This window comes from Cinclus cinclus, chromosome 5 (genome assembly GCF_963662255.1).
Source record: "Cinclus cinclus chromosome 5, bCinCin1.1, whole genome shotgun sequence".
NCBI lineage: Eukaryota > Metazoa > Chordata > Aves > Passeriformes > Cinclidae > Cinclus > Cinclus cinclus.
The window spans coordinates 53461759-53750116 of record NC_085050.1 but is presented as its reverse complement, the minus strand read 5'-3'; positions in this window follow the sequence as shown (position 1 = coordinate 53750116).

Genomic DNA, 288358 nt, shown 5'->3' with positions numbered 1-288358 from the left:
CAGAGAAAGCCAAGGGACAGAAGTACCTGTTGTCTGCTGTGAAGTATCAGTAGGCATAACACAAAGAGGATTAACAATGTCAAAAGTTTGGGAACTTGAGGATTAACATTTTTGGTCTACAGCCACAAGGTTTTGTGCTTCTGGGTTCTTCAGGTCATGCTTAGTGTGGATGTGTCTTAGCCAGCCATTTAAATTGAACTCATTTATTCCTTGAAAATACAAAAGGTTGAAAGTTGATCTCACTGCCTAAAGCAGTGATAAGTTAGCCCGTGTCTCAAGCACATGTTAGGAATGGCAATTAAAATCTAATTCTAATTAGCAGCACTGGATGCTAATCCAAATAAACAACAAGCAAATTTGTTGTGCAGATTTTTAGCTGCAGAAGTAGGCACTTGGTAGATAATGTGCAAGTTAATCACTGTTGCAGTAGCAAATAGACTAGACTGTAAATACAGCAAAAACACACTTAAGATTTCCTCTGCCAAATAAATTATAGTCAGACCAGACATTAAGGCTGATACTGAGGCCAGGTCAGCCTCTTTAGGCTTTAGTGTTGGTCTGATTTATGGGTAGTTAGGGCTGAAAAGTTGAAAACTTTGCAGATCTGTTATACTTTACCTTCTCTGAGGAGTTAAATTAGGAGAAAACTCAGGCTGTCAGTTTTCTATCTCTAATAATCATCCAATAAAAAATACAGAGAGGCTGAAAGCCTCCAGCTGTCAGCTCAGGCTTGTTACTGTGGGTCAGGTCATCTGGAGAGCCAAAAGAAACGAGGATCCAGAAACTCTAAGCATTAGAGGTAAATAATCTTTTATCTAACCATTCTTACTACAAACCAAGTTCCAAATAAGGCAATTATAGGGCTCTTCATTCAGTTCTCTTAATTTACTAATGTAGTCCTAATAAGTGCTTTCATTAATTTGAGCAACACTAGCTCCTGATCCTGTATCTACCCCACCAGGCACTTCAGAAATGTGGCTAGTGTTATTACTATTCATGTGTGTGCATCCTGCAATGTGCCTAGGGCCAAGATGCTGAAAGTTCAGCATCTAAATATCTTTTGAGATTATGGCCTACATTAAACAGAATTGAATTTGCGATACGTTTTAGCGTAATGCTACCAGAAACTACAGTAATTATTGTAATAATCCCTAACCTAGCTGTTATAAGGGAGGGGAACCATGTTAGAATTCTAAGAAACAGAAACACATGGAAATATTTGGAGTATGTCACCTAACATTATCTATTGTGTGTTTTAATTGCGAGGAAGCTGGGACTGCAGTGCAAAACAGCAACGCTTGTGAATTTGGACTGCCATTACTGTCACATGTTGTTGAGTATTACATTTATACATATTTTAATGTGGTACTTGAATTAGAATGCCAGACCTTTGCAGCTTTACTTGCTCTGTAAAAAGAATCTGAAGTCAAAGTCTAGAACCAAAGGAAAGGAAAAAAAAAAAAAGATGAAGAAATAATGGGAAAAAAGGAGGAAAAACCTATGTGATACCTTTCCTGGAAACAATTCAGGGGAAATAGTAGCAATAAACCTATTCTTGAAATAAAGGCATATAATCCACTGCTCCATAAGGAAAGTAGGTTTTTTTAATTACTGTAAAACATGTGAAGTACTACCTTTCAATAGTTAAGCATAAAACAAAGCTTTTCATCTTCAAAACCAGAAATCTGAAAACTGGACTAAATACAAATCCAGGGAGTTTCATTGATCCAATTCTGTACACATTTTTAAACAGCCCTTTAAAACTATGCTTGATTACTATTTACATGCAAGTCTTATAACAGAGACCTGGGCATACACACAAATATGTATTTCAGGATTTTCTGACAGAAATTTACTGTATTGTGAAGGAAAAGTAAAAGGAGACAATTTATTCCAAAGATGTTTGGATACCTTCTTGCTTGTAATTTCACACACTGATAAAACAATGGCAAAAATGGAAAAAAAAATTCCTCTTTTTTGCATATGTCAAATTGTAGAGCCCTTGTTATTACTCCTGGCCTATCCTCTATCCCTCCCTGAACAGCTCCAATTACAACTGAAAGGCTGAGTCTAGAGCATCAGCAGAGACCTTTGTCTTGGGACTATCTTAAATTCTGCTTCTCCAAAATGGTAGGAGTAAATTTACATACACTGAACTTATAACATTACAACGATGTGCTGTGTCTTCCAAAACACTACAATCCCTATTTCTGATCTTATTACAACTTAATTCAACTCAGCCATGACTGGGCCAAAGCTGTAGAATGAGGTCTGCATACACTAAGGTGATGCATGCTAAATTGCAGACATGGTAGACTTGAAGTGGAATTTGAACTGCATTTCAATTTGTTGGCAATATTGGTTTTTAAAATAATTTCTGTAAATGCAGCTGTTCAACATGTGAGACCTAGAAATAATACAGCATTATTGGATAATTCTTATTAATTCAAACTTTTATGTCACTGCTGCACCTCTGCAAGTCATCTGAGTTAGCTTTTCAGTCTAATCAGGGTGCGGGCAAGCTGCGTATTTGGGAAGTACATGGAGAGGTTACCTCTGTTTTCAGAACATCTGAAAGGGTTTCCAAGGTACTGACTGCAGTGTCTTGCCTCTTGTCCCTGCCTCAAAGATTAACATTTTGCCAGTAATAATCATCTGAGCTCTTATTCCTTAATTTAATTTGATGGCAATGTGATATATAAAATTAAAATGTAAAATCAAATAGTTCAAAGGAAAGGACTTTATCTCTCACTCATACAGTTAATGAGAGATGTGTATTATGAAAGGTGTCCATTCAAATGTCTAACTCAAAAATGTAAATTAAAGTTTTGGTCTCAGACATTGGAGAAACTTCAGAACAGCACTGACTCTGTAGAAACATTCAGTGATGCTAAGACCACTCTAGGTTAGCACAAGGAGAGTAAAACTGTTTGAAATTCATTGGCATAAGAATTGGACTGGAATTTCTTTAAGCAAAAGCAGATTCCTTGTTTTATTGCCTTGCAACTCAGACCTTTTATGGCAATTGTGTCATGTGAAGAGCTACACAGATTTGCACTGTAATTATGCTGCTTGTGAAGACGGAGCTCGTAAGGACATATGGACAAGAAGAAATTTGTGATTAGGCCCTATATCCATGCAGAGCAACATTATGATTAGTGGGGATGAACTCAGCTTCAGGATCTGTCACATACATACTTCTTCACGGGCCTAGAATGCAGAAAACTGGGGAAAAGCTCTGTAGCAATTGCAAAAATATTGTGTAAGATTTTCCTTTTTCCTATGGCATGGGCGTAATTGTGTCCCCAGTGATCAAGAAATTGTTGTAATGATTGACTTACTCAGTTGGGAAATATACTGAATTTGCCTGAGGGAAGAGACAGGACAAAACACTATTCTAGTGCAATTATTTTATATGGAATGCAACAGGTCATGTAATCACAATGTGTATTAGACACTGCATAATTACATTTTTTCCTTTGTATCATCAAGGCTGTACAATAGCTGAAGTACAAGACCGCCATGAGCTGAATAAAAATACAACCAAATCCAAAATATTTGCAATTTTAGCTGAATGTATCCTGCCCAGGATACATACCCTGCTGCCAGATCTGGATATGACTTCCCCACAGACATTAACTATCCCTTCCCTTTGGTAGAAAGGATTCATGGTATGAGGGTGCAGCAACAAGCTCCCTGCTAAACTTGCTTCCCTGGAGGCCCTGCTGGTTTGCTCAGCACTTAAAATAAGTTAGATAAGTGCTTATATATCACAGTGACAGGCATTATAAATATCTAGCTTGGTTGTGTTCATACAGAGCTGCATTAAGTCCAGGACAATGTACCAGCGAATCTGGAGGTAAAATATTCAGTGCAGTTTCACTTGTTAACCACACCTAACTATCCAGGTAGAATGCCAGATGTCCAAAGCTGAGTTGACTCCTCTCTGCCAGCAGCTACCTGGGAAGCACCTATGTTGTCAGCAGATCTGCACTGCAGAAGCAGCTGAATGCCTGCTCTCTGCACTCCCAAGTGGCATCAACTAAGACCCCAAGCTGGTGGCCTTGGGGACAGCCAGGACTTCCTTGCTGCTTGCATTCCCAAAAGCATCAGTGGGAACTCAAAGCACTTTGAGTCTGCTGGTTCTGTGTCTAGCCCAGCTGTCAACAAAAGTCTCATGCCACACAACGTTTTGGAAGCAGCCCCTGACTTTTGCTTCTAACATGACCTGAAGTTGAGCCATAGGTGAAAGAATTTTCATCTCTGAGTAATCACATTGTCTGCATCAACATGATTAAGCAAGCAATATATTCAGAGCTTTGCATATGAGATAAATTAAAGCTTTTTGTTCAATGGCACTGAATGCATTTGAGTTAAAAACAGTGTATAGAATGTCCCTTCAGTAACCCTGCCTTGTCATCATGATACACCACCCTGTACTCCTAGGGCTCAGAAAGATTAAGAGAAGCATTTACATCTTGCATTAATGAAGCAACAGATTATGGGGTTGTGCACTTTGTTACTGTTTCCTTTTTTTTTTACTTATGTATTTATTTATTTATTTATTTATTCATTCATTTTACAACCTAAGTGAATCAAAGTTCCAGTGGGCTGATGAGGATGATCTCAGCTGATGTCTGGAAGTAATTTTATAATTGCCTAATAAGTCAGAAATGACAAAATCTATTTTTTTCCCCCATGGCGCTGAGACCACCAGTTGCTGTATTTCCTGCCATGCTCTATGCTGTCTGTACTCAAGAGGTTTCTTTTCAAGGGGAAAACTCTTTACATCCATGACTAAAATAAGACATATTGTACAGTGGAGGATATTTGGTTACAGAAGAAAAAGACTGGAAGAAGGGGAGAGAAAATAAAAACAATAAGTAGTGACTTAAGCCTTCAAACATTCTCCTCTTTTTTTTGCTTCAATACTGCTTTGAGGTTTGTTTTGGAGCAATTTCTCAGCAGAAGTCTTGGGCTTTCTCACAGATGAGAGTTCTTATTTCCCAAAATTGTTTTTATTATCTGGTTGCAGAAAGGAACACAGTTACTTTGTCAAATAAAAAACACCTGTAACCCTACCATCATTAGAGAGGTTCATAGTGACACAGCAATATTTGTATGTGGAAACATTGCTGAAATTGACATTTTAACAGCAAAGCATGGTGGCAAGAGGGGGAAACCTGATCTCTTCTATTTAATTCCAAACCTTCTGTGAACCCAACAGATAACACTGAAGTTCAGGATTACCTACAGTCTCTCTCCTGAGGGTGAACGCATAATTATGATAAATGACATTTCCTCATTGTACTGCTGTAGCTAAAGGTAAACACAATGAGTCAGATCTCAAAATAAACAATTACTGAATTCATTTCAGAGCCAATAACGTATCTCTCTCTCTTGATTAATACACTCTGTTGGCTGTCTTCTGCTCATGTGACAGATGATCTGCAGCCACCATTGGCATTTGCACAGTCACCCCCAAACTTTTACTTAGGAGTACATACATCACAAAGACAAGCTGCCATGCAAACAGAGAGGAGGCTGGATGCAATGGTTCAAGCAGCCAGCCCTGTGCTTGGTACAGTGCTTCACTCTCTGGCCTCTGTTACAGAAAGAGGTTACATATTACATACCCAAATCAGGTTGGTCTTCAGTGGCTGGGCACCACCAACCTAATTTCTGTGGATTCTCTGCCTTTTGGATTTCAGAGGCTGTTTTTATACCCTGTAATACAACAAAGACTGTGTCTCAGGTGGGATCTGTAGGTGATATGGCAATAAACTTAGCAGGGAAGTAATTTTTTGTGTTGTCCTTTGTCTTTTTAGAAGGGCATTAGGCACTCTGAGGTTGGCCAGTTAGGATTATTACTTTTTGACTGGCAGGGTCCAAATTACATCTCATCTGATTAACTCCTTTCGTAGTTTATTTTCAGGTGTCGGTGAATACAGCAGAGCTGCCAGTAAGCAGTTCTTCACTGTGACAAACTTGGAGAGATCAAGTGGCTTGCCAAACATTTTTTTTTTCCGGGATGCCTGCTGCATACAATCTGTCTTTTTGGCATCTGCAAGCCTTACGATCTGCATGCCCTCCCGTCATCTGCTATTTCACTATTGTCTTGTTTAAAAAAGGGGTTTTGGAACTTAAATGTCAACAGGTGTGACAGAGTGTATGAAGGCATGTTGTACAGAAACATGACTAATTATAACCTTAGTTTCACTTACATTTTTATACCGTTAACAACTGAAGTTGAAAATAACGTGCATGCAGTGCACTGTGACTTTAGAAAAAGTTGTCTAATTAATAGAGCTTCTAATTAATGAATCTTACAATCTGTGTTGGTTACAAGTCATCCCAACTTGTACACATCTTGCTGTTTACCACAAGTATGGTATCAAGCTGATCTGTTAGGTATTTCGTACACAGCGTTTCTGGGGTAGGGACAAGGGTCTAACCATCATCTAACCCACATAAGCAGCTTCTGAACAGATGGGATTGGAGACCTGGCAGCTGAAACACCCAGTCTGTTCATTGACTGTGGGCACAGAGTACAGCCTGTCCAGACAGATTTTGCACCTTGAGTTAGAATGCCTATGGCAAAGGTGTTGTACAAGGAGATCTGTGAGCATTTTAGAGCTCTAAATCCCAAATATCATGGATGTTGAAGTACCAAATGGTAGAGAGTATTACTGTCTCATTAAAATACTCCTCAGCAGTTATTTTTGCTGAGCAGTATTCCACAAAGAAAGAAACAATTTTTTGGGTCTTCTGGTGCTTTAGAGGTGAAGAACTAGCTGAGGATCTGGGAGCACATACCTCACAGTGACATACGGCAATAAAATACACACTATCTTTCCCTCTTGTTTCTCCTTAGAGACACAAAGGAAAAGAAAATTCATGGGTTGTACTTCATCACATACAGTTGCTCAGATTGAGGGGAAAGAAAACCACAAGGACTCCCATTCATACATCTCAAAAAAATTAGTCAAAGGATGAGGGAATGGGTTGCCCTTCATATAAAGGACAATGATCCTCAATACCTACCTTGTATCCCAAAGTGCTGATTTGTGCTTATCTTTAAGCATCTGTAACTCCTTGCCCTGTGCAGCTTTATTAGGATAAATAAGGGAAACATATCTGAGGGCAGAAGATGGAGAGAAGCAAGGCAAAGAAATACCTACATTCTTATGATTATTTGCAGGAGATGGATTCTTCTCAGTGCCTTATCATCAGTCTTACAGTCACTAGCTACTTTGCTACATTCAGGGTTAGAGCAATCATATTTGTCTGTACTTGTTTGTGCAAGCGTGGGTGAGGTAAAACGAAGTATGAAATGTCAGGAATACCAGTGTTGTAATTCCACCCTCGTTGCTTCACGTACAGATTTTCCTGAGTTCCAGATACTGACTGTTTCTTTCTTTGTCATTGCCTCCTGTACTCAACTTAATCCAGGCAGTGCCATTAGGTTAATGCAGAGGCTGAGCACAGAATCTTTCTGCATTATGCCAAAAAAATCACTGAAATAGGTCTGTGTAAAAAAAAAACTTTGTGATGAATTTGCAATGCCTCCTGTAAATGCCTAAGGACTTTGCACTCTATAAATATTTAAAACAAATATCTCTCAATACATAAACACACTTGTTTCCTCCTGATAAACCCAGATGCATCAGCAGGGTGGAGCGAAGGCAGTTAACTGCATTCAGATGTTGTTTAGCATATCCCTAAATGCAATGAAACTTTTTTGTGTTAATTCTTCCTTTTCACTTATCCATTTCATCATCATACAGCATTTCAAAAATGCAGGAGATAATCCAGTTCCTAATCTGAGCTAACGGGAACTGCGTCTAATTAAAAACTCATCAGTGTAAAAAGGTTTTGTTCACAGCAAAAGAAAAAAAAAACAAACTACAACACACAACTCTTAAAAATTCTATCCTACAATATTGCTACTCTTATTTCTTGTGCATGATCTGTGCAATTAGACTGCAATTTACCTCAATTAAACAACATCACATACGTGCAAGAAAAGATTTGTTTACACTAAACAGTTCAGGAAGATGAAAGGTGTTTTCTAACATGGGAGTCAGCTCATCCACTACCAAAAAGTAACAACTCAGGAGCAATAAAGTAGCTCCTGACAGCTCAGTCTAGAATTACACAGCAGCAGAGAACTAATAATAATAATAATAATAATAATAATAATAATAATAATAATAATAATAATAATAATATTGTATCAAGTACTAGCTATCAAGGAAAAGCTACACAAGCAGAATGTTTCTGTGTAATGAACAGTGGATCTGGGTCACAAAGGTCTTCAAGCAATTAGACCTAATTTTTCCCTCTCAGCTGTGCAGGGCCTGCTCTCATCCTGTTTGCCTGCTCTGATTCAGATGTAAGTTGGATTCAGGGAGTGCTCAGCAAGTGCTGCCATCGTGTCTGAGGCACTTGGGCTCCTCTCAATGCTCTGCTGAATAACTGAAACCCTGGCTCTGCTCTTCTGACCTAGTGCCATCTCTGAAAGGACAGCAAATATAGAGATCTAGCTCCAGCATTCTGAAGTCTGGCACTGTCCCAGAGCTCCAGGAGTTGCTTCGCTGCTCTCTCCCAAAATCTGCCAGGTGGTGGTTGAAAGCCCAGAGAGCGTGTGGACTGTTGTCTTTGCAATTTTATCATTTAGATGCACTGCAGAGCTCAAGTAGGTATGTTGTTTGCTTACCAGTGCTTGTTTGCATTTCTACCGTTCCTGCTTGGAGAACAGCCTTCGTCTCGCCACTTCCAGAACAATGCCTTGCAGGGAAACACTTACTGATGTACTAGGGAGAGCTCCTGCTGCCTTGGCGTGGGAATGAGCACCGATTGCATGCGGAGATAGAGTCAGGTTCGATTTCCGCTTTCTAAGTTCAAGTAAACTTCTCTAACTTATTTAGTAACATGGAATTAACTTTGCATTTTAAATAGGTCATGTCCCCACAAACTCCGAATAGCTGGAAAACGCTCCTTGAGTTTTAAAGGCTTTAACCCTTGCAGATCTGCAGAAGCTGCTTCTTCCCCCCCTCCCCCCCCCCCCCCGCCCCCCAGAGTAGCCAAGAATGGTACAATGGGAGGTGGGTCAGGAAAACTGGATGATTATAAACGTAGGTGTATAGATCTATGACATTTTCTGTCTGCTCTTACCAGTGAAAGAAGGTTTTATTTCTGACCTTTGCTTGCTTCCTTTGCTCCAGAGCATCATCTTCCTGTTCAAGCAGTGCTACAGATTGCCTTATTTTGGTGCAATATTGATCTCTACCTGCAGCTGACAGCATGTAAGAGTTGCCTGGATTTTAGAATGAAAGTTAAAAGATTTTTAATGGTGGTTTTTTTTTTGCCATGAGACACAGATGAAGCCTGTGCTCATAATGCTGAGCCTCATTTAAGCAACAGTGACGGGGTCATGCTATTTCTTTGACTCTTTAGGCCTATTTATTCCATTTAAATTAACACTACATCAGCAAGTCCTTGGCTTCTCTGCGGTCACCAAGGTTGCCAGTAGTGATGATGACATTTGCAAAAGAACCCTTGACTGCTGTGAGCTGCTGGGTTGGAAGGCAACTGCTAGACATTTGAATCCAATGTTAAACAGAACTGTGAGGATGTTTTGGGAGTGAATTTGTAACAAGTTTCCTATTTGTCTTCATTTCAAGGGTACTGTATTGCTTCAACAACCTGAATCACACCATGAAGCTTGTCTTGTTACACTTTACAGAGTACATATATGTGCTTGCATGGCCTATAGGGTCTGGCATCTATCTATTTATTTATTCCCACGTCTAGATTTTTAATTGTTCTTCATTGTTTACCCTTTATCCTCATTTGATTCTCACTTCTCTTGTCTGCTCCCACAGATGCAGAAATGAAGAGAATTTATTTGGTTCCCATTCCACCAGGATGAACCTGAGCAACACATCTTCCCACCTCTTTTAGCCACCAAACCAAGATATATGGCTCTTTCATAAGCAGGTGATGCACTGTGGTGACATATGCTCAGCTACAAGAAACTGTGAAGTATGCACGGTAAAATAATTTGTTCAGTCTTTTATAAGAATCAAAACAGATTCTGACAGATTCAAACAGAGCAATATCCTGCCAATTGTATGGAGAAGAAGGCAGAGGCAAGCCTAGAAAGGACTTGGTTTTTTATTTTTGTTTTTCTTTGGTTTTTTTTTTAGATCTTTGCATAAGCTTTCTACTGCCTTGATTCAAAATATAGTAGTTAGCAATTACTTACACAGGGCTCACCTCCACTCTGAGCTCAGCGTGGCCATTTATACTTATCCTAAGCAACTGCAGAAGATCACTTGAAAGAGGCAGAGCTGGTCCAGTTTTCTGGAAGAGTACAATGCACACTGCAAAGGAGATGGAGCCATACCACAGTCTGCCGTGTTCACCAAGGTGTCAGATCCATCAAAGGACTGGAGATGCATTGCCAGTGCAAGGGACTGGCAGACATGGAGGAAAAAATGACTGAAGCATGTTCAGTTGTTATAAAGAAGTGCTTCCATGTATTTTTGCTTCAATGTCAGATGATATCCTGATGAGAAAAGGAGTGCAGTGCAGACACTGGTGATAGCAGCAGAGGGGAAAAAAAATGGGAATTGTGCTGTGGGTAGACTTAAACCAGCAAATTGGAATGTATTTTTTCTACTCTAAAAAGAGGAGAACTTCCACACATACCTGCTAATTAATAGAGCACCCTTCACTGGCAATATCAACCAGAAGTGAAAATCCTAACTAGTCTGGTTTCCTTTGTACAAGGTTTTAGTCCCTGAGCAGGCAGTAGATAAATGTACTGTAGAATATTTCTAAATTTCATTAAGAATAATTCTAAATTTTCATGCCAACACAGTTTCTGCCTCCACTTCTTTGCTGACAAGTTCTTGCCATGCAAGAGGTATAATTAATGGAAGAGATTCAGAGTAGAAGATAGAACATGAAGGCAGAGATTCTGCTGCTGCTGTTCTAGAACTTCTCACAGGAATGCTTCTGCTCTTTTTTGGAACATCCTGCCAATTAATATTAATTTCCAGTAGTTTACATCTGTTTCCCTAGGGTAGGTGGCAGAAGTAATGGTCATTTTTACTCGCCTTTAAAAAGGGAGGGAAGTTCATGTGCTCCAGTGGTTATCTGGCCTTATGCAAACAGAGAAATTTAGGCTTTATCAAAGACTGTGGGAATTCTAAACTAGGCAACAGTGGGGCTGAGCTCTACTCAATCTAAAAAACTTCCTGATCCTACAGAACATGTCTTATTCATGTAAATGGAAATATTACTTGAAGCTCCGTTGGTGGAAAGGTTGATCTGAGATCAGCTGGATGTCAGAACCAAAACAACAGAAGGAGATGGAAATCCCTCTGTGCGACCACCTAGACAGTCTCTTGAATTGCAGAAGTTAATAACAATATTTAAAAAAAAAATCATAAAAAGATGAGAGGGAAATATCCATATTTTGAATAGCTAGGATTTTTCCTTTCTGATTACTGACAAAGTTGGTTGGAAAAATCCAATATTTCTATTTTAAAATAAGCTAAGATAAAAAAGAAACACATTTCCTGTGCATTTTCTTTTGTCTTTGTGTGACTTCATAACATAAATTATTACTCTGGGCTTTATCTGGGAAAAGGGAAGGTTTTGATTTGGAACAACTTTGCAAGGAACACACAGAAGCAGAAGAGGGCGTGGGTCTTTGGTACTTGGACAGAAAGATCACTTTTGGATCAGAGGTGCTGGCAAACCATTGAAACAATCTGTTGAGGCAAAGAATAAAAGGACTGCACAGTGAATATCAGGACTATGTACTGCCTGTAACATGTTGCCTGCTGTTCAAGGTTACAAGCCTAATGTACACAAAATAAGGTCAATCACAGCAGCATCTGATGCATTCAATGTATTTTTGGATGTGTGTGACTTCTCAATTTCACACCTGCGCAGCAGGGCTTGATTCCTATGTTGCAATTGCTTCTGACTCAGTAGGCATTACAAATAATCAGTGCTCCTTGATTTCTCCACCTCTCTTCCCAAGGAATCTGTTACCTACATTTGGTTTCATGCCAGATCAAAAGTAACTAATTCCATTTTTGATCCCAAAGCTGTTTAATTATTTCTCTCCACTTCTGCCCTTTTCCCTCACTGTGAGAGGGTAATGACCCATTTTTGAACTGGTCTGTGACAAAGCCCCTTCACCACACAATCTACTAGTTTACAACTATTCCAAAAGCTCTACTGGATTCACAAAGAGAAAATAGCCTTTAAAACAAGTCTTAGAAGAGCAAGAACAGTCAGTCAATTTTGCTGCCATGATAATCACTTTTCCTAAATTTCATGCATTTGGGGGCTGAAAAAGGTGGTCTCTGCTATATTTCTTTTAGCAACACAAAACACACTGAAGATATTTCAGTTCTGCCCATGCCATGCTCGCACGCAGACTGTCCAGCACGCCAGCACAGCTGGCTGAAGCTGCCTCCCTGCAGAGCTATCCCCTCTTCCCCATGAACAAGTGGGATGCACTTAATTATCCACCTTCACAATATATTCACCACAGGTACCAAAACACACCCAGGATACACTTACTGTGGCTTATCCTGCTCACCTAACTTAAAGCTCTGCTGGTTACTATAGATGTTAGTTTGGTCCATAATTGCCAGCCTGCATGTTGTAGAAGAGCTCTGGAAATGAAGCTCTGTGGGAAGCAACATACTCCAGGGAGGATAAAGCTTTGAATAAAAATATTCTTGTAGTCAGAGAAAGAACAGGCAGAGTAAGTAGAGGTGAGATCTGGGACAAAAATCTGATGATTCCTCTTGGCTTTTTTTTTTTTTATTGGTGCAGACAAACAAGGAAACACAGCATAACTTCTCACAGCCTTGTGGGCTGCACTTGCTTTGGTTCTCCTTCCAGCAGCACAGGCAGCTAAGCTGAAGGGTAGAAGTCCCTTACAGATTAGCAGTATCCACAGCCCCATGATACTACCAGGGTCAGCAGGGCCATACCTCTAACTGGAATGTGCATAGCTGTTTCTTAAAGCACCATTCAGGAGTGTTTGCCTTGGAAAAAACAATGCTCCAGCCAGTGTTCCTTATCAAAGTATTGGAAGAGCTGGTCACTGGGGAAACTGCCAGCTAGCAGGAGCCCTACCTTGTAGAGGAGTGAGTGCATTAGCACACTACTCTAGTGGGCATAATGGGGCGGGACTGATGTGGGCTTAGACAGGGCACTCATGTATAACATATGTTGTCAAAAAATCCTTATGCTCTTCACTGACCCAAGCTGTTTGCTCTCAGTGTTCCCAAAGCCAGAGACATGGATTAAACAGATCACTGATTGTGTGGAACTGTTCGTATAAACAGGGTTGATGGAGTTATGAGTTGTTGTCTTGTGGCTTTCAGAACGGGGATATTTATAGAGATGCTCCAAACATTTGTGACTGATATACAGAGAACAAGGTGAACATTGCTGGGGTTAAGTCACAAATTTACTTTATGAGTGACAAACAGGTGTTTACCAAGGATTGTATGTGCCATAATTAGTCACATTTTCCTATTTCATCAGATTTCTGCACTTCTCTTTCCCTAAGAAAGATCATAGGTATTTCAAGAACAGAAGACTAGATACCTGGGCAAATACCATAGTCCCATTTCTACTCTGACTCTCATTCACAATTTATTTTTTTCCATCACAGCTGTGCTTCAGGTGCTAGCTCTGCTTACAAAGTATCAGCTCTTTTCAGGCTATCAGTAAAAGGATCTCAATGAATTGAACAATGGCACTAATAATCAGCAGGAGCCTTGACCGTGTTTGTAGCAGGTGTTAGTTTATATATATCACACACTCTTTCAAGGTGCTTCATAAATTAATAAAATGAAAACACTTGAAATATTGTAAGTGGTATAGAAAATAATGGAGACAAAGCATACAAATATTTCTCATAAAACTCCTTAAAATGGATTCTAAGTGTCTACAGCTGACAAACATTCCAGGGAAAGTGAAATAAATTAATCAACCCTTATAAATTAATCATCCCTTTGATAAAGATCAAAACAAACTAAGTTGTTTCATCTTGTTTTTAGGCAGTAACAAGGGATAATTTTCTTAAGTGGTTCCTAAAGGATATCCACCTACCCCTGCCATAGGTTTTGCAACTGGAAGGAGCCCAGATGGCTCAAAAAATGTTTATCAATCCTTTTCCTGAGCTGCTGTTGGTGCATTTGAGCAGATCAATTGTGTTCAGTCAAGGTGATGGTGCTCAATCTGCAGTACCTCCTTGACCTGCAGGATATCTCATTTTTCTGCAATGCTCTGCAGTGGCTGCATGGGTAAGACATGTCCCTTTGGCTTGCAAGCTTATGTTTCCAGAGGCATGTCAACACCTCCTTGGCTATTAGCACGACTATAAATGTTAGTTTATGCTAATAAGCAAGACGTTGAAAAACAAAGGAAAGGTCAGAAACTGCAGTTTTATATTAAGTGTGATTTCCCAAGACAAAATAAACCCGATTCACAGCACATGCTTACACTTTTCCAAGAGATATATTTATAGCTGTGAATATGTACTTTGGCTAACCCTATTGTAAGCCCAGAGAAGGGAGGAGAGGAGGTTGGTTTTTTTTTTTTTTTCGCTTTTAAAGTAAAAGAGGGAGGTTAATTGGTTCTGCTAGCTGAAGGGCTATGTGCCAGGCAGCGGGAGCATGCATTGTAATAGAAGAGCTACAGAGACAAATGAGGCAGTCCAGAGAATGAAAAAAACCCACCTAATGCCTTGGGAGAAAGTGGGGGAAAAACCACCAAGGCAAAAATTAAATAAACAAAAGTAAAATGAAATAAAATAAAAGCAAAAAATCTCTGTCTACTTCAGGTACAGTGATTTTAAGCAGCATCTGATGCAAATAATAAATAAATCTTTGCTTAGAAGGATAAAGAACATATTGTTTCTATGCTGCAAGTGCGAGAAGAGACGGTCAAGTCAAGACTGAAGTGTTGCTTGCTTGTCACCATCATATTTACCCTTTCTGGCCCAGAGACTCTAAAGCCCAAAGTAGCTAAAGGCCTTCCATCATTAAAGGTTTTTTGTCATGGTCACAAAGAACAAATCTCGTTTTTTTGTCCCCTTAAATCAGGGATGAATAATTTGTGTGAGCCAAGCAGCAATGCAGTAAAAGCAAGCAGGAACAGATCTCATAGGCCTTGAAGGAAAATCACTAAAGAAAGGGACAGTTACTCCATGGCAATGTTTCACAGACAGTGGCCATGACAAGCATGTACATAATATTATCACAAAATATTTAGAGAATGAAGGGTAAATCTTGGTAGAAAAAAGAAGCTCTACTTAATTTTCTTGTTTATCCAACTTTTTTTCTGCTTTATTGCAATGAGGAAAATTATTTTTAATTTTCTTATTTCTTATATTCTGTATAGTTCGCTACTATCCCCTTTGTTCTTTCTTTCTTTCCTCCTTCGCAGAAACTATAATTCTCCATCAACAGAGAACTGGTTTGAAGGATCTCCTGTACTTACCCATTACTCTTCACTTAAGGTCTCACATCCATTTCCAACACTGATTGGTGGTAGTACCTGGTAGCATCCCTAGCTTCACAAAAGCCAATGAGAGCACCTGTAACCCATCCTCAGAAAAAGGGTCAAACACCACTTGCTGTACTGACAAAACTGCTGTTAAAATACTAATAGTTTCTCTCAGGTCTTCATTTCTATTCTTTATATTATAAAAGCATTATAAAAGCTCAGGAGTGGTACTATGTCTGTGGTACAGATGGAATTTCATGAAAACTTACAGAAGGGATGATATGAACCAGCACTGGTGTGAGACAGCAACTTCCTCCAAACCTGGCTGGAGCCAGAATGCACAGAGATTCAAAGGTGTTTCACTCAATAGAAATTGGGACCCTGAATAGCTTTCAGGATCTGCAAGAAGCAAAATGAAGATATGGATGTCTGGAAGATAATTTGGTCTGGCTCTACACAGATCTAAGTTACTTTGGATTTTAAGTCTCACTTTCAAACATGATCTTAATATAACTGTTTAGGATCACACTTTCATCATGATTTTTATAGGAATGTCCACTTGGATGGACAAGAGTTTGCAATTTGGACCAGACATAGTCCTTTTCTTCTAATAGATCTTTTACTTTATTTGATGTCACAGCTTATGAGCTTAATATTCTTCCCTGTAATTGTTAAAATTGTTAAAATTTTGCTTTCTGCACTACAAAGTATGAAACAATATAAGAATGTGTATCACTAATGCTAATGGAAGACTGGGAAACTCTGCTGTGCAAATTCCACAGTGAACTGCTGAGGTCACAGTCTTCTTTTCTTGTGCCCCTTTTTAAATGTACTTGGGGAAGTAAGTCTATATTTCCTTTGGTAGGTCAGCTGTAAAATTTTACTTAATAACTAAGATAAAGTTATGACATTGTTTCCACTGGGATTGAACAGATGTGTAACAGAGAAACTCAGAGAAAGAGATTAGCAAGGAGTACTTTTTCATTCATTTCTTATTAATAGAACACCAAACCATGAAGCACTGAAATTTTCAAAGTGAAATTTCTGCTATATTTCACAGGCTGTGAATGCATAAGTTTTTCATGTGCTTGGCATACTCTAGAATACCTTTTTAATTTTTTACAGGTTCATATATTAAAAGGCAGATCTTAGAAATTATCCATCTGATCAAGCCCAGTGCATTGCTATGTGAGTTTCAAGTTTTCATATAAAAGAGGGACACTGTGTAGATTAGATGCTTTTTTTTCTTCATAGACTATATTGGGCATTAATATACATAGTACTTACACACACATAATATAAATAAAATCATGACTTAATAACCATTTGAAAAAAATGTATTTGGGAAATTAAATAATAACATTGGAATTAATTTGCTTCCAACATATCATTTTTATTCTTCTGGAAGGGTAATTGCTGTGCAAAATTTTCTGTTACTGTCTCCAGTAAAAGGCCACGTTAACATTTGCTGAATGACCTAGTCTCCAAACTTTCTACTTTCCCCCTCTCACCTCAATAAAGATCATTCTGCTGTGCTTGTATTTATGTTAACATAACAATTTCTGTTTCTCACTGTTGTTATAAAGCACTGGCAGGATATTTACGGAAAAGCATTAAAAAGTTGGTTTACTTTTAAATTTTCAAATGGAAACTGGAATAGTTTTATTTCTTTATGTATTGTTGTTGATTTGAGGTCTTTTACAGAAGGATGGGAAGAATGGCATATCAAACAAAATAGTTCAATAAGAACTAAGCAGGACAGTGAAAGAACATAATTTTGATTCTGCCAGTTTAAAAAAAAAAAGTGGAATAAGAAGAGAAATTAAAAATATAGATATTTCTGAATGAAGACTTAAAGCATTTTCCTTTAAATTTTTGTTTTTGTAAAAGTTCCAAGTAAAAGATTCACTCTTTTTCTTTTGTCTTAGTTCTTTTTATGGAACAATTCAGTAAAGCTTAATGGAATACACATCCCCTCAATTTACATTTTTCACCAAAAGAATTGTTTCAGCTAAAAACTGACATGGCTCTGAACAAAAGAAATTGAATACATTCTATTTTGCCCTTACTGTGATTTATTTGCTTCCCTGAAAAGAGAAGTCTTTCACAGTCTTAGCACTTGCCCAGGTGAATTCAAGATAGTTAAAATGGAAATATTCTGATAATAAATAAAAAAAACCTGGGGGGAAAAGCACCCAGAATTGTTCTAATCTGAGAATACTATTGTGTGCATGGTTGAAAAAGTGTGTATTTTTATTAGTTTAATCACTGGGTTGACCAAAAAACTGTAACTTCTCATTCACTTTTGTGGGAACATAAAAGTTAATGATAAAACTTCATAGAAATGTAGCTTCATTGGTGTGTCTGTTTTCAAAGCAAATGAAATATAAGCCATAAAATGTGATTCTATAACCTCTTTTCAAGAAAGATTTAAAATTTTATTTTTATCTCTATGACTTAGATGAAAGAAGGAAAAGCAAAAAATAAAATAAAGTCCATTATATTTAGGTTTTTTTTTTCATTAGAGAGATATTTTAAATCTCCACTGAGCTTTTCTGTAAGTATAAATAATTAAATTTGAGCAGATAATTTTTAAAGAATTCTTACAGTTCTGTCTTGTAATTAGAAGTTTTTGAGCCTTTATTTTCAGTTTGAAATTGCTCATTGCCATTTTAACTTCAACAATATGAATTGTTTGAACTTTTAAAAGCTCTATTTAGGAAAAATATGTAACTAAGACCTGTTTAGTACATATATAATAAAAAAAATATTAAAATGTCATTAGAGTGTTAGAATCTGGTGCTAGATTTGTACTGTTCTTAGAATGGAAATGGAAATATTTGCTTGTCTACATATATGCTCGTGCATATTCCTTAGAAGAGAAAATGGAGTTTACTCCTGTTATGGAATGCATTCACCTTGCATTACAGAAATCCTTAAGTGCACAGTAGTGCTGAGGAAATGAGCAGTGCCTATAGACAACAAATGTCAACTAGAAATATCAGATTTTGCATTTTCTTATTGTTTGCAGGCAAGACAGAGAAGAAACTGCCCCGTCCTCTATGCTAAAATTGGGCTAATCAAAGACATCAGTCAACTTCACTCTGTGGAAGAGGTGCTGTGAAAAACCTGTTAAAGTACATTGAGTTGTGGATTTTAGTATTCAGCCGTGCACCACTGGCATCAGGGGCTAGAATATCATATAGTGTATGTTAAATGAAGTTCCACTCCATGCAACACTCACACATCAAAATGAAAGTAAGAGCTCCATTTAGGACAGGATGAGCAGTATAATTTCTGTTCAGTGAATTCCCACAGCTTGCACCATGTGGGAGAAATGAAGCAGACTGACAGAAGGCTAGGAAATTAGTTCTGATGTGTTTTTGCTTTCGCATCAGAAAATATTGAAATAAGCACTCCAGACAAATAGTTACCCTTTTCAAAGCTGCCCAACCTTTCTCCTTCATTGCTGACTCTCAGTCTGAGAATGGGAGAGACATCATTTTGCAAACAGAGGTCAGACTGGAAAGAACAATGCCATGAATGACTAATGAAGTGGTCTGATTCATGAGGAAATTTTGATTTACATATCAAATCAATAGTGATCTCTACCCAAAACAGGTTTTGAGCTCGGAATAAAGGGAACACTGCATTTCTATGGAGGTAGTTTGTGGAGCCTAACACACAATGGCTAATCGTTCTTATGTTTTTTCTTAACACCAAGGTACATGTTACTTTCTGCTAAAAGAACATAGCAATTCATGAAAGCAATCTGTATTTTCCTGTTGGTTCCCTAAATGTCTAAAAAGTTATTTATATCCCAATTACTGGAATTACTTTACATAGTATTGTCTCTTACATATAATTGGCATAGATTGTAGTCCTAAATACAAGCTGGTTTCCATAATAGTTTGTAGAGGAGAAAAGCAAGGTAATACTATCACTAATAAAACTTTCTTATCAACATTGTATTACTTAAAATATCCTTGCTTTTATCTGAAAGGTTTGGTGACTATACCTCCTCTATAGTTTGAATTTTGCTTCCTGTGCAGGGCATAAAGGGTACATGGCAGTCTCAGTTATGGTTGGTGGGAAAACCAATTTAATTATTTTTGCTTTCTGTTTTGCTCATAGGCTTTGCCAAGAATAAGTTCTTAATGTTCAGCAGTGCTGAAAGGGATGGGCTTTAGTAGCGGGGAGCCATAAATGGATGCAAAGCCATGTGGCCAACACCTCTTCCATGTACTTAAAGAACTTGTACACTGAAAGAGCAGCAGCAACACTTCCAGGAGTGGTTTGAAGCATTTTCCCTGCTCTGACAAAAAAAAAATACCAAACAAAAAACCAAAACAACCAAAACCAACAACAACACAAAAAAACAAAAAAAAAAACAAAAAAAAAACAACCAACCAACTGAAAAAAAAAACAAAAAAAAAGAAGAAATAAACACTTTTGATTGCCCAACAGCAGAGCAGGTACCAAAGTGTATTCCTCCATCAAGTTTTAAGAGTGGATGCATTTTGAGACAAGGTGATATGAACTAGTGACAAGGATGTCTTACCTTCAGTCTTATTTTGGCTAGCCATGCTGATCTGGGAGGTTTTACCTGAGCTGGGCTCTGTGCTCATTCACAACAAACCTGTTAACACAGCTGCAGCTGCCAGCCCTGATGTGACTCCAGAGTCTCTGTGCAGTTCCACTGTTTACTTCTCTTTGGGGATATCCAGGGGAAAAGAAAATTGATGGGAACTGAGACATCTAATGGCAATGAAGTTGCAGAAATGGTAAAGTAGGAAAGATTTTGCCATGTCTGAATGTTTGTGTTACACATGAAGTTATTTGTGCCAGACAGAATAAACATGGATTTTCAGGTGCTAATATTGGCAGTAGTTGAAAGCACTGGCCATTAGGAAATTCCTAGCACATTCCAGTGCTAGCACATTTTGTCTCTGACTTTTGTTAGCAGATACTCTAAACTCTCAAAACGTTGCCTTCACAGGTGCAAGTTTCAAAACCGTAATTGCTATTTAAAGCTGGAAGCATGCACACTGCTGATTGCAGGTGAGGTACCTTGTGCTGCCTGTCTGCACTTCAGAGCTTTTCCTCTGCCCAGTGGGGTGCACCCTCCAGGTATGAGTATCACATTCAATCCTAGTATAAGACTATATGGATGACAGAAAGTACTAAATTACTGAGGAATGTGCTATGAAGAAGGAGGAAAAATGTGAAGAAAAATGTCACCAAAAACATCACACAAAATTTCTCCAACTATAAGAACTGCCTCAAACCCTGTAGTTATTCTTTCCAAAGACTAAAAGGTGCTTTGACCTTGTCTTCAAAAGTAAACCCCAGAGCATCTCGTAGCAAACCACTGTGTTTCCACTCTCTTGATAATCTTTTTGTCTGAAGAGTAAAAAAAAAACATGAAAGCTGCTACTCTGGCCTAACACTTTGGAATAGTCATGGGTGTAGAATAAGGACATTAAAAATTATTAAGAAGATTTCTGTAATTAGTTACATAATCAAAGAGAATAAAGCAAGGAGATAAAGTTTGAAATCTGTGTTTAAAAATCAAGTGGAAATAACAAAGGAAGTGCCAAATCACTTTTGTTTGACAGCAACTCAACTGCTTTCTTTTTTGAAGGGAAGGAAAGAAAAGCAAGAATAGGAGTTTGTGTAATTTTTTCACACGTGAAACTGCAAGTAGAAATTTGAGTGGAAATTACATAATTACATAAGTGGATTTTAGCTCTGACAGAAAGGTTAATGATGCAACACTTGGAAATATGCCAGGACACATTAGTGACCATAATAAGTCATAAATTTGGTTTCATAGTAAAGTGAAAGAAGCCAGCATCTGAAGTACAGCATCTCTTGTCATTCTGGTGAAATACTGGCTATGTGATGAGTTGGGAAAAATAAAATCTTTTTATTCAACAACATTCTTTCTGATGAGACCTGAGCTGAATCTGGAGATCACCCATTTGAATTCCAACAGCAATCCTATTTCAGTTCAAATATTGTGTCATTAGTAGTTTTTGTTTTGGTTTTATTCAGCACTCTACAGGGATAGTAAAGGACCTCCTGCTCTGCCTTGAGCTGTGTTAAATTAAGTAGTGAACTTCTTTGTGCAGGGGATGGAGAAAAGGGACACTGCAGCATTAGTTGTAAACTCTGGAAAGGGGAAAACTCACCCAGATATTTTTTCTCCTAGCTCAGCTATTCAAAGAGGAGAGGAGAGGAGAGGAGAGGAGAGGAGAGGAGAGGAGAGGAGAGGAGAGGAGAGGAGAGGAGAGGAGAGGAGAGGAGAGGAGAGGAGAGGAGAGGAGAGGAGAGGAGAGGAGAGGAGAGGAGAGGAGAGGAGAGGAGAGGAGAGGAGAGGAGAGGAGAGGAGAGGAGAGGAGAGGAGAGGAGAGGAGAGGAGAGGAGAGGAGAGGAGAGGAGAGGAGAGGAGAGGAGAGGAGAGGAGAGGAATGCTGTCATCCCAGCATTAAATGATATGGCTGCTCACAAAAAAAAAAAAAAAAAAAAGAGCTGACAAATACCAAGCGAACAGACATCTAGAACAAGTAAGGGAAGAATAAACAATAAGCTGACAGACCAGACAGGATAAATGAATCGGTCAATCACTAAAATTAAAAGAAGAGCAAAACCTAAAGAACTCTGTCAGTTTAACATAGCTTTTAAAGTGTCTAGCTTGACAGAACTTTACAAGAAAAATATTATTTCAGTAAGAAATACTGCTGCACCTTCCTGCTAGACAAGGAGTCCTACAAGGAGGCCTTGGCAGGTTGGAGCTGGGAGGGAGCTCTGAACAGGCCTGGGAATGACAAAATGAAGGGAGCAGGCTTAGAAGAAAGACTAGCCTGAAAGTCCCAAACCAGACCACTACAATACAGATAGAAAGTCAGATAGATCAGGAGCTGAAGATAAACAGGAACTGATTTCATTAAATAAGCACTCAACCTATGATAAGCAGGACATTGCTTGGGCAAACAGTTCACAGGCAAAACCTTTTCAAGAACAACTATATTCAACAGTTATCTCTGTTTATATTCACTGTAAATATATTTTCCTGATGTATGTCACAATAATAATTTCTAATTTTTCACTTTCACTGGATTTATGCTTTTCTAAGTGCATTGGCTTCATCAGTGGGCCTCCCAAATTGCCTCAGGCTACATGAGAGAAGCTCATAGCAGCCCAGTGTAAAGGAATATATTTCTAATACAACCACTGCAAACACAATTATGTTTCACTCCTACTTGTAAATTGCTTGAGCTCCTTTGTGTCATTTCTGATTTCTGAACCCTTCCAAATTTACTTTCATTCCTTCCATAATTTCATTGGAACCCATCAGTGCTTGTTGCAGAGCACAGCACAAATTTCCTGAGCTGTGGGGAGCACAACTGCTTCATATCCATATAAAAGCCCTGAGGAGTCCACCCCGCATCCCTGCAAAGCCCTTAGCTGAATCTTGTCCAGCAGAGTGGAGTTTAGGTAATGGGGCTGAATTCCGGCTACCCGAAAAGCAGAGCTTTGGTTTCCTGAACACATTTTCCTCATCTTGGTTGCTACTTGTTTTCTGGTCCCATTTTAAACTCTCACAGAAGTACCCCTTGGGACCACAAATACTGGGAGCTGCCTGTGATGCCCTGTGAGGTGCAAGCAGGGGTCAGGCTGGCACAGGGGCCATAGTGAAGGATGGTCTGGGGTTCAGCAGTACCTGAGCACAGTGAGATGACTCCCCTCACAACTCTCATTACCTTCCCCAGCTTCCCAGAGCTGTGGCTGTTCCATTCACTGCCTGCTGGTTAAATACTACAGCTGCCTGTCAGTATCACAGGCACGAGGCTAATGGTTACATTCACAGCATGAGCCTTTTCCTCAGTTCACATCAAAACTGATGTGTCCTGCAGAACTGGTGGTGTATTTCTTCAAGCTTTAAAACCACCCTGACTTCACTGGGAAATTTGACTGAATGAGCATTACAACATAAGCGTTTCAGTGTTAGCTTCAAGAGACAGAGGAATTGAAGAAAATTCTCTGATTAATTTCTGTGGCCCTTAGACAGTAAACTTCTAATTATTTCTGTGATTATATCATGTAGACTTTCATAACTTACAAGCAAGAGCTATTTATGTGAGAAGGACCAAATTTCTGTGTTTCTCTCTATGTATCTAGCCTTACAATGATAGTTGCTATTCTCTGCCTCTGAAATAAACTGAATATTCAAACAATACAATTTTAGTCTTAGTTTTTGACTGAGTTCCAGTTAATTAATCTTCTTCCATTCCCCATTGCTCTTTGGCACTGGGAAAGCCTATGCACAGCAGTATTTGTATTTTAAAGATATAGGAAGCTGTGAAAGAACAGCATGAACAAGGAAGAACTACACAGCAAAGATTTCAGTGCTTCTTGAGGAAAGGAGGCTCAGGGGTGACCTTATCACTCTCTACAACTGCCTGAAAGGAGGGTGTAGCCAGGTAGGGTCCAACATAACCAGCAACAGGATGAGAGGACACAGCCTCCAGAGGAGTCACAGGGTGTTCAGGTTGGACATTAGTAGGAATTTCTTCACAGAAAGGGTGATTAGACACTGGAATGGACAGCCCAGCAAGGTGGTGGATTCGCCATTCTCAGAGGAGTTTAAGGAATGTCTGTACATGGCACTCAGTGATAGTAATTGACATGATGGTGTTTGGCCATAGGTTGGACTTGATAACTTCAGAGGTCTTTTCAACACAATTGATTGTGTGATTCTGTAAAAGGATGGTCACATGCTTGTGTACAAAGACAGGAGTAAATCTGGTAGATACCTGTAAATATAATGTAGAAAATAATCAAACTGTATATAAATAAAGTACCAGGAAAAAAATAATAAAAAAAAGTCACGTTAACACAATGAAGTGGTGCATAGTTTTAACTTAAGTGTTGTTTTGGGGAGAAGGAAGAAAGTTGAGTTCATGGTAAAAGGCATGAAAAATTTAAGCCTTTACTGAATGAGATGGCAAGTATTGGTCTTCTGAATCACCTGTGCCATCACACCTCTGGGGCTGTATTGGTTGGGCCATTGGATATCCACCAGCCCATGGTTGTGCCTTCTAAACAGCCCTACTGAAGTGGGTGCTAGCACAAAATAAGCACGAGCTGCACAAGCTGTCTTTCCTCTTATTTGTAAATGGCAGAAGCAACAGGAAATACCAAAGGCCTATTCCCCTTTTGAAGAAATACCTCAACGAGGAGATGCCAGGCGCTGTGAAGAGGTACAGTGAAAAAAACTGCAGAGACGCAGCAGCTTTCTCACTGCCAGAGCAAGGTGGAAGGTCTTTGTATAACTACTTTTTAAAATGGCTATGCACATAAACAATGAATAAATTAGGAGTAATTTAGCAACAAAGTAACCAGAAGATGCTCAGAAATACCTTATTTAAAAAGTCCAAACATACGGCACTTCAAAAATTAAAACCCATTGCTATCACTTTCTGAAAATCTGGTTTGAATATAGCCCTAAATATAAGTGCTTATTATTAACTTGAAAGAAGCCAAACCCAGCCACTATCTGAATGAGAATAGCAGCGTGTTTGAGAACCCAGTTCTCACCCGCACTGCCCCATCTGGCTAGAGCTGGATGGAGGCATCAGCTGTAAAGAATCAAGGTGGAAATAGGAAGGGACATTTTCCAGAAGCTGCTAGTGACAGTGGCACTTAATCTGTAGGCATTAGCTACACACAAAAGAGCTAATGTCTGGTTTTCATGAGGTCTAAAACTCTGAAAAGCTGGAACTTCTAAGGGGCAGGGGTAGCTCTTTAGCATCTGAGCCGTTATTTGTTTCAGGCTGAGCATGCAGAAACTGAGCCCTCCTAAATCTTTGTGCAATCCTGAAAATGCTGACTTTCACTTTTTAAACCTCTGCTAATTTGATAAAGTAATTTTTTATTTCCCAGCTCACTGCACCTGCAGAATGTACCCTGCTAGACGACAGCAGCATTTCCAGAGGAAATATCTTTTCCATCCAGAGAAACAAATGCTGTCAAGCTGGCAGACTGAACGGAAAGAGTTCACTTTGGACCCAGACACACCTGCCTCAGGCATCACGTCCCTGACATTCAGTTTTCACTGCCTGTGGCTTTGCCCCTCCCAGGCTCTTATCAGCCATCCTCTATTCTCATATTCCATATATCTGCCAACAGATGTAGCAGAATTAAAACACATCTGCTGGATAATGGTTAAAGTTTCCATGCTGTTTAGCACTCTTTGGCCCACAGTCTCTAAAGGCAGATTTAAACTTCTGGTGTGCCTATGGCTTCAAGCAGAGCTACATGTGTGTGTGTGTCTGTGTGAGCCTTCCCCCGAAGTAATTTTCCTTGTTCCCTGTTTACAACAACCAGGCACTTCAGCATAAACTGTTTTTGGCAGGGGAATAATGTGTGTATTGTGCAGGAATATTTAGCACAATTTACTGGAATTTGCAGAGGAAAACTCGGCCCAGAGTCCTGCCTGACTGGGGAGCTTCCTCTGATCTGCTGCAATTGCAAATGGACAAACAAATTATTTCCATTCCCCAAGACACTGTGCAGAATTTGTACAATTTCAAAGCTAGCTGAGAGGAGGAGTTTTACAAAGCCTTGAGGCAAAGTACTCAGAGGTGTTGTGAAATGCCAAAAGGATTTCTCAGTGGGTAAAATAAAGGTTATGTTTTAATAGAGGAAAAAGATCTCAGATAATCCAGAGAGATCTAAAGGTTTCTTTTCTTCGCTCACCAGTTGATGCTACCAAAACATATGTTTTGTTACCTCTCTGGAGATATGAATTACCTAACTGTATTTGACTATCAGTGGGCTTCTATTGTTTTTCTTCTCTTCAGCACTCACTGTCATAGAGATGTCTCAATTCTCACATAGGAAAGAATGTTTTTACTGATATAATTCCCCTAGGAACTACACCAAGTAGCATTCAATTTAGCCAAAAATTATGCAGGCATATTATCAAATTTTTAGCTATTTGGACAATGATGAATCTGCATATAATCAGGTTTATTTGCTTGTTGGGTTTTTGTTTTTCTTTTCCTTTTTTGGCTTTAAGGAAGCAAATCGCATTTCCCTTTGGGCTTCTCTGCAGGGCATAAGAAGATCTGTCCTCTGTCTCTACCCCACAGCACACTCATCCCTATCCTGGAAGCTGTCACTCTTCTGGCCTTGTGAGACAACAGCCATAGAACCAGCCTTGCTGGGCTGTGAACAGAGAATGTTTTCTGTTTGTATTAGTGGTGCTAGGGAAATGTTAGTATTTTTGTGATAAGGGAAGTTCTTAGTAATGAAAGAAATCATGTGGCAGGCATGAACATTGGTGTGCCATTAATCCATGAAATGGACAAACTTAAGAGACAGTACAGGGTCCGGTGCCTCACTATTCCTTGCTCTGCCAGAGCAGATTTCTGTCCTATTTGAAAGAAATTATATCTATTCCAAAAGATAATGCCATTGCTTGATTTTCTGTCTCTCTGTGCCCCAGCTTGAAATTCATAAAGAAAAGATTCCCTGAAGTTATTTAATATAAGTGGTTCTGAGAAAGCCGGAAATCAAATACAATAGATATTTTCTGGTACCGAGATGTTTCTGTGGATGTGGCAAATGATTAGATGATCTCATTAGCTCCCTTCCAGATCATCTCCTAGGATAATATGCAATCAAAAAAAACCCCTAATCATTCATCCAATACTTCTCCCAAATATTCTGTGTTTCCTTTTTTTTCCCTATGTACTACTTGATGGCAGGGAGGGGTGGCTTGGTTGTTTCTTAAGGTGTGAGCTGAAAGACAGGAGATGCTCTTTTACCAGAAGCTCTTTTACCAACTCTTTGTGGTTTCATTTTTGTAAATTGTGTGTCGCTGTGTTGTCAGTTCTCTTGCTGTTTTGGGCTGATTCCACCTTTACTCTTCAGAAATTTACACATGGGGTATTTGAGTCTTAGTTCCAGCTGCAGCATTGAATTCCTCTATAGCCATTAGCATATCTCTAAGGCTTCCCATCTCTGCTATAATTTTCCCTAAATAGATGCTTCCATTTCTTTATTCACTTCCTCTCCTGTTCACCACTGGTCAGCTGTGAAATGCTGTTCCTACACCACTAAACAGTGGTTTCTAGGGAGAAATATAATGCATAGACTTGTATTTATTTATGGATCCACATACTAATCCATCTTCCATGCCACAATTTAGATTTAATGTAGTATATCACAATTTGTCCTACCTCCCAAAGCAGAACACCAATGCCCCCAATGGTCTCTGCTCCCTTCCCTTTGTACTACACTGTATTTCCACCCTGGGGACCCAGTTGTTTGCCCAAATTTTTCTCTCCCCTTCCAGAAACCAGAATCCCAGACCACAGTTTGGGGACATGATAAGTAATATAATGTGTGTCTTGATTATGCTCTCCTTTACACTAGTTGCCAGTTTAATTATGAAATAGCTTCAATAAAATCTGTCATGCTATTTTGGAGCTGGTGTAATTAAGATGAGAAAGTGCCTGTTTCTCCAGCACTAAGTAAATTGTTATCCGAAGGCACCTGCATGCTGACATGTGTGAAGAGAGGCAGTGGTCCCAGCTCACCTTGCATTTGACACTTGCAGGCGATTCTTGCCTGCCTGCTGCTGCTCACATTCCCTCCCTTCAGATCACAACTCTGTTTTCGTAGGTTCAGACCCCCAGTTAAATTAGAAAGCTATCGTAATTCTGCAGACAAATCATAAGATCAAATGAAGGTTGGCAAGTGCTACTGTATCCACCTTTCTTTCTGTTTTCCAGTATTAACTGTGGCAACCTTGTTTTAGATGATGGGGTAGAAAGTCAGGTGAGGCACAACTGGACATTTTAGTTCCTGATTTCTTTATCTGTCCTAATTACCACAGGACTTTGGAAAACCCTAGAGGGGAAAATACATTTATTCAAAAGTCTTGCAAAATTTTCATCAAAACCTAAACAAAGGTAGATTCAAATCTTACTGAGCCTCATCCCTGTAGCTGGGTTGTTTTCGTTTGTTTGCTTGCTTTTATTTCTTCTGAAAGGGGAAAAGTGCTGATAGAAGAAAAAAAACAAAAACAACTAAAATCTTAAGAAATGGAAATTAATTTAAAAGCCATTCTGATGACTTCTTAGCTCTGGTCCTCTAAAAAATGTTTGCAGTTCAAATAAACAGAATTTTACTCTAATTTTTTAACTAAAAATGGCATGCTTTATAAGTTCTGTTCAACAAGGTTGGATCACACTTCTACAGCTGGTCATTCTTCTGACTTCCAAGAGAAAAGCACTTTCCCAAAAAACAGTGGCTGGTTTGTAGGTCACCTGCTTTGCTTCCCCTTTGACTTTTCTGTACCGCTCCTCTCAGCTTTCTCTGTGCTTCCTCCTCCTTGTGCCCTTTTCCCATCCTTAGTTTCTGGAGGGCATTACACTATTGTTCCTGCTCGCTCTTCAGCTATTGAGAGTGTGTATTTTTAGCAGCCATCTCTGCTCTCATCTACTCGGAGGCAGCTGATCATGGTGGTGGGAGGGCACCACAGACAGACTGAATCTTCGTGCTTCCTTATGGCAGCTCAGCCTTTATGTCCCGAGCCTTGGGATGGGTGGCAGAAAGGAGATCTTCCAGACCCCCCACCCAGTGAAGCCTTCTGCCAACACCAAAACCAGCTTTCAATCAAATTAGACTATGTGCTTCATTTAAAAGCAGCAAGATTTTAAAATCATGATACAACTTCTGTTCATTTTGTTCTTTTCAGGGTCTTAGCAGATGTTCAGATAACAGATTCAATTTTTTTTTCCTTCTTTCTGCAGGTATGAGGAATAGAGACCTTTTTGTTTCCTTTTGTGATAAAAAAAGGTTTTTGATCTCAGATCATTGTAGAACATGAAGCACATGAAGTAAAATACACAATAAAATTTAAAAAAATACTGTTGTTAAAAATTAAATTTTAAAAAGTGACTGGAATATGAAGATTTTGAGACAGTGAACTGGTACTTGTGCTCTACATAACTGAAATGAGAATAGGATGCTTAAAAAGTGAATTAAAAAGGGATGAAAAAATGGTTTTTTTCCACTTCATGGAATTGTAATGTCAGTATTAGAACTATTAGTTTAATATGTGTGGGCTGTTTACAAGGAAAAAAAATAATCTTTTTGTCCAACTAGGGAAATGACCATCATTCTGTAGGTGGGACAGACTGACTTTTCCACAGCACCTTGCTCAGATGTCACCTATTCAAGATGCCAGATTACATGGATGGGCAACTAAAGGGGCCATAATTGGAAAATTCATTTATTGCTTAAAAATGGGGTATTGCAATATGAAAGAATAATGGAGAGGACATGCAGAAGATAACATTCAAATTAAGTTGAAATAACTGTAATGAATCAGGCTGTCAAAAACCAAGCTTAATACTAACTTAATACTTACTTAAACCAGAGCATTAAGATTTGAAACATTTTGTACATTTTTTTTTGTATCCTTATGTAGAAAGTGGACCCAATCTTGTATTTTTTCCTGATAAATATCTGAAAGGTTGATTTATTTCACCATACACAGACCTTGTTTTATATAATTTGAGGGATTAGTTATGCAAGTATTAGATTATGTAATGGATAACTCCAACAGGAGCTATGGTTTAGTATGGTTCAGTGTCAAGAATCTGACACACTGACAACTAAAATAGAACGATTTAAGTCAATAATAACAATAACAATAAGCAGAATAGCATGATTTATAGAAAACAAAAGTTCATCTTTGGTTCTGCTCCTAGTTATGCTGCCACAAAACAAGACTGGGGGAGCAGAAATTTGCTTTGGACTGTGCAAGTCCTTAAAAGGAAACTTCAGCACTTATTTTACTTTAGTTTGAATTTTAATGGCATCCTTTGGATTTTCGTATTTTTCCAAGTTTCTATACAGATTTAACCAAGCTTTCTGGCAAAAACATATAATTATGAAGTTTTTTTAAACTTGTATTATTTAATTCACTGACCATCTGTTGGATAAATAGCTAATTAATAGTCTTTGTTATTCTTAGAATACTATATTTCTGTATATTTCATAAAGAGCTGTGTCAGCCTTTTGGGTAAGTATTAAATAAATCTGAAAAAAAAAATTGGTATTTTAAAAATAAAGTTAAATACACACTTCTATAGTGCAGCAAAGACAATTTTTTCTTTTATTTTTAAAAAGTCTTTTCCTGGTTAAATCCTTTGTTGCCGTTCTACATGTGTAAGACACAGCTCAGACCCCCAAATTCTCTGTGATGGTGCTGTGGAAAGCATTTGGTGTCCCAAGTCAGAAGCACAGAGTTGATCCCTCTCTGTCTAACTCCTACATGGCAAACACATTCTTTGCAGAAGAAGGGGAAGACCACAATAAAAGAGCAGAGCCTGACAAGTAATAACATTATTGCCACTGCCATGTTTACCTGTGGAGAGCCCCTCATTAACCCTTTCACATTCTATAAAGTGGGTTCAAATCTGAACTTCATACTGGGAGGTTCCTGACTGGGAAGAGAGTGAAAACACTCAGTTTTCACTCCATCCACAAGGACAATTGACATTTGTAGGCCAGAGTGCCTGACCATGCTGCCAAAGTGTCTACCTGCTTAATTCTTGGCTAAAGCATCCCAACTAGCAGAGAAATTCCTCTCACTTATGCCAGCTTAACTAGCCAGACTCACCATCCACAAGATATTCAAATTTCCAGTCTGTCACTCTCATAGCTGATTTCAACCTTCTATTGAAATGTACAGAGAGAATATGGAGGGTAATTTACACAAAACAGTTTACTGGGATGGACATGAACTGAATGAGAGAAGTTCTTTTCTCCTCATTGCTGTCTTAGGGAAGCTGCACCATAAATCTCTTATTCTAACCTTTTAGTAAGGTCAATAATACATGAGAGCTTGCAGATTTGTGTTTTCACTTAACCCGTACAGGCCTTCCATCAAACAGCAAAACCCTCTAAATGCTCCTGCTTGCTAACAGATATATTTCTGATGAACAGCATCTGCTTGTGTGCACAGGGGCGTTTTGTACATTACATTTTATACAATATTTGCACAGATCTGGAAGGCACTAAGCCATTTTGTCTTACTGGGTTACAGCTGTTCCTTCATGGTTTCTGAGCTGAATATTCATTAAGTCACTCTTATCAACTAATTAATATGTGTTTTTTTAAGAACCCACTCAGAATGCTAATTTTAGGAAGATATTTGAACGAGAAGCAAATTTTCTATATATGCAATTTATATATCCACTTGAAAATATGGTTTTGTAATGAAATGCTGAGAGATCCTTAATTATTGTAGGTTTAGTGGCACCGTTATAATACTGAAAAGAGACCATCTAAAGGATAATTCCTTTCAGCAGCGATTTGCTGACTACACACCTGCTTTAGCAAATGAACACAGAGTACAGGGTCAAAGCATCCTCTTGACTTAGTGCTGTTTTCCCATCCTCATGGACTCAGTATATCTTGCCCATGACTGACAAGTATATCTACAAAATAATAAATTGTGTGAGAAGAAAATGTCTCCTAGTTAGTGTTTCTGCTGATCTATTAATTAATTTCACTTCTTATGTGGTATCACCATTATGTCTAAGCATGTTTTATGACAAGGCTCGCTGAAGTGAAAATCAAGCCCATGAATTGTTTTACATGAACTAATGAAAACCAGATATAAGAGGCTTTCACAACTGGTTTGAAGCTTCAGTTGTCAAGCTGAAGTCAATTTAGAGTAAAGCAATGCAGAAAACTCGATCATTTTGTGATAATTGGTTTTTATTTAATTAAATAGTCAAATAAAGAGCTCTGTCCTGCAAGATATTGAGTGAAATAAAGAGTTTCCAAGGTAAAAGTTGGAATTGTTAGAGTGTGAAAATGGCAAGTGCATTATCACTTTTCCTTCTGCCTTTTACTTCAGCTATTAAGTGCTGATAAATGTTTCTTCCTATAACTTAAATGATAATTTTTTGTTACTGTGGCATTTATTTTGGCTTGATCAACAAATGGTTCTTCACTACACAACCTGTAAACCCAAACAAACTGTGCCTGACTGATTTAATGTTTGATCCTCTCCCACTGCTATGCTGCAGTAATGCTTGCAGTGCCAAGTCATGGGCTTGGGGTGTTTGTTCCTCCCTTGACTTGTCATACTCCTGCAGGGGTGGAATATGCCCACAGACAAGTATCAGTATGATTTCTGTGAGGTGTTTTGAGTTCCCACACAGATTGCACTTAACAAATAAAAACCAAGAAAAAGTGTGTAAGACTATTCCTCCTAGACACGTTCCAGAAATGCTGAAGATCTGAGAAAAGAATTTTGCATTTTTTTCCCCATCTGCATCTATGACTTTGCATTTTACATAACAATCCTGGGAAGGAGTGGCTATGGCACACTCCGTAGAGTTCTTTCTTCACTAGTTTTTTTCTTATACTGCTGTCATATGCCTCAGTGGGTATGTAGTATTCAGATTTGAAAAGGCTTCCCACCCTCCTTGCTCACATCTTGAATTGGTGGAACTACAACTTGTGGATGTTGTAAGGGAGGATCAAGCCCTGCACTCCTAAAAACACCGTGCTGAATGGCACCTGTTTTTAAGACTATTTAAATTCCTTACAACCTACAAGAATTGAGAGACATATTTAAGTAGAATTCAGTGTTATGTAATAAAAGTCATGCAGACAGGAAGGAAAAAGTATCTTATCATACTGAAGGGATTATCAAGGCTTCATACAGTGGAATTTAAGTTTTTATTATGTGAAGAGACTTAACTATCCTCCAGGATAATGGTCTAGAGCAGAATATGTTCTGTTCCAGTAATCACCTAATTTTGGCAATCTTTCATGTTTCAACATAGACTTTAAGCTAAAGTAATTTTTAGATTTCTAAGCTATAAGTTTTTAGCTTAGTTCTAGGTTAGTTGTTATTTTGAGTTAAAGAAACTTTAGAAGTTATATTCATATAAGCCCTCTCTCTAAACCAGTGCCACAACAGAATTCAAGAAGAGAAGGGATCCTTCAGTGTACAAAAAGGGGGAAATCACACACTGATAGAGCTGGGTAGCCTGTACACATTGATCCAGACTGAAGAGGCAGAAAGACTGCTCTGAACCAAGCTTCACTTTCCATAAGACCATGGGACCACTCTCATAAAACCTAAATGAAGTCTTCTCTTGCTGGATCCTGGTCCTCTTCTGCCTGCTGTCAAGACAATTGGTGCTCAGCCTAGCTAAACAGCAGGAGTCAGAGGAAGGTGCTCCACAAAGGTCGCTGCAGAAGGACCTTTGCTAGTACAAACAACTAGCTGCTTCCCACCCCATAGTATTTCCATCTCTCTTGCACTCAGTTCCTCATGCTCCTAATTCTCCCCATCCTAACTTAAGCTTAGAAGGGTCCAGTCTTTACTTTCAGAATGCTGACAGTTCTTTTGCTTCAGGAAGCCAACACAGTATGTGACCCAGAGCTTAAACAATATACTGCAAAAAAGCACAGTGTTGCTAATCTTCCTAAAACCAGAGGACAAAACCCTAAAATGAGCCATGTAAATCGTGGGAAGTTCAAAGGTTCTATCTGGTGCTAGTAGAACATGGTGCTCCTACAGCAGCATGGGGAGAGTTTGGTGTCACTCATCTCTGGCCAAATGATTGCTTAGGCTATTGCTGTCCAAGCTGCATCATGGTCTTGAGAAAAGGGTCTTCACAATCCCTGAAGGTGAAGGGAAAAATTGATCCATACTCAATTTTTGCAAAACATTTATGAAACAGGAGAACATTTACACCACTGTCCTTTTATTCAACCATCCAGCTTTGAAGGGCACTGTTGTTCCCCATGAAGGATGCCCTCTGGCAGTACAGAAGTCCTTACTGCTTTTGGTCTGACAAGAAGCTGTATTTCAGTCCCCTAGTAGCTCTTTGTGGAATGCCAGATTTCACCCTGCTTTTGAAATGTATGGTTTAAAATGAATGAAGAATAATGTTTGATAGGTTCTCTTTAGCATGCACATTCATTGATCTCAGGGGAACTTGTAATAGAAGGGTCCATGAGGAAGGTAACAATCCATAAAAATCAAATGGAACAGTGTGCCTAATACTTAGTGGCAGAATCAATATTTGAAGGACTTTCTGTTTTGACGTCTTTGAACGATGCCACAGAAACCTTCCTACTGCAAGGCTGATGAATGAACTCAGCAGAGGTGATCTGACAAACAGGTGTAAATGAACTCAGAATCTGGCCTCCCTGCACAAGAGTCACTTTAATTGTTACATCCATGGAAACAAAGGGCATCTAGTTTTACCTGGGGCACTCCTGTTTCAATTGATTCATCATATATTGGAAATATCCTTTAGTCCATAAATAGCAACATTTTCTTTGGAAAATTTTCACTTAACTAGATGACTTCGTTTGGAGATGCAAAAAAAAAAAAAAAAAAAAAATTGCCACAATTAGTAGCCACTTCTGAAATGGCAAAACATTCTGCAGAACATGGACCTTTCTGTTCCTGCCAGGTTCGTTGTCACTTTTCCTCTTTTGTGTGTGCTTGAGTAAAAAAAAAACAAAATCCACACCAGAATTCACCAGAATTTTATTTTTTTTTTGCAAGAGTAAGTTAATTTTGGGTTTTCCTCATATATCTTCATCACACTGGACATAATTACCAGGCCAACCAAAGCAAACTCTGTGTAACACATGCTGAAGCACAAGTGTATATGCTCTGTCCCATTATTTCTCAATTTTTTACTGAAAATATTAAAGAGAAGAACAAACTACAGGATACAGGTGAGTGGATGAAGGACCCAGTCTTTGGAATTAATTCCCCATACGTCTCTGTAATCTTATATTATTTTGTGAAGTAATCAGGATTTACACTTGAGCGTGACTGGCTTTCTCCTGTCTACCCACCCCATATTGTGTTTGCTCTCAGCTTAGCACAGTCAGTCTTCTCGGTACAGTGGAGCACCCAGAGGGTTCAATCCATGGTCTTTGCAGGCAGCAGCGCTTCTGGTGTCAATACCTGGTGGCTCCAGCCTCAGCTCTAACCAGGTAACCTTCCTGGGAGAGCACAGGCTGTGAAAGCCTGTCACCTTTCCCCACCAGATGGCAATGCGACAGCAAGAGGCCTTCTTCATCCGGTAGGAGGGGAGCAAACAGAACTTGCTGCAAGTCTTTTCCATGTGGAAATTCACTCTGAGCCATTTCCATCTCTTGGAAGATGGAAGCTTGGAAGGGTGTTTTTGCCTACTTCTTTCCTTGCCGTCTCTTTCATTTCCTTTCATTCAGTCTTTTGAATTTTTTTCATACATTACCTATTCATGTTTACAGCTAGAATGTTCTTTTCTATATTAAAGCAGGCTTTTCTGCTCCACTCTGCATTGCAATCATCCATTGAAAAGTATAATAACAAAACCTATCATGCACATAAGGTTTGACATCTTCAAAGCACTGTGAAAAGTATCCCCACTCCTGTGAGGTAGGTAAGCAGAATTAGGGATGCTTTACTGAGAAGGAAAGTGAAGTACCTGGGCAAGTAATGCCACTCAGGACTGACCAAATTTTAGCAGCAAACATGACTCAGAAGCTCTTTCCCAACTTAGGCATTGACCACTAGACAAGACAACTCTGCTGCTGTATTTACAGCTGTTTCTCTTTTTTCCTTTTCAAATGCCCAAACCCTGGTCTTGTCTTTGTTTTGAAAATGCATTTCTTATTTCAATTCATGTCATAATATGATAGGATTCTTCCCCCTCCCCCCCCCCCCCCCCCCACTCGTATTTCAAAGCAGAATTCTTTTGTTGCTCAACTAAAGCAAGGTTTTTCTTGCTGGTACCTCCTTTTGGAGTTCAAAGTAGGGGGTTTTTTTTATTACTTCTTGTAGTTCAAAGCAGTGGTCTTTCTCTTGTAGTCTAAAACTAGGGTTCTTTTTAGCTCAATAATTTGCTCATCTCAGTGAATTAGATATGCAGTACATAAGTGTTCCAGACATTAACTCTTTCCTTCAGTACCAAGAAAAATCACTGAAGTCAGATTCAAAATCTTACTGCCTTCCACCGTGTCCTGTGGTTGTCTGTTTCTCTCATGATCCCCGGTATTTTCAGTTTCATATCTGAGACAGATGATGTATTCAGTGCAGATGCAGACATGCACAGTGCTCAGACCACGTTCCCTAATGGAACTTCTGTATTTTATTTGGCAGGGGGGAATGCTTGTTTGAAAACACTGACATGACTAGAAATATTTCACACAGCCCTCTGTATTTCTGCAAATGTATTCCTGGCTTTTTTTCCTGCTTTCCAAAGTGCAGAGGAGTTACTTGATGTTGTTTCTTTCCCTCTATCCTGACACTCCAGAACACCAGGCTAATGGCTACAGCCCAAGTGTACAAGCAGTGCAGTGAATTCAGTTACCCAGCACACAGGACACTGCCCAATAAATAATGTACTTTGACAATCAGGCTTTTTCCTCTCACTCTTCTATGTTGTCAACATTTTTCTGTACATAACACATATGTTAAAAAAAGTTTAATCCAGACAAACATTATTTTCTAAATAACATTTAATGAAACATCTCTCACTCGGTATTTTGGGACAACATAAAATTATCAAGTGCAATTTGGAGGCATTATCTCATTCCACTGATCTGTTTTTAACCCTTACTTACCCTGCATTCAAAAATCCCTCTGTGGCATGATGCTGGAAAAGATCTGTGCTGACAGAGTTCCATAATACATTATAATGCAGTACTGAAAAGGAAACAGAAGTAACTGGGAAATGTATTTTTTAAACTGCACAGCTCTTCAGAGAGATGAATAAAACTAGAAAGACTGCACAATGGGGTCTCTTGACGAGATTTTCAGCTCTGGGCTACCTCCTTGTGTGCTTGTTTCATCTAACAATTGCAGAAACTTCTTATCTCAGTGAGTCAACCTATCAAATGCTGTAAATGTGTGGCTGCATCTAGGACGAATCTATGCTGTCCTCATACAGACCATGGTCTTTGATTAATAATATATGAAGCAGTATCATTTTAAGCATGGAAGATTAAAAATCTAGAATTCTTGAAAGTGATTTACAGCTCTGGCAATTGAAAACTTTTATTACCTCACTGCATGTGCTGTAGTCTGAAAGAGCAAATGCTCATCTGGTCCCAAATGCCACCACACCATTAGAAACAAGAGGCCTTAGGACTCCCTGTGGTGTGGCTGGGGCTTTAACTTTTCACATAATTGTCCATTGCATGTCTGCTTCTGTGCTGAAATTCTGGTCTCAACAAAGTTAATTTTTTCACCTAGTACTCCCTCTGCTCCTTTCTGAAGAAATGAAAGTGTATTTCCTGTGAATTGCTAGAAGCTGTGTATGCTTTCCTCTCTCTCTAGAGGAACGCATTACAGTCATGGGAATGCAGCTGATAATGGCTGTAGAAATAACACTTCAGCTCAAAGTTTCTTTAAGCAGTACTTTGTCTGTCACCTGAGTATTTTCAGGACTGAAAACTGTTATTCTACCTGCACTGAAAAATGTGTGTGTTTTTGAAAGCCTTTCTCTCTCACCCACAAATATGCACACACAACACCTGCCTCTGCTGAGCTAAAAGCACTTACACTTAGTGTACTCCAGCAAAAATCCTCTCCACAAGTTTCTTCTATGTCTTCTTTATTAGTAAAAGTTTTTTTTTTTTCTTATTTTCTAGACAGAAATTTTATATGTGGGAATACAGAATCCTTCTTCTTAGTCTTATCTAACAGAAAGAGGGATGATGAGGTTCCAGAAAGATAGAAAAATGAAACCAGAATTGTTCCATCAAGTAGCACCAATGACTCAATAGTTTAATTCCACCCAGTCTTAGTATGTTAGTAAGTTCATTCAGTGGGAAGTTAAGAAATGGTGTAAAAATAATTTTGCATTAAATTCTTTGAGTCAGTGTACTCCCAACTCCTAAAAGAGCAGCTCGGTTCATAGCACCTGCCCACAGGAAGCCCCCACTGCACACACAGTTGTGCATGGCACCATCAGCTGCCATGATCTTCACCCCTCTTGTAAAATATCAGGCCCTTTTACAGGCAGAAGAGACATGGATAGGTCTAAGATCACTACTAAGGGATCTAGTTGGTTCCTCTGCACCTTATTTCATAGTTTATTCTACAAAAAATGAGCCAATTTTCTTTCTTATATCCAGAATCTATGTTTTACCCAACATAGGTGCGTCTTGACAAATGCAACCTACAAAACAAGATAAATACAATGTAAAACGAGACTAGGACCACATTAGGAGTGGAATTAGATCTAGGGAGTTTACAGGGAGTTTTATTTGTTGTAACATACTTGCTAATGAGACTGAAATTTCCCACTGACATTTATGGTTCTGTTCTTTGACCTGTGTGTGTTAAAGGACATCCACACTGTCAGTGTCCAACATTCACAGACCTAACAGCTCATAGGGAAAGAAGTGGGGTCTTGTTTTCTGACAGCTCTCTGCATGGTGTCCTGAGCATCGGTTTTAACTGCAGTTCTCAGAGTCATATCCCCTGGTCACTGTGGAAACCTTTTTTCCAGCTACAGGGTATCAGTGCCTCAGCAGCTGAGAGACAGTGGGAGCTGTGAGGGAATTGCCATTAGCTGGATTCCAGGCAGGGTAGGGTGGACACTCTGCTTACTCTGCTGCCAGGAAACAATCCTGTTCTCCTCCCTGACTACTCCGGATAGCTCTCAATGAAACACTTGCAAAAGTACGTCTGAATGACTCATTTTCAAGGAGTAATTTATCAAATTGTTTTCATCTCATTTCCTGTTTGTGGGACTGTCCCCATGCAAGTCACGATTTCCTCAAATGTATTCATTGCCCAAAGTTAATTTTGTTTAAGCATGTGGACTGAATATGAACTGTTTTCTGTATCTGATCTCCCTGGCTCCAGAACAATTGGCAAATAATTGTAGGAGATCAAATATATCACATGGCCTCACTTCTATTTCTTGACTGTGTGAAAGCAGTGTTGGATGTGAAAGCTGCATAAAGGGAGTTCAGTAGGTGTCTTGCATCTTAGTGCAGATATGAGAAAAGAATGGCTTCAGCTCTCACATCCTATGTAAATGACCACAGGCTGGCATGCATAGGGTCAGGGTGAATTCCAGTCAATGGTATCACTAGGAAAGATTGTTGCCTTGTGCTCATTTCAGTGACTGACATGCCTAAGCAGATCTTTCATCAGCATAGATCAAGGCTGAGACACTTAGTCCAACTTGTTTATCTCCTGGCTGAGACTTATAAAAATTCTTTTTGTCACAGTAAATTACGGAGAATCTTTTAAAAATACCATTATATAACTTTTTCCTGTGACTGACTCATCTCTCCATTATGTCACTGTTACATTAGTAAATGCACAGAAGATGTTCCTGATTTAAACAAACAAGCAAGAGGGCAATCAGTCCCTACATACTCAGGCAAACAATCTAGAAACTGAATTATAGATAGGCCTAAAGTAAATGTATGAGTGTGTTCAAGCTGATTTGTTGACTCAGTTCTATAAACACCTCTTGGATTTTAATCCACACTTTACTGTTTTCTAGTTTTATGCATCATTCTATTTTTTTGCAATTCATCTTTTGTGTTAGATTTCTGCATGTATTTTGTCAATCAGAGGCTTATGAATACAGCATATTGCAGGATGTGGATGTGATATATATCTGTTTTTCTCAGGAAAAATAAATAAGCAAAAAAAATTGCATAAAGAGTGAAGAATATGTAAACCCCAGCATGTAACAGCAGCATCTGAAATAGCAAAAGCCACAACACCTGAAATTCATATCTGAACCAACCCCATATATCCCACTGTACTTTACTGAGGCATCTGATTTTATCTGGGCACAATCTGTCCCTTTTGTTCTCCTGCACTTTCTTTGGTGTACATTTCCACTGTGGGGCTGGTCTGATGAGACTTCTTGACTCTTCCATCCTCACTACAATCAAGTTAGGCTTGCCAGTGAGAGTCTATCAAAGGATTTAAATGGCTCATGTAATTGCTTCCTGTACTTTGCGATCTTCCGAACCTTCAAAACATCCAAAAAAACCTAGAGTTTTTGTTTTCAGGGGGAAAATGGGACACACAGGCTTTTTAAAATGGTGAATAGCATTTCAGCTATTCTGCTCCTAAGATTATCAACCCCAAATACAGACCAGAGGGAAAAATAAAGAACACAGATAGAAAAGAAAGCAGTTTCAGAGTGGTACCTTAAAAGGAAACAGACAGCTATTCTTAGCATAAAAAAATGTAAACTGTATTTTTACCAGGCACAACTGTGAGAGGTGTATGAATGAGAAAATCAGTTTGCATAAAGTGTTTACCTATTTTGCCTTTCGTTTGTATGGCTGCACATTCTTCCACAAATAAATACTCCCTCAGACCTTCCTTTCTCTTTCTCTCTATCTTTACGTCCATCCTAACAAACCAATAAATGTTTAAACTAGCAAACAAATATTAGTAAATTGTTGCTGCTCCCCAGGACACAAGGTATACACCACTGTACACAAAGTCAGAGCAAATCTGGCCAGAATAAAAAACATATAGCAAGCCTCTGGATCAGAATTTAGCCTCTTCCACATAGCTTAGCACCAGCCCAGCAGAACAATGTCTCTGTACAGCATGTCTAACTGTATTGGATTGGTGACTTAAGCAATTCCTTTTGTATGCACTGGATTTTTGTGCATATAGATATTTTCTTGCCTGATCATAATTACTTAATTTAGTTTTACAAATCAATTTAGGCTATGAATTGTTTTACCTAAAATCTTCTAGATACAGAGGCAGATACATTTTGTATCACTAACTGATTAACCGAATTCCTAGATACAGCAATTTATAATTGCAAATTAAAGACTAGCTCATTTCCTTCCTTCCTTCCTTCTTTCCTTCCTTCCTTCCTTCCTTCCTTCCTTCCTTCCTTCCTTCCTTCCTTCCTTCCTTCCTTCCTTCCTTCCTTCCTTCCTTCCTTCCTTCCTTCCTTCCTTCCTTCCTTCCTTCCTTCCTTCCTTCCTTCCTTCCTTCCTTCCTTCCTTCCTTCCTTCCTTCCTTCCTTCCTTCCTTCCTTCCTTCCTTCCTTCCTTCCTTCCTTCCTTCCATTTTCCTGAAGTCACTTTGGTAGCCAGGCTTCATTAAACCCCTGAAATAAGTACCTTTGACAAGATCTCAACTAATTCTTCTGGCTCCTGGACCTTTTCTTGGAAGAGTGGAGCACAGTCCCTCCGTGGTTCATACTTCAACTCTCCTTTTTTTTCTTTTTAATCCATGTCACTTTTATCTAGCACCCATCCTACATGTGTGACAAGCAGCTGAAACTAGGCTGTTGTTGGCTTCCAGATATAGATACCTGTGTTAACACTTTGAAATAAGCACTCATCTCCCAGTGAAGGGAGGAATTCAGCTGATAACATTTTACAAGACCCGTTCCATTAAATTCATTGCAGGATCCATTTTCAACACATATGAATTTCAGGTTACCTGGGTCTTCCTTCTACCAAGACAAGTTTGCCTCTTACACTTCACTTTCACTCCTTCTCAGGCATCTCAAGAAATAGGTCTTTTAGCACATTTCAAGGGAAACTCTTCCCTTCTTTTAGGAAGTGATATTTAGTCTGAATTCTCTGGATATTAAATTTAAATTCTTTTCCATCTGGTGTCACACTAACAAAGCTGCCTACTATCTCTAGTCAGTGTTCAGGATCAGAATTTCAAGGCTGTTTGGAAGTTCTTTAGGACACATCTCTCACTGAGCTGGGAAATGCCAGGTCCTCACTCAACTGTATAATGGCAATTGCCTCCTTCCTGGCATGTCATAATGAAAAGGCTAATATAGGAACAGACATGTAAATATCATTCACATTTGTTTTTATTGAAGACTGTGAGCAGTTCAGTCATATCCTTCCAGACTGCATGCAGTCATCTCACAGTCTTTGATATTACTGATACACTTTGCATTGAGGCAAAACAGCAACACCCTTCCTGAAACCAATGGCCCTATCAGACCTATCTAAAACCTACAAGAGAAGAGGACATCAGGAATAAAGGAAATACACAAGGTGCCAAAGAAAACAGAATTCAGATGAAGATTTGTTAACTTTTTTTGTAGTTTGAATTTCATTTTGTAATTTCCTGCTCACAGTTCTGTTTTTATTTATTTCTCTCCTCAGCAGTGTTTGAAGCTCCTTCCAAGCCAGGGCATTTTCAGCCAATTTCAGTCCTCTTGACTTCACTCATATCCAAATCAATTTGAATTATTGCTATTTTTTTTTTATATTCAAGAAAGGCTATGCATGACCAGACTGCAGTTTCTAGGACAAAAGTCAAGCCAGCTGCCCACAGGCTTCTCGTATTGCTTTCTGTTTGTATTTGAAATCTCACAGAAAATGAAAATGATTTTTTGCAAAGTGCATCTGGGAACAATTGATAGAGTTCATGAGACCAACAGAAACTTGAGGTGTATTTAAGTAGGTTTTGGTACTCTATAAGAAATGCCTGACAAAAGGCCTACTGAAGTAAATGAAAGAATGTTCTCACTGATTCCTGTGGTTTCTTTGGATCAGTCCCTTAGTTATTTAAGCCAAAGGACACAGTAAGGCACTTTTGTAATTAGCAATGCCTGACTTCTTCACCAGTGACACAGCCTCTGGGGGCAGCGCATGTACTCTCTGTTTTCTGACTTTGCCTCAGAGTAGGAGCATTGAAAACTCATTTGATGTAGGCAACTTGAAGTTATTTTAAAGCCTGCTGCAGTTCTGCTGGGCTTATGGCTTTGGAGGTTCTATATGTACCTAAAATGATCAAGGATGCAAGACAAGCACAGGCTATGGTTCCTTCTGCACATATGAAATTTTTAGTGTTTTGTACCAATAAGCCACAGAGAAGTGAAATGCCAAGGGCTAAAAGAGGATCATTCACTGAGGACAATAATCAAAATGCTGAATTTATGCCCCATGTTTGTGCAACAGAAACCCTCACTTGTTGTGTTTCTTATTGTAACTATTTTTTTTTCCTGCCATGTGAATTTACTGGCCCTGAAGCAGATTGGTGCTTAATCTAAAGCAGCCACCACACAGGTGAGCAGCTTCTGGTGCATTGCATGGCATCCAGGATTGCTAACAAGTCTTCTTGTAAATATACTGTGCCCTACACTCTTTCACTGTCCCCAGAGTGTATCTGTGTCATTCTGTGGAAAGATATGGAATTTTTGTCCAGCTAATGATAATAAGAAAAATCTGTCCAACACAATTAGGCCTTATTTTCTATAACTTCTAAAAAATATACGCAGTATAGAAAACCAAATTAATGGGTTTATAACAAAAAAGAAAACTACAATGATAAAATTAAGAGATACAGGCAAGTGATAAAAGGTAGATCTTCAGCTGAGACCTGGAAGAATTTGAAAATTGAGTTTATGAGTCAAAGAGCTATACAGAATCAGCTTCAGATGTCAGGAACTGCACAAAGAAAGCACATTGGTAACCACAAGTGGTGAGTTGTACAGACTAAAAAAAAATTCAGCTGTAAGATGAGTGTGTAAAATAAGGGTGATGATTGAGAAAGAATACACCAAATAAAATATCCCAGGGCAATTTTTGTGTAGCACTCAAGCAATACTAAGTCCAAGTGAGAAATAAAATAGGGAGCTCACAAGAGAGAGACAAGGCTATTGTTTAGAGAAGATAGGTAAATTCACAGGATGTTTGGGAATGCCATGGAAGAGAGAAGAGAGAACTGAACTAACCAAAGGTAGATCTGTAACATGGCAGAGGAATCCAGCAGACATAAAATCAAGTGCGGGCATGCTTGGCCAGTGCTCCATAATTGCTGTGTCAATAGGGTGCATGCTGTTTTCCCCAGGAAGAGATTGATTTGGAGCACCTGTCTCTTTACAAATATCTTCATAGCATCACTCTGTTATTACAGTACGTCACAAGTTTAAAGACCATTATTTGTCCCTAAATACTGTATTCCAAAGGTACAGATGTAGGAACAGAGTGAGAGAATCAGATTCTTGCATTGCTAATGCGCTTAGTTGTAGTGTGATGGAGGAGCAATGCTTGTGCATTGATTAAAATTGCTGCTTCTCTTCACACTTGCCATTCAAACAGGTGAGATGTCTCTCGCAGTCCACAGTGCTGTGAATGACCAAAATGTACAATAAATAAAAAGAGTATCTGCACAAAATTTTTCTTTAGTATTACCCCTGGACCTGATCAGAAGGGTTGAAAATGCTGGGCTTTTTCTATCAGCAGTAAGGGCACTTAGGGAGAGAGAGCTCCTCTTTCCCTCAAATAGGCAAGAAACCATGGTGGTACATTTGAAATTATCCCTGGCTGTCCCTTTTCAATTAAAGCTGGTCATAGCTGACCTACTCTTTATTAAATGTTAATCCATAGCTGCTTCTGAGGCACCAGCGATTCAGGGTCTGGAGTTGAATCCCAACCAGCTCCACACTAACTATCAGGCAATGATGTAGAAAAAATGCTGTTTACCTCTGTGCTAAGTCTGCTCCTCTAATTATCACCCTGTAATGTGAAGGTTCACAATTAAAAGAGAATGGAGTTTTAAAAAGGGCTGCTTGGTGTTTCCAGCCACTGTTTTTACCAATAATATTAAGTATAAGCTGTATCCAGTGATTTTCTGTGAAAACATTTCTTTTTTTTTTTTTCTTTTTTTCAGGAAGCGGTCCAGTCAGAAGAATTAGCATTTAAATATATGAATATTTTATGTCTAAAGTGTGATAGGCACATATTTATTCACACAGAGTTTCTCACAGCTCAGCATTTATGTTGTTTGCTCTGCATCTGACATCATCTGAATAATATTAAGTTTCCAGGCATATTATACTTGACAAAACTAATTCTTTTCTCCTGAATAGTGCCACAAAATATCCAGGCTTATATCCTTCAGTTATTTCAGCACAGAAGCTTAAAAAAAATCATATCAGTCCTTTCTACTTTTAATTCCAAGAACCTCATTTTGTCTTCTTAATGGCTTAATATTTATGTGATGGCTTCTAGTCCACTCACATAATGTGTTGACTAGGTATGCACAGTATTTTCTTCCCACAGTCCAAGTCCAAACTAATTTTTTTATACAAGTATTTCCTATCAAAGTAAACAACATCCTTCATAAAAGTGTAATGAGATGTGATTCAGGGATGCAGAGCAGGACTTTAACTTTTGCTGAGCTGTTAAAGGAACCAGAGTTCCTTCACTTCTTTCTTCTAGTGCCCGGGATAACAAATGCTTGTTAATAACAAATGTCCTACACATCCTGTTTGTATTCTTCCATTCTCATTCTCTTCTCAACATTACCCAAGACCAAACACCCTTCTGAAAAGAATTCTTGTCCTTGTGCCATTTGATGTTTTTTCTCCTCTATTCCCCCATACCCATGCCCTATTCCCTCATGACATTTTTCATGAGGAAATGCTATTTCAAATGTAAAAGTTCTTTCCCAAGTCAAGGACCATCAGGGTTCCCAGACATCACTGCTGCTGAGAAGAGGGACCAAGTGATGATCCCTTCAGAGTAGCTGCTGCTCCCTGTAACCAGCAGCAATCCATTTGCGGTGGTTTCTTTAGCTCTGAGGTTTCCCATAATGGACTGAGTGCAGAAGAGCTGGTGCCTCAACCTAATCTTTTCAGATTCTCTACTGATTCAGACATGAGTTGTCCAAAGACTTTCCTAGACCTTGATAATGACAGAATATAATACACTTCATGAATTGTTGTGGGAGGGCAGAACTGTACCTTGGTTAATTGGAGAGCCAGTTAGGAAATAGAACAATTTGATTACCATTTCCTTATCTAGTACACATATTTATCCAAGCAATTTCACATCAGATGATGGTCACATTATGACAATCCTTCTTGTATTAATGTGCAAAAATAAGGCTCTTAGCTGGGCCTTGTCAGAAGTGCTTTTGTGTGCATTAATTTGATCAGAGGCTGGAGCAGAGCAGTCAAAGACAAACGTCTGTGAAGAGACTCAGTGTGATTTCCTCTAGTAATTAAAGTTTTTGTGGATCTCTTAAAAGTCAGAGGAACATTTTAAAGCGCAGTGAAATCTGACTCTTTTGTTTTCACATGTGTTTCTGGCAGAAGTTACTTTCCCTGTTTCAGAACTATGACTCTCAGAGCTTTGACAGACTGACCAAGGAAGACAAGTTTTCTTAAAGCAAAGCTACAGCCTCACATTTGTGACTGTCAACCCAGATATTATATAAGAATCCAAATCCAGCTACACTGATCTCTATTCTTCTACCCCTCTGTCATCCAAAAATTCCTTATTTCATGCATCTGTTTGATTTGTCACATTAGTTGATTCAAGAAAACTTAATTATTTTTTTTAAAAGGTGGTGATTTTGTATGCATTCTTGTCAAATGCATACTTCCTGAGGTATAACTTTACAGTTTACCTACTTCTGCTAAACTTCTGCTGTATTGTAACAGTAGCACTGAATAGTTATTTAGTTAGTTACGCACCAGCTAAATGCTTGACATTATCATTTAGGCAGAAGTTACTACTTTCAAATTGAAAATACAAACAACACAGTAGATGGGTATGCAAGATTTCTGCTGTCATTTAATGTGCTAGATTTACATGGAAGAAGTGGCTAAGCATCACCTGCAAAATAGCTAAAATGGTCTGTAAACTGACAATTGCAACTACATGTACATAATGATAAAGTCAGATGGAATATTAATATAACTCACCATTTATTTGTATATGCATGCATATATCTTGAAGAAAAAAATCAGGTCTCAGTTGTCAGGTTTTTGTTTTTGTTTTTTTCCCCATTTTTTGGGGGCGATGGGGGAGAGAAGTATGTAATTTATGAAATCTAAAAATCTAAAATAGCTCCTTGCAAGATCCGTATTTGTTACACTATCTAAAAAACTTGGATGCAGGATATTTTGGGACATATAAATAATGCACATAACAGAAGAAATTTAAGTGTATGGCTCTCCTCTTCCCTTCTCATGATGAAGTGAAAAACACTGACATCCAGTCTGGTGTTTGCAGTACAGATCTATTCAATTTAGTTTACACAGATGCATGTGTTGAGAGTAAAGCTTCTCAAAACCTGCCTCAGCCTGAAGCTGTGTCAGGGGAGTTTTAGGTCGAGTATTAGAAAAATATTCTTGTTCCAGAGGGTGGCTCTGTGCTGCAATGGGCTTCCCAGGAAAGTGGGACAAGACTGACAGTGTTCAAGAAAAGTTTGGACAATGCTCTCAGGCACATGATGTGAGTCTTAGGGTGTCCTGATTTGGACTTGGTGATCCTAATGCATCTATTTCAACTCAGCATATTCTGTAATTCTGTGATTCTAAACAAGTTTTACTCCAAGCAGCTCATTAAACCAGTGACACTGTCCTCAAGAGATGTGGAACACGCTGTGACATCACTTTTACGCCCTGATTTCTAACTCACACGACAGGAATCAGTTTGTGTCCAAGAGATCCACCTACTCATACAGGCCTGGGTGCCTGTCTGCCTCGTAACACTGGTCCTTCAGGAGCTAATGGATGGATGGATGGATGGATGGATGGATGGATGGATGGATGGATGGATGGATGTCTTACTTTCTGTGCAGTGCGACTTTTGATATCAGGATGTCAAATGTAACTACTGTTCATATTGCTGCTAAAGAACAGATCTAATTGTTACTCTCATTGCTCTAAGAATTAGATTGGAAATCTTAATTTCCATAACCAGTTTTTGAATCAACTACCATAGCGCTTTATCTGATATAAACATTGTTTACTGGGATATCCATGAATTGTTTAGAAAGAATGTAAGTTGTATAGAAGTATATTACTTAGGTAATTCCCTGCTCACATTTTCCTCCTTCAGAAATACAATATATTAAAAGGATATGCCAATAAGCTTTCATGGGGAAAAAAATGAATGTAGAAGAAAAATCTTGGATATATAATCTTCAGGTAAATTCTTATTTTCTGTCTCAGCTCACACAGGCTATTTTTTTAAATTCTAAAAGTGAACTTCTGAGAATAAGATTGGTATCCTATCAGTCTTGCCTCTGTTACCTTGTATAACTTACTATAGTTCAAATATAGTACAAATTATGGTGTTTGTTTGAGGGGTGTTATCATTTTTAGAACTACACAGCACAATTCATCATGGTGGTGTTATGAGATTTGAAATAAGAGCAGAAACACTCTGCAGCATGCTCCAGAGCTAAACAGTAGTACTACAAACTGGAGGATTTCATTCAGAAGTTTTCACTAGCAGGAGAATATATTTACACAGTACCAGCAGCACATATCCTGACTATAAAACAATGTCTTTATAGTATCTGCTTCCTGGCATACAAAAGACTTTAATTAATGCAAACCATATTCTGATAGATGAACATCAGGCATTTATTTTGCCTTTTTTTTCAGATTTTTCAAAATCCAGTAGCAGTTACTCTATTTATAAGTGATTTTAAAAAAATATATTTTCACAGTGGGTTTTTTGGTTTCTTTTTCCTGTTGATCAAGACAGGCTGGAAGATTTGGAGACCTTCTTGCTCAGAGAATGAACAAGCCTTAGAACTGCTCCTGTTATTCTCTTGTTCAATGTGAAGGAAAGCCATAAGTCATTCTGGTTTCCATAAGTCATTCTGGTTTCTATAAACTGTTATTTTTATAATGAGGTATTATTGTACCACCTTTATCAACTACAGTATGCATATATCTCATTCTCAGTTCAGTTACAGCAGAATCGTGCCTTGTAGTCTTATATCTTCTCAGGGATGATCTCAACACAATCAGGACCCCATGAAACTACTCCATATTTTGCTTTGCTGTAAGCCTATGAATTATTGTGATATGCTTTTGAACCTGATCTTCATACTTCCCTTGCAACCTCTCTCCTTTTGTTACTTCATACAGATCGTTTGCTATTAAAAGCACTTTCTAGTTATAATGTTCCTCAACTTATAACATTTTGGATCCAAACAGCTCCCAGAGCATATTAACAACTGGTTTTATTGTACAAATTAACTACGCACAGCTACTTTCTCTTGGAGTGTAGCCATATTCAAAGGAAAATGTTCCTGCTGCTTAACACTGCACTGCTATCTTAAGCAAACCTTCAAAACTAGTTGCTTACAGCAGGCACAGCTCTGAGGAAGAGGTGAGGGTAAACACCCCAGAAATAGCCCCACTAGGCAATGAGCTCATTGGTGCATTTTCATGTCACAATTTCTGCATAGGGAAGTATTTTATAATGGTGTCTTCTGAGGACATATTCATTCTCCTTTTACTCACCCATGCACTGCCTTGTTAGCAACCAAATCTCCCAAGAGACAATGAGGAACATGGCACGGCTGCACAGCTCCTTTACAATGCAGAGCCTCAATTCCTATGAGGTTATCATATTAAGGCAGGCTGGATTCATGGATGCAAGTAAGCATGTCCCTCTGAATACCTTCACCCTATATAATGTCTGTGGAAGCTATTTCAGCAAGAAGATGGAGGCAATCACTGGGGAGAGAATTTTTAATTTTCTTTCATCCCAAGTTCATCCCCTTAGCACCACGTTTGAGGCTTCTGAATTTGACCTTGAATTATCTGTAGCAGTCAGCCCATGTTTGGGACTGAAGAAGGTCTAGGCAGAAACTCTCAGTGCAGGACTGCAGTCAGGTAGGTCTGGCTTTTTGGGAGTACCACAATGATGTGAGTTGCTGTCACGGCATTTCTTCCAATTCAGAGCATATATGAACCATATATAGTGACTAAACTGTGTTTTTATTCTTCACTGAACTAACCATAAAAACCCAAACCCTGCTCACAGGGAGATGCAGATTCAGAAGCAAGAATTGCAGTCTGCATCTCTAAGGATCACAGATTAGAATTTCTCTGGAAGAAAGATTCAATTAGGCTTCTACTTGAGAAAAACACTGTAATTTAAGCTTTATTTTGTGCAGGACTCCTTATTAAACAGGAGGCAAATCACCACACATTACTTCTAAGGAGACTGCCTGCAAAGTCAGATAGTTTTTAGTGTACTGAGGTTCACAAGGTTTTAATTATATGTTCCCATTCTACTGGAAAAGTTTTTTTGTTGTTGTTTTTTTGTTTTGTTTTGTTTTTTGTTTTTGTTTTCAGTAAATAGGAACAGGTTAGAAAAGACTTCAGGTTCACTCTAATACACGATCATATACCACTATTATTTGACAGTTTTTGTGATGTAAAAATGAAGAAACTGCTACAGCCATAGGTCCAAATTTAACTGATGTGGTCCCTCAAGACCGCAGTACAGATTCAATGCAAAGATCTCAAGGCACTTCCTCAGCAAAACTGTTTTCCTTGCAAAAACTACAAATAAGATCCTTCAAGGAGGAATGACTGGTCACACTTCTGTACCAAAGTAAGGATGACAGCTTGCACGCAGATAGAGAAGCCGGCAGCAAGTCTGTTCTTTAAGCAATTTCAGCAAGGGAGAAACCTCATTTTCCTATGAAGATCATTACTGGAGTGTCTGAAAGTGAACTGCAGTCTGACATGAAGTGTTGATGAACAAGGAACTAGAAGTGGAGCAGGTTACGCATAATTAAATATGGATCTTTTCTAATCAATAGCGAGTATATAATTACATTTCTCAAGTTTATTTAGGCAGAGTGTTGTGAGGAGACAGAGTGAACAGAGTTGAGTAAGTAAACTAGAGAATCAAAAATGTGCTCTGCAGCTCTACTGAGGTTGTCTGCAGTCAGTCTTGTCATACTTGAACAGCTCACATTGAAATTTTTGCCAGTAGTCTCATTACAGGGACATGAAGCAAGGTTAAGGAGGCCTCCAAGAACAGACAAATTCACTTAAGCAATGCTGCAAAACCATTCCAGCAGTGTTGTCTGTGTCTATCTTACTCTAGGGAATCTCTGTATTTCCACACTTTGAACAGTAGAAATAGATTGAGCTCTTTCAAACGGGGAACATTGCTTTGAACAGGTTTGATAAACCCATCTCTAAAATGGTAACATGAGAGACCTTTGACATTGAAGACTAAAATGCTAATTTCCCTAATGGAGGGTTCTGTTGTAAGCTCACATCTGAGCCACTAGATATGATAACAACCAGAAATAATATTTAGAAATACTTTAAAGAAAATGACTTAGCCGTGTGATAATTTGAAGATGTCAGGTATGTTTAGCTGTGCCATTCTGCCCATTAGACAGAAATACCAAGCAATGTAATTGAGCATTTTTCCTAACTTTGAAGTTAAAAAATCAACACCTGAAAATTTTCCTCCCACAAATTACATCTATTTAAAAGAGAATTCATGTGAAGCAGCTTTGAATCTTTCAGTTTCATCATCTTTTGTCTAGCCATTTGGATCCTACTGATTTGAAGAATCCTACATCCGTATACCACCTCTGAAGAGCAAGGGTTCAAAGGCTCTGTGCAGCACCCTGAGCATGCACAGACTTTCCATCCAGGACTGGATTGATTCTAAGTGGGTTTTTTTTTTTTCATGAAACCTAGATCATCTTTGTATTCATACAGATACTCTACTCATACTGATTAAACTTGACAGAAACCCCAAATGCACACAATGTATGTCATATATACGTACAATACATATACTGAACTTATATAAGAGAAAAGAAAAATACCATCAAAAGCAAAGAACTCCAGTTGAAGATTTCACTTCTATGCCTCTGCAACAGTATGGCCTGAGAAAACTCTCTCACTTTTTCCCTTAAAAAAAATCATTACTTGTGTGTTTTGTGCAACAGTTTGGGATTTCCTGATGAGAAAGCTTTAATCTCTGTAGACACTGAAGGTTACTGCAGATTTCCATTAGATTTTTATAAAAACATATTCATACCAGCAGGATGCCAAATAGTAAATATTTTCTCCCACAACAAATTTTTATTTACCTAACTCATAGCAGTGTTTTCAGCACAATTGCTAAAGTAAATGAAAGCCACTTAGAAACCAGATTGCTTCAGTTACAATCCTTCTGACTTTCCTCTTTTGAAAATTTCCTATAAATTTTTGTATCTGTTTTGTTTTAGTATGTCACCTTCATATTAGCACTAGAACTGTATTTTTCCAACATTATTTTTTTCCAAACTCTACTGTTCATGAATTCTGATAAGACCAGATGGGCAATAACTGACCTATAAGCAGAAGAAGTACAGACATAACTGCACAAATAAATACATTAAATTTGGCAAAGCAGAGACTTTACTATAAACTGTTAAGGCTTTCCTTTACACGCATGTTCTCTCCCAATTGGACATGGCTTTACTGGGTGAAGTACAAACACTCCAGTCCAACAATGCTGTTGCTGGGTATTCCTCAGCTGGCAGCTGCTTACGTACTGATGCAAAAAATAGAAGTAAGCTAAGAGAGCTGTGCGTATCTCAGTGCTTCTTGGCCCACATTCTTTTGAGAAGCTGTTTAGGAACAATAAACCAGAAACTATGCCTCTGAGGTAGAGGAGAATACCTCATAAATACGAACAGGACAGCTCTTTATTTAATTTCCCTTACAAAACAGATAGAGTTTGATTCAAAAGTGATTAATAAAATTTCCTAAATTAGATTCTGTCACTCTTAATCTAAGCATATATAAGGGATTGTAAATGGATATAAATTTGATATTACAGAGATGAAAATTGGTTTTGTTTAAACAGACTGCCAGGACTCTAAACACGGAGTTAGATCTGAGTGCCCAAGTCAAATGTGGGCTCATGGACTATGAGCAAGACGTCTTCCAAGCCCATGAAGGACAGGAAGGGCAAGAGCCAATGGATTTCACTCATTAGTTCTTCAAGAGACCTCAGTTCAGAATTTTGTTATTCAATTTTTCAGCCAAGCTGGGATCACTGTTCAAAGCTCAAAGCTTGTTATGCAGTGTGGTTTAAGTTCTATATTGCTGAACATTCCCCTTCCCTTGCCTACCAAAATCAGGTCTGCTTCTTGCTGTAAAATCTGGCCATGCTAATAACAATAAAGGCAAACCCTTTTCTCACGGTTCTTACCTTATCTCTAAGGTATGTCTTGTCATGAATTCTCACAGGAGAAACACCAGATCCTAGAGGCTGGAAAAGAGAAAAGAGGGAAAAATTCTTACCAAGATAGTTCTAAAAAGCACTTGAAAGTTTTAAATGCTGCTGCACAGTCTATTCTGTTCCTGAACTGAGCCTTAAAAAACCTTTTCTTTATTTTTCAGAGTTTCAAATTAGACAACCAAGTGTGTTGCAATTGCTTCTGAGCTGCTTGTAAGTGCATAGTAATAGCAAGGCCAGTCTTCCAATACTGCTTGGCTGATGAAAGTGAGCATCACTCTCATTTGCCCTCATTCAGGAGAAGTCTTAATGGGAAGCAGAGCTCGAAAGAAATTGGCACTTTGAGAAAAATGGCTATGTAGGGAAGAGCACTTTTGTTAATAGTAATTGGAGGACACACTGCAACATCTTTTCCAATTTTCTGAAAGTCTGTGGACAATCCAGAGGCCCATTTACCCCCATCTTCTACCAGAATAATTCCACTGACTGTATTGTAATGATCCCTGCCTTACACCAGTGTTAGCAAGAACAGGGTTACACTCCTGAGCTGAAGTCTCTAGTTAAGGTGCAAATATCTAAAATCCAGAGAGAACAGACGTCTAATTCAATGCCCACATTATGCCTAGAGGTCAAGGTTCTGACAATGCGGACAAAAACTAAAAAGACAAAAGAAATGTTAGCTTGACTCAGTGTCTCACCATAAAATACCAGAAGCATAATGATATACTGTTAACTTCAGCAAAGAATACAGAAGGTGACAAGGTTATTTCTTTTTATCAGCTGAGATATCTTCTGTGACAAAACTACTGTTCTGCAGTGCAGCCTACTTCATCCCCATACAAATGCAGAACAAAGAGAGCAAAACCAGAGCTTTTCTCTCCCATCTTCTTCCACAGCATTATACGGAGGTAGATTTCAGCTAAACTATGGGTTTTTGGGACACATTTTACACAGCAATTTCTTAAGTACATTATGAGATAAAATTATTTTCAGGCACATAGTTGAACAGTAAATTCTCTTCATTCCTAGGCTGTGTCATCCCTCAAGTAGGGAAAGGTGAAATTTTCGGCAGTTCAGCTGTGCCCCTACCATCCTTGCCATTTGCCCATATTGATCCTGCAGTTCTGATGTGTTTTAAACTTATGAGCTAATAACTAAATATTGAAGAGTATTCTTAACCTAGATACAAGTCTCAGGGATGAGCGATGGTTACTTAACTCCAGTCTTTAATTAGTTCTCAGAGATTTTTAACCTTAGAGGCCTGAATCCTTAAGCCATCATTCTGTTGTTCGTTCCTCCCTGTAACTGAGTTTGGGTGAGGAACAGTCTTATTATTGACATAAATTACACTTGTTTCTCCAAAGAGAAAATGAAAACTTAGGACCAGAGGTAGCCAGCTGGGAACCAGTTTAAGAGAATGCTGCCCCTGAAATTCTCTGTGTCTTTGTTCTTGCTCGTGTCATTGACATTCCCTCAGTCCTACTGATTCAACCCCTCTTGTGTCCACACTATTAACAAGACACATGAAAGAAATAATTAAAAGATAATAGAAAAGGGAAAGCTGTGATAGAGGAGCTATTATGCCAGTGTAAGTGAAAGAAGCCCTTCATGGAAGGGAAAAGGGTAGAACAAATGCAAGAAACCAAGCCATGCTGGGAGCACTTATGGAATAGCTGAGATGTACAGTTAAACAGGCCTGTGATGGCAACAATTTGGCTCTTATTTTTCAGGAATATGTTTTTAACTACTGATTTTTCTTATATCCATAAGTAAGACCTATCCATAGGTAATCTAGTCTACATAACAAAATAAAACATTCTAGTGATAAATCTTTGTGAAAAGTAATTGTGAACCACAACTACCTAGACTTGAGTAATTATATCTGTAGCAAGGGCTTCTGACTAAATGTGATTTTGTATTAGTACAAAGAGTAATGCTGGAGAGAGACAAAAGGATGAATTCACACATTATTTCTGTCCCAAGCACGGTATTTTAAAAATACATTGTAGCACATTTATCAACAAGTAAAGAATGCGAGTTTGTAAAAGTACAAAGCCTGCTTCAGCAGCTGTGAAGGTGTTATCCTTGCCAGAGAAGTAAGCATTTGACATTCTAGGGCTCCTTTTACCTCACAACTTCATAATAAAGCTAGGCTTGGAGATATTTTCCTATTATTTAGGAAAAGTAGCTTATGGTAAATCATCTTTTTAAAAGGTGTTTATTTTAACTATTTAAACCTCTTCATCTGATGCTGTGATTTCCTTCATTAGTTTCTTTAAATAACTGAACTTATAAAGTCCATAAATAACAACAAAGCTTGCATTTGCAAAATCATTTCATTTTGGACATGTGTTTTCAGGATAGGATGTTTTTCCTGTAAAGCTGATCAGCTAGAAGATATGATTCTTGTACTGTCCAAAGCCAAATTCACTATAGAATTAAATACACAGGCAAAACATTTCTTACCAATTTTAGGACATGGCATTAATTTAGTTTATTTGTTTGGGTACCTTCTCCATAGTTAGTCTGCTGAATAGTATTAAGTCAACTTATATGCAGTATTTTGCACTCAGAAATGTTAATTCAGCCACTGAAAAAATAATGTGGTTTTAGTGGAAACGGTTACTTTTCTCTTATCACAAAGAAAAAGACATTGGAAATTACAAATTTCAATATTTGTTCATAAAGTCGTTAGGCAATGTGTCAGGGATTGTGACATGCAGAAGATGAGAATTATCCTTCATGTTCCTTCCTGTGGTTTTTTTCTATGTAACTCCTTTTGATTTGTAACATCCCCCATGCTACTTGTTTCACATGGGTGTAGACAATCCAACCTTGACAGCATGGCAAGAGAATCAGCCTATTTTTTATGTGAACTGCTGGGAATATTAGGTATGGAATGTTCTTAGTAATTTTTACATATTTTTGTTTTATGATTCAGGAATTATGGAGTTCTCTCATGATTCATGTTCTTAAAATTACTGAGGGAGGATAACAGAACTTTTTAACACTAAGATTCTTGTCCTTGGGAGCGTGACACAGTGATAAGAAAAGAAATTGTGATTAGGAAAACATGAACAATCAAATACAAAGCATATCACAGATTTCTTGCAAGCTGTTAGTTTCTTATACTTGATGTTTTGTTAAATGTTCTTAAAGGCAAATTCCAATTAAGTAATGACTACTAATATCCGCAGGCTCTTAAAGATAAAAAAAATAACAGGAGTGGGCTGAATATTTAACCTTATGCCAATAACACCAGCTAATAAACAAATCCAATAGGAATGTATTGGAACCAAGGATTTTATTATGTTTTCTAAGGATTTCTTTGCATTCAACCAATTTAAGATGGGAAGAGCTCAATAATCTGATGACATCAGCGGTACAACATGCTCTTATTAACAACTAAATGCTATGACTGAAAATTTTCCATATGGATGTAAGCAGGCCTACAGGCTCCAGGTGACCCTATTTGTATTGTTTCATTCCTTGGTTTTGCACTTTATACATTGTATAGATTTTAAAAATAATGGAAATAATTTGCTTGAGAAACTGAATCACTGCTCTGCCTTTTTTTTTTTGTCCCTTACATTCTGGTATTCAGTAACATGCTCATAGATTTTCATAGGCATGATATGGTTGCTTTGCCAATCTCACTTTGAATTCCTATAGCTGGTCACACACAGACTCCTTCACAGCTTTGTCTTCATGTCATTACACTGCATTCTAGGCTAATGCAGTCCTTAAAATGCATCCTACTCATACTTTCCAGCACTAATTATGTAGTGAGAGGCAAACTAATTTGCCAGAAGCTTTACTGTTCTTGCAACACTTGGTCTTGAATGTGTCCAAATTTATAACAATCTTTTGTGTGCTTTTGTGATCTCCTTGGTGTGAGGCACTGTAATGTTTTTATAGTATTCTGATACCTGGCACTATGTTAGAATAACAGACAGCTCAAAGGAAATGGGGAATAAGACCGAATGCACAGGGGAGGATGAACATATAAGAGATCAAATTCTACCAATTTATTACAAATCAACATTTTTTACAGGACCTGAGTTAATCTGTGTGTGTGTGTGTACTTTTCTTTAAACTCAAACTACATTTATGCTGTGTGTGAGTAGTTTCTCAAGAGTGAACAGTGAATAACATCCTACAGTTCTACCCTAAAACATCAAAGCTCTCTGTACAGTAATCACAGAAAGTATCCACATCCATTAGAATAGGAATAAAGGTAGTTTTCCTTTTCTCTCAGACTCTGAAATCAAGATCACAATCATTACAGCTTTCTACAGCACTGAGTTTAAAACTAAAGCAGGATTATTTAAAAGGTGTTTTACTCTTTCCTGTTGTACAAAAAATAATAGACAGGTTGTGGCTATTTCACAAGACATATCACTTTGGGGAGGCATTTGCAACACACTTTCAGCAAGTGACCAGTCCCTCCAGAGGTGACACCCAAAATACCAGAATGGTATTTTTAACAGCAAAAGCTGGTATTTTGACAAATATATTTATCTCATTGAAAATACATAGCCTGTGGTCAGTGTAGAGTAAAAGCTATGGTGGGTGACTGTGGTGTTAATAGACTGGATGACAGGTTGGCTGCTCTTCCCGTGAGTGATCTATGTCTATCAGCTCACCTTTCTCCCCCAGTAATAGACAGTTGTCTCTTTATCACTTCTCTTGTGGTTGACCCAGGGGAGTTTAGGTTTAGCCATTTTTCCCTTTAGAAAGGGAAATGTGAGTACAAGGTTAGAAAGAGCTCTTGACATTTGCTTGATCAGATCACAAATCCTTTTCGCCAGAAAATCTGATGCAGCAAATCTTTGAGGATCATTTTGGAACCCCTGTCTTTGAAGAGATTCTGCTGTATCACAGAAGTCTCTTGTCACTGTATATGAAACACAAGGAGAAAGTATTCAGCATCAGTGCTATTTTCAGCCACAGACTCAATAGATAACTTGGGAAATTTTGCTGGGGCAATTGGGACAGCATGTTCCTGTGCCACCTTCTACTGTTCTAGCAATACTATAGTAGTTTTAACAGTATTGTAGTAAAATGTAAAAAATTATTTAGAAGAACTTTACATACTTGAACAACTTGTGGGCCTGAGAGTAGAAGTATGAGCTGTTCTGGTAAAGCATATTACCTTTCTCAAGAAAATTTGCCTTTCTTTTATCATTAGACATGCGGCTATGCCTTTTTCTATATAATTCATCTTCACTTCCTGCAGAGGTGTATCCACCACTGAAGAGTGAGACCTGGCAGGTAAAAGGAATTCTCAGAAACGGCATCTAGTATAAAAAGTGACACTGCAGGATAAACCTGTTCTCTCTTAGACAAATTGTGCTTTGCTTTTTGGGCAGCAGTTAACTTCAGCAAAAGTAAAAAGGATCAAAAAGAGCAGAAAAGGTGGTAGGCACAAAACTGCAAGATCAAAGTCCCTGTCTAAGGCCTTTTGATTTTACTGTGTTAATTCCCAAGCCTTTTAAATCCTTTGGACAAATATTCCTTCAAGAAGTTTCTAGAAGCTGTTATGTAGGACTTGGGAGAACGTGAAGGATAATTCTGTGAAGGTAACAATAAATAAAACAAAAGCACAATGGTAGATGAATGTAATGAAATATAGCTTAACTTGTAATAATTCGGTGATCAAGATAAACACTACAACACCATAAGGAAAAAATACATGAGTCATAAAAGACAATTAACAGTAAACATAAACTCCAAACAACCATTTGAAAGAAATCACATTATATTTATAGCTATGGTATAGCTATATTTATAGCTATATTCTAAGGTATATATGACTTCTTTTTCCAGAACTTTACCTGTGAATGAGTACAAATGACACACAGAGTAGTAAAGATTTGTTCATTTATAATACATGCTACACATTTATTCATGTCTTACTATTTGCTGTCTTGGTTCTCACTGCCATAATGACCTCCTCTGCATGTACTACCACTACTACTCTTCATATTTTTTCCTCACCTTTTGCTATTACTCACCTTCTCCACACCCTCTTCATCTTGCCACTCCTTTATTTTATTGCTTCCTTATCCACACAAAGGCACACACATCCCACTGACCACTTCTCTGCTTTTATCCATTTGCCTTCATTGACAAATGCCGCATTGACAGACTGCCATATGTGCCATGTTTTTCCAAAAATTCTGGAATTTTTTTTGCCCCTGTTTTAAGGAGAAAGAATGATCCTGTGGTTAAGACACTAGGCTGGCATTGTGGGGTTCAGACTGTTTGCTGGCCTCCTGCCCAGTTAATGTAACATGGTTTTAGTGTAATTGAGAATAAGGAATGCTATGTATGTAGAACTTTTAGCAAATCACTTAAACAAAGTGCTTGGATGTCTGAAAGCTTTCTCTAAGGTATTCATTGCTCTGCAATTCCAACGGGAGTTGGGGGCATGCAACACTATGTAGGACACATTCATCATGTTGAAGGATTTGGCTTAGTTCACCACCTGCAAAAGGGGCTAATTCTTAGCTCACATAAGGCTTATGATGATGAAAACATTCTATTAATGTTCATTATGTGTTCTTTGCCACAGTAATGAGTGCCAAGAAATAATTCTCTCAGTAAGATGAATGCCCGCTAAAATAATTCTGTTCTAACAGATTAAATTCAATGCAAGGTCACCAGTCACCTTTCTACAGCACCCTTTGTCTTTCATACATTCCTAACAAGGAGTACCTCTTTGAAGGACAAGTTTAACATTAAAGTCTTCCCCTGTAGGAGGAACACATATACCAAAGAACTTAAGCAGAGATGTGTGCTTCTGTGCTCATGGTCACACTTCCCAGCTAGGCAATGCGCCCTTGCTTATGTCTTTTGGTGGTTGGTTAGATTTCAGATTACAAGTGTCTGCAAGGCAACAGCAAGGCTATTTCTGTCGATGTCCTGTTACGTTCAGAACTGCATACTATGTAAATTATCTCTGGATTAAAATACACTATTTTTATCACTAAAGTACTCTTTCTCCTAATTCCGCAATTGAAGCCATCTTATTTTTGTTCCCCTTTCTCTATTATTTTTTGAGTCTCCTCTTAATTTCCTATTTCTTTCCTATCTTTTGGCTCCCAGCAATTATTCTATATAATGGCCACTTCTTATTTTTTATCTATTACTTTCACTTACATTTTTAACAGGTAGCTTAGCTGGTACAGTCTTTCTCCGTCACAACAATTTTTCATGAGCTTGTTTTAAACTCACTGTGTTTTTTATTTTCCTTACCTGTACACAGATCCTAACTTCTGTTTTATAAGCTTTTTTGTTTCTCCATTTTGAATGCAAGAAATTGAGGTTTTGCACATTTATGTTTTACTTCATTCATTCATTCATTCATTCATTCATTCATTCATTCATTCATTCATTCATTCAAGGTGCTGAATACCTTGTAGATGTGACATGCTATTTTTACAGATTTAGGGTGTACCTCTCAAGAGTATTCAGAAGAGTGAGTGGAAAAACTGTAGAACTCCTCCTCTTTTTATGGCAAACTGGTGACGTGAAACATAGTGAAATACAATGATATTGTTATTCTCCTTTTCTCAAGTGGCAGAGCAAAGAACTGGAGGACTTTGGAACAGCTTGCCCTTGAACTCATTCTCTGAAAACTGAGTTTCCTTCAACAGATTGTTGCACAGACTTCTGCTGTGGTCAGGAGAATCTGGAGAGCTCTCCTAGTGCAAGGAAGAGCAGGTGACAGAAGTAATGAGGAACAGCATTGCCATGCACCATAGGCAGAATGATCTCTGTAAATGTAACTCCACAGACCTGCCTTTCAGAGCCTACAAATAATCATAATATCACTATGTAGAGAGTCTGGATGCTTGTATCTCACTTATCTGGAAAAGGAAAAGGCTAGGATAAGAGCAACAGATAGATCATCATTCCCTGAGAACAGGGATATCAAGGCCTGGAGAATTATCTCAAAGCTCTTCCATTTTGTTACTGGCTTTAATCTGTGAAGCCGTCATAGCCAGATCCTTCATACACAGATCCTATTGATGCCATTGGAGAGCCTGGCTCCCAATCAAGGAAGAGAGAAACTACATGGACGCAACTTGAGGCAGACTTCATATCTAGAATGTCTTTGCCCTCCTATTTTATTTTGTCTTCCCAGAATATACAGCCCTTCCAATATTTTCTTGCTCAGTGCAACTTGGTGCTTCATATTCATTTCAGGAACCTCTACTTTCTGAACTATGGAAGAGTCAAAGTTCAGAGTGGAAGAAACCCAAAGCAGCTCCCGCATTGTTTCTGACCCAGCAATCACTGCACACATCTCAGAGTCAGTGCTCATGTCACAGCCAGTGTGCATCTCACAGCCAGCTGCAGTTACCTGAGCAGGTGCAGGACGGTGCCTGCATGGCCTGCAGGCTGCCTCGTGCTGCACACACCCCTAGGCTGCAGGAGGAACTCAGGCAGCTCCTTGAGATAAAGGAGACCACAGGCAGCTCCTACTTTGTACCACTGACTCCACCATAGGTATGGCCTTGCCTTTATCTAGAACTGCAGCAATAAGATCTCATGTGAGCCACCTTCCTGTTCAACAGGAGAAATGAGGGACAGAGTTTTTTTCTCGTAAGAGAATTATATAGTAGCTCTAATGACCAAATAAAGAGAGGCTCTTCCATGGACAGGATCTGCCTGGTGCAGGGATCATGGGTTATTATGATGCAATATCAACTGGGGTTCCCAACATATAAAAGAATAACAAAATTATCTATGCTATTCTCCTCTTATAGTCTTAGTTCTAATAACTAGAATTTTAAATTATAACTTTCAGGGACTGAGCAACTTTCTGGGATCTTTATGGACCAGAAACTCCTTGTACAATGCAACTCCTTATTTTACACATAAAGTTCAGGTTCTTCGCTCCCCATGTAATGACTATAATTTAGATTTTTTTGTCAGCAAAACAAGCAATTGCAGTTTGATCACAAATCACAGTGAATGTGAGTTTTACCTGATATTATATCCATAGGGACCAGAACACAAATAGCATGCTGTCCTCCGATATTCTGGTTTGGAGGCATTACAGCACAATAGGTTACACCATGTTTGTAACTCAGCTGCTCATAGGCTGAGGATCAGTAAAGTGCTGTTCTTTTGGAATTGCATTTCCCAGCAGACTTTGAGCAGCAGAAGTTTGTACAGTCTCCAATGTCCTTGGCTGTGTGCATACCACTCAACACTTCAGCTCGAGTTCTTCTTGCATTATCTTGGCAGAATACGGAGCCTTCAGGAGTCCTAATCTTTTATTTAATCACTTTATCTTTTCCATTTCATCCCTTTTCTATCCTAATTCTTTATTTTTCATTAAAGCCAGTACATAAAGATCAAGCTGGTAGAATATGTTCTGTAGCTGTCAATCAGTGGCCACAAAAAAATACAAAATGTGAATAGTTAAATCATCAGCCTTGCCTGCTGAAGTTATCTGCATGGCAGAGATGTCAGAGCATTGTTTCCAACCCTGACTTCTACATGCAGGGAGTAGCAGAGCATGTCCTGGCCTCTTTTATCTTCCTCAGGAGAGCAGCCAAGTGGCATAATCAATTCTTCCAGGCTTTTGTCTTTCACCTGATGTTTACTCTGCTCATTGCCTAAGGCTCTACTGTTCTTTTTCCCCTTAAAATGTATTTACTTTTGGACTATATGAAAAATAACTGCAAGTTTTGCACAGTGATATATATATATAAATATATTTGTATATATGTGTATATATATAGAGAGAGAGAGAGGGAGAGCAGGAAATTTCTCCTTTTCTCTAATTACTACAACAGCAAATTTCCCTTAGTTGGTGAGAAATAGTCAAGCAAACACAAAATTACTACTAAAAAGCAGGATTAACCTTCTTTGTACAAGTTAAAGAGGTAATCTTAGTAATCCAGACAGCTTTGATACATGTGTGTAATATTATCGCAGCTAGCAGAGGTCAAATGTTAGAGATGTGGCTCTTCTTGCAACTCCTAGTATTAAAAAAAATAAAATCTATGGCTGAGAAAACCTGAAATGCATTTAAATAAATGCAAGGTTTTAGCTGGCACACAGTCAATTCATGAGGCAAAATTAAAGTTGGAAGGAAGACCAAACTACATTTTACTTTGCTTTTTTTTCCTCAGAGATTTAAATTCATAACGCTGAGCCACCACAACAGGATAATAGTGACAGTTAAGATAAGAAAGTATTTCCTTTCATTCATGTTGGTTTTCTTCTAAAGTCAGTGTCACAAATTCGGGTTAATCGTTGTAGAATATTTCTCTAAAAAGCAATACTTTTGCAAAATATATCTGTAGTATAATCTTCCAGAAAATAATAAGTATTGCTGGTGAAATAAAAAGTGGAATTGGTAACTGACAACTGATTAACAGAGTTGATCAGGTAGGGACTATACAACAGCAAAGGTAGTGAAACATGTTTCTGGCTGTTAATTTTTTGGTTGTAGTTTTGGGGTTTTTTTTTTTTTTTACTCAAGTCTGTATGTGCTCTGTGTTTTGAATATATATCTCATTCCAATGTTAGCTCCAAATGTAGAACAGAATCAGTCAGGTTCACCATGCAACTGAAAATACCTGTGTTTTATGCAGTTGTAGAAGTGCCAGTTACTGAAAAGAAATAAATAACAGTATTTTAAGTTTATTTTTAAGGTAAAAATCTTTAGAAGACATTTTAGGTTGACCACTTCTAAGGCATTGAATATTTTGTTTTATTTTCATTGTATTAGAGGTCTTAGTATAGACATCTGCACAGGGATCCTCAAGTGAAAGATAATCCTGCCTTAAAAAGGAATAATTTTCCAATACTTTTCCTGGAAAACTTTAAATGAGAAGAGTGGAAAAGTGAATTTGGCCTCATATGCTCACTGATTGAAGTGAAAATTTGTTTTCAGGAGCAATTTTGGATTATTTAATTATTTTAATATTAATTTTAATTATTATTTAATTAATATTTTAATTATTTAAAATATTTAATTAAATATTATTATTTATTTAATTATTTCTGAGAAAGGGGAACTGGCACAGATAAACAGTCAAGATTAAAAATAGAGTATAAAATAAGAAAGGCTTTGAACACCTGGAAGTACCACAACAATGCAGTGGCTTCCCTGAAGTTATGTTTGTTTTAGAAATCCCCACATTTGGTCTTTACTTTAAAATTCCTCATCTTCATGGGTGTTATGGATTTTTCAGTCTGCTAATGTAGATTTTTCAAATATGTAATTTCTTGGAATACTAACACTGTATGCTACTATCACTGTAGTGAAAACTCTTCCATTGTCAGTATTGTCAACTATGAAAAGTTGCTACAAGATAATGAAACATGATGGATATATGAATGATCACTCCAAGAATCTATTATTCAGGGAGTTTTTAAGAAAAGTCTTCTTTTAAAAATAATAATCACACTGAATTCTTGAATGTTGCATGCCTAAAGCTGAAAAAAGCATACATATGGATTCAATTCCAAATATGAAATAAGATCCCCAATTCTTTTCTAATTTTTATAACGTAACTAAAGAATAAAAGTATTACTGTGCTGGAATGTAGGTGTCCAGGAAGGACCAGGTAACAGGAAACAAATCCACTCAAGAGAAATCAAAAGAAGGAAAGGAAGGTAAAAAAAATTCCCTTACCCTGACAATTCCTCAGAGTTTGCAAGAATAATTTGAGTCCTAAGGCAGTTATGAGCAGCTGAATGTCAGGAATTCCTCTGTCAGGAATGCATGCAGTTGCACTGCTCATGTTACCACTTCTTTTTGCTGAAATTTAATACTGTACATGCAAAATGGTTCTATTGGCTACTGTTGACACAAGCCACTCTACCTCTTAGGACATTATATTCAGGTATTCATCCAAAAATAAAGGCAATGAGTTGTAAGTATTGCTACAGCCATTCATCCATAATTGTCCTGACAGGGCAAAATATAATCTCTAAACATTAAAAAAAAAAAAAAAATCAAAATCCTCTTCTACTTTTATTCTCATTTTAAGAGAAGATAAAAAGCTGAAAACTTTTAGAAACTTCACGCAGAATACACAGTCTCTGAAAACTCATTTCTGAGGGCTTCCACAATTGCCCTGGGTAGCCATCATGGCCAGGATATTTCAGTTTCAACATGCTCTGTGGAAAGACCTCAAGTAGTCCCCCCTCCATTGGAACTGCCCAGCAAGGGAGTATAGGCTATCCTGGTTTTGTCTGCACCAAGAAGCTGCCTTGTTATTTCTCAGGGTTTGGTGAAAACTAGACTATATGGACCAAGCTGAGACAGCTTAGAGACTTCAGCTGTCAGGCACCTAAACTTCCTAACTTCTCCCAAGAAAGGAAATTCTGAAGAAAAATGAAGCATAGAAACAACAATCAAGGTTTTCATAGCCTGGCATTGCTCTTCTTTCTACAGATTAAATACTATATTAGTGAAAGCTAAGATTTTTACCTTAAAAGAAGATGTTAGCATTATTTTTTTTCAATTTTAGCTTTGAAATTCAAAACCAACTGGAAACACAGATAAAGAATACAAATGTTTATACCCTCTAGCTTTCCCCCTCTCACTGCATTCCCTGGGCACAGGCACTATAGATATCTGGAGCTGGGAGTTTACGAAAGGCTCTGTCACCAGAAAGGCATCACTGGCCATCTAGGGGCTGTGCAATCAGTGAGCCAGCTCCTGACCAAAACCTCAGCCCAAGGTTGTTTTGGTGTCCTAAAGCAAAGGGAGAGTTACTTCACCACAGGGGAGGAAACTAAGGCGTCCAGCAGCACTGAATTAAGATTATGACTTGGTGGCACTCTCTGCATCCTCTCAGCAATTAACTTGCTCCCAATCCTTTTGAAATTCTCTCCAAACCAGATGTTTTATCTTAGTCATAGAGTACACAGGTCCTTTCCTATGAACTGTTACTCACTGCAGCAGCTCACTGAATAGGTTTCAGTAGCTCCCTTTTGCACTGAGCAAAGGCATTGTTATATATATTAATGTCTTTTAAAGGGCTTTTCAAAAGAAATTATGAGACTGAGCAACTGATGTTGAGACAGCAGAGATGAGGGATTTGTTATATTTAAAGGTGCAATATGCAGAAAAGGAGTATAACCTTTCCAGGGAAACCCTGTGGCTACAAAAAAAATCTCATTTTTAATTATAGGTCACAATAGCTTTTCTGATAAAAATAAAACATCCTGAATTTACAACTGAGACAGTAGCTTAGTAAGCTTGCTCATTGTATCACCAAGCTTGTGTCCTATATGACAAGCCCATTAAATCATGCCAACCTTTACACTCCATGTCCTGGCTCTTATCCCTTTGTTATCACCTTAAGGTTATCCAAAATTCCATTTTAATTAGTAAGATCATCCTTGTTTCTCTTCTGATAAAACTTATTACAATTAAAAGGAAGTGGCCACAAACCTAAAAATAAAATAGAAGACAGCAGCTGTGCAGTCCTGATTTCAAGGGCTCTGAAAAAATGCGTAAATAATGGACACCAGAGATGGCCCAGCAGGAAAGCACAAAATTATGGGTGTGAAAGAATACTCAGAAGAGGTGAAAAGAAAGTGAAATAGCATTTGGGGTGGAAACTTTCAGAATAACCTTTACGATAAGCACTGTCATTCAAATAAAACTGAAAAATCTCATGGACACGCTGAATTGTGTCTTCAGAAAAAGATAAAAACAATTTTGTGATGGAGACTAATCACTATTATTTGTAATGTACCAAGATTGGCACAAGAAGTTATAGATATGCTAGAAAGATTAAATAGTTTGGTATAGATACAATAGAAGTATTTAAAACTATCCAAACATAATTTACATCTGCTTCTCATACAAAACCAGGATGAGACTCACTGGCACATTTACAAATTTTATTCAGGAAGAAGAATCACAATGTGTGGGACATAGTTGCATCATGGGACAATTTACTACTAGTTGTGAAATAAATAAAAATATTTAAAAGTTCACAAAAGTATTTTCCTGCTCTACGCCATCTGTAAATAATTTATTTTCTTAATTGCTCCTGATTTAGGGAAATGGATAGTTGCTAAACCAGTGATGTCACGATGCTGAATATCAAATCAACCTGTATTTCATAAGAGATTATATTAAAGCTTGTTTAGAAACTCACTGAAGACAAGTGCTTGAATTTATTGCATTATTTCAATAAAATGCTCTGCTGACTCAGGGAATTTTGTAGTTCTTATGATTTCAGCTATTCTGATCACTACATGAAAATACCTCTTCCATTTCTAAAACTTTCATGTACTTCCTGTATCAAGTGGACAAAAATGTGGAAAAGAGATATGGATATGTTTTGAATGATTTTCATAATGTCCCATAAAGATTTACTTTTTCTGTAATCTAGGATATGTCTGTGAAGAAGGTATCCCAAATAAACCATGAAAAAAATAATCCCGGGCAGAAGGTATAACTTGGAAAAAAAACATAGTAGATGCTAAGAAAGAATCATAGAAACAGCAGATTTAAAATACCTCTTTTTAACCACGGATTTATATCTATGATATAGATTTACCCATGTAGATTCTCATAGAAGACTTTAATCTAAAATCCATTTTTAAAACTAGATGAGTTTTTTAATAATTAGCAGGTTTGTAGAAATAGAGAAGTGGTTGTCCCTGTGCTATACAATAAAGGAAATGAAATGAGATTTTGTGGACTGTACAATAAAAATCAGAGAATATTTGAGTGAAAACAGTGAAACCCCATTGAAAATAAAGCCTGAAGATGTTTTAGTTCCATTTAGTAAGTACATTAAGAATATGGGAAAATATCTCCTTTATAAATTTTTTAATATGCTCACTACAGTTTATTTTCCCTGAATGTTAAATTTCTAGAAAATATATTTACAGAAAATATATCTTCATCTGAAAAAAAAAAATTAAATATAAGAATTTAAAATACAAATGCTTAGACTAAGAAAATGCATTTTCTGTGAGTCAAATAAATAGGGAAAAGGAAAAAAATGAAGCGTGTTACCAAAGACTCCAGTGAGAGCAGAAAATAAGAAGCTATGAAGTTAATAATACAGACCTTTATAATGAAATAGCTTCTGATAGTTTCGCTAAATTTTGCTACATTTTCAAAATTATTTGGAGAACTTATTAGTTAGTATTGGATAGACTTCACAAAAATCATGTTGTGATTATGAAAAAGTAACAAACACCCCCTCACCCATTAAAATTACAAGTAAATAGAGAAAAATAATTACTTAATTACAGGGGGAAAGTCCTATGCTTTGACATTTGCCTAGAAAAGTCTCAAATATTTATATTTGCATATGCTAAATGTCCCAATTCAGCAGCATGCTTATTTAGCAAATTAATTGTAAATTGTAAATTGCAAATTAAGTGTCAATTATTTTCAGGCCAGCAATATTGATATTTCCTAATTATCGTCTTAAAGCACACACTTTAAGCCTACTAAACAGGATGGATGTGTGGAATCCTGTGGTAACCTTAAAATTCAATTTATGAGATTTTGTCTCAAGTGCAGGTATAAATTCATTGGCCCTTGGAAGAAGCCATGGAGAGAAGTGTTTAATAGGATTTTTTATAAACAGTTCTTTTTGTGGATTTTCCAGAGGTGCTGTTTTACACTTGTCTAAAGGACAATAATAAAACCTGTCAGGATGAAAGTTTATATTCACACCAAAATCTTAGTTGGGTTTGTTTTTCATTAACCTTGATGCATTAGTTTATTTTCTCCCTGAAGTGATTTGTGTACACAGAACTACTTTTTTCAGTATGAGTGCTGCTTATTTATAAGCAGCCCTTGTTACAGGGCATTAGTATGGAAGTGCAGAGATAAACCTAGCTATTACTTCATTATATATTAATTAGCTGAACAACTTCATCAGCATAACCACTGTCTTCCAGGTCTTGAAACTCCAGACAGAAAAATGAAAACCAATAGAAGATTATAATAAAATAAGTACAGTAGCAGTAGTGGGACTATTTCTATTTATTCTCCCTGTGGCATAAAACATTTGTGAAAATCTCCCGAAAACAAAATGATAACATTATATTTTAATCTCATGGAATATTAATAATTTTAATTTTAGTAAACAAAGCAAAAATACATTTTCTGGGAAACACTCTGGCAGTGTATTATTAGCATTTCATATGCATTTGAACAATAAATTATCAGTGTTATCATAAATTAGGTTAGCTGGGAAATAATAGAAAAGAATAAAACTATAAAGTTCTTTCATTATTGCACACAATCAAAAGGTGTACAGTTAAAGCTGCTCTTTCAAGTGGGATATAGGACTATCATCCATTTCCATTTAAATGAGTCATTCCTTCTTTAAAATATTCCTGACATGCACCAAAATACCTCTAAAATTCCAGTAGGTAGGACAGTAGGGTATTTAAAACTTGAAATTCTGCACTATAGCATCAGAGTTGCACTCCAAGGTAGGTGGCCAGAAAAGGCCTAGGCATCCAACAAAATATTCCTTGAATTTCCCTTCTTTCCAGAGTGCCAGTGAGCAGTAGCTTTTTCATTGCAACTGATATGAAAGAGAAAGGAAGCAATTTTTCATTCTGCATCAACTCAGGCCCAGAAATTACAAAGAAATATATCCATAGTATGCATGCTTACAAATCCCTAGCCACCATAGTGAAGTGGATTTTAAATCAATGTAAATGCAAATTTTCTGCTAAAAAAATATTTAAAGTGAGAGAAAAGGAGTTTTTCTTGAGTATGAGTTATATAAGCACTTTCAAAACCTGTATTAGAATACTGCAAAGTAATTTGCACTTTCTACCTTCGTTTTGATCAGCTTCAATTTCCCTATGTGGGTTTTTTCCCCATTTAAGACATTGGTACTGTTTCTTTCTTCAAATAATGTGCTGAAATTGGAACAAGAATTACAATAATTAGAAGTTATGACTCTTATATTCTCAGAGTATCAGAGAGAATCAGCTCCTGCCTACTGGTAAAATTCACCTGTTAAAAATACTAACAGAATAGAGTTCTGGGTCCTGATAACGTGTATTTACACTTCCATTTTTGTCTTTCAGTTGGAAATTTGACTAGATTAAGTGCCTCATTGATTTTTTTTCTTAAATATTTTCTTGATTTATCAGTAATGATGTCCACTCCACTAATTTCCTGGCAGTTAACAACCATCCAGAACAGAAAATTCTTCACTTAGGGTTTACTAATACCTAGATATTTTCAGAATACTTGCAAAGTATTCTTGTATTTCCAGATTTTTCTGACCCTGGCATGTCTTTCCTTCATGAATGTAATGGCCTGTGGATGGTTGGATAAATTAAGAACTAATGATGAATATTCCCAGTAGTTGGACTTGATAAACTTTGTGGGTCCCTTGCAACTCAGGCTATTCTATGATTCTAGTATTATTTTTTTCCTTTGAATTTTAATTCAGTTCAGGGAAAATAGGGACATTCACACCTCTGTTATTAATGTATGTCCCTCTGAATAGTCTGTATACTTCTAAACCTGAGAGTATCCCTTGCAGTGGGCTGGAGCAGAACCCTGGCAGATTTGATGAACTCCCTTTATGGAAAAGGTGTATGACAGCACTGAGTGGCAGAGAAAGGGGCACTTAAACAGCTGCTACTGAGGCAATAAAATTAAACTATTGGATTAAAGACAACAGTTAGACCCACACTTTACCTTTATTTGGATTGATGATGAACCATTTAGAGAGGCAATCCAATCATATTGCAATGAGAGTGTGTGATGCTGTAATTTTATCGTTTGCATGGCCTCATTTAAATTAGTAATATTTTACAGGTACAGTAGGAAATTTCAGCTACATCTTCATTATAATTTCTATGTTCATTAGCAGTAATGAATAGATGTTATGGAATAGCATTAGACCAACGTACTTAGCAAAAAGGAAATCAAATAATACGTTTCCAGGTTCCTAAGGGCTGCATGTGTGTTTGCCTTGAAGCACACCACTATCTTACTGTTGTCTTAGAAACCAGAACCACCCCATTGTTAGGTAACTGGTGAAGGACACTAGTCATGTCTAATCCAGGATGTATTTCACTGAATCATTACAACTGAAAAAAAGCCCTAAGATCATTGAGTCAACAATTAACCCAGCACTGCCAAGTTCACCACTAAACCCTGTCTCTAAGCACCACATCCACATGATTTTTGAACACTTCCAGGGATGATGATGCCACTGCTTTCCTGGGTAGTCAGTTCCAACGCTCAGTTGCCCTTTCAGTGAATAAACTCTTCCTATGAGCCCCATCCTGCTCTTACACGTAATTGCAGAGAATAATAAGGTCCTACTGAGCCTCCTTTTCTCCAGGTTAAAAACCCTCAGCTCTTTCAGCTGCTCCTCACAGGACTTGTGCTTCAGACCTTTCACCAGTATCTTTACTCTTCTTTGAAGACACCAAAACAACTTACACAATTTTCCTGAAGACTCAGCACAGGCCCATTCACATGAATGCACAAGTTTTAGAGTTTTCTGAAACATGCCTTGCTGCACCTTTGTCCAAGTAAGCAGCGACTGCCATGCACACACCTGCCATATATTGCCCTGATGCTCTGATGGGGACAACTACTTGAAAAGAGCATCTCTCCTGCCATGGGTTAATCCTGCAGGACTGACCTGCTGGAGAGATCTGCCTGGCTCACTACCTCTATGGCAAAATGCAATCTTTGTGTCCTGTTTTGAGAAGGTGTCTCGTCCTTGAGTGTTCATGATAATTACTATATTACTTGATGTATTTTAACAAGCTCCCACCTCCCACATGTGCTGCTCTGAGGTCAGTTAAGAGCTGTAAGCTATAATTCACAGTCAGGGAAACTAAAGCTAAGAGTAAATTAAGGGGCCTGCCCAAAGCCAGACGAGAAGTAATAGACAGATCTACTACTGTAATGAGACATCTTAAGCAGCAATATATTAAGACCTTAGGAATGATATAGAGCCTATGTCCACTACATAAAAGCTGAACAGGGATAAGTTACCTGTGGCACAGGTGCAGACAATATAACCTGAGCAGCCTGGCTGTTTGGACTCCCTTCTTTAGATTCATAGGCATTATCTTCTATTGATAGGGCAAAGAATGACTTTTCTTTGATTAGAGGAAACGGAAGCAAGTTGCTTAATTACCTTTCTCTCATCCTAGTTTCTTCCCTTTCCTTACTGATTTTTTTAAAGTTGTGCTTTGATTCTATAAAAAAGATGCCCCCATTGAAAGGAGATGTAAAAGTCTTTCCAGAGAAGCTATTACATAAGTCATTATTGGAACAGTAGTTAGCTAAATAAGGAAGAAAAAACTAGCAACTCAAAATGGCAATTCATCATCAAGTGTCTGCTGCTTTATGTGCTAACAGCCTTTCTCAGCTTCCTTTAAGCCATCTGCTTGTTTCAGCTATCTCTCCATACCACCAGGCTCTCCTGCTGCACTCCTCCATCTCACACATTTGCCAGAAGATACCTCATCAGTACTCAGACTGGTAGGACTTTGTGTTTTACCTTCTAGACACTCTTGCCTTTCTCCGCAAACATATTTGTTTTACCAGGTAGAAGTATCAGCAGATGCTGCTTATTCAGGAGAAAAGCACTTTCCGTGCCAGGAAGCACCAAAAAAGCTCCATTAAATTAAGCACCTCCATTAAAATAAGGATGGACAACAGAGAAAATCAGCAGATTTTGACAGGCACAGACAGATGACAGTTAGTTAGGAATGACAATAATGCAGTGAAATTAGGTAGCAAATCACACATAGATTTTTTTTTTCCCTTCTTACTGCTACTAAGAAAAATTTTCCTTTTTCTTTTTTAAAATACAGAATTAACTGAAAAAGATTTTGTTGTTGTCAGAGTAGTATTTTGCAAATGCTACAAAACTGATGGGTAGTGGGAGTGAAATGCAAAGGAATTGCAAATATAAATGTATAGAATCATGAAGATTTGAATATGCAAGCCTGTATTCCAGATGTGGGGAAAATAACTATTAGAACAGTAAATCACTACATTATAAGACACAAAAATGAAGGCTAAGTACTTGCAACCGTTTGCAAGCTGCATACACTCAGCTATGAAAATGTGGGTCATTATTTTAATAAATCATTAGGAGGAAAAAAATGGATCGGTAAAGATTGAGTTTAGTACTGTGGTGAAAAGACAATCTGGTGGAGGTGAGCAAGATGAGGGTGGATGACATACAAAAATGGGGGCAGTGTGGTTCCCAAGAGTCAAAGGACCTTGTCCCAGGAAAAATCAGCATGTGCCCAGCAGAGAGGAGGCCCTCTGCAAGAGACAACCTGCACAGTGGAGACAGGCCAAGCACTGCTTCTGTTCCCAGAGAAGATTTGTTTTATGGGACCTGTAGGGCCCATTTAGTCTGCTTTCTCATTTTTAAGGAAGAAAACTTTAAAAGCATTTGTTTGATGTTGGACTGCTGTTGAAAAGACAGAAGGGCAAGAAAAGAAAGGTAAATGCTGGTTCCTTCCCATGCTTTATTATTTACTAATGAATACTGTTCTGATGGAAATTTCTTAACCAGAGAGTACCAAGGTACTACGAGGCCATTTCCATATTTGCCTTTTTTAATCACCAACAAAGAGATATGGAGAGACAAACTTGAAATAGCCTGGATGTTTGGGTTGGCAGTGGTGTTTTCCTGAAGAATTGATTTTTTTCTACAGTTATCCAATATTTAATATAGTGCTCATAACACCCTGGATCCAGATATTGCACAAAACATAGTCCAAAAGCCACTACCCTGACATAGCTCAAGCTTGAAGGCATAAAAAGCCTCATAAATTTACAACCATTCATCTTTAATACCCTATATTGTTTAAAATAGAACAGGCTGTAATCGTGGTCATTTAGACCCACATTAAGTAAACATGTCGGATTTCCCCTGGTCTCTCTGACCTGCCTCCGCTAGCTGGGGTCAGAGAGATGGGGATTTTTAATCTGGCATGGACAAAGGCAAAAGATTAGAGGAGGCTCTCCTTCCCAGGATGATCAAGTTTATTGTCCTGGAGAGTTCCAGGGAGAAGAGAGAGAGCATGGTAAATGCGGGGTGTTTTCAATTCAACTCAGGGGTGGAGGAACCCCGTGACAAAGCCACTCAGGGCTGGCCAGGGGGAAAAGGGAAGGGTTAAGGGAAGGGGAGAACCATGCTACAAACCGAGAGGGGAAACAGAACAAACCATCCTCAGTGCAACACAACACCATGAATGTGCATTACAACCAGGCAGGAGCAGTCCCCAGCAGAAACCAGCAATGTCCATGAGTGATCCGAGGGTGAAGCCTGCACTGAGCAGGAGCTTTCACCAGAAGAAACCTGCAGTGATCAGGAAGGATCCCAGGAGGAAGCCTGCAATGAGCAGGAGCAGTGCCCTGGAAGGCACAAAGATGAGGAAGGATACCGGGGGGGAAGACTGCATTGAGCAGGAGCTTTCACCAGAAGATAACAGCAGTGACAAGGAAGGATCCCAGAGGGAAGCCTGCATTGGGCAGGAGCAGTCCCCAGCAGAAAGCAGTAATGTCCATGAGGGACATTGGCTCAGCTGTCAAATGCCCACCCCGGGAAGGCCACATCCATGGCACATTCCCGTGAGGGGCAGCTGAGGAGGTGCCAGAATCCACCAAACAGCCCCAAAGCGCTCCCCACACTCACTGCCGAGGCCTTGCAGCAGAGCACTGCTCCTGATGCAAAGGGATGCAACAGAGCCAGAGGCTGCTGCCAGAGCCTGTGACAAACTTGCCCCTGCCAGGGGAGGCACCTGAGCCTTCCACCCGGCCCAAGTGTGCGTCGGCCCCCGGAACTCCGTGTTTGTGGCACCAACAAGATGGAAAGGGAGAGCATCCACCGGATGCCACTGGGATCCACAGAGCGGTGAGGTTTCCTACTTCATCTGTCTCAGGCACTCTCTTGCTCTCCCCTCACCCCTTTTCCATTTCTGTTTGTTCTCTCTCTGCCATTCTCTCTGTCTCTCATTTAGCCTTCAATAAATAAAACCCACGCTGTTGACTTTGGCGCGTGGTCTCATTCGCACCCTACTTCAGGCGGAGCCATTTCTGATCACTTTAATCAGTGGATCAGAACAAGGGGCTAGAAGCCCACCCGTCCAGGGGCTGCTCCATGCCACTTGCAGTGGGCTGGGCCGCTGGAGGGTTGCCGGGCGTGGCCCTTTGTGACACAGGTGCGTTCTACCAGGGCCCTGGGCGATGCGGGACACTGTGATGCCAGAGGCCCCTGTGCCATGGCACAGCCACGCCCTGCAGGGGGTATGTAAGGGCCACAGGGCCCTGCGCTGCCCAGTCCCAGGAGCGCCGCTCGCTCACGAGGAAGCAGCTCCCGGGATCCCTGCGCGCCAGACGACGTCGCATATGGAGGAGGACAAAGTGTGCCCCAACTCCCAGGCAGCCGGCCCCTTGCCCCGCGGGCTGGAAGGCCAGGCCCTCAGCGGGCAGTGGCTGGGGGCAGGCGATGCCTCAGGCCTGCCCGTGCCAGACACTGAGGAGGAGGGGGCCTTTGCCAACATGGAGGGAGACTGGGAATACGGCACGGATCGAGAGCTTTCCCAGGGTGCAGTCATTAGTGGCCATGTGCTTTGCCCTGGGGAAGAGGTGACAGCAGGAGATCTTGACCAGCCACAAGAAGAAGGGAAAATCCAGGAAGTTTCCCCATGCGTAGCTGTGAGACACCAAGAGTGGCATCAGTGGGAGGTAGGTGTGAGAGTCCCATGGGGAGATGGCACAGAGCAAGAGCTGGAGGTGGAGCAGTGGGAAGAAAGTGTGGCAGTCCAGGAGCCCTACCAAAGGGATGAAAAGGACGAGACATACCAAGAGTTGTCCCATTTGGAAGAAGATCTGACACACCAAGGGCTGTCCCCATGGGAAGGGGAGGCATACCAAGAAGTGACTGCTCTGGAAGACAATGTGCAAGCTCATCAGCACATGTACCAATGGGAGGGAGACAAGAGAGAGCCAGAGTTGTCCCAGGTGGGAGACAGCAGGGACAAAGATCCACCACAGGAAAAAGACTACAGTGTCCAGGAGCTGGCCCATTGGGAAAAAGGTGGGATCAACCAGAAGTTGTCCCAAATGGAAGAAAGTGTCAGCAGACAGGGGCTGGCCCAGCAGGGAGAAAGTATCACATACAAGGTCTGTGATCAACCCTTGCAGCCAGAGAAGGACAAGGATGCCCAGACTTGTGCCCAGCAGGGGCCTGGCTCTCCCAGCAGTGTGGGCACCCAGGTGGCAGGAGAGGCAGCCCGTGAGCTGCCCAGCACCTCTCCTGTCCCAGGGAGTCCCACAGAGGACGAGCTGGCAGCTGCTGCTGCTGCTCCAGCTGGAGCTGCTGTGGAGGTGGAGGAGCCCCCCAAGCCTCTGGCTCCCAAGGTGGAAAAGGCACCAGGTTCTCCTGCTCGCAGTGAGGAGGTGCCATCAGCAGGGACAGAGAGCCCAGTCCCTGCCCCACGCAGCCCCCCAGGCAGCAGCCACGCTCTGCTGGAATTAGCAGGACACATCAGCCCCGAGGTGGTGGACAAGGCTGTGCTTGAGGCATCTGGCCAGCAGCCAGAGGAACAGGGGGACCTGGAGCAAAACACAGCTGCAGAACTGGAAGCATCAGCAGCTCCAGGGCAAAGGGAAGAGAGCCCAATCTCTGCCCCTAGAAGCCCCTGCTGCCCCCCCAGCCCCTTGCCCAGCCCACTGGGAGCCCAGGCACTCTCTGAGCAGCAGGAAGAGGCAGACAGGGCCTCAGTCCTGGAAGAGGAAGAGAGTGAGGAGGGGGCCTTGGCTGGAGAAGGTGAGCATTCTAAATGCAAAGATGAGGAACAAAAAGACCTGTACCAAGGAGAAATCAACAAATACCGAGAAGTGCTCCAAGAAGAAGCCTGCACTGAGCAGATGCCCCCAGCAGAAACCAGCACCTGCCATGAGGGACCTCAAGGGGAAGCCTGCATTGAGCAGGACCAGTCTGTAGCAGAAAGCAGCAGTGACCATGAAGAATCCCAGGGGGAAGCCTGCATTGGGCAGGAGCTGTCCCTGGAAGAAACCAGCACTGACCAAGAGGGATACCAAGGGGAAGCCTGCATTGGGCAGGAGCTGTCCCCGCAAGAAACCATCTCTGACCATGAGGGATCCCATGGCCAAGCCTGCATTGAAGAGGAGCTGTCCCCGCAAGAAACCATCTCTGACCATGAGGGATCCCATGGCCAAGCCTGCATTGAAGAGGAGCTGTCCCCAGCAGAAATCACCAGCTACCATGCAGGATCCCAACGGGAAGCCAGCAATGGGAAGGAGCAGACCCCAAAAGATACCAGCAGTGACCATGAAGGATCCCAGGGCAAAGCCTGCATTGAGCAGGAGCTGTCCCCAGAAGAAACTAGCACTGACCATGAGGGATCCCAAGGGGAAGCCTGCATTGGGCAGGAGCTTGCCCCAGAAGAAACCGCCAGCAACGGCGAAGGATCCCTAGGTGAAGCCAGCACTGTGAAGGAGCTGTCCCCAAAAGAATCTAGCAGGGACCATGAGGGATCCCAGGGGGAAGCCTGTAGCTATCACGAGCTCTCTGACTGGGATGAATGCATCCAGGAAGAGCTGTCCCACGGTGATGTCGAGAGCTACCAAGAATTGTCAGACTGGGAAGAATGCCCAGAGCAAGGCCTTACCCACGGACAAGTCCGTAGCTGCCACAGTCTCTCAGACTGGGATGAATACAGCGAGCATGAGCTGCCCCACGGAGATGTCGGCAGCTCCCTGGAAGCGTCGGACTGGGAGGACTGCGTGGGCCAAGAGCTTTCTGACATGGAAGGCTCCGATGACCAGGACGCGTCCAGAGGCAATGGCAAGAGCTCCTCAGTGCAATCCAGCTGGGGAAACGACAGCGACCAAGACCTCCTGCAGGACACCTGGGAAGAGAGCGTCTTGGCTAAGCCCTTGCCAAAAGAGGAGGACGAGTGGGACGGAGTGAGCCTCCTGGAGCTGTGCGAAGACAAAGAAGAGAGAGAGCGAAGATGGGCAGGTTTGGCAGGAGGCGCGTTCCCCGTGCCTGCCCCTTGCGAGGCTTGGGTCGAGCTCGGGGTATGTGAGCCGTGCTCCCCAGGGCCGCTCGGTGCCTCGCGCTCCCGTGTGAAAGCCCTGGACCCCCTCAAGAAACGTCCCTCCAAGCTGCGGCGGGCACTGCGGGCCCTGCGCAGCCTGTTCCGCTGGCCCTGCCTGGCTCCACAGCCCGAGCAGTAGGGCCCGCGGTCGGCGCCGGCCCGCGCCTCTGCCGTGGCGGCCGGCCCGCGGCCTGCCCCGCGGCCTGAGGGAGCCGCACGGGCTGCCTTTGCCTGCCTGCGCACGGCCCTGCAGCCTCAGCAGGGCCTGACCGCCTGCTTTGGACCATCCCAAGTGCTTCTCCCAGCCCCAAACCAGCACCCATGGGGGACGCTCGGTGCCGCGTGCCCAGCGCTGACTACGCATCGTCATCAAGGTATGCCAAGGAACCTGGGAAATCTTCCAGGGCCACCGTCAGCCTGGCACCACCACCATCACCCTGAAACCACGTCCCCGTGTGCCACATGCAGACCACTCCAGCACTCCCAGAGACAGTGACTCCACCACCTCCTGCATCAACTTCTGATGCCTGACCGCTCTTCCAGGGAAAAACTTCTCCCACTGTTTCATCACAACCTTCCATGTTGCAATCCAAGGCCAATTCCTCCTCTCACCCTGAAAGGATTACATGCGATCCTTTGGGATTTAATCCACAAGCAATGGACAGGACAGGACATATCGCTATCAGGACCCCACTGCAAACTGCAGGACCGTGACAGATGCAACTCTTCCTAGACAAATGAAAGTTGCCTTTAAAACATGGTAGTAGGAAAAAAAATACAAACAAACAAAAAAACAAACAAAAAAACCCCAAAAACAAACAAACAAAAAAAACAAAAAAAACCCCAAAAAACCCAAAAAAACTCACAAAACCCTCAAAAAGAAACACAAAAAAAAAAAACCCAAATAGGAATAGGAATAATTAGAAGCAAATGAAGAAGAGGAAGGAGTAGCAGCAAATAAGGCTAGGAATTAAGAATAGAAAAAATATAGAATAAGAATAGGAATAGGAATAGGAGTAAGAATAGCAAATAAGAATAAGCATAAGGACGAAGAATAGGAATGAAAAGAAGACAAGAAGAAGAAGACAAAGAAGAGGGAGAAGAAGAAGGAAATGTACAAGAAGAAAATGAAGAAGGAGAAAAAGAAGGAAAAGAAGAAATAGTTATAGAAGTAAATAGTTTAATAAAAAACTAAATAAAATTATGAGGAGAATAATGTTATGAATAACGTCAAGTTGAAATACACATCCGCACACGCACACGTCTTCTTGGGTTGGGAAGGACCTCAGAAATCACCTAGTTGCATCTGATTCTCTTCCGCAATCTTTCTCTCCCTCTGAGTCCTCGGAACTCATCCCAGCTGCTCCACGTCCTTCTCATGCTGGGCCCCCACACAGGGATGCAGGGCTCCAGGCACTGGGGTCTCCCAGAAAGGGCCTAGCGGGCCGCGCTCACCTCCCTTGGCCTGCTGCTCTTTGAACCTTTCCACGCAGCCCTGGGAAAGCCAAGGCAGAACCCTCCTTGAGGGACACCCCTCATTCCCCGGCCCGCGCCGACCGGTGGAGCCGCTGACCACAACTCCTTGGCTGCGTCCATCCCGCCAGTTCCTCTGGCCCTGCGCAGCCCACCCCACCGTGCCCAGACTTGTTCCTCGGCACTCTGGGGCTCGGGGGGTCTGTCCTCTCGGGGGGCACGGGCCTCATGGGACTCTGGGCACAGCACGGCTGTCACGCACTGAAATGCTATGGGAAAGGCCTAAAACACTGCTAGGAAGGAGATCTGCCCATGATGGCTACACTGAATAAAGAGGCTGAGAGCACCCCAGGATTAGAGGAGGCTCTCCTTCCCAGGATGATCTAAGTTTATTTACCTGAAGAGTTCCAGGGAGAAGAGAGAGAGCATGGTAAATGCGGGGTGTTTTCAATTCAACTCAGGGGTGGAGGAACCCCGTGACAAAGCCACTCAGGGCTGGCCAGGGGGAAAAGGGAAGGGTTAAGGGAAGGGGAGAACCACACTACAAACATGAGGGGAAACAGAAGAAAACATCCCCAGTGCAACACAAAACCATAAATGTACATTACAATAATGGTACAGGCTGTAATCGTGGCCATTTTGACTCACATTAAGTAAACAGAAGTAGTTCCAAATATCCTGGTAATGAAAATCTGAAGAGATTAAAATTTTCCTGTCTGCTATGGCAAGTGTAAATAGTAAAAGATTATAAGGTGTGAGTTATTCACATGTCTTTTCCAAACATAGTTGAGGTCACTCCAGTGATACTTGTGTGTTCATGCTTCTACTTGCAAGTATTGCAGATTTGTTCCAAAAGGTTTTGAAATTGTCTAGAACCTCTTTCTATAATGACCCTTTCCAAAATCTACTGACTGCTTTCTACAGTGAACTTCAGTCCCATATCCATTCTTTGTTTTTTTCCTTTCATTCAAATTTTCTAATACATAAAACAAAGAATAGAACGTGCATCTTCCTGTATTGAACAAACCACTGACTTTAGCAGTTTGCAAGCAGACTTTGTGGTATTAAACTCTTCAATGAAACCTGTAAATAATATAAATGCATGCACAGATAGTGGGATATGTTTCAGAAAACACAAGGCTACCTCTATCAGATAATATATTCACAATCAATATTTCAATTATATCTCTTTAAATCTTTGTCCTGGCTGACCGGAATAATTTTCAAACTTTTGGGAACTCTGAAGAATGTAAAATGGTTGCATCTTCTTCCACACCTCACTCCCTTAGTCCCCTTTTCATACATGACGGCTGGTGCTCTGCACAGTCATGCCAATACTGCAGGCAATGTTTTAAAGGCAACTGGAGGAAATACCTTAAATATCATCCATTAACCACAAAATGAAAGATTATATCACAGTCACAGGAATAGCAATTACAGTACTCACTATCTTTTATTAAGTTTTAAAAGTAATTAAAGCTAAAATCTGTCACTGGCCTTATAAAAGTGATCAACTGTTTTTCTTTTAATTCTGCCTAAGTTAAACAAATATTTGATGTTAATTAAAAATGTGGGTTTATACTTGCATTTTATTGGAAATAAATTTGTGATAGTGCGTACATGGGGGATGACCTTTTAGCCCTGGTATAGAATAAACATTTTATTAAACACTGAAATGCAATAAAGCCTGCTGTTCAGAGAAAGGGAAGAATGCCCTGTTGGCCATCATGCTCTGAGAAGTACAAGGGATTGACTTGTATTCAGATGGCATAGAAGGTAGAACTGCAAAAGAGCAACGAATTAATTAGAGCAATCATTTTGAAGAGCAGTTCCAAACCCCATTTTAATTAGCAAATAAAGCAGAATACTAACTCCTTAAGAACTATTTTTGCTTCCTGATTTACTGGATGATGGCAGTTGTACTCTGTTTTGTTACAAATCACAGTATCTAGTGCCCCATTTTGCATGCAAAGTGCATTAAAACACCTTCTTTCCCATTCTATAGGGGCCTTTAAGATATATTACAATGGTAAAATCTGTGCAACCCAGCACAATTATTTTCTAATTAGCATCCTTAAATGTTGCATTGTGGTCTGAATCGGTTTTACTATTGCCAAAGAGTTCTAGAAACAGCCATGTCTGAACAACCCTGCCACATGTGACAAAATTAAATTGGCACACATCACGGTCTAGATCTTGTGCTCCTGGCAGTGATAGCCAGCTCAGTACCTCAGAGAGAAGGCTCAGCTGTCACTCACTGACCCATTAACGCTCAGGTTGCATCCTGCAGTGTCATAGTCCTCGGTCTCACAAAGATGGTTCTCCCTGGAGATCCCCCACACCTCCAGGAATGAGGGAAGGATGGCCATGACAGCAGCACTTTCCAACAGGGCAGCACAACACAGCCTGAGAGCATCTTGTGCCAGCATCCCAAACTAGAGATGAAATCCTCTTTGCTGCCCTGGTGAACCACTTGTAAATGGGCTATCATTATAGCAAGCGATAGCTGTCTCCTCCAACATCATACACACATACACATGCAAAAGGCCTTTGGTACTGCAGCAACACACTTTGCTCAACTCATGCTGTGGACAATTCCAGTGAAGTGTCAAATAAAATAAACACTTGCTGATGCTTTTCAAATGTAAAGGGGAACCGTTGGGAGAGAAAGGAAAATCATGTAACAAAAAGCCATTGCTTTTCTTTTCTTCTCTTTATCCAGGGTCCTGCTACTGCCTGTACACAAAATAAATTGAACATACTGCAGTGCACTATTTAACATAAAGGTAATATTGCCTCAGGTTTTTGTGGGTTTACCCTCTGGGGAAAAAACCCACAGGTGATTTCACTGCAAGAGAAGCTAGTGTCAACATCACTCTGCTTGCAGAACTCAGGCACATTTCCCCAGCATGCCAGGGATTCACTGCATATATGTGATTTAGGCCATGCTGTTTGCACTGAAAAAATAAATTGTATTTTACCTGTAGTAGTTTGTGAGCACATGTATGCAGACATATGAGAACAGGTCAGAGTATGTGTCTATGTGTGTATGCATACATGCACGTAGGCAAAAAAAGAAGAAACAAATCAAACCCGACTGAAACTTAATGGAAAAGATAAATTCAGACATGATTACAGCTGTGAGGTGAAAACAAAAGTCCCAATTTTGTTGGTTATATGGAAAACAATCCAGTAACAAGGTTTTATTTCTAAATATTCACACTTCTCACTTTCTATCTTCTCAAAAAAATACTCCCATGACAGCCAATGCAAAAAAGGTAAAAAAAAGAATGTAAGAAATTAATACAAACATAAGCATAAAAATAGTTCTTTTTAAAAGGAAATAATTGATGATATTGCTCCAGGGGACTCAAACTCAGTGCATTGCAGACCCTATGTTTCAGCCTCTAGGTCATGCTCACTAATGGATAAAAAATGATGCTATAGAGTTCCAGCCCCCATGTTTTGAAAAGAACAGCAAAAATAAAAATCCAATGAAAATAACAAAGGACGAAAACTTGACTTCACTTTTTCTCTGCATACAGACTTTAAAGACTGATGAACTTTACTGCTTAAGGTGTATCATGAAATTATTTCTTGTTGACATGTAGACATGTGATCTTAAAAAGAAAAGATCAAAAGCCCACTTTGTAAAATTCAAAATACTGGAAAAAATTCTTTTCTGTGTGGCCAGTGTACAAAACATGACTGTTATTCTTTTTCAGTACCTAGGTTTGCCTAGCATTTAAATTTGGATCTGTTTCCCAAACCCAGCTCACCCTTAAGGTACATGCCTCAATGAAGCGCATGCTTATGCCTTACCAAGTCCAGAGAAACATTAATTTTAGTATATGGACTTTAAAATATGTCTGCATGGGGGACAATTAGTGCTAAACATCATCCCGGCTCTGATATGTGACTTGGGGTAAATGTGTACCCTCTGGCTGAATGTTTGCATCAGAGTAACTTTAAACTCAAGCTGTCTTCAGAGTGGCTTAAGGCCTCTCTACTGTGGTGTCACAGGGAAGTAACGACTCTTGCTTTAAATGGGATTATTTCAGACGCACACTCCCCAGCAATTGCTCTGCTGGACAGATGAGACAATGAGCACCACTGCTTTCTAATTATATGATTAGAATCATCTGGGTTGTCCTAGTGCCCTTAATGAGATTGAATAGGAGTAGCTAAAATTCAGACAGATGTTATAGAGATTTCATCATGGAGCAATTTTAATTATAAAATTTTATAAAAATCAACCACATAATTAAAAAAATAGACACAAATATATTATGCTAATATATATTTGAGCCACTATTTCAGAGGAAAATTAATTAGGATAGAATGCAAGTCTCTTTTTCTTTGGGTACTGGCTTTGCAGTACTAACATTGTTAGTACTTTGCTACTAACACTGTTAAGCAGGAAGGATCCTATACAGGCACTGAAGCTGGTTAATGGGATTCTGGTTCCAGAAAGGAAGCAGCTCAGTTGAATATAATGCCACAACATTATAGGCTCTCACTTTTCTTATTAGACACACACTTTGAAGGTTGAAAAGGGGATTTATTTATTTCATGCAGCACTATGTGTCTAGAGGTTATTAGTGATTAAAGTACTATTTTAGGATTTTCCGTGACAATTTTCTCTGTGGTATAATTTCACTATAACCAATGAAATTATGGGAGGGAAGAATTTGGCCTCATATACCTTAAAACCAAATCTTTCTGTCAGCATTTCAGGAGGTTAAATAGTTGCAGAGTGTTAAATTTTAAGGTTTAAGCAGTGAACTGCACTGACAGCTTAATGCAAGGCTGTAATCCCACAGCAATGGCAAGGCCCACAGCGACATAAGCAGAAAGGAGTGGGAGATACCCTCACTTTACACAGGCTTAAGTTTATTCCCCCTTCCTGGCCCTCAGTTTGAGGGGTGGGATGCACTCGTGCATTGCCTTTCTCCACACAGTGATCACTGGAAGGAGACTTGTGAAGAACATGGAAACCAGCAGAGGGTTCAGCCTGCAAATGTAATTTTTACCTCATGGGAAAAAACAGTGGCTCAGCTGTAGGAGAGAGTCTACACCTTTCTGAAGTACAACCAGACTATGCTTCATATTCCAGCTGGCAGTGGCTGCCCACGGCACAGTGCAGAGGGATCACAAGAGAGCCTGGTGCACTGCAGCTGCAGGGAGTTGGCAGGAGCTGCTGAAAGCACTGCTGTCCTACGGCACAATGAGGTGAGCAGAGAACCGCCCTCCCTCATCCCCCACCTTGATCCATTTTCCTCTAAACTCCACAGCAACCTTTTCCAACTGGGAGTGGGAATAGACTCAGGTGTAGCAGGAAGACTCTTGAGCTGTGACTATATCATTTTCCTGAGGCAGCAGCAAAGAAAAATGCCAGAGATCAAGAGTGCTGGTTACCATGCTTGAGGGCAATGAGGTATCAAAAACACAGCTTGAGATTGTGCTTAATTCATAGAGGTAATGAATTGTCATCTTACTCTGAATAATACAAAAACAGAGCAAGTTTGAATCAGGAAAATTCAGAAAAATAAATCACAAAACTAACAGTTGCCCATTTGGCCAGAAGTGTACACTGAAGTGTATGACACCAAACACTCATGTTATAGTGGGTTTTTTAATATATATTTCCTATCCACTTCTGAAATGAAAAAACCTCATGTGGTAAACAATACTGTGAAATACAACTTTTGCCAGGAAAGCCAACGTGATCATATATATAGCATTTTCCAAAAGGTATTTTTAGTTTTAAGTCATATTTTAGTTGTACTGAACTAATATCTTATCTCCCTCTCTTTCTTCATATACATGTCTACACGCATATTCATATCTGAACTGATGCCTTAAGTTTTAGCTGTCATATTTTTCAGATTCTGTACTGCATTAGTATATAACTCTAAGCTTCATGTAAAGTGTTATCAAGTTCTCTTCACAGTTTAGTTAGACAAAACAATCCTTTTCCAGCCTAAAAACCAAGTACACCATTGCAGCTTCGGGCCCAAAAACTGTAAACAACGGCAAGTTGAAGAGAGAGATTTGGGAGGATGGGACTTCATAACCTGAAACTGTAATTGGACAATTAAGACCATTGTGTAAATGGACAAAAACTTACAAAACTGTGAAAACTCATGGCCAGGCTCCTGTACTACCCAAAGTGTATCCCTCTGAAGGCCTTTAAATACATACCTAATTTATTCCTTTAACGCTGCCTAGCCTCAGTTCCAGGTAGCCTCTTTAGGCATCAGCACTACCCAAGTATTCATGTGTATAAAAACATATACACACAAAATTGAGAGTGAGAAAATGGAAATAAAATTGGACAGCATCAGAGTACAACAAAGATGTCATGCTGATGCTGTACTTAATCATAAAAGGAAAAAGAGTGCACAGGTAATAAAATTTAGTAAAATAAATGGACTAAGTCCCATGGTCTTGTGGACAGAGGGAAATAGATAATTTTTTTCCCAGGCAGGTTTGGTTTTGCTCACAGTGTCTTGGTATCTTGAAACCCACTGATTACACCACTCAAGAATTACTATAGTATTTTTTGGTCAATGTATATTCCCCTGCTATGGTTTAGGTTACCTTCCTTCCAGAAAATCTGCTACATGAAATATTACTTTGTAAAAAGAGGGAGCAATTATTTTAACAATGTTTCTGGAGAGTAAAAGCTATTAGATTTCACTTGAATACTTTTAGTTGCACATTAGTTAAATGACACTTACGCTTCAGGAAGTCTATCATTTGCTTCCATTAGAAACTTGCAGGCTGCCAGCTTTAACAGAGCCCAGAATAATTTCCACTGAAGCTATAATACCAGTATTGGTAGCAAACCAACAGCATCTCCCTTGCTGAATGGAATTCTGCCTCTTTCTTTGAGCACTGTAACATTTGGGAGCATATGGGAAGAAAAGTTTTTTTATATTTAGCATGCAAATAAACAGACTTAGAATGCGTATTTCTGAGGTCCTTGTCAGTACATCTAATAAATGTATGCAATATTTATGCTTGTGAGTGACAGAATTTACCACACTACTGTATTTCCAATTAAATCCTACTCATCTACAGTATCACTGTGTGAAGAATTGAGAGGGAATAACATGGGTGATCTAAAAGCCTGGCAGCAGATTTTCTAGAGAGAGTCTTTTCAGGCATTGTTCTAGCTGTAGGTAGCTTTACTGTTGTGTATCTTTGCTCACCTCAAGCCTACTTTGCTTCAGGATTCATGTATGAGAAAAGTACACCCTTCAAGGAGAGTCTGTAGGGCTTCCAACCAAGAAAATAATGTGGTGACCTGATGGGAGACAGAGAGTCATGGAGGACTGGGCACGGAAGAATGAAAGACCTTCCAGAAAATTCTCAGAAATACCCATTTTACCTGTAAGTTAATTGTTGATGCAGAAAACTGACATTATTTGTGCCTGTGCTTCACCGAAGAAAAGAAATAAATGGTCTCTAACTTCTTTCAAGGAATTAGGTTTTCTGATGCAAGTTCAAATTACATTTCTTAAAGAAAAGTTTTATTATTATTTTTTAGCATAACCTCAAAAAATTGCATTTGTTCCCAAAATTTTCTCCACAGATACTTTCATACACAAATAGCAAAACTACAGCAAGGCACACCCTCAGAACCACACAGAATATGACTATTCTGAAATGTAATTTTTGCTTTAATTGAAACATCAGCTAATACTATGGCCCTTACTGAAGGAGCTCCAATCTGGACAAAAAATATTACAAACATGTCCATTAGAAAACTTCTTATCAAGATTCTTAATTATATATTGCTGTACTAATGCAGTTAGATGTAGTTGTATATACCTTTCTCCAAAAAGCTCCTTGGTTTTAAGCCTTTGAGGTTCATTAATCCTCTCATATTATGCACAATGTTATTTCATGAGTAAGAAATATGATCCTCTTTTTGCTTTCTCTCACAAGCGAATCTGTACCTCATAAAGGATATCAAAGACAGTTCACTTACTATACGCTCTCATTTTTATATAATATTTTTCTAGTGTCTGTGGATATTGGCAGTTGTAAGTCTGCAATGGAAAAAAAGTGAAGCTAAAGGAATCATATTTTCCTGGTGTCTATAACTTCTGCGTAGGCTACAGTTTGCAACATGCAGAAACTTACTTTCCAAAGCAATGACATTAAGCAATAATACCTCTATTAATAGACCATTTCTTGCATTCCTTTTGCCCTCCTGAAAACAGCAAAGACAGGGAGCAAAACTCATACAGCATTGAAAGTAGCACATGACTTTTGACATGAAAGGTGAGAGAAAAATTACTTTCAAGGGACTATGAGGATATCTTCCCATAGGAGTATTATTAGCTTTTGACAAAATCTGCCATTTAATGACATATGTTTACAGGAAAAAAGAAATATTCAATATTATGTTTTTGAGTCCAAGGACAATAACTCATACCTGACAGAAGGTATTAAGCAGTGTTCAAAATGAAAGTAAAATAGTGAAAGTGAGAAAAACATAACAAGACTCAGCCTAGTCTGAGCAACACTTATTGAATCTATTTACAGACTTCTGCAGATGCCTTGCAGCACACAGGTAAAAATCCATGTCCAAACAAAACCTATGAAATACCTGAGTCCTCATTAGCTCTTGAAATAGAATATACATGATATTTAGGGCTTGCATACACTCTGCACAATGTTGAATTTCATTTTTGGAGAGGAAAAAAAGGCAAGAAGTGTTGTACTGCCTAAAAGTTCCCTATTTAAACACTTTTCTATGTGCAATATGTAATTTCTATTCATGACAGTTACTCAGACTTTTCTCTAGAAAATTTAATTCAACTACAGAGTAACTCCCTCTGCTGTTAGCAGACAAAGCCTAATGCCATGTTTGTTTCAAAAGTAAGAATACAAAGCAAACCCTTTTTCTGTGGAATAACAATAGATCCTTCATGGTTTGTTGCAAAATTACATTATAGTAATGTAGTTAATAAACTATGCCTCTTAGTGAAAACTGCTATCCAGCTATGGCTGAAATAAGTAAGCATATTAAAAACTTTTCCATGGAATTAGGAGACGTGAGTTCTACTCTTGTATGTTTTCTCATTCTCTTTATTCATAAGTTCTAATTGATAAGAAAAGACCAAGAGTAGAAGGGAGCTGTTTTTATGATGTGAGACCAGTTAGACCATGAGTTTGTATTGGCTCCAGAACAACAACAATCCTGCCCAAAAGTGCTACCTGTGCAGGTGTACATTGTGCATGTGATTTAATTTTGGCGGTCCTTATGAAATCATGTTGGATTGAGTGAGCCCTGCTCTTTGACAGGCAGCAGCACATAAAAGTTATTAAAGTTCTGGAATAGTGTTTTATATACATATATATATATATACATATATCTATATATATATATATATAGATATAGATATATATATATATAGCCTTTTACACTCTTTATAGCTTCTCAAATGCTCTGCAGGTTACTAAAATCATCATCTTTTTAATCTCATCTGGAAATTTATTAAACAGCATAGTGGTTGAGGTCTACAAAAAATTGGTTTTTATTTCATGATGTTAATATTTTTTTTTCTTCTTCAAGAAATCAATATTAAAAAAAAACCCTATAATAATCTGACGTTTGACCCCACATTGCACCACCCAGATCTATATCCACACTGGTGCTAAAGTATTATTATTACTCTAGAAGGTAACATACAGAAGAATATTACTGAAATAATGAAACTTAATACATGAATTAATATATTAATTATAAATTATCAAACAGAAGTAAAAAGAAACTTAAACAAAGAAAGGAAACCTAATGATCATTGAATTCTTATTGTGAATAAATCAGCTTCTCATATTTATAAATAAGGTGGAATTTGTCTTCTACCACCTTCCAAAAGTAGGGAGCAGGTGGCTATGTCATACTGGGGAAGGAAAGCAGCAGTGTGAACACTCCATTTATTAGCATTATTCATAAACTTTCTATCATGAGGAGCATTGCACCGCTCACTATTCAGCACCAGGGTATGAAAAGCGCACTCAGGCTTCAAAAATCAATGACAACTTGCCCTCTACCCACTGCTTTTCTATGGAAAGCAGAAAAAACACCACTCCTAAAACTCAGCATGCCATTTTTTAATTCACAGTTATGTTTCCACTTGAAGAGACAAGCCAAAACAAACTATTCCTCTCTGAGAAACACCATGGGAATAACTACCCTCCCAACTTCAATAATTATTAGGCAAGAGTGTTTCTCTGTTCCCTCTTCACCTGAAAATACAACCTGTTTTTAAGGACAAGCTTGTGTTCTGCTCCCCTGTTTGCATAATTCACAGATATCAACCTGCAGGTTGGCTGCATCCAGCAGAACCCCAGCTTTGCTTTTCTGTGTCAGGTTGAACCCTTACACAGATGTAAATGGGCTTGTGTTGCCACAGAAAGTGTCAGGTGAGATTCAACAGACAGAAGTGCAACCTTTCTCAGCTGAGAATGTGCCTCTATTTCCTTACCATTTCTTTACCATTTCTGCAACTGCAGTTAACCATAAGGAAAAGTCTATCAGCTGTTTTTGAGTAATTTCAACCTCCATCATTTCATTCCTCAAAACAAACAAGAATGAGTTAATTTGCAAAACATATTCTTTGCAACTATATAGGTTTGTAGAGGAAGTAGATTTATCCTGATTCCCCATAGTCATATGGCCTTACAAAATGGAAAATTATTTTCCTGATACCATGTAACACTTTCTTAAAACTTGTTCTTCTGACTGATTGGCATTGTAAATTATTCAACTGAATTCTGCCAGCATTATGCTGTATTTAGTTCCTGCCAAAGATATGGTGATACTTGCAAGGAAACCAATGACAGAATCCTGAATGAAAGCAGAATGAGTAGTGAATAATATACCATCATCCAAATTAAAAGACCATTTGGCAGAAGGAGAGAGGCATGGCTCACAATACATACTGTGATAAGCCTACACAGAACTTCATTATGTCAGAGGGCTGAGATGAGAAAGAGGTGTTCCCTAAACCCAGCAGCAGCAAAAACAATGTGCCAAGTGTTTTAGATAGCCACAGGGATATTTATGGCATAACCATACAGCCTAAACAGATTTCCAGCTAAAGCATTGGCTAAAATAACCAGGGATGAGCTTGCTCTTCAAGATGGAAATTAGCAATTTACTTTTCAAGAGGAGAATATTTTCTTTCCAGATCCCTGCTTTGTGCTGATCATATATTCATGCCTAAGGAAACATCTTACAGGGAGTTGACTTAACTGATGAATGTATCTTCCCTGTGTGTAATTTTTCTTTCATAAGTGATGATGCATGATTGACTTAATTCTTAATTCTCAAAACTGATTAACTCTATCTGAAGCATGAGAATTTTTAACAAAATAAGAGGTTCGTTTGATATATGAGTCCATCAAAACTATTGACAACTGTGTATCATTTTTTCACAACAGTTGAAACTTTAGTGCCTGCATAGTAAGTAAATAGGCATCTCATGAGCACAGCTATTTACAGGTGCTTCTGGAAAATTACTGCTTTCTTTAATAAACTGTTTCAGTTTCTATGAGAACCCAAAATATTCTAGTTCACATGAGAAAAGCTTTAGAAATTTCTAACATAAGGCCCGTCTGAGTTTCCTCTCTCAGTTTCACAGTGAATTAAAAATAGTGGACTCAATGACAGAATTAATGAAACAAGTTAGGAGCCTATTTTGCTGTGGTGGCTTGGTGCCTGTTTTGAGTGGTTGCACTCGGATCGTATTAAGATTTTAGTCAAGTACTTAGGAGAGACCAGAAATGTTATACTGTCTGTAGCTACTTTTCCCTGTCAATTAAAACGTATATTTCTTTCTTGGTTGTCTTCCATTTATCCATGAAAGACTCCAAGCCACATAATTTCATTCATTTTTACATCTTTCTGAGAATCTTCTCTTTGATATTTCTTTATAATCCATTGAATAATAATTTCTAGATTGTTATTTTTTCATTCGACTCATCTACCTAATATTCCTGTGTTTTTCCACAGTTTGATGGAGGAATTGGTTCACTCTGTTTTCTCTTTTCTTCCTTCTTTCTTTCTTTCTGGACAGAACAAATGGGTTTTCTAGTGTTTACTTTGAGTCCAGCAATATCTTTTCCATCTGGGTATTCCCAGGAGATCAGTGTGCGTATAACTGACGTGATAGTTATCAAATGGTGAGAGTAATATAAAAGGTATTTTTTAAAAGAGGAGTTAAATCAGGTTTGTTTATATTCTCCAGCTTAACAAAGCTTATATTCTTTATTGCTTTTACAAGAAGCTTTCTGCAAGTGCATGTAAAGTCTATGAAGAAACTTTTCCCTTGCCTCTGGATTGCCACTGGGGGCCACAGAAATAAAGAGTAACTCTCAGACGAACTGTACCTTTGTTTTTTAATAAAGGATGCTATGTCACCAAGGGAAAGAACATTATTTGCACTGTTTTCCTGCTTTATTGTTTAATACCTCAAAACTTTAACCTCTTGATTTCTATCCTTCACCAAACACTATGTTAGAGCAGCCTCCTCGTTAAACTGCTCATAAATGTGCAATCGTATTGTGAAGGAAATAAGCAGTAGTGTTCAATTTAATTAATAAACTGTATATTTAAAAAGAAAACTCACTCAAAACCAGAAAAAAAAATGCAGCACTGTACTCAGAATAACAAAACTCAGATTCACTAGGAACAAAAGAAAAGATTTTAGTAAACATCTGTGTTATTCTGTTTCCTATGTATAACTGTTCCATACTCTGCTGGAGAGGCAGCTACGAAGAGCCCTTTCTGTTGGAAGTACAATGTGCTACAGACCTCTGACATAGCTGTCCTGCGCAAGTGAGCCAGCTGCAAGAAATAAAAAGTGAACAATTCCAACTACTAATGGGGAGTAGGACAAGAAAAGTTCAAGTTGTTCAGTCATAGGAATATGGATAGAAGAGGATAATCTTTACATGGATATAAGAATGGGAGGCAGGGACCTGCTTCTAAGAAATCTCTCACAGTTCTGATACAAGCACCTATAAGGAGGAAATTACAAACAATTTAACTGTTTCAAAAATCTGCTAATGTTAAATCTGGAGAAAGTGGCTTGTTTCCAGGAATTTGCTTCTCTTTACAGTGTCTATATAGCATATAGTGTGCTCTAATGAGTAATTGTTGCTAAATTTCATGTTGAGAGAAATACAGAACTGTTGGAAGCAAATAGATTCAGTTTTACTTGTATCTATCAATTTAGTGGATCTTTACACACAGCTGGTTTTGCTGTTCATGTTTTGGATTCATGAAAGTGCTGAGCAGTGCATAAAGATTTCACTATCCAAGATTTCAATCTATTTTACTATCCACAAAAGATTGATGTTAAAGTAACATATTAAGTGTGGCGATTATATGAATGCTGTCTTCAAAATTCAAAACCAATTTTCTTAAATTCTTAAAATTAAAATAACGGCACTGTGAAGCTTTAATTAATTTCATAGGGCTGCAGTTTCAAACTCTGGTACACATTTCCAGATTGTGACTATTATTTGATCAAGAATTTCATGACTATATTTCCCCAGTAAAACTTCAACCTAAATTTTCTGGACACCTAGTATTTTCATTGACTTTCATTATGTATCAGTGCTGAAAATGAATATAAATTTTATTTGCAGTTTTCACACAATTTGACTGTGAGTAACAACAGCTAGGGCATTAGCTCAGTTGATTGGAACGTGGTGCTAATAATACTGAAGTCATGGGTTTGATCTCTGCATGGCCCATTCACTTAACAGTTGGACTTGATGATCCTTGTGAGTCCCTTCCAACTCAATATATTCTGTGATTTATTAGTCTAAATCCTCTTAGGTTGTTGAGTCTTGCCTTTGTCAAGCAATGTTGTGTCATGTGCATCACTCCACTAATTATTAAAACAAAATAAAACAGTACCTTCCTTAAGAATCTGTTTTCTAAGGCTATCATAAATTTATATAAATATTAAGCATCATTTTGCCTGTGAAAATTAGCTAAGTATGAATTTTTAAATTTTATAGAAGAAGAAATCAAGATACTGTGAAATTAAATGGCTTGTCCAAAGACACACAAGGAATCAAAACTAAAGGTCAGTTCATGGGCAAAGCAAGAAATCCTTCTGCCATTAAATTGGTGGAATGAGGCCAGGATCACAGTAAGACCTTCAACTGTTCACCATTTGCTGGGCTGAGGTTTTAGTCTGCTTGTTCCTCACAAATTTCCAGGGTTTCTGAAGCCTTGAATACATAAGTTTATAAATTAAATAAATAGGAAATTTAGGGTGTTCATTTCAAACACAAAGATGTACATGTATCTTTTAATTGTTTTGACTCCTACATGAAGAGTCCCCACTTCAGTTATTGTGCACTCCAGTCAGAATGCTCTATTCAGAATATGCACATATTTATTAATTGAAGAAAATTCCATAAAATGTCAGTGTTTTGGCCAAAAAATTGGTATTTTGATTGATTTTCCCTACTTAATATATTTAAGTAACTTGAACACCCTGCTCTGTCTATAACACACTAACTAACATAAGAATTACCTATATTGGCATTAGAGCAGTGTCAAGAAACTACAATGATCTGTTCAACAAGTCTCTACCTTTAGGAATTTATGTAGTGAATTATTTTAATGCAGTGCAGGTTATCAGAGCTTCCCTTGATTATTTATATTGATTATTTGACAGTGCAAGTTCAATCTGTTTGAATGTAACATCAAAATAATTGTATCAATATAAAGCAGTGGTACTAACCATCTTGAAACTCAGACTTTAAACCCTGAATAAGTGTTTATGAGAACAAGGTAGGAGGGAGGATTCTACTAGCTGTATATCTCTTTTGTGGCAGGTGTGCTTTATGATGCATCTTGCTGCCTTTATCCTTGAATTGTTTCGACAGAGGCCACCCCTGGGGTGTGCTGAGGGCCCTTTGTGGGACAGCAGGGCATGTGGGCAATGCTGCACTGACAGCCCCCCAACTGGGGTGTGAAATCAGGACACAGACAAGCTGTTCACCAGAAATGAGGACCTTTGCTGCTCCACAGGGCATTCGCAGAAACAGTCAAGCAGCTGGTTCAGCAGCTGGGTTCAGCTAGCTCGTAACTTCCTACATGCTTTGCAGAATAAGTTTATTAATTCTGTATGTAACATCCTCTAAATTCCTTAGCTATAAAAGGGCAGTTAGAGTAGTCTGCTTCTTCACCCTTCACCACTTTAAATTTTTTATATTTTTAACTTTACGGAATTATAAGTAAGAACAGTGCTTTGCACAATGTGGTTTCAGCCTCAGCTGAAAATGAAATGGTAACTAGAACACTATACACTACCACATTACATAGACTAGTGACATGTCTCTTTAATCTCTGAAATAGATATGTGATAGCAATCCTATTTGTAAGTAATTTCTAAATGAAATGTGTAAGTCAAATATGTGCACATATTGCACGTTGAAATGCTAAGCCTGCAAAGTAAAGCTTTCAACAGATAGGAAGTACTGGGACAAGAACTGCTTGTAAATTTTGCACTGCACTATTTTCTTTAATAATATATTGACTGATTTTCTAGAGAATCCTACCAAGATTCAATTGAAAGTACTTGCTTAACAGGTTATGAATTTCCTCTTCATGAGTTAGTGTATACCTTGTATAGCACACTCACTTTCATCCTCTGCTGAATACAGAACAAGCATCCTTACAGTCTTTTCTGTGATGCTACTGTTAAATTATCCAAAAGCTTGTCTTTGCTCATTTTAGTAGCTCTGTGAAGTAAACACATGTTAACAATTCCACTTTACAAAAGTGAGAGTCTAAGGCATGGCCTAAAATTAAAACTTCCGACTGTCTTTAAGTGTTACCTCTCCGCTTTGTCCAAACTTCCAGCAGGCAGGGCAAGATTAAGTAGGCTGCCACCCAGAAAGGCTGCCACTGATACTGGAGTCAAACCTCCCTACTCAATTTCTCTTTTCTTCTCTACTTAGGCACCAAACATTATGCACTTATGAAACATTGCATGATGCGTGGTAATAAATAATTTTAATAAATTCTTGTAATGATAAATCATAAATTATCTTATGTTTTAATTTCCTCGGGTAAATATATTGAAGCACAACATCTCATTTTCACTGCTGACCTGGGGTGAGAGTATAGCAGCATGACATTTACAACAGATTCTTCAACTGTAATTACCAAAGAGTTAATATATCAATGTAATTAAAATCCCATAGTGATGAGCAGCATAAGTATAAAAAAGAAGTTAACCCCATCCAAAGCAAACAAGAGGATCAAGGCAGTCAGTTGAGGCAAAATAAATTAGAGTACTTGTCTCACCAGCTCAGAGGGTTATTTTCTCTTTGGAGACATTGTCTCAAGAGGATATTCATTATTAGACAGTACAAAGGAATATTTGGAGTACCAAAATGAAGAATTTTTTTTAAAAAAGCAGGTTGGATTTTCTACTTGGTGAAAAAAAGCCTGTTGTACCTATCAAGTTTATTCCTGATAAAACAAAAAAATAAAGGCATGCTAAGTCTTGCTGAAATTTCGTCTCCTGGTTCCAGTGTAGAACTTCTAGTCCAAATTCCTGTAATTTCTAGGCCAATCAGTTCACCCTGGATATTGTCAAGCTTCTCAGTATCTTGCTAACAGCTCCTGCTGCTGCAATTCTTTCTGTCTGAGACAATACCCCCATTTAGCAGATAAACAGTGGCCAAAGTCAATTAATATCAGCAGAAGAGAATTGATGTATATCAATAGAAAAGTCTTCTACCATTAAAATTTACATCTGAGATTCCCCTTAATTCAGTCAAATTTTTATTTCTTCTTTCTACTTAAGAGCAATCCATCCTTTACATTTTGCTGAAGTGAAATACTAACTTTTCTTCAATATCATTTTATATATCACAGAGAGTGAGTATTTGAGAACCACAGTGGGAAAAATGTATTTAAGTGCACAATTTGAGACTTGGAGCAGGCAGAAAACCAGAAGCAATGGCAAACACCACAGCAAAACCAGATTATTGAAATGGATTTCCTTATGAAGCATTATTTCAATTCTTAAGACACAAGCCTGACAAGTAGACCTTCTTCTGCAAACAACAGAACATTCTAGGATTAGGTCATGGATCATGAAGAGAATAATTTTGACATAGGAAATATCAGTAAAATTTGGTAAATGCCTAAATGGATTATTTTTTCTTCTTTGGTAAATGCCTAAATGGATTATTTTTTCTTCCGCCCCTTTAGAAGGTTTCTACAATCTCTTATTACATGACTAGTATGTAGATGATTTATCTCACCTATTGAGCTGCTGCACTATATGGTCTCCCTCTATCAGATTAAGGAAATCACTGACTTGCAAATGCTCTCAGTAATAGTCCTAAAGACTTACATGCAATAAAACACAAGTTAAATGAAACAAACATGAAAAGTTGTAGTGAAACCAAGGACTAGGTTAGGTGCCAAGGAGCAGTACTGGTAGCTCTCACAACAGGATCCAAGACAAGCAATATGCTAAGCACAGAGCAAAATGTACCCTACAGCACAACCAAGATGACCATCAATACAGAGGGCTAAATTTTTTTAAAAAGTCAATGGGATGTCAGAGTTTTCGAATTTGCTACTGGAGTTGATTCAAACCAGCAACTCCTAATATGAAGAGTGTTTTAATAACAAGGCTATTTTACTCAGAAGACCCTAGATATCAAAACTAAGCCAACAGACTTACAGCTCATATCTAGAATTCCACTTTCCAGGCAAGTGTTCTGGACTATGGATTAATCCTCAAACTTACTCTCTCTCCCTGACCTAGGAAATGCTTTTGTACTGCAACAGAATTTTAACAAAAACAGAGATCTCCCTATTCAGTGTTATCTATGGCCGGCATCTAAACATCCATATTTTGCCTTCAAAGGAAAAATTAATTTTATACGTGATCAGACACACAGTGGAACTGAACTTTAAGTCCTCCACTTTATAGATAAATTTTCTAAATACTTGGTAATCAAACAAATAGGGTTCACACCAAGAGCAGGAGCAGTCATCACCAGATCTGGGAACATTGTTCTGAGTCCAGAAGAATTTCTCCCTGGATTGACCTTCTCACAGTGTTTGGAAAGAAGCTCTTTCTATCTCCTGCTCAGGACTGAGATAATACCAGCTGGACAACTACCTTAATAAGAACTGGTCCTGTCAAACCTTTTGCATTTCTAGGAATATATGAACAAATTCATGGGAAAGCTGTCCAAGAACTACCATGCTCCTGGAACTTAAGCACCTCTGGGTGTAAGACCACTTAAAATGAAATTTTCATGTGATAGCTTTGAACCTTGGCACCTAAACTTCACTGAGGTTCTACTCTAGGCAATTTAAATTTGGGGTTAGCTCCCTCTATTTCTAAAATACCCAGCAGTAGTGCTAAAGTCCCTTAAGAATTTTTCTCTAGAAAGTGCAATTTTCTGTTTATTTTTCTTTACGTGAATGTTACTCAAGTACAGTATATTTTAAATATGCTTGTTTAAACTTGTTTAAATAATATCCAAGTTTTACTATGCAAAATAATTCAACTGCTATTATTTTTATTATTATTTTATGCAAACACGCAGCTGATTCTTAAAGGACATCATCAAGTCCAGCTCTTTACTACCCCAGGGTTCCAAACGCATATTTACACTTCCTCATATTTTCCTTCCTTCTGGCCAGCTCACTGAGAGGAATCCTTTGTTCAGCTGAGCTGTACTTACCACCAGAATTGGAGAGTGGGAGGAAAAAGCAGCTTTAAAACACTCTGTACTGGAAGTAATGTGGGCCTAATCTTTAGATGCTGTTAAAATTTATTTTGTTTCCAGCACTCTCCAAGGATATGCTTCTCAGGGGAAGTGAACTGAAGCAGTGTCCCAATGTCCCCTTCTCTCCAGTCAGCCCCCCAAGATTCAGTAGAGAACCAAGCAGGCTTTTACAGCTGAAAAACCCCCCAGACAGGAGTGCTTGCTAGCAGTTTGATAAGGCAGAGAGAGCACACTGGTGTTGTTGCATTAAACTGTTTATTTGATTTTAAAAATCTGAATCTATACTTCTGCAATCTTATTAATTACAAAAATACCAGTCATTTTTTAAAAAAGCTCTGTGAATCCATATCTCATCTGCACAGCTAAGACAACATCTGATGCTCGTATAATATACTTTTCTTTTGACATTTCCAGTATTGCTTATTCTTGATAGATTTTTTTACATTTATATAGTCCAGTTCTGTCATCTTAGCTACTCTTCACTTCCATATGTACTTTAATAACTTGCAACGTTCTATCTATACACAGCCATAATTTTCCAATGCATTTCTATTTCTGTTATCTCATAAATCTTTTTCTCAGTTTCAGTTTGTATCTCAAATCTAAGTCCTGATGGACACTTTTTCTTTACCACTGCCCATGTGTTGAGGATGTGATGAAATGAGTCCTATCAAACCACAACAAGATTTTAAACAGCTTCCAAGAATTTGAGGATTTCTCATAGGAAATCTAAGGAGATGCATCCAGCTCTGAGGCCCCCAGCATAAGAAGCACATAGACCCATTAGAGTGAGTCCAGAGGAAACCACGAAGATGCTCAAAGAGTGGGAGGTCCTCTTCTATGGAGACAGGCTGAGAGAGCTGGGACTGTTCAGCCTGGAGAAGAGAAGGTTTCACAGAGTCTGTGCAGCACCTTCCGGTACCTTAAGGGAGCCTACAGGGAAGATGGAGATGGACTTTTTACAGTCCCTTGTAGTGATAGGACAAGGGGAATGCCTTTAAACTGAGAGTAGGTTTAGAGGATATTAGGAAGGAATTCTTTACTGTGAATGTGGTGAGGCTCTGGAACAGGTTTCTAGGAGAATCTGTGATGTCCTGTCCCTGGAAGTGTTCAGGACCAGGTTGGATGGGGCCCTGAGCTACCTAGTATAGTGGAAGGTTCCCTACTCATGGCAGGGGAATTGGAAATAGATGACCTTTAATATCCCTTTAAGCCAACCCATTCTATGATTCCATTATATAATAACCTGTTAAAGAAATAGCAAAAGAAAAGCAGGCACTACAAATAGAGGGGAAAGAAAGGTCATCTGTGGCTTAAAATAGCAGGGTCCAAATTTTCAAACTGTTTGAAGCCTTAAGCACCTGTATTCCCCACTTAAAAGTAAATTCCTGTAACTTGCAGTATGAACTCAAATTTCATGTTGAGAAGTTCCAGCTAAAAGGATTTGCTTGCAAGGAGTGGAGCTCCAGTCCTCAGAATATCCTGAATTTGTGTCCAAGCTATTTTGCACTAAACCTGTATGGACTAAGGTTAAATTGTTTTTTTTTTTTCCTATTTCTTTTACTAAAAATGCTTACTTTCAAGGTGAAGGACTCAGAATTTGTAGATATCTATTGTATTAAAATAACTGTCCCTTTATTGAGAGCTAACTTTTGCAAATGATGTAGTTTGACCAGTACTACTCCCACAATGGAAAATGGGAAGGAGAGAAGCTGTGCTACTTCCAAAGACTTGCAAATCTATTGCCTTTGAGAAACAAAATAGTTGTTATTTGTGATATCAATGTTCAGCAGAACAAAGTATGCTTGGCTAGTTTTTATAGCGAGATGGGACTACACAGACCCTGATCTTTAATACTGGCCCTGAATCTTCAAGGAGAGAGAAGATGGCAGATGAAACATTGTACTCCAATTTAAAGTGAACAGGAGACACTTAGATATCAATGTTGACTGGCATAAGGTACCATTTGGATCCAAGGAAATGTAACCACAAACATTTGGCACTTCAGAAACAGAACTGCTCTTCCTACCAGTCAAACATGAGAACTCAAATAAAAGCATTATCAATAAACAGGTGTGTAAATGGATTTATTTCTAATGAGATAGCAAAGTTCTAACAAATAAGTAAAACCTACTGTAAGTAAATAACTAGAAATAACAAGGATCGTAGTTTATAAATGCTGGTCTTTCACTCAATTTAGAATGCCCCTGGATCGTTCTTCTAATAAAATATAATGTATACTTTATGCCTGGGCAAAAAACAGAGTCTCCATAAAGAAAGTTTGCTTCAGGTTATTCCATAGCCATGTACTTTTTTTTCTAAACATCTTCTTGTCACACAGAGCTGTAACTTGAGAGGTAACATAGCTGAGGTCCTAATCTCTGATAAACTGCCAGCTGAAACTGTTGCAGGTGTACTACAGTCATTAGTTATCAGCTTGACTAACTAGTATCAGTAGTCTTTGCTTTCATAATTACTGCTGATGGCTGTACATGGTCTGCTGTATTAAAAATTCTTCCAGAAAGACACAGAGAAAATCCATAGCATAGCCACAGTCCCTGGAAAATGATAAAAAAAGGATCAGAAGCCATAAAAAGAGGCCTCTTGCTACAATAAAAATCAAATTCTAATATACAATTCTTGCAGTTTATAATATATTCAAACTCAAAAACATCTACTTCTATAAACCAGTTTCCTAGTAGCATTTATTATGGTATTAGCTCCAAATGAAGAAAACACTGCCATGTGTAATTGGGTGTCAAAATCTAATGAGCAATTCAGGAGATCTAGTTGTTTCCAAAGAAGAGACACTCTTATCACTTACAATCCTATTTGAAATGTCAAAGAAATAATTCTAGAAATAATTGTCTGTGCTTGAATCTCTCATACTATCCAAAGTGAATTTGAAGAAGGTTTTATTTTTTAAAACACCAACACAAAACTATTATACCCCATGCCTTAATGTAGGTCAAATTCTTAAATACTCCCTGGCATAGCTTCCTGTGTTTCTGCTTCCAATGGTAGTTAAAAATGTCAGATATCAAAAGAGAAGCTATTGAAAATTTCTTATGACATTTTGGAATAAAACTTCAAGATATGCAATTGCTTTTACCTTATTAAATGGAAAAAGCCTGTAGTCATAAGCCTCCATTAAATGCATAGCAGTTATTAATAAGACCTGTTATTTAATTATAAATCAAAATTTTTTTCCTTATAGATGTAGCTTATGTGACATTTAAATTACAGACAGTGTTAACAAGTGGACATAAAGTGAGAAAAGAGCTGCACAGGACTCCTTTGAGTAGAAAATTTTGTCCAAGGTTTCAATCTTGTAAAAAATTATTTAGACTCATAAGTGCACCCACCAGGCACAGTATCACTTATGTAGCAGAACAGTTTTCAGCGGGCAGCATTTATGATGGCCCCAAAAGGAGTGACATTAAGGCCAAACCTCTGTAGAAGTGCAGATTTTCTGTAGAAGTTTAACATTGTGAAAGAATATAATCTTGATGCCTTTAGAGGAAAAAATGTATGTCTGTGTCACATTCCATGCAGCAGCAACTTTTATGTGCTTTCTCATCTGCCCTTTCTGACAAATCATTCAGACATTTTTAATCTCTGGGCCACTTCGTGCCTTGACTTCTTGGTTAATACAGGCAAGCTGGTGCCAAACATACTCTTTGTTTCTGTGACATCTCTTATGAAAGTCTGCAGCTTAAATGAAACCTTATAATTCAAGCCTGTAACATCTGCTATATGAGTGCAACCATGTTGTTCTTATGGAAATGGACGACCCTTCGCTCCATCAATCTAAATACCATATGAGCATCCTGTCTTTTATGCTTTCTTAATCTTCCCTATTGGGGGTATAAGTCTTACTCATAAATACCACTTTTCTATTAAAATCTTTAAAGCTGTTCTGACAGTAGTAGACAGCTGTCCATCAGGTAGATCAGAGTGACCAGTTTATATCAGATGAGATGCCCATCTGCCATTAAGCAGGTATAATGTTTTAGCTATTGTGCTGAGCTAGTTTTTATACATGTGACCTACAGATTAAAGTTGTGAACATTGACTACCAACTCACTTAAGTCATCCAGTTCCTCTCCAAATTCTTCTTCAAAATTCAAAAGCATAACTTAGGAAGTTTAGCGATTTATCTGTTTATTAGCATTGCGGTTACCACTAGATATTCTGAGATAACTCATCCCATTTCCAAGAAGGTCCTTGAGAGACAAAAGAAAATACAAAGTTACACCGTCATTTCAGTCCATGTAGAGTTGTCATAAAACAGTGATCAAAGAAATTAGGAAAACCCATGGTATGCATATGTTTTCAACATTATTAAAACATATCTCTCTATATAATAATGTAACGTACATCCTCCAGCTCAGTTAACAACAGACTTTGGTACTGAATTTTGGAAAGATGAAGTATTGCTAACTTTTGAATTACACTCTAGTACTGCTAACTTATTTTGGAGTTATCAGAACCAGGTAAGCTTGAGAAAGAAAAACCTTATGACAATGATTTTGCTAGCTACACAAGTGGTTAGCTGGCTTTGAAAAGCTTTCCCTGCATTTGCTGCTGTTTCCTAATGTGCAAAGTGACAAAACCATCATTTTGAAGGTGAAATTATTAATTATTATTAGCTACATGAGCAATATTAAATTAGAAGTGTACTTCTGCCTTGGGATACATCAAGTGGCTTTTAAAGCTCTTCTGTATCTTTACCTTTATCAGGCTGTGATGGTTATTAATTAAATCTTGCCAACCAAATAACTTAGCAACATGGGTTGTGGCACAGGCAAGATAACATCCCTTTTGTGCTCTTTTAAGACAGATTTGATTTGCTAAAAGCCTGCCCAAGTAATGCGCAAATCCTCATACTTGAAATCCGATGCATGTGTTTCATCTCTGCATGAGACTCCACTGACCACATCTGTTCAGTTCTGTAGTTTACCCAGAAGAAAATCCCTACTCATTAGTGCCCCTCACTTCTTCCTGATCCTTTAGGAATGATAATGTTTCAGGTAGCAGCTTAGAGCACTGGCAATTATTTTGACTCCTGTAACACAGAAATATAGAACTGAGCATTGAAATGGACTGTCCATATGGGCAAAAGTCAAGGGAACGAGTGTTAGAATCAAGGACTTCCATTCAAGCCACTGTCTTAGGGGAATGTTAACAGAAGCAAACTGCTGAGTCATTATTTTCAAGAAAACAAGCTGTTTAAAAGTGATTTACTCAAATCAATTGAACAATTGATCCCATTTCAATTTTGGGATTTCTGCAAAGCCTCCTAGCCTGTAGAAACACCTCCTGTATGGAATAACTAAACCATCTCCTGCAACTTCCTGTGCCTTCCAAAGAAGCAGGAAGACACCCACTTCCCCACAGGCAGGTGATTAGGATTTAACTTTGATTCATAAGAAAACAATGATGAAGTTCCTCCAGTCACAAAGTAGAATAGCTTTAAAGACCTTTCTGAAGAAGTTCCTTTACATGTGAGCTTTGTTATGAAAAGCTCCATGTGATACAACAGATTGATTAAGGGACGTGGAAAGCTGCCTATGACACAGCTTGTGATAGTACTCTGTGAAACTATGTACCAGGAACAGAAATGTCTCTTGATCCATTTCCTCCCCCCCCCCTCTTTCTTTGCAAGGTACATTTATTCTTCATGGATATTTGAAATATTATTTTATTTCAGTTTAGCAGCAGTGGCAAACTCCTCAGACATTCCATAGGAAACCCAGATAACTCCTCAGGAGCAAAACAACTTAAAATAATCAGGAGAAAAATAGCAATGATGGAAGAGTTTTTCAGAATCTTCCAGAACCAATAGCAAAATACACAAGGTAACTGCATGATTACTTTCAAGGTAGCTTTACAGGTTTTGAATAAAAATAGCCCCTTGAACATGAAATTAAAATAAACACATTTAATTTAATGACTAAATTAAGGCCAGTAGCCTGTTTGGGAAGCTTGATCCAGGGATTAAACGCACACAATTTTAAATTGCATATGATCTGTAAGGTATGTTGAAAGACCAACATATTTTTTAATGGTAGCCAGCAACTGACATAAAAACAGTACTAAAAGCTCATCTTTAATCCCTTAAATTGTTTCCTTAGTGCTTTGACCATACACAGTGTGAGTTAGAAACCATAAGGTTCTGAACTTTCACGAATGTGAATAAAAGAGGATATATGCAGAATAAAGCTCTAATAGTGAAGACAACCTGGCCTTTGCTGGACACCTTGTCTCCTCCCTTTGGAAGCACAAGATAGAAGAAAAATTAAGAGAGAAAACTTCATGACCGTTTTCAAGCGGACAAATGAACACCTTTTTCTCAAAATAGATGATGCTAATTTCTGATGGATTACATATTTGGAAGAAAGTAGGAAATATATAAGCAGAGCTACTACCATGCAATGTTTTCAATAAGGAATCATTCAGGTGATCACTAGCAGCCTAATTTTTTTTTTTTTTGACTGGTAAAATCTGTTTTATGTCCTTCAAAGTCCCATGTGGTAGCTCTTATTGACTTGTGGTGACATTTACCAGAAAAGACAGAATTCTTCCCTAACCAACCCCTCGCTATTGAACTCAGGCAATACATTGCTCAGGACTAACCAAGTTGCTTCCAAATCCAGAGCCTAAAGTCAATAAAAGCTTTATAGCATTTTCCACTTTTCCCACAGGAGAAAAATAGCTGTGAGTTTGTTGTTTGGAAAGGCATTGATTAGCATATTGCTAGAACAGACTGTTGACCTAACTATCACAGACTCAGCATGAAGAAGTCTCCTAAGTACAAGTATCTAACGGAGTAAGAACTCATTTCTCTCGCCTCATTAGCCATTTCCTGAACTTAGAAGTTCTATATTTCATTTGTTATATTAGTCATGAAATTCAATAAATGCAAAAAATAATTAAACATTTAACAAAAGCAATCAACTCATCTAGAAATAGAAGAAATCATTAAATTTACATTTTAAAATGTAGGATTTTCTTGTGCTTTTTATTTTTCACGCTATTTATTTAAATAAAATGGAAAATGATCAGGAGATAGTTCAGGTGTCAGGACACTCCCAGAGCATAAAAAGTGTATTTTCAGTCATCCAGCTATGCAATTCAAGACAGCAGGACATAAGTAATGTGGGACTGCTCTATTTGTAACACTCCTGTTAACACAGCTGAGAAGAATGCCTGCTACAAGCTTCCAGGATGTTTAAAGACACTGTGTTTCTCTTGATCTTGGGGGGCTGGGGTGGGGGGGAAGGAAAAATGTTGTTATGCTGAATGTAAAAAATCTATGTGGGACTGTACCAGGAGACAGATCATTCCAACAGCATATTGCAGTTGAACAGAGTATTTTTAGGTACTTTAAGAATGGGAGCTGTAGGCTTTTAGTGTAGAATTAAGGGAATACAAGATGTGAGAGCCACACTGCCTCCTTTCTTCCTGCCTGCACTTGGTTTGTTTTCCCAAAAAGTTGCCCTAATATTATTCACAACTGTGATTTTGGATCAGTGAGGAATCCTCACTTCCTCAGGGAATATCTGGTTTTAAAGTACTGTTGTTTATGTTCTGTCTTAGTGTGTACTGTAGAGTTGACGTTGGTAATGGAGTATTACTGAAGAACGGGCACTATTAGGAAAATAATACCCCAAACAGGTCTTGCCATATGTTTCTCTGTCATTGGTGGAGATACTCTATGCCCCTTGTCTCCAGGAATCACTGTATGTCTCATGCAGTTTCTCTAGCATGCTTTTCTGATAAAGAGCATGATGTTTTGCTGCTTTCAGAATGCAGAGTAATGTCTCTTCACCATAAGAAAAACCTTTCACTTAACCAGTTCAGAGGGTGCAGTGAACAAAAAAAGGTTGGATAAAAAGCTTCTGAACATTTGTTATCATGAATCCACCCGGATGAATGTGAACTAGTTTTATATATACTAGCTCTATATATAGCTAGCTAGTATACTAGCTCTGTTAGCATGTGTTTCACTGTGAATGTGTTAAGCAATATAAATCAGAAAGGATTTAGGCACATGTGTATGTATATGTACAAACACATACCTACATCCCTTTTCTAAACCAACAGAACAGCGTACAGCATGATTCTCCCAAGATCTGAGATTCTGTTTATTAACACACATGCCTGCCTCCTGGCAGTAACCTAAATGCCTCATTACCTGATTATGCCTACAAAATAACTCTATATCATTCTAATTTTTTCAAATGAAGCACTGAGGCAAAACATAAATTGATTGCTCGAAGGCCAAATTATAGCTGACCCAGGATTGAATCCCAGCCCAAATCTTTATGTACCAGATGATGCTTCTATAGTTTGGCTCTGAGGTCTAGTTCATATAAAGGGTGAGAGGAGTTTTCCTGAGAAAGATTCTGTAAGAGCAACGGATCTTTGTAAGGTCATATACTGCCCTAAAACTTCAGTCTTTAAAAGCTGGAAGAAGAATACAAGATTGAACATGTGAATGAGAAATGGGGCATTTTAGGGTGGTGCAAGGGAGAAATCTTACTAAAGGGAGACTAAAGGTAGGAATGCAATTTTGCTAATATACAATGGGCATAAATGAGGGGGGGAAAAAGCACCAGAGTAATTTCATCTCGCATACACTTCAGATGCTCACAATGCTTGTGTCTATGAACCTGTAACCCATAATTCATAATTAGAGGAAAAAAAACAAACAAAAACACATCTAAGAAATGAATTTGTCTATTTAATATTTGGAATAAGAGAAATTGCATTCTGTAAGTTCCTTTTCTTTCTTTCTTTCCCTTACGGGGAAGTAGCAAATTTCCTCAGATGTAGAAATATATTCCATTTCTGCATCTCCCCAGCTATTTTTCTGCAACTCTGGTCATATTTTAAATGCAACTAAGGATCTGAATAAAGAAAGGAGAACTTCTGAAGTGACGAATGAACCCAGGCACTTCTAGTGGTTTCTGTTTTCTAACTCAGTTTGTATGGATTTATTCAGGATTCTTCACTTCAAACAGTTTTTCATTCATTTCATCATCCTCTCGTTGACCCTAAGATCCTTGAATTTGCATATCAAATTCTTGCGTGAAAATTTGTCAAAGCTGTGCTCAGATATAAACCAAACAGATCTACAGCATGCCCAATCTCTAATTTCTTAGCCCCACTTGCTCCTTGATTCATTCTATCATGTGCTTCTGACAAATTCTCTAAACCCATGGCTCTTGGCTACTACATAAGATACTTTTATCTAACAGACTAACAAGTTCATCTTTTATGAATAATTCTAAAAATCCTTCCCAAAACAGCAGTTAAATCTGCTGGCCTGTTATTCTCTGTTTCACAACCTGAGTTAACTGGCAGAGAACAAAATGTCAAAATTACACAATTCTGGAAGTGTCTGATGAAATGAAGATGTCCCCTTAGTGTTTTGTACCTGCTTAGTGTTACATCTATAAGACAAGGTTTAGCATGTGCTTTGTCATCTGATCTGCTATGGCATCACTGAAAGATAGAGCAGGGAAAGAGACAGGAAATAAATTGACTTCAAAGGCTGTTACATGAGAGAGGATTTAGGGAGCAGGGATTTCTTTCCTGGCATGATATCACTTTCACAGAGTTGTAGGAAAGTATGGACAAAAACAGCATGAAAGGATAAACCAGTCAACATGCTTGCCCAAGTCACATTAACACTGTATTTTGCTAGAGAGACAGTTTTTGTTTAACCTGTCTTTGAGGACATACACTGACAGACCAGCATAAGCTCCAGTCCACTACAGAGCTCCATTGCCTTCTTTCTGACAGAAAGCTTCTTGGTGGGACTCTTGACTGAAAGATAAAAAAAATATTCTAAATGGCTTAAAAAGTAATTAATGCACATTCAACATTTAAACCAAAATGACAGCTGAAGAACATGATACCGACACATGAGACTGTGATCTTTGAACACAGAATTCCCTAAATTTCAGCTAACTAATTTTCTGTGGAATACATCAGGAAGCATATTTCTCTCTGTCTAGTTTTACACTCTTTCCCTAAACATTCAGTGTTTGTTAATGTTAGGCGCAAGATGCTGAATCAAATAGACTGTTCATGCACTATTGCTAACTCTGTGTTCCTACGATCTTGCTTTTCTGCACTGGAGTTTCTCCAGTGTGTCTGCATCTTTCCTGAAAAATGACTATCAATTCCAAAGCTCTCTTGGTTACACTGGCAAAAGCTCCACATTGCAGTCAAGCTGCTGCCATCGTGCACAATGTGGGCCTGCACTGCCACCTCCTCTGTCACATTTATATTTCCACTTGTTGCCTTTGAGATCATGGATTCTCCATGACAGCCTAAGAAATGCTTCTTTATGCTGGTACCCTCTGTCTATCTAGAAAAATATCCTGTTGTCCACAAAGGTTCTTGGGATGTTATCTATTATCTGCAGTTAGCTCATCTTTTCGCAGCAATTTTTAGTCTTTTTAGTCCTCATTATCTACTCTTTGTATTAATATTATTTTATCTGTTCCTTTGTAAGGACTCCAGTGAAACAGCTCATCTCCTTTAGAAATGCTTGCCCTCACCTAGGAGAAAGAGTTCTGTACTGTTTTTCAGGGACTGAATTTTTCCTTTTTTCTTCTTTTATCACCAAGGCTACAAGCCTTGGCAACAAGGAAAACAGAACATCTATTTTTAGAACCAATGAGTGAGAAGTGCAAAGACCTAGAGATGGACTAATTAGTAACTACTATGTATCTATAACATTCAGTTTTGGATGGAATAGAAAAAGGCAAATCTGAAGATAATCTGCATGAGATACTGGAAACAATGAGAGCAATCTGATACTGCTCAAGGGAAATACATAATCACAAAACAGTATGGGATCTAAAATTGGATGCTGTAGAGCCCCAGCATTAACGATTGTTTCATTAAAGAGGCTTGACTGCAACAAGTGGGCTTCCCTGGAAGAAATACAGTTCAAGAAATCCTAGATAATCCAGAAGAGATAGTTAATTTCTGCTGTAGAAACTGATGTTCATTCATAACAAATGATGCAAACGAATACTAAAAGAGCATATTATCATGGTCCTTTTTAGTATATATGTGACGAGAGCTCTGCTGGATACTTCTATTAAGCATCTGGAGTGAATGACAATTGAAGTCTGTGCTGAAATTTCTTGCATGTGTTGATTACTAGAGGATGTTCTTCCACCTGAGCTGTAGCTTCATACTGAATAAATGGATACTGAAATAGGTGGTATGAACTAATTCTCCATAAGAAATACCATTCAATTCATGATGCATCACAGTTAAATCCAAACATGCAAAATGAAACATGGTTAAACATGGTTAACATGGTTAATACAGGAAATCATAGACTGTCTGCAGGGAACCAAATTAGTACAACAGATTCTAAACCACTTCAGATTAAATGCACAATCATCTATTACTGTGTTGCTGACTAATAAGTTAGTTGAAAGCAGGCCTAGATCTAATTTTTCCATAAGAATTTATTCCAGATGCTGTATTAGTCCTTTTTTTTTGGGGGGGGGGGGGGATTGATTTTAAAAACACATTACTATTTATTCATGCTGCCCAAACAATTGCAGCTAAAATTCCTACTACTTGAAATTGTATTAATGAAATACCAGTAAATACTGAGTGGCAAATAAATACAGCTTTAATTCCCTTGTTCCTCCACACAGTCTGAAGAGAGAAAGAAGAACTTATTAGATGGGCAATGAGGGTTTGCCAAAACAGGGAGAGTAGCATTTCTGGGATTAGGACTGACACTCATATCCTTTCTGGAGACTTCTCCTTCTGTAGCTTTGCTTAGACAGTTTAAAGGCTGAGGGTCTCACCTACTGTACTGGTATTAATTGAGGAGAGCTTGCTGCAGATCTGAGCCATCTGATCTGCCTGGAGATTCTTTCTCACTCTTCTCAAATGCTAATATTAAATCTTTACCATCCCCATTATACTTCTCGGCCTTTCAGAGTTAGGCAAGTTTTAATTTCAGCAGTAATCAGATTGCTCTCCTCAAAAGGCTCCTAGGCAATTCCATCTGCCACAGGAACAACAATTCACTATCATCAACCAGGCTCTTCCAGAAGCAATTTTGGCTCTCTGCATGGGAAGTACTGAGTGCGCTAGTGAAAAACAGAGAATTGCGAGTCTTTCTAGGTGATTACATTAATTAGCTGAAAATACAGAGGGAACGTTAACATCATCTGATTAAAATAAATTGCAAAGAAAGGAGTTTGATGGTTGAGAGCCTAGAATGAAATATCAGCAAACTCATAGCACCACTCTTTGAGTGCCCTCAGAAATTACAGTATCTTTACACCGAAACTTATGCCTCTCATTACTTTTTTTGTGGTCCTTGGGTCAGGGACTTTGTGTGTTGAATTTACTGCAGCCATCACTGCTCTGTCACAGAAGACTTCCAAAATACAGAGAACATGAGTAGAGTTCACCACAGAATCACAAAGATATGGCACTGAAGATAGTCTGCTGATGCCTTGGAAATTCACTGAGGCAGTCCTTCAATTACTTGGCTAGCAAAGGACTGTCAGAAGGGGAAGGATTCAAATCAAGTGTGTTGAAAAGGTGAACTGTAATATAAAATGCTGTTCTTATGCAGTCCTTTGAAAGAACAGGGTTAGGACTTATCAGTGTACTGTTCTTTACCAGCAACGGAGAAGAAAGAGCTATAGATGTATATATACACACATATGTAGATACACTCACATGCTTGCATATGTTTGTGCAAGTACAAGTTCCAAGGGAAAACACCTCAGTTTTGAGGAACAGAGAAGTGACTAGTCCAGTGTCCCACACTGTCAGTCTGTTATCAATCAAAACCAAGCACTGAACTACTGGGCAGAGCACACTTTAACAAAGCTGGTTTCTCACACCCTGAAAATTACAGCTATGAACATCCTTTCTGACCCCTAAAGTCCTCTAGGCACAGAGCAACAGGCAGTCAGGATTCACGGAACTCACCTGCTGTATGGCACCATGTCTTTCCCACCCCTGCTTCCTCCCACAACTTCACTGTAAAGCTGATTCCAGCTGCTGTGGCCAAGTCACAGCTGTTCTCCCCAAGGCTCCCAGTTGTGAGAGCAGATCTGGAAAATGTTTAGAGACGATACATGTCCGGAAATAAACAAACAAACATAGAAAAACAACAAATAAAAAATCCTACCTAATGAATCACCAATGAGAAACTTCCAGTCATAATCTTTCACAACTTTTTCAGTTTCAAGTGTACCCTTTAATTTGCAAATTACAATGAATACATTTCTGATCAGTCTAAGCTCTGCTTTTTATGGACTGCACCTGAATCAGTGCTTGTGTTCCAGAGATAGCACTGTTTACTGATAAAGGCTTCGGTATATTTTGAAGGTTTTAGCAAACATTGCATATTTTTAACCTGTCTTTGGGACATTCAAAATACCGAATATGTGGCAGTCATACAGTACCAGTGTTTGGTCAGACTTGAAATAGACCATGGAAGCAAGAACCTTATTAATTTTCCTCATCCTTCCATTAGGGCTACTTAATAGGTAAGAGTTCTGCCACAAAACAGAACATATTGTTATAACCCCAAACCCCACTCTCATGACCTGAACCATGCCTCTTGCTGCAAATTGAGCAAGCTTCCTTTCCTGCTTACTCAGAGTCTGGTGTTGCTCATTTTCAAATGGGCAGCACTCTTCCCATCTGCTCCAGTTCACAGAGCTGGCCCCTGGTGCGCTGGTTGATTCCACCTTCAAAGGATTACATTGTTTTCATCTTGAACTCTGAAAACAAGGTAGTTTTTCAGTGTTTTGGGACATATTCATGAGCCTGGTTGGTACAAGCAGCATGCAGGGGATCAGTCACACGGGTCTTTTGTGCCTTTATAGGACAAATAAGCTCACAAACTGAAGGGGCTACAGTTCCACAGGGTTAATTGGCTTGCAAGTTGGAGTCCAAATCGTACCATTCATTAAAAAGAATTTATTTAAGGTCTACCAAGGATCACAAGAATGCCATCCTTTGTCTTTTTGCAGCCCCTCCCCTAAATATCCCCATTTTCAGGACAAGTCCTCCAAAAATCCTGAAATAACCAGGGACCTGAAAATTTGCTGAGTCTTCGGGTTAACACCCCGACTTTCCACTATGACGGTAGCAAGCGAAGCTACTCAAGTACACTGTTCACTGATGTAATTGCCTTGAAAGAATAAACTCAAGGAAGAGCCCTAGTAGGTAATGGGCTTATAGTTTTAAAACTTTATGACCCATTAAAAGACAAGGTCACAAAACTGCAGTTTCCTTCAACATTTTTTTTTTAACTGGCAATCACAGATAGGTATATAGTAAATAAAATTGAACTGACTGCTTTACAGGAAAGTATCTGGCTGGAGGAAACAATATTGTGAGCTAATATGTAGGTCATGGAACTTTGCAAAAAAAACCCAAAAAATTATTCCCTTGATCAATAGCCCAGCTCCAGCTGTTTTGATTTGTGATGCTGATTACTTACTAATAAGGAAATATGCACCTTCCTGAGGACACTGCCACCAATGAATCTAATTGTTAATTAGACATGCTCTCAAATAGTAGTTTTTTAAACTAGCATATCTGACATGAAATAGAGATTTGCAAAATAAGTTTACAGGTGGTTACTGTATAAGCAATCTGAAAGGTGAAAAAGGAAAAGGTGATACTGAACTTTGAGATCAGTGTCAGAGCAGCAGGCATCTCAATAATTTATTTTTTTTTCCTCCTTTTTGAAGTTTCTGAGAAGTTTTTATCCATGCAAAAATTCAGGTCTGTTTGGGTTATACAGTGATTATGTGTCTAGGGAATGTCTCTTAGAGGTAAAACCCTGAATTTTATCAGTTTTATATGACAGACAAAAGAGAGGGAAAGTAAACAAACAAAAAAAGAGTATTACACTTGGAGCTCTAAAAAAGGGTGTTTAATCATGTGTGACATCTTAGTCCACTTTATCAGCTGTTTCTCTGTCAGCACAATATATTGGTGCTTCCCTAAAGTAGAATTTAATCGTGACACAGGTGGTTTTGCCACTTAATTCCAGGTCATTATATCATAGAGTATTAGAAATTATACAAATGTAGAGAAAGAGCTTCTTCTAGCTGCAGAATCAGTCTTCAATGGCCAATGAAAAGAGTGATAATTAAAATGGGATAAATGTGTACACAGGTAGGACAGGTCTTTAGAAATACAATTTCTGTGTAGCTGGTTTGGCTTTCCTTTGTTTTGAGTCATGCAGAGGAAGCCACAACCTCACAGTTACTCTTCCCTGACAGCATTTTTGGTAGGCTGATCATGATTTTATAAATAAATACATCCACATATGCCCTTATTTCATTAAGTTGCTTTTACCAACAATTAACTTTCAACATATGCATTTTTAGGAATTGTGGCCAAACACACAGACTGGTAACTCTCTCTTCTCACCTAAACACACTTATAACCTTAGTCCCTAGTTACAAACACTCTGCAAAAAGCATTTTTTCATATGAAATAATCCCTTGCAATTTCAAACTTAAATTAGTAGCAGGGAGAAAGATAGCACCTGTGAATCAGAATGTATTTTTCCAGCAAGTTTCATTTCCTGTCATGCCTAATTCAAGATTAGATACGTGATTTCACTTCAGAAAAGTACAATATTGATTGTTATCTTCTTTCTCCTTTATTCAACATACAATATCATCTCAAGGACCCTGATGCTTTTGCAGTTGTGTAACAGGTGAGGAGCTACATATATGCAGAGAACTTTCACAACTGAATTCATTGTGCATGATTCAGGGTCATGGCTGTTCTTCATTCGTTTGGCAAATTGATTATAGCTCCTTAAAGCCTCTCAAGCAACACAAAGCAGACAGAAGAATTACAAGCTAGTTTAGTGCATTTTACCTTGGTAGAAAGAGCTTGTAGCTCAGAGAAGCAGGTAGGAAATTATATATACACGTAGCCTTCAGCTTGAGGCTTTCACTGCAAGCTCCATGACTAAATCAGAGGCTTATTAGTACCTTGCTGATGACTTTGCTTTGAAAATGTACTGGAGAGGAAAAAGATTGTTTGCTACTGGCTAGGGGGATGTGTAGCTGGAATATTTAACAAACCACTGTAACTATTTGACATGTGTTATTCAAAGAGCAATCTTAAAAAAAAATATTGAGGTATTGCTGTACTAACTGATTGAGTTTATCATGTGTTTGTTACATATTTTATATTTCATACAATTATAAGCAAGATTTCATACCAAATTTATATTTGAATCCAAATCTAAATTTCATGCAGTATCTGAGGCTGGACATAGGCATTCCAGTTTTGATATTTGACAGCTTTTTCATTATCAAAGAGATTAGGTCTGTTTGGCACCCTGGCATACTGCTGTGATTTTTCCCAACCACGAACTGAGCCACACTCAGCCACTCCCTCACTTCCCCACCAGTAGGACTGGGGAGAGAACTGGCAGGGTAAAAGCTAGAAAATTTGTGTGTCAAGCTTCAGACAGTTTAATAGGAAAAGCAAAAACTGCACATACAAACAAAACAAAACAAAACAAGAAATTAATTTGGTGCTTCCCATTGGCAGGGAAGTGTTCAGCCATCTCCAGGATAGCACTTGTAACAGCAACTTGGGAAGAAAAACACCATCACTGCAAATGTCCCCTTTCTTCCTGCAACTTTGCATAATGAGCATGATGTCACATGGTCTGGAATGCCCCTTTGGTCAATTTGGATCACCTGTCCAGGCTGTGTCTCATCCCAAACTGCCAGGCACCCCTGATTTCCTCACCAGCATGGCCATATTAAAAACAGGAACAGCCTTCGCTCTGTGAAAGCACTTCTCTCTATAAATATCTCTGTATTATCAACCCTGTGTTCAGCACAAATTGAAAATACAGCCCCATACCAGCCACTAGGGAGAAAATTAACTCTAACCAATGGAAAACCAGCACACACAGGGAACAGGAAAATTCTGCAGACTGATTATAATGCATCTGATATATCCTGAGTATGACATTCCACCCAGAGCTGACTGTGGATACAAGATGGCTGTGCCTCAAATACATCAGCATCACCAAAAGTCATGGAACCAAAACCAGCCAGAAACAAGTATGTTTAATTTGCCAAATGCCTCCTGCATTGTCACAGACTCAATTTTGGGGGCAAGTTCCCTAGGATATACAACTTTTGCTTTTCAAATAGAAATACCAATCTGGAGGATAAAATCCAATCAAGATACCTAACCTGTGAGGTTTAGTGAGAACAAGACCAGACCAGACTAAGACTGAACACTAGGTTGGAAGGGACATCAAGGATCACTTGGTCCAACTTTTCTTGGTAAAAACATGGTCGAGACAAGATGTGACAGTAACCTATCCATCTGAATCTTAAATATATCCAGTGTTGGAGAATTCTCCACTTCCCTGGGGAGATTATTCCAATGGCTGATTATTCTCATTGTGAGCAAACTTCTTCCCATGTTCAATCAGAATCTCCCATGGAATAACTTGTACCCATTATGCTTCCTCTTTTCCACATGACTATTAGTAAAAAGGCAATTTTCAGCTGTAGCCACCTCTGAATACTGGTACATGGTGATAAAGGTCTCCCCTAAACCTTCTTTTCTCAAGGCTGCCCAAACTCAGCTCTCTCAGCCTTGTCTCATAGGGCAGCTTTCCAGTTCTTTGATCATCTTTGTTGTGGCCTGTCTCTGTATCCTCTCCAGCCTGCTCCTATGAGCTATGATCCTGAGGCACAAGGCCAGATCATCCTCTTAAGGCTGACACAGAATGAGGAGATGTTTAGGAAGGATGTGTTATAATCAGTTGTGTGACAGTATTTTTAAATTTTTTGAAAGTCAGCTTCATAATTTCCATGCATTTATTAAATAATTTATTCAATCTACATTGCCTTGTTTCAGAAAGTCACTAAATAGGTTCTTGTTAAGACTTCTGGCACATTATTTCACTACCGAAGACTGACAGTATTCCCTCCCCTTCCCTGCCCCACCTTTCCCCCCCTGAGAACTACTGTATAACTAGGACTTCCAAAAAATACTAATTTGCCCTCTGCTTGTCAAAATTTGTGCAATGTTTTCAAGCACTGAGAGCTGATACTTACAATTACATCATTTGCCATTTGTTGGGGCCATTTCTCACCGGTGTAAATAAGTATAGTAGCACAATAAACTGAAAGAAAAGTCTGGTTTGAAAACTTGATGCCTAGATTGAAGATGTCACAGCAGAACCTGTACATTCATGATTTAATAACGGAATGCAAGTGGCAGCATTTGCAGACAGCAGAATATTTAGGTTGCTCAAGCCTTAAAAAAGACTGAGAGAATGTCAAAAGGAGAGATAAAACACAGTAACTGCTGTCATTCTATGACAAAAGAATTGTGTATACTGAATAGATAATTAGTGATTGTAAATCTCCTGTAAGTGAGGGAAGAAAGATTTTGAATTAATTTGAGACATCACTAAAAATACTTACTACATTTTCATCAGTAGTGAAGTATGAGGTAAGCAGAAAGACCGAGGTAGCAAATAATTGAAAATATGTTATTAAATCAATTACAGGCATCCATCAAAAATAACATTTTCCCTCCCCATTGCTTCTGAGAGTAAAATGCAGGCCTACAAGAAATCCAAACACATTTAAGAGAAGTCTGTAGGGGAATGGACACCTTTCAAGAGAAAATGCATATACAGAAAAGAATTAATAAGTCCAAGAAACAGACTAAGAAACAACATAATAGTATACAAATAATGAGTATTATATCTAATAAGAACCATGATACATCTACTGATCCATGACCATTCTGCAATTACAAAACCCACTTAAACACCTCACAGATTTTAAAAAGTTGTGTAGATGATTTTACAATCTCATGTGAATATGATGATCTTCAAGACTAACAAGAATGCTCAGATCTGGGACAGTGAGGACACTTTAAAGTGGGAAAACAAAGGGGATAATTGTTTGAGTTTTGGTATAATCCAATTCAAATCTGTTTCTAGAAGACATGATTTTTTGCTGCATGCTGGTCATTCACAGTGTCTCCCACTGCAATGTTTAATTTCCTAACTTACCTAGATCTGTGAGCTTGACCTGTTATGGTAATTCCATTACACTAGAAATCAATTAAGTTATTAGCTCGTTGAGAATCTTTCTTTTTTTCCTCCTCATGACACCATTACCCTTTTTCTAGAACAATCTGAAGTGTTCTAGCAAATATTTGCAGTACTTTGGAAAACAATAGTGTTTAGATATTGTTGGATGTTGGAATTTCCATCTTTCCCTGAAAAGTAGGCACCACATTTAAGGTAAAATTCTAACAGGGATAATGAGTCATTTGTGCAGGAGCCTTAGTTTGAAGTTCCTTCTAAGGGTCCTTTCTCCATTGTTCCTTATGGATTCAACAGAGAGATGAACCTTATTGGGAAGTGTAGACTGCACCAGATGGAGCAGACTGGTTTAAAAATCAAAGAGACACAAAGGCCTATTTTCTGTAGGAGATAAAATGTTCTGCACTGCCAGTACTTATGAGCCCTCCTGTACCTTGGTGCAATAGGCATCAGCTGGCTTTCAACTGCTTTGACGCCCACTTTGGCTGAGCTGCATCGAGTCCAGGAGTACCATCAGAACTTAACGCAGCTTCCCAGTGAGTGGAGTAACTATGACTAAGGGAGCTTGAGAGTGGCTTGTTACTGACTGGGCATGGCTGTGGAAGTCACACCTCCTCGTGGTCCCACTGGATACCCGTAAAGGGTAACTAAGCTGACTTCTGCCCCAGTGGGAGTGGGGATGTAGCGCGTGCTGCCCCCCCCTGCTTTGGGACTCGCCACCCCAATAGCAGTATCACAAAAACCGGTGAAACAAACGTGCCGGATTAGGGCAGCCCATCTCCATGGGAGTGTCCTGGTCCCAGAGGCCTTGTCCACGGGCCAGTCAGTTGGACGGACGCGCTGGCAGCGCATGAAACTATGGACGCTGCCAGCCAGGAATTGACGACCTCCGGGTGGACTCACCTGCCACACGGACGTATCCTCGTGACAAAAGCTTGTGTGCAGTGCATGATTCTCAAGCCAGGGGTCATGTAGCACACGCCGCCAGGCCCCGACCCGAGGGGAGGTAACGCTGGGTAAAGTGTGGCAGCGCTTGGGGGTAGTACTGCCGTGGTCCATCAGGGACCCCCCACATTCTGGTGTGCTCCGTTGCGTTTTCCAGGGACAGCCTGAGTTGGCCTCTGTGTTTGGAGGGAAACACATGTCAACTGAGACAACTGTGCAGCAGGGCATAGTGTGCCTGTCATGCTTTCCATTTCGTGTACTTTCAGCACTAGTGGGTGCGCCGGGACCCGATGCTGAGTGCTGCCACTTAGGGGCTCCGCGCTGGTCCCAACCCAGTGGCGTTCGAGCGGTGGAGTACAAGGCCCTGTACCCGACCCCAGAGTGCATATGGGCTACAGTGCGGGTTTTCTTGACAGGACAGGTGCATTCATGTTGTCACAGGGCCACATCACTGGTAGCGCTCGGTTGTACCCGAGTCCAAGAGAGGCAGGACTCTCGGTGGGATTCTTACTTCTGTGAACCGCGTGGCTGTGTGGCGTGGGCTTGACGACCAATCCTACACCTCCATTTGGACAAAATTACTGATTTCGACCCCCGTGGACAGGCCACCATTACTTAACCCAGAAAAGGTGTGGAAACGCAAGTTTCCACTCGAAAACTAGCTGTATTTAAAATTGTTAGGTCTGGTGCCTGAAATATTCAGTGAAAATCTATCTGTGGGATGGTATGGACTCCACATACCACAAACATCAGTTCAGCTTTAGAAAAACTCACAAACTGACATTTCATTGTGCTTTTTCTTAGAAAGAGTAATGGTGAAGGGAGAACAAAGTGAGCAGAAGTTTTAAGCCACTGAGTCTGGGAATCCTTTCTGTGTTAATACCCAAGAACTATTTGGGTGTCATTTAGAAGGCATAAATACTATGAAGAGTTGCAGAGAACTGAAAGTATTAACTACACGTGAAGGTCTCTGTCCTTCTGTCAGAAATCTCACGAAAACTCTCATAAACATCACAATATTTTTCCAGCTTCTTACTGGACTAAACCCACTACTTTTCCCCCTCCCTTGTGTAATAACCACCTCATAGCTGGCAGTTAATGTGAAGCAGCCATACAAAAAAAGTGAGTAATACTCAGTGATATCGGGTTCCATAAAATTCCTATTTGAACTGGTTGGTATTTATTATTTGTATTCAGAAAAATTTCTTGTAATATCTTTGCCTAGTTAGGACTTGGTTTCCAGGCAGTAAGATGAAGAGTCCTTTATGAAACTTGTAGATACATACTTAATATCTGTAGTTAATTATTTTCCAAAATACACAATCATTTGTCTGCAGTATTATAGTGATAAATAAGGGTTTATTCTGTAATTCGGGATGGTTTTGTTACTATACTGTACTGTACAGGACTTACAAGAATATGGATCAGAAATGTATTCACAGACTACAGCTCTCTGAAAGGAGGTTTTAGCAAGCTGGGGGTCAGCCTCCTCTCCCAGGCAACCTGTGACACAATGAGAGGGAACGGCCTCAAGCTGTGCCAGGGGAGGTGTAGGTTGGACATCAGGAGAAATTTCTTCACAGAAAGGGTTGTTAAATATTGGAATGGGCTGCCCAGCAAGGTGGTGGAGTCACCATTCCTGGAGGTGTTCAAGACTGGTCATGGCAGTCAGTGTGGTCATAGGTTGGACTCGGTCTCAGAGGCCTTTCCAAGCTAATTGATTTTGTGTGATTCTGTCCTGCCCATGCTCCCTTCCTGGACACCTGTTCACTGCCAGAGTACAGAACACAGAAATATTATTGATTTAGAGCAAACACTACTCAGCAACAACCAAAACATCAATGTGCTATCAACACTATTCTCATACTGCATCCAGCTCTGTACCAGCTGCTAACAAGAAAATCAACTCTATCCCATTTGAAACCAGGACAAGCCAGGACCAGGCTGCACATAGTGTAGTTTGTCCTGTCATTCAAATTCGAAACATTTTTCTGAACTAGTTCAAATGGTGTGATCTCTAATTTATCCTTTATACATCTTGTCAAGTAATCAGTAGACTATGAGCATGACAGTGTGGTAATTTTTGAGAATTTTTTAATCTTGTAAGGACAAAAAAGTATCTAAATACATTATCCTGAGCACTCTTCAGATTTTTCTTTGAGGGAGTTACGTGGGCTAGTGTTATGGAAAATCACACTATACAAATGGAACCACACCACTTGAAGAAATTAAGGACTTCGAAGGACTGGAAAGCATCCCATCTTCCTACTATGATAACAGCAATAATATGTTCTGTTAGACCTCTTAAATATGATCAAGAGAATTAGATGCTAGTCTTGTTACTAATAGCTGCAGCCCTTTATCAATTTGACTGGGTAAAGGAATTTACTGATGAAGAATATGATATATTATAAAAAACTGTTTTATACTCAGAAACAAAGTGCCATGAAATGAGTGGTGTCTCTCAGGAGTCTGTACTGTGACCAATACTGTTTCATCAATTACTTACCCAGTGGGATCCCTGGAAATACTCAGGGTCAGATTGGATGGGGCTCTGATCATTCAAATCTAGTTGAAGATGTCCCTGCTCATTTCAGGGGGTAGATCAGAGAGCCTTTATACGTCCCTTCCAACTCAAATTATTCTATGGTTCTACAACTTTATGAAATATTGTGTTTGAAGTTTGATATAATTAATTGGAAGTCAAACCAGGGCTCTTCCCACAGTGATGCTTTTGAGTGACCTTTCAGAGTCAACCTAAAACCACTTAAAAACAAACTCCGTTTGAAAAATAAAGTAAGTTAGAAATCTGTTACCACACTAGAGTCCAGACAAGTCATTGGAAGCCTAAGCCATTCAAAAGTTCCCTCATTTACTAGAACTTGTATCATAGGAAGAAATGTTATATAATTAAAATAGTTACTTATATCATACCTGTTTAAATGGAACTAGCAGAGTCCCTGAATGACAGATACCCAGTATTTCTGGAGTTGGCAGATTTTCACAAAAATGCCATTCATCAGTCTTGGCATAGTTACTCCTAAAGAATTAGGAGCCACAGATGTTAATGCAACAAATACATAGCATCTAAGGTTTAATCAAAGTAATTATATTTTTAAATTTTTGATTGACAGGCTTTTCTTTCTGATCCCTTAATTCAGCTACATCATTATTAGCACACACACTTCTGATCAACATATCAGTAAATTTCTAGGTTGATCTAACCATGTTTTACTCACACAAGAGGGTAAATACACTGTTTGTAATGCAGATCCATTAATGCCCGGCATAACAGATCATGCTGCTGTGTTCCAGGCATGTAGACCCCCCCTGCAAAGTAAAGTTCGTCTCTTCATCTCTTCAACAGATGCTGCAATACTCATTAACACAAACTTTGCAATGAGAAGGCTCTGCTCCAAGCTGGGCTATTGACAGAGATGGGTTTGTCTCTATGTACTTATAAGCAGAATGCAGAATGATCTGGAGGCTTGGGCTGTCGTAACAGCTGCATTCAAATCTTGAATACTCATTTTGGAAGAAGGAGCTCTTAACATAATTTTTAATATATTTAAAAATATATTATTTCAATTTCAAATCTAGAAAATCAATACTGATTATTTGGTTATTAAAACCAAATAATAATAAACAGACTTATGTTCATAAGCATTTCTCACAAGTGGACTATATTCATCTGGAGGCAAAATGTACTTTCAAGAGTTTTGTTGTTCTCAGCACATGCCATGTGAGCTGATAGAAATAAAGAAGAATGGTGTTCAAACTTTGAAGATAGCTACCAAAATTGGAAGCAACTGGTAAATCAGAGGCCAGAAGCTTCAAAATACTGGCATTTAAGACTGATTCTTTATACTACAAGATTTCTTTTCCTGTGTACATACAAATCTTCATTCACATATAAAATGCATGAAATGTTGAAGCTCACCTCTTAGAAACCTACCTTGACTTCCACTTCAAGTAAGCTTACTCTCATCATCACAAAGGCCTACTGAGTACTAAATGCAGAGTCCTGTACTTCCAAAATAATTCTTATGGCATTTCAATTTATTTTAAAAGTCCACACTAAGTAGGGATAAATTTAAAGCATACAGAGAATGTGAAAAGTATTGAAAAAACTGAAGGGCTTCTTTGTATATGACATTTTCATTACAAGTTCTCTCCTTGCTCTACCACTGCCACAATATCTGCCCAGCACTTTGCAGTCATGATGCTGATATTCTTGTGCTAGACAACACCACCATCTTTGAAGAAAGCCTCAGTTATTTTGTGCCTCTTGGTCAGAGATAAGCTCAGCAGAAGTCATCCTGCTGTTTAGAGAGGAAAGTATATCATTGCAGAAGGGACTGTGACCATTGCCTGCCAACTGTGTTGATAAAACATAAAGCAGGAATACAGCCAGGATTCAACTTTTGATCATGACTTTCCCAAATAACGTTACACATCATTATACGCATCACAGAGGAACAGACAATTATGCATGATACTTCACAGAATTCATTTTTTCCTCTGGAATTGTATTCATGTGAGACAGCATGAGGGAGAGAAATTACAATCCCACTTCAGTGAGGGGACAACAGCGAGTTGTGCTTATTTCAATGTTTGAGAGTCCTTGTAGCAAAAAAACCAAAGCAACAGCTATGGAGAGAGATGAAAGCTAGCACAACTAGCAGTGTCAATGCTAATGAGGAAAGACTATCAATGCAAACTCTCTGTTGGCCACATCAGTAGGACAATGAAGCTCAATCTGCTGAATGTTCAAAAAAAAAAAAAAAAGAAGACAAATTAAGCATCATCTAATACTTCTAAGAGTATGACAATATGACAACAGCTTTTATGCTTCCTGTCAAAAATAATATATTATTATGGAACATGTGTAAATACACATTGTGTGTCACAAAGCCATTCCTGATCCATAAAAATGTTCCCAGACAAAGTTTGGCAGGCATAAATGAGAAAGTTTAAAAATTGCCAGAAAAAAATAGCAAGGAAATAAAATTCACAGAGGATATAATTTCTATTGGCTACCTTCACTAACCAATTGATAGACAAATATTAAAAAAAATAAATCTATACAGACATCCTACAGATAATAAACAATTCATTTTTATTAGTGATCTGTAATGCTTGAGATTTTAAATTTGAATCACTAGGTGAGTTGCATTATCAACAAAAGCAAGATTAGAGAAAAGAATAAATGTCCTGCTTAGTGAGAGAAAGTACAGTGTCTCATGAAAGAGAATGGCTATGAAAAGTCCTGGTTATAGGTAGAGAGCCAACTGATACTCCTGCAGCTTAATCAAGTATCACAGGTATTTTTACAAGGCAAAAGGGCAGCATCTGTATTGCGGGAAAGTGAATTTTGTAACCTGCACCTTCCAGTATTCTCCCAATTAAAGCAGCAGGTGTAGGAACACCTAAAGATCTTGCAAGAAACTGCATAAATTTAACCCACTACACATTCTGAATCACAGAATGTTGTGTTTTGTTTTTGGAGAAGCAAGACTAATGACATTAGTAGTTCTACTTTGCCAATGTTTTCTTGATCAACTTGGCACATGGAATGCCCAACAGCACAACAAGCATACTTACAAAAATTATGCTGAACAAAAAGCTGATATACAGACCTTGGTGAAGGTACTGTTACCTAATTTCCAAAACAGGCCAGGTATTTGTCACATCAGCCCTTTTATAAACCATCAACCTCATTATCGTAGTTCACTGCACATGGTACCCATGGGAGCCCAGTGCTAATAGTGTGCAGAGAGAGGAAAGACACACAGTCCAAACTCCCTCATTATAGATCCACTTTAAGGAAACACTTACATATTAGGGTGAAATAAGCATTACATTTAGAAAAACAAAAATCAATACAAGGAACCCAAAAGCTAAATGTGTTTTTTCAAGTAACACCATCAAAATTAACTCTGAGAAGCAGCCCAGGAAACTACTCATGTGACAAATATCATTGATCTAGCTGTTAGCAAGCCTACATGAATGGCATCATTATGCACTCACCCATACTGATAAAGAGACAGCATGAGAGAAGAACTGTGTATTTGAACAGGAACGTGCTTTAAAACAAAGGATAAAAAGGATCTTCAGTTTTGCTTGTATGTCTGTATTATTCTCCAGGTGTCAATGACAATGGTGCCTCAGGCTTCAAGCCTTTAAGTTGCTGGCTGTTCTGGGGAGCTACTATTGCTTTCATTGAATTTATCCGAGCTGAGGATATTTAGTGCCTTCTTGGTATCATTGATGCAATTTTCCCTCCGTGAAGCTTTGAAAATCTCTGGTACAGTAAAGCAGAGATAAGTTTGCTCATGAAATTTCATTAACAACATTAAATAATCTAAATAGTATCACACCTCTATTTCTTTTGATGTAGCCACTGGCAGGTAAGTAAGACTGCCATCATTCTTTTTCTCATGGATGAAGGTGAGAGGAAACTTAAAGTAAAATCAATTTCTTGCCAATAACAAAATACTTCTTTCTCCTCAATAACTCAGATCACCCCACAACCTCTAGTGCTTTATCTCTTGTAAAGCCATTTGCTTTTTTACTCTTAAATTTCATTTTAGCCCTATTGTCCTCTCTGTGGCACTACTGTAATATTCAGTAGGAAAAGGGAAATGTGTTAAGTGTCTGATATAACATTTTGAGAATTTAATAGACACTAATTTTGTCTCAACTTTACATTTTCAGTTTATCTCTAGATCTGAAACCAACTTACTTGTGAAGAAAAAAAATATATATTGTTAGGGCATGAGAAGGTCTGAAAGCAGATCTATTGCTCATTTCTACAAATTTTATTGGCCATTATTTTTCTTAGAATTTAAGTGGACTCGGATCAAATTTTCTTCATATACATTTTATTTGTTGTCATAAAACATGAGCGATCCAAAATAGCCACTGTGAAGTTTATTCATTGTAGCATACTGTGACTAGGTGTATTAGTACTATTTTTCTTCAGAAAATAATGTTGAGCAAAAGGAGGTGGATGAGCAACAGGTCACAGAAGGCTAGACAAAAAAAATACATTTCAAATACATTTCAATAACTTAAAAAGAGGATATGGTAAAACAAAGTCATCCAGTTCTGAAAATTTAGTCAGCCTGATATTTAAGTTACACTGAGTTGCATTAAGCTACCTTGAAGGCTAGAAAAAAATTGGAGGAGCTAACAAAGAGTAGTAGGGTTTTATTTCCAAAATTAAATTCTGCTTTACAGGCTAGGTCAGACAAAATTGCAAGTGTAATTTTTAGTTAGTTGCCAGCCTACTGGGAGATCATACACACCCATTTTGATTTTGTTTGCTTAGATGTTTTTGCTGACTTAAACTGACTTCACATTCTTCAGCACATTTAGTGATGCTTTTCCTTGTTTTCTCTTCCATGAACTGCCTTGGAAGTCGAGAAATTAGTATTGGAATACAGTAGGTTTTAAATCACATGGATCAATGTGAGAGATGGAAAAAATTTTTCCATTTTTTTTTTTAATCAATCTATACCAGGTAAGTCTCCAGCTCTTTGGATCAAGTGTTTCTACGGTGGTATGATAGTTTCAATTTTAAAATGTCAGCCACGCAACCTATTGTACAAGGGGGTAGTTTTGCTACCCTCCATCCTCCTTTCTTTCAACACTTCTCTGACTGAAAAGTAACAAGTTCGGAATCCCACTGGAAACTCATGGAATGGGGGCTTCCTAAACCAGCTTATTGTGGGGTCAGCCAAACCCTAGAGCCAGCCCAGAGGACTGAGATGGGACCGTGCATGTAAAAGCAGCACAAGAAGCTGCCTGTTTGGTCCCAGCTTCTTATTGAACTGGCTTACTAGCTGAAGGCACACTCTCAGAAAGCCCATTTAATTTTAGAAATGTTCCTTTGTAAAACAGAATGATTTGGAAATGTGTTCTCTAACAGTATTTGCAGAAAATATCAGTGACTCTTCTAAAACACCCTGGTAAACTCAACACATTGATACAAACAGCCTTGATGCATCCTTTTACTGTTACAAGTGTTTTTCTTATTTCCCCTGCTCCTTTTCTTTCTCCATGTCTGCACATCATATTTTAGAGTGTGTTGGTCTAAAACGTGGTGTCAAAATTCACATTCTACTACTTGGATCAGCAATTTGATGATCAACATATTATCTGACAAACTTTCAATACTACTGAGAATCAGACCCCCTAAACACAGAGAGTAATTATCTGCCTTTGAACTTGGCTTATGAAAGTCTGTTTTCTTCCCATAAGGAGCTGTCAAGAGGTGAGGATGTCTTCTACTACCTGTACAGATCCTGAATAAATGTGTTAATTTACTTTATCTGCCCCAAAATAATGAAAACAATGTCTTGATTCAGTTTACTGACTCATCCCTGAGGCAGAAGAATACAATTGAAGAAAAAACTGTCACCAAATCTTAGAAAGTGTAATGAATTGATAAGACTGAAATGCATTGTGAACTGATTTCATATTTGTGTGATAGTTCATGTAAAAAACCCTTTCAGAATAAATTGAAAAATTCATTTTCTGTCTCCAACACTTCAGATCTTATATGAAGAATGTCTCTAGTTGCACAAAGAGAAAACTGAAACAACATACAGACGGGAAATGTGTGATGTCAGTGATAAAGATATTTCAGATATGATTGAATGAAGAAGGTTTTTTTGAAAGTAGAGTTCTTGAGTGGCATGAGGCCTTCTTTCTCCTCTTTGCCCTCTTCTTCAGCACTCAAAGCCCTGGCAGAGTAATTTTGAAGTTTTTTCTTGAGGCAAGAGCAAGACAAATCACAGCATCAATAGCCTTGATTTAATTTAAAGGCAGAGAATTTCTTTTAAAGCACCCTCCTACTTTGAATAACTAAGGACACGAAAAGCACAGTAACACCGGTGGAGCTCACAATACTCACGAGGAACTGTGAAAAACAAAGGACCCGGTGCTGACGAGAGCGCAAAAGAGAACAACAAAACCAGTGGTACCTGACGGTAGGAGCCTGCCGAGGCTCGGAGCGCTCCTGGCGGCGATGGCGATGCTTCCTTTCCTCTCCATGGAGCGCTCCTGGCGGCGATGGCGATGCTTCCCTTCCTTTCCGTGGGAGCAGGCTGTGCCTCGCCCGAGCGGCCCCGGCCGTGCACTGGGGATGCGCCACCCCAGGTATGGGCCCTCAGCCCTCAGCCGCCCCGGGACAGCCTCAGAAGGATTTCTGGATTGCCTGGGCTGAGAGCGAAAGGGGCTCTCTGAGCGGACCAAGGGCCCTGCGGTGCTGGGAGAAGGGACAGGAAGAAATACAATGTTCACCTGTCTAAGGGCAGGTGTTTGAGCACGTTCTCCTGTGTTGGAGTGGCTGTTTCCTGGCAGAGCCCGGCCATTTGGAGCCGAGTACGGCCGGAGGCAGAGGGCTGGGAGAGGCAGGACGAGGCAGGACGGGGCAGGTGCTGCCGGGCCAGGGCCCACGCTTTGCCTTGCGCTGTGCCTGCCGAGGGCCGGAGCGGGGAGTGTGGGCCGGAGCGGCCTTCTCTGTGCCCCTCTCCCCCTTCCGCGGGCTCTGCCGCCATCCCAGAGGGTGTGCTGCTCCTTTATGCGTAGACAAGCCTTCAGGGGTGTCCTGCACAGGCTGTGTGATCTGGGCCCTGGGAAGCAGCACCAAGCCGAAACGCGCTGGTTTCCTCACGCACGGCAGCACTCGGTGCCTTACCTGGGCAGGGGGCTCTCCTGGGGCCGTGCTGTGAAGCGATAAGGGCTGAGACCTCCAGGCTCTTCAGATCATCCTCCCATCTAATGCTACAAGATTATTAGATTTAAAGCTGTTGAGGGTTAGTTCTCTCCCTTTTTTCCCTCTGTGGAATTTTCCCCATTGTCATGCTAAGATACCTGTTGACTGGGCCCTGGTGACAAGGGGGAGGGGACGGGAGGGAAGAGTGAAACCCCGCGAGATTCAAACAGCCAGAAGAGGAAGCGGAAGGCTGGGCCTCGGCCCATTTCCCCCGCGGAGTTCGGACGAGAAGGACGATCGCCGCCTGTCCTCCATCCCAGCGTCGGGAAACCACCATCGGACCCTGCCCGGCTGTCTTCTTGCTGTGAACTACCACCATCCAGCACTCTGCTGAGCACCAGGACCCACACCGTGAGCGGAGGGCTCTCTCTCCATCTCTCTCTCCCCCTGGGACAGCGCTGCCATCACCCCCAGCCCTCCTGCAGCTCTGCGGGACCCGCCCGCCCCCAGCACCAGGAACTGCAGCTCAGGGAAAAGGTGCCTGCAGCCAAAAAACACTGGGACTGAGTTTACTGTTCTGTTTGTGGGTAATTTCATAGCTGTTGTTGTTCTTGTTTGTCTTGCTAAATATACTAGTAAAGAACTGTTATTCCTACCCCCATATCTTTGCCTGAGAGCTCTCTTAATTCCGAAATTATAATAATCGGAAGAATCACATTTTCTTTCAGTCCAAGGGGAAGCTTCTGCTTTCCTTGGCAAACACCTGTCCTTCAAACCAGGACAGATTTTGGCGCCCAACGTGGGGCCCGAGGGCATTGAGAGAAAAGGGTGAAAAAGGAATAACAGTTCTTGAGTTACCTCAGTTTTGTGTTAGGTGGCATCATGTTGTCCAGCTTACCGTGGTTTGGGCTCCATGTGGCCACAGCTTTATCACTCCCATTTGCAATCCCTTACTTCAACATGGGTCCTATAACTCAGGCTGCTGTAATTATTATCCAGTTCCTTTTGTGGGCTGATAACGTGAGAAATTCATGGATTTTTAACTTCCTCTGGAAGGTGGGCACATGGATTCGGAGCTATCACACTCTAACTGTATGTTTTTGGGGCTACTTTAATAATGGTACATACTGTGAGGATATGACACCAGGGAAAATTTTGTCCCAACCCCTTACACAGTTTTTTGGGTCTGCTCCACCAGCTTTTGAGGGGTTCAAATCTCTTCTAAGCAGTAATGATATCATACAGTGGCTGACATTGCTAATAGGCCTTGTAAACCTGTTCTATTTAACATTCCGAGATGAGGGGAGATTGACTTGGATGACAACCCTGATACGTCCCCCAAGGAATAGGGGTCCTGCCCCAGAGCCTGGCCCTGCCCCAGAGCCTGGCTCTGCCCCAGAGACTAAGGATTCTTCCCCAGAGCCTGACCCTGCCCCTGCCCCAGAGACTAAGGATTCTTCCCCAGAGACTAAGGATTCTGTCCCAGAGCCTGACCCTGCCCCTGCCCCAGAGACTAAGGATTCTGCCCCAGAGGTTAAGGATGTTGCCCCTGAGCCTGATTCTGCCCCAGAGCTCACCTCAGAAAGGAACCATCCAGAGTGGGTGGGGTTTCTAGTGAAGGAGATGGGCCAGATGCTGAAGGAGTACCTTTCCCCAGCTCTTGAGAAACTCTCCCTCTGCCTTAAAGAGGGAGAGCCTGATGGTGCAGCAGTGGAACCCACAAATGTTACATCTCTCCAGGCTCCAGCTGAACTGCAAGGGCACTCACAGCCAGCAGCAGTTGCCCCCGTGGAAACTAGAAAGTCTAAGGTGAAAACAAAGCACCTAGATAATAATGATCAGAAAGCAGGGCCCTCACAACCAGCAGGGGAGCCAGAGGTTGAGATTGTCACAGAGTCCCTGTCATACGAGAGTCTCTGTAATCTGCGTAAAGATGTTGTACGAAGGGGCCGTGAGGCTTTTACAACGTGGTTACTGCGGGTCTGGGACCTTATGGGTACAGGTGTGCAGCTGGATGGTACTGAGGCAAGGAATTTGGGACCCCTGACCCAGGACTCAGGTGTGGATCACATATTCGTAAGGGAACGAGGCCTCCTTTCCCTCTGGGAGCGGCTTTTAATGAGTGTAAGAGAGAGGTTTGTCCATAGAGAGAGAATGCAGGAGCACCACCATAGAATGCACTGGAAGACCGCTGAGGAGGGGATCCAACAGCTGAGAGAAGTAGCAATACTGGAGGTACTCTTTGGGAGGGGTGGACAACATGACAATGACCCTGACAAGGTCAGGTGCACAGGGCAGATGTTGTGGAATCTGGCACACCTGGGGCCATCTCAATACACCACATTCATTGCAGCCATTAATGCTGACACCAACCACGAGACAGTGGGTTCTGTTGCCGATAAGCTCAGAAATTTTGAGAGCATAATGAATGGCCCAATGCAGGCTCAGGTCTCTGCCGTGATTAGGGAACTCAGAGAGGAGTTCAAGGAGGAGATAAGAGGGGTGAGGGAGGAGATGAGGAAGGTCAGTGCAGCACCAGTGCGAGTCACAGATCCCAGAGTTAGAGCCCAACGTCCCCCAGCTAAGGAGAGAGGATACACCCCACGAGCTGACCTGTGGTTCTTTCTGCGTGACCATGAGGAAGACATGAGAAGGTGGGATGGGAAACCCACTTCTGCCCTGGCAGCGCGGGTGCGTCAACTCAGGGAGGGAAACACTAACCAAGGGAGCTCCACTAAAGTGAAGGTAGCCTCAACTTCCCATAACCAAGATGCAGGGTATTACAAAAGGGAGGATGATTTGTCAGATCCCCTTGAGGGAACCTCCAACATGTATGCCCAGGAAGGAAATAATAACCAGTGCTAGAGGGGCCCTGCCTCTAGCCAGGGAGAGGCATGGGAAAACCGGGTCTTTTGGACGGTGTGGATCCGATGGCCTGGCACATCAGAGCCATAAAAACATAGGGCATTAGTTGACACTGGTTCACAGGTCACCCTAATACCATCAGAACATGTTGGGGAAGAGCCTGTTTCTATTGCTGGGGTGACAGGGGGATCACAGGAATTGACTTTGCTGGAGGCTGAGGTGAGCCTGACTGGGAAGGAGTGGCAGAAGCATCCAATCGTGACTGGCCCAGAGACACCGTGTATTCTAGGCATAGACTTCCTGAGGAATGGCTATTACAAAGACCCAAAGGGACTCAGGTGGGCTTTTGGAATAGCTGCTGTAGAGGCAGAAAACATTAAGCAATTGAACACCTTGCTTGGACTGTCAGTGAACCCATCTGTAGTGGGACTCCTGAAGGTGAAGGAGCAGCAAGTGCCAATTGCCACCTCCACAGTGCACCACCGGCAGTACAGGACAAATCGAGATGCCGTGATCCCCATCCACAAGATGATCCGTGAGCTGGAGGGCCAAGGGGTGGTCAGCAAAACCCACTCACCCTTCAACAGCCCCATCTGGCCTGTGCGCAAGTCTGATGGAGAATGGAGATTGACTGTGGACTATCGTGCATTGAATGAAGTGACTCCACTGCTGAGCGCTGCTGTGCCGGACATGCTGGAACTCCAGTACGAGCTGGAGTCCAAGGCAGCAAACTGGTACGCCACCATTGACATTGCCAATGCATTTTTCTCCATTCCTCTGGCAGCAGAGTGCAGGCCTCAGTTTGCTTTCACCTGGAGGGGCGTGCAGTACACCTGGAACCGACTGCCCCAGGGGTGGAAACACAGCCCCACCATCTGCCATGGACTCATCCAGGCTGCACTGGAAAAGGGTGAAGCTCCAGAACATCTGCAATACATTGATGACATCATTGTGTGGGGGAACACGGCAATGGAAGTATTTGAGAAAGGAGAAAAGATCATCCAGATTCTGCTGGGAGCCGGTTTTGCCATCAAGAGGAGCAAAGTCAAAGGTCCTGCCCGAGAGATCCAGTTCCTGGGAGTAAAGTGGCAAGACGGGCGGCGCCAAATCCCCACTGAGGTCATCAATAAGATCACCGCGATGTCTCCACCAACCAACAAGAAGGAAACACAAGCTTTCCTAGGTGCCATAGGCTTTTGGAGAATGCACATTCCTGAGTACAGCCAGATCGTGAGCCCTCTCTACCTGGTCACCCGGAAGAAGAACGAATTCCACTGGGGCCCTGAGCAGCAGCAAGCCTTTGCCCAGATCAAGCAGGAGATCGCTCATGCTGTAGCCCTCGGCCCAGTCAGGACGGGACCAGAGGTGAAGAATGTGCTCTACTCTGCAGCCGGGAACAAGGGCTTGTCCTGGAGCCTTTGGCAGAAGGTACCTGGTGAGACCCGAGGCCGACCTCTGGAATTCTGGAGCCGAAGTTACAGAGGGTCTGAAGCCAACTACACCCCAACAGAGAAGGAGATCTTGGCTGCTTATGAAGGAGTTCAAGCTGCCTCAGAAGTGATTGGCACAGAAGCACAGCTCCTCCTGGCACCCCGACTACCAGTGCTGGGGTGGATGTTTAAAGGGAAGGTCCCCTCTACCCACCACGCCACTGATGCCACATGGAGCAAGTGGATTGCCCTCATCACACGGCGCGCCCGTATCGGAAACCCAAATCGCCCTGGGATTTTGGAAATAATTACAAACTGGCCAGAAGGTGAAAATTTTGGTCTTGCCGATGAAGAGGAGCAAGAACAAGTGACCCGGGCTGATGAAGCCCTGCCATACAACCAACTGCCAGCAGATGAAACTCGCTACGCTCTTTTCACTGACGGTTCCTGTCACATCATGGGGATGAACCGGAAGTGGGAAGCAGCCGTATGGAGCCTCACACGACAGGTTGCACAAGCTACTGAAGGAGAAGGTGGATCAAGTCAACTTGCTGAACTCAAAGCCGTTCAGCTGGCCCTGGACATTGCTGAAAGAGAGAAGTGGCCAAAGCTTTACCTTTACACTGATTCATGGATGGTAGCCAATGCTCTGTGGGGCTGGCTGGAAAGATGGAAAAAAGCTAACTGGCAACATAGGGGAAAACCAATCTGGGCTGCTGATGAGTGGAAAGCCATTGCCAGTCGGGTAGAGAAGCTACCCGTAAAGGTCCGTCATGTAGATGCCCATGTCCCCAAGAGTCGGGCTAATGAGGAGCACCGACACAATGAGCAAGTAGATCAGGCTGCAAGGATTGAGGTGTCACAGATAGACTTAGACTGGCAACACAAGGGAGAGTTGTTCCTGGCTCGATGGGCCCACGATGCCTCAGGTCACCAAGGCAGAGATGCTACCTATAAGTGGGCACGAGACCGAGGGGTGGATCTCACCATGGACAGTATCTCCCAGGTTATCCATGACTGTGAGACGTGTGCTGCCATCAAGTAAGCCAAGCGAGTGAAGCCCCTCTGGTATGGGGGGCGGTGGTCCAAATATAAGTATGGGGAGGCCTGGCAGATTGACTACATCACACTGCCTCAGACACGCCAAGGCAAGCGCTACGTGCTGACCATGGTAGAAGCCACCACTGGATGGTTGGAGACCTACTTTGTGCCTCATGCCACTGCCCGCAACACCATCCTGGGCCTGGAAAAACAAGTCCTTTGGAGACATGGTACCCCTGAGAGAATTGAGTCAGACAATGGGACTCATTTCAAGAACAGCCTCATAAGCACCTGGGCCAGAGAACACGGCATCGAGTGGGTGTACCACATTCCTTATCACGCACCAGCAGCTGGGAAAGTGGAACGGTGCAATGGGCTGCTTAAAACCACCTTGAAGGCACTGGGTGGGGGGACTTTCAAAAACTGGGAGATTAATCTACCAAAGGCCACATGGTTAGTGAACACCCGAGGTTCCACTAACAGAGCAGACCCTGCCCAGTCTGAGCCCTTGAGAACACCAGATGGGGACAAGGTTCCAGTGGTGCATATGAGAGGTATGCTAGGAAAAACTGTTTGGGTGAACTCTGCCTCCAGCAAAGACAATCCAATTCGGGGGGTGGTTTTTGCTCAAGGGCCAGGGTGTACCTGGTGGATCATGCAAAGGGATGGAAAGACCCAATGCATACCCCAAAGAGACCTTGTTTTAGGGTGAACTACCTACAATACTGTGCCTGTATCTGTAACTGTATGGATGTCTATAATTTGAAGATTTTTAATTTGATTTGGCATGATGGTAGGGGAAAATTCGGGGTGGATAATGTTGAGGGTTAGTTCTCTCCCTTTTTTCTCTCTGTGGAATTTTCCCCATTGTCATGCTAAGATACCTGTTGACTGGGCCCTGGTGACAAGGGGGAGGGGACGGGAGGGAAGAGTGAAACCCCGCGAGATTCAAACAGCCAGAAGAGGAAGCGGAAGGCTGGGCCTCGGCCCATTTCCCCTGCAGAGTTCGGACAAGAAGGACGATCGCCGTCTGTCCTCCATCCCAGCGTCGGGAAACCACCATCGGACCCTGCCCGGCTGTCTTCTTGCTGTGAACTACCACCATCCAGCACTCTGCTGAGCACCAGGACCCACACCGTGAGCGGAGAGCTCTCTCTCCATCTCTCTCTCCCCCTGGGACAGCGCTGCCATCACCCCCAGCCCTCCTGTGGCTCTGCGGGACCCGCCCGCCCCCAGCACCGGGAACTGCAGCTCAGGGAAAAGGTGCCTGCAGCCAAAAAACACTGGGACTGAGTTTACTGTTCTGTTTGTGGGTAATTTCATAGCTGTTGTTGTTCTTGTTTGTCTTGCTAAATATACTAGTAAAGAACTGTTATTCCTACCCCCATATCTTTGCCTGAGAGCTCTCTTAATTCCGAAATTATAATAATCGGAAGAATCACATTTTCTTTCAGTCCAAGGGGAAGCTTCTGCTTTCCTTGGCAAACACCTGTCCTTCAAACCAGGACAAAAGCCAAGATTATGGAGTGGCACTTCCTCCATTTCCAGGATTTTATTTTTTTGAGGGTCCAGTAATTAGATACATTGCCATGTATCATAAATTTCATATCTTATTCCTGTATGTTTACTCTGTAATTTAGATCACTGTACCTCTGAAATCTACTGAGAAAGCTGTTAATATTTCTGTATTACTCTTGAATAACTAAGGCATAAGCTATGTAAACCAAGAATTTTTGAGCTAAATCACATCAGAAGTCCATCTACATCCCAAATATTGAGTTGCAGTAAGAGCAAGACTAGCAGAAGGGTACTTCATATACTCTTGGCCGTGCTGGTATTTTCAAGAGACTGGCTAAACTAAACCAAGTAGCTCTTAGCATTTAGTAACTGACTTTCTTGTCTGTCATCCTTGAACTCATCTGGTCTTTGACTTGAATGTTTTCTTAGTTTCATAGATCTCTTTTTGTAATATTGGTACTGTGAAATAGAGGTGCTTTACTAACTACAGCCAGCTGTGTTTCCAATACAGACATAGTGCAAATGATGAACTATCAGTATCAAACAGCAACATTTCATACATAAGTGAACTAACTTTTACTCATGTTTTGCAATGAAGAAGAGATAACGGACAATCATAAACCCTTTCCTTTGAAGGTCTTGCTGTGTAAACACAATGCTTCAATGACTAATGCAAGTTCTAATTTCTTTCCAGACTGCAGAATGCTAGGCTAAGTTTTTGACATTTTAAAATATTTATTTTAAAGTATTTTAAAATATTTTAACATTTTTATCAAGTTTTTGCTCCCACTAGGTGGCATGCATTGTAAATGCACACCAGTAACCTTTGGGGAAGAGCAGTTCATTATAAACTTCAACAACCATAGATCGTATCGTTTTTTTTATTTTTGATTGTGCTTTCCTAATTCATGCTACCTATTTTAGTTACAATTCAAGACTCCTGACACTGCTTTTCAATGAATGTAACTAAACAGGGCCTTTTTACTATTAGTCAGCACAACTCACAGGGTGTGAACACCTTAAATTAGTTGTAACAACCAAAAATTTAACCAAAATTTATTCCAACTCTCAATCTAAAAAACAATACATGCCCATTTTAGAAATTTTCTGTTTTATTTCCACTATTCCAATCTTGTTCCTTATTCATGAATGCATTACAGTCCATAATTGTTTCTATTGTGGTATTAAAATGTGTTTGAAGAAAATTTGAAGAGTGTATTTATTTTTATTTCCTTGCTTAGGACTTGATACCTTTATAAACTGCAGTGTCTGCTTATTTATTAAGTTGGTATTAGATGAAGGAGTCAGTAAAATAAAAATAAACAAAGAGCACAGCAGACAATAGTTTTTAAAACCTTTGTTGTCCACACTGTTTCTCTTCAATTACTTTATCTATGTGTAATCTCACTGCAATATATCCCCTGCCACATCACCTCTCTGCATTTAGAACACCTTGCCACTGTGTTGCTTTAGTGAACTAAAATGCAAACAGCTTTCTGCACGTGTGTAAAGATTATAAACTAAAAATGAGCCTGCTTTTGGATTTTGTTTTGTTTTGTTTTGTTTGTTTTTTTTTGTTTGTTTGGTTTTGTTTTGTTTTGTTTTGTTTTGTTTGTTTTTGTTTTGGGTTTTTTGTTTGTTGGTTTGGTTTTTTTTTTTTTTTTTTGCATATCATGAATTTTGCAGTGGAGATGATTACCCAAACACTCCAGTTCAGGCATGGTGTTTATTAAAAGGCAAAGAGATGAGAGACATTGGTATCAGTGAGAGGGATGTAAAAACCTCATGCAAGTGCTGGAGTAGAGAAGGTTACCTCCTCCTTGGGGAAAATTAGTAGTGGTGAACAAGTATTTTGCATTGGTTAAGTAGATTATGACAGTGTATTTTGTTTTAGATGTGGATCCTGGTCTGGCACATCAGCACAAATCAAGAGCAGCATTATGGATGATTGTAGGCTCACACTGGCATAACACCAAGTAAATGAAAGAAGAGCTACCTCTGCTGACAGGCAGTTTTCCAGAGAGAATCCCTACCGATTCAGACATGGTGCTTTATGCTCTGTGTTGTATAGAGGGGAACAAGGATGCATCCATGTCAGCTGCAGAGAGGGAGGAAGGGGATTTTACCTGAATCATCACTGCCCTTTGGGGCAATTGAAGCAATGCTAGTACTTGTGATCTGATACAGCTCAGGTTTTAAACTGCTAACTGTTAATTTGATCAAGTAATCCTTAAGGACCTTCTCTCTGCTGTGGAGAATCTTAATGTTATTTGCATTTTACTTTACTAATAGAAGATTGCAATCCTCTTGTAAGTTTGACCCAATGCACCAGGAATAGTAACATCAAATTTAGTTAGATTGCAAGGGGAAGTGCTTGTTTATAAATAATGAGGGAAGACTACCAGACTATTTCTTTCACCTTTCACTCTCCAATTTCAAATGAAATTGAAAGGTTGCTAACCAGATAGGAAATACTATACATGAATACATATAATTCAAACAGGATTCATAGATTCGCAGAGTATTGCCATCAGTTTGAGAGATTGGAAATTTAAATTAAAATAAATATGCTATCATTAGTTTCAATAATTAATAGATGGAGATCAGGGAATTAAATTTTCTTTTACATTATTTTGCAAAAGGAATTTTTTACAAGTAATATTTCTAATAGTGTCATTTTACTGGATTCTTTGTGAGATGAAAGAAGCTTATACTGTGAGAGCACAAAGCACATGATCTTTTAAATTCTAGCTACCTTAGGCATGCATTAATAATTTTTTTGACATCACTTGTAAAAGCTTTGGCTGTATGTTTTCTCCTCTGCTCCTTTTTTCCCTCAATGGATGCTTTTTTCTCTTTGAATATACTACCTAAAATATTCTAAGGGAAAACTTTTGTTCTTTATCTGTAAAATTGTTACAGTAGCAACAGTAACTTGCTTGGACTTCCAATGAAATCCATGGGACAGCATGCTCAGTGATTTAGCTTGGCTTCTCCCATGGCTTTCTTCTCCCTGTTTTTGTCTTCTGAGATACTACTTTGCTGGGATTTAGATGGAAAGATTAAAACAAGCAAAATTTGCAGTCATTCTTGCTTTATGTTATGAAGAAAGAGACCAATGCAAATCCCTCAGCTGGAGCCACTGCCCACACTTGACTTATGGTTATGAATTCCACAAAGAGAATATTGCATTACAGTTTCAATCCCCAGTTTCCAAGTGCAGACACTGATATTGCCAGAGTTAGCTCAAAGCTATCAATCATTAGAAAGCTTATTGACTGTTCAAAATAGTTCTATCAATATCTCATTTGCTGTCTGATCTAATGCACAGGCTGTTTAATGCCAATGCAATGGCTCCATCTTTCAAATGATAAGACATAATTTCTTTCAAGCCTACATTTTTATGTCTGGCCCACTGAGTTAGATGGATGTGTTTGGCCTACTTTGCTGCTAGGCTGGTGTCTGTAAAGAAAAATTGTTTCTACAACATATGGTTCAAATACATGTAATAAGAGCATTTGAAGAAATACTTACTTTGATGAAATACTACTCAACGTTAGGCTTTTGGAACAGATTTAAGGTCCAGGTTAAACAGTAAATGTTGCCTTTATTGGATCAAATCCAAAACAGTATTTAACTAAACATGACCTAGCTGAACCAATAAGATAAGCCAAGATGGTGAGAAAACCCAGCTCTAGATCCTGCTCTGTCTTTGCACCTTTCTTTGGATCTACTGATTTGTAGAATGGCAGCAAGCATGCAGGCAGTTTTGCCCTTTCTTTATTGCAATCATTGAATGCTGGACTGTGATTTGAGTATCAGGTATGAACAAATCCAAATGATGCCTAGATCTCTCAAGATTTCCCACACTGGATTTCTAGGAGCCAAGCACAGAACATGTATGCTGATTCTCTGGAACAGATGAAGCAGATGGACATAGATGTATTTCCATCCTTTGCAATTCAATGGCCAGCACAGCTGAGCTAATGTTTAGGGGCAGGAGGGGTTAATGATTTGCTGCTGGTATAGGCCAGCAGCTAATTACTTTCTGTCTCCAACAACAGGGAAGCAGGATGGAATAGTCTCTGTCTAATTTGCAGTCATTCCTGTGGAATGCTTCAGTGCAGAAGCATGCTGCTCCAGGCTCTGTCTTGGTGACATTGCCTAGCCCTCAGTAAAATATGCAAACACTTGTCAAGTCTTAGGGGGATAAAAAGATTTAGCCTCTGTAGGAAGTCTATGGTAACAACAAACTTCTCAATACATGCTGGCACCTGAATAAGGAGTATTCAGAAGGAAGCAGATTTTCATAGCATTGTACAAACAGTAAATACAGTTTTCTAGATATATCCAAACCAAGGGGCTGTGTGCCTTTGCATAGCTCTGTAAATTAATTAGCTCCTCTTAAGTGCAAGTATGATGTTGAAATCAAAAGATTTCTTCTAAGATTCTAGGTTTTCAACATTTATTTAGGATGGAAGAACAGACTGGCTAACAGGAGCTGATGCTTAATCCTAGCTGAATCTGGGATGGGCAGTCATGCAATGAGATGACTTCTTTTAAGATGGCTTACTGATATACAATTTAAAGATGGTATTCTGAAAATCATGGTTTCTTCCTCTGATCCCAAAGAGCAGATCAGGATGCTCAATGGGAAGTATTTCCTTCTGAAATAAATGTGAGGTTCATAACATTTTCAGGAATTGGAATTAAAATTTCACAATTGCAAATCTCAAAATTGCCCTTAGGAAATGGCCTCTCAGCTTTATAATTTTAAAGTGTTCCCCATATCTGTTTTTATTACTTTTTCATGTGTTTTTCTACTTTTAGAAGTAAATATGCAAAACTAGGGTTTTGAGTACTTTTTAACAGAGAATGCTTAAAAAACTTTAAAAATGCTAGCACATTTCTACAATTGCAAAAAACATATTTAAGAAAATATAAATTTGAACCTGTTCCTTTTGAATCAGAACAATCCCTTTTTTGGTGGGAAAGAGGGTGGAGAAAGTAAACCCATTTGACTACTGGTGGGGCCAGACTCTCTAATGAATAAATATTTGCTGCAATGAGGAAAAATAATCAGGGCTAAACAAGAATGTCATGCTTTTTGTCGTATTTACTGGCTTTGGGATTGTTTTGTGTCATGTGTTGCGTCTGCCTGCGTCCCCAGCCCCACCCAACTTGTTAACGTCATTTGCAGCCTGGAATGCTATGGCTTTCTGGTGCCACTGAGACTTGGGAATGCTAAAACTTGGTATAGATCTGGAATAGGCTGTTCTGCAGGTATATTGATAAAATTGAGATAATGATTCTGAGGATTAAATCAGCAAAGTGAGTGCAAAACAACCCCTATGCAGTCATGGGGTGGGAATCTGTGCTTTTGATTGGAAACTTTGATCAGAAACATACAGGAATGTCAACCAGTAAAATGGATATTATTAAGAACCACAGACAACGAAGTACAGAATCTCCTCAGGAGACCAAAATATACAGGCCTGAAAAACTAATAAGTATCTGATGTTGCTTCACAGAGAGAATACTTAGGACTAACTCCTGAGAGTTATTATCATAATAATGGCATTAGAGATGCAGGAGAATTTAGAAGTAGTTATGGTAAATGTGAATAAATGAAAGTGAGTGTTTGAGGTGATAAAAAGTAGAATATTATCACTTATTTATACTAAACAATTATTATGTGAGGTTTTTCTCAGTTTCCTCAGGCTGATAGCACAGAGCAAGGCAGCCTTGGTTAAGCCACTGTTTACTCTAGATAACAAAGAGTAAAATTTAATTTTTTTACTTGTGTGTGTGTCTAAGTTTCGATAAGCAGGTATGCTCCAGAGAGTTGCCATGGTTGGGTTATTTTCTAGAATCTAAAACAAGATTCTAGGTCTGTGGCATTAGGTGCTGGGTACAGAGCATCACAAGACTCTACAAATAAAATAAATTAGTATGACTTTTCTAGCACAATTTAAGATTCAATATTACACTACTTCTCTTTGTTGACTACTTAATGATGCTGAAAACATCAATGTGACACTGTATGTATGCATTGATGCACATTTTTTTTTTGGTGGCTATTTTATGCAGGAAAAAATACAGTGTTTCTCATAGTTCTTGGAGACTCTCAGTGTATCACTGTAAAATATCTTTTAGTTTGTGCATTGTACTGTAGCAAAAACCAATACCATTATTAAGAGTGTGAATTTAAGTACCTAGACTGTAAAAAATGCCACCCTTTGGACTTTCAGTATGTAAATAACAGAGATTGATGACGTAACCTTTTACATAATTTCCTGCAATTTCAAGTGGTATAATTAATTTATATATAGATATGCAGGTTCATTTGTGTTCATGAATGTAGTTTGCTTCTGTGAATGATTTGCCAGACAAAGTGTTGTTAAAATGTTTGGATTATGGAGTGTTACAAAGAGCTCTCATAAGCTGAGGCAGTTGTCTGTGGGAGATGCCAGGGTGCAACATTACAATATATATGCTACATTTGTTTTTTGTGTATTCTGTTTACACTCCTGTGTCTATAAGTATTATTGATGACAATGTGAATGTTCTTTCAAAGGCACCATATAACTTTTATATTAGTGTAGAGTGCTGCCAATTTGAGTGGTAAATCAGTATTAGGACCTCCTAAAATAAATGATCTTTTGTATTCATGCAAGTGCAGTTAGCTATAAAACTGTGGAAGAGATTATAAAAGTATTATCTCTGCAGTGCTTGTAGGGATGAGAAGCTGTTTCTGTTAGAACTGTGACAGAGATGTATAGGAGAGACCCTTCTCTAATAGTCTTTTGCATGGTGGATGAAAGCTAATGTGTGTCATTTTCTTCTAAATCTCCATGGAAAAATCAGACACAGTCCTAAGCACTGCCTGAGCTATGCAAGGGGATGCTATTTGGAGTGTAGGTCAGTCCTGGACAGGAGGAAGTCCCTTGGAAACAAAGTAAGCACACTGCAGGTGCTGTCCAGGTCCCCTTCACTGCATCTGACATGAACTACTGCTGCCTTTGAGCTGAGAAATTTGCTATGCTCTGTTCCTCAGCATTCATTGTACAGTCAACTCTAGAAAGACATGTAACCCCATCTGATGACTTGATGGCAGTGTATGTGAGCTGTTGGTCCTCTCTATAGAGAAATATGTCAAAATAAACACAGCAGCCAACTTTTCAAAGAGAGCAGAGACCTCTTCTTACAGAACATACTGATTCCTCAAGGATCTGCCTTGCAAAGTGAGCTGCTGTACACACCGAAAACTTTCCATGTATACTGGAGTCACGAGAAGATGAAAGAATGTAAGGCATTGCTGGTCAGCACACAAGCATTGCTAAATCAATAGCTGGTCGATGGGGTTGAACTGAACTTCTACTGGAGATGTGACAGAGTTGTGTCCTACAAACGTATATCATGTTAAATACAGCAAAACAGTTCAGTTGGAATAAAATCTACGTACCAAAAATGTAATGCCAGGTCTAGTGAGAGATTTATTTTTTATACGAAGAACAGCAACATCCATTGTTCTTTTGTGTGTATTTGTGTGTGTTTGTGGCTTTGTTTTGTTGTTTGGCGTTTTTTTCTTTTTTTTTTTTTTGCCATACACATAAATATAGTTTCTTTTTATCTAATTTCCTCAGGATTTTACTTTAAGAGCTTAGTGTTTCTGTAGATGTTTTGTTCTACCATGTTTTCAAAAGATTTGGTGTAATACTGTGGTGTAGAGTTACCATTTTGGAAAAATCCTGGCCAGTTTTATTGAACTATCAGTGAGTTAGTGGAAGGAGGAGAACAAGGAAGATGGGATCAGTGTCCTTTTCAGTCCTGCAGCACTTTGGAAAGGTCTAACCCTAAGAGATGAAGTGAGGATGATAAATTGCACTGTCAGTTTTGGCCAATCAAGCAATGAAAAGGCAATAAGCAGATACTGCTTTCTAGCATGTTTGGTTTTGATTTTTGAGGTTTTTTTTTTTTAAGATCTTTGTGACAAAATTTTGCAAGTGACTGTTAGTTTCATTTCCTCCAATTATCATGTTTTCTTAAGAATGTTTTCCATCCTTCAGAAGAAAGTTTCCCTGGAATTTATATATGGCACTCCTTAACTCAGTTAACTACAGTGTGAAAAGTGCCATAGTTTTAGCAGTCAATGAGAATTGATTCAAGTGCTTTGCATTAACTCCTAATGATACTGTTGTTTATTTTGAACTTTGTATCCTTGTGTAGATTTGCCCTGGGAAATCAATTAGTGAAGCACCCCTTGGGATTTTATTTTCTGTTAAACAGCCAATTCTCAAGAAAAAATTGAATGCAGTCCTGTTTGTCTTTTTTTTAAAAACAAATGGCCTTGTGACATCCTATAGATGGGAGTGGCAGCTGGATCACCTTTTCTAATTGTGGGCATCAGACAACTACTTTTAAAATAGAAGAGTTTAAGATGCCTGTTGTGAATCTTACTATCAATGGTCAAGTTTGTATGGGTTCTCCTTCCTCCTCTTACATTGTATACTTGGCATATCTTGAGGACTGCAGTTTGTAAACATGCTTGGAATGAGAATAGCCTTATTTCCTTGGAGTCCTTGGAAATTCTTTTATTAACTTTAGGAGACAGGCATAATGTGCTAATGAAGATTTTATCCCTACATATCCAGTATAATGAAATGTGTTTTGTGGGACTTAAAAAGATTGGTCTCTGAGGAGAAGCAGTTTTCTGATAGAGCTGTAAATCACTTACGGGTGACTCCCGGAAGGGATTGCTGCCTGAGAGAAAATATGAGGGTTTTTGATTTTTCTGTCATGAATCCTGACATAAACTATATCTTGCTTGCTTGCTCATGTTGTCTTGCATGGAGAGGCAGTGATGTTGTCCTGTATGTACTTAAGAAGTATTGACACACTCAGGTTCTTGCATGTCCTGAAGTAGAGCTCCACACATTTCATAAGCCCAAATATGGTGGGAATTTTGAGATGACACAACACAACTAAAATTACTAGATCCATTAACTGTGGTGGGAATTTATTACCTCTGCAAGGCAGGTGCTGGAGAGCTATTTTCCTATAACTCTACAGTTCAGTAGAAAGTCTCTATCCTTGGGGGAACTAAAAAGTGAAGCTTTCCAGAATGAGCTTTCATTTAGCTCCAAATGACTTATTTATAGAGGTCTTAATTTGAAGAAGAAAAAAAAAAATAAAAAGGGCTTCAGAATTCTAACAATGCATAAACAGAATATTTTACACTATTTCTAGTTAATATCTAATGAGACAACACATCCTTCCTGGAATTCCAGCTTCTAACTCCAATTACTCTTAATGAGAATTTTATGCCCTCTGCATTAAAAGGAATATGTTAAGGACACACTCATGCAGCAACTCATGGCTATATAGTTGCACTTAATACCTTAAAGGGAGATGAAGATAGTATGTGTGTCTGTCTGTCTCTAGTTAGCATTGTCATCAATTATAAATACAGTAGCTTGCTGTAAACATGGAATTTGGATTCAGCTGAGGACTTGGAGTATCCTGCATCCCAGGCTGTGTGGACTGGAGTGGTTGGTAGATAGGATTTCTTAGAAGTGTGCTACATTTTAATTACAAATTTTAACTCTAACAGCAGCTATGTTATTTCAGAGAAATGAAAAAGACATCTGCTACAGAAGCCTGTCAGCGTAGCCCATCTGACTGTATCCTGTACCCATAAATGTTATATTTTACAGTCTCAGGTTAATGGAACCCCTTAACTGCTGATATAGGAAAATGTCTTTTATGCTTACAGTGAAATATAGACAAATCCATAACATGTGTGGTTGTTCAAGTCTGACCAAACAGAAACATAATTCTTGCCTGATCAGCTGTTTATCTAATGGGAAGGTATTGGGATTTTTGTGTTTCATTTGAATTTTTGAGGTACATTCTATGTGACATAAAAGAGGATACAAGAAGTATTTAATTTAGAGAGAAGTAATGTAAGAGTTTATTTTGGACTTTAAAACCTGTAGTATCCTTTGAGTTAGTGGCTTGTACCTTTGAGCAATTGGTTGCTTCTAGCTGACACTTATGTTTACTGCTTTTCCACCTAACTATGTCTGCAGACTTATTTAGCAAGAGTAATCTCTAGGAATGACCTTGAGCAGTCAGTGAAGACATTTTCTTTGTTCTTATATTTGTAATTTTCTACAGGGAAAAAATCCCTCTCTGATGCTTGATGGTACAATAGTTTGAGCCAAGTGCAAGTGAAATCCAATATGGCATGGATGGCAGTATGGTCATGTACTCATTCAGTCACTTAGGTTCCTAAAAAATCAAAGTAATCTTTTTTTGCTTGAAGTGTAAACAACAGATCTTCAAAACACATACTGCACACTGATTGTTAGCCTCTGACATACTGTACAATTTCTAATGTGAAACAATCTGTGGAGTCTGAAATGTTTTACAGGGAGTTGTTAAGACTTTTTTGACTTTTTATCATTTGCTGACGTCCTTAGTCAAGTAGTTCGCTTTATACACTTGAAAAATGCCAGTCATTTTCAGCACTGTGAATTATCTGCATGTTAAATTATTTACATTAATTTGCAACATAATCTATAAAAATAAAGCAATTCAAATTTTGTATGTGTGCCAGATTGTTATAAAAGAAATAAATAGCTATTTTTTTTCGTCCCCTGCTTCAAATTAGATGTTTTTGGCATATGGTGAAAATATAAATACACTGTGTTCAGACAGGATCCAAGTGGATATCATGTGTTTTTATATCTGCATTCAAATTCAGTTACATTTAGACATTGATTTTTCTGCAAAGGTAACAGAAAAAAAAGGATGGTTTCTTTCCACTTGGGGTCCATCATGACCTCTAGAAGTGCAATCCCTGCTCTGTTATTGATAGTTAAATGTCAGTTTATTTACAGCTGGAAGATGTATTTGGGAGCTAGTCATGCAAGTCAGAAATGTTTCTCAGACCTCTATCTAGCCCAATAGGTATGGTAGTTTTTGTAAAGCTCTCTGAATGGCCAGAAGTTATCAGTGTGATTGTTTTAGAATTGCTTAATCACCAGCATATTAAATGAGTAACAAAGCCCAAGTCTCAGGAGGAGTGGCTGAGCTGGGGGTGTTTTGCCTGGAGAAAAAATGGCTCAGGGGAAACCTTATTGCTATCTGCAACTGCCTGAATGGAAGCTGTTGTGTGATAGGACAAGAGGAAATGGCCTTAAGTCACACCAAGGGAGGTTTAGATTGGATATTTGTATTTATCAAGGATTGTGAAGGGTGGGAAGATGATGTAGAAGTGGCATTAGTGTATTGCAAGGAAGGAGGAAGGCTGAGAACTAGGAAACCTGGTAAAACACAACCTTCTGGAAAAGTGTGGTTCATTTGAGAGGGGCTTCCAAGTCTGTCCACTAAAGCAACAAGAGGACTGGTGTGAGATTTCAGTGAGTGGTGAGCTGCAGGCAAGCAGAACTGAGGAACATACTGCTACTTGATTGACAGGAATGGCCGCAGCACACGAGGACGTTGTCTCTGTGCTTTCCAGTAGTGCTAGCTATTGTCAGGGAATTTGGGCCAGAGGCTAAGACATAGTGTAAAATGCCAAATAGGCCTTACAGAAAATTGTGCACATCTTTATAAGCCAAAGCTTTCCTCTAACAGTTTCTTAAACCTTACAGGTAATGACAGTTAAAGGAAATTTTGGGATAAGGAGCTCTATTCTCCTTTTCAAATTCTGCAAGCTCACTATCATCATACTTATTTGGATTTTATAATAATACTTTTTTATTGTTGTTGTTATAGTTGAAATGTAGAAATGGAAAAACGAAGTCTGTATGATTTTGTATTCTGTCTGAGTACTCAGGACCAGCAGCTTCGAGGGTAAGTGAAGGAAGTGCCATAACAAGTGGCTAAGGTACAGAGAAAGTAGTTCTGGGACAGTTTGCCAATTGATAAAGATTTTAATTTTTTTTCCAATGCCCCCAGGAAGAAGTTGCCTTATTCACTGAAGCATCAGGTTTATATCTCACATGTAGGTTTTTTTAATCTTATCTTAGATAGCTGTGGCTGTTCTCATTATGCGTTATGTCTAAATCCTTTTTGAATCTTGCTAACCTCTTGGTCCTGGTAATAACACCTTCAGAAAGAAAACCACTGGTTAGTTATGTGCCATGTAGAAATATGTTCCCCCCCTTTTCTTTTCAAATTGTTTTGTTCAGCATCACTGTCCACTTTTTTTTATTATTATAAATTGTGGTAAATAGTACTAATATATATTTTATAATAATAATATCAATTTTTCTTTATTTTTATTCTGTATGTCTCCACAGGTTCTGATCATACCTCTCTCATTTCTCAATCACAAGGTCTGAATCTTCAAACTCTTCATCCAGATTGTAAATATTTCATTTCCAAATACAAGTATCTTCCCTTAACACTTCTAGCTTAGTCATGAACTAGACTGGGAAGAAGTTGTAACTCAGGGGTTGCTCTGCTTTCTTCCCAATTATTTTCATCAGTGAAATTCAGTTGTGTGCTCCACTGGCATTCAAAATAGAGCAAGATTTTGAGTTCTGATCTGAATGCCTTAACTATGGGATAACTCATATAGTTGAGCTTTGGGTTAAAATTCAAGTGGATACCTAATTTGTTCCTTGTTTCCATAAAAGAATGACTGCCTGAACCATGGCAAGTATTTGGAGAACTTGCGTAATTACTCCTGATGCTTCAGAGGACAGTAGAGATGAAGCATTTCCCAGAAGAGCCAGATCATATGGTTCCCCTGACCTTCTGTGAACATGCTGTGCAATCCCATAGTTCTTTGAGTATTTGAGAGCATAACTGGTATTTTTATTTGTATCATTTTTTGTCAGCAGTTCTCCTTTCCTAGTGATTATGCTTTCTAGGTAATTTGGGCTGCTGTTGACTCCTGCTGAGGGAGTATGAAGGTGTGGAAGTGATGCTGATCACTTGAAAATCACTTGAGAAACTGCCAGGTTCCACTCTGGGTACAGCCTGAGAGGTTGTCACCATTTGCAGAAGTGCGGGATCCTGCCGTGGAGTCAACAATCTTTTGTTTTGCTGTGTGTGTCACTTTATCCCATAGCTGGATGAATTGTTATATGGGACTTTGAGGTATGCTGCATAGCATACCTGTAATTAATTGCTGAAACATAGATAGAATTTCATGTGGACAAGAGCAGACAAGCTGCAATCTGCAGGTTTAATCTCTGTAGCTATTTGATGCCCAAGTAACCATGGTAGCTGGAAAATGCTCCCCACTTTTGTGTTAATCCCTTCTCTGTATTGTAGCTTTTCTTAACCCCCTTCAGACTGGACCAGCTGGATTTGTTTGTATGGCCCAAAATAACTAAAGAGCTATCACTTAGGTATTTCTGCCAGTAAGGGCATAACCCACTCCAGTTGGTAAATGGAAAAATTAGGGATACTCAATGTCTGCCCAAGGCCTCATTGTCTGAGTCAGCAAAGCTGTTGTGCAGCTTAGCCTTCAGTGATTACAGGAGACTACTGGAGCTGAAAGTTGCCTTTGCCTTAGTACTTAGCTTGATTGGGTAATAGAAGTGAGAATTCATCATAGATTCTTCTCACTTCTTTTTCCAAGCACATTTGTGAAACTGCCTGCAGTCACTGGGTGACAGCATGAACCATTGCACACTGTGGCCTAAAAACAGATCTGGATTTTTGCCACCATACTTTTCTGTTCCCCTTAATAATTGTTCCTTGCACACATATACTGCACTTAATAATAGCTGTAAAACAAGTGATTTGTGTATTATTACTATGATGAACAGGAAGCTGAAGAGTGGTATCAAAACTGGAGAAATTCTGTTAAAGTTTCTGGAAAAATCTTGCTAGTTTGTTGTTCTGACATTACTGAGTTTCCTGAGCAAAAAGTTAAGAATTGTACCATATAATCCATTGAGCATACAGTGATCTTTTACTTCCTTCATGATGTTATGGATTATTCCAAGAATTACTTCATATGAAAAAAATTCTCCCCTATTTTTTAATGTGGAATCTGATGGAGCAATTCAGTATTACAGAAATTCTGTATTAGCATAATTTTTTTTTTTCTGTAATAGTCCATGAGCAAGCTCATATCATAGATTTCAAGATCAAGACTAACACATTACACTGTCAGGCCAGAATGTCCCTTCAGTTTGCAAAATACTAAAATTGTGCTCTAAGCTATTCCTGAATTCTCTGCAAAAATTGGCAAGTCCAAGCTGAAAGAATCCCATATATTTTGGCAAAATCAGGTTATCTTAGTGAAAGAAGTCTGTTTGCTGAGCCACTGTTAGAATTACAGATGACTTTATGCAAAATAAAGACTATCTGTAATATGATAATTATTTTCTTTAGCAACAGTACGTGTCTTGTTCCTTTATCTCCATTTTTGCTGCTATTCTCTTCCCTCCTGCAAGATATCAGTTTATCCAATAGTCCATCTTATTGCTGGATCTATTTCCTTTTTTCCCTCTGTACTGCAGTGTAATTAGGAACAACTCTCCATGTTAATTTCTGATAGAAAATAGTACAGTGGAGAAGGTTTGTGGGATGTTGGCTGTGCTGTTTACAGAAGTTTTCAAGATTTCTAAGTAACTGATGATATATCAGCCATCAATCCAAATCCATGCCCAGAGAGACACTTTAAAACTTTAGTTGCTCAACAGAGCTCAAAATATGCACCTGTCCCCCAGTCTACCCTGCAATTACAGACTGAGGGAAAGATAGACTGTAATAGCTATTTACATGTCAAAACACTGTCTGCCAATAGCTGTCTCATTGCTGATGTTTGTTGATGCTCTCTACTAGGTGGTCTCATCAGTTTGATAGCACAAAGCTCAGCACTTGCAAAAAACCCACAAAAAACAAAAAACAAAAACAAAACAAAACCAAAAACAAAACAAAAACAAAACAAAAACAAAACAAACAAAAAAATCCCAGAACTGTCATCTATGGAGGAAAAAGTAGTGTCTTTAAGAAAAAATACATGTAACCATTATCTCTCTCTGGACCCAAAGGAAATAGATGACATGTTCCTTAAAGGGGCATAATATTTTTGAATGATTTTCCAGAACTCATGCTTTAACATTTGTTTTTTTGCAACATGTGGGGTTTTTTTATTATTTTTGTTGCAACTCAGATTATATCATGAGTGGAGGTTATGAATGAAGCAACAGCAGTTTTGTATTCATTTCTGCCCAGTACTCCACTGATGGAAGATATAAAATCTAGACAGAAGAACAAGTTAAATAATAGTCATGGCTGAATATATATATTTAATATATATATATATTAAACATAAATATATTTAATAAATATATATAATATATATATACATAAAATATAAATTGAGAATATTAAGGTTTCTGGGTCAGATACAGCTTTATTAATAACATATAATGATAGCTAAATGCATGTGTCTTTCATCTTCAAAGTATGTAAAAAATTTCCAGTAATATACACTGGTGGTAGAGCCAAATATTTTTTAACTTAGAAGTGGAAATGAAGATGCCCATAGAAATGAGTGAGCCAAAGCCTCTAAGTGAAGATATTTCAGATCCAGGGTAAGAACTGAAAGTCCAGCTTCACACAATTGTACTTAAGATTAACTCAAGACTCCAAATTTGTGAAGAAACTGAAAAATGTCTAAATATATGAACAATCTCTTTGACTTGGCCACTATTCGTGGTGTTGGTGTTAGCATTGTGCTTGTGCTCAAGTATTTTCCTAGATTAAAGCTAGAGAGACATCATTTAGTGTATTTCATATTACAGTCTTTGTGAATACACAAGCTCTTTCATTAGAATCTCAGCTTCTCACGATAGGAAGAAGCTTTGAACACCAAAATGAGATGCCTTTTTTTTTTCCCTTTCGTTGGTATAAACTTTGTAGATAAAGATATAAGAAACAGAAATTGTACTTTTTGAGTGTTGTACTTGTTTCATTGGATTTTCTTTAATGGCAATACTCAAGGGCAAAAACTATATGTACTTAGTAAGTGAATCTGAGAGATAACATTGCTTTCATTTCCGGAACACGAGTGATGCTGAATTTCTGGCAGCAGCATTTTTCTACATCTGCTGCTCTTCCCAGAGATGGCTCCCAGATGAACCTCTCTGCATACCAGAGTACACCTCCTGCCTGGCATGCCGTAGGTCATACTTACATTTTCTCATCTCTGCTCATCCCTTTCCCCATGCTCACACCAGGGCCTCTGTTTCAGTTAGAAAATATTGTTGTCTGCAATTGTTTGCAAGTATTCCCTTGATGCCCTCTTTGTAATTTCAGTTCTGGTAATGTGGTTGTCGCTGCTAAAGATGTGTGTTAAAGCATAAATATGAATGAAAAAGTTACCCTTGTTGGTCTGGGATTTTAAAAACCCAGCCCTATAGGAAGGCAGGTTATTAAATTCCCCAGGGAATAAATTAAAGATGTTTCCTGAAAAATCTGGCCTTGATTATCAATGCATTGTGTCTTTTCCATAATTTTTTACAGGTACCAGTGTCTTACACAGCATGCTGACCCACCAGACAGGTGTCAATTAAACATTTGCATAAGCACAGATCACTCAGGGTTGCTTGGTGTTTTAAAGGGAAGGCATTTTTAGCTTTTGTCTTTGAAAGAGCAGGTCAAGCACTCACCCAGCGTTAATGATCTTTCCCAATTCATCACTCAATTGACTCAGTAACTTGACTATTATTAACCCAGACCATTAAATGCTTTTAACCATTTTCCACAGAAAGAAGAGACCTCTCAAGAATGAGCATCTTCAATTAATGTATTAATTTCATGCAGTTGCCATTTGCCTTACAGCACTGGACTGCTTCAGTGATACACTTTATAAAGAAAATTAAAAAAAAAACAAAAGATGCTTTACTTGTAATCTGTTTTGCTGCATTGAAGAATTTTGTTAAGATATTAAGCATGTTGTGTTGGAGATGCCAGTAGAAATTGTAATAGCAGAAGCTGGTTTGTTCCATACAGGTGTGAAAGGTGTATGCATTTGAGACAGGTTAAGAAGACATCGAGAGGTGGGGGCAATGCAATAAAAATAAATGTCAGTGTAAGAACACCCCACCTGGAACCTGTATACAAATAGTGTTTGTCTTAATACACAGAACTGACATTCATCCATATATTCTATGACAAGAAGTCAGGGCTGTTTCAGAAGTTAGTACAAATAATAGTTTAACTCCTGCATCTCCAACCATGTTAAAATGCAAGGGGTAGAACTCTGGCATAGTAAGGAGAGTGAAGTGGTGAATTACCAACAGACAAGACTAACCAGGAGGGCTGCTTCTTGTCTCTTTGGGCATGGCCACTGCTGTGCAAAGGCACCGAGTTCTCCTCATGTCAAGAAGGCCTATGAGATCCTCAAATTGTGTGTGCATTATGAGGTTTTGCAGGGAATCCATTCATTCTGATTGCTTAGGGTTTTGTTACTGCTGTGGAATGTTTTTGGGGAAAGTTTGTTTCAAAAGCAGGGAAAGATTTTTTTTAAACCACAGCAAATTTATTAACTTGCTGGTGTCAAAGAGCAATAAAGAAGACAGAATTCAGCACAAACTTTGTGCTGTAATTTTACCAACCAGGAAGACCTGCATCTGATGTGGAATGGATCATACTCCATCAGTCAGTAAATGCTTGCTAAATGAAAACAAAACTGTTCTTATTTAAATATATTACTGCCTATCACTACCCACTGCTATTTCTTTTAACCATACTATCCCCACCCAGGTCATTAGATATTTACTGTAATTGTAGCTCAGAACTTGGATCTTCTTGACCAGAATTTCAGCAGGTAGCACCTTTTCCTACCTTTTTTCAGGGAGTGGATGTGACAGGAAAGTAGCAGATGTTTTTTATTGCAATTTTCCTTCAGAATAATCTTACTCTGCATGATCATCAGAGAAGTTGATTGAATGCTTTGAGGTAACAACAATGTGATTGCAACTAACTGCTTAAGTGAATGAAAAGCCACATTACAGATAATCTGCTTCTTTATGAAAACTTAATAATGGCCCAAAAAAAGATTAGATAATGACATTGAGATTTTTTATCATGCAAAATGAAATTGGCATTCTCAGATATGTAGATACTAGAAAAATTCTTGTTAAAGGCAATAATTTGTGTGTGGCACTGCCTTTCCATCTTTCACTGTATTTTGTACTCTTGGCATAAAGGATCTTTTAGTAATTTTTATATAACTAGCAAAATATTTACTGTGGAGATGTCTTTTTGGTCATAGTTTTTAATGATTTTGCTAGCTTCTTGTAAAGTTATTTGTAGATTTGACACATTGCCATGAAGACAGTCTGATTCATGACTAGAATGGTACTTTTTACCTTGATGGTGAAAATTTTAAACCCTGTTCAAGATCAGTTGATGCTTTATAGACATATTTGAAAGAAATTTTTTTCAGATATATTCAAAATCAGAGCACTACTGCCATTGATTTATAAATGTGTGTATGTTTCATTATAAATAAGGTGCATCCAAAAGTCCTGCAGATAACTGTTAACTAAAGAATTTTTCAGGGCATTTAAAGCGTGGTCTTCCTTCAGTGGAATCAGAGAGGTGTATTGACATATCTGCAAAACCACAATCCTTACCATGCTGTCAGAGAGTTCATCAAATACTCCTTTCTGTGCTTGACTGCTTTTGAGGTGTCTCTTTCCATGTTATTTTCTCATGAAGAAATACCTAAGAAAACGTGTATACTTGAGCAACATGCACCAAGTAAGGACTGCCAGTCCTGTATGTTGCTGAAATGAAGTTATTTATCACTGAGAGGTGCAATGAAAACAAATGCAGTAGAAAAACATGATGAACAGGTTTCGTGCTTTGTAGTTGTTTTGGATAGTGCTCTACCTTTCCAAGTCCCAGGTGTGGCATCCTTACACAGCATGTCTCCACACTTTAATGCTGGTCTCATTCTTCCTTTGTAGGCTTGCTCTTTTCTCAGTTAACTTTCACTTTATGCTGCCTGAATTCAGCCAGCTGGGAACTGAAAACAGCAGAAAAAATGTTCACTGCTTCCCACATTTCGCTCAAAAAGGTAAGTCTTGCTTCACCTGGATTCTTCAGAGACTTCTGCAGTAAAGATCCAGCAAATGTATTCTAGATGTGTGCAAACAATGGTTTTTAACCCAAAGACTTACTACTTGATGTAATTTAACAGAATCTCTCAGGGATGCATAGAAGTGCACCCCTGGGTGATTTCAGTACATTATCAGTTTTGTAATTCATATTTTAAAATCAGAAAAGTATTATTTTTTTTAAAGAATGGTCAGTAAAGTGTTGAATGGGGGAAAGACACTGGTTTTCCATAACATTTTCCTTTTTCCTGTCTGAAAATTTTAAAATAAATAAAACAAAAATTTACTTCAAAAGATATTTTGCATGTACAACTGTAGCTTGAACAATTTGCTAAAACATCCAGCACTCAAAAATAAATGACAGCTTTCAATAACAGGGAAAACCATCAATTTTCTTAATAATATATAAATATGAGTATTATAAGATAACTATCCCTGTCTTTAGAGTAAAAGTAGAGAGTTCTTAATTCTCTGATTTACATAAAAAAAAGATTATGTGGCTCTCTGAATCGCTTAGCAACTGAGATCTGTATTAATTTCAGCACATCTAAAAGTTTTTATTAGGGAAAGAATTTTGTACAAGGCATCCTTAGACTAACGTAATTATAGAAAACCATCAGGCTCTAGGTTACATTTTTTAAAATAATAATAATGTAGTATGAACTCTTCCATAATTAGAGATAAAAATTTTTGCCCTTATGTGTTTTTTTCACCTGATGATCAAAAATTCTTCTACAAACCTTACATAAGCTTACAAGTTATCATTATATCCGAAGACTCATACAGGGACTTGGTTTTCAGGAGTTGCAAATTAACTATTTCCCTTGAGGTTCATTTAGAGATTTGAATTCATTGTGTATTGAGCTGTAAGAGGAAATCTTCGAAGTGCATTTAACTTTGTTCTTTAACTTCCCACTTCTTTCACCATTTTCAAAAGTTTTATGCCCTAGTTGTGCACATAAGGTGTAAGAGAAGATGTGTTTTGATGGGCCATTGCTCTCAGACTGTGAAAATGAAGAAGACCTGTGAATTTAGCAGCTTTTCAGCTCCTCAGAGACTCTTAGGATGCTTTTATTCATGGGCAAAGGTTTATGAGTGTGTCTGACTGTTGACACCAGCTATAGATAAGACACAGTTATTTTTATGGATTTTATGCTGTAGCCTAAAGAAAGTTATATGCTGCTTCAGATTACTACTGAAAAACTTAGGATCTGCTAATGAAACATCAGATAAAGTGCTACTATCACTGTAATGACATGCAAGGATTGAATTAAATGCAAATTGTTATTGTTTTTGTAGGTTTTTTACCCCTTACCACTGTAAGTATCATAGTTACGCAGCCACAAACAATTGTTTTAAATTCCCAACAGAAAATTATTTTCTTGATCATAAAAATAATAGTTTCATTTTACCTTCCTTGAAGATTTGACTTAATTGTAGCTGATGCAGAGTAAGCCTTTTAAAAGCAAAAAAATGCCAACAAACCTCTAGTTAAAATAAAATTATCTGTGCTATAAATTATTAAAATGAAGCTTCACTTAATAACAAAATTGCTCTCTGTACTAGCTACAGATTTCTCAGCTATAAGTAAGTTTACATTATTTGTTAGATGATTTCTAAGATTATGAAAACACGTTAACAACTTTGTGTATAAACTGCTGCAATACAGCCAGCATTTTTTTCAGGCTAGAGAAATAATTTGCATTTTAAATGCAAAATCCAATGAGAGAATAGCAGCCACCAGGATCTGACTGTATCCATCATCTGTAGGGCATTTGTGACCATCTGCATGGAAGGCAGAGGATTTTTCAACCTTTTCCTTGCCCAGCACTCCCATTTTGCCTCTCATTATTACTCGACCAAAATAGCCATTATCAAAACAGTAGACCTTGGGATGGGATTGAAGTAGACTGAACTTGATAGTTAAAGATTTCATGAGAGTTTCTGTTAGATACCGGTTCTGTTTAAAGGCAGAGAAATGGTGCCAGAGGCAGCTGCATGTTTTTGGTGTACAGGTCCTGAGGGATGATTAAACCTTATTCAACATTGCTCTGCCACTTTTTTTCTTTATGGGTGATTTGTGGGCCAATGTGAATAATCAAGGTTTCTTTTACTCAGCAGGTGTAGTGGGAAGAATGCTTGAAAAGATATGGCAATGCTGCTTCAGATTAATTTAAAACTGATTATTTTTAAATGTGGTGAACTGGAACTATTCATTTCAGGCTTAATCCATTAAAAAATTAGTTCAATTTTTGGGACATTTTAAGGGCAAAAGGCAGCTGCTACTGTTAGCTTCTCAGTGCTGTCTTTGGATAGCACAGGATTTAAAATATTATGCCACCAAAATGTAATTCATTGCCCCCACTGATCCCTTCCTTGTCATTGAAAGTTATCTAACTTCCAAGGAACTGATAATTTGTCCTTCTTAAACAACCACATTTTTATAAACTGTGAAAGATAATTAAATTTAGGTTGCTTAAAGGGTGTCTTTTGTTGACCTTCATGTACTTTCTTGTCTCTCTGTCTCTCTTATTTGAGAAAAGCAGGCCATGTTAACAAGAGAATCATATTCCCAAATTCTCTCTATCCCGTTAGTGCACACATAAGGTGTTACATGTCAGTTCAGGTTGTTGTTGTGGATCAAAGGGTGGTTTGAATCCAAGTGACCAGCATCCTACTCATCTCTGAGGTTCCTAGACTGTTCATTGTTAATCTTAGATGTTAAACCACTGTATTTTACTGTTATCATAATGATCAGGTGTGATAGTGGTTTCATATAGGAAATATTAATTCAAAATTATTTTCTAAATTTTATCTGAAATGATGCCATTCTATCTTGATTAAGTTTTGTCTGGCAAGTATAGTCTTCTCTATTCCTTTCTTCCTACCCTATTATAGCTCAGCATTTATGATTTGACTCATCAGCCAGCACAGCATGGCTCTCTTCTGAATCTGATGCAAAAGTGAATAGCTCTGTCTATCTGTAAAGGGGTTCATCGTTATTTTTATTCTACTAACAAATTATTCTAATCATGAAGTAATGCTGTGTGCAGTACACATACTGCTGGTTATCACATGATTCCTAGTAGGAATCTGGATGGTAGTAGAAACCCACTAATTCCCTTGTGTTAGAAATGAGTAACCACTGGCACCTCCCCAGCTGCTGTACTTGCACCAAGTGCTGTCCATGGCACCATGCTGGTGACGTGCCAGACTGATCTGATGGGAATATAAAGGTTAGTTTAAGGTCCCTTTGCACATTGCTGCTGCCTTTGTCAGATACATTCTGCACTACTGAGCTGTGATTGAGGCCTTAGATCTATGAATATGTAATACTATATTTGCAGATGTTGTGGTTTAAAGGACAAGAAGGGAGGGAATATATGTTAATAATATTTTGTTTCTGCTGTATTAGTAGCAGCTTGCTAAAGTGGCCTGCCATCAAACAGTATTTATAGCAATGTATAAAGCATACTAGTGACATCCCTTTTAAATTCAAAAGCTTTAGCTAATATTACTGTCTGCATTCAAAGCAGAACTCAGTGCCTAAAAGCTGGTCAATAAACATTTTAGTACTGCTCTATTCTAGTGATCTGAATTCAATAATGTTACCTTTCCAGAAGCTGCAAAATAGAAAGTGAAAGAATGATTTATGAAGCTTAGCTATGCATGGCCAGATAAGAAAGCTTTAACTGATGCTTGCAGGATTCTCTTTAATGAAGTACAAGTTGCCAAGATAAGTTTAGGTAAATGAAGCCTCTGTCACAATATGTTACAGCAAAAGAAATGACAGAGACAGCAGAGCAGATGGAGGTTATTACAGAACAGTGGTGTCAAGAATTGTAGTCTAGGTAACTGCACAAAGAGAGAACAGATGCATTGGGTTTGTTATTAATGATTTCACGATAGCAATGAGTATTTCTAGAATCTGTTTAAATTAAGCCTAGCAAGGTTCTTCACTTAAATTGTCATTTAGCCTTCATTGAGTTCATATTATTCAGCCATCACTCTCTTTTGAGTAGAATTCTTCTCTTTAAGTACCGCCCTCCATTTCTGCTGTTGTCATTAACTGCAAGGCTCTGTTACTTTTCAAAATGTTGATCAATAGTTCTCTAGTGCTTGACTTGTTGACAATATTAAGCAGCATTAGTTTAAATAAGTAAAGTTCCTGATGTCTTTTTTAACATCCTAATTTATCATATAGCAGCCTTTTATGGATGAAAAGAAATAGGTGAATGTGTGCTTGTCTCATGGGGTACAGGACCTAGAATTAGCAGGTGTTAGAAACTTATACTGAGCTGTGCCCTTTTTAGGAAAGAACTGGGACCAAGTCAATGTTGAATCTGTATTTGCATTGTGTTTTGTCTACAGCTGTTTTATGCTGACTAGATAAATTATTTTTAGGGAAAATGATGCATCGTTAAGGAGTTAATCCTAAATATGAGTTTTGAGACTGCACTTGAAGAGTAAATAAGATTGGTGATTTTTTTTTTTCTGCAAAACATGCTTTATGCTTCTTATTTTCTTGGAATTTGGGGAATTTCAAACCAAAGCATCAGGGAAATACAATTTTGTTTTTTACATTCTGTCAAAAAGGCTCTATTGGCTTCCAAAGTGAGGTCTGTCACACCTGTAGGGTGACAGCCTCTGCAGTGGGCAGGTTGACAGACAAGTACATTGTGTTTCTCTACAAACATGAGATTGAGTCTCACAGGGTTGTGTCATACCAACCATCTACTCTGCCAGGGTCCTTGTGTTTGGTGTGATTGTTGAAACCCCAGCCCTAAAGGCACATTCTATCTTTATGCACTGATGGGTTAATTTCATAGACTTCCGTAGACATATTTGAATGCTGTGTCTTTTTGGTGAAATGGGAGCAGCTGAAGGTAAGGACTGTTTTGAAATATATCCTTTTAACAATGTGGAATACTTCCAGAAGAATGATAAATAAATCAATCAGTGGAGAGTCTCTTTAGTACAGTGAAATACATTTTTTTTTTCTTCTGCTTTATATTTCAAAAGTTTTCCCCTTCCCTTCCCCCCCTTAAAAATTAATGGCTTGGTGATCTTTCTATGATACCCCTGTTCCAAGGCTTGGGTTTTACCCCTTCTCTGATGCCGAAGTCTCTTTTCAGCATCTTTCTTGTGTTAGTCTGTGTGGAAAGAACAAAAGAGAGGGAGGAGTAGAGAAGGAAGGTAAGGGAGTAAAAGTAGGAAGAAGTCAGGGAACCTGCAGACAGCAAATTTTTTTCCTAAGGCTAACAAAATAACAGGGAGGCTCTGCATTTATTCTGTTTAATTCATATGTGCTTCTGTAATGTGGTGGTGTTACCCATTTATTAAGAAATGACATTCATATTGAGGCAGTACCCTACCCACTGTGAAACCTGTATATTACCAAAGCTTAGTTTTCCTATTTCTATACTTCTATTTTTATGTCTTCAGATCTAGTCTGATAATGTGTAGTGTTTTTTAATTAAACGTCAACTGACACCACAAAACTCACTTAAGACAGACAAATTGTGTGTTTTATTTTCCAGATCTGAAGGTTACTGGCCTTGGAATTAAAATTATTTTTTCTCTCTCTTTTTTTTTTCCTTAAATATATAAATTTATATCTTCCAATGTGCAAAGAACTAAAATATCTCCATCTTGTTTTTGCTGATGTTATGCTTTTCAGAACAATTTAGTGTGTATGTAAACAAAGACAGATTCCACTAAGATGCCACAATTGGCTGAGCATCCCATGTGGTGTTTTAATAATAGTTTTAACAACAGCTCCTTTTTATCCCTGCAAGTCTTCTTTCCTGCTGCTGTGTTTGTAAGAGGGGGAGTCTAAGAGAGAGAGTGAGAGAGAATTAGAGCAGTAATTCTGTGAGGCTTAGAATTAGCTTCCAGTATTTTGTTCATACATTATTTGTCTTTAGGACTGTAACTTCTGGGAGAATATAATAAACTTTGGGATTTATTTTTTATGTTACAAAATTCGAATGTTATCTGTGTTCTGTGGATTCTCATAGGTCTAAAAGAAAGAGGGAAATTAGTTTCTGCATCACTTGGTCTGCACAATTGACAATTTAGAAATAGATTTGTCTCTTAGTCTTTCAATAAATTGGGGCAGGAATCTTGTACTTGTACTTAACAAAAGGAGAACTGTTATTACTAAAATTCAGTGCATGATTGTGGGTATATTTTTGGCCTGAGGAGAGGGAAGATAGGTAAGAAATACAACTCATGTACCTTTCTTGCCTCTAACACATTTTATAGGGATTTCAGGAATTGTCACAATTAATTAGTGAACATGTGAGGAAAGATAATGAGAGACTTGGCTGTCAGTTTCCAGTCTTTGTGTTCACTGGGCTGAAATCTGAGCAGACTGGCAGAAGGACCTGGAATTATTCTAACATCTAGAATTCCATAAATGCAAAAAACCTTCCATTTTTCATCTTTTTTTTCTTAAATTTTATTTTTAAGTAAAGCAAAAGTGTGTTGTCTCGTTCTTTATAGCTGCCAAATGATTCCTAAAAGAGGTCTTATTTTTCAGAGGATGAGGGATATACTGAACAACCTGATGTGCCTTTGACACCAAGACATGGTGTTGTAGATAGAACAGGTTATTAATACCCTCTAAGTAAAGCTTCAGTAGTTCTCTGAATTCTGGCAAGAAGAGCTACCAGCTCTTCTCTAGTTTTTGTGGCAGGGACAAACAATGCTCCTGGGGAATTTACTTGCTTTATTTCCAGTGCCTGTTTGCCTGTCTGTGGAAAGAGAAGCTGTTCTATATTCCTTCCTGCCATCCATCCATCCATCCATCCATCCATCCATCCATCCATCCATCCATCCATCCATCCATCCATCCATCCATCTTCTGTCATCCCTTTTGGTGCAAGGGCTAATCATGGCACCATAGACTCTGCTGTCTTTCAAATTAAATACTTCCACAGAGTTCAGACTCTGTACAGAAAGTTACTTATGTGGGGAGGATGGCAAATCTTAGCAAGTTGTTTCTGCCAGACTATATAAATTGTTTCTCAAACACACCTCAGAAATGTCAGCATTGTTCAGGTCTGCCTCAGTGTTTTGACCTTCAAAATTAAGAACTAAATCACACGTAATTTTTCATATGGTTTGGTTTCAATGGTTCATGCAAGATGCTTGGCTCAATTAAATAGAGAATTAAATCATAATTAGTTCAGAGTTAAGGGAATCAATCTTATATTGTACTGGGCTCCAGGAAGCTTCTAAGTGAGCAGTGTTCATTTTCAACTACAAGGGAAAATGAAAGGACGACAAGCATAGATTCCCTTTGTTCTTATTTTTAAGAATAGGTAGATAAGATTTGCATAAAGCTTCTGGTAAGTAGTGAGAATAATAATGAAATAATTGATGGTAGATTTACCTTGGGTGTTCAGGCAGCTATAAGTCAAATACTTCTACTCAGAAACTTCTAATTAAAAATAGCAATAGTATACCAAATACCAAAGGGGTAGTCATGCTGGAAACATGTAATAAAAAAAAGAGAAAAATTATTACATATCATAGCACTGACATAAAAGAAGGATTCAAATTAAGAACTTTCTGCTTTGCTGAAGTGACATACTGTCTCAGTACTTTTAACAAAAAAATTGCTTCAGTAATGGTCCTGTTTCATTTGAATTTTTCTCTACATGTTTCCCTTGCCAATTTATAACAACCCATACAAATCCACAAGGTGATGGTCCAATTGTGTGTTTAGTGTGAAGGCCTGACAAGTGTACTGGATTTCCAAATTTCAGAATCAGAGAAGAGTCTGAGTGAATATGAATCCATTATGCCTGGGAATAAATTTTTGCTATGCTTAGATAAACTGTGCTATGACTCTCCCTGCAAGCCAAAATTTTCTAGTAGAATAAAAGCTCTAGAACTAACTTTTCCTGCAATTTTTTGAAGTGGGATGTGTTACTTAAAGTCCTGAAAATTACTAGCAAGACTAGCTCATAGAAGTTTTACTCTTAGAAGGTGTGTGTGTAGTATCTTTAATGGTGAAGAACATGGAGAATTCCTCTTCCTGATGCCAGAGATTTTGGGATATAAACAGACAGAAAGAAGCAGCAGTGATACATACACTACTTTCTTCTTAAAAACTTAGGTATTGTGCCAGTAATTTTGAAGAATTTGATTACTTAAGAGATTTATAACTGAACTACTTTGCTTTATTAGGTCCCAGCAGTTTGTGGTATTGATCTTTTAAGTAAATTCTAAGTGATTCAAATGGAAGCTTTCTAAAACCTAACTCAACAATTTTTTTCATTTCTTAAAGGTGAGTGTTTATCTTAGATTTTCAGTCCATTGGAAGAGCAGTCTGTCATGTGTTATGCCCCTCATCTGGTGACCAGTGAAAGTCTAAATTGAATGAGCTAATCCTGTGTGCAGAATCAATGCCAGGGAGCTTGTTTCAGCTTCTTTGGATGCATTTATCCACAGAATAAAAATTCCCATCTTCTTGTTGAATAAAGAAATTGTTTAATGAAATTTGGTTATATTTTTACTGAAAAGCAGTGACTTTGCTGTTGGTCCCAAGTAGAAAAGTTCCAAAGCAGTGGACACAATTTTTATTTCGCCCCCCGCCCCCCTGCAGTCTTTCATTTTAGGAAGGATATAAATTCTTATTTTTAGATACATGTTATAGCATATTTGCCTTTCACTATGGTTTTAAACAATTCACTTCTGGACAGAATTACAAAGAAAGCATAGGTTTGGTTGAACACTGAGACTTGCATAAATCAGGTCCCTTATGTGACAGCAGGCACATTAATCCTGCCTTCCTAAATGTAGACATTAGTTCAGTGACTAAGCAGAAGCTTTCGCAATAGGTGTGCGAATCTACAAGTGCTGGGTTGCATGACATGGAAAGCCATGACAGGCTCCAAAGGAGAGCCTGGCACCTGAAGGACTAGCAGGGATTTGTGGGGAATACAACTGTAATGTTCAGACTTGAAGTAGGTGGGAGTGGAGCTGAGCTCTGCAGGTTTTCCCAGCTCAGCCCTGTGTGAGGCTTTGTTGCACAACAGGCTCAAGTTCTTTTGTTTCAACAAAACTCTAAATATACAAAAAATAACCACTGGATATCTTTAATTTTTGCCCACCATGTTGCAGATGGAATGTATTTATTTCTGTATCCCATTTGGAACAGCTCCATTAGCAACAAAGTAATTTGCTTTTTATGTGTTTACTAGTCAGAATACTGCTGTGCTTTTTAAGCTGTCACTAACTGGAACAGTCTAACAGTATAATCATAGTGGGGTGATGGAATATAAAATGAGCAAAGTTTTGCTAGAATTAAGTGTTCTTAACCATCTCTCTGGTCTTTGAACATAATAGGGTGATAAATGCATTGTGTGAAAGTGTTACATTTCAGAGGATAAACAATATTAGAAGAAAAATCTCTCACCTCTGATTATTGAAGTGATTTGTAATACCTGTATTGATCTCTGTCCCCAAAAGCCTAACAGTTATTTTCTGTGGATTTTCTTTGAAAATCAATACTAAGAGTTTTCTGAGGAGTTCAGATCAGATGAGAAATTTTTGTTTGTTGTGACTTGCCTTTTATTTTCTAGTTAATGTTTGCACCAGTCTTGATTAAAAAATGGGTGGCTTGTGTCACAGATAGTTTTCCTCTCTCTATTACAAGACATAAACTATATTAATTTTTTTCTTTTCTCTCTGTTGTTTAAGCATAGTGGATCTCTTCACACATGGTGAGAAATGAGATTTGAAGATTTTGTTAAAAAAAATGAGGTGTAGTGAACTTATCAACCACACTTTATGATTAGATAGGATGCTTTTCCCATGCATTGAGAAGATTTTGGTGTGTTCTAAATATACTCTGAAATATACACTTTTTTTTTTTTTTTTTTTTTAAATGGGAAAGCTTCACACAGTGTCCGGGATTATATAGAACTGAGAGAAGTATTAAAATGTTTTAAAAATACTCCTTGCCTTACCACACAAATTTTGACCACTGGTCCTTCTGAAAATCTGGTTCTTTAGTTTGGGGGAAGCTGCCTATATGCTGCAGAGGGAAAGGGGACTGATGTTCCCAGGATGTAGAGAAACTTTTCTACAAGTTCTTCAAGAGGGGAATAATGGTGAAAAATTCTGGACACTGATGAAATGTTTGTTTCATTATAAAATTCTGTGTGCCTTGCAACCAGTTGTGATTTGCAGAAGAAACCCCAAATGTGTGCCTGTAAATGTTTGGACTTCTACAGATTTTGACCTTTTCTATGAGAAAAATACACAAATTTGCCTCTGAGATCACAAATGTTAAAACTTCTTGTATTGGTCTGCTGCTGTGACAGTTTTATGCACATACATACCTTTTACATGTGATAAATTTAAAATTAAAGGCCTCACATATGTCACCATCTACAAGATACATTCATTCTGAGATCCAGGTAAATACCAATATAACCTTTCCCTTCTTGTAATCACACATATCTTGAAATTCCTGACTGTATGCTCTGACATGGCAGAAATAACCAAATCTTAGAGAAGAGAAAACAGGTAAAGGAAGGCATGAAAGTAAAGGAAGTTTCTTCATCATAAGAAGGACTTGATTTTTCCTGACTAAAGGCAGTAAAACGATAGCAGACAATGAAGGCTTAGTTGAAACTGAAGAGACAGAAAAACTCAAGGGAAACTGTGGAAAAGACAAAAGTGTAGCAGATGCACCAGTCATGTATTGAAGATTTATGAAGAGAAGGTGTGATTATTTCAGCCTCCAGAATGGTTCTTTGAGACAGTTAGAATGAAAAAGATGTTCATAAAATCAAATAGATATTAGAACAAAAATACCTCAATTTTTGTAAAAAAAAAGTTAGAGGAAAGGTGAAGTGTTTGAATGCTTTCAAAATGTTGTGAGATATGTGAGGATTTCAGATATTTTTGCTCTGTTCAAAGATAGTTTTAAGGTAACAAACTTACTGTATGCTCTTAGAAGAGTTTAAGGCATTCCTGAAGTATACTTCCAAAAAAAAGTTATTCTTCCCTGTTTCATAGTTGGAGGGGGAACACCCCACCCTCCCTTACCTTAACTTAAATTTCTTGAAGTTTGATGCAGCTTATCTGAGAGTGCAGTAAGGAATTCTTGTCTACCTATTTTAGTTTCCTCAGAGATAAAAAAAAAAAGGACTCTTAGTATTGAAAATCCAGTTTTCTTAGTTTAAATTTTCTTTTTAGTGTCATCCTACTGTCTTAAATTATTCAGAATACTTCTGAATAATTTTGCTGCTTTCTTCCTACTTCTGTTCCCCACGAATTTAATCATTCACATTATATGTCTTGGACTTATTTTTTTATCCTGGTATTTGATACTCTATCATTCATTTTTGTTAGCACATTCTTGTTACAATAATTAAGACCTGTGTAGATAAAAATGTCACTCAGCTTTTGAAATAAGTTTGTGTTGTGCTTCTGCCTCTTAGTGTTTTGTTTAACCTTCTCATATTTTTTCAGTCTCATATTTCCAACACCGAGCTCAGATTAAGTGTTGTCGGAATTGCAAATTCATTCATATTTCAAACTCCTGTTCAAGACTAAGTCCCTAGAGCAATGAAGTTTTGTTAAATGTCACAGCTCCAGCTTATGTTTTATTGTAGTTAATTAGGACTCAAAGTACCATGCTTTGTTGATGTTTTCAAGTCTGGATGATAACAAGAAAAAAAATAATATTTTGCTCTGGAACTTTGGTGCTTATTAGCACCAGAATATCAGTATTAGTTGCAGAATATCAGTTTCCTGTGCTGTATGTACTAAAGTTCTTAAATTTCTTTAATAATGAACATTAATTAGGTATCAACTGAACCATAACATTATCATCAGTTTAATGCATGTCTTAATAGATATACTAGGAAAACTGTTCCATACACTGAATTATTCAGATTTTTTTCAGCCAATGAATGCAGAGATATGTATTTTTTATAGTTAGAGTGAATATTACCTCTAGAGAACACTGTGATTAATTTAAAACTGAAATTCAAATTGCAGTTCACTTTCTAGTTCTGAGTGTTCAGCATTCACAAAAACCAAGAATAAAGTTCATTGCCTTTAGTTAAATAAAAAGCTCTGAAATTCCAGATTTCAGTGTTTTTTGTGTGTGGAAGAAGACTGTCTAACTGAAGGACTTTAATATGGAGTCTTAGTGGAAATAGCTTTGACAGTTAGAGCTAAAGAGCTGTTTTCCTTCAGTGTAACTTAAAAATGTATTTTGGAGCTCAACTGCTGTCATTATACCAGACACAGCAGTACGATAAATCAGTTATTAAAGTTAGGCTCTCTCAACTTGTGTGTGTCCTGCAATTTACACACATGTGAGCCTGAATAAACTATGTGAGCCTGAGTACAGCTAGGCTCCTTCTGTGGGCTCTTTGTGAAGGCTTGTTCTCATTTTCATTAATTTCTGACACAATACACATGGAGTTCGGATACCATTGTAAGGAGAGCTCAGTCAATGGGTGGCATCAGGACACAAGAGCTATAGCACAGAATTAACCTGTAGTAGGAAGCATTCCTCTCTAAAACAGTGTTTCTTTGATTTGATTATGTAAGCTGATCCACTCTTACTACTTTGAAAAATGTACTTTTCATAATTTGACATGAGAAAAAGAGCAAAATATATGGATGCAAGTATAAATATCTATATCCAAATACAATATATTTTATGTATTCCAAAGAGCAGCTTTGGAATTATCTGTCAGTGCTATAATGAGGTGTTCTGGTACATTGAGGGAAGTCTTACTATGGATGCTTTGAATCCTCTTCATTTATTATACCTCAGGATTTGAGTTCTATTCCATATTAGTCTAAGAATCAAATAATTATTGCCTTATATTTTTAACAGGAAAATGGACAAGTTCTAGATTCCAAGTACGTTTGCACAGCATTTCAGGACTTTTCTTCAGAGTTCTTTTGTGATTGATCTTCAACACATGCTGTGCATTTAAATAGGAGTGCTTGATAAAAAAATATCAGCATTTACAAGGATAAAAAACTAGAGAATAATGGTATTTTTGCTTAGTTTGTTTGTTTATGACAATCAGAATTAGAAGTTTATCTTTCATTTAGGAAAAATTAAACATGAGGTGGAAGATTGTAAGTGTATCTGTCTGAGATCTCAACTAGTTTCATGCCTTTATTAAGAAGACAGTGTAAAGCTATTTTTGGTAAACATTATCCTTAAAATTTTGAAATGCGTTTTTTGCTACTGAAGGCCATACTGTCCAAAATTTATCATTTTGCATTTTGTGATACTCAGTTACTGACAAGGCATGACTTCTGATGTCTACTCTTTTTTCATCATCACATAATTAAGGGAAGAAATAGCCATCTATTTAGTAGCTTAATATCATCAAGTAGAAATTTTGTTTTTCCTTTGCTTAGGGACTTCTTTTCCAGTGAAACCACCACATCTGTTTAGTCCAGGGCAAAAATAGACTGTACTGTCCCTAATGCTTTGACTTAGCCTGAAAAGAAAGACTGTGTGTTCTTTAAGGGATGGGGCTCCCACAAGTCATTGCAATGCGGCATTGGATTATATTGCTTCTACAAACCTATGTTGTGCTGTCTGCTGGAAAGCATCTCCTGTTGTTTGGTGGTGATAAAACAAACAAGTCATGTCTACAGAGGTGGATTTCTTTTATGGAGTGTAATAAGAGTCTTCAAACTTTGGTTCCTACAATTACTTGTCTGCTTGCGGTTAACCAAATGAGATTCAGAGCTCAAATGCCTGATACTATTACATTTCAATAGATATGTCAAGCTGCATTGAAAATATTAGCAATAGTAAAATGTGTATGTGAGAGGAGAAAAGTTTGCATGTGATCAAAATATGCACCTCAACACTGAGCCTCTAGGGAAATAATTAGGTGATGTCAAATTGGTTTTATATCTGCAAAGGTCTTTTATGAGGCCAAAAACATGTAGTAATGTTTACTGTGTGGCTGAAATTAGAGAATAGCCGATTTGAATTGCTGACTAAATTTTTAATTTTTGAAGAGACATAAAAAATGTTTGGAAATGTTAGAAATAGGCTTTTTAGTAGCTGTTTTCCTATCCAGTTTAATGTTAGTTCTGGCTTACTGGGATGGCTGAACAGAGAATAATGCTAGAAATTCACCGGTCCATTATATTATTTTGGATTTTATTAATAAAGTAAATAGTATATGGTTGTTCACTACAATAATAATCTATATGGCCCAGTGCTGTATGAAAAACATGCTGATTTTATGCTGCTAAGACCTATAGTCATTCTGGTGGTTCTGATGAACAATTACAAATGCCCATGAAGTACATCAGCTCTAGTTGCTGCTATAGAATTAATCTTCTGTTAACTACAGACAGTTCATCAGGTGTGAAAGTACAATAAAGGGGAAGGCAGAAAAAGAATTATTATGGCATTCGTCAGTAATGTGTCTAATCTTGAGGGGCTGTGCCAATGGATATGCAGATGTGTGAAGACAGATTATCTTTTTATGACCTGCGTTAATCTCCAGAGTAGGTAGTAATTTCTGACAGGGGTTAAAACTTGCCCCATGTATGTCCCTCATACTCCATTGCTGAGCAGAATAAAGCTCCTTTGATACACTGCATTGACAACAAAAACTGTGTTAACCACTATTCAAAATTAGAAAAACTGAGTAAATATCAGTATTTTTCTCCCACATTTGTTATTGTGAACTGGAACTATTTCTGTACATGATGTAATGTTCAGGCAGAAAGTGTTTGGCTTAGTTAACAATTCCCATTGAAACTCCAAGTCTGGTGTACTAACTTCTGTTGTAATTTTCTGATGAAGACAAAGTATTTAAATATTTGCCATGATGTTTAAAATGCTTTGGTTTACATATTTCATTATACAAGTCATTTTAGTAGAAATCTCCAAACAGGATATTTCCATGCTACATTATATAGTACATATTTATGAAACATATATAGATTAATTGTGCTCTCTGTATATACACACAGGGAAAACCCCTGTTTCTTATTTCAACAATAACATGAATGATCTACTATTAGTTACCATTTTAGTGTAATTGCAGAAAGCAGTGACTCGTATTATAGTTGCTCTAAGCTTCTCATCCATGTACTTCCATGGATTGATTTTCAGAATCTAATCAGCAGTCAAATGTAGTACAGATGACAAAATATATTATGAAGTTATCTTACAATAACTAACACTGTGCTTTTGGTTTCTATGGAACAATGACTGGGAATGGGGCACTGTACAGAGAGGAAGTATGTGAGAGAAGGCAAACAAATTCACCTCTCCTATTTCATTCAGGTTCTTTACCTTCCCTGGTAAGACTGTAAAATCTTCTGAGCAAGAAGAGTTTTCTAATATGTGTTTGTGGAAAGTAGCATCCCGACACAGATGGTGAGGGAGCCCACCAGGGAAGATGTCCTGCCAGACCTGCTGCTTTTAGAAAGAGGAGAATGGGTGAGTAATGTGACCATGAGAGGTCGTCTTGGGCACAGTGACCATGAAATTATTGAGTTTTTCATTCTCAGAGATGCAAGGAGAGAAGTCAGAAGAACTGCTGCCTTGGACTTTTGTAGGGCGGACTTTGGCCTGTTTAGGAGACTGGTTAACAGAGTTCCTTGGGAGGCAGTCCTGAGGGACAAAGGAGTCTAGGAGGACAGTATGTGCTTTACGAAAGAAATCCTAAAAGCACAGGAGCACGGTGTCCACATGAGCAAAAAAACTGAGCTGGCTGGTAACACCATCCTGGCTGAAACAGAAGCTTTTCCTGGACAGGAAAAGAAAATGAAGATTTATGGCCTTTGGAAGAAAAGATGGGCAATATCAGAGGACTACAAGTATGTTGTGAAGTCATGCAGGGAGAAAATAAAAGTGACTATACCACTTAGGCTTGCACAAGTCTACAAGGTGCAGGTGGGATCAAGTCATGTTTAATACCTCTATCGATACTCTGGACAAAGGGATCAAGTGCACCCTTGGTCAGTTTGCAGGCACAGTGTTGTCTCTGGAGGGCAGGAAGGCTCTACAGAGGGATCTGGACAGGCTGTATTGATGGACTGAGGCCAGTGGTATGAGGTACAACCAGGTCAAGTGCTGCATCCAGCCCTCAAGTCACAGCAACTCCAGGCATCACTGCAGGCTGGGGACAGAGTGGCTGGAAAGTTGCCTAGTGGAAAAGGACCTGGGCATGCTGGTCAAAAGCAGCTGAACATGAGCCAGAGTGTGCCCAGGTGGCCAAGAAGGCCAGTGCCATCCTGACCTGAATCTGAAGTAGTGTGGCCAGCAGGACCAGGGAAGGGATCATCTCCTGTACTCAGCACTGGTGAAGACACACCTCAAATCGAGAGTACGTTTAGGAATGATTCTGTGGGTATTTCAGGCAGATAGCGCTGTACAAGGACATTTAAAACTATGTAAAATTAAGCATATGTGGAAGTGTAATCAGGTCGCATATAATGGCCAATCTCCTATGATATCTTTAAGATAATATCTCAGATTCACAACTTTGCAAGTACTAGCTGTGCAGACTGTTCAATATATTTATGGACACAGTTAAAACTAAGATAAAAGTGTTACAAGAATGTACACAATTAAAGATGCTTTTGGATTTCCCTGGGTTCTTTCAAAGTCAAAGAGAAAGTTCTCTTAAGAGAGAAAACACACAGATGGTTGCTAGGAAGTTGCCATTAATTTTGTTTCTAGGAGAGTGTTGCTCAACATTAACAAGGCAAGGCTAACACAGGTCTCTATATCATGGTGAATCGATTTTTGACACTAGTTCTTTACAGCAAAGACCCATAACTTTTGGTTGCCCACTCTGGCATCCAATGGTTTGTAGTCATGCTGCACAGGAATCAGATCCTTGCTGTGGTTAAACATGTAGCTGCACTGAAGAGTTTTGAGTGAGGAACACACATGAATGAGCATTTCCAAAATACCCTTTTGGTAAAAGTCCCACTCACTGATTAAGTCACAGTAGTGCCATTGAATGCAAATACTGTTAAGAGCTAAGTGTGGAAGTAATCAGAATGTTCCATGGAACAAAATCTACTGAGAGCAGAAAGTGTATTATCCAAGGTAAAATGATGTCTGGTATGTGAAAAATTGGATTTTGTGCATTTCTAAAATGACATCACTGTGGCCTATTTGGCTCAGTGTTTTAAATGTTTATTGTAAATTTGATGCCTAACATTTTATTTTTCTCCAATTTGGAACACTTTAAAGATATCTTAAACATCCCTCTCCTCCCCTTACCAATGTTGTCAATATCCAGTCATGTTTAAATTTTATCAAGATGAACATGAAAAATCACTCCCTGTTCATTTTGGAAAATCTTGTCCCTGGGCTATAGTTATCTTTGGTTTATATATTGGGTATATAGCTGTGACTTATATAAAATCAATAATTTTGTATGGAATGGATCCTTATTCTTACTCTGCCAAAGCACAGAATGTAGCCTGTTATCCTGAGATGAATGAATACTGACATCACCTACATTCTAGTGTAGGTAGAGGGTTTCTGTCACCATCTGTTGTTGCATGAATCATGCTTTCCTTATGATTTTATGGGAGAATAAAAATAACAGGAAGGAGGAAAAGTGGAAAAAAATAAGGACAGAAATTATGGATACTGTGGTCTGCTAAGAGGATGCATCTGGTTAAGAAAGCAGTACTGCTTGTGATTGTCTTGTGTACAGCTGGCTAATTTTCACCATCTTGGGGAAAAGTGAGATTAGAGGTTTTCCTGCTACAGAAGCACAGAATAGTTAGGGGTGGAAGGGACCTCTGAAAGTCATCTGGTCCAACCCCCTTCCTCAAGCAGGGCTACTTAGAGTCAGTTGCACGGGACCATGACCCCATGACTTTGTAACACCTCCAAGGAGGGAGACCCCCATCACCTTTGTGGGCAGCCTATGCCACTGCTCGGTCACCGTCACAGTGGAAGAGTGTTCCCTGGTGTTCTTAGGGAACAGTCTGTGTTTCATCTTGTGCCCATTGCCTATGGTTCCATCACTAGACATCCCGTAGTCCTTAAGCAGCTCTCCCAGTTGCCGAGATCTTTCAAAGATTACTGAGAGTGATCTTGCAATGACATCAGTCAGCACCTCTGCTCAGATAGAAAATTTTACTCGTGTGGAATATATTTCTAAGCCTAGGTTATTTTATGTTCTGTAGGTAGAAATGCCTAGGAAATGTACAAGCTCATAAAAATTCCTTGGTATATACGTCTGGGTATATTTCTGAAATTTTTAAGGGTTTTGGCCATGAATAAGAAGGATGACATGATTTTTCAATGTGCACAATTAATTTAAAAGATTTTTTTAAAAAACATTAGAAGAGTATGTGTTACAGTTTGTGTACACACATGTACGCACATTTCCTCATAAACATGAATTTTTAGCCATTTTTCTTTCAATTGAGACTACTATCAGCCAGCCTGTGGTGTCTTCCTCAAAATTCTGCTAACATACATGTTTATTTAATTCATTTTTTGTTATTTTAGGTGTGTAGTGACCAACTTGCAGGCATGTTTGGGTGTCTAAATAACATGTGCCAGCCCATGTGACTTGAGAGAATAAGCTTCTCTGAAAGTCACAGAGATCTTATGATGCCCCCAGAGCAGCTTTGATGATTATTATCAAGTAAGGAATGGGACTTACACACCAAATTTTAGTTCAGCAGGTCACTGAGAATTAATTTTCTACTGCTTCTGTCAAGACTATTCTTTTCATAGTGTAACTATTTTGGTTTTATCCTGTGTGTTAGTGTGGTGAAATGTTTGTGGACTATGGCTTCTTGTTAAATAAAATCTATCTTTATTACAGTGAATTAAAATATTAGCAAAGTTGGCCAAATTATTTTCTACCAACAGGCAGGGGAAGTGCTACATTCAAGTAGCACCCACAAACCAGTACTCTTTACCAACTGGCATAATCACAGTTTACTTTCCTGAGATAGTGTTTCTGCCTTGCCCAGAACAGATATGTGGGTGCGTGAATGAAGGAATGTTCTAGAAAGCACTGCCCATGGAATAAATCCTCCGCACTACCTGAAGGACAGGCTGTTAGCTTATATCCAGGTTGTTTTTGGCTTTGAATAAATGATGTCTAGAAAAAAATCAACAGTATTAATCATTAGAGAAAGACAGAATTTTAGGAGAAAATCAAAGCAAACAACTGGAATTATTATTGTTCATTAACTTTCATTGGCTTTTAGGCAATTATCAGTTAATGCATATGGAATGGTTATTGTCAAAATGTAGCAGCAATTAAATCCTATTAGGACGCTTCCAAAAGTCATTAACCCAATTGGGGGGGGGGGGGGGGGGGTCAAATAGCACTGGCTTTCTATTCTGCCATCAGGAATTGTTACAAAAAATTTAATGGCCTACATAAAATTAACCCGTAGAATCTTTGGGAATCCCAAGCCCATGCGTTTGCTAGGGAGCAATGTTGGTACAACGGAATGAACAGACTCCATGCTTGTGCTGGCAGAGCAGTAAATTAACACAGCCGTGACTTCATAAAGGACGACATTCCTGGGGTCAGACTGGTGTGCAGGTATTCCAACTCTATGTTAATGGCCTTTCAATATATAATTTTTTCTTACCAGGTTCATTGTTTTCACACAGCCTCCATGATATCCCTTCTGCCTTAGCACTTCCTTCATTTCTTCTGTTTCAATTTTTACTGTTCTGTTTTTAAGACTATGTTTTCCTGGGGACATATCCATTGGTATTTTCATAAAACTCCCTGTTCAGAGTGCTTTAGGACAGGTTTAAATGTTTGCAAGGTACTAGGCAGATGGTAGCTGCCAACAGATCAATACCTGGCTCCAAGAGCAGAGTCTGTCAGGATTTTCAATTTTAGATGGGATATACCTGTCTCAAAGTGGGGAACAGGATCTTTGCGCAAGGACGCACCGAGAGCTTTAAACTAGATTTGAAGGGGGAAAGGGATAAAACCAGGCTCACTAGAGAGCAACCAGGGGCTGCGTGCCAAAGTTTGGGGGATGGTATGCTAGCAAGATCCTACAGTCTCTCAGCTGTGTAGCTGGAGATAGGGAATGGACATGCATGCACAGCTGAGGCTCCAGGGTTACTGATGTGTTAGAAATGACAGAAGCACCCGAGAATGGTCACATCAGGATTAGGTCTTGTCCCCTCAGAAATGGTGGTGGAATCAACAACCCAGATAAAGTACATCTGCACCAATGTGTGCAGCGTGGGCAACAAATGGGATGAGCTGGAAGCCGCAGTGCACCAGGAAATCTGTGATACAGTTGCCATAATGGAAACATAGTGCAAGAGGAAAGACAAAAAACACATTGAGATGCCAGAGAATGTCCAAAGAAGGGCAATGGAGCTGTTGCAGGATTTATAGCACAAGTGCTGTAAGGAGTGGCTGAGGGAGCTGGGGCTGTTCAGCCTGGAGAATAGGAGGTTAAGGGGAGACCTTATCTTTCTCTACAACCACCTGAAAGGAGGTTATGGTGAGGTGGAGGTCAGTCTCTTCTTCCAAGCAACAAGACAAGAGGAAATGGCCTCTAGTTGTGTCTTGAAAGGTTTAGATTGGATATTAGAAGAAATTTATTCACTTGAATAGTGGCCAAGCATTGAAACAGGTTGCTCAGGAAAGTGGTTGAGTCACCATTCCTTGAATATTTAAAATGCATGTAAATATGGAACCTAGGGACACAGTTCAGTGGTGGATTTAGCAGTGCTGGATCAAGCTGAACTTGATGATCTTAAAGATCAATTAAACAATTCTCTGATTCTGAGCTGCATGAGATACACTGCAGATCACTTGAAGCATCCAACTCCTTAATCCAGGAAGCTGGTGTTGGTGGTCTATGAGGATAGAAAGCAAGGTGCATGGCATTACACATCTTATCTCCTTTCCTTCACAGCTCCACAGCAGTCTTTGAGCTTTTTATCTCCTTAGAGGGAGAGACAAAGAGGGATAGAAGAATGGGAAACTTCTCTAGAATTTAGGTATTTCCTAACTAGGGAAGATTTTCTAGAAAATCTTTTGCTTTTTTGTTTTTCCAGACTCTTTATCTGAGGAGTGTGGGGAGGTGGCATCAAGTGAACCTGCTTTATTAATCTTTATACTAGTCTGGATGAAAAGAATTGCTACACTAACATGCTCAAGTCATTTTGATGTTAAGTCGTGTCAGATCATGAGACATGGTTCCAAATGTTAGTGAAATTACCTTTTCACTGACAAATGGCACACCTTTCAACTTTTAATGGTTTTGTGGGGAGCTTATGTCCAGCCAGTCATTTTCACATGTTTGGAAATAGGGAGAAAGTGCCTTGTTTTTATCTGGTTTACCTATCACATCATATGAACTAAAGAACACTGAGGTAATTACTAAATAGATTTGTAACCTGCATTTTGTACTCAGATTATGGACTAATTGTAATGTATAGCTTTCTTTTTAGTGATGATAATTTTAATACTTATAATAGATATGAGTAACCTTCATATATTAAGTTTGGACAACATGCTTTGAAGACAAGTAAAGATGTTAAAATGCCAACATTGAATGTTATCTGCCCTTGTCAGGCTCCCCAAAATTACTCAGACTTAACATTGACATGAATAGTCTTTGAATCAAACCTAAAAGTAGTTGAGGTGTATATTGTGCTTGCTCATAATTTTCTTCATAATGAGTCATCTCTTCCTTTAAGATTTTCTTTTTTGGTGGGCAATACAATAGGTCATACAAATTTGTTTTTGTATTATTTTTGCAATTATTTTGCAATATTTTTGCTTTAGCATTACAGTAGGACTTGAGTTAAAATAAATTTTTGACTCTATGTCCATAATGACAACTTGTAAGACATATTTATCTTTTACTGTATTATACAGTTCATTCATTGATCCATATGTCAGAACATGAAACACAAACATTTCATAAAAGATTTCTTTTTAAGCAATTAAGCAAGAATTAAAATGAATGTGACTGAAGTGGTCTATGTATTAAGCTTGCCCTTGTATCCAGCCCAGCTTTCTCATCTGTTAAATATAATATTTTTCCAACTTTCAGTGATGAAAAGAAGAAAGGCCTGCGGTAGACACAGTTCAGATACAGGGAGCATTTTGGCATACTTATTAACACACTTTGTTTTGCAGATAATGAGAACATTGCAAGATCTTTGGGTCTTTTGTCTAAAAACTCCCACCAGAGGCTCTTGTAAATCACCATGGGTTTCAGTGACTGATTCCTGTGGAGCCTAAGATGGATTTAACAGCCACTGTCAGCTGTTTCTTTTGCCTGTTGGTGTCTGTTTTGCCATCAGTGGGCACCTTGACAAAGTTCTGAGAAATCCACTGTCTTTAGGTGCTCTCCCCTTCACTGCTGTATTTGTGGTTGCACTTTTGGTCATTTTCTCTGTGGCTGCTATTTTGTTCAGCTCATCATCTATGAGAGCTATCATTTTGAAGCACATCACATGATGACATAGATTAGCTTGCATTTCCCTATCCTGGCTAGAAATGAAATTTAACTAATGTGGGGCATATAGAAGAGGAATGCACAATTGTAGTGGATGAAGTGCATCAGACTTTGCTGTCCCTTGAAATTTTCAATGAGACCATAGTAAGCAGTAATAGAGATTTAAAATTAATGTTGCAATGTATGTTACAAATTAGAATAGCTAATATTTCAATTTTGACAGTTGCTAGTCATATCATAAACTTATTTAAGACTCTTCGGTTCTCAAGGTTTGCAGCTTTTTTCTAAAAGCCAATGCACAGCTAGAGGCAACAGAGATTATGCATGTGGATCAGTCAATCACAGTGGCTATCCTTCAAATCAAGGAAAATTACTTGAGCAGGCATAACAAATAAGTGGAAAGTGGTCCTGTCTCAGAAAAAGACCTGGGATACTTTCATATGATTTGTTTGTCTGTCCTTTGGTTTGTTTTCTTTAATCTGACTCAGAGAGTCTTGCAGGGAATGAGGAAAAAACTGAGGGTAGCTCTGGTGAATAGATTTTAATGTATAGCATTCATGTCACAGAATGTAGATGGATAACAGTGTTTAGAATCTTTGAGTGTCTTTTTTTCTAAACAAACCATGAAAGGGCTGCAGACCAATGGTGAGAGAAATTGGTGGTCTGCCATGGTTTTGAAGTGGAAACTGTCCTATGTTTAGTACATCTGAGAAACACCCCTCCTAGAAAAATAGCTGAGAACTCAGAAATATATTAGATTTGTGTTTAGAATCCTGAGAGTGGATCTCAGGGATCCCTGTGATTCCAGTCCTCATCCATACCACTTCTTCCTGGATCATCCAGGAAAGTACCACTTGAACACTCTCATCTGGAACAGATCTCTGATTTCTTGAAGGTCTTAATCTCAATACGTGGTAATTTGGTGAAATACAGAAGCAGGTCATTGAGACAGCCTGGTACTACCGAGTGCTGTGATCAGAGTGTTTCACAGTCCTGCTAAATTTCCTTCTGTTTCTGGCACACTGAATCTCAAGTTCCTTTTTGTAGAGTGGAGCATCTTCAATGTTAAACGATATAAAAAGGTGGACTAGTAGTGTGGGAGAAACGTAAGAAACAGAATAGCATGATCATCGCTCCTGATAGATTGTTACCAAAGATTTTTATGTTGTTTTCTTTCCTTAGATTTTTAAGTAGATGTGGAAATATAACCATTTTGAGTGGCACAGGAGAATATGAAGGGATGCCTCCTTGCAGCCTGAGTATTTAAGCCTTCTTAGAGATTCTTCAGCATTATAAGGACAGGAAATAGCACACAAACCTCAGTCCCTAGTGTTTGTTATTGGCCAAGCAATTGTCTGCTCAGCATGTGTAGGCTTGATATATGAAATCCAGGTGTCTTGCAGGGAATGGAGATTTCACCACATGGACTAGCCTGAGAGCAGTTGTAGTAGCTAGAAGCCAGGACCTGTCTCCTTTTGAATTCAGCCTCAAACTTATTTGTATTTGTTTGGGGCTTTTTTCCCTGTTTCCCCTATCAGAAGTAGTGGTGTGAATTCTGATATCATGAGTTAGTGGACAAATCGATATAATGAAATCTGCCTTTATTTCCGGAGACATTTCAGAAGCAGTTTTTCGTGTTCAGTAGAAGTAACCAAGTGCACTCTTCTTTGAAAATGTGCACTACTGAACTCCTCAGTTACAGAAAGATAAAGCAGCGCCTTTGTACTTTGCTTCTGTCACTTTGATCCCAATGTGAGGTTTATCTCAGACTCAAATCTGTATTTTGCTTATGTGCTCATTTCATCTCTGCTTACAAAGTATGATTTGTTATGTTTTATATAATAATTGTCTCCCATAACAATTGTATAATTTAAAAATGTCCTTGGGTTTTTTTCGTTTTTGTTTAGTTTCATTTTTTGTTTTTTTGTTGGTTTTTTTTTTAAATTTTATAATTGGAAAGGGATATCTTTGTAAGAATCTCTATTTACTTTACAGAAGTGTTTTTTGCCCTGTACAGATTAGGATTCTGGAAAAGCAGAGATTGTTACTCATACAAAGCCATGTTGTTGGCAGTTGTTAACTTGAAAACCCAGACAATACTGCTCTTTTTTTAACAAACCAGTTCCACAACAGAGACGTGTCTCTTACTAGAATTGTAATGGGTATGAAAGGTACCACCTAATGCTCTAATCACCACCCTGCAAAAGCAAGCAGGACACAATCTGTAGGAATATGAAAGCATGTCAGTTTTGAGTACAAATGCAGCATTCAAACTGCAATGTGAGGAAAAGATGCTTGTGTTAAAAGCATCCACTACAGACTCTGCAAAAGACAAGTCTAATTGCTGGTTTCCAGTGCTACAAAGGTTTAGAAAAAGTTGGTCCCCAGCTCTATCAATCTTATAACTCTCTCCAAATTTTGCCCTGATTCAAAAAACATCAGTTTGCATCTCCGGCTGAAAGGCAGATCTTCAAACACACAGTGTGATTTACTATGTTCATTGCATAGCTAATATTGAAAATTAATGACACTGTGTCTAATATACAGAGGTTTAATACTGAATTAATTATACTGATGAGCTCAAGATGAGTAAAAATTAATTTATTTTCTTTTAAGGCTCCAAAAGAAGACTTATATTTAGGATACTATCTCTGGCAAAGGTCAGTCAAAGACAGTGAACATTTCTATTAGGTTTCACAGGCAGATTGTCATTGTGATTTATACTGTTGAAATTACATCAGAAAGATCATTCAATAGGCAAAGCAAAAGCTGTACAAGCAGGCAAATAAACAAAGAATTAATTTACCCATCAGCAGGCAGGTGCTCAGCCATCTCCTGGAAAGCAAGGCTTCATCCTGCTAATGGTTACTTGGGAAGGCAGATGTCATCACCCCTCTTCCCTCCTCTTCACCCAGCTCTCATATGCTGAGCATGATGCCATGTGGTATGGAATATTCCTCTGGTCTGTTGGGAGCAGCTGTTCTGACACTGCGCCCTCCCAGCTTCTTGCACCTGTCCTGTGCAGGCCAAGAATTGAACTTAGATGATTCCTGTGTGTTCCTTCCAGCTCAGATTATTCCATTCCATTCCATTCCATTCCATTCCATTCCATTCCATTCCATTCCATTCCATTCCATTCCATTCCATTCCATTCCATTCTCCTTGCACACCCCCAGCACACCTGTGGTTGGAGCAGTACAAGAAGTAGGAAAAAACCCTTGGTTTTGTGCAAGCACTCTTCAGTAAAGCATCCCTGTGCTGTCAAACCAAAGCACAGCCCCATAGCTCCTGTGAATATGATTAACTCTATCCCAGCAAAATCTAGCCCAGCTGAGTGGAGGAAAGCTGGTGAGACTACACGGGTCTCACCAACAGTGCTCATAGTTAGCAGGTAATGTTTCATGAGCCTTTTAAGCATTGTTTAATATCTACTTTGTAGTAAGTTGCTGTAGTGCAATTTGTGCTGCCTAACTTTTATTTTTTTTATCGTTATAATCCTGTTTATGCTGAAAAATTTCATTTTTGAAAGCTTGTAGTGAGTAGGAATGGAAGACAGCCCACTTATTTATATTCCCTTAAAAGTACAGTGAACAATGAAGTATAAATTCATTGTGGGGGGAGGGAAAAGTAAGAATAGTAGGAGAACAGGAGGGCAGTCTTATAACAGAAATTTGAAATTACTTAATGGACACTAAAGCAGTGGGAAAAGGCAAAAAATAAATGCAAACCATATTAAGATTTTGAAGAGGAATTTTCATAAGACTTCATTCAAATTTTCACTGAGTGACCGATGCTAAAAACAGTTTTCTTCTTAAAATATTTTGTCATAATCTTATATGCTTTTACTATCAGATTTTTTAAATACAAAATTACTCACATGAGGGACTCAACCCTCTTAATGTACATAAGCTTTAGAGCAGATTTTTTTCTTTGAAGTGGATAATTCTGTGACCTGTGGTGATCAGGTGGTGCTTCTAAAGACAGTTTGTAATGAGGGACAGCATTTTGTATAAACCTAGGAAAAATATTTGGGGAGAAGAAGTAAGAAAGGAGGAGGGAAAAGGATCCAGCTCAGAGAATATGTTGCCAGAAGATTTTCAACATATTGGAGCTGGTCTGTTTTTAGGGTCTGAAACTTCTTCCCTTCCCACCCCATCTTCTTTTCTAACCCTACCACCCCATCTAAGGAAAGAGTCTCTTTTCATACAAACTCTCAAGTGTACCCAGAGTTTATTTTGGCCCTAATACAATTAAGTTCACCTAATGTTCATCTGCTCAGAAAAACACTCTATTGTTTCATTGAGGTTTGCTAGCAAGCAAGTGCAGCAGTTATTTTCTTTTGCTTGTCCTTAGTATTTCTGAGATGGAAACTTTCTTAATGGTGCATTCTTGCAAAGAGATCCATTTTATTTTTATCTTTTCTTTTTTAATTTCTAGCTCAGATAGTTTTTTGTTGGTTTTCCTTTTTTAAAAAATTGTCTTATGCCCCTTATTGTTTCACAATATTTTCAAATAACCCCATAGCACTTACAGACAGATATGCTTCAGCAAACTCTTGTTAGAATGTGTTGCTTCTAAATACCTTTACCTGTTCTCAGCCTTCTTTTAAATGTGTCTGAAAGCCACAGGGAAATACCTTCAATTTAAATGTTTTCATATCTTGATCTCTGTAGATGATGTTGATGAGGGAGCTTCTTCTCAGTTGGTGACTGCTGAAAGCATCATAGTAAGTTAAGAAAAGAACTACATATATATATTGTTTTCATTTCCTTGGCTTCAACACTAAACAGCTTTGAATATCTTATTAGAATGAAGCATCATTTAATGCTATCAAAGCCAGAGATTTATGCAACTTTCTAGCAGCAAAGAAGATGCAAGACACCCCCAGGGTGTGCTTCCAGTGAGGAGTGAGTGGCAACAGAAATAATCATCAATGTTCAAATGCATACGTAATATTTAAGATATTTTTAATTTTATTCCTTTGGAATCTGTAATACCTGTAGGTTTCAAAAGATTGGAGAGACAGGGTGAAGTTTACTGTGGACAAAGTGTGAAGTTGTGACCCACTGTCCTTGAGAAGAAGGTACTCCTAACCGCCCTTCTGGAGGCTAATCAAATAGTTTCTGGTCTTTCTGTAATAACTATACTATTATTGTACATATTTACACTATCAGAATTCCAAATAGGATTAAAAAGGACCTCTGCAGAGAAATATAAGGTTTTCGGTGTCGGTACCTGATTGGTTTTAATAGAGAGAATGTTAATGTATGAACATAGCAAAAATCATACACGAACAGGCAGACAGAGTGAGTCAGTGTTACAGTGCAGTGTGTTCCCCCTTCTTTCCATACAAACAAGTTTTTCAGGATTGGCAACAGGTTTTCATTTTGTTTTCTGTTTTATAGTGTAAGGCTTATCTGGCTTCCATCCCCCTCTGTGAAGAGCAGACAAAAATCTCCCCGAGCTCTGACTTAGCAGCGGGTCTCCCCAGGCTGTAGCGAGACCTGCACAGTGCCAGATAAGAAAAGAGTATACTTCAAACAGCTTGGCATTAATCAGCCAGCAAGGCTTCAAGCTCAGTGTTAGAGCAAAGGAATGCAGTTCAGAGGCTCGCTTACATTAAATGAAATTAAACCAGACAGACTCAATTAATTCTTACTTTTAAAAAGCTCTTGAAGTGCTGTTTTAAACTAGTTACTTTGTGATGCCACTGAGCAAGGTGGTTAATCTGACTCATCAGAGAGGGAAAGCAGCAGAGCCCTTGGGATCCTTTCAGAGAATTGCTGGTCTGGCCTTTGAAATAATTTCCTTATATCTTATTCATACCTTTTCAGCATAACATATTGTATCATCTATTATCTTTAACCAGAAGATTCAGCTCCTCCTTTCAAATCACTGTTAGGGCAATCCTTGTAAGGAATGTAGATGGCAGCTTCATTGCTCTAGGAGGCAACACATGGTATTTTACTTTGCACACAGGAACTATTCTTGTGTGATTCAAGGTCAGGGTTAGCTTGTGAGTTTAAGGGCAGTGAATGAGCTGACAGTGAAACTTTACATTGTAATGAACTCCTCATTGTGCTGAGAAAGGACACTGGAGAGTTTAAGGAAATCATTGTAGAAAGCTGAGGAAAAAGTTGTCTCTTATCTGTTTTCTTCATGTTACAAGCTTCTAAAATTAGAAGGTAGTCAATATGGTCTGTGATATATTAATGATATTATATGATTTTTGAAAACAGCATAAATGGCAATGAAAAAATAGAGTCTAAAGTCTAAACAGAATGTACCTAGGAAATGTGTATTTATAGAAACTATTCCAAAGTGGTACTCTGTTAAGGATCTCTTTCCTAATTAAGTGATTAGCCAATCACAGCAATCAATTTATGCTAATGATAGGGCTAATAGTGAATTCCCAGTTGGGGTTTAAATCCATGGCTGTAAGCTCAGAAGCATCTGTTCTAATGATTAAACCATTTGCTCGGTATATATCTGATACTAGCTCCATCAGCTAAACTAATGATAACTTAACTGTAGCTCTTTCACCTTAGGCAGAAAGTAAAGCATCTAAGAAAAAATATTGTACTGACAAACTCTTCATAGCTATATATTTTTGTCATTGTGCTCTTTGAACTATTGCTGAAACAAAAGCAGTTCTGCAGTGCTTAGAACGGTTTCCTTTCCTCCATCAGAAACAAAGGTCACCTACCAAAATGATGAAGGCTCATACTGAGCATTGAAGCCCTTCTGGAGCTCATGTATGCTTGCCACTGATGTATGTAGTTAAATTGACAAAATAATAGACTTAAAAACAAATATTCAGGGGATGTGTGGAGGTGGAAGAAATGTCAGTAGGATGCTGAAGGAGGTCTCTGTGAGTGAGAGGAAAGAGAGCTTTCAATAAGCAATTGCCATCAGATTTTCATGATTCCAGCCTTACCAAAGAAACACTTTAGAAATCAAAATAAATTAACATTTATAACTCTGAAATGAAAGCAACACTTTTTTTCTGTCTGAAGGCCAAATCTAGATCTTGTCCTCCCATCTGTCTTTCCTCTAGTTATTATAATATATTTAGCATTCTTCTAAAAATGAAGCTTTTTAAAATAGGATTATATAGAAAAGATTATATATAAGAAAATTGCCTATATATAATGTCCCATCTGTCTTGGAGATTTATGTAATTCATTTAAGATATATTTACAGGCATTTGTTATATCAAGTGGGATTGGTTAGTTCAGGCTACATTCAAGCACCTATTTCTTATTTTTTACCACAGATACTTTTTTTCAGAGTTTTGGGTCACTTCTCCACTCTGATATATTGTTTTCAAAATAGACCTATTGAAATAAGGCATTGTTGCAAGAAGAAAAATGCAATTCGGAGTACGGCATTAACAGAAAACAATTTGTCTTCAGAAAGTGATTTAATTTATTTTAACACCTCTTTTTTGTTTAAGCAGTAAACTGCTACATTAAGGAGGGAAACCAAGCATTAAAAACAAATAAACAAACAAAAAAACATCTTTACTCCTGAAAGAAGAAAATCCTGTACTTTCCAAGCATATCCTCCCATGATGTCACATGAAGGAGAGGAATTATATTATTATGGGCCTACTGTATTTGGTTTGGGTACATAGCATTAAAAAAATAAAAGAGACTTGACAGTCAGAACAGAGTATACTAAGATGACTCCCCACTCTGTTTCCGTTGAGAATAGCCCATTATTATTTGGGCTTTAACTAAGCAATGTTCATCTTTTATTATCTTTATTTCAAAAAATTAAATAAATACAAAAGAAGTTCATCAGGAGGCTGAGGGATGGAAAGGCTCATGGAAAATCCCCAAGTGGAAGAAGAGGGAAGGAGTTCCAGTAGACAAGGAAAATGCGGCAGAGAAAATGTAACAAAAGTGATAGGAAGAGAATAGAAAAGCAGCAAAGTTTGTGAGACAGGAAAGGTGCTTCCACACGCCTATTTTTTAAGTGAAAATTGTCATGTGGCTAGTAAGTGGGACTGACTGCAAAATCTGGTAGAGTCAGAGGCAGAGGGACAAGCTGGCTTAGAGAAAAGCTAGCACATGAAGCACTTTGTCCTGTTCAGTCATTGCTCCAGGTTTAGTGTCACAAATTGAGAGACCTAAGGTAATTCCAAGACAGACCTATGCAGCACTCCAGCAAGCTGAGAAAAATGAAACTGGTGGGAATGATATTTAGAAGAGGAGAGGAAGATGTGATAGAGTGTAGCACTCCAGACAACAAAATGAGGTAGGAAAGGGTGCTAATTTTCTTCCATGACAATAATATGGTTTGCTTGCATATTACCAGATGAAAGGAGGATTTTTTTCCTTCTCTCTCAAATTCCCCTCCTCCTTTTTTCACATTCAGTCATCTGTTCTGCAGTGTGCTGTTCTCTTCAGCCAGGAATGACTGACCAGCTATTGCCAATTCCAATCTTCTGGGACATGCTCTTGCATTGGGCAGCTGTCTTCCCAAAGACAGTGGCATCACCTTCCTAAAAACCTCTTGCTTTGTTATTCTCAAGGCTGCAGGCTTGAGTTTGTCCCAGAAAGCAATCATGCAGTTGTCACTCAGCGTGCTATCACCATATGCTAACTTGATGGAAAACTGTCTCCAAAGCAAAAGGGATTGTCCACTCTCCCAGTCCGTGATTGTGTGGGTGCATATGTGCAGCCATGCAGGTGGTGTCTGTGTGTGTACAAGACAATCAGAATTAGCATGAAATGATTCAGGCATCAAACAACAGAGAGACTTTGGTGGTCACATATGCTGTGTGAAAACTGGCAATATTTAACACTTTTCATTTTGACTTACAGAGGATCTGAAACCCCATAGGTCATAAAAAAAACCCCAAACAAACCAAAAACCCCACAAATACAATAAGCATGCTTGTGTGTGTGTTATTGGGGTCAGCCCAATAATTTCAGATATCATATTTGTGTAAGTGGAAACACTGGTTTATTCACATCTAATCATTCTCATTTTCAGCAGCTGAGATGAGCTACATCTGGAGGTAGAAACATAATAAATATTCCCCTGATACTGATAGTCTGTGAGAGTAGAAACTATTTTAGAGCATTTAAATGACAGTCTTTTTCAAAGTTGTTAGCTACTAAATCAGCTTAATAGGCACACTTCAAAGCTCCACTGGGAATCATCCTTCTCTCTTTCTTTCTTTTTTTTTTTTTTTTAAGACACAGGCACAAATCTTTCTTTAAAAAAATATGTAAACACAAGTGAATACCAACATATTCCAGCAGTCATATTTTGAAATTCCCTTGTGTCACACTGAGGACACTTAATTCATTGGCACTATTCACATCAGTGAGGCAAGGACAGTAATGGAAGAAAAGTATGAAAACAAAATTCAGGCTTCTGTTTGGAAACTGAAGGGCAAATCTCCCAAGGCTCTGTATGGAAATGGAAAGCTTTGCCAGGATTTTTTTTCTTCTGTTGGATCCAGAATCACTCCTTGTATAATCTTTTCTTCTGAAAGAGTAACATTTTTTTTTCCTTCTCTGTCATCTGTGCAGTAAGACATGAATATAAAATGATGTTCTTTTTCACCTTTTATGAGGTGAATGGGTTAGGACAGATGTCTTGTTTTGCGTTTGCATGTAGACATCTGTCATCCTGCCATGGGAACAGTGCTCCTGAATGCATTCCCAAAACAGGTGCATGGTACACCTTCTACCAGGAAGACACACCACCTTTGTCACATTTCTGCATATTTTCTTTCCTTATGAGCTTAGATGACATTATTGTAATTGTTTGAAGGATTCCCTACTTTTTAAAATGTGCACACTCCATCACAAAGAAACAAAATTATCCAGCTCAGTATTCTTGTATATTGGACAATTTGTAGCTAAAAGATAGGGATGGATTTTTGATGATGGTTGGAATGGGATTTTAAATAGTGATACTAAAACCCATCCCTGGATGTGATTTAAATTAGTGACTATGAGGAGAGGAGAGCTCCATCTCTCAATACTGTCTCACATGAGGCATGGGTTCCCATTCCTCATGTTACTTTCTGTCTCCAAACAGCAATAATCAAAATAGTTGTTGCTGTTGAACTACATTGTGCATTATCAGTTCAGTGGTAAATTAATTTAACATCAGTATTAAAAATAAGGACCATAAAATTCTAAAATTAAAAAAAACCTATACATCTTTAAATTATGAACTGTCAATGAATTTTCTACTTAGATTAAAAAAAAAAAATGTGTTGCTATAACTGAAAGGTCTAAGCAAGACTACTAGCAATTCTTCCTAAAAACATTTTACAAGTTGATAGATTTGTTTTGGTTGTTTGTTTGTTTTTTTTTTTTCCCAATGTCGTTGGAGTATGACCAAAAAGGAAATTTACCCCTTTTTTAATTACATAGTTCCCTGTATGAAAATTGCCTTGTATGCATACAGATTCTAGAGCTGTTCAGTTTTGGGAAGTTATTGAGGCTGGATAGCCTGATTTTGGAAAATTCTCATGAATGTCTTGACTATCACACAGTGCACAAGTTCCTATGAAGCCATTGTGTGTGGCTGGCATGATGCAAACTTAGCATGTTTCTGCAGGCAATTATGAAGTGCAAATGGTGTAGTAGAGGATATAAATCACAGGTGTTTTTACATGCAAGCAACAGAGTTACACCCTGTCCAAAATGATGATCTTTTTAAGAAGTGCTGACAATATTCTGAAGTCAGTCAAGGCCCTTAACAATGATTTTTATGTAGAAGGTGTGGAATTAATATGGTGAAGGCAGTGGCAGAAAAACTGCCAAGTGAGGAAAATATAATGAGGCCTCACTGATGCATACTACATCCTTCTAAAGGTTTAGCTTCAGCAACAGTAGAAATACCCATGAGGGGAATTGTAGAACAACCATAGCCGTGGTCTGAACACTGGAAGGGAAACCTGTGGCTCAGAATTTGCTGTCAGCATTCGGAAATCTGGACTTCTTTCTGGCAGTGAAGTGGAATTTGATCCTTCACATAGGACCAAGGTGCAGACACTCAGAGAGCTGGAAAAATGCTTAGAAATCCTGAATGACAGGAATTTTGAAGGAAAATTTGCAGTGAAAGCAGTCATTTAATAGAACAGAAGTTGAGCAGGTAGAAGCTTTTCATTTAATGTGAGAGACTTTTAGAAACATCTACTTTGAAAAGGCATATAGCTATTGCCTGTCAACTAAATTGGACTAGTGTTTTGATGCCATGTGTTTTTATGCACCACTGGAGCAGAAATGAAAGCTGTCAATAATAAGCTTGGCCATACAGGTGTATGCCCACTTACATTCTAACCTTTATAGAAAACTTATTCCATACTTCACTGCTGGGAGGTGAAACCAGTGACAGAAAACATATGAGCCTTCTAGAGCCTGTGTGCTAAAACTCACATTTCCTCTTATCAGGGAAGAAATTCTATTTTGTTTTATATTCTAAGAACAGAGAAAAAAAAGAGTTCAAATACTAAACACATTCAGTGTTCCTGTCAGTGCCAGACTTCTGCACTGGAGGACTTTTGTGTGACAAGAAATCAAAAGCTATTGTTCTCTGGCAGTCCTGCTAGTCATTCATTCTGCTTCAATTAAAGAGAAAATAACGTTAAAAGTGGCAACTTCTGCAAGTGTGCAAATGATGCCTCTCATTGGCAGTAGGCTTTTGGCTGGGATTCAATGTAGGCACCAAAGCTAGGGCCAGCCAACACTTAGCATGTTTGTTTATGTACATTATATACACTGGAAACATATGGTCCTTGTAGTTTTTTGCTTTCTGAAGGGACTGGCTTGTATTCTTCCAGAATCAGATGAAAGCACATGAAAAAGATCACAGAGGAACACAGATTGCGACAGACAGTCACAAATCTGTGATTGACATGGATGTTCCACAGGGTGTATGAAATGCACCTTCCCTCCATAAACCACCAGAATTCAAATCTACTGAACTTTCCTCTTAAAGAAATATGTATTTTAAAATGCAATTACCGTGGGTTTTAGTAGCTGTATTATTATTTGCATGAAGCTGACTTGAAGTACTTAATGTATTTAATTTTCATGTGTTTAATGTTGTCATGTGTGGTCCATGGAGGGCAAGTGAAGTTCTCTCAACTTCCCTCTGGAAGTCTTTCTTTCAGTAGTATTTCTAGCCCTTAAATGATAATAGATGTCAGACTTAAAATTTATAGAATTATGCATAAAAGTAGATGTAAAGGGAGGGTCACAGTCTTTGCTTGGGAAGTACATGAGATGTGATTATTGATAAAATTTCACATATTATAATACTTTAAAAACAAGATATGGAAATAAGAACCTCAGCCTCTTCAGTTTAAAAAGAGAAAACAAATCTTTTTTTTAGGGGATGTAGGAGCATGAAATAATTTCTAGTGTGAGTGACACAATTATTTCAAGAGTTATTTCGAATTTCTGCATTGTCCCTACTGAGGGGGTTATTTGAGCAGGGAATTTAGAGGGGCTCAGTGTGTTGAGTACATGTCCATAAATATGTGTATGGACACAGCTGGCCTACCACATATTTGTCCAGATGCACAGTAACTCTGCAGCTTGAGGTTTAAAAAAAGGAGCTGATGAGGCCTTTTCAATGAGTGCAATGTTTAAATATTTCTGTTTTTTTTTACTAATAGTATTCAAACCACTTTGGCAAATTATCATGTTAAATTCCATGACTCTGAGCCTGGCAACCAGATTTATCACCTGCAAGTGGCTGTGAGTCCAGCACACGCTCACATTCATGCTACACATTCACCACAGAGCTTGTTCTAGTTAAGATCCTATTAGCTGAGTTACTTTGCAGCAAATTATAAACATCACTGTGATTAGAGGGACCAAACATCTCCCTGTTAATTTCTGCTGAGCAGTAGCTCTGAGCATCAAAGCTACCATTGCAATTATGAGGAAATTGGGTTGCTGTGCTGTATTGACAAGCAGCACTATGAATAGTGCAGGTGTGAATACCTGCTCTCCTGGGGAAAGCCAAAAACAGCAGAAAGGGAGTCTCCATGGATCACACATGGGCTAACTGAAGGGACTGGTATTTTAAGTTACTTCCAAAGTAAATGAAATCAGACAAATGGTGAGGTGGGTTTCACAACTCTTTAGGATGTTTCTATTTTGTAATTTGCTGCATGTGTGTAAACACCTTGGCTCCATTGGAAATGACAGTGGTGGTGAGAGTGGCTTCCAGGGGCTAAATTTGGCCTGACATGTAATAAGTGACACAACTACACCTGGGATAAAAGCGCTAGGAATACAAAATGCATCTCTCCAATAATTCCATCTTGCTATTTCTGCTTCCCTACTGTCAGGGTACCTGCTGAAGTGGGAATCTCCTTGAGTCAGAGCAGATAAATTATGTTATTCTCATAAATTAGCTATTTAGAGTGCCTTGTTACACTATGGTTTGATTTTGTTAGCTTTTTTAAATTTGGGCTATTCTGAACATCTCTTTCCTTATTGTAAATTGTTGCAGCGACTTTCAGGTAAGTTTGCTAAAGTGTATGTGGCAATTGTTAGCTAAATCTGGTTCATGTCTTTGAAGTGAAAAATGAGAAAAAGTTGAGTTTTAGCTACCCTATCAGGAGGGCATGGCTGGGGGTAGCAGTGTTCTCAGTTGTCCGGAGAGTCAGAAATCTCTACCAGACCTTTTGTAGCTCTTTATATTTTTAAATTATTTTTTTTCCCATGAAAATGCCTACTTTAAATAACTGAGCTGATTAGGAAAAGTGTTAGCAACTTTACACAATATTCCATCCAAACCCAGTTAATGGATAAGGACGCCTGCTATACAAGGAAAGGCTGAGAGAACAGAGTTTGTACAGCCTTGAGAGAAAAAGGTTTAGGGGAGGTTTTAACACCATTCATGTGTTTAAAGGGTCCCCACAAAGAAAATGGAGGCTCTCTTTTTACAATGAGTCATGTGAAAAGGCAAGGAGTAATAGGTTCAAGCTACTCCCAGGGATATTCTAATTGGATAAGAGGAAAATTTTTCACTATGAGAACAATCAAGCATTATAATAATCTTCCCTGGGAAGGGATGGTTTCCCTGACATTGAACAGTTTCAAAATTCAGCAGGACAGTGTGCTGGGCTGTCTTGTCTAGAAGATGCTTTTGCTGAGAAATGTTGGACCAAATGATCCATGAGTAGCCTTCCAAACAGACATTCTATGACCATATGGGTCTGTTGTTACTCGTGCCCTATCCCTATACAACTCACCACCTTGTTTCTTAATTTGCTGTAATCTCCAATTTTAAATATATTTCTTTTCTGGACCTTGAATTAGGGAGCTGCTTATTGCATGTCTACAATTAGGGAACTCAGTATTGTCTGAGTAAGAATGCAGGGGAAAAATGTGGAAGAGATATTTCTTTATTTTATCAGTCTACATTATTATATTATATACTTTTTATTAAATCTTAATTTTGAGAACAGTAGTTTTCATTTTTCCCTGTAAGTCAGGAAGTATGAATTTTCACAAGGGCATTTAAAGTGAAACAGATTATAAAGAAACAGTAATAGTAACTATAATCTGATGGTTTTAATCATTAGTATAATGCCAGCAAGGTTAAAAAAAACTCCTCCAGCCCTGATGCAAGCAGTGATACAAGATACATAGAAAATTAGCATAATTCTATTTTGCCCTGGATCAGTTACTGTACGGAATTGGTGTTTTAACTCACACTTTTTTGTACTTCTGCTGATAAGTGAATACCTTAGACTGAGCATTTTACATGTGACAGCTGCCTTCAAGGACAAACACAAAGGCTTGTCATAGGTCTCGGCACGCTGATGTAATGCTGCAAAAAACATCAGGAAATTGTGAAGAAATAAATAACTGGAGCCCCATCATTATGATAGTTAATGGCTTTTGGGATGGCACTAAAGCAGACAATATGGTCAGAATGAAGTCTCCATCTGTGTTGCTGCTGTCAAGGGAAATAGTTTTACATCATTTCTTATCTCTTTTTTGGTCCCTGTGACAAGTAGTCCATGAGGTGTTCAGACCCTGCACTGAACTAACTAATGAAAGATGATAGGATGGGAATTGATAAGTGAATTTACCTTGACTGTAAACCCTGCAATGTTAGATGGCAACTCCCACTCTTATCCTTTTTATAATCTTTCTTTTAGTATGGTGGCCCTGAAAACCTTCACACACAATTCAGAAATGTCATTTTCACAGTGATTCAGAAGTGATCAGAAAGGCAACCAAAATGACATAGAGAGCATGGCTAAATTAATGGGCTGTCAAAAAAGTATTCTCACTTGGAAGGATTTCATGCTTCTCTCAGATCTGATGTTAACCCAGAAAAAATCTTGACAAAACTGAATTCTATTAATTTTCAAGAAAAAAGTTGGCGTTTCTTTATTAAAAGTTTTGCAATATATTTTTGGCTCATAACTAGACTGTTTGTGTTTATTCCCTATTCTGGGGACAGACAAACCCCAGCATAGTTCTGATGCCTGATCCCAGAGAGAGGTCAAGAGGGTTATTCATGTGAGTGAAGTAATATACAAGCTTAAATGTGAGCACAGTGGGAGACACAGTTTAATGATCAGGTTCACTCTGAGTAAGAACTTTAAATGCTCATTTGAAATAGTCCAAGCTGCCTGGAAAAAAAAAAAAAACCACAACAAAAAAATCCGACCCATCTAATTAAACAAGCATCCCTCGACAAACAGCCCTTGCCTCTCAGCCTCAACAAGGCTGTGTTACAAGGTTACTGATATATCTGAAAATTACTGTATAAAAGGTTATTTTGGAAGTAAGGTCTTATAATAGTTTTAGGCACCAATTAAAGAAGAGAGAAGTAAAATCTCACCAAGCAAGGACAAAAAACAACTTTTTAAAATTACATTTATATTTTTAAAATTAGGTTTATATTTTAAAAACTTTCAGTCTGTCTACCTTGGTGCATAACTCACTTTTCTGGTTTGGGAGTGTGATTCAGGATTATTCTTTTTTACAAGACCACCCTCATGATTCTATAAAGATAATAGGGCATGATCCTGCTTTTAAACTGACTTGATGGTGTCAAGAAGTGATAGCTTAATTCTTCCTCTTCTGAAATCGGTTTTTGACTTCCTACATTACTAACTTGCACTACTTTATTTTCTTAATTTTCATGGTGTGTGATATTGTGTCCTATATGCTCTGCAACATTCAAGCTCAGAGCCAATGCCATTGAATTATAGTGAAGAGCTCATATCCTTTTAAATCCTTAAGCCTGGTTGATTGGGTAAACTCTGAGTGTGTGCTTAACAATTCTGAAAATAGTATATAATATCCAAGTCATGAATCATATCTTACTCTATACTAACTCCAGTTGCCAGATGGACAAACAGTCTTGAATGATCATGGATTGTGGATGGGGTGAGTTCCTGTCTAGGATGACTCTGAAGAGAACAGAGAAAACTAGCTGAGACTTTATAGATGCTCAGCAGTTTATAACACAAAGTGACAAGAGTCCTATCAAATATGATCAAACAAGTATCAGTTTCTACAAGTTCATAAATAGAGACATAAACTTTTTCACCCTGATCTAGGTCACCTAACTGAACATAATTTTAAAGGTGTTTTGTTTGCCTTTTCTTCAATAAAGAAAGTTGTGTGGGGTGGAGGGGGGCAAATATTGAAGAGATGTCTAAGGTTCTCTTACTCAACTGATATTGGTGTGAAGGAGAGGAATTGAGAACAGAGCAAAGAGAGCTGTAAACTTGAACAATTGAATAACCTCACTAATCATTTATGTTGTGAATCAAGGCATATTACCTAAGATTTTTCAGTTGAAGGACCAGAGCTAGATTTTTGTCATTCTTTTTATTTTTTTTTCTTTTCCATAGTGAAAATGAAAACTAGATGTAAGTGTTATCTTTAAATGATTTGCTGAAAAAAAAATAAATAAAAGAATTTTTTGGGGAAAAAACCCCAAACAGTGCTTTGGAAAATGCTTAACTAGAATTTTTCAGATGCACAGAAATTTTTGCCCATTCTTGGGGGTGGGGGAACAACGGGTGCATATATTCTGAATTTTTGGACTAGAGTTTTTGAGAAGTTATTAGCTCTCAGTATATGAAAATCTGCTGCTCCCTTGTCTCCACAAATAGAGTAAGGGAGTAGGAGTTTATAGTCTCCCAAACTTTGTATTTTTGAGAGAATGAGTCAGTCCTCCTACAAATGTCAAAACAATTAGCGATGAGTGTTTTACAGTGAATTTTCTGTATAATAAAGGGCATATATTTAATAAAAGCATGGAAGAATTATTTTGTACACTTTAACATATGGTTTGACTGACCACAATGTAGAGAGAAATGATTAAGGAGTATAGGTAGAGGTTAGTTCTATCTCTGAAATCAAGGAGGCTGTAAGCAGTTTGCAGTTAAGTCTGATCCATGTTCTATTCAAAGAAGGTAATGCTTAAGTCATATCTGTCAAATATAAAGAAACATTTGTGCTGCTTCTAGTTCACCTCTTGCAATATGATTAGATGTGTACTTCATCTCATTTTGAAGTGTATCCCTTCAACAATGGCAGTTCTGCAAGGTAGTAGATAATGAATCATGAAAACATGGAAGTTTACAGCCAAATTGGATAAGGACCACAAAGCTACCAACTTCTGCCAGAAAAAAAACAGATTCTCTCCTTGCAATTCTGAACTGCTGAAATAAGCACTTGTGCACCTGGTGCTTTGTTGTTTTCCTGTCTTTGTGCTTTCTTATTCTATAATGAGTTTTGATATAAGCCGTGGGAAGTTTAGTTTCTCCAGTTCCATTATGACATGGATCCACACCCCCAATCTGGGTGATGGAGCTCTGCACAGGTGTGATGCAGGGCTTCTGGGGAGGTGGAATGAGACCCCTCTGTGTGTTCCAAACTCCAGCCATACCACCCACAGGTACTCACACCATGTACTGAAACTGCTGCAGGAAGTTGCATAAACCACGTGCAGCTTCTGTCTGAGCTTTCCTTGTCTGAGTCTGCAGCCACTGGCTCAGCAAAGACCTGTGAGAACAGCTCTACAGTCACCTTTGTCATATACTCTGCTTCCAGTGCTAATAAGAGGGACAAAATTATTCTGAGGCCCCCACAATTTTTTTTTTTTTTGTATAAAGTACAGTTTAAAATTGACCTGCCTTCCACATGTCCAGAAATTTCAGCCAAGACTTCTATGACCAGAATATCCTGATTGTAAATAATTATTTGCTTTGGTTTAATATTTCTTTTTTAAGACTTTGGATGTTTTCTGTTTTGCATTGCAATACATTTATTTTGTTTGGTATACTATACCTAGTCTATAATTTTTCATAACTACTTTTGGATATTAGATTTTTTGCCATGTCCCACCCTTCTCCCTTTTCTGACTTTTAAATCTTAAAACAATATGTCTCCATCAGCTTTAACTTAAAACCTGCTTTAATGTTTACAAAAGTAGTTTTCTAAGCTTTCGCCAAGAAGGGCAACTTATATATCACTAACTTTCATAGAATCAGGTTTTAAATGATATGCGATATTTATTTTAGTCACAACAAAAAATGTTCCATTCTTATCCTTCAGAGGAGTAGAAATTCAGTGATCTTCCTGTTGTAAAACAGCACCACAAAGTAATCTGGATGTTTTCTTAATTTTAGATACACACTTATAAATAGTCAATGTGTAACCTAGATACAGATTCCTGTAGTGCATATTTCAGTTAATTGAACAAAGTAACCTGCTCCTACTGTGAAGTGTTTCCACTAAACTGTATTGTTCCAGGTATTTTAAATATACCTGGCCAGACAACGACAAACAAGCTCAAAGTGTGAATACACTAATCATAGGACAATCCCAGAATTAATTAGGTTGGAAATGACCTCAGAATTAATTAGGTTGGAAAGATTGAGTCCAACCTTTGATCAGTCACCACCATGCCATCTAGACCATGACACTAAGTGCCATACCTGGTCTTTTCCTATCACCTCCAGGGATGGTGACTGACCACCTCCCTGGGCAGCCCATTCCAATGTCTAACCACCCTTTCTGTGAAGAAATTCCTCCTGAGGTCCAACTTACACCTTCTCTGGTGAAGATTGAGGCCATTTCCTCTTGTCTCCAGTGGCCTGGGAGAAGAGGCCGGTGCTCACCTGGCTCCAGCCTCCTCTCAGGCAGTTGTAGAGAGTGACAAGGTCACCCCTCCTTTGCTCCAGGCTAAACAGCCCCGCTCCATCAGCTGCTCCTCACAGGATTTGTGCTCCAGACCCTTCCCAGCTCCTCTGCCCTTCTCTGGACACACTCCAGCACTGCAGTGTCCTGTAATTGACAGCATATTAAGCATAGTCTATATGCATTTTTTCAAGTTACTCTGTGTTGCTTGGAATATTTTGTGTGGTTTTGGATAATAAAACCAGCTTTTTTTTTAGATACACAGAAAAGGGAAAATTTTTTTCACAGTGATTTTGGAAATGATTAACATAGAAGATAAAGGTGATGTTGAAAGCTTCTCTGGGAGAAGCAAAATAAAACAGAAACCAAAGGAGTATATATTAGAAGACAAAACAGTTGATTTTTTCATAAAATTGGGTTTTGCTTGAGATGAGCAAACATCTTTAAAAGAGACCAGGAAAAGAAGGCATGTGAATACACTTAATAGATTATATTTTTTCTGACAGAAAAGGGAATGGTTCTGCTTTAGGTTTGTCAGAGTAAATATAGAGATATCATTTTACTTCCTGCTACTTAATGTTACTCTAGTGCTTTCTTAAAAAGGTAATTTTCTTTTGTTGGATATGTCATTAGAAACACGGTGGACACATATTTGGCTTTTGTAAGAAAAAAAAAGAAACAATTGGTGAGATATTGTTTTCTACATCCTTTTAGGTATCTGTGAAAGAAATTAAATATGGCTTCTAATTTCTAAAGCCTTAGGGCACTGGAATATGGCATAATTAATTTTAATTCTCTGACTTAATGCAGAAATAAAACAGCTTTAATAGCATGGTTAGCAGATATTACACACAGGCTTATATCTTCTGAGTGAATTCTGATTCTTTTTTTCACTGATGTGCTTAAATTTGATCTGGTTCCCCATATCTATTATTTAATTTTGATACACAACAATAAAATACCCTACCAAAAAATAGCCTTACATATGTTTTGTCTTTCTCAGCACATATATTTTGTCTTTCTCAGTCCTGTAATTCATTCATTTGGTAAGCCAATTTGTCTCAAGGTCATGGATTTAAAAACAGCCCACCAAATAAAAGCTCCCAACAACAACAAAAATACCCAAAACAAGGCCAGCAAGAACCAAACAATAGCTGGCTGCAGTTGGTTTTCACTGGGTTACACAGCAAGTCTTATGTAGGCTTTATTTTTTTAAATTTCGTGCCTAACAATTTCCTAGCCAAACAACCTTGACAGTGTCCCCTTAATGTATTCATAGCAACATGCAGAGACATCACAGGGAATTTATTTACATCTCTAAGTATTTCAGAGGCCTACAGCTTCTTCACAAAAATCCTTGCTGAACTTCAGAATAAGCTTTACTGTCCATTTGGATTGATTGATTGATGGGCCTGTGAGCCCAGTTACTCTCCTGACAAGCTGTGCTCACAGGAGCTTAGTCTGGGTAAATAAACAGGGCAGTGAAGTGAGAAGTATGTGACTTTGTAGTATGCTTTGTGCAAGCAGACTATTGTTTCACCTCAAGATTACCTAGAATCTATCAGATTGGCACTTGTTGGAGCTGGACATCACTTAACCTTGCACATTGGAGTAGACAGAACAGTTGCTGATTGCTTTGAAATAATCTTGTGTTAACCAAGTTATTAAATGATAATTAATACAAGATTGAGAAAGAATTTGAATTCATGAACTCATCAGGCATTATTTAGATGTAAGTTTTTTCATTAGCATTTTCATTTGCCAAGCATCTCTTTTTGCTTTTCATGTGTACTACAGACAGGTTCCATTTCTTTTTGTGTCAGCAAACATTGGTGTCATGGTTAATACTAATTTTGGACTCATAATGACTCTTTCCATCTTCAGGTCTGCTATGAGCAGTCTGGAATCTTTGACTAGGCTGATCTGTGAGCTCCTTTTAGGCAGTGCCATAAAAATGTAAAAGTCATGCTGTGTTTAATTAAAACAGAAGCATCAGTATCTCTTATGTACAACTAATGGCATTTTGTTTTAAATTGGGAGGAACATATAGCAAAGCTGGTCCAGATCCTCAACTGATAATTTACATTTATTAAGGGTCAGGCACAGGGAGTCTGACTATGGAATTATGATTGCATTTATTTTTCAGTTAATGTGCACAGTTTGAATTGGGTACTTCAGCAATTGCACTGTGTTTCAGTAATGAACATCATCATTGAGAGCTACAAATTATAGCTCCAAATAAAAGACACATTCGTATCCTTCTTCAGGCTTTATTAAATTTTTCTGACATTTAGAAAGCACAGTTTGCTTTCCTACTGTTATGCATTAGAGTTTTAGGAGACCTCAAATTGAATATATTTGCACTGTGCATAATCATGGTTTGGGGAGCAATATATTTGGGGAATCAATTTAGAAGTAATTCTTCTGAATGGCATCCTTCAAATGAGTGTGCTTGCACAGTGTATGTCAAAGATCCAGCTTTGGTTTTTCTTCTTGCCATTGCCAAAATTACTTTTCTCCTCTTTTCCTAAAGCATGCAGCATGCAGAATTTTTCTTCGCATTTGCCTTTTCAGCTCAGGGCTCATTCCATTTCAATGAGATATCTTCATAGCACCAGGAAGTACTTTGGGAGATAAGATTCGGTAGAGATACAAACTGGTAGGGGGATCTCTAAGCACTTAGCCCATTACCTGGGGTGTGCAGAAGGGCTAATTCTGGCTAAGGCAAGTAATGGAAGGATGCCTGTGGCATGGTAGATGCAGTTTAAAATTGATTATCGCTCATAAAGGAGAATAACTGAAGTTAAAACTTCGTTTGCTGAACTTATGCAATTTCTTGGGGCCAAAATGCTTTCAGAGGGGTGCTGCAAGCACACCTAGAAGAAGTCCAGATGTTCCTTTAGATTATTTCAAGACTCCCACCCAGTCACAAGGTCAAGAAATTACAAGATTAGTCTATATTCTCTGTTCTTTTTGAACCAGATAATCTGTATCAATAAAGAGATTGTTATGCAGAGACTTGTGAGTTAAACCATTTATATACACAAAAGAGAACTCGATTCTTGAGAAGTCATCTGGTTTATTGCTTCTGTCTCGGAATAAGGTCAGTAGTGTGTCAGACACTGACAGATGCTTGTCCTATATTTTATTTGAAATGCATGATAATGGGGGCTCTATATCTTTCTCACATCAGCTCTTCTATTGGTTCCTTGTCCTTGTCTATAGAGAGCTTTCCTGGAAATGCCCTTATATCTTCTTTTTTGAAGTTCAAGCCTATTTTACACTATGTTTTGTCCCTCATATGTATCTAGAGTGATCTATTCCCTTTTCTTTTGTGTTATACTATAGTTTCATAGTCTAGTAATATTCTTCCTTTTATGCTTTGCTTTTCTGGACTAAAAGCCAGCTCTTTCAGCTCTTCCTTGTGTGTTCATATTCTCTTTTCATTATTTTGTTTGCCATCCTCTGTGCATGTGCATCCCTCTTGCAAAGTGTGTCCAAAGCAAAGCACAGTGTTTAAATTTCACTCTGCTTGTGCTATAGGGTGCAAATAGGCATTTCAAGTTTCTTGCATCTGCCAGTGATGGTGTTTGTCTCGTACCATGGTCTGAGAGTGTTCATTTACATTCACCTAATACCCCATGATGCTTCTGCCTCAGTGCTTGTCACCCTCAGCTGATAATTTTTGCCTAATGGTATCATTAAATTGTCCTATTTGAACTGAATTCTGATTTTTCTCAAATAATTTATCTAGTTTCTCAGCAATGCAAATCCTGTTCTCCAACATGTGTGTTGTTGCTTAATGTGACACTACGTGGAGACTCAATAGTTCACTGTTGTGTTATTTAAAGACAAAATAAGGGGGAAAAAACCCCAAACCATTTGAATTTGGCACAGATAGGCTGAACAGGTGAAGCTGACTGCGGAACACCAGCAGTAGCTCAGACTGCCAGTCTATTTTAACAACTGAGTAAATCAGCTGCTGCTGAGCTTGGGGAGAAGGGAAGCAGCCAAGTGTGCAAGCCCAGTCTGCTGTTGCAGCTTTGGTCTGATGGTATAGAAAATAAAATGTACAAGAGAAGGCCAGGAGATATTTATTACTTTTCATTAGAATCAAAGCGATTACCAATTTAATCCTATTAGGGTGATAGTAATGAAAATAGATAATATTTTGCACTCATTTGGACATGAATTTAATTAACCCCCTGAAAAGTATGCAGTGGAACAGGAACTGTAGAGAGATTCTGAACTGTGAGGATATGCCATAATTTACAACTGAAGTAAATTTTACTTACTGAAAAGAAATTATTGGGGTACTCATTTTTGAAGGCAATGATCTTAGTTATTATTGCAGTTCCCTTGTTAATTAAAATAGCTTTGAGAAAACTTTATATTATCACTGCTTAAAATGTGTATTTTTTTCCTAGTTTCTTATGTATTTCTCTGCATTTTTATTAGTAAAGGACTTTGCTGATAATTTTCTTTGTTCCTTGTAAGGGACCATAAATACTGAAACCTGTCAAACAACAAAATTCTCTTCCAGAAGACCACTGAAGAAGTAGTGGCTAATATACAAATCAACAAATATTATTAATAGTTTTAATGGAATAAATAATAATTTTGAAAACCTGCTCCTACTCATTAGAATTAAAAATACTTTTTACTTGTCTCATGAAGCGTACATGATTTTTTTTAAGGGGTTTTGCCATCTGCCCTGAGTGAGTGGCATCACTCAGGCATCATGTGTTTTGGCCAACCTGACCCATTTTCCTCCTGCTCTTTCCCAGAACTCCTTCTCCCTTCCATCCTTTCCCCACAGCAGTGCTGGCTGCCTGATGCACTAGCATATCCATGCAGCCCAGGCTGTGCTGACCTTTTTCCCTTGTAAGAATAGGGGGCACTGATTCAGACTGGAGGTCTGTTCAACCTGGAAATTGATCTCCAGCAGTGTCCATAAGCAGGCACGGTAGAGAAGTATAGGGCAGTCATATACACTTTTCTGATTCTTTCTAAATCTGTAGCTGGATTCAGCTGGGAAATTTACTGGCCTTTTCATTGCTTAATTAGTAGTCTGCTCTGGATCTTTCTTCTTTTTACTTCTGCTGTGGTCCCCTGACCCCGAGGAATTGCACCCATGCCATCCTGTCATGGAGATCTACTGCTTGATGCATGGAACCACCTCTTCCTGTTTGTTTTGTCCATTTCTCCTGCCTTATTGGACAGCCTGTGTTTTATCCAAAATTTTATGGATTTATATATCCAAAAACTATCATCCCCTTTCCTGACAAGGTGTTTGTCATGAATGCCTCGTATGGAATCTGCTCTTTAGATGTAACAATAGCTATAAATTTTGAGTAAAATGTATCACCCAGATCAGTCTTGTCCACATGGTCATAAATTTGTTCAAAGAATCCTCATAGGTTTTTAAGGTGGGATTTCTATTTAGGCAATTGATATTTGGTCTTCCCAAGTTTACTGGATTTATCCAAATGCCATCAGATCTGTAACAGAAACCAAATGCTCAAAGATGAATCTCTATACTATATGCAGCCTATACTTACTGGCCATAGGCACTTGCCAGGCTTAGAGTACAGTAGCTCATGATGTTCCTCCTCCACCCTACCCAAACCCCTATTTTAAGACTGGAGATACATTTGATATCTTTCAGGCTTCATGTACCAAAAAAAGTTGGCCCTGTAAGTTCCTGAAGAAGATTCTCTAGTGGAGGTGTGCTCAGGAGGTTCTAGAAGAAGGGATGGATGCTTCATTGGAGGACAGTTGACCTGTAAATTATTTACCTCTTCTTCAAGTCTCACACAAAGTATTTGCATGACGTTTCCCCTGAGTACATGAAGATCACTGAAGTAAGCCCAAACAATTGCATTTTCTGTCAGCACATTTGGCCTTTCCCTGGGGACAGTCAATAACACAAAGCCATTATCATAATGTTTGGGCCTGCAATTTAAAACCATGCAGATTATTGGGTCTTTCCTGAGATGGTTGGTTTACTGATGAGGTTTACCTCTACTCTGTCATAAACATGTTGAACTATTCTGACAGCAGCACTGTTTACTGTTTCTTCACTGAATATTTTGTCATGGTGTTACAGTACTCCAGTGATTGTTTTTCTGTCACCAGGTTTTTGATATGTTTAGTAAATCATTGTCTTTATTTAGAGATAGACATTCCCAGTTTCTTTTTAGCTTTATAGAATTTGTGTAGATGTGTTTACCTCTTTGTTGATTCTTTGCCTGGTTCTCCTTAAGTGTCACTCCATTTGCATATTACTTCCTCTTTATTTTCAACTTGCAACCTAGAGATGAAGATTTTTTTGCATATTCTTTCTTCCAAGCATCTTCCCAAATCATATGCTCTTATGCATACAGCAGTCTTTCCTTATTGCTCACTTTTCACTGAGAGCCTTCCTGGTTTCAAGTGAAAACAGTTTAATTTCTTTACTGTTTGGTATCAGTATCTTCCGTTTGGAGTCCTTTTCTCCCCTCATTTTTGTCCCCATTGTGCAGATAGCAGGTAAGAGATAAAAAAAGCCTCAATACTGTAGAAATCAGGTCACATAAATAAAAGGAAATGCAATATTAACTGCAAAATTTATTTTATATGAGCATAATGAAGGTGAAAAGTGAGCAGAAGTAATACCATGGGTGTCACAATTTCTGCTAATTCCAGAAAATTTATCTCAAACAGATAAAAGCCTTTAAAATAAAAGGTAGGGTAAAAGAAGAAAGCAAACCACAAAGTTTCTGTGGAACTGTAGATATCTCAGCATCTCATAAGGCACATACACCCTAATTCAACAAGGTTCTTAAGCTCCTGCTTAATTTAGAAGGCTAAAAGGATTTCAAGAATATTCTGTTATACACTTAAGTTTAATGCATATTAAGTATTTAAGTGAAGCAGGTTCCTTCTGGAGCAAGGTGGGTATGGACAAGAAGCTTCTAGAGATGTCCCACTTGACCAAACATAAAGCATGAAGGGGACTAACTGTAGAATATAAATTATTAAAAAGAAACCATTAAGGCAAAAAAAAAAGGTATTTTAGCTTGCGAATTAGTTGATGGAAAAGATGTAAACTATTAATTAGATTATATAGTAACTAATTATACCCAGAAAAAGAGTAGACATAAAGAAGGATTGGAAGACAGTATAGTGGTAAATAACTCACATGTCTAATTTAAAAAATTAATAACCAAGGACTTTATAACATATATGCAGTGTGAAATATATATGGTCTATTATTAATGATACTTTCCCACAAGGTGTATAAAAGTTTTATCACGTAATATATTACATGCTTTCTCACTGTAGAAATTTGTTTCTTCGTATATATTTTGTTCTCTGAGGTCCAGCAGATATTGCCATTATTTTGATTATTGTCTTATCTGTCCTACTGCAGAATTAAGATCACAAAAAGCTTCAATGGGTCCAGTGGAATCAGTAGTTTTGACTACATGAGGATTAAAGTAAAGGTTACCCCAAATAAAAATCAGAGATAATTTAAATAATCACAAGAGAAGTCGTCTTGCACAGATAAATGAGTAGATAAATAGAATCAATGTCATGCCCCTTATTTTACAAGCAATACTTACATAACAGAAAACTCACATTAAGGGGTGCTAACTTTACATATTTGCTAAGTTTTTTTTTAATTTAGAGGTATATGGACCATAACTTCCCATAACTTTATGGCTCTCTTTCCTCACTGGAGAAGCTTTTCTGGCAAAACTGCTGGAAAAATATACAGTCCAGTTTGAGCTTTGCATAAGTTGTGTAAATGCTTGTACAGGAGAAGAACAAAATACATCTATTCTAAAAGTATTAGAGCCTTACTAGTCAAGGAGATTCTTGGAGCTGCCCTTGGCCTTTAGGGGGCTCTTGTCACTTAATCTTCTTTCCACCAAAAAAACTTTCCCTTAAAAACAATGAAAATTGTGTAAACTGTTTCTGCACATCACTGGAAGCTGCAGCTTTGTCTTGAGAGATAAGACATGACTTTCCACAAACATCTGTCTCTGCCTGAAGAGCAAATCCTCATAGATAGAAAATAAACTCTGGCCTTCAACATAAGGGATTACAGGCAAAAAATCCTCTGTCATGTTTCTGAGTGGAGAACTACTAAAATACCTTGTGCAGTTTGGTTTTGTGCTTGTTTTGGCTCACACGTGTACTAGTGGTCTTTGAAATGTATCTCCAACTGTAAAATTAGTAGGCTAGGGAATGAATTGCCACTAGAACCCTGATGAGGTTAAATTACAGGCTCATAGCTCAGAATTTTCTCGTTTGCTTTTTAAAAAATCTGATGTATATATTCAAATCCAATACTGTGTAGCAGTCTTCAGCTCCTTCACTGCTCTGACTGTAATCCTATTTCTGCTCCCTTTGCATCACTCCCATGCTTGCATTCCTTTGGCTTTTGGCGTGGCTGCACAGGGCAGCTCCATTCACAGATCCTTCAGCTGCAAAGGGGCAATGGGTGAAGCATGGGACAAGATCTCTTCAGTACCATTTGAATCTAGTTGCTCATGGATCCATAGACTTTCTAGGAAGCATAATAGCCTTCTGCTAAGATTGGAGCAGCAGGACTCTGAGGTTCAAATTGAAGCTCTGAAGGTGTGTGCTGCTGCAACTTTAAGAATTTCTGCTACCAGACTCAACCAGGTCTTCATTTCCATGGTCCAGCCTAAGGTCTGGCTCCCTTCTCCCTGCACACTGTCCTTGTCTCACTAGGCTGTCTTCCTCTTTTGGTAAAACATGTCTGTGTATGCTTCTCTGTCCCACCATTCCTCTTCCCTGTACTCCTTTAGGTTATATATGTACCAGCTACTTCCTTTCTTAATACCAAGAGTTCAAAGGAAACCAAAATCAGTTAAAAGGGGGACAGAGTTGAGCAGGGACTTGGTGTAACAGTTTCTGCTTAACTAAACAAAGTTAGAGGAACATCTAAGGATGAAAAACAGATACATCTGTTTCAGCTGTAGTGAGAAGTAGACCAAGATGTATGGCTCTGTTACTGTGGGAAATATAGAAGCAGGGAGAGATGGTTGAGAGAGTATTCTCAGCATATAGAAGGAAAATTGGGAAAAAATAGGAATATTGCAAAGAATACAATGTCAGTGAGAAGATGGGTTGATGGAAATAAATCATTGATACCATATAAGAGAAGAAAGAAGCAGGCTTTCAAATTAATGAATCTGCGTGTACTGAACTTGATTAGAGCACTCTGTTTCCTCTGAAAGAAATTATTGCAAACATTGTATGGGACTACTTGACTCCTGGGTGAGAAAATTCAGAAACTGAAGCTACTCTTAGAGGACCTGGAAGAGAGGCAGAGAAGCATCAAAAAGTTATTTTGCCTCTTCATAAATTCATCAGCTTCTTGTAGATGTGAACTGGCTTTCCCCTGGATTGAGAGGATGGTGACCAAACTTCTGTCAGCTCTGCAGCAGAAGACAGGGGTAAAAATGGAATTAAAACCACACCAGAAAGATTTGTTACAGTGATAATACTTGACATGGTGCCCTTACATTAGCAGGGATGAGTATCTGATCATCCAAAAGGTCTCTCCTGGTTGCAGCCTCCTAAGTTCACTTCTAGAGCCTTAATAATACTTTAAGAAAATGGTACATACCAGCAAAGGGTACTGAGTAAGCTTTTAATACAGTCTAGTCTTAAAAAAAAAAATATTTGCCTGTGTTTTAACAGGAGGAAGAGAGACCATTTTGTCTTGTTTCTATGTAGCGCTAACTTTGTGGATACAGAAAAGGTTTTCATTGTTTTCAGGAAGCACAGTGCATCTGGAAAACAGAATTGCTGCTTGGGTTTTTAGAATATTTGCATAAATGGGTAAGGTTTGATGTGTAAAATATTTCTGTCCTGTTCTTTCTTGAGAAATATTTTTGAAATTGCAGAAAAAAAGGAAATGCAATCTCTATAGACTGAAAAGAATACATCTTAATGGAAATAAAGGGTAGCCTAATATTCTAGGCTGAAAAGCAGCCTCTGGCATAATGCTCACAAAACAAAATGATTTATAACCTCAACAGAAACACTCTAAGAAAATATCATCCTATTAAGTCATTAATACAAATTTTACTGGAAATCATGTTTTTTCCTGTCCTACTGAGTCACTGTTAAAACAAAGAATGAATATATTTTTGTAAACAAAGGTTGCTCTTCTGATATCACTTAAAATTTATTATCATATGCATTAAAGATTTTTTAAGATTCCATGTTATTTGCTGGATTTTAACTCAGGTATTTACTTAAATGTAAGTCAGAAATACCTTCCAAAAAATCACTGGTATTATTCCAGTGTGAAACAATGAGCTTGGTTTACAATGGAAGCTAGACCTTGCTGACCCAACTTTTCTAACTCTCCTAGTTCTGCTGTACAAACAGTGCAGCTGGTGGGCTAACCCTTACATGGAGAAAGTACACGAGGCTAGATTATTGCTGCTTTTGAAAATCACACCTAGATTCCTAGTGGCTTTAAAAAACATTTCACAACCATATGAGTATGGAAGTTGCCAGACCAATTGCACCTGGTTACAGTTGTCGTGTACCTGGAAACTCTTCTCCTAAAATTTAAGTGGAGCTTCCAAAGAAATTCTGCATTTTTTGGAGCTGGCTTCCTGATGTAATGTTTGGTCTGGCCACTTTTTCATGGTGGCTGTAATGCTGGTAGCAAGGACACCTGTACCTTATTCTTGGCATATACCTGTACATGGGCAGTGTGTTGTACTCCCTAACACAGGTTTGATGCTTTTTGGTCCATGTCTATAGACAGAATCATTATACCATCATTCCAAAAGCAATGACAAATTTCTGTAATTGCTAGAATAAATTAAAAAGTAAAATAATTATTCATTTGCAAGAGGAATGTGGAACAGGACAGTATGACAAGAGCTATTGTGTGTATATTATTTTTCTCCATTGCTATTATTGTCTAATGCTGACTTTCTGCAGGAATTTTTTTATCCCTTTCAGTTAAAGCCTGGAGAAGCAGAGGGATTTAAATGTTCCAGAATTACCCTGAAGATGCTTCCTGTAATTATATAGGGTCTGGTTTGCCAGTGCAGAATGTTTTGACAGTACATTTCTGCCCAGCTGCCTTCCTTGTCTCTAACTGCCATGACAGAGTTTGCATATTCTCTTTGCTCAGTATTTGTACCATGCACTTCAGAGTTTTAACCCAGAACAGGGTTTCTCTGTCAGTGTATATCACACCGGTAAATGAATAACACCTTTCTCCAAAGAATATTGTAGAACAAACCTTTTTTATATTGTCTTTTTATAAAAAGAGTTACAAGATTGAACATTGTAAACATCAGTTTTACAAAGAAAATACTAATCTATTGATAGTATGGACAAGAAAAATGCATATACATGGAACTTAAAGAAGCGGGGGGGGGAATTCTGTTTTTTTAATGACTCTGACTGAAACACAGCCTTGTACTTGAATATGAGTTTACTATGTTTCTACACTAGGAGGAATCTTAGTTCAGGATAACTAATGTCCTAAACCATCCCAACAATCTGAGAAGACATAAAGGGCCACCTCAGATATTACTTTGTGGTTAGAACCTCTGTCGAACTGCAGTTTGTACTGAGAGAATGATACAATTCTAGATCTGATGTAGCTGCATAAGTACAGATAAACACTGAAGGAAATCTTTGTGCCCTGAAACCAAGTCAGATCTTTCTCCACCATTCCTCTATGCTGTTTTCATATAATAGATGGAAAGTAATATAAAACCATATTTTGCCCTGCTGGCTACTGACAGCTTATTAGTTTAGAGTATTCCCTGCCTTCTGTGGTTTACATCTTGGATTGGTAGCCACAAGTGAATTCAGAAGCACAAAAGTGCAGGTGAGTCAGGTATTGTGCAAACAGCCTGCTCAAACCAGTCCAGTCCAATGTGTTTTATACTCCTGCTTTCTGTTGATGGCTCCTCCATTAGACATTAATTTATTTCAGATTCATTATTCATTTTTTCATCACTGAAAACCAAAATGCCATAAAGAAACTGCTGTGAGATTCCATTGATTCCATCCTATTCCTTATCGCTTTCTTTCAAATGAATGACCTCTTACATTTTAGAAGAGGGCTTGTGAAGAGTAGAAACCTTTTCTAAGGTGAAGAGGAATTTTTAAAACGTAGAAATTAACTGAGTTGCCTGCTAGTGCAAGCAATATTACTGCTCTGTGCTGCCACAGGTTTTGTGAAAACCAAATGGGTAAAAAGTCATCATTGTTTAAACCAGTTTCTGAGAGGAAAACTTCTACATACTCAGAGTTGTGTTTGTTAAGAAAAATTGCATTCAGATTGTACAGAATGACCATCTTTGTCTGATGTGAACAGATAGATAATTGAAACAAAGGAAAAATTTCTCCCACAGAAAATGGCTTCTTGATCTGTGAAAACAACAGGCTCCTAGTGAAGTGCACTCAAGGCTTACAAACACATTGCCATGCTACACCAAGTTTGAAATCCCAGCTGACATTTCAAATGGTATTTAGAGTTATGAAAATCTGATCTATCTGAGTCTCTCTCCAAAGCTGCCATAAAAGAAGCCCTGATTGGGTGACTTATTAGTCACAGCACCCTCAGACAGCTTATTTTTCTAGTTATAGAAATTGGTATCAGATCTATATCTTCTTTTCTGTACCATAGGTTTTGTGGGGGTTTTTTTTGTTTGTTTGTTTTGTTTTGTTTTTGGTTTTTTTTGTTGGTTTTTTTGTTTTTTGTTTGTTTTTTTTTTTTTTAAGATGTTGATTTGACTGGACTCTTAGTTTTCCAGTCAAATTTTCACCAGAACATGTGTTCCCTTAGAAAAATACCCTGTCAAAAAACCTTTTAGATAACCAAGGAAAATGCCTTGCAAAATGCTGATTTGGATGCTTCAGAAAAAACTTACTTCATGTCTGAAATGAAAAATTGACCCTTGTGGTTTTATAATTCAAGTAAAATGTAGTTGAAATGTATTAATAATTATTGTTGCCTGAACATCATTTATAAAATTTCTTTTCAAAAGTAAAACAAAATCATTAATTACAGCGATCATACTTTCAGTAATGGGGCCCTTAGCAAGCAGTTGAATTTGAGACAGTATTTTAATACAAAATTCAATTGCAGTTGTGGTCTCAGTGTTTGATCCAAAGTCTGAGTCACTAAGGATTATACCTGAGTAAAGATGTCAATGATAGTATTTTTCCACAGATGCTTTCATTGATTTCAGTTAAATGAAACACACTTGTGTTTCCTGTTTCACCATGCAGTTTCTTACACTGAAAATATGCTTTAAAGTGGGGAAATCTGGTTAAATGATTAAATCCTGTGCAAGGCCTCTCTAGTACATGTAACACTTAATAAAAGGCATTGTCTGGATAAGATGTGAGAGGGACAATGCCAATGAAGACAAGATTTTTGCCTTCTCCATTGATGTTTTGTGTGTTGTCTCAGTAATGCAGTGTGTGTTGTTTCACTACTGCACATTAAATACACCCCTGACAACAGCCACAGAAGGAGAGCAGAGATCATTTTGGCTGTGTTTATCTACCCATCCTAATCTATTGTGATCCCCTTCATCCCTGCTGAGGCAAGAATGCAAAGACTAATACGGTTGTGCTTCAAATATTCCAGTTGTATCTTCCCAATGCTACTAGCACTGTTTCTTCTATCAGACCTGCAATCAAAAAAACTCTAAAGACTTTTAGTTGAGAGAAAAAAAACATAAATGTTAAGAAAAATTCTGGAGACTTCCTCCTTTTGCCATTATATATGTTAATTCTATCAATAAATCTGCATGTTGGTTCAATGAATAAGCTATCATTGTGTGTCTTAAAAATGCAGAAAACAGAGACTAGTGTTGGCTACAAATTGATATGTTTAGCATGTCCTTCACAGCACTTGACCTGACCTAGGTCTGACCCTCATTATAAGGCATAACAAAAATACACTTAACAGATGCTAAGAGGATGCATTTTCATAGATTCTGAGTCTCACTGGTGTTAATTTGCTTAAGTTGCTGAAAGGAGGGGGGAATATGTCTGAAATGAACCATGTGCAACCAAAGAGAAAAAAAAATAGAATGAAAGAATGAGTTCATTTTGAGTTAATGAATCAACGAGCTGTTAAGTCTGCTAGCTATAATACTCAATGGAAAATCACCACCTTTGCACTAACTGAGTAGCTCACCTGTGCAGTACATGAGATCACGAGATAGCAAAATAATTTTAAAAGTCAAGAAAGTAAAGGAAAATTTAAAAAGCCACAAAGTCTTACTCTTTCTTATTTCCACTTACATTCAAAGTGTGCAACTTTCCCTCTGTTCTGGTCAGAAAGTCTTGTGGGCATGAAGCACTGGGTTTGGTAGTGAAAATGCATGGCTTAAATCTTAGAATAAGGTTTGTGCACTTTTACAATGTGAAAGACATGTCATCATCACCCAGCATCTCTATCATGAACAAGCAAAACCTCTAGAATCATTGATTGAGCTTAGCTTTGCTGGGTTTATTCTAAAACTAAGAAAACCATAACTGAATATATTTTTTTCAGTTTTGCAGCCAACCTTGCTAAATATAGCATGGAAAACCTGAAATAAGGGGATCCCTTCAGGCATTCTCCAGCACAATTATGACCTGCTATAGACTTATTGTGTGGATTTTCCTTCACCACCTCCTGATGGTTCTGGTTCTGCTGTGAACATTAAGATTTTTTTGCTGCAACAGCTCAAAGATGGAATTAGCTACAGCATGGTCAGACCATCCACTGGTGTTAATTGTTATTGCTTCAGAGAGGCCCACAGGGCTAAGCCACATTGTGTCTGCTGAGGATCTGATCCCTAAAGTGTCTTGGGAGTTGCTTTTTCACTGCTCTATAAATTACCAGAACACTGTTGTAAGAGGAAAAGTATTTAGTAAGACAACACAATATTTTGCTTTGGATGAAGTGTTAAGAAAACAAAAATAAAATAAGACACAAACAAACACCTGGCAATATATAATAGGTGTCAGATTTTAAGGATAAAGCTTTTTTTTTTTTTCGAACATTCAAAGCAGATATACTGGGGGGGAAAGAAAGACTGATATAAAGAACAGCAGATGGACAGCATATACTATGTGAGACTCCAGCAGCTATCAAGAGAAATCAATCTCACTTTTGTTAAGTTCATGGCTGTTCACCACAGAATAGAGAGGAGAGAGGTGCAGAGATTATGGCCACTGTATGTCTTAATCCAGAACAGAGACATTTCCCTATGTCCAGCTTCCAGAATCAGCTGACCTGTGAACTCCCTGACTTGGTAGCTGCTCTCACCAGACTGCAGCATGGAGGCAGTCCAATCAAGAGCTGTCCCACAAGCCTGAAAGGCTCAATTTTTTGAGTCATTAAGATGAAGTTGCCTTGCAGACTCAGACATTAATGCACTGACTAGGACTTCCAGATTTTTGGAGTTTTTTTAGAAAGAACTTGAAAAACCTGAGAATGCAGTCAGATGCACAACTTTGAAACCTGTCAACACATATGGAGACAGGAAATCTATTTGAATTTGTTATCAGTGCATCCACCCTTCTGAGGAAAGCTGGAGCTATGGATTCCTTTGAAGTGAGGTACTCAGTTTTGTATTAGCAACTGCAGAAATTGCAGAGAACATGCAATGTCCTCTCTCATCCTGTTTATTTCTCTACTCACATGGCAATGTCAGTGAGGCTCAACCTTATCACAGTAAGAGTCACATAATGTCAGGACCAAAACTGAATGTACATCTCACCAAAGGAGAGTATCAACCTCCCCTGGTATGTAAGAAATGTTGAATGCATGAAGAAAGGTACTGGGGATGAGGAGAAAGGGAAAGGATTCTTAAAATGGCAGATGGCTTTTCAGAATATGCCAAGATCATAATAATTCCTACTCTCTTTTCTTAGCTTAAACCCAGCTGAAAGCCATTGGTATTTTAATGCTACATTACTATATGCAGCCATCCAGGTTCTCATATCAGTACACCTGCCCTTTTAGTAGCAAGAACATTATTTGATGATTTATACCTATGCAGAAAAACAGTGCATCAATGTAATATTTTTACCTTTGCACACTAGTTCCATCTTCTTTTATTCCATCAATACTTGACTAATACTATTTTTTTCCTACTGGTAGTTCTTCTATTGAATTTACTTGATATTGTGGTGCACAATGAACTCTTTTAAGAGTTTGGTTTTTATTCTGTGATTTCTGAATATTGCCCTTTCAGCACCCCTTTCACCAGTGAGTTAATGCAGGACCAGATCCTCCAGAGCCAAGGAGAAACACTTGAATACTTTTTCCTGTGTTTAAACGTTTACTGAATGCCGATGTGTCCTGATCTCTGCAGACATTGAATTATAGTTTAATGGACTGCTGGAATATGAGAGTATTTTTTTTCACACACACACACAGAAGTGTGAGGAATCACTTCACTCAAGGTAACGAACCTATTCCTGATTTATGTTGCTATAAAGAACAGATTCCCTTTTATCAGAATGACAACTACAATGAAGGAAGGAAGCTTTAGAATCAGCATGAAGGAAACCAAGAAACAGCAGATTTTAGGATATTCTTCCCTTTATGGTTGATAGTGTATAAACAGTGGTCTAGTGATACACAGGGAAGCTGACTAAACAGAAGGGAGATTTAAGGCAATACTGCCATATGTGAAACACTTGGATTGTTCCAACATTTAACACCAGGGGAAAAATAGTATTCCTAAATGTTGTAGAACCAGACAAGACAAACTTGGCTCTATTGCTAGTCATTGAACTGTTCTTCATAATCCTGAAACTGTTATCTGAAGGGCTTATAATATATTGAGATCATTGCTTTGGCACTCTAAAAACAAACTGAAAAAGAAGAGAGAAATAACACCAGAGGAAATTGTCTAAGAAAATTGGCTGTCACAGACCAAAGAGGATTTGTTATTCAGGGACTTAGATCCCAGTCATGCATCTGACTCCTTTTAGTTGCTCTAGAGACATCAGGCAAGTAGAAAACTGGCCCAAATGGCCATTTAGAACAGTCCCTGGAAGCACAGCTGCCTTAATGTGATCTTCATCCAAGCACAAAGGGTAGATGGGTGGTAAACCTTTTAATTTTGCTTTCTTTAGAAAAGCTGTGCTCAAGTCAGAAGTAGCTAGAAATGCAGTCTTGCATGCTTGAAATGAAATGCGAGTTCCATGCATCACTAAATGTGGTTTAACAGACTGCATGAGAGCTCTGATTGATACCATACACTTCCAATTATTTTTTGTCTCTGACAAATTAATGCTTGAGCACTGATTATTATAAAACAAGGTCCTCTTTCTTGTGTTCTGACCAAGTGTTGCATCCATAACATGGAGCAGTTGCATCAAGGGGTATTTAGGTTCAGAATAAATTTCATGTATGCTCAGGAAGGATATAAGAATTAAGCATTGTAATGACTGCAGTTCTGTTGATGGGTGAAAAAAGTAATCCAGCCTACCTTTCTCTGTTGTAATGGCATTAAAGAGCCTCTCTAGCTAGGTCTGTCTCTAAAAATGAGGAGAGGATTAAACAGTGCCTAGTTTACCTGTAGCACCTATGGTGGTTTTAAATATGCGAGTTCTCAACCAAAAGCCAATTTTTTTTCTTCTACATTCATCCTGAGCAAGCTGAAATAGGAAGAGGTCTGACCCTAAACTGTCTATATTGGTAGTGTTCTATTTTAGAGACCCAGGCAAATGTGGACTCTCGAGAATAGTTGTACCATCAAACATGCTAAGAGCAACAAGTATAGGTCATGTCCTATTTCCCTTTCAATATTATATGTTGCAGTACAGCAAAAGAACAAGGGAGCTAGAGCATTTCTTTCTCTATGTGCAGAGCTTGTGTTTTGTTTGACAGCAAGATCTAGGACACCATCTCAACCTTCAAACCTCTGCTGGGTCATTCCCGTTTCTCAAGGTTTGTTTTTTTTTCTGCAACTCCATAGTGATACACAGTGAAGTCTGAGCTCCTACCACGCACTGCAGTACGCAGTTCCGAAGTTACAGGAAGTCTCAGAAATATCAAATGTAATCAAAAATAAAGGAAACATACAGAAGTTGTTGTTGTTTATTCCGCACAATGTGTACCATTCTTTTACTCATCGGTGTAAAGGTTCTCATTCCATTTTCTCTGTTAGTCTTGTAGCAACAATGACCTACTGTCTTTCAAAATAATACATTTTGCAGAAAGGACTTACCACATCCCAATACCTAAAGCAAACAGAGATTTCTACTTTTACAGATTGCTGCTGTAAATTTCAGGTTTGTTTTGCAGGTAAACTGAATGCCTAAAAGATAAATATCTGATTTGCATCTTCTACCACTTAGCAGTATTTATTTGTTTGCTCAACATGATTGCTTATTTTTTGGATCTCTATGAAATATTAAAGAGTTTTTCATAGCAATGTATTCCTATTCTTCCACATTGAAAACCATTTTCCTTAAAAATTGATAGTAAAAGACAACAACACCATTGACTCATTTTAGGCTCTCATTTACTCTGTATTTGAAAGATACTTAATCTCATCCAGCCTCATAGAATGAAATATATATCTGTGTTTTAGATAATATCTTTGAGAGGCAAAAGAATTGTTTGTTTCTCCATCAAAGGCCAGGTTGAAGAACAGAGGACCAAACCAGCATTTTCTTTTGAAGCCTACCATTCACAGAACTGCAATTTTGCCCCACAAACTCTTACAGGCTTCTTGTGTAATGTCAAAGATCCATGATTATGACTTGGGCTATCATTATTAGGTTTTGGATGCTGTAGGACAAAAGTAGAATGTAAATCCACGTATCCTCTTGTGTATTCTGCTTTAGGTGTGGAAGAGAAGTTGTAGGTTAAATCTTTCTGGGAGATGCCTTTTCCTCATCTATTTTTAAAATATATTGCCTTTATTACAAAAACCCAGCTTTCAAAGCAGCAGTGAGCAATAGAAAGGTACAGAGGACTTAGGATTTTAAAACATCTTATTATATGCAAGTAAGCAACCAGCTTGTGATTTTTCAGTTTCTGTTTCAGATCAATAAGCCAGTTCTGTGTGTTGCTGGAAGATGAAACTCATTGTTATCTCTTGCTGATACAATTCCTTTCTAGCCTGTATGTCTTGTTTAATAATGGTATTCAAACTTGTCACTATTCCAGTGCTGATTATTGTCCATTTTTGGTCCCAGGCCAGGGTGATTTAATAAGGAAAGTCCTTATAAAAGTCCTTTATGAGGAAAAGTCCTCATTTACAATGAGGAGAGGAAACATGTTGGCAATTTTCATTTTTAAAACAGTAGTCATTTGCAGCACTCTGGTTTGGAATGTTGCGGGTATCACAGTCATATTAGGACTGACAAATTACTGAGAAGAGTGAAAGTGAGGTATCTGAAGCTGTGTGGTGACTGCAGTTTATTGAACAAATCTCTGTGTGCATGCTTCTGAATAGCACACTAATGGCAACTGACAGGGAAGGCATTTAACAGTATCCTTCTATGCATAGGGACTTCATTACAAAGATGATCCTTCCCTAAAGCACTTGTATGTGTGCAGGTCTTTAGCAAATATTTTTGGATCCCTTGAACTGCAAGGGGGGAAAAGTTGCTCCAGGCAGCCTGATTCTTCTGGTGGTATTTTAGAATAACTTTGTGCTTTCCTGCACAACCTTTCTGAGGTTTGGCTTTGGAAGTCAGGTATTATCTGTGCAGATCAGAAGCACAGCTCCTGGTTCTGTGCACTGCTTGTAGCTTGTAGGAAGTGCACATTTATGAGAGGATAGAGAGGTATTTTGGAAACGTATGTAGTTTTGTACTTTTTTTTTCAGTGTCGAAAAACCATTGATGACTAAGTGGCAACAGAGAAAGAAAGATGTGACTTGTGAAGATAAAAGGGATGGAATATGTAAATGTCTGAATAGAAGTCTCATTCAATGACAGGTATCACTTAGCTAAAAAGTAAACTAGATATAGTAATTTATTAATTATTTCCTTCACTTTATATCCCCTATTAAAAGAAAATAAAACCAGCATGGAAATGTCTATGATGATTAGAGTGAGCAGATGCAGTGCTAAGGAAGTATGAGGTTTTAGCTTTCCATCCAGTGCTATCCCATTGTCATATGCATACAGCATACGCTGTGTGAGATGTGAAAGATCATTATGTCATCTGCTGCATAAATTGCACATCCAAGGAGAGTGGAGGAAAAACAGTCATGTCACTGGAAAATGTTAATCTGATAATAGTTTATGCAGCATTATTAGTGTCCTCCCTAGAGGACCCAAGAACTACTAACTAGCTTTGTAATTTTATAAGTTATTCTAGGAATTAAACACAGCTGGATGTGGGATAAGATTTACAAAGAGCTGAAGTTCAGAACAACAACAACAAAATAAAGAAAGGTAGAATTTCCTTTTGCATCTGAAAGGGGAATTTTGCAATTATTTTAATGGAATGGCTGAGCACAAAGAGCTATGCACTTTCAATGTTAGAGGGTTTTATTTTAACCTAAAGCTGAAAAAGCAGGTGGGGGGAGAAGGTGCAGACTGTAAAAAGAAGCACTCTGTGTGTCTGTACAGCATGCCACCCTAACTGAATGCAACTATTTTTAAAACACATTATTTTGTAGTAGGTGAGGTGAAGAAACATTACAATCATAATCATACCATACATTTGTTTGCTATCCATCAGCTTACACTGGCCAAACATAAAGGAATTGCCACATAAAGCTGTCAAAGGGAAGGAAAACACTAACTGAACAATTCCTTCATATTATGTTTTATAAAATCATGATGACTGGAAAACTGTAAGTACAAAAAGACTGAGAAGATTGAAACATAGGAATATCTGATGCAGATCATGAGGTTTGGTGCCAACAGAACGTGGGATTAGAACAGGATTCCTTTGCTACAGAGGAGATGACCAGTTGGACTAATGGTATATGACTTGCTTGCTTGGATGTTTGAAAGTGGAGGGTTGATTTGCTTTTGGTGTTGTGATAGGAATATTTAGAGATTATTGCTGACAGAAAAGGACTTAATCTTCCCCAAAGCAACAGGATTAGCAACTCAAGTGGAAGCAACAGTGAACAACTTACAAGACTTACGTGTAGAATCAATCCAGGGAACACAAAGCCATCTGAAAGCAATCAAGCTCAGGAAAGGTACTTCTGAAATAAAGGAATTTATTTTGTGCTTGTTTGTAAACTTAAAGTCGTCTAGGATTATAGCAAACACAGCCTGAATAAACAAGGGCACTTACAAATTCCACCTGAAATCCAGGACATGAGTCCCCAAAAAACTAAAATAACAAACAAGCAAACAAACCCAAACAAACAACAACAACAACAAAACAAACAAACAAAAAACACAAAGGAAAATAAATCAGGAATCAGGTTTTTATAAACAACGTATATGTACACACACATATGTGTGAAATAAATATTTGCTATCATTCTGCACTAGCTACTGTGCTCTAGGCATGATTCTTATACTTGAGCCTCTCTAATTACTAAGAAACTTCAAGAGAAGGTGCAGGTAGCCTGAGTCAAGGGCAGCTGACCAAGCTGTGTCCAGGATGAGAACTAGTCAAACTCCTTAGAGCAGGAGTAGTTCTCTGTGCTTCCTGAGTAAAGATCAAGGGTTGGGGGTATTTTGTCACAAGTGGAATTTCCTGAATAAGTTTTGCTTTTATTTCCTTTAGTTAAATAAGACAAAAATGTGTATGGTAACTATGATTCATCTCACGCTCAGTGGATGGTCAAAATTAAGTGCAGCAAGTTGTAAACTGTTGTAAAGCATATGAGACTGGAGAGAGACAGGAAGGCATTTACCTCTCTAAAGCTCTGAAAGGGCTAGTTGAAATGTAATGACTTGCCCTAAGAAATGTTGTTACCACCTAGATATTCCTAGAAAGCAATGGAAAATCTGTTGAAGGTTATCTTTCAACACTGTCATAGAGAGAATTGTCAACATTCCCAGAAGAGGCCGAGGTAAGGTTGAACATCTGTCCACTCTGGAAAAGATATTTCCAAGACTGGAGACAGTGGGACTTAAAGAAGCTTTGTATTTATGAAACTGTGTATTTGATTGTCACAGTAGGTGGAGAATATAACCTGCAGGCAGGGTCACAGCAATTGAATGGAACTCTGCTCCCTCTTACCTTATTGAACAATGAGTATACTGAAGTTTTATATCATGGTTTCACAAAAGAATAGGCCTTTTTATCAGTCTTTGAAGAATGACACTGCAGAGTTTTGAAGAAAGAGATAAAGCAGAGTTTTCCAAGAGTCTTTAACAGTGTCTTAAAGTTTTTTAAATCCATGGTTGTATCAACCTAAGCAAAGAAATTCATCCTGTCACAGAGGTTCAATGTATGGCATGGGGAAGATTTATCATATAGCCTAAGAAATGTTGGGATTCAGGGAGTCGAATAAATCTTTAGTCTAAAAATTTCTGGGAATGAGATAACTTCCATCTGACAGAACAAAACAAAAAGTATTCCACTGAGCACTGGATGAGAACTTTTGACTTGTATAATAGGTAAGAATTTCAGTTGTATCACTGGATGTTGTTTTTAAATGTGTTTATGAAATATGCAAAATTTAGTATCAGTGTTTCAGTGCAGCTGCATTCAGTTTTTTGCCAGTACAAGGATAATTTTAAAAAACAAACAAAAGCATAAGGTGGCATTTCCATGAGAAAGTGTCTCTTACGAAATACTTCCACCTTTTAGTAGTAACACCCTCTCAGGTAGGGATTAATTCAATATGATTCTGGATATAACAGAGGAGACTGTATACAGAGAAGTATTCATGGAGCGCACAGCTCTGTGTGAGATCTGTGCTGAACAGCATAAGACTCATATCTCACACTGATAATTTTTGCACAAAATCTTTGGCTCAGAGGTATGACTCAACAGGGAGAAGGACTTGGGAGTAGCAGAACAAGACGTATGCTGGAAAGAAACCTGGCACTCTTCAAGTTTCCCTAGCATGCCAATAGACTTATGAGCCCCATGAACACAGTTCAGAAGCTTGTGGGTTGCTAGGAAGAAGCTAACACTATTGATCTTAATCCTTCTAGAACAAAAGGAAAAATGCTAGAAGACCTTGTGTTCTGAAATCAGAGCTATAGTTTTTATGTGGACGACAGTCAGTGCTGAAGACCTTTCCAAGAATTATCAATTTCCTTCCATTCACTTTTGGTGGTCTTACTCTTACTTGACTTGACTGCATGAAAAGTAAAATCCATTTCCTCTAGGTTTTCTTGGTCAGTCAACTCATAAGGTTGCTCCAAATAGTTGATTCAAAGGAACAATGAGACACCTAAATCCAGAATGGCCTTGAGTGGAGCTGACAGTCTGAGGGAGTAAAGCTGAGGAAGGATGAGAGGAAAGTCAGGAGAGAATATATTTACAAAATGTCTGCTGTGAAACTAGGGAGAGGGTAGTTTTTCCTTTACTGTTGTTGCAGAGAGGCTTTGCCCTTTTATGGACTTAATGCAACTTATTTAGTTAAAAGCAGGTATTAAAATTGAAAACTCAGAGAGCAAGAAGTTGAGCAGCATGGAGTTAAAGAAGTTATTTACAGTATTGCCTACATAGTCACTACTTATTTCCCTATTTCTCCCTATGGGAAGATTTTCCCCTGTGCAGTTCCCAGTACAATTGAAAGAGAGCAGCATTTTCTTGCATGATTGTGAGCACTGCTTATTTTAGTTGAAATGATCTACCCATTTGCACAACTGTGGTACTGTTTTGTGTGCACCTGTTCTGTTGGTTCGGGCTTGTATAGATTAAAACTCTTTTCATTACATGGAATCAGAGTCTTTTCCAAGTTTATCCCATGGAAAAATACTGTAGTCTTGACTACTTGTTTAGATAAGTTTATCTTTAGATTTGGGGTCAAGTTGAATTTTTCTGTGCCAAGAGAACTTGGCAGAGATTTCAGCTAGTGTCATTATTGTTTTTTTTATTTCAATATGAGCACCAGTCTTGTCCTAGGATCATTTTGAAGTTTAATATAACAAATTCCCTGCTATTTCAAGAATTTTAAGAGTTGTTTGTGAGGCCTATGGCCTTGATTTGTCCTGTTTCTATAAGTTTCCTATGGAGTGTCAAGTACAAATTTCGATGAAACATTTATTGCCCAGATCTTTGTCATTGTGGACTGCAAGATCTGATGATTGATTCACTTCAGTATCTGTTTCTCATATGCAGGACATGAGACTAATATTTGTAGAAAAATTTTGTGGAGCAAGGTGCAACTCAGTGTAAACAGAGTAATTTTACTGTGTAGTATTATCCTGCCTCAGTATTTTCAGGTGCAATGGGTAAATTGCCATCTGGATATAAAGGTACCACTGTTTTTTCTTAAAAGGCAGCTTCCCACAATAGAAAGTTGTGGGATTTTTTGTTATTCTAAAAAAAATAGAAAAAAAACCCCAAACACATATTTATAGGTATGTGTTTACTATTCACTTCCTATACTGAAAGGTTTTAAAATCCTCAGTAAGGCATGAAATACCACTTGACTAATAAAAAGTCCTTGGAGAGCATTCTTATAGATTTTGCCACTCTCTAGATTACCTTAGTTGACTAGTGCCTTCCACAGAGGATTTTATTTTCTGCTTATTTGTTCAGACTATTACTGAACAATTAAGGTAGTCTAAAATTCAACAGAATATTATTAGTTCATTATAAATTATTTTTCCTGTGCTGACAATATGTACCTATTTAATTGTCCCCTAGATGAATAGGAACAATGCAGTCAAGTGGCCCTCAGAAACCATACATTTTAAATAAAGTGTACTTAGAGCTTATTCCTTTTTTGTTCTGACTGCTTCTTCCTATTGCTGCACTCTTTGCTCTGTGCTTAGTTTGAATATGGACACTTCCCAATAAATAAAGCTTAGACTTAGAAGGCTATTGGGAAGCTATGAATGGCTTGTGAATGAGGATTCAACTGCATTAAAAAAAAAAAAAAACCAAAACAATTTTTTAAGACTTTGATGTGAAGACCGTTAGAATCAATGGAAAGTACTTCCCTGAAACTGAATTGAATTTGAACAAGTATCTGTAATGATTTTCCTATTGAGTGTGCTTCCATGCCAAAAGCGTAGTCAAGCACTTTTTAAAAAAAAATTGATGTCCATGCAGTTATTGTTCCTTCTGGCACTCTCTTGATAAAATTAGTCTCTAGATTTCTAAATACTTGCACTACAAGTAATGTATTATCTAACAGTACCATGATTGATACCCACTCCCTTTTGTGCACTGAAGCACATCTAACGACTTTGATGTTAACAGCATGGGAGAAAGAAACTTGCTGCAAATTCTTGAATGTGGCCAGGAGACACAAAGCATGTCCATATGCCTTTGTGACTTAAGAATCTGCAAGAAGACTTCATCACCTCTTTGCAAATTTCAGGACAAAATCAGAGAGTTCTGGACAGTTCATGCTGTGATCTGGCTTCTTTCCCTGATGAAAAAAAAAAAAAAAAAAAAAAAAAAAAAAAACCACAGTTGTGAGCATTAGTGGCCCAGTTTAAATTGTTTAAATTTGCTCCCTCAGTGTGCTTGCTCACAATGACCACACATATTGATGTGAACAAAGCCAAGAAGCTAAAGGTAATGCATCTCCAATCAGCATTCACATCAATGGATTTTCTGGTGGATTATTGACAGGTTTGCCATGGAACAGTGCCTCCAAGAGTGGCTTCTGCCTGGCTCTGTTTCCTCCTGGCTAGACATGTCCTCGGAAATTATGTGGAGCCCTGGACCATGCTGTGTTCATCAAAAGGAGAATCCACAAGCTCACAGAGAAGAAGATTATTGTGATGTGAAAACTCCACTCCTCATCTGTGCTTGTTGCACACATTTGGCAGGGATTATCACCAACTGACCTACCCCATGCTGAGCAGCTGGAGGAATGATGTCACCCCACTTTGTAAAGGGAAAGATGAGTCAGTCTGTTCTTATTCCAATTCTTAATGCTGTTTATTTTTTCTCCCCTGAAGAACAGATAGTACCCAGTAGGTTCTGATAAAGCCATAAGCAGGCAAGTATATCCTTACTTAGTTGAAAATAAATACTCTTGCAGCACTGGTGGTTTTCTTCCCCCTAGATCTCAAAAAAATTACTGAGGTATGTCACCTGCTGTGGCTATCCAGGTAATTAAATATTGTTATCCCTTCCATTTTCATAGCAATTGTGTACATTGCCATTACTTGTTTGAATTCTGTGTTTGACCAACAGTAAGGAACAAACCATTGTATGCTATTATGTATTTGGACTTTCCCTCTTTCATCCTTTATAAAGATGGCCAATGCTGTAAACTACAAGTTCATGGAACAAACAAATAAAAATGCTAACAAATACTTCATCCCTAACTGGAATTAATGCTAGCAAAATGATAAACTATTCTAAGCAGGAAAATGTTTTTCCTTCTCCAGAGTTCTCACCAAACATAAATGTCAAAATCCAGAAGCCCCAAATCTGAAGTGAAAACTGAAATTCAACTGTATAAGAATAGTTGTTTTCTTTGCTCCCTCTTGTGCCTCCCAGATGCTGATGTTCTTTTGAAGATGAAGTTTTGTTATTCTTAGAAAACTAAAGAGCACATCTGACCATGTGATGCTTTTTTCACACTTTAGAACTGGCATTAGAAATGTTGTGATTGAGACGCTGAATGCTGTGCTAGTGAATAATGACATATGCCCATTTATTTATTTTTAAATAGATAGGGTTGGAAAAAAATAGCGATATATCGTCAATAAACCATGAGAAAAGTGCAGATAGATAACTGACTGTTCATTTATTATGAGAAAAGTACAGGTAGATAGCTGGATGATGAAACAGCAAGATAATAATCAGGAAATGGTTGCAACAATATGAATTTTCTGTACTTCTTCCCTCTGGCCCCCACCTCCAAGCTGTTAATAAAAAAATAATATCAAAATACTGGATTTTCTTCAGAAAATAATGTGTTTTGGGAACTAGTGGAAAAAACATCCTTATCTAATATTTCTCTTCAACATTAATTTTTCAAATTTGACTATGCCAAAATACCTGCTGCAAAACACAAAAAAACATTGTTCTTTTCCATTGATGTTGCTTCCCAGAAAATAAAACTCCTTTGTTTTGATGCCTGTTTCCAAATACTGTACTTTTAATGGGGGGTGGGAGGTGGTAATAGATGGTAATGGGAGAATTTTTATATAAACCATAATAAATTGGACAGCTCATTTTAGAGAGATCTGTTGCTGCATTAAGAATGTGTTTCTCAAATCTCCTGTGTGCAACACCATCTGTTTCTAAAGAGTAATATACCTGTCGAGCCTCGAGCTATTTTGCCAATGACTCAGGCAATCGAATGAAGCATCCAACAGCTAGATAAAGATAGCACTGCTGTCTACTTTAACCAGAGGAGCAATTTAAACTTCCAAATCTCAGGAAAGCATGACTTTTTCTTCATGGAAGGAATACAGTAGCATCACAGTGTTTTGTTGGTACATATGAGGCTTGAAAATGAGGGCAGTTTCTAGACTGTAAAGCCACTGGCCCATAGTCTGGCAATGGCATTAGATGTAGCAGAAAATACTTGTCTTGGAAGTAAAAAAAACCCTTGTTTTATATAAACATCACTGCTTAAATTAATGTGTCAGAAATAGGGATCAAAGGATATAAAAGTGACCCTCTTCCTTGAGGTTGTTACAAAAGATTACTCTCAAGGTTAAATTTACCCCAAAAGAGGGTTCACAGAGGTCATCTACTGAAACACTGACCCTAAAAGCCATGTCTTAGACCTTACGAAGTCTGAAGTTTTGTGGATGAGATTTGCACTAGCAAGATTCTACACATGGCATATCTAAATCAATTAAAATGTCACTGAATGAAATGCAGTCTCCAAACTGAATGGAAGAACAAAATTTGGCCTTGTATAACTGATAGAGCTGCTGGTGTGTTTGAATTCTCTGTACCGTGTTATATGTGAAGTAGCCAAGAAAACACATTGTTAGCTGATCCAGTTTTAAGGGGGGATTATAATATGTTCACATCAGATAGAACTGGTATGATTCTTATTTCTGCTACTTCTACAACAGCTCTATTATCAGTATTTATGATGCTGTTCACAAAATCAAACCTTTTTGCATCACAGCCTATACAAGTGTCCTAAGCAATGAACTACTTATGTAACTGCTGGACAGCAGCTGAACACAAAGTGGGGTTGAGAGGAGCACAGTACCAGTTATCTTCAGGAAGTCCTGAGCAGTGTGATGTGAGCAGTATCCAAGCTGCTTACTCACTCTTGTTTTAAATAGACATCATGAAATGCACTTGTAGAGATAGAAGTAGCAGTTTAAGGGAGGAAAATAAATTGTCTTTGCTTTTGTTTATGAGGAACTTCTTCCATGTATAAAAAGTGCATGAGGAGGCAGGCCTGAAAATGTGATATAAAGCACTATTTGCTGGCATAATTGGCATAGTGCATATCCATTTATTTTCCAGTGCCACGTATTGAGACATTATTGAAGTAAAGGTTGAGACATTACTTAGGGGAAAAAATGCTTTTCCTTCCCCAACTGATATGAATTATTTTGAACTGCATTATTAGAAGCTGTAGGTCCAGTCAGATACTCTTTGTAAACTGGAGATTGATAATTTAAAGTACACAATGAAATACACATTTGTGGACTAATTTGCCTTCAGAAGCACTTATCCATCTTAAACAGTCAAGAAGTCAAAATCTGTATTTATGGACCTCTGCTCTAAGTGGAGTGATTGGCATGGTTAATAATGATGTTGAATGACAGAAATGATATTTATTTCATTCTGTACTGACTGAATTGTATATCTTCTTTATATTGAGGCGCTCATTTCCTTGCTCCCGATGCAGTCTCATAATGCAAAAGTGAACATAAAATCAATAACCCCTCTCTCAAAACAGTGCAGATCTTCTTTCCTGTGCTTTGATCTCAAGACTGAAGTATCAACAAGTTAACCTATAAGCATGTCATAAAATCTGTGCCCCTTGCACAGCTATCAAGTATCTTAGTGACTAGGGACGACCACTTAAATTTTGTGTGTCTCTTCCACTAATCTCACTAAGTGGAGCCTGGAATACTACTGAGTATTTGAGAAGTATTTTGTTCTCCACATGTAGAGGGTGCTTGATGAAAATGAAGTAGGAAGAATATTATTTGCAATTCGGGCCTTATGATCTGCAGTTCACAGCTTCAGAGAAGTGATATGATGACTGCGATGGGGACAAGCTGTCCCTTTGCCCATGGCATGTCTCCATGCCCATGGCACATGTGGGTGAAGGAAGGGAGTGCCAAACCACTCAGATTCTCAACAGCCTTTCCACCAACATCTATCTGTGCATCAGCAGGGAGTGCACATTAAGTTCATTACTCTATCTATTAAGTACATTATCTACATTATTCTATAGAGTAATGTAGGTAACCTGAAGTAAGGAGCAACCAAGGGACTTGTGTTTCTCTTCTTTTGTACTGGTCAGGTTGTGGGGACCAGATTTGAGGTATAAGATCTTAGTGTATTCCATATAAATTATCACAAGCTTTCAAATTGGCTTTGATAAATAAATGCCCCAAAAAGCCATGCTGTACATTTGTACATTATTGAGCCTGAAAATGTGAATGTGTGACTGAAATCACCCGAAAAAAAATCTACACTGAATTTCAGTAGGATTTTTATCTAACATTTTTTGGATCAAAAAAGTAAAATGAAAAGGACAAAATCCAATAAGCCCCCAATCAATGGATAGGGCATTCTAAAAGCATTGTAATAAATATAATACATTATACAAATGCATTTTAGAAGCTTTTCAGAGGCCTTGACAATGATAATACACATCTTGGCAGAGGGCAAGAGGGGAATTACAACTTCATGGAGTCAGTTTTCCAGAGCTCTGTGACATCAAACCTCTGATTTAGAGCTTATGATATATAGGGCTTAAGTAAGCTTGTTGGGAACAACTATAGTGGAGAATAAGCTGTTTCATAAATCTCTGCACTGTACAATCTTTGTACTGTATTGCAAATCAAAACAGCATTGAAGCAAAGTGCATTGATTGTCCCTGAGCCACTACCAGCTTTAATAATAGAATTGCTGCAGATGCATATTTGAAGTGGCTTTGTTTAAAGCCCGTGTTTTATTTACAGCACAGATGAAAACTACTCTGCAGTAATAAGCTTCCCCTTCTCAACAATGTGTATGTGTTTGTTGATGCTGGTTACCCCCTGATTCCTGATTTTGAAAAGACTTTGTCTTGATTCATTGGGCAATTTATGCACCATTTACATGCAGTTCCCCAAGTGTTATTTGAAGTAATTGAGTACACATTTTTATGATCTATAAAACAGTCCTTTAAATTTGAACACAGGAGAAAACTCTTTATGATGAACCAAAGAGTAACCATCCAAGTATGAATAGCATCTAAAAATCAGGGGCAAAATTTTCCCACAGCACTTCAAGCGCTTAAAACTTCATAGTAATTCTTTCTTTATTGCAGCTACTTACTCTGCATATGATACTTCTCATGTGTAACATTCTAAGTATTTTATCAGGAAAAGTAGCTACTATTTTCCCTTCCCACCCACTGCTTTTCATTGTGGAGGAAGCAGGAGTGAAGAAAGATTAGGCAATTTTTTGAAGTGTTGTAGAACATCTGCCGTGAAGATGGGAATTAAATCCTGAGAGAGCAGTGCTGATCTCTCCTCTCCAGTCACAAGACTTGCAAGAACCCTATGTCCTGTGAAGGGGCAGTGTGAAGAGGTGCCACTGGTAAGGAGGCTGTTGGGATTGTCAGAGAAGGAGTTTTAATATCTGCACGTGTTCCCCAAAAGGGAAAAATATAACCACACGGCTTGGCTAAATATTTTGAGAGGGCATGGCCTGGTCATATTAAAGGTCTACCTATGACAAGGAAACAAAAGTAATTGTGTCTCAAAAGAAAAAATAAGAAATTAAACCTGACACTCATAACCTTTTTCATTTCAAATTGTCATCATTAGAGGCTGCTGTCAATGCATTTCATTAAATAGCAGAGTGGTTCTTTGCATCAGCATTTTCTATACTTGTTTGGCTCTCCTGAAGAATTTTCACTGCTACATAACTCTCATAGTTTCTTTGCCAATCTTTTGACAAACTTTTGATAAGTTTTTGTGTGCTGTTTTTTCTCTTCGCTCTTTTTATTATTGTTTTAAATATCTAACCTTGTACTTATTTTGTTAAGAAATGCAAGCATAATATTCTTTGGGAAGCAACTAATTATAAATTTACATCTCTTTACCAGTAAAATGTCATGCAAATAAAATTATCTAGATGCATAAAGAAAAATGTGGGTGTAAATCCATACAGGGAAGGAAAGGCAATATGTGTTCCATTATTGATTTTTTTTATTGCCTTTTGTTTCCTCAGAAATACAGCTACCTAATCTTATAACATAAAGAAACTTTATAAAACCTGTCTTTCCCCCCCTCCCCCCAACCAGAGTCTCACTTTAATAAACTGGCAAAATTTTATGCTACTTTTTCACTTAATCTTCTTGACAAAGAAACATCATCCTTCAAACATATTGTAGTATAATTGCCTTTTCCAAGAAAACTTGGGAAGCTAATGTAGATACAGTAAAAAACTAGTTTAGGATCCTCTGTCTTTTTTTACAAATGGATGGAAATGACAGATCTTAAAAAAAAAAAAAAAAAAAAAAAAGAAATTAACCTGCTTCTAGAAAGACCCTTGTTTTGAAGAAACCCAGCTGGCATTGTGAAAGAAAGTCAGCAGGTTTCTACCTTTCCTGTTATCTATCCATCTGCTTTCTGTGCCAAATGTGGATGACATTATGAATAAAAACATTGAATAAAGACTGAGTGAAGACCTGCTAGTATGCTTCATACTCAGATATTCAGGGCTAGAAACTCAATGTAGATACATTAATTAGTAATCTTGTCTTCAGGTGATCAGACATGGATAATCAGGATGATATCATTATATCAGAATGCTTAAGGCCAAATATTTATGTAATTTATCCATGGACTTTTTCTTCATTAATCTTTTACACAGTTGTACTATTTACACCTTATAACCTGCATGGAAGAACAGCTCTAAGAAATCCTTGCATCTCAATAATCACATATGTTTTGTGTTTTTGCTTTTATGGTGAAATTTTATCACATGTTAATTTAAAACAATTGTTTCAGATGTCCTTATGAGACAAAAAAATATAAATCCACACTAAGAAGATATTTAAATTAAAATCCTACTGAATACCCAATATCAACAGAGAGGGCAATAACTAAACTCAAGTTCAGTGCAAGATTAGCATTTCATGTTTGAAATGTATAAAATATTTTGAGCAATTTTCAAATTCAATAAATTACTCAAGTCGACAAAAATCACTTATATCCATCATGGAAGGGATAATGTTTTGCAATCTGTAATGACTTGCCTCCCTTACGTTAATTAGGCAAGCCACATTTTCTTCATTATTAGAAGAATATGCAAATTGCACAACTAACATGAAATACCAGCATACACTTTTGTGCCCTTATCTCTGTCATATGTGCATGGGAGAATAACTGTAGCTTTAAAAGGAACAATGTTTCTCCATCCTGTGGTATGTTCTGCATCTGTGAATTTTCAGAAAAGCCAACCCCCCCAACTCTTTGTAGTTGCCTAGAGTATAAGTGGGAGAATATTAACACCCAATATTTGCAAGAACGAAAAGCACCCTAATTATTTTGTTATGCTATGAAATGCTGACAGGGCTTGTGTGCATGAAAAAGCATCAGATGAAAACCCCTAAAATTCCCAGGGGATTTCTCTCTACTATAAATTGTTTGATAATTCTAGTCTTTCTCAATGTGCTCTAAGGTCCCTGTGTAGAACTGGCCAGAGCACTGCTCCCAGAGAGGAGTTATCATCCTTTCATCATCAAAATGGGTGAAAGCCCAGCTGGATCTCTTCCGATTCTAGTGCTATTCAATATTTTTCTTAGTGGCACAAGCGAAGAAATAAAGTATGTGAGTATGCTTCTCACAGGTGCTGCTGACACCATCCTAGGAAACCTGTCAAAATTTTCTGAAGGGTTTACTTCCAAAAGTATCTTTACAAATAGAAGATGTGATTAAAAGCACAATAAAGCTATTTCAGTTAGTGCACGATATTGGATTCAGATAGAAATAACCAGGTGAACAAGAATGGGATGGAAAAGATATAAATGTTGTAGTAATGTTCTTGTAGTTATACCTTGTCATAGATTAAATATGAATTGTCAATATTTCCCTGTTATAAACATGATAAGTGACATCCAGTGAACAGTATAAAAGAGTTTAACCAGCAAAACTGGTGAATTAGTAACTGATCAGACCTGGTGTAAGTCATGAAATTCTTCAGTCAATAATTTACAGTCTCATACTTCATGTCTGCATTTGCATGATGTAAGACTAGAAGGGCTTGCTTTATGATATATTTGAGTATGTCAAGGCTGCTGACATACCTTTTCTCACAGTCCCACACATAATTAGATTTTTTTCTTATTTGCAATGTCACCATGGCATGAAATTGCTTTGTTTATTGAACTGCCTTATTTATTTTAGTTTCAAAAGAATATTAAACATGTTAGATAATCAATAGCCATAGTTAGTTCAGACAAGGGTGAACCAAGGAAATTATTTCAAAAGACTGATGTAAAGTCATTGGGATGTGCTGGATTATAAGTCTCCCACTTGCAAGACTATGTACAGATTCTCATTCCATGTCCAGAAAAGTCATGTTGTGCAATTCAGTGGTCACAGATCAATCTGTAAAGCTCAGACTGATTATCTGAAATAACAAGGAGTGGTATTGAAGTAGTCTCCAATGAACAATGCTTGTCAGAGAACAAGGCTGGTAAGCTCTATTTATTTTTATTTTTGATTTTAAAAAGATGTGAGAATTGTATTAGTTGTACTGGGGTATAACAGCAGATGGCTGCTCACAAGCATGTTCTTTGTATGGGCCATTTTAGAAAGAGAAAAAGAAGCAGGTTGCCTTCTTCCAGAAGCTTATTCAATAGAGGAACTATTGTGGAAATTCTGCAAAATGAACCCTAGTAACAGAAAAACGTTGCTTTTCTATAGGCAAATAATTGGTCTGAAAAGGACCACAAAGCTCAGTTGACTATTTCAGGTGCATGAAGTAATGATACTTGGGGAGAAAAAGGAGTTTAGGCCATCTTCCTTTAGTCCAACAGTACATTCAATTGCTTTACTCAAATCTCTACAGCTGCAAGTTACTGTTCAGATGCACAAGTTACTAAGGCAATGTGCTCGATTATTTTTAGATCTGGAGGGGGTGTAATTATTCATCCTTATTGCCAAGCAGAGATAAAAATCTTGATCCCTTCACCTCCATTGGACTTCAGTTGGCCACATAAACTGGGAAGAAATTAGGCAGTGCCCCAACACATTATGCAGTTCATCAGCAACTCTCACCATGCCAGGCCACTCCCTGGTAGGGACAGGTAGTCACTCTCCTGGATTTTGGATCCTTTCCACTCCAGAGCTAGAAGCATTGCAAAAATTTTGTGATCTGTGTAAGTACAGAAAACCATCCCAGAGTTGTTGTGCCATAGGGTTGTATAAAACAGTCATGGAGACACACATCTACGATGCTAGCTCATGAGAAAAGCAAGCAGGCAGCAAGTTCAGTAGAGTTAATTTTCCCACTCACCCTGCTTTTCATTATGTTATTAGCTTAGTTAAAAAAATTTACTTTGCAGACTTTTTTTAAGATCAAGCAAAAGCAGGAGTCATAAAAGCCCACAACTGTGCATGTACTTATTGATGTATGAAGAAGTACATGTTGACATGACACATTTCTCTTTGTAGAAGACTTAACTTTCTACATAGCTTCTCCCTATTCCACATGACTTAGCATCTCTCAGCCAGCAGATCTGCTGCAATACCTCTTTCACTGAAATGCAGTAGGCAGTCTTCTGCTGTGTGAGGAGCTGCAGGCACACCAAGATGGCATGCAAGAGCTGCTGAGTGACAGCCAGGGACCAGATAACCAATGATGTGCAAGCTGTGAGAGCTGGATCAAGAGCAGAAGACTTGAGCAGCATCTCTGATGGTGGCAGCAGTACGCGGCTCTTTACAATTGCCTGTTTGAGAAGCAGCACAGCTTCAGTAAATCCTCAGCAAACTTAGTTTTATCCTCTTGCATTTTAATGAAGTCACAGAACAGACTCTTTGCTAAACAAAGAACCCAGACATCCCTCAGGTAGCAACAGCATGACATTACTGAGACATCCCTAATGCAAATCATGCAATCTGCTGTCTCCACGATCCCTGAAGCATCCAGAGGTAGACATGCTGGCATTCATAAACCTCAGATGTAGGAGTACCAGGCTTTCATCAGAACAGGAATAATTCTGCTGCCCTGAAGCTGAACCCATTATCTGTGCTGGTTCAGGACAGCGTCTTTACTTAAAGACAGAACCAGGTAAAAATACCATGGATGCTGTCAAAACAGAAACAATAATTCACCTTCCCTTTTGAACTGGAGTGAGGTTTATCATCCTGGGCTGTGATCTAAAAAGTAGCTGCCATTACTTCTGCAAAGTGCAAGAGATTATAGCTTTTTCTAGAACAGAATATAGTTTTTTACTGATTCCCATCCTTCTGCACTGAAAGGTGGGGGTTAGCCAACCTTGCATTAGCTGTACTCACCCGTTTGTCTTGTTTACTGCTTCTTATACATTTGGACTTTCTCTTCAGTGAGGGTGGGGCTGTTGTCTCCAAGAGGTTCACATACTGCTCTTCAGGACTGAGAAGCAGCTTTCATCTCTCATAGATTCATAGAATCCAAATGGTTTGGTCTAAAATGAAACTTAAATATCATCTCTTTCCAACTCTTCTGCTATGAGCAGGGATATCTTGCACTAGAGCAAGTTGCTCAGAGCTTCATTCAACCTGGTCTTCAATGCTTCCACATCCAGTGCTTCAAGCATCCACAAATTCCCTGGGAAACCTGTTCCAGTGACTCACTACCCCCAGAGTAAAGAATTTTTCCCTAATTTTTGATACAAACCTACCCTCTTTCAGTTTAAAGCTATTTACTCCTCATCCTGTCAATACATGCCTTTGTAGTAGCTTTCTTGTAGGCTCTCTTTAGGAACTGGAAGGCTGCTATAAGAGGCCTTATCTTCCCCAGGCTGAACAATCCCAAATTTTTCATCCTGTCTTCATAGGAGAGTAGTTGACTTCTTAAGAAATACATCTGGTGTGACATCCCTACTGTAAGAAAGAAGCCAAGGATGTGGGTCAAAGGGATTCTCATTCACTAAGTTCTCTTCATGACATGGAGAGTGTTGGAAGAATTTGAGTGAAAAGTACATACTGTCTGTGCTTTGCTTTGACATTTCACTTCTGATGCTGGACAGAGTATTTTGGGTTTTTCTCAGAAGAAAATCCCCACTTTTCTTGTCCATCAAGATACAATTTGGAAATTCTAGTTTTCTCTCTGAGTTTAGAAAAATACCTCTTGGTACTAAAAATGAACCAAACTCTCCCTATTCGTCCAGTCAGAATTACTTACAGTGTTCTTCATGGTCTCCAGAAGCAGGGAAAATTGGCTTTCTGAAGTGTTTCAAAAAGTAAAAAATATGTTTTAGATTCCCTAAAGACACAGATACTCATCTTAGTACTTTCCTGTTGCTAGGCTACTTGCCTGACTAACACTAGTGCTGTCCTTGAGCAGGCACCCAGTTTCCTGGCTTCAGGTAGAGCTTCTGAATCTCCAGGACATGGCAGGAATTTTCCACTGTCTTCATTTAGGGATGGTAATGCCTCTACAGAGAAAGCGCACAGACATTAGACAGATACTTAAAAAACAATTCTGTGGCAATGTGGAAAAGAAATGTAATTATGAAACCAAAACATGCTGTTTAGGTTTCTGGAAAATGAGATTCACAAAGACATGGGTGACGAAAGGGAAGAAAATCAAGCTGAATATAATTAAAGTTAAACTCATGATAAACTTCATGTTTTGAGGCTAGATTTATGCAGATTTAGTGAGGGCAACTGGCCTGCTAAATTGCAGAATGGAATTCAGAAATGACAGCAGCCAGCACAAGGAATGTGACTATCTCTTGGAAGTGGCAATGCCCACTTACTACAGCAAGAATAACTTCTGTGCTTGACCAAACAACTACCCAGTGAGAGGGGGAAATTCTTGTATCATGGTTAAGGCAATACAAATATTATTTTCAGGGTTTTTCCTGTGCTGGAGCTAAAAGCTCACATTTAAAAGTTGCAGTCAACAACTCAATGTAAACAAATATTAATTAGGTCAATGCAGGTGACTAATTTCTGGTTTGTGAGACAAGATGTAGATTCTCCTGTTGCCAAGGGCTCCATAACTCCCAAAATTGCTGACTAGCTTTTAGTGAGCCTTGGAAATAGTTTTTCCTTACTCTTTTCTGAAACAGGTCCTCTGAACGCCTTAAATTAGTGGAATATATGTTCATAAAATAATCAGCACTGCAAAAAGAGGAACATTGTATTTGCTGGCCTTTTGAAACAAGTGAATATCTGACTGTGCACTGAGAATTACAGGCAAAACTCTATGGTTTGCAGCATGTAGCTGCATTTATTGTTTACTTGATTAATTAGGAGTCATCAGGATTTTAAAGTAAGTTTTTCTCAGGCTGTCTCAAAAAATATTGTTTCATGCTTGCTTACTGCAGTCTTCTTGGCCTTGACTAAAACATTGACATCTCAACTAAGAATAGAACATACACTCTATTGCATACCACATGCAAAAAAATTTTAAAACTATATACCTTCCTTAAACTAATCTCATTTTTCCTAGCTTCTAGTTGTATGAAATAGTTTTATAGTTAAAAGAGAATTTGCATAATGCTTTTTAAAGTCTTAATAGCTATAATAATTTGAATCTACTATTGAGTGTTTGTAATGTATAGTGAGCTGAGGCATTTAATTGTTTAAAAAGGAATATTAAGGCACATCTAATAATCAAAAGAGTAATGGGAATATTACGTATGATGGGTTTTGTTATTTTTTCCTAATTGCATCAAGACATCCAATTTTATTACTTCTTTCATAGCTGAAATGACCATGAAAACTGAGGTTAAATCTTCACTATCAGAGATATGCTGAAATAAGCTCTATGCAGGTGTTTTATTTAGTATCCTCTCTGGGATTCCAGCAGTTGGCTCTGTTGAGACCTGATCCTTTCCCCAGTCAATCAATTAATGTTTTCCCATTCTTGTCCTTTCAGCTAGGTTCAGGGCTTGTGCTATGATTGGTGGGTTTTATTTATTTACTGGAATATGAAAGCCAAAAAATATGAGTCCTTATCTTCAGTGTGCTATTTAGGCAGCTATCAATCTCGTCAAGAGGTGCAGCAGATCTGACATGAAGGACCTGCAGCTGTCCCGGAACAAAACACACATTGCACATAATAACAGCCCCACACAGATTTCCCCTCTCAAGTGTCCAGGCCAGATACCACAGCATAGAATCAATGCAAATCTCTGAGCAGAGTGCAACATGGCCATTTTCCACAGATTTGATGCAATTCATCTTTTCAAACACAGTTTTTTTTTTTTTTTTTTCTTTTTCTGATGATGGTTTCAAGTGGGAAAGTCGTTTCTTTGGTAACTCTATAGAATATTATGGCAGCTTTGTCAGGAAAGCATCATTTTGAATCAATCTTGCCATCTTGGCAAGATGAGGTAAAATTTCATAGCTGTGCAGTGAAACCAGCAGTAAGGAAGAACAAAATTTCTACCATGCCATGTGTTTGTGCTGAATAAGATGTACTGACTCTTTTTTTAAAGTTCCTGTCAGAGACTGGAAGAGGTCATATGTTTCCAGACATCTTGGAGCCTTGGAATGTGTGGTGGGGGGTGGGTCAGGCTTTGTTCTGGTGAGGTGGTGCCCTGTCCCAACACCTCCCAGCCCCACAGTGTCTGCCAATCGTGGCACACTGGAGGCAGCCCCCCAGTGTCACCTAACCCACCTCTGAGTGGCCCAAAGTCCCATTTGGGAGGAAGGACCAGGATGGGCCAAAATTTTTTAAGAAGGGTTATCTCGAGGCAAGCATGTTCTTCTTTAGCCCTACCTTCATCTTGGAGCTTTATATCTCTAGAACCCAGGAGCTGATATCTATGTTTGTCTTTACATGTATCTCCTGTCTTTCTGGTTTTCTCCCTTTCTTCTTTGAACTCTTTTCTCACAGAATGTATGGTTTGAAGGTTTTCTATGTTCAGTGTGCTAAGTAGTTTGCCAGTAAACTTTTGTGTGTATTTACCTCTTGAGAATATTTGGTTGGGATTACCCAGAGCAAAAGTACCTTGGTTTAGCTTGTTGTTTGAGTGACAAGTGTGCAACAGTACCATAAATTGAGAACAAAATTTCCGTTTTATCAGGAATTCTAACATCTAATTAAAATGTTCCAAATTGGAAGAGAAAGTTGATTGTTGACATTTTTCATAAAACAAAAAAGTTCTGATATTGTTTGTTGGAGTTCTTTTCTTAGTCTAATGGTCAAATTTTTTTAGAGTGATTTTTTTTAGTGTTCCTTAATATTTTTCCACACTGAGGCATAAAATAGATATGTCATATCCAAAAGTTACCAGAACAAATATTAAATGTATTAAATCGCATTTTGATGCAATAATAATTTGTATTGAAGCATTTCTTCTCTTTATAGAAGACTGTGAAAACTAACTTCAAAATTTTTGACATGAAGGGAACAGCTTTTGATTTTAGACAATCTGTTTATATTTACTGTTTTGAACAACTTGGCATCTTGCTTCTTATTGTCATTGTGCTGATTAATTTTTTTCAGTGTTTTAGAATAAATCAATGCATATTGTTAAAGTTTCATGTTAATCCACTGTACAAATTCTGCATCTCTGTGACTTTTTCCTGTGGCTGTTCATAATGAAAGATCAATATGCACATATAGATTTATTTATTACAAATTGTATGCTCTTTAGTATAAAAGTAATATGATCTATGTTCTGAAGGTAGAATCTGCTATGATCCACCTGGGAAATAATTTATGTAATTAGGGGATGGTAGTCTAGCCTCTTATCACTGCAGGCAAGGCAGGAATTTTTTTCAGAGACAATGATGGTGTGTTTTATAGCATTTGGTATCAGTAAATCCCTTAAGGGCTGAACATAAATGCAAATAAATTAGGAGCTTCGTTGCATATTTGAAATTTATGACAGAGTGCAGTTTGTGAATGTTATGGCAGAGTGCAGTAGGTGAACACCAGCAGGAATACCATAAGAAAAGTAATCCTTTACTAGATCCCTGACACTTCTTTTGGGATTGTAAGGGGAAAAAAATCACCCAGGCAAAACAGAGTTCCTGTTTGCTCCAGAAATTTGAAAGTTTTACTGTTTATGAATGTCAGGTCTGAGTACCATTCCAAGTTTGTTTCTTCTCCCCCTTTCTTGCCATTCTTATTGCAGATTTTTGGAAGTAGAGATGCTGGGTGCCCAAATACACATATGCCACAAAACTGCTGCTCAAAATCTGTTTGTTGTAGCATTCCTTTACCTCACTGATCTGATAAAAATTAAATTGTCTTAATACGTAATAGTATACTGTACCTTAGAGATCAGAGTGAGCTGTTTTAGTAATACATTTTGTCATCTGTAGTGATTCAAATGCTTGGTTCAGCGGTGTGAAAAGGATATTTCTCCACGCCTCCACAATATAAACAGTCTTGCATGAGCTTTGCATGACATTGATGCAAGTCAACATGGTCAGTGATGTTCCTCTGTCCATATGACACTCAGTTCTCTGTTTGGATGCTGCAACCTTGTCTTTGTAAACAAGACCAGTTGAACTTGCAAATCTTTCCATCCTTTTATTTGCACCTATGTTATTGTACAGCAAAGAAAGTCACATTTTGGAACACAGAGAATCTGGGGTACAAGGGAGGGTTCCCAAAGCCAAACTGAGTGTGTGTCAAGGCACTTAAAAGAGCAGCAACTTCTGCTGGGGATTGCTTTGTAAAATCAGATCTTCCAGTGTGGGTGATTGGAATTGGAGTGTTTTACTGAAGTTATGGCTGAAAGGTTTTGGAGGCATCTCTGGTGATTTTCTATCTTCACTTAATTTGTACTGTACAAGACTACTAATCTGTTTATTTATTTCCATCAGCATTTTTCTGCATGCCCACCCATTTGACCTTTGGAATGCTTATGCCAGGAGGTTATAACCTGGAAAGGCACAACCTGAAACAAGCTGGTGTTTTCTTGGTTTTCCAACCCATCTCCTCTGTTTCTTTTGTCTTGTCTATTTTTTTTTTAATCAAAGTACATGCTTGTAGAAACCCCAACCTGAAAACCTTCCTGTTTACTGGTACATTTAACTGTCAGATATATTGAAGCCTTTTAGTAAGCATGATTCTCCTTTGAAAATAGCCATATCTAGATAGAAAGAAAGATATTTTCAGTTATAAGACCATTTTAGACTATTTCTTTGAATGGGTAATTCCAAAGTAGCTTATTATCCTTTCTTCATCCTGCAGCAAGAACAGAAGTGCCTTTATGTTTTCTCAAGGAATAACGCAATTTGAAGTGTTTGAAAACTGCATTCTGAAAATCCTCCATTTCTGGCTTACCATCGAATCCAAGCAGTGTGCCAGTGCCTGGTGCTCCAGATACATGCAAATATATGTGCACCTGTCTGCAGTGGAGCTCTTCACATTGATAGAAATGTTGCTGTTTACTTCAGTGATTGCCCATTGAAATAATGATAGTACATTTATATTTAGATAGTAGCATCTATTTCAAATGATCCTGAAGAACCTTATTATCGTTAAGACTCTCTGTCAGTCATGAGGAATCCCTAGGGATTTCAGTGCATCATGTTTGGATTTTATCACAGGAACAGGGATACGGAGATTTGGGGAATTTGGGGAATGATCTTCTGAGGCCATTTGCAATCTTCACCACTTTAAAAAAGGAAAAATCTTTGCTAGTTGTTGAACTTAAACATATGTTTGGCAACATGAAGCAACTTCCAATCAAGGTGGGTGACAAGATAGCTGAGAAATTGACTGGTAGAGGGGGCTGAAAGGGCAGTGGTCATTGGTGCTAAGTTCACCTGGTAGGCAGTTTTCAGTGTCATGCCTCAGGATCTCATACTGGGGACCAGGAGTATGTCTTTATTAAAAAACTAAAAAACAGGATGGAGTATCCCGGATGATTTTTCAGGTGATACCAGATTGTGGGATGGCTGCACAATAGAAAGCAGGGCTGCTACTCAAAGCAGCTGAACAATGATGGGAGAGTGGGTTGACAAGAGTGCTACAGAGCCAAGTGCCGAGTCCTATAGATGGGATGAGGAAGCCCATTTTCAAACCAGGTGGTGGAGGGCCAAACAGCTGGAAAGCAACTTGGCAGAAAAAAACCCCCAGGGCTGTCCTTATGAAAAGCAAGTTGAAGGAGAATCATCAGTGTGCCCTTGCAGCAGAGAAGGTCAAAGGCATTCTGGGATGTATTAGGAGGGCTGAGGGAGAGAATCCTTCCTCTCTGCTCAACACTGGATCCAGTGTGGACTCACCAGTACAAGATAAATAAAGATATACCAGAGTGAGGCTTGTGTGGAGCCACTGAGATGATGGGAGACTGAAGCATGAGGTGTATTGGGAAGAAGCTGTGAGCTGGGGTCCTTCTGCTTGGAGAAGAGGAAGTGGAATTTTATTTCTGTGTACTGCTGCCTAATGGAGTTATGTAGAGGAGCTGGAGCCTGAGTTTTATCAGAGGAAATCAGTGGAAGGATTAGAGACAATGGGCAATATTTTGGATCATTACTGTGAGTTCTCCAAAACAGTCATGTACACACTCACTTTAGATCTATAAATATCTTCCAAAAGTGTTCTATTTTGACGGGATTTAGGACAGCATGTATCCAAGGAAACTACTTCTTTCTCATCAAGTAGAGTTGAAACTGCATTAATATCACATACATTAATATATATGCCAAATGAAAGAGTTTTTAAAGCATTTTACATATGTGCATCTAAACTTACAGTTTTATTCAAATACCTTAAGTACAATTATTCTGCATTCAGAAATTGCTCTGTTCTTTTGCATACTGAATGTTCTTATATTTTAATTTAGAGCTTGCTAATCTAAACCATAAGAATTCTTTTCACTGTCAAGTGATCATTTTTAAATGTTTTTTTCTTCTAGAATGCTAGAGATGAATTTTTTAGCCCACACAGTTCTAAGCTGATCCATCTGCATTTGTTCATGTGACAAATGAGGGAAGAAGAAAATACAAAATTATGTTTCTAAAGACAATTCAGATTTTTTTCCTTTTTAATACAAATGAAAATCTTGGTATAAAATCATGCACAGGACTTAGAGAGGAAGACAGGAGAAAAATCTGGGATTACAGCTGTTATATAACGATTGGCAATTTTTAATGCTCTTTCCAGACTGTTGCCTTTTTTAATGTTGGGTAAAAGAATAAAAACGTATTTACCAGATCCAAGTAGTGTTTTCTTTAGTGGAACTAAATGCTTTTAAAGACACTAATAGCCATGGTTGTATTAGCAGTAGATCCACAAGCCAGTTACTGCACCTGATGTTTCCTCTAATTCATGAGAACCACTACAGAGAACAGAGAGTGTGTGCAAGGCTGGCTCCCTTCTCCATGGCCTCAAAGGTGACAGTCTGTCCTGCCTCAGCAAGGAGAAGGACTGAAGAAAGCATGGTTGGGATACACAGGGCATGTTCATTTCCTACATCTTAACCATTCATCTTCCATGATAAGCAGGAGAGCAAAGGGCGCCCAAGTTAATAAACTGGTGTTAAAATCTTACACTGTATTTCTCTTAAGAAGATTGCTGTGGTATTTTGCTTCAAATAATTTACAGAGGAAAAATGCCATTTCTTTGTCCTTCATAAGAATAATTTCCTTTCAATGCTTTAACTCTTAGCACCTTTTGGCTTTTTGTTTTAAATTGCAGCAGTCCTTTTTCAGGCCTTTTATCTTAGGCCTTCTTTCGGAAAAGTCATTACTGCTAGAGAAAATACATGTTTTATTACTGCTCCAACTTCCAAACTCCAAGGAAAAGAGTGTATGTCTTTTCCTATAGGACAATATGCATTGTCTTGTATAGGACAAAGTAATGATTTCTTAGAAGCTTATTAACAGAGCTGAGTGAACACGCAGTGGCACAAAAAGCACCAAATACCTGTTCATGCCTTCATCATTTGTCTTGCAAAGCCAATTCCAAGAGCAAGGAGGTTACAAGAATAGGATGCAATCCTGTGATGTGGAAGCAGAACCCAGAGGATTTTCCAGTGTCTTTTCATCTCACCAAGAGACTTGGCAATCTTTTCCTACTGTGTTCTACTTTTAGGGGAGAAACACTGTGCTACCTGTTGAGGTAGCACAAATTGACTCTTCAGGAATGTGATGTTGTTGTAGCTAAGAAAACCTACTATTCATTTATAAGGTTGGACCACAGTGTCCCAACTTAAATGATAAATGATCTCCTAAGACCTCATAATAGCTGGAGATGGAGTTTCACCAGCCCAGGAAATGCTAAACCCTCAAGAAACAACTGTATATCAAAGGAAAGGGTTACTATAAGTGACTTTTTGCCTAAATATCTAATACTAAAATAATAATACTTTTAATAAAGTTATATTTTTGCATAAATACCCAACCAGTTAAAAACAAACCATATCACTCATTTTGGTGCAGTCCTTACCACTGGTGGCCACTGAATCCCTCCTATATATTTTTGGTTTTGTCTATAAGGGCTTCTCAGGCATTTTGTCATGTTGAACACTCATTCAGTATTTCTGTAGTCCCTTCTGAAAGTGTATGGTGTGATCCATACATCTAAGCCTTGTACAGGCTAATTAAATAAAACTTTTATTGTTCTTTATAATCCACTGTAAAGATCTACCATATACAACCATAATTATGGCTGAGTGTTCCTTGGAATCAGAGGTCTTCAATCATGGCCAGAATTTTTTCTACTTAAGAGGGGTGGAGAGCAGCACAGTCTTTGAGGCTGGATACTTCAGTAACTGCTGCATGGAAGAACGATCCCAATTTGCCGCAGTTTTCTTGTGTGCTGTTGTCACATTCCATCAGAAGTCATGGATACTCATAGGAAAATAGTAAAATGTCTTTTATAGTGCACAGGCTATAAGTGTATTGAGAGATAATTTTGGGAAAGCTAAAGCCTGAAAAGAAACACAGCATAAAAGCTGGACCACATGTTGGGGAAAGCTGCCTAGCATTCAGAGGTTTTCACAGTTATCATAGTTTTCACAGTTATCATGCAGTCAATATTTACATTGCTATTAGAAGAATCCCTTTGTAGACTCCTTCAGCTTTTCAGTGTAGTGAAATTCTGATGGGTAGGTGAGGGGCTTTTTCATTCTGAGATTTTGTGAATCTGCATGCCTGATGAAATAAATTTGGTATGCCAGTTCTAGGGTGCCTATTCATTAGTGTCCTCCTGCTGTTCACATTTTATTAATGAAGCAAACCATCACCCCCCTACCAGCAGACACTTAATTCCTTCCCAGAATCCATCTGCTTTCCATGGTCCTTTGAAACCAGCTTTTTATGGAATCAGTTTTAACAAAGACTTACTGTCATGGGTCAATTAAATACCAAATATTGTTATTTCACAGCGATAGCTCCTTTAAAGTCTCTCTTAGCTGTGATTAATTCTAAGAAGATTTCTGGGGAGGGTTCGACAACCAAGTTCCTAGTTTAAAAGAAATTTGTTCTTAGAGGAGATCATGGCTGAATATGAACTCAAAATGGGAAAAATGAGAGTCTGATTGTGGAACTCTCACTTGGTCAGACTCTTCTTAGACAAGTAATCACACTGGCTGCTTATTATGGGGTGCCTGATGTTCTAAGGATAGTTTTTAGCTCTCCTGATGAATGTTTCAAACTTACTCAGAGAATGCACATATGCATCTAAGATTTTATGATTTGCTACAAACTTAATAAACAATAACTATACACATACAATTACATAAGGTGCAACAGAGAATAATACTATTACAATAGTGTTTTGAGAATATCCATGACTCTTTCAAGTACTGAAATAAATTATATTTATCATCAGTTTCTCTTCCAATGACAGTCTGCTACATCAACTATAAAAATATATATTTAAAAAAACTTTATATATCTCCAGTTGTAAGTAAAGTTCTTTTGACAAATTTAAACTCTACTTTTTCTATCTTCAGTTAACAAATTTAAAAATCACTTTTTATATCTTCAGTATTATGAGGGTATAAAAATATATTCTAAGCCTTTAATAAATATCAAAAAGTGTCACTTATATGACCTCCCTACTTCTAAAGGTCATTTTTATACTTCAGGTTGGTGTTGCTACTGAGTTAATAATAACACTTTAATGTATGGAGGGGCATTGCTGAAGAACTGGTGGCAGAAAGTTTAACAGAATGGATGTGGTGGGACCTAAAAACCAGTAGGGTTTGCATTTCATTTGTGCTGAATGCTCAACTTTATCTTCCAGCTCAACATCTGCTGCTGAAGTTTGGGGAATACATAAAAAGATTTGCAATTCACCTCTAACATTTTTATATAAATTATTGATTCAACCAATGACATTCAGTTTATCTCTCTCCTGTGTTTGCACAGTCTGGGACTTTTTTAAGTTAAGACAACTCAATCCACAGCACTTTACATAGAGAGTAATAAATTATCGACTGTATCTAAACTGAAAAATGGAAATTAGGTGACCCATAACTAAAGAGAAAAATTTTCTGTGTTCAGTAACCACTGCATGTGTGTACCTAACGCTTAGATGGAAACTGCTTCATCTTCCTGCATGATCTGAGGCTCGTGGCATTTGAGATCCATGAAACACTTACATACTGCAGATGTGACTCACAGCTCTTGGTAAAGGATGAAGATACTTGAGTGGTGGGGTTGAGTGTACAATTATATTATTGCCAGTGAATTAGGCAAAACTCTCCTGTCTGGACTAGTTGGTGTGTTTGTATCTGGACCAGACAGCAGCAGAGGTTTGGGGGATTGCTCTGGGGTTTGTTTCCATGGTCATTCCTGATACATACCTCACAAACCATAGTGGATATCTGCCTGTCTCAGCAAGGAACTGAAGTTGGAAAATCCTGAGCATAGAAAATTAGACATGATTTTTCTATCTGGAGGTAATTCTGTCAGAAAAGGTGAATATTTCTCAGTTAGATAAAGGGAGAGATGGTAACTTCTTCTGGTTTTATTGTAAGAAACTATACATGGCCTATCAATTTTATGCATTAAGTTTGTATTACACGTTCACATGCACATACCTATATGCTTTTTGTAAATAAGAAACAAAGCACTCTTTTTTTTTTCGTTTTGTTCTTTTTTTTTTTTTTTTTTATAAGTCAGATATCAGTCAGGGCTCTGCTTGTAGTAAAAACAGATTATGTCTTTGAGACATTTAGTGGAATGACAGGGAAGCATTTTTCAAGTGGGCTTTTGCTTTGCTGGCACAGGTCTAGACACTTTTTGTTACCTTGTCTAATTCTGTAAAGCTAGAATGTTGCAAAGGAGATTGTATTAACTCCATGTCGAGATCCATAAACAGTATTGCAATATATGCTGTCCTGGTCTAGGTAATTCTTGTGTTTGTCTAAGCCATTAAGATTAGAAATGTTTAGGACCAGAACATGATCCCTGGTACAAATATTTATATTCTGGTGTTACATTCTATAAGTGCCAGGGTTTATAAGTAGCAAATATATAACCAATACCTCGAGGTAAACAGGAGGATTTATCACTATGGGAAAAAATAATTTAATTTCTATAAACATTTGCATACAATTCCTGCATATAGACAGGGAAATAATGGATAGTCTTAAGTAAAGGAAATAAAGGATTTAGAAACAGATGGGAGATGTTTTGATATGCGCCTAGTGTCTAACATAAACACATTTCACTGTACTTTAAGTAGTCCCTGCTTTTTAATGTACTTTTTTCTGTATTGTGAAGGTCTAACAATGTACCAGGCTTCACATTATAATAACAAGAATGAGAATTAGTCATAGTTTGGATCCAACGACCATGCAAGCCAGAAACCTACATTTCTTTTTCTCCTTCTAAAATTTTTTATTCAACACTTTTCTAAGAATGTGCTGCTGCTTAAAATAGCCTAGTCCAGGTAAAACTTCTATGCCAGCTGCACCATTGACCATACTTTATTTCAGAACCAAGTATGTTTATTAATCAGCTGCTAACTAATAAAATCTAAAAAAAAGAGAAATTTCTAGTCTCCTATGCACTATGCTGGATTTAAATAAAAAGAAATCTGAACCTTTTGATTGTTTGAAAAAGTTCAGTTTTTAAACAGTGAGTTATGTCATTTTAATGTCACGTGTTTCAATTTACTAAGGAAAATACTTACTTTTAATAATAGGAGGCAATATGCTGGACTATGAAATAGCAGACATCATGTTGTAATCAGTACCTGGAGGTGACAGTTGCAACATTAACCATAACAGTGTCATTCTCAAAATTATGTGTTCATTGTACTGCAAGCTGCATATAGCACAGTCCTCTCAACAAATTCATTGAGATCCTCGTATTCCTTCAAACATTTTTTATATAACGGTCTACATTTTTTGACCAGTTGTATTGATTCAATTTAGTGGTGAAATATATGAACATTTTAGCTTCTAAGTACTGGTTCATCCCCAACTCAGAGTAAATGAACCTTAAAATTTGCAAATGAAGTAACAAAAAACTGGCCTTACTGTCAGTCTTTGGCTAGTGCTACCATGTTGTCTTTTGAGATATTGCAAATTTTCCCCATCTCTCACTGAACCCAGGTTCCCATCTCTCTTTTGAGAAGACCCTTCTGTACACTTATGAGAATGAATGTGATATTTATTCCAGAGGTATTTTACGGAGAGCTTTCAGGCAGACAGTAATTTGTGTGATGACTTGTGTGTTGCAGCTGATTAGACTGAACATTTATTTCTCTTTGTCCTGCTAAGGTATGAAAATAATATTTTTTTAAAAGCCCAAAACCAAACAGATTTTTATTGTTCAAATCACAGTGAGGCTGTTTACTTTATAACAAAGTGTTCTACAAAAACTGTAACTTCAAATGTAAGCATGACTCTCAGTGCCCCTGCCACATACACAAACAAGCCACCTAATCATCAACCTGAAATTGCATTTTAACCATAGCAACCTGAACACTTACCCTCTGAAATGCTTCATTAATGAAAGTACAGGGAGAATTCTTTGCATCTAGAAGATTAGAGTAATTTAGAAATACTCAGTATTTTATTTTCAAGCTTTTAACCTCCAGGACATCATTTATTTTGGCCATCACACCTTCTAAGGCATCATTCAGCTTCTTTAATTTTTGTTTTTATTCTACGTTTCCATTTCTCCATTGATTTAAATTTGTTTTTTTGGTCTCTGGGCAGAACCTAAATCTAAACAATTTTTAAGGGCTTCTTTTAAATGTTCTATGCTTTGGGTAATTTGGTTGTTTGCGAGGTTTTTTATATATAACTGCATGAAGTAGAAATCTAAAATAAAATAAAATACAACCAGATAAAAGGAAAAACAGCCAAAATTATATTTTTGTTTCAGTACTTACTAGTTTTCCTTGCTAAAGAAAAAGACTAACTCTAGATTCTTCTCTTGTGCCTTCTTACATGCACATGTTTAATGACTTGCTTGAAAATTGGGGCCTCACACTCAGGATGATATGCCAAGAGCCCAGATTTAGTAGTGCAAAGCACTTGGCAGCAGTACCAGTTTTATCATCTCCCACATCCCATGATCTGTCCATACCTCTTGCATCAGCAGCATACCATTTATAAACAAGAAAAAGAAAAAATCTGCTGTCCTCTCTTCCTCCAAATCCTCAAAGCAGTAACACAACAGTTCAGCTTAGCTATTGGAAGGGAAATATTTGACATTTGCAGATGACTCAGCTGTGTTCTGAAGAAGACAGTATCATAGAATCACAGAACTATTTCAGTTGTAAAAGCCTTCTAAGATCATAGTCCACCAGTAAACCATGTCCCTAAGTGCCACATCTGCATGGCTGTTAAATACCTCCAGGGATGGTGACTCATCTGCTTCCCCAGGCAGCCTGTATTTGAAAATGAAAATAAGGAAGGTGTATGAGGTATTAGAGAAAGGTTAATCAGCTACTGAGAGAATCAGAAGTCAGGTCATAGATTCCACTGTTCTATTTGTAGTGCTCCGGCCATTGCAAAAACCTGAAGAGATCATCATGTTTCTGTTTCCTTAGTTTAGGGAAAATTAAATTCCTGTTGTGTATTTTTCCCAAGGAAAAAATGTTTTCTTTGAGAAAGTTTTGAGTTTTGCGGGTCCAATTTTTTTATCTCTTTAGTGTTATGTCTTCATATTACTTTTGATAATCGTGAATATAGAAATACTTATTTTATCTATACTTGTATATCTGAATGGAAACAACTATACACATATATACATATATATCTTAAAAAGAACTCTTGACTGAAAGAAAACTCTGAATGGAATATATTTGTTCATGTTTCCTATGAAGTACAGGATTAAGAAATCCCAGATTTCCTTTACCAGCCTTAGTTTGGACTTTTGGCACTGAACAGAGAGAGATGTGTTCTTCCTTTATCTTTTCAGACTTCAAGAACCTTAAGTGGAGTAGATGACAAATACTAAAAAAAATTTAGAGGGTACTTTTATTTATTGAGAAGGCAGGTGAAATGCTATATTTGTGCTCAACTCTACAGAGAGGAATTGCTGATATAGAATGTTGTCAGTTCAATGCTGTCTCTTGAACTGTCCCATCTGGAGGAAAAGTGGACAAGGCAAAGCCTGGCTGGTGAGTGCCTGCTGGTGTGGACGTTGTGCTACATTCTGTGTGATATAACCAGCTCACACTCATCTTACTGGTGTGTGCTTTCCTGAACAAGGCAGGAACAAAGCTATGAAGATGGATTGCCTTCTAGCATTTTTAGGAGACATGAAATTGATAGCAGCTAAAACATGAAGAGAGTCTAATCAGAGTGGAATGATGTATCAGGGGAAACTTTGACAGGAAAGCAAATACATGTTAAGAAACGAAATTAAACTTTACACTTCGAAGGCTAAAGCAAAGTGAGAAGTTGTTAACTTAGTCTTTCTATTAATTTTTCATCACATCCTGGGAAAGAAAGCAGTGTCACAGCTGTTTGGGTTTGGAACCAGGAATCTTGTGATGTTGTCCCATGGATTGCATGGAGGCTCTGTGCTTTTGAATGATGGTAATTTGGCCTATTTTATCTGTCTTATGTGGCAACTTCTGCTTCTCAGGATTCTGAAAGCAACCCCATTGATCACAAAAGAAAATGAAGCAAGTATGAAATTGCACAGGCATTTTTCTCTGCAGTGCATAAAGCTATATACATTATGCTGGCGTTACACAAATATCTGCACATGGCTGGAGAAGCCAGCAGACTGTGGTGTGTACAAAAATAAGTGAAAATCTTTCCTAGTTGAGTGGCAGTGCAGAAGCCTTTACATAGCTCAGGAAGACATTCAAAGCTTTTGTTGAAAAATATACAATTTACTGTTAAAGCTTTTATTGCATTCTTATACACGGCTTATTCATGGAGCACTCTCCAAAGCCAAAATAAGTATCCCACGAAACGTTTTGAGAATCTGACAATTGTATAGAGATATATAATATTAAAAAGTAAAATTTGAGTCTAGTTTAATTCTGGCCACAATAAGATACACTTAAACTAAATACACCTTCAGAACATGACAGTTTCCTATTGCCAGAGTTATTCTTTCTCTTTTGTTTAACTTGTACTTTTGTCACAAAGACATTTAAATATTTAATATAAATATATATGAAAAGAGTTATACAAGTATCATTGGTTCCTCCAAATTTGTTAAACTTACTACTTGTTAGAGGGAATTATGATGAATAAGATGTATAACACTTAATTTCTGAGAGAGGACATGATTTTAACTTCACTGTCTTTTATTATAAGAAACTGCTCATTAGTTGCAGCAGTAAAGCTTTGAAAGCTTTATGCATTATAAAAACCAAAAAAATATTAGCTGCTGTCCAGACTCATAAAAGCACATGATGTTACAAAAATATAGGTCATAAGGCTGCAAAAACCAGTACCCATCAACTCAACAGGAAAAACACACATGCAACAGCTCAAAACACTGATTCATTATGTCCCAAATCTGTAGCTAATTTGCACTGCATAAGAATAATTTAAGTATGAGCCCTGGAGATTATCATAATTTAAAAGTGTGGGAAGAATTCCCGGTTTCCTGAGGAAATCTTGATCCTGATAAACAGAAAAATTGTATCTTGAGTCTCAGTTTGTCTTCTTCCCTCCACTCTCATACACATATCCAGACTGAACTCTGAGACATAGCAAATAGCACAGAGTTTAGCTGGTGCAAATGAGGGGCAAATGAAGTGCCTGATGCACTTCATCACAAAGGCATTGGCTTTCAGATCCATCCAAGGGTGATGCGTGCTTTATTCCTGGTCAGTGTGACATTGCACATATTTTTGCATGTCCAGTTGCTTCAGGTTGCCATGGAGAGCAAACAAGTTGAAATAAAAAGTCCCCCTGGTATAAAATCTGTGAACCCACATATTCTTAGCTCTGCACATAGCACAATTCAGAGCTAGAGGAGCAAACATTGCCCTGCTGGAACCTGGTCTGCTTAAGACAGGTTCTCAGGGAAAATACCAGGATCATGCTTGTACTGGGATACAAGTACTAGAAATCTGCTGACGGTTGGAAATTCCTGGCCACTTCTTTTTGCAAGGGACCAAGGCCCCTTTCCCAACAGTTTTCCTGTGTGAAATGGTGACCTCTGAGAGTGATTGCATTAGTTTTGAGACTGGGGGGACACAATTTTTGTTTTAAACTCTAGGAAAATGTGGAGGGGAAAAGAGCATGTGGCATTGACCTTCTCCAGTGGAGTGCCAGGAGAGAAGGAATGTGTCGGAGAAAAGTGGTTATATTCTTTGCCATAAGCCAGTAATTTTTTCAGATAAGAACATTTTTCCATCTAATTTCTCATCAAGTAGTCTCTAAGTTGTCCCAAAGTAAGGAGTAAGGACTGGCAGACTCAGCCCTCTTGATCATGCCAACAGAAATACTGTACCTGTGCATTATCTTTTCCTTCAGGGAAAAACATGAGAAACCCAGAGAGGCCAGACTAGACTCTGGAATGTCCTTGGAGGAGGGATTGACATCTTTTGTGTTGTGGGAGTTTTATTTTCATCATTATTACGGTCCTGATTGAGAATGGTAGGGAAAACCTTTCCATCACTTTTGGCACAAAAGGATGTCTGATTTTGCACTGAATTACCTCCACAAAAATACTGCTCTGAAGTGCTGGAGAGCATCTGCTACTTCTTTATATTCCCAGATGGAATAATATCTAATACCCAAAGTAATGTTTCTGATAAAGTGTCTGGAAGTTCAGCAGTGAGCTGCAGTTTAACCTTCAGATTTTATGCAGTCTGTGTGACTCTCCTTTAATAAATATTTAATATATATAGCACATTCAGAGAGTTTTGGTAAGCAAGTCTACAGCCTCTCCCAACATAGCCAAGGTGTTACTGCAGATAGGGGAAGATGTGAGAATATGTTGGTATTAGAAGCACTGTACAGTGAAACCTTCTGGATTGTGCCCATGGACAATGAGCTGCAGGATTCTCATTGTAAATGTAGAATACTCTGTTTGTCTAAACTTTCTAGTAGCTGAGAGTACAAGTGATTTCAGTTACCATGTAAGGAAAATAAAAGCTGTACCTCACAGGTCATTCTATACCTCTGTATACTGGATTTCAGAAAGAAAAGCCAGACTCTAAAATAAATTATTCTGAATTGTCCTTGACAATTGTCAAAGATTAATTATTCTGCTAATGTTGTGTGACTTACTGAAAGGCTATTTTTACCATGAAATTTTCCTCATGATAAGAATGCTTCATTCTGCTTCAGTAGTTAACGATATGTCCTTGAAACACAGACCCTAGGTTTTGAAATTATCAAGAGCTTTCTAAAATGCAGTCTATTTTGTAACTGAACTGATTCTCTCTCTTTCCATCTCATGACATTCAACAAAAGCAAGTTTTCATAAGTAAATGCAGAAAACAACCACCTCAGTTTGAATCCATATGTGCTTATAAATACATGAACATATGTGAAATAATAATATTGTATCGATTTAAAAATATCTAGGTCCTCTTCACATGATATCAGAACATATCCAAATATAATTGTACTAGATCATAATGTCTTTTTTTTTTCCTTTTTATTTAGTGCCAGGGTTTTGTTCTGAAGGTAGTAATATGATGCCTCAGTGTAAACAAGCACTCCTTGAATGGAGCAATCAGGCAAAGCTCTGCTGATTTCATGCAAAACATGAAAACATGTTGATTGTCACCACTGGTAGTCAATTTTTAATTTACTTTTCTGCTGTGGACATTTTGTAAGGTACACAGACCTTTCTGGATGATAGTGAATATCATATGTTTAGAATAGGGATTAAAAATTCTAGGAACATTTTGGGAGCAATTTCTGAACAGATGCATGGTTTTCTGAGGAAGAACTCTCCCTTGCATTTGCAATACTGCTTATAGTGTTGGGGAAAAGCAGATCCACAGTGCACATAACAAAATCTTGTTGGCTGTTCTTTAATGTTGGATGAGGATTCCTAGACAAGCCTCTTCTCCTAATCCTGTTGAACTCCCATGAATTTCCTGAACATATTTTCTGTTATTCTCAAAATCTTTTTTCTGGTTTTTTTTTTTTTTTCTGTGTAAGGGGGAGTGGGCAGGAGGAGGGATTTTGAAATCCCTCTATCCAATAATGTTTTAAGAATAAACTCAAGTGGGAAATAATAGCTGATCCAAAAAATCCTGAGTCAAAGTAATTAGTTTCTTTGGTGCAGTTAAGCAATACTTTTCTTCAGGCTTGTTTCTTCATACACATATTCATTTATGAATAAAAATTTCTAAACTCTTAAAACCAGAGGGTAGAAAGAGTATGGTGGAGAAAGGTGACACTGGCATTGATGATATTATTATTGTGCTAATACAAGATCCCTTGATCAATGATTTGCTGTGTCACTTTTGAAGCTGTACAATAAATCAACCTCGTTCTGGAGATGTTCAAAAAGGTGTACGCTAGGATGCTGCACACAATTCTTGGGGGATATTTACTAACCTCTAAAGTCATCAATCACTTCAGCTGGGCCAAACTGACAATGTCTAGAGGTCACTTGGTTAATAAGACAGAATTAACCCTTTCTATCATTCATACCTTCCAGTCATTAACATCCATATCAGCTACAAATTCTTATCTTTAGTAAAACATCATTAAGGGCTTGTACGTCACCATGAAAACTGAAATTATAAACAGTGGCTTGAAAGTTTGGAATGAAGAAGAATGATGCAATATATTCCTAATGATATGCCAAGTTAGAAATGGTGGTGTTAAATGTTGGGTTAAGACTTAACTTTGCTCACATTAGATGTGCTTTGGAAGTCTGAGGATTGTTTTGCAGGAGGCCATGTGTGAATTAAGGCATTTAAATGGGGAAGTTGCAATATGAGTATTGACATATAAAACAGTGGATTTATGGGCCTGAAGTTAAGATAAGCAATATTAAATCCCTCACATTCTGCAGTTCAGATAAATAGAGCAATTCTTTTGTTATCTGTTGCAGATAAGCAGGTCTCTGAGAAATGTATTGTTGCAATCATCTGTACTCAATAGCTTCCAGCTAGATCTGTCCATTTGGCACTGAACCATGTAATGCAGTCTGTGGATCTAGAGGGCATGTGAAACTGAATCACAGTTCTAAAATCTTTCCCACTTTGTCTTAGTGTGGGTCAGAATTCCTTTTTAGCACTGGAGTCTGGTCAAAATGTTCATCTGTTAGTGGGATTACTTAGCTCTGTCACGGTTAATGTCATTGTTTTCAAAGGCTTGTTTTCTGAGGTACACTGTAGATTAATTTCATGGCTTCTCACTCCATCTGATCTTTAAAGGTAATGCCTTTCAATTGAACTCTACCAAAAATTCTGCCACGGATTCTCTCTGTTATTATAAGGACAACCCTAAGATTCTCACAAAACTGTAGCTTTGATTTTCTTACCAATCATATTCTATAAGCCAGTCTATGCTCTACCCTCTCAAAAAGGTACGTTTTGTTCCTGCACATCCTTTTATGCCTGGAAAAAGTGGAAAAACTGTATTTCAAATAGAAGGAGTTCTTTACATCATTCTTCATGTCCTGAGCAGCCTAGAAAGATATGGCATAAGCTTTCTTTCAATTTCCTAAAAAAGCAAACACCTGTGCTTGAGATCAAAGATTTGGGGTGTATCTGTGCTTCCTTTGCAAATACCAGAAGTACTAGATATATAGTTAAAACTGGCCCTTGTAAAAGTGAAAGCGTTATACTAAAAGCTCAGTTCTAACTTGCTACTGCCCAACTTGCAATCCATTTAGATGGATGGAAAGACTGTGACTGACTTAAATTGGAAGCTTTAAAAGTGAATCACACTACACTAGAAGGAAAGAAAGAAAAACAAAACAATAATTAAAGGAAGATGCTAAAAATATTCTTTAAAGTGATGTAAAAGATTTGTCACCTAGGTGAGGAAGATGTAAATTTTTTAGCATTTATGTTTTTTTATTTTTGTATTTCTAATCAACTTCAGTATTCAAGAATTTCTTGCAATAAAAGTCCAGCCATAGATCTCCAAAATAAGTTCTGATTTGCTGTTGTGTCCACACTGACTATCTTCAAGTTTTATTGTATATTATCCAAAACAAAAATTTGGTTGAGGGGTGGAAATAATTATAAACCCTGCTTTTTGTAGCATATAAACCACCAATTCCTTTGCAGTGGATGGGAACACACCTGAGGATGGATAATCACCAATATCAATAAACTATTTGCTGCAATAGGTATGTGGAAAGCACAGGCATTTCTAAATAGTAATTAAGCATTCCTTAATCCATACAAGACTAAAGAGCATCCTTCTGTCTTACTGAGGTAGCTGATAAGGATGCAGGCTCTGAGTAGGATTGATAAAATTTCCTATATATCTTCTCCCCCAAGAGCTGCTTCTTATTTCTTGTAGTGAATCTGGATATAAAGAAGCCATGTGAAGTGTGCTGAGGGTTGATCAATAATGTCTGTGTTTGCAACAGAGGTGTGCATTTCTTATTTGGAGCCTAAACATTGCAGCATTTATGTGGAGATTATTTCACCAAAAAAGAGATTGCTGTACAGATCTGGAAGCTCAGCTCTTAAATGCCACATTATCACCAGGTCTCCATTTCCTCAAATGCAGAATAAGGAGTATCTGAAACCAAAAACTGAAAAGCATCTAGAAGGACTATAAATTGTTGTCAGTGCTGGCATCTGCCCAGAGGAAGCCATTGTAGTTTCACTTTCCAATGGCATCTTTCAATTCATACTCAGACCTATTTATATAGGAAGGAAAAAAATAGTTAAAGAAGTACAAATTATATAGGTTTATATATATATATATATATATATATATATATATATATATATATATGTACAAATATATATACAAAAGGATTAAGATGTTGTTATACATTTTAGTTAGCTAAATTGAGAACAATGTTGTCTGTTATCAGTTTTACTGATAGAAATTAACTAAATTAATGCACATCTGTCTGGAAGAGGCAATTTTTCATCTCAACAAGCATTTCCTACATGTGATGCAAGAGGGAATACAGTTTGATTCCCAGATAGAATAAAAAATCTTTAGGGAGCAAGTTGATAATATCTTTAATGTGGAGTTAAGGATGTTCTGCCCTGTTGATAGAGGTACAAAGAAAATCTCAGGACTGGTGGTACTCATGCAACTTTGTTCTAGGTTTGCTACATATCCTTTTACTGTATTTCTCCTCTCCCCTGAAGTCTCAGTCTTGTCTTTTACTTTCAATTTTGCAGCCTATAGTAGAAAAAGTTCCCCAGACTTGGTGGATAAGCAATACCATCATTCAATATAGATGTTAGCACTGATTTCAATAATCTTTAATGATAATCCTACAAACTAATAGAAATCCTGGTAATTATCCTGAGTTCTCCCTCCTCTTCCCTACCACTCCTTGAACTATCCTTTGTGAAATGTGAAAACTGTGTCAAAATGTGTTGATTTGAACTTTCCTGTGCTAGCTTAGTCAATCTAACTTATCTAAGTTATTCAGAAACAAGGGTGTACAGTTAAGGTTTCACTCCTGTAGCTTTGAATTGTTGTCAAGTCACACAGCTGGAATACCCAATTTGTAGAAAACAAAGTGGTAGCTGCAGTAGGAACCTACAGAAAATAATGGACCAGTGTTCCTCAAGAAAAGTAAACCTGAATCTGCACTTCTTGAAATAGTTTAAAGTTTTGCATTTATTTAAGAAAAACATGGTTGAGGTTGTGTGCAAATTGCTTGGAAGAGAGTTTAAAATACTGTAACGGTACGGTATTGGTAACTGGCAATCCTTCCCCCTTCCTCACAGCATTCTGATTATTTCTGTATCTGGTTTTGATTTTTTGCTCCATTTTTAATGCAGCAAGAGCATTACATTTCAGTCAGTTACAAGAGTATGTATTTTGTTTCCTTCTAATGGTTTCTCATATCTTTCCAATGCACAGTAGCTATATGATATCTCTTAATTGCTCGAGGTCATAGGCATACAATACCAACACAGAGAGGCAGAACTTCACATTAAAAATCTGAATTGTGCACGTCCACATGAAACAGCCTAGAAAAGGCAGATCTTATTTCTAAGATGCATCAGAGTTTTCCTCTACCTCTTTGTTCTGTTAAGACTTTTATATGTTGATAATGCAGAGATGCTAAAAAACCAGGAAAAGGTCAAATAATTTCATAGTGACAATTCACCATTTCCTTCAAACTTTCATATTCTGCAGTTGTAAAAATGGGTTTAATTCCTGTTTTACATATGAGGTCATGTTTAATGTTCAGCGAAATGAATAAGAGGTTTCATATTACTTTCAACATACATTGGATCAGATTATCAGATATTGACACATGACATTCAAAATGGCATATATGTGATTGCATGCCAGAATAAAATTATGAAAATTATCACACATTCTGCCAGAAACACCAGGAAAAACAAAAAAAGTAAAGTAGCAGACATACTTTTGTAATTCACATACAATTTTAAATGCTACAAATTGTGACAACCTTGAAGGTTGTGCTTTTGGAGATAATTAATATGTTCAGGGAAATGCTGAACTTCAAAAGCAGCATATTTTTGGGGTAAATAATTAGTATGTGTGTGTCACATATACTGCAGTATTGTCTTAAACAACAAAAATATCTCAAAACATTAAATGAGTAATTTTTACAGGAGATTAAACATTCTAATTATTGGAATTTTGGATTACACACAGTGATATTCTGTTTATTTTGCATATGTCTTGCGGGGAGCTCAAGGTCTTATAAGGAGAAGAAAACTTTGAATCATAAGTTATCACCACTAGAAAGAGGTATTTATTCCTTTGGTATTTAAAACATCAAAGATTTCCTTTTGCAATGACATACTATAATGATGTCAAGATCTTAAAAAAAGACCAGGATATTAATGAGGCAGAACGCTGATTCAATGGATGAACTGTTGATAAAATGTGATTCTCACACAGCATGTAATTTTTCTCTTAGATATTAGGAAGCACTAATGCCTCAGGTGTTTGCTCATGTAGACATAACTCTAAAAACATCTGAAACACTACAAGTCTTTTATTGCTCATCTGTGAAACATGAGAAGTGACCAGTTCATTAATTACTGTAATTCACTGACTACACTCAAGAACCATGACAGGGTTTTAGATTTAAAAATATTTTGAATAAATGCAACTTGATATATTAAAAGTCTTTAAAATGAACAATCCTGTAGAAAAAAAATTAAAAAGATATTATAGACAGCCTGCTCACTTTGATAGACACAGTACTGTATATAATGAGACTTTACAAATATCCAGCAATGTCTAAAGGGGCTCACTTTAAGAAGCCCAGTGTTGAAGAAAGTTGGCAAATGAATGAAGCCTGAATTCAGTCACAATGATTTGTAGTTTGATCTTGACTAATATTTGCAGAGGCAAGGGATCCCTTGAGAAACAGCTGAAGGAGGAAATAGGAATAGGTGATTTAGAAGCAGGTTTGGTCTCAGGTACACATACATTAAAATATTAATTTGAGGAAGTGGAGAGCCTTGATAGATGTCCTTTTGGAATTACCAGTATTTTCCTCATTTGGTGCCTGCTGGGAATACTACAGGGCAGCAGCTTTTCTTCCACAGGGAAGCTCTTCCAGCCCACCAGACCCTGATCAAACATCATCTCTGTAACTTCGGTGGTTTCCTCTTGCACTGAGCAAGGATTGCAGGGTTTCTTATATCAGCACCATGCCCAGCACCACCCTGCACAGGAGATGAAAATGGAGCTGTCTGTGCAGTAGCTGGCAGCAAAAAAAGGATCCCCAGCAGCTAAGAAATATTTGGGCTGACACTGTTAAAACAAGTAAGCCCATCACTGTGTTTTGTCAGTTCTTGACCTGGTTTCAAGTCTAAAACAAATGCTTGTTTTGGGATGATGGGCAGAAAGAAGAAGTTACTCAAGTGTTTTAAAACCTAAAAGAAGAACAAATCAACTTCAATTGAAAATTTAAAAAAAACCAAAACAAACATCTGGGATGTGAAGAAAAAAATATTTCAACTTAATTTAAACTATTTTCCTTAGAAGAGATGAAAATCCCTGTTCCACTGCAGAAAAGTGGAATGTTCTTCTCTATTCTCATTTATCTCAAGTGCCAGAAAGAGTAAGATCACTAAGAGGTAAATAGGTCCACTGGAATAAAAAGAATATAAATGCTGAAAAATTATATAAAGAAACAGACAGCTTTGTCAAAATGTAATACACAAGTGCTGCTTCTGCACAGTTCCATTATTGAAAAATTTCATTCATTTGCAAAGTATCACAAATTCTTCAGTCCTCATTTGGAATTTATGAATTACCCTAATTTCCTCGTTTGGGAATTGATTATAATACGGAGTCTTTCAAGAGGTTTACAGTACATTTCTAACTTGATCTGTTTGGAATGCTGCAAAGCTTAGTCTTAATTATTAATTTGTGGGATAGCAATGCGTTTTTAAGAACACTTGCAACACCCCTTTACTGTATTTTACTCCATGTCATAGACATGTACGTTTGTCCCACTTTTTACTTTAGTGTTTTAACTCCTTTTAACTGGGTCCAATGATCTTGCTTTTTGCCTGGCTAGATTTTCTCATCCTCCTGTATTGTGTTGCACCTATAGGCATGCCCAGCAAGTGGGGTAACTAGGATATACATGATCTATGCCTTGTAAGTCTTTATTTCTGGATTTTAATTTCAGTGTGATGTTGAGCTGGAAGCACAGTGTCAATTCAGTCCTACCTGAGACAGACAGAGGGAGCACAGTGGTCTCCTGATCTGGGAGGGTGTGGAGGCTGACATCCAGTCTTGGTCAGAAGTGGAGCTCAGCTTTGGTTTCAGTCTCACTGGGAAAAAATAAGAGATAGCAATTGCTTTAGAAAGGACTGCTCTACAAAGTATGATTTGGAGTCCAATATTTACCCTTTAGATTGTACTCAATAAATAACACTTTTTACAATGAATAAAAAGAAGGGGGGGCAGTGTGGAAATTATCTTAACTGAAAAATTGTAACACTGTATACCTACAACATTTCTCTCTATTAATTTTATCAAAGGCCTGAACCTTCAAGGTTACTAAGATTAGTCTGGAACTCAGTTTTAAGTATCTTCAATTAGAAAATTTTAATTAATTGTAATTCCAAAAAGAATTAGAAGATTTTAGATTTTTTTCTGTATAAATTCTTTTCTTAATGAGTCAGTGTGGTCTTTTTAGGAAGAATATATAATAATCTTCATGCATATCAAAATATAGAGACACTTTTAACTGCAGCTATGAAAGAAGTTAATTATAGAGCTATCCACAACCTTCCTGTATTCTGTAAGGTGTTTAAAGGGAAAGGGATTATAAATTCATGAATCCATGCTTCATGTTATTTTTTACTTGAAGTTTTTTGAAAATAACTTTCTAATATACCTCATAAACAAGTAAGCATTTTCATATTTTCTGAGATTGCCAGATGCTTGCCCCTAACTTCCAAAGATATATATAGCCCTTCTATTCCCCAATAAATTTATGTGTATCTAGATAAAAACTGTTTTCGAGCTGTATATGCATTGTCCATATGGCTAAAAATCTGTTAAATGTCTGGAAGATTATCCAGAGCAGCAGTGCAGTTAGGCTTTATGTTCAATGAAGTGTCATTATTTTTTCAGGATAGTAAAAATCAAGGAATATTAAATGGAAACAGATAAAAAGGTGTTATTACAACAGCCCCTTAATTAGCCAGTTTGATTTCGCTTTTGATCTTTCCAATTAGCCAATAAACTGTCTTTTAAGTTATGTTATTGGGCAAGTACATAATGGAAAATCAGTTATTTGAAAGGATTTTAACAAACTCTCATCCATTTTTACAAATGTAAATTGCTGTAACCCTTAGCCAACTGACTAAGTAGCCATCTGCTGTATAGATGATCACTCTGATTATGTGCAAAGACAGCAGGTCTCTACTGTAGGCTTTATTTTATTTATAAGGCTATATACATTGGCTTCCATTCTAATTAGATTTTTCACAGCTATAGTAATGTAGGAGGTACTTTAATAAATGCTCAACTGTATCTATGACTCTGCCAACTTGGCTTAATATAATGAGATGTCCTTTAGAGAAGTGTTCCAGAAGGGATTGTAAAGGGATTGTTTACCACTTGGTCTTATAAGGAGTTAACCAGGATTCAGTAACAGCAGAGGTTTGTGGATGAAAATCGCAGACTGAATTTCAACTTGCATTGCACTATAAAAGTCACATAAAACAAACCTGTGCTGATACGTGGCTTTACATATTAATCATTCTTGCACAGAACTTATTTTCTCAGATAACACCATCTCAGATTAATTGCAATGGTACCCAAAAAATATTTTTGAATGCACAGCTAAGAGCTGCAGGTTTGTTTCAACCCTTTTGTTGCTCTGGAGGTATGTGATTCAGGTCTCCAGAAATCACAACTGCAAGACATAGTTGCAGGGAGAGCAGTTTTGGTGAATGCACACTGAAATGGTAATGATTGTTCTGTGTCAAAGCCAATAAGCTGAGACTTCTTGTTTCTGTTTAGCTGGCTTTCATGCTAGAAATTCTGATTCTTAATGAGAACAATTCATCCATTAACTGGAGTAATTATACAGTTTTGAGACCCTCTATCAAAGAGATTAGTTGTTAGAGACACTATCAAGAGGCTGAAGACCTACATGCCAGTTTCATTAGATGGAAAATTTTCCAGAATGTTTGTTATTCCACTGCAAGCCATGCTTATAATTTTTGCTAAATGTCATTGAAAATTTCACTGAGGGCAACGCTGTGCTTCTGAGTGGGAAGAAGAAAATGAAGTTGCACATAAAAATGGGTAACTGACCTGACAGAGCGAAATGTCCAAAAGAAAAAGTGTGCTGCAGTTATTAGCTTTTTATGTCCTATTTGTTTTAGCAAGTAAAGATGAAATTTGCTAGTGCTCTAAAGGAAGGCAGCTCCACTTCCGCAATGAGGTTTTCTTGAGTGAATACTTTATAATAACTCACCACAAAGATATTATTGACAATAATAAAACCCACTCATATAATTAAATGTGTTAATTTCCCTCTAATTACAAAGGGGAAAAAAAAGTCAAAGGAAAATATGTGCATGCCTAGCAATAAGAGGTAGGTATAAACACAATCAAATCTCTAGTCTTAATAATGCTAGTCAGGTTGAACATGTCTAGGTATTAGGTAACAGCTTTAATTTGCATTAAAATAGGCTTAAAAACTGCATTACAGAACTACTACATGATAATGTCATGTAGATTGTCAAACAGGGAATAAAAAGGTTTAGGACATTTACAACTTATTTATAACTAGCTAAATGGCAGCATCTTTAGCTTGCCAAGAGGGAAGCAGCACCACACACATGTGATACAGTATGATAGAGTGTAATCACAGCTGAGACAAAATGTAAGCCTCTTAAAGTAACAAATACCTGATTGGTTTAGCACTACTGCCAAAAATAAAGACAGTGTGGGCTGCGGGGTAATCTCGATGTGCAAGCAATGAAAAAAAAGAAATTAAAAACATGTCTTAACTGTTCAAACTTGTGCCAGATTATTAAATTAAGAAATAACAAAAACAACATTATATTGATTCAAATAATTTCTACCATCACTTTTCATTGTCTTGCCTTTCAAAACTGTAATTTTGTTATAATCTTCCCAATCAAATTACTTCTTTGTGCAATTATGTCTTTTCCACTGTCAGAATTTGATATCCTCTCTGTAGAGTGATGCATTATGTTGGAGATACATGAAGAGGGAGAGCCTGCTGCACTCTTCCATGTGGTGACAGATCTGGTGCAGCACGATGGCCGTGTGTAGGGTACAGTCCATGGCCTTAGAATCTCACAGCCTGCTCAAAGGCAATCTCCTCATTTTACTGCTCCATTAGTTTAATAGGCAGGCTGAGGCTGGGGAAGGAATGAGCTGGGGAAATAAGAGCAGTCCTTTATGCTCAAACAGCTTTCCAGGAGAGAAGTATTTCCCTAGAGATACTCTTTTTTTTTTACATTCTTTAGTTTAATTGTTTCTGTAAGACACCAACAGACAATTTCTACTTACAGAAAACATCTCTGTCCTCTCCTGCTTCCCCCCCACCTACACCTGTGTCCCCTTTCTAGCTCAGATACCTCTTCAGCTACAAATGCTACCATGCCAATTACCAATGAGGCAATTGAAAGTAACATCTGATATTTAACTGCTTTCTGGGAATAGGCAGAAAATTAACAGGGTGACTGAGTGAGTATGTTTGAAAGAACAAAAGAGGGAAACAGTATTTTCCAAATCCCAGAAGCTGAGTGCAATTGTTTATATTATTTCCACTGAATGGGGGTGGGATAGGGTGGTGGGTGGTCTGTGTGTATTTGTGTGTGTACTTGCATCAGTATTATTAAATATTTATGATTCAGATTTTTTGTTCACTGATGTGTCTCTAAACCTAGCATAATTAAGTCCACCTTTAACATGAGACTCATAAACTTCTTGGAAAGAGAGACTGAAATGTAGGCAGTATGCTGTCATCTTTCAGAGACAAGAAATATCATAACAAACGGATTTCATCTGTGAATCCTTACAGTGACAAAATCAAGTTGTATGACCATTAGAAAACCCTGTGTGTATTCCATAAGCAGGAAAGAACCATTGTGCTGCAGGCCTGTTTCTTAGAAGTGCTCAAAACAGGACTTTATTTGCAGTTTGTGGGACTTGAAAGCATTTAGATGGTCTGAAAACTGGCCCTGGGGTTTTATTCTTGGGAAGTAACAGGAAGACGGAGGGAAAATAAAGTCCTCACATAACAGAAACACAGCATTTTCCTTTGTCAGAATAGAATGTGTTAATAATTTCTGCACTACCTTGTTATTATCAATGAAAATCTAAGACATGAACCAAACATTCAAGCCAGTGTGTTCAGTTACTTTATAAAAACTGTTCACAATGGCTGTTTTTACAGTGAAGTTATCAATGCACTAATAGAGAGCTGGCTGAAAACCACTGAAGGATTTAACACTTGATTATCAAAGCCTTTGTAAATGACAGCCTGAGACATGAAGGACAGCCTTAAGAGGCCCTGAGGAATCACAATAAAATTCTCCATTGAAATTGTTTTATGAATTGCTGAAATTATGCAAATTCTAATGGAATAAAAAGCTATGGACTCTCTACAATAAAATACTTTCATTGAGAACCCCAGTAACTTTTTCTTGCCCTTTTAGGGTGTTTAATGCTAGATTTTTGCCCAAAGTAAATTGGTTTGTATTAAAAACTGGTAAAGATTCATGGGGCTACAACATTAGTTCAATATAGTGTCAAAATAGTTTTATATACTGGAAATTATGTTAGAAAAAAACTACTATAAGCTTGAAGTTTTAAATTACTATTCTTACTGACTCTTCCCTTAGTACACAAAATGCCCCAGGTGTCAGGTAGTGAGCGGATACATCTGAACAATCTTACAATATCAGCTGTAAAACGTGTTTGAGTTTTACAACCACACTGGATGAGTACAAGAAGGAACACTCAGTCTTCTAACATGACTGAGATGGGCATGAATGTATAAACTGGTTGGGATTTTCTTTCTTCATGTTGATTTCTGTGGTTGTCTTCTCTTTTAAAGAGAAAAAGAAAGAAAATAATAGGACATAAATATTACAGGACAATTTTTAACCAAATTCAAATTCCTGATGTATTACAATGTCCAAGACAAGAAAATAGCTCTCTACTCATTCTGGTGAATTCAAAGCCATTTTGGAGGTCACTGATTATTTCTCTTGATATATGACATATATGTTGCTCAATTTTGATGTTTTGTATCGCAGAAAATACCATACACTGCGTAAAAATTAATAGAAATTTAAAAGAAACCCAGCATTTTCCTCTTTTCAACTTGCATGTAAGCAATTGATCAGGTAAGTCTGTGGGAAGGTTTTTGTCTTACAACAAACTTTAATTCACTTAGAATCTAAACATTTTTCTGAGGCTTCTTAGCTACCAAAAAATTCACTTCTTCTGAAGTGAATGTGCTCTCCTCAATCTACATGTCGTCCTTGGCAAACATCCTGGATAGATTCTGGGAAAATGTGATTGCACTTCACAAAGTCAAATATGCATGTAAAGGGTATTAATAACTGCACATTTGGGAACATTCTGAAAAATATATTGGTTTAAGCATATTCTCAATTCTGAGATCATGTTAAAAACATAATTTTGAACCCATTCATGGTTTATATAAAGAAGAAAACTATTTCATGATAATAGAGAATGTGATACTTCTCAGCTACTGGCTTTTATGAGTCACTACTGAGAAAACAGATAATGATCTCTATCTCCAAGGTGCAGAGATTTGTCCACAAGAGAAGGAACTCATTTACATATTTTTCTGTAAAACAGAAAAATAGCAGTGTCTAACCACACAGTGGTCTGTGTACTTAAATGAAAGATTTGCACATTTAAATAACAAGGATTTTTATTTTTGCTTCCTTATCTCAGTTTGACAATAAATATATCTGAACTGTAACATTTCAATTATAATGATGGCACCTCATGGTTTTCTTATTTTGACCTAGAATGTCATTCAATAAAAGACTTGATAGGCCATCCTCCCAGCCATGCAGAACAGAGTTGATTCTCAGTAATTCATACTTACACTGATTAGGTAAAATGAATGTGAAAAAGTTGTCACAAAAACAATCTGTGATTTAATCTCCCAGCTCTGCATTTTCTCTTTAGTTTCATGTCCTTTTTTTCTTTTTACAAATAATTTTGCTTGCCAAACACATCAATCATAAGCATCTTACAACAGCTTAATAATGGAATGGAAGCCTCACTTTCTGTAAAGATAGTTCAGTGAAAAGGAAGCTAAAATTTGCAAACTGGCAGGCTTGACCCTCACCTTAGTCTCATGTAGCTCATTAATACAGAATTTCATTTAGTGGCATCAATAATCTTTCTACTATCCTTCCAGAGTTGTGGGAATTAAGTTCCCAATTCAGCAATTTCTTTTGGACAGCATTACCGAGCTTTTCTCATCTACATAGCAATTTATATAGTCTCTTTAGTATCATCTGTTAATGGAAAGTAGCTAGCACAGTGATGCATCAGAAGTAACAAGACTAATAGTTATTACTTTGCATATTTTTCTTTAAAGCACTTTTACATTTTGGCACAGCAGTCAGGTGATTTTCAAGAGAAGATGTGATGGATTGGTGGAAGTTCTACCTCATGTAGCATATATAATCTACATTTTTCTTGATAAACATAAATTAGTATAAAAAAGCTGTAGGTTTTCATTTTCCTTTTCATATAAGTATTTCATTTTGGATAATGTATAGCCTTGCATTACCTTACTATTACACAAATAAATGATAAGCCACAAGTAATAAGCTTCAATTATTTAAGATTTTGTAAAACCCTTACCAAAGTATTTCCACATGATTCATATTGTATGAAACTGTCTCAGCAGTTGCTCATCTGTTACTGATAAGGGAGGCACAAAATAAATCACAGCAATATGATTTGGGTAAAATTTTCTAATGCACCTAAATGGTAGAAGATCTAATTTTGGGGACTTAGAGCTATGCAGCTGTGCAGTCAGACATTGACTAGAATGCAAATGCAGATTCCAGTAGGATTTAAGACTATCTTCTTACAAGCATCTGAAAATGCTATGATCTTTTCTCTGCAATTTTTAAACATCTAAATATTTTCATAAGTCTTGAACTGTAGAAGTCAAAGTGTAAAGAAACATAAAGATCTGCAGTATTGAAGAGTATAGAGTTTAATCCAAGTGGAATTGAGGGACTGAGATTTATGTTTAAAATATTTCAGGTATCTAAAATTTTCCCAAGTTCCTAATGTTCCAAATGCACAGATGATCTCAATTTAATACGGAACAGTTAAGGTCTTATCTTTTTCTTAAGCAGTCTTATTTCTTTATCTGCATGATATCAAGGAACCTAAAATATAAACCCATTCATTCCCTTGGGTTTTAGTTCAGGCTGCATTTCCTCTGGTTGTTTACAGTCTCCTTTCATAGTAAAGCTATCAGAAATCCTGATTACAAGAGTATGTTTTGTTTATTTATAAGCTTTCAAAAGCTACTCATCATTATTTTTCTCATCTGATCTTGGCATTAATGAGTGCTGTTTTAATACACATTGGAAAGGCAGTAGAAAAATATTCTCCTAGTTCTGAAGATGAAATGAGGTACTAAGAGGTGGAAGGATTTGTTCTAGTCACACAGCCAGGCACCATGTGAACAGATTATGAGCCAGATGTTTCCATGGCCCTCACCAATGCAATACCTGAGCACCCGACCACTTTCAGTGCACTTGCCCTTCAAAACAGCCCCATGAGATGAGGAATTGCTACAATACTCACTGTAAAAATGAAGAATTGAATTACTGGAAAACTAAGGGTGCAGTACTAAAGGTACTTAGATGTTTATTATCTTGAGATTTTCCAAAAACAATATAGAAAGGAAATAGCTGGAGCAGGGAATTAAACCTGCCTCCTAAGCCTTGAGCTAAAGCTGAAACTGCCAAACAACCTTCCTCTTTCTCCCTGGAAAATTCCTGCTACTCCATATCTCACAATCTGGGTCATATCCCAGCTAAGCTTATTTCTTTTTTCTCCTGGCATGCTGCTCAGATACTTGTGCACAGACTATTAGCTAAGGAAACTGATTTTTTTTAGGATCATCTGCAAAGGTTAATTCTCACATAGGGAATGCCATTAACAGGGTGGCCATTGACTGTCTAGGTGGTCATGGGGATTTCTATAACAGATATTTTGTGACACCTTCTTCACCTGTGTCAGCTGAGACCCCCTGAAATGCTGGACAGTGAATTACTGTAATTCAACTAACCACATTCAGCAGAGCTGCTCTGTGGACTGTTGGCTACCTCAAGCCATGTACAAAACTTACCTTATGGAAACATATGAATATACAAAAAGCATCTACAAAACTGCCTCTGAGCATAACATAAAACTGCAAATAGAGTTCTCCATCAGGGAGTTTCTCCCAGTCAGCCAATGCTGATGTCTGTGTGAGGACAGGACAGCATCACTGGTGTCCTTTTTCTATTCATAACAAATCTTACCTGGGCAGAAATAGGCTGGAGAGTACTTGCTACTGCCTACCAAACAGTGTGTGTGTGTGTGTAGGCACAGCTTTTACACCCACCTGCATTATTGTTAAGAGTAAGTTACAGCATTTAAATCCAGTGTGCACCAGCATGTGTATTTTTACCTTTTTTTATCCTTTAAAAATATCTACATTCATATCCCTGGTTTTGCAGGGCTTCCTGTCAGCCATTTCTTTACTCAAGCAAAAGAACTGCTCAGAAGGTCCTTTCTGGGAAGCACTATCTCTGCAGAGCCCAGGTTTTCAGTGGTGCCCCTGAGAGCAACAGCACCTGTTCTTTTGGCAAAAGGGATACATGGAGAGAATGAGCAGAAGGAAAGAATTGTTTTCCACTTACTTTCCCTCCATGTTATTGTTTCCAGATGAGCCAAATAAACAAAAAAGATTCTTGAATAACTGAATGAGTTGTGCATGCTTTCGCATACGTCTTAATGTATATTGCTGGAGAGAGGAATCAAGTTTTGTGCCAGGGTTTTACAACATGATCTTTTGTTGTTCTTGCTTTTCTGTTCAGCATATTTGATTAGGAAAAAAAGTGCTGAATTGAGTTCATTACTTGTCAGGCCTCAGAAATTGCTGTTTTCCTGAACCAGAAACCAAGTAAAAACTTCAGAACTGGGCCTAATGGTTCTGTAATTATAATGTCATATTATCACTATGTTCTTTAAAACGTCAACATGAGGAGAAAAAAGGCTATAGGCTATTATTTTCTCATTATTGCAGTGTTCCTTTGAATACTGTAAGAAACATCAAACACATATTTAGAAACAAAGGCAGACTGAGTAAATGAGATCATGCTGAGGCCTTTGTTGCTCTGGCTGGATTGTTTTTTGATGTCTGAACTAGCTCAGTAACTGGTTTTATCTTTATCTGGGACCACAATGCAGCCTGCAGCATCAACACACCCGGCCAGAGCCAATAACCTGCAGCTGAGGTTCTGACCTTTTCAGATTTCCTCAAAACTAATAAGTAGCTAAGTGAGAACCCTTTTTTGTCTTTTTCTCTCTGTAATACACTTCTCATAAAAAGCAAAACACTAGAAGTGTTATGGTTATGCAAAATTCAACTACAGTTCCATTTGAATTTTCTCCTTCAGAAACTGCATTATGGAAAGCACCTGTGTGTGTGAGGAAGCACTTCTTGTTCAGCTGCACTTCCCAAACCTCAGGCATGTTTGCCTCACTGCTCTGTATTATAGATTGGCCTTTGCAAACAAAATACAAAGATTTTCATAAGCATCTTAGTAAATTTTCAGTGTTCTCTTTTAGTGTAGAATATAGGTGTCCAGTAGCGCCATATTCACGGAGAAGTATCTGAATTGAATCAGAAGGACTAATATATAGTATTTTCAAGGCCAACTGGTTACCCTGTTTCCTCTGGTTGCTGCACTCCTGGTGAATAGTTGTCACTTATTTTCTATAGTTTTCAAGGGTATAATCTGTCAGCAATTTGGTCTCTCCAATGGCTTTTAGGTAGGAGAACATCTGTCTTTGATTCATTAGGATTCTGCTTTGAGCCCGGCATCCTTAAACATTTGCAAATCCATTCCCAATAATATTAGGCCTCCAGGGCTCTTGCTTTGCTAGCTCATAAGGTCCACTTTAGAGTCTTGTAAAGTACGGGTATAGACAAAATAGTCTGGCCAGAGCTAAACTTATTCACTGGTTATAGGATGCCTTGAGTGCTGTAGGCCTAGAGATAAGGAAAATAAAACCTGGTATGCTTGATTTCAACATGAGAACTTAGAAAATGCATTCAAAACCTTGAAGAAAGGAGACTCGTCCAATTGCATAAGGAAACACTTCTCATGTGCTTAATTCTCAGGTAACAACTTGCAAGTTTACAAAGATTTCATGTTCAAAATTTCATTTTGAATGCTTTATTTAAAATCTGAAATGTCGTAATTAAAATACAAGTATCCTTTTCCAACTTTATTAACAAAAATCACCCATAATATATATGGTACTGGAAGAAGATGGCCAAAAAATAGTTCTAATATTATATTCCAGTGACTGCATCTCACCTGCATGTGAGAATGATGTATAAGTAATCAGAGACTTTCTTTGAAACTTTTTATAATCTGTGATTGTTTATGACAGAGGTAAGATTTCTTAGGTTTTTCTTTAATTGGATCAAATATTTCACTGAATAAAACAAGAAACTGAAATGCATAAAACAATTTTCTTACAGCATGTACTTTTAAATACTTCCAGACTTTTTTGTAAGTGCTTGTATTTTCCAAATTTAATCTTATTGTAATTTATTTCCTAGAATTATTCCTTGGCAATGGAGGTTGTTTATTCTCTGCTTTTGTTGCTTGCTGATGAACTGCAAATATGCACAAGTCCTGGATGTGTCTAAACATTGTTGTTCAATATGAAACTCTACCTTGAATAGAATTGAGTGACTTCAGTTGAAAACTGAGTATTTCAGGAGAAGGTGAAATAGTGGAAGAGTTTTTGCATCCATACTGGTGACTTTGGAAGTCTACAGAGCCTGGGTTGTAATGCAAGTGACTGGGACTTCACTTTGGAGTAGCTGTTAAGGCACAAAGCTGAAAGAGCAACAAACCTGCCCTCTTTCTCTGTGTTTATCCTTTCCACACACTCCTTGTCTCCTGCTCCAAGGTAAATTTGAAGCAACTACATCAAAATAAATATTGTTGACCAGAGTGGCAGCACTGAGGTCAGTAGTTCAGCACCAATTCCTAATGCAGGAGCTCTACATCCTTCTTCCTGATCCTTCTCCATTCATTTTTATCAGGAAGGTCAATGTCAGTTTTCATCCAAAATTGCTTTTCTCCTTCCTAAAAATTATAATTAAGGGAAGAAGGGAGGAAGGGAAAAGAAAAAGAGAGGGAAGGGCTTATTTATCATTCTTTTTAACAAATATTATTCTTTCTGACAGTGATTGACAGCAATTCAGAATTATAAATAAAACTTTCACAGAGAACATGGGGTTCCCCCCCCCCCCCCCCCCCCCCCTTTCTCTCTCACTCTCTTGAGACCTATTTCCTAATTTGAGAATCAGCCATGGCAATTCTACAGAATCATTCTAATACCCCTGGCCACCTGTTGAACCTGTGTCTAGTTCCTCTGGATGATGATAATGGAAATGGAAATTTAGAGGGGGCAGTACGGAACCTTTCCATTAAGTTTCAGGATAATTTTAGTTACTGTGTTACTCTTTTGTTCATGCAGGGGATATTTGCCTATATTTGAAGCTTAAGGCACAGGCTGAACTTAAATCAAAATGCACTGGGTATGCACCTTTCCACAGGGTTCTTTTGTGCAAAGAGATATTTGATGGAAATGTTTGCACACATGTGCAGTGCTGGATGGTTTGCAGATGCACACAGAGTTTATCACTAATATCAGTGTTTCTTTGTATGAAATAAATCTGATTGCAAGTTCAGAAAAAGGTCTGGTAGAAGCAATTTGCCTATTTTGAATTTGTGGATTAAGAGCAATAGGATGGTGCTAATAATGCCAGGCTTGCTAGTTTGATCTCTGTATGTGCCATTCATGTAAGAGCTGGACTTAATGATCCTTGTGGGTCCCTTCCAACACAGAATATCCAGGGATTCTATGTAAAAGGCTGGGCTGGGATGAAACATAGTGATTACAAAAATCTAGCTATTATATACTAGACATGTTCTATAATGTGTCTAGGTATATAAATATTTTATATTATGATTGAATGCATATTTTAATTACACAGCAGTGATATACTTGGGGATACAAGTACTAACACTGCTAAGTGACAATCTCTTTTAACACTGTCCAGCTGTGTCGTAGGAGTTTCCTGTACAACAGTGGACAGGCCTTTGAAATAGCTATAATTGCAAGACATTTTATAGACAGAATGAAGCACCAAAGCATGGCAATATATTGTTGTCATTAAAAAAAAAAAAAGAGTAGAAATTATTTTGCTTATTTCTTCCAGAGGAATTATTTTCTGGGTTGGACAGTCAACACAAGGTGGAGCTGAGTATTCCAAACTGTGTTTGCCATAAAGGCAGGCTTTTGTTTTCAGTAGCTGGTTTCATGGATATCACAGAATGATTTTTTTTCCTCCCTGGTTTGTGCCTCTGTTTTTGATTAGGCCTTTTCTTCTACATAGGAAGGGTCCTTGCTGACTATTTGTTGAGTGAACCTCAGCAATGAGGCACCAGAACAGGCTGTACACTGATAACTTAACTAGGTGTGAGCTAATTCCAGCTCTAAATATACTTTCAAACACCACGGACCATTTATCTCCTCTATGGCTGTGTTGGATTTCTTCTGCTAGGGAGTAGTGTCAATATTATTGCCTTGAGAAAATTATGCCAGGGACAAATATAATGGTGTTTCTGAAATACAGATGTATTTCAAAGTCTGGTGAAATTCTGCGTTGTTCTTGTGTCTATCCCAGTAGATCATCTAATCTCTATTATGAGAGAAAGTCATTTGTGCTTCTTAAAGATCCATCTCCCCACCTTTTTTTTTTTTTTAAGATGACGATTAAAGATTTATTGGTTTTTATGGCTTAATGCCAAGATAAGCAGAAAGCTTTTTCACGTCCTTCTTCTTCTACAACTCCTCTCACACATCTCATGTGTCTGCAGTGCAAAATACCAGTTGTTTTAGCCTTGTTTAATAGGGCATTTCCATTAACAGTGCTAAAGACACAGAAATGTTTCCCTTAGATGTGTAATTTTATTTTTGAACAAAAATTAATTCTACCAAAGACATGTTTTCTGGCTGGCTGGCAGCAGTTAGTCAGAAAGTCCTGAGTAGCAATTAATTGGAATCAGTTTGGAGTGTGTTACCTGATTCATTTTTTATTGAATGATCAGACTTAATTTCTTTGCACAGATAAAGTTACTAATGCTTCCTGTTAATTTTCCTTGGTTTGAACAGGAGCGTTTTTAGCACTGGTGGGTTTTCTTTGTGTGTTTTGAGGTGGGTTTTAGTTTTTTTCTATATCAATTACACCACTGAGGTTCATGCAATGCTGCAGCTAGGAGGGAGAAACAGCCTCTTTCCCTGTTTGAAGTATTCCAGGTCAGGCAGCTTTTCCCTGAGTCTAATTCTGTTCCCTTGCCAATCCATGTTGGCATGAATGGGGGGAGTCACTTTCTTCCTCCCTCAGCTCTGTCTTCATCAGCACTGATGCTTTGAGGGTGGTAATAAAGAAACACTATCTTAATGACATCAGGAGTGACTCTAATGGACAGGGAGATTGTTGGGAGGAAGTTTTGGTGATTAGTTTTGGACTAAGAGTAGGGGATCTCATGGGCACCCCAGAGAACAAGGCAGGGAACTCGTAACTTTCTAGAGGAGAGAACAGAGGGAAGGGAGAGTGAAAGGATTCAGTAGAGCCTTAGGCAAACAACTTTCTTGAATAAATAAAAATGTGTCAATATTCTTGAAACTTCAGGCTGTTTTGTAGGTGCTATATGTGCAAGTTGGAGAATGAAGGCAAATGTTACAGGAGATTTTGACTGATTTTGTTAGTACCAATTGATTTTGTAAGTATTATTTTGGTTTTTACCATATTATAAAAAAAGACTCTTTTTCTCCATTTCACCTGATAATTGCTTTAACAAGGCTTTCAAGTTCCTTTATGGCATGTTTTACACAGCACACATACAAGAATTTTTAGTTTCCCTGATTAAACCTCTTCTAAACATCTAGATCCTGTGCTGGTAGCTGAAGGTGAATTATTTAGGTTATATGAATATGTGAGACTAATATCCAGCCTAGCAATAGGTCCAGTTCTCCAGGAGTTTATATTTCTACTTCTTCTTATAATAGAAGAGCTTTAGGTTGTCATCACCTTACCCAGCTTACAAACAGGTATAGGCCTATTAGGCCAAAGTATTTTGCATCTGGTAAATTATTATTAGAAATCCTAATGTAATGACAAGGTTTAAAATTTTTTTCAAAAAAAGTAATGCCTTACCCATCTACTTTATTCTTTCCCTATCTAAGCTGCTTTAGAGATATTGTGTTGTCACAAAGTAGACAAAAGATCAAGGAGAATAGCATTTCAGAATCTCATTTCCCTTTTTTAAAACAATAAATAATTATGGACAAATAAAAATGTGTTCATAAGTATAAAGTTGGGTGGCTAAGGCATTTTAAAGTGTAGACATTTATTTAGTTTTGCAAGTCTAGATCTGGCCCAGTGTGGCAGTAACTGAAGATAAGCTTTGGGCTGGCTGGTATGAAACAAATTAGGGCTGTTAGATTTGTCCTTATGGCTGAAATGCTTTTAATCAAGAGCCATGATTACAAGTGCTCTTGTTCATCAGAGCATCTGAGAGGGCCACTGACAATTGCAAGTTGAGTATGAACTATGTTCTTCCTCTTGGAAGAAACCTCCTGGCCACAACAGAGAAGACAAATGAGTGGGTCATTGTGAGGGGACAGCTGCATAAACTCCTGCTGTCTGTGGGTGAGGAAGCGACATAAATTTCCAAAGATCCAGCCTGGCACCTGGCCTAGGCATTCCATCCACTTGATATTAAGAACTCTGTGTGGGTTAGGAAATCAAATATCTTCTCCTTACCAGAGCTGCCACTCCAGTGAAAAGCATTGTACCTTGTCTATACTGTTCACTGAAATAGTTACAGTGGGCTGAGGGAGGGAGTAAGAATATACTCGATGATCAAATTTTTTGCTAGGTCTGAAAACTCCTAGACATTTTCCCTGCTGACCTATTTGTCTGGGAATTTAGATATATTTATTTAGGGTAACAGTGTGCTTTAGAAGGGTACAGTTTGGAAGAGCTATCACATGATCTCTTATGTTTTCAGTCTGCCACGGGGATGCACGGTCTTACGCATTTGGATTTATAGTCCTGTAACTGCTTTTTCCATAGCCTTTGCACCTTTGCATGTCACTTGAAATGTGGCCAGAAGACTTTTGTGCAATCTAGAAAAGAGGTTACCTCCTAAATTAATACTCAGCTAAAGCATGATAGTTGTTATGTCATCATGCACACTGCCACGAGTGAGAATGTTCCCTGTCTGCACTGAGAACACGAATACTTAGGCAAAAGGTGAGCAAGGAAAGCTGTCATGGTGCAGTAAGGGACTTAGCATCACAGATTCTGACACTATAAATGGCCTACTATATTCAAGCTTGCCTTGTCCTCTCTGAAAGCATGGATTGCACAGTCTTATTCCCTTACTTGCCTGTATTTTTCCTTTTTTCAAAGCTGGATTTTCAGAAGCAACACGCATAAGCCATAACCCACAGTGCTGTAAGTAGGTCTAGAAAATATTCCATCTCTCTGAAGACAAGATTTTACTTTTTAAGTAATAACCTTTCATCAGCAGAAAAAAAAACCTGATCTGAAAAACAAGTGGGTTTTTTCTGCTAGATCATCTCCTTACTACACTGACTGTTTTGAAGCTAGCTTTTATTTCACGTTGAATCTGGTTCAAACAGAAAGGCATTCATTTTTATCTGGGAGCATTATAGTTGACATCTAAACCTGAAGAACCATAATTTGTCTTTGACATCAAATAATCCACAGTTCAGAATTAAAGACCTTAATCAGGTGGGGTTGTATTTTTTTCCTTATAACATTTACTTTTAAACAAGAACAGTTACATCTATAAGAAAATGGGCATATATTTTGCACATAATTAGTATCCTTTGGATTCATTGGATGAAATTGCAATCACAAGAGATTTTCAGTGAATTCAGTAAGGATTATCAATCCTTAATGGAAACCAAATTGATTTTGTTCTAAGCAACTATTTGAAGGCAACAACCAGGTACAAAAGAAATTAAATTATGACCAAATTATTCAGGTCCTTCCTTACCTTGGCTGAGATTTATCAAGGTTTAATGGCTCCCTAGAGCCCAAAACCTTGTACTTGTGCTAACGGTTTGCACTTTAGAGCCTGAGATGCTGTCCCTCATGCTAAGCAGCTGTACACATGAGGCCTTTTTCAGGATTACTCGATGGAGTAAAAGAACACAGAATGAAAAACATGCTTTGAGAAGACTGGAAAAAGAAACCTCTTGTTATTTTGTGGGTATGGTTTATAAAAAAGTAAATTAGTGTAAGTGCTTAAGCATGTACCAAATTTTTATCCTGTTCTGAGATCCTTAATACCCACTGGGCTCAAGGTCACATTATTGTTCTTCCCTCTGGTCAATGCTCTCATTGACCATCCATGTCCACACAGCTGCCTATGGTATTTAAACTTGTGCAACTTCATTTCTCCTTGAAATATTTAATGTTTGGAAAGGTTAAGCTGAAATTGACCTGTGAGTAAAAAACACACAGATCCAAATGCAGACAGGCATGAACATGAACAGACACACATGTCCATGTCAGACTGCTGAAGTCAGAGATGGGTAATGGAAGAGGACAGGATGGGCAGAGAGAAGATAATAGTTGAAAAGTTCTGGGCTAACTGAAATCTTTATCTTCTTTTAATTGTCAGACAGGAGAGACTTTAGAAGTTTTTCAGTCTGGCTCACTACTAAGTTGCTGTGGTTTTACTCACTCTCTCTCTCCTGGGCAGGACTGACCACCTGCTACAGTGATACCTCCCTTCTGATCCCCACTGTGATCAGGCCTCTTTTGGCAGATGTTTACATGGCTTTTCTTTTTCCAATGAAATTGCTCCCTGAACAGCATGTTCCCCAGCATGGGTATACATTCCTGAACTTCATCTTCAGCGCTCTCTTATTGCTGAGATCGTTGCTTTAATTTTCATTTTTCATTTGGGAAAGTGCCGCACAAGATGGTCTCAGGAACTGCCCTGAAAGTTAGTAAGAAAAACATTTCTCCTGGGTAACATTAAAGAGAACACACACATCCAGTTCTGTGTGACTTAACATCAAAGACACAGAAAAACATCAAAAGCCTTTTCCACCTTCTTCAGCCTTAGGGACTCTTCCTGGGCTGCCTGTGAGCTTTGGCAGGAGTTGTTAGCATTGCCCTGAATGGTCTTCCTCATACTTGCCAAATTCTTTTGAGTTTAGTAATATAATATCACTGTTGGCTATATGCAAAATTTCTTGCTGTCATCTCAAGGCTAAAGTTACTGGAAACTGGGGCTATAGCATTCCTTAAACCAAATAGCTCCTGCTATTTTCAGGGTTATTACTTCTAAATAATACACAAAAGCTGTAATTCCATATTTACTTGCTATCCAATTTAAGACAGAGTTCTGCTGTAGCTACAGAAAGGATTCTAGGGGTCAGATGTGATAACAGCTGTGAATGAAACAAATAAAAGAACAATAAAGGATTTATTTACTGATAGGTCATTTTTCTTCAAAATAAGATAATCGAAAACCTTTATCTGTTGGAGCAAGGAATTGATTTCATAGATGAGAGATAAATGCTGTGTTAAAGCATGTACAATGTTTTGCTACAAGTTTACTCAAATTTTCTTGTGGATCTCTACTCAAAATTCTAAGATTCAGTAAGCAAAGAGATGGAAGTTACATTGGTAGGCAATGTAATGTCTTTTTCTTTTTTCTTCATTACTGTGTTTATTACAGCCTTCCACACTGCATTGTATTTTGTGTCATCACCACAGTAGACATCCAACTGACAGCTCACTCTGTGCATAGAAGCACTGTGCAAGCAAAGGAATTTTGAGCTGAACTATGGGATCCGAGGAGTTGAAGACATGGAAAAGTGATAGAAGTAACACACATATGCCATTTCTAGTAGTATTTTCACAGATTTACAATTACTCCCCACTGCCTCCCTTTATTTAGGGAATTCACTAGTCTTTGCACTCATCCGGGCACCAACCCAGACCTACTGAAATCACTGGTCTAAGTCTACAGACTGCTCTGAAGAGCAAGACTTCAATCCCCATCAGAGATCAGAAGCAAGGTATATGCATGACTAAGCAGTATTTTCAGACTACTTGGGCTCAAATGCAGTTACCAACTGAACTTGAATTGAGGTGTAGGAACCAGCTTGGCAGGAGTTTTGAAGTCATCCTAAAAGAAAGGGAAAAAACCTGAACCTCAGGCAATCTCCTATGTAAGAAAGAAGAGATGAAAGGAAGCAAGGAGAGTGAGCACATTTCTGCTTAAACAAGCAGTGCTAAAATGGGGTGAAGACAATGGCATGACCTAGAGCTCTTTTGTAATGAGAACATCCTTCATGTGCTCTCTGTGTTTTGCTTGTTCTGGGCTGAAGTTAAGGATTGCTTCAGTAGGCTTTCAATGCCCTGGCTGGCTAATGTGCAAAGTGTAAGATTTTTGAAGGGTCTTCACTTCAGGTAAGTGTAAAGGATGATGAAACATGGGATTACCAAACAGAGCTATTGATTTATATAGCTACTATTGTTTTAATTTTCACGTTCCTGTCCAATTTTCATTGCTGGTGTTTGGTCTACAAGAAGTTTCACATATAGGTCAGAAATTCCGTGCAAGAACTTTGGGAATGTTGAAAGAAGACTTTTATATCAAAATAACTGGCAGATCACATCATGTTATGTCTTCTGGTGAGTTGTAATAGGAATGATCTGTGGATCATTAGGCATCTGTGCTGAAGCAGGGTTGGGGAAGCCCAGTGAACTTTTAATTTCTGGAAGGGTTGCTGAAGCCCTGTTCAGCCCTGTGACCTTGCAGTGGGTCACAAAAAGCTCCCTGTACTCCTTCCCCTTGTTGCTTCACTGTGAAGCAAAGGCATGGTTCATACAAAATGTCCAGAATTTAGAAGACACAATGATAGACCTACTGCATCATCCTGCTGCAGTGTCACTATGGTGATTTTAATTTACAGTCACATAAATATTAGTCTGATTTTTTTCATCATTCATTTTTTTCTGCTTGCTTGCCTGTGTGGAGATTTCACAGTTCCTCAAAACAAGCCCTGGGGCTACACATTATTTTAAACTTAACATTCTTCAGAATGGTTTTAGGCATTGAAATATTTTTGGGCAGGGGGAGTAGTTCATGTCAAGTCAAGTATCTTAGCCTGCAGTACTGAGTGGCTTTCTGTAAACTCCCTGCTGCAAAAGACCTCTGGAACAAGTTTTCTGCAAATAAAGGCTCGGGACCTCTCCAAAATTGCTAATTAAAGCAGGCTAAATTTGTTTTGTGCAATATCATCTGCACTTTTCTAACAGAGGGTCATACGCCAGTGCAATCCGGGATGTACTGAGGGGAGGCTGAGAAACATCTGGACTAATTGACTGGCCACCTGCTGAGTTTGCTCTATTTGTCTCTGTCTGTAAAACGCCCATGTGTTTCTTACCCTGGCTGTCATACATGAACCTGAATGAACAAAACTGATTCTTAAATTTGGGACACACACACACTTCATTCACCGTGGGTAGTCGGAATTCAATCACTACACCTAGAGACCTTTTTGCCAACTGGATTTATTTTTGAAATTTGGGGTTCTTGCTTAGTAATGTTGTCAGCTTGCTTCTTGACTGTATTTGTTACTGCTGTTGCTGCTGTTTCTATGCAGTGGTGCAGTTTCTACCTGATATTTGTGAGAAGTGACCTATTTGAGTCTGAGTTTTAAAATGAAACCCGGCCTTTGCAATAGAAGAGAGGAGACAGACAAGAAATGACAGGCCTCAAGGCTTAGCATCCTTCAGGGCTATTTGCAGTATGTACAAGTTGCTCCATAGCATTTACAAAACACAGCGGTTAAAATAAATCATCCCTTGGGTTGTTCTTTTGCCCATTATACAGCATCCAGTCTCCCATTTTGTCTCCTCTGTATTTAAGTTAAGACTTCTGTGACTAGTTACAATTTTTCTCCATGTGTACAGACATTGCCAAATATGTCTCTAGAGACATTAATTGCATTTTTAATTCCTTTTAGTAATGCCACTTATCTTTGGAAACCCTTGGGTAGATACCACACACTGGCTTTTCTCTGAACAGAAGGCTTATTTGCTTCATGCACTCATTATGTGGACAAATATGACACAGCACATGATGGTTTTAGATGTTAATAGTCAGAGATGTCTATAAATAAAAAGCCTTTGCAAGTAATGTGGAAGCTCATTGCTTATCCTGCCAAGTAAAATGCTACACTGTGATGAACACTATTTACAGGACAATAAGATCAGGAGGCAGCTCCATATTAAAGCCTCAGCCAACAACTTTTCAGGCTTTTCTCAGACCCTTGATCTTTCTTGCTGAGTTACTATTTAGGCTACTACAGGTTTTACGTGGAAAGGATTTCTGACTTTTCCATGCATTAAATAGCGACCACAAAATATTTTATTGTAGTTAAATTGAGCGACCAATGCACATCAATTCAAACAATGTAGTTTCCTGATAACACTTTTATAAGCAGTTGCTTCCCCCGTGTCTACATAATATATATATAAAAAATCGACTCTCCTTCAAAAAGCAGCCCTAAGCCTGCTCAGCACTTTAGAGGGAGATTTTAGGTGTTGCTTTAAGCAAGGTACTTCTTCAACTGAAGTCGTGTGCCATGCAGATGTTTAACAAGCCTCTAGACACCAGAGCAGTGTTTTTGCATGTGTTCCTGATACATCAGTAAGATCTGAAATTACTTTATTGTATTTATTCTGTAACAATAGTACAGAAAGCTAATTACAGAAAAATAACAGAAAGCATCAGTCTTCACTTCCGTCCTGTGTGTATGCTGTGAGTAAGGGTGCTGCTGACTAGAAGGGAAAGGTTGATAGTAATTCATTCATTTTACAAATCTAGCTAGAGGTGGAACAAAAGCATTCATTTAACTACCTGTCGAACTACTAGCACAACACTTGCTGAAACAGCTCCAAAAAATGTTCTTTCCAAATATTCCAGCTCAAGTGAGTCCCCGTAGCAGATGCACAAATACATGTTTTTGGTGCTATTGTCTAAAGCACCGTTCTGTGAATGTTAACTGGGATGTGGTGCCATTCTTAGCACCATGTAGAAATGCAGTTATTAGAAACATCCAACCATAAAAACATGAAAGCTGTGAGTAAGGATAATGTATGATTTCAGCACTGATTATAAAATTTAAAGATAAAAATTTAAAATTTTAATGTTTCACATGAACACAGGTCTCATAATAAGTAAGGGTCAGTAACAGGGCTTACAGTGGTGGAAATGCTATTACTGGTTCTGGCTCACAATATTTTTTCCAGTTATATTGTAGCCTTTTTCAGATTATGATTCCAAACCCATTTCACAGGGAGACATATATTTAACTGCTGGGCGTGGAGGTCAAGAAAGGAGCAAAATCCAAAGTTATAAATCAGATAAAGAGCCCAGGAAACCTCTGGCTCCCTAGATTTAGTCCAGAATTCTTCTGTGTTTATCGTGTATGTCCATTGGTGAAAGACGGCATTGTGTGCAGATATGATTGACTGTGTTCCCTTATGAAATTTACTCTCTCTTGGGCCTCTTTTCTTTCCTCTGTGGCAGTCAGAAAAACATAATGAAATTGGGAAGTCTCCAGTACTGAGCTAGCAACTGGAGAGATCTGAAACTGAATTTGTGGAAAGATCCTACCACTTTCTAACTCAATTTAGGCCAGAACTACTGATGCAATGGCCTGTCTTGAGGTTTTTGAACTCCATTTCCTGATGAAAGAAATCAGAAAGTAAGATAACAAATAAAAGTAGCAATAAGAATGAAACCAACAATCCTGAGTTCACAGAAGGATAGCAAGACTTCTGTGTAATAGAGAGCAGAAGAAAAACTGTAAGCTGAGCTTGAATTTTTCAGCAGAGGTTTGAAACAGCCCTGCGTTAGTAGATTGTGCAGATCAGTTTCTCAAGTGCAGTAAACAAGCACAATCCCAATGTTCTCAGTTGAGCTGTAGCAGTGTGTCATTCTATTTTGACCTGGTTTATCCTCACAGCTCTGTTTCTTATGCCAGATATCCATATACACTGTTGCACAGTTGTTTTCTCCAATTTCTGGTAGTCTATAGTTAGTGAACTTTGTGCAGGAACCAGTTCAACACGTGTTTTAACAGCACTCTAATGCACTACACTGAAAATCAACTAAGTCATATATACTTTTGAAAGGACTTGTTAGGTGCTGGGGGTTTTTGGATACTTTTTCTTTTTTTAAATATGAATTAAAATTTTACATTTTAGACATCTCAGGTACTAATTAAATTGTACTGTTTCTTGATGAGCTCCATACATTTGTACAATGAAAGTTCATTTTATTATGTGTCAAAACATAACCCACTAATCTTTCCACTGCAAATGAATTCATTAGTAAGGAAAAAATATCATCAGAAATCTGAGGAGCATAGACTCCTTTTCATCTTCAACTAAGTAGGTGTTGTCTAAAATTTCTGAAATAGTTTAACTGACTTGTCAGTTCCACCACTGACTTTTGACAGAACAGATTGACCATTGTGGTTGAAGAGGGAGCAGGTGAAAAGGGTGACATTTTTCTGCTGTTGGCCTTGTCAACAATTTCATAAAAAATAAAATGGTTAAATGAGGAATCCCTTGGTGGCAGCCAGTCAAGAAACAAGTAATAAACCCTCAAGAAAGTCATCATGAGGAACTCACTATATTCAGCCTCAAGGGTAAGTCAATGTTAATACAAATTCTGGCACTGAAGAGTGGATTACATGACCCAATTTTTAGAGATAGGGTCTCTAAGAGAGACTTATCAAATCATGGCAATCTGCCTGAACTAAATGGTGAGATAATTCAGCATCTCTCTACAAGCTCATCTTCCCAATGAATTCACGTCTCAGTGGGAAAAGAAATTAAACAAGACTTTTTTCCTCCTCTGTCTTAAAAGGACTTAAATGTTTTGTATTTTATATGATGTACTGATTTAGGTTTTCTGAGTACATTTTATTTTCAGTAACCTAAAAATTCACACACACAGATAAATTGCCAGGAAACTTGACAGATCTGGAAAAACATCAGCAAAACTCCTTTTTATTATTTTATTTTTTATTTTTTAGGAAGTTGTTCATAGCAACTTTGGCACACTTCTGCCAAGAGCTTCAAGTATTAAAAGCATGCTGTTTTGGAGAACATTGTTGATATTCACTGATATATTTTGACATATCAAAGGGTACTGTAAACTTTGCTTCATGTCAAGAGCATATTTTCTTCTAACAGACTCCTTTTGAAATGCTGCACTAGATATGCATGCAGGAGAGCTTTCCAACAGAAAACAAAAAAAGCCTAAGAGGATTTGACCTAAAAAAGAAGCACCTGCCCTGCTGAGATCTGCCTGGTCTCCAGCCAGCAGTGCAGTGCACTAGTGAAGAAATGGGAACTTTCCCATTTCCCAGCTACCATTTTTGTAAGGGGAGGTAGGGGTGCCTGATGCCTGAAGTGCTGGGGGTGGGATTCATCACTTTCCCAGTGTCCACAGGGCTCTGGTGCCCTTCTGAGAGAGAAAACAAGGAGTGTGTGTGACATGGTGCTTCGACTGTGCGGCTCGCATCTCTTGGTACAGCATCCGGGAAACTGCTTGGCTGTGCAGGGGAGTGGGAAAGGAGAAGATGAATGTGTCCTGACAAAGGAGTGCTGTTTTGGCAGTGTGCAGCCTGTAGGCTCCCAGATGCTCAGAAGTCACTTCCCACACCCTTGCTGAAGGGCTCTGTTTCTCAGCTGCTCTGTAATGACTTACAGCTATGGAGTACCATCTTCCCTTAGATACCAAATTGTAGGAATGCTGACTCTCGAATTTGAGCTCATGCAAATTAATTTACCAATGAAGGTTTTTCAAAATATAACTGGAAATTGGGCATGTGATCCTTTCACTCATTTTTCTTTCTTTTGTTATTGTTTTAAAAAGCATCTGTGTGAGAATGCATGTTTAGCTGCTAATTAGATACTCTGTGTCTGATATTGTTGCAAACTGCTAAATAGCAGACAGAAATGGCAGTGGTGTAACAATATTCTGAAAATGGAGTATCAATGACCAAAAACAATATAGAAAATTTTTAGTGTATAAGGCACGTGGAGTTGCTGTGAAGAGCAGCTTAGTTTTCAGGCTGTCTCATTGTAATAAAAGGAGAATAAGAGAGAGTTAATATTTTTTCTTTTCCCTTTGGTTGAGAGTGCACTGGCTCCAGTGGCAGCTGCAAAGGTGCAACGACAGACAGAGTGGGTTCATTTAAAAATTCCAGTTAATAGAAAATGTATACATTATTCACTTGGCCCTAGTTATAACCCAGTTCTGCATAGGAGGCAGAGCCCTGAGAGCAGGTTTTGCCAGCTTTGTAAATCTTGGGTTTTTCTCTGTTTATCTGTTTACTAAGTACATGAAAGGATGCTGCTGTGGCAGAGCTGCCATGCTCTAAATTTTGATGGAGGGCTTGTAGGCAGAGAACACTAAATCTAAGGCTATCTGGGACATGGATTGCAGAGACCAGGGTGGGCATGACCCTTGTGAGGGATGAGGGGGCGCTCAGGGTATTTTGTGTCTGATTTCATTCTGCTCACCATTCCATTCTGTGGCCTGAATCTGGATGTAGCATCATTTTAAGACTTATTCGTTTTTCTTTCAAATGTAAATATTGCACTGAATGAAGGCAATAGATTCTCATCTCCACTCTTTAGTGGGCAGAGGTGATGAAATGTTTGTGCACTATAAAAGATACCAAGCAGCATAGTGCTTTAAACAAAATTGCATTACATGTCATACCCTGTACTTTGCTGGTTGCAGTTATGAAAAGTATGTTTTCTTAACAATTTATAAAAAATATGCCTGATCATGAACTCTTACATTTTCTGACCCATTGGCTAGTGACTACCACTGCAGAATGGTAGGAAAATACAGAGCTTGAAGCTGGTTGCTGAGCTTTATTACCGCTTTATAGTCACAGAATTTAATTTATTTGAGTATAATTGAGACAATATTTAGAATTTCTGGTTAGCACAACAGGTAATTTAAGAGAAGCCACATGCTTATTGATGTATTGTACAAAGCTACACCATAACCTCAGGCTCCAGGATACTCCATACACTGTTCTGGGCTTTATTAATCCCTTCAACCATGGGATCTTTCCTAGAAATCACAGACCAGGGGATGAGTGATTAGCAATAAACCTTTATTTAATGTGCAGTGGTTAAAAACATAGTGAACCTTTCCAATAGGATGCAAGTTTGTAAACACATTTCTAAGCAACACCCATTTAGTGATACAGAGATTTAGTAAATGTTAAGGTTTGTGGTTTTTTTTTTCCCTGTAGCTCACTGTGGGATATCAACAAAAGAAGACATTAAATGTGTCAGAGCTTTGTGTGAGCTGAAAATATAAATGTTTCATTTAGGCCATTGCAAATTATTTAATTTTAAACTCAAGATTTTCCTTTCTCATTTCAGTCTCTCTCAAAAAGGTTCATGTCTAATTAATTATCCTTCCAGGTTTTCATATTGAAAATGTAAAAACAGGCTGTTTACCTGTTTACAATCTTTCCCCAGACAAACAGAAATTTAAAATAATGAAATTTATCAAAAGAGCTGAGATCTGAAAACTTTTCAGTTCCAAAAATTTGACATTTTTCAGTGTAAAGAACTTTAAACAGCTTTTAACCAAGACACATAATGTTCCTTGCATGCTCCAAATTCTGTTGGTGTGAATTCTGTGGTGTTGTCACTAAAATTAGATTCAAATTGCAGTGAAAGAATCCTATGCCTTTAGAACTGTTGCAGCTTATTATGTTTGGGTATTTGAAGTCCCATACTTTTTCTAGCCATACCTGTTCAATGGACCAAAGCAGCAATACAAAATAAGTTCCGAAAAAGCTACAATTTAGTAGGTAGAATCAGCAGTAAAAAAAAACAAAAAAAAAGCATTCCTTGGATTTGTTGTGTTGTAATGATGTTTTCCTGTGCCTAAATGATATTGACTGTTGTTCTTATTGAAGAGGAAATAAGTATGTGCTCGGAGCTACTCAGACAACTATTCATCATTCTCTCTGGCAGCAGAAAGAATCCCCATGCCAGGATGCAAAATTCAGCAGCAGTTACAGCTGCAGAATATCAGAAGCCTGTATTAAAAAAACTCACAGGCAAATCAAAATCCAATTTCCAGGCAGGATGCACTTCTTCAGAAGCATTGCTTTAGGACAAAACTCAGTTCTCAGAACATCACAGTCTGCAACTTAATTCAAGTATTTAGGAGAAAATAAGGGTCTTTGAAATACAAATAGTATATTAAAAATATAAAATAATACATTAAAATATAATATTAAGAAAAAATAAAGCAATAACATATTTTGCTCTTCATTGCTTCCTAATGAAGCTTTGCTGAAGTACTGTAGTGAATAATGGCAACATTTGTTCTTAAAATCTGATGCTGACTTAATAATTATAACAAATTGGGATGAGGAACCCTGCTGTGAGAGGTGATGAAAAAAATTTTTATAAGATAATAGTGAATATTGCTGTTTTTGTAAACCCACTGGTAATATCTGTAAGGGTAAATGACTCTTGCTTGGTTACTTTAATTTGTTGTGCATCATGTTAGTTCATAACCACTGACTTAAACCTTACTGCAGGTACAAAACAAGAGGTTAAAACTTTTTTCACCGAATTAGTTGCTTTATTTGGAGTCAGTTGGAAAAATTGACTATAAGGAACAAAGGAAAGAGGTGCAGACTGACAAACTGAGTCTCCAGGATGTCCAGACTGCCAAGGGCTTGTGCAGAAGCCTCAGAGCATCTTAACAGGCTCTCAGGGTGCTGAGAAGACAGAAATCATCCTAAATTATATTCTGGCCACGCCAGAATTTAACCAGATTTATACCTTCTTAGCAGCACATGGAATATGGCTCTTCTTATCTTAAGTGAGCATATTCACTTAAGCACATTCACTCCCAGAGACAAACACAGCAAAGTTTAAATGAACAGAGATCTCAGACAAGGGTCTTCTTCCTTGACCATGAAAAGCAGAGTAACTGGGCTAAGATTAGCATCATGTTACAGAGTACAATTTCAGTGATGGTGGTTTAACCCCTCATTTATTTTTCATAGACTTCTATTATTTGAATTTTCTGATGGGAAACACTGTTTCTACAAGATAGTGCCAAAATTAAAACGATAAAAGAAAGCAACTATTAAACTATTTTATTCCTAACTGGATTTGAAAGCACTGTAAAATACTTGTCATTGCTAGTTTTCATATATTATTAAAAGCTTCCTATTCTTATTGTAATGACTATAGAAAATGTAGAACCTAATCTGAGTTCAATAGAACCCTGGAAAAACAAAAGCTTTATCAGGAAAAATGAAAGCACTGCTTGGAAACAAAAGCCAATTAAAAAAATTCTTAAAAATGCCCTAGAGAGAGACAAATGTACAGATAATAGTCCCAGTCTGTTTATTATTGGCAAGTAGTCTAACATGGCAGCACATTCAAACCAGCCTTTGCCTGTACAATCCAGCATCTAGCACGATTATAATGATTAAACTTCATAACATTTATTAGCAATCTTATGCCTATTAAATTATATATAAAACCATATCATCTTGAAGTATACTGTTACTCACATTTATCGGTCAATGTCTCACAAATGTTTTCATTTGTTGGTTTAATGTGTTTAATCTCGTATTAATTTGTGAGAGCATTTAAGAGATACAACATTTAGGCAGCATACTTCTGTAAGGAAACACAGGCATTTATTGCTCCTTCTTGAAAAAAAATAGTTGAAAATAACTGGGTTAGTGTGAATGGTTGCCATTGCTAAAGCTGAAAGAAAAAGTATTTTTTTATTCAAATTTTAGGGCTTCTCCAATGGCATGATATTAAAATATACAAAATAATCCTATGGATCTGTATGGAATGTATTAGCAAGGTAACTTACGGCTTTCTATCTCCAGGATTTTATATCCAAATGTGGAATAATATTGTTCATATATTTTTTCCATCTCTAGCTTTCCTTTTCGGGTGAGTAGATGTAATAGCGTGCCGTATTTTGTGTCTCTAACAAAACAGGTTTTCCTTTGCCAAAATTCTACCTACAAGTCACCAGCAGCCACTGTGACAAAAATCAAGTCTGTGAGGTTTTTCTCATTCCCCTTCTGCAGAAAAACAAACCCTTTTTAGAAAAGTAGTGAACATATTCTGTCGTTTATGTATGGCCTCCAGCACAGTAAAATAATCCATGAAATCTCTTTGTCTCCTACTTGGTCTCACAGTATCATTGGCAAAAGCAGAGCTCTAAAGGCAAACAAACTGTACCAAGTGAAGCTCTGAGTGTTCTAATGAGTCTTAATTGCCCTGATCAGGCATACCTGTGCCACCCCCACACTGACCTCCTCCTCCCCCACCCTGAGCTCTGCTTAAGCTCAGCCTGAGGTTGCTGCCTCTTTTCTGGGCTGTATTCTGCTGGTGCCGGTGTCCCCCTTGAGCCAGGGCTCATCCAGCGGGATAGATTTCTGTTTGGCTGCAGACCCACTTTATGAGCTGGACTCTTGGTCAGACCTGGCCACCATCCCCAGGGCATTCCCTCTGGCTGAAGCTGCCATGGTGCACCCTCTGCTCCAGGCTCACCCCTGTTTGGGGAGCACTGCTGCCCTGGCTGCTCCCTGGCACACTGAACTGCAATGACCTCCCCTGACGTGGAAAGGGGGACGGATACTGGACTTGAGCAAGCTGGTAGGGACGTGCAAGAGGTAATTGTATGCTCTTTTAATCTTCCTGTTGTCAAAAATTTATTAATAATTAAGATGGCGGTGTTTCCACTAAGCAAATCTGGGAAACCCGTTTATTTACTTGTATGCCTTGAAAATACCCAACTCTCATTATTCTGTCTTCTTTTTGTGTATTAGGAGACAAAATTTTCTGACCCTTGCCGTGTATCTGGTTGGAAGCCCAGAATCTGTCTGTCCTGTTCTTTGGGTTACATTTACCTATCTGTCTTGATAGATGGGTAGGTAGATGCATTTCTACCTGTCCGCCTATTTCTGTGTATCTTTGCATTTTTATATCTAAGAAAGCTTGTTCTTAAGTAACTGTACAGAATAAACTTCCTTGTTGTTTAATATTGTTTTATGTTAGAGACCTTGTAAGGAAATTGCATCTGACTTGGAAATTACAGGGTTTTTCTAAATATAATGCTGATGAACACATATACAACACTACATTTATTTGTGACTTCTCTCTACTGCTAATTACTGAAACCCATAAAATCTATTATTGGCGATTTCTTGTGACAGTCAATCAGTTTTCAAGCTTTCCATGAGCCAAAAGTGCTGCAGAAATACAACATGGTTAGGGACAGAAGTTAAATACAAACACTGAAGTTATTTCAGACCCTTAAAACTTCAGCGTACTTCTACTCATGATATAGCATGCTGTCCTGTCTTGCTGGTGTGCAAAACACCTATCTGTTCAGATTATGAAAGCCTCCTCTGAGGGCAATGAATGTAACTTTAATTTTTTTAAATCCCTTTTTGTTGATGTAGTTAAAAATCAATAAAACTCAATGAGAGGTTTTGATTTCAGAGCCAGATATATGCAGCAAAGAAGGGAAATGGCAAAACTGCAATTACTGTGATGAACTTAATTATCATCTTGGGCTCTGGAGTCTTACTCATAGAGGAGGGTAAGGAAAAGGGAACTGGAAAAGAAAAACATCTCTTTTCAAGCTAAAAAACTTGTTTTCAAATTCTGTGTTTAATCTGATTCCTGTATTTAAGGAAGCAGCCCAGCTATAAAGGTATTGTTCTAGCACAGTAGTGCTGCAGACAGCTGTTTATGAATACTTCATGTCACTTAGCAATGACGTGTGCAGACGCTGCCACTAACCCATCTGGCACAGATCCTGCTGTCAGTTGTTCTGCTGTACTTCTGCAGTGATGGGGCTGTACTGTGCATGGGATCCCTACTGCTGCTGTGTGCATGCTGGAGTGCTCACTGGAGATCCAAACCAATTCTGGGTTTTGTTTACCTTTAACAGAAGTGTAATACCATTATAACTTAGTGTTTGGAAA